The sequence below is a fragment of the Bos javanicus genome, chromosome 3 (genome assembly GCF_032452875.1).
Source record: "Bos javanicus breed banteng chromosome 3, ARS-OSU_banteng_1.0, whole genome shotgun sequence".
Taxonomy (NCBI): Eukaryota; Metazoa; Chordata; class Mammalia; order Artiodactyla; family Bovidae; genus Bos; species Bos javanicus.
This window is the reverse complement of record NC_083870.1, coordinates 110,561,489-110,807,570: the sequence shown is the minus strand read 5'-3', so window position 1 is coordinate 110,807,570 and position 246,082 is coordinate 110,561,489. Positions and strand designations below refer to the sequence as shown.

The 246,082-nt window shown below is 38.0% G+C and overlaps 2 protein-coding genes and 2 pseudogenes across 10 annotated transcripts; 3 read left to right on the top strand and 1 right to left on the bottom strand.

The window, feature by feature from the left end:
• Positions 1–24,143: 24,143 nt before the first annotated feature.
• Positions 24,144–24,679, bottom strand: LOC133244869 (small ribosomal subunit protein uS12-like). The gene has a single exon (XM_061412567.1). It carries the CDS (start codon positions 24,645–24,647, stop codon positions 24,270–24,272), a length of 378 nt encoding a protein of 125 aa, XP_061268551.1. The 5' UTR covers positions 24,648–24,679; the 3' UTR covers positions 24,144–24,269.
• Positions 24,680–66,566: 41,887 nt separating this feature from the next.
• On the top strand, positions 66,567–231,432 carry ZMYM4 (zinc finger MYM-type containing 4). Of its 9 annotated transcripts, XM_061412551.1 has the most exons (31): positions 66,571–67,010; positions 79,595–79,638; positions 113,104–113,149; positions 152,068–152,592; positions 154,263–154,324; positions 154,675–154,845; positions 161,646–161,730; positions 161,968–162,223; positions 166,542–166,716; positions 166,829–167,041; positions 170,725–170,875; positions 171,348–171,463; positions 171,907–172,182; positions 172,352–172,502; positions 173,280–173,452; positions 174,172–174,322; positions 174,875–175,015; positions 175,350–175,387; positions 176,436–176,580; positions 182,869–182,987; positions 183,688–183,859; positions 193,507–193,560; positions 193,963–194,142; positions 194,550–194,644; positions 202,686–202,857; positions 203,042–203,137; positions 205,351–205,502; positions 214,141–214,252; positions 215,689–215,937; positions 226,530–226,659; positions 227,501–231,432. In XM_061412551.1, exons 2-31 carry the CDS (start codon positions 79,606–79,608, stop codon positions 227,706–227,708), a joined length of 4,647 nt encoding a protein of 1,548 aa, XP_061268535.1. In that variant the 5' UTR covers positions 66,571–67,010; positions 79,595–79,605; the 3' UTR covers positions 227,709–231,432. The 9 variants fall into 9 exon arrangements, with proteins under 9 accessions (XP_061268533.1, XP_061268535.1, XP_061268534.1 ...); XM_061412549.1 differs by lacking the exon at positions 79,595–79,638 and having other exon boundaries at positions 66,567–67,019; positions 182,872–182,987; XM_061412550.1 differs by lacking the exon at positions 79,595–79,638.
• LOC133244866 (large ribosomal subunit protein eL6-like) lies at positions 109,851–110,777 on the top strand (annotated as a pseudogene).
• LOC133245490 (U2 spliceosomal RNA) lies at positions 121,238–121,396 on the top strand (annotated as a pseudogene).
• Positions 231,433–246,082: the final 14,650 nt, after the last annotated feature.

The following is a 246,082-nucleotide window of genomic DNA, read 5'->3' as shown; positions in this document are numbered from 1 at the left end:
TAGTCTCCAGTTCAAAAGCATAAATTAGCTTTGTGCTGGGCCAATGGAATTAGAGAAAAATTTACAGATTTCGTACACAGCATTTACTGATTTGATTTTGGAACCTCATTGGAGTATTGGTTCTAGCAGTATAAGTGTCTCAATAGGCTTAAGTGAGTGTTCTTTTGCTCAAAAAGGCCTTGATTTTGTGGTATATATGTAGACTGTTTCGGAGAAAGCAATGGCAACCCACTCCAGTACTCTTGCCTGGAAAATCCCATGGACGGCAGAGCCTGGTAGGCTGCAGTCCATAGGGTCGCAAAGAGTCGGACACGACTGAGCGACTTCACTTTCACTTTTTACTTTCATGCATTGGAGAAGGAAATGGCAACCCACTCCAGTGTTCTTGCCTGGAGAATCCCAGGGATGGCGGAGCCTGGTGGGCTGCCGTCTATGGGGTCGCAGAGAGTCCGACAGGACTGAAGCGACTTAGCAGCAGCAGCAGCAGCAGCATATAGACTATTTACAAACACAAATCACAGAAGGAATTAAACATTTTTCTTAATTCTACCACAAAACACTTGATGAGCAGATTAAGATACTTTAAAATTACCATATTAAAAAATATATATGGAATCAACCAATGGACAACATCCTTCTTATTTCGAAGTGCATGAGCCATTTCCCTTAATACCTCTCCTAATTAGTGTCATCTAGAGACCTTTGGGTGGATCACTCCTCTGGTTAATATTAGCCCATGGCTCATGTCTTCTTTTCTAATTCTGTATATCAGGCACCATCTGAATGGATGACCACCCAATAATACTCTTGTCAATCCTTTACCTCCTCGACTCCAGCCATCTTTCCTTCTATCCTATGTTAGCCACCCACCCACATCGTAGTTAATCCTATTTGTTATTGCCAGGAATAACATCCCTTAGAAAATCTCTATTTTGGAATCCCAGCCAACATAGTAACTTCTGAGTCTGACTTCATCAGAACCACCAAACCAGGACTTAACCTGGCAGTCCAGTGGTTAGGCTTTCACGCTCCCACTGCAGGGTTCACAGGGTTGATCCCAGGTTGGGGAACTACGATCTCACATGCCATACAGCCAGAAAAAGAAAAACAACTCCCAGATTTTCACTCTCACTTTCACAACTTTTGTCACCTAGTTTAGATGTTGCGATGGCCATAGCCCTTTCTCCATTATACTCACCTGGTAAAATTCTGTTTGTGGTTGGACCAAAGAATTCACCTTCTTTAACAAGGGCTGAGGCTTTCACTTTAAATTTTGACCACGGTTCTCGAAAGGGCATTAGGCTTTTCCTGTCAATCTTACCGAATTTCCCTAGTAAGTTCACTTTCTCTCTTCCAGAGATAGTGTATTTCATGCTTTCTCTGTTCAAACTCCAACACTCTGTTCTGTCACACCTCCATAACTAATGACTTCTCATATTTCTTTGAGAAAATAAGAATCACTGCATAGGAACATTCTCATCCAGCTAGAAGCCACCAAACTACTTGCATCTGTGTCCATCATCTCTGACTTCCTTCCTGATATCATGAAAAGTATATCTCTGCCCCTACCAAAGGGCAAGCCCTAGGCCCCCACCCACCACTCCTGCCCCAGTGATTTGGATTCCATGCTACACCCCCGTGCCGTCTCAGGGAATTTTCTTTGCTGTATCATCAGTTACTTCTACTGAATCATTTCCATCGTAAACAAAACCTTCTCTTTACCCTATCATCTCATTTCTTCCACTATTTGCAACAGCATTAAAATTGTCTATGCTCAGTTCAGTTCAGTTCATTCGCTCAGTCGTGTCTGACTCTTTGTGACCCCATAGACTGCAGCATGCCAGGATTCCCTGTCCAGCAACTCACAGAGCTTGCTCAAACTCATGTCCATCGAGTCGGTGATGCCATCCAGCCATCTCATCCTCTGTCATCCCCTTCTCAGGTGAGAGCAAGTTAAAAGAACTAAAAGGTAGCCAGTATGACTGCAGCAAAGAATGCAAGAAGGAGAGATAACTGGAGAGAAATGGGATGGGAATGGAGGTTCACCTTCAGAATTTAGGAGTTTGTAATTTTTTTTTTTCCTACGGGCAATATGAAGACAACAAGTGGTTTTAAAAAGAAGAGTAAGAAGCATCAGATTTGCTTCTTTAAAAGATAATTTTGATTGCTACCTGGAAAACAGAAAGAAAGGGCAGTAGTGACACCATGTTTAGGGCCCACTGCTTTGGGAGCACGGTGAACAAAGTAAGTCAGAAAGAGAAAGACAAATACTGTATGATATCACTTATATGTGGGATCTAAGTGTGACGCAAATCAACGTATCTATGAAACAAAAACAGACTCAGATATAGAGAACAGACTTGTGGCAATGGGGGTGGGTGGTGGATGGGAGCAGGGGAGGGAAGGCGTGGGTGTTGAGGATTAGCAGAGGCAGAGTTTATAGATAGGATGGAGAAACAACAAGATCCTACTGTGTGTGTGCTTAGTCTCTCAAGCATATCTGACTCTGCAACCAATGTAGCCCCCCAGGCTCCTCTGTCCATGGGATTTTTCAGGCAAGAATACTGGAGTAGGCTGCTATTTCCTTCTCTAGGGGGATAGTCTCATCCCAGGGATTGAACCCACCTTTCCTGTGTCTCCTGCGTTGCATGCAGATTCTTTACCCACTGAGCTATCAGGGGAGCCCCTACTGTGTACACAAGGAACTATATTCAATCTTCTGTGACAAACCATAATGGAAAAGAATATCAAAGGGAATAAATATATGTACGTATATGTACACTTTGTTGTAAAGCAGAAATTAACACAACATTGTAAATAAACTATTTATTTTTAATAAAATTTATTTAAAAAATAAGAGCCATTACTAACCTTGCCTCTTTGAAAATATACTAACCAGACATTTGTTACTGAACTCAATTTGTCTTCTGGCCTATAACATTCAAGAGCTTCTGATTTTTTTTTTTTAAAACAATAGCTAGTATTTATTGAGCACTTAACAACTATACTAAACACTTCACCTAATCTTCACAATTTCCCTAAGGAGTATGTCAGAAAAGTACAGAACCTTGGGACAAGGCCCTGGAGATGGAACCAGAGCCTTAAAAACTGTTATGCTTCATTCATTCGTTTAGCATATTAAGCATTTCTGTGCTCTTGTCTGTTACGTACCAATGGTACAGACTTAAAGAACTCTGACAGAATCTCAGTGCAACAGAGGAAACAGACAATAAACAAAAGAAAGAAACAAGATAAATACTAGAAATCGTAAAGAGAACTCTCATGTATATTACATCACATATGGAATGGCATTACAGAGAGGGGAGAAGACTTTTGAGGTGACGTTCAATCTGACATAGAAGAATGAAGAAGCCATAACTCTGCAGAAAGTTGGGGGAAGAGCACTTGGAGCTGGATAAACAGCAAGTTCAAATACCTTGAGGCAAGAACCATGCAGACAAAGTAACTTGATAAATCCTAAGAAAAGACAGGGGCTTCCTGTGGATGGGGTTTGGGAACCAGAGAGATAAGAATGGGGAAGCAGACGGGGGCCTTTTAAATCTTGGTAAGGTGTTTGGTGAGTCTGAGTGAACTCCCGAGAGTTGGTGATGGACAGGGAGGCCTGGCGTGCTGCGATTCATGGGGTCGCAAAGAGTCAGACACGACTGAGCGACTGAACTGAACTGAAGGTGTTTGGATTTTTAATCTAAGAGCAACAAGAAACCACTGAAGGCCTTTAAATAGGGGAAGGAAAATGACATCTGAATTGCTTTTTCCTAAAAGTTCACTCTAGCTGCTGAATGGAAACTGAATTAGAGAGGACCCAGAAAGAAAGCAAGGAGAAAAGTTATAAAGTGGTTGCACTGAGACTTCCCTGATGGTTCAGTGCCTGAGACTCTACACTATCAATGCAGGAGGCCAAGATATGAGGAGGCCAAGTTCTCTGGTCAGAGAACTAGATCCCATATGCCACAGCTAAGAGCCAGCATAGCTAAATAAATAAACATTTTTTTAAAAAGGTAGGTACAGTAATTGAGGTGAGAGATGGAGGTAGAAAAGATCAGGCTGTAGTGACATTTGAGATATATTTCAGAGGTAGAAATGACTTTTTAATTTCATGCAGAGGATAAATCCCTGTTATTGTTAACTATATGATGCCATTTACTATGCTGGGGAAGACTGGAAGGAATATGTTAGGTTGATAAAGTCAAGAGCTCTAGATTGGACATATTAAATCTGATACGTGAGCTAGAGCTCTGAATGGAGATGTCTAGTAAGTAGTTGGATATATAAATTGGGAACTCAGAAGAGAGATCTACCCTATCAAGTAAGTAAAAATGTAAAGATTATTAATATTTAGAAGGTGCTTGAAGTCTTGAAGAGACTATCTAGATCAAAAGAGAGCCTGGTTGTTAAAGTGAGTCCAAAACTGAGATGTGAACTATCTCATCATTTAGAGGTCTTAAGAGGAAGAAGTCAGCAAAGGAGACATCATTGAGGCAAGGCGAAAATCATCCGAGTGTCATGTCACAGAGGTCAGTGAGAAAGTGTTTCATCAAAGACAGAGTACCATCTATGCTGAATGTTGCTACCCTTCTTACCACGTTTTAGTTAGCTCCTATCCATCTTTTAGGACTTAACTTATACCTACCCTTCCCTGAAGGCCTCCTGTGACCCCAAAGAAAGACCAAGTTGCATCATTTGATTGGCATCCTGAACTTACACTCTCATAACACTCATCCCACTCCATTGTACAGACTTTCTAAATTGTACTCTTTAGTCTATAAGATCATGAGGGCAATGACTGAGATTCTCTTTAAACCACCAAATCCCTGCAACCTGGTGGTGGAAACTCAACATATATTTGAATGAATGAATGAACAAATCCATTAGTCTCCCTTTTCTGAGCAATTGAAGAATGGCCCCAGTCATAAATGACTAATTTCTGATATTAAACACAACTCCATAGTTCAAATATGTGGAAAATTATGCTGAATGGCACGTAGAACAATATTCAATCTATAATACTCTGAATGTGGATGAACTTACAATTCAAATTATAATTTCAATAATAAAAAGTATAATAATTCTCTGGTTTGACTTTTTATACGGCATAGAAAGTAGGGGGTGGAGATAATATGCTTGATAAAACATATTGCCACTCCCTAATGAATATTAATTGAATTGGCTAAATTTACATCTTCAACTGTATCCCAAGGCCTGAGTTACCATGTTGGTCAGCTTAATTTGTGTTAATTAGCTTTGTAGTTCCAACTTTGCGGAGGCTATTCAGTTTCCAGATCTATCAGCACAGATCTATCTCTGTAGCTTCACAAACACAATAGAAGCCTCAAGTTATTTTGGAGCAGAAAAGAGGGCACCTGAGGTCCCCAAACCCACTCTTCCCAGTAATAAGGGGTTCCTAAGTGAAAGAAAATGTTAGTCATTCGGTTGTGTCTGACTCTTTGTAACCCCATGGACTATAGCCTGCCAGGCTCCTCTGTCCATGGAATTTTCCAGGCAAGAGTACTGGAGTGGGGTGCCATTGCCTTTTCCACCTGAGAAGCTGCTGCTGCTGCTGCTAAGTCGCTTTAGCCGTGTCCGACTCTGTGCGACCCCACAGACAGCAGCCCACTAGGCTCCTCTGTCCCTGGGATTCAGGCCCAAATGGCAAATTCTAACAGTGTAGTAAAGATACTCACCACTAGGTGTCTCAGTGGCTATGCCACGTCCTCCACGTCCTTGGAAAGCAGCCAACTGCACAAACTCCAGTACTCTGTTATGGAACCTTCAAGCAAGTATCCTATAGGAAGGGTTGGTTTCAATACCTGAGTAAGTCTTCCAGCAGATCTAATCAGAATCTAGATCGCATCTCTCAAGAGAAACACTGGATTAACCAAAGTGTCTCACTCAGTATGGCTTTCCTTTGCTAAGGGAAAACATGCTGTGTTGGTGGAACATTCATTTATTTATTTATTTCTCTATTTACTTGTTTATGGGTTGGGGGAGAGGGAAGGAGACTTGGCTTGAAGTGATTATAATGCTCTACCTGATTTTGATCACCTCTTAGCCCTACAGTGAGCTACATGTCCTTCCAGGCCCTCCCCACACAGGTACTTGAAGGTATCATCACTCTGCAGCTAAGCTGAGCCACCAGGGAAGTCCAAGAATACTGGAATGAGTAGCTGATCCCTTCTCCAGTGGATCTTCCTGACCCAGGAATCGAACCAGAGTCTTCTGCATTGCAGGCAGATTCTTTACCAACTGAGCTATCAGAGAAGCCATAAACTGACCACTCGGATTGATTTTTTAAAACTGAGGTGTAGCTGATTTACGAGGTTGTGTTATCTCTGGTGTACAACAAAGTGATTGAGTTATAATGTACATATATTGTTTTTCATATTATTTTCCTGGATTGATTTTAAATATCAAAGAAGTTAAGAGTTTAAAGAATTATCAAAGGGAGGAAGATAGCTCAGAGATAGAACCATATATATGAATTTTTTCCATAAGGGAACATCAGAGATCAATGAGAAAGGAATAGTCAATAAATGATATTAAAATAACTAGTTTATGAAAAAATTACCAAACTAATTCTATATAGGTGGATTAAAGAGATAAATATACTTTTAAATCAAATCCTGAAAGAATTAATGAGGAAAAAATCGATGTGAATATCAGATCTTTGTCAGGAAGAGAAATTTCTAAGGTTTAATATGATACAAATAAACTACAAAACAAAATATCAATAAATTTCTGTGCATGAAGGTTAGAAATCACCGTGTGAAAAAAAAGACAAAAATTAAAAGTTACACTGAAAAACTTAATTGCAAAGAAAAATTATAAGTGGTGAATATCTTTAATATGTTAATATAAGTAATTTATACAATTTTATAAAATCATCAAGATCTCAGTAAAAAATAGCCAAAATAAATGAACAAACATATGGAAAATATTCATCTTCACTGATAATTCCAAAAATGCAAATAAAAATTAGATACCATTTTTCATCTAAGTTAACACAAATTGTGGACTTTTCAGTAGTTAGGACTCTATGCTTCCACTGCCAGGTTTGGAAGAGGTTTGACCCCTGGTCAGGGAACTAAGATCCCATAAGCCATGTAACATGGCCAAAAATTTTGAAAATAACAATAAAATTAAAAATAATTTAAAATTTTAAAAATTAACAAATTGAAACAGTTTTCATACAACCCTTTTGGAAAATAATGTAGCATGTCATTTAGCAAATTCATCCTTCTTTTCTTCTCCATCAATCTCAGTCTTCTTCTTCTCCAAGCTTCCTTCCCCTCTTTCATTCGTTCATTTTTATTCAACAAATACCTTTTGTATGCCTGCGAGGTGCTGGAATCTAGCCTAAATTCTAAATACAGTAAAAAACTTTATCTGCAATTTTGTTCATCTCAACATGATCAGTAATAGCCTCAGATTGAAAACATCCTACATTTTCATCCATAGACAAGGTGACCAAATGTCCTGTTTTGCTCCTGACACTCTTGGTTTATGCCTGATGTCCCAGAGTAATTATTAAACGGTGCCCCCATTTAGACAACTTCCTGGCTGATGGCAGTGAAGTATTTTGAAGAAGGACCAGCTTTTTTAATTTGTACAAAAGCACCACTAGGATTAGACACTACTGATCAAGTTATGGAGATAGGGTGATTTCTGGTGTTGCCTCCATTTTTCTATAATTTCTGGATTTTCTAAAATGAAAAGATAAAATATCTTCTATGCATATGGGGCTTTACATGCATTAACTCATCTAATTTTCTCAACCCTATAAGGCATACCTCATTTTATTGTGCTTCACTTTATTATGCTTTTTACAGATTAAAGGTTTGTGGCAACCCTGCCTTGTCAGATAATAGCATTTTTTTAATTAAGATGTACTTTATTTTAGACATGCTATTGCACACTTAATAGACAACAGATTAATATGAACATAGCTTTTATGTGCATTGGGAAACCAAAAAAATCATGTGACTCACTTTGTTGCAGTACTGTGTGTATTGCAGTGGTCTGGAGCTACGCCCATAATACCTCCAAGGTGGGCTTGTGCTTAGTTGCTTAGCTGCATCTGACTATTTGTGACCCTAAGGACTGTAGCCCATCAGGCTCCTCTCTCCATGGGATTCTCCAGGCAAGAATACTGGAGTGGGTTGCCATTGCCATTCCCTTCTCCAGCAGATCTTCCCAACCCAGGGATGGAAGCCGGGTCCCCTGCATTGCAGGCAGATTCTCTACCATCTGAGCCACTAGGGAAGCCCATCTGCAAGGTATGCCTATAATATTTTTTCCCTCTATCTTTAAAAAAACAATGAAATGAGGCAATTGAAGTACTGAGAGATTTCTTACTTAGAGTCACAAATTTACCAAGTGGTAGAACCAAGATTTATACCTAAGCAATCTATCTCCATACCCTTAAACACTACAGTATCCTGCCCATAGGGACAACTATATCCCATTGAGCTTGTTTTTCACTTATGGGGGAATGTCGACTACCTATGTAAATATTATCTGAAAAGTGCTTACAAATAGTAGCCCCAAAAGGTCTCCGTTTATTTCTGAGAAACATAATATTTATGTTATAAAATAGTTGATTTTTTAGAAATTTAAGATGCAAAAATTATAAACTGTAAGAATCCCAAACACAAAATTATGAATGTCCTTTTTAATATATATTTATATTTCCATTTAAATTTCAACACATTAAGTACACATGATTAAAATACTTGTTTTAAATGTGTTGGTAGAGGGACTTCTCTGGTGGGTCCAGTGGTTAAACCTCCATTCTTAAACTGTAGGGGGCGCAGCTCAATCCCTGGTCAGGAAACTAAGATTCCACATGCCATGTGGCAAAACAAAAAAAAACGTGTTGGTGGACAAATAATATTTTTCTTTCACGATTAATTAATTTAAAGTGAATTAAACAATATGCATTACCAAGTAAGGAAATGTTAAAAAATACTTTATGAGTGTTATTGAGAATTTATAAAAACAACTGTTTAGTGCTAGTTTTAATTATCTGTTAATCTAAATTGTTAAATAACTTCAAGTCACTTTTTAAAAAAATCATATACTACAAAAGGGCAAATTTTAAATAACCTCCTTAAAGGGGACCCTGGAATACTGAAGTATCACCTTACCAGTCTGAATAATACTACATTGGTGCCAATTAAATTCCCTTTCACGGGCTTGAGTGTTTCCAAGTCACCTCGGCTACAGATTCGCAGCCCATGTTAAAGACTGACTGTAGATGCCTCATCCGTCATGTGTTGACATTTCCTAGTTTCATTCTCAGATGCTGAAAGTAGCATAGGTCAGCTGTGGAATGAAGCAGATTCAAGTTTCCATTCCAGTTCCATCTCAGGTCATTTGTCCCTAGGCGAGTTTCTGAACCTCTCTGAGCTTCAGTTTCCTCATTTGTAAAAGGATAAGGGTAATAATACCACCTGGGATGAAGTAAAGTGGGTCATAGTCTTAACATAGAGGCTGGCTTCTGGTAAATTCTCAGTTGAAGTTAGTTATTATTATCTATGTGACATCCAAGTTCTGGGAACCCAACTCAGGCTCTTATGTGGTGACCCTGGTTAGACAGGAACAATTTTGAAAATAACCTCTCTGCTTTGAGTACTTCATTGAGTAAAGGACACAATGAAAGCACAGCTTGAGTGATGTTTCCCCAAGAGAATGCAAAGGAACAATCTAGAAGGGTAGGACAAAGCAGGCAAGATCATCAGGGCTGGTTGGGTTTTGGCAGGCATGCTACACACTGCAGGGGTGTATCTGGGGCAAGCTGGAGTGAATTTTAATATCTTTCCGACCACAATATCTTCCTGGACTTTTGACACTAGTGAAAGCCAGTTTGGGTACTGGCCCTCTCCTGCTGGTCACTGGAAATACAGCATGAGCAGCAAAAGAGCCTTTGTCTCATTTGCCTGCCCTCACACAGGCCCAGAATGTGGCCTTTGCTCTAGGTTAAGTCCCACTATTCAAGATTCTTATCTTCTCCCAGCAGCCTAGAGTTAGTACCATGGGTGAGAGAGAGCAGGAGGTCGCTGCCTCCATTTCCCTTTGCCATTTTTCAAAGTTTAACTCAGGCTCAGGGCTATAAGGATTAAATGAGATAGATAATGCATATTTAGTACAATGCCCACTACAAAATTTTGGCTGTTATTCCTGTGCATCCCCATGCTCCACGACCTGGAATGCAGCAGACATTGGTTGATTACAGGTCATCTTCCCTGGCCTTTCTCAGGCAGGGCCTGTGACTTCCTCCTTTTTTGTTCCTAAACACTCTGTTCTGGGTCTGTCACTGTGCTTGATCACTCTGCATTGCATTTCTACTGTCTGCTGACTTGCAGATTTCCTCCACAAGACTGTGAGTTCTTTGAAGTCTGAGACTACATCCTTTATCTGTGAATTCAGCCTGTGAAATCATATCTTAGATGAATTATGAATGTTTCATGACTGTTAAATAAAGCAAAGTACATCGAAAAAAAATATGCATTGCGAAATTTTTATACATCTGGGTATGAATCCTAACCTTGGGAATAAAGCTGTGTGTCCCTAGTAAGTTACTTTGCTCACAGTTTCCCTTTCCTCACCCCCAAAAGAAGGGTGACCTGTAACTCCCTCCTAACATTGTTGTGAGGATTAAATAGAATAATGTAAGAAAAAATATAAACCCCCTCCAAAATCTGGCCAATTTTAGGTGCTCAGTAACTGAGTTCCTACTGTAAACTGAGTTTACACTAATACACTAAAGAATTGAAAATGCAAATCTGGACTCTTAAGTCTCCTTCATTTGTAACATTCTCATGGAATAAGGAGGTATGAGATAAATGTAAAGTAATGCGATGATGTCTCTGGCTGAACAATGGGTGTTTAGCTGAAGGAAGAGTCTAACGTGTTATTACTGAGCTTAATTAAGTCTTCTCTGCTATTCTACCATAATGGATGAAAATACATTCTCTTTGGGGTTAATTCAAGAACACTCCTCCCAGGAGGGAAAGCCTGGGCAGGAGCTTCACTCCCCGACTTGAGGCAGCAACATTTCTTCTTAGTCCTCTTCCCAGACACTAATAAACCCTGCTAAGTGCGTCCTCCTCCTCCCCTGGGGCTTCTCTCTGAATCACCCCAACCAGAACAAGGCTGGCAATATGACTCAAGATTCATCAGGCCTGGTGAATGGCTGCAACAAGCGCTGGGGGACTCAGGGAGAGGGCTGACTTTAAATAAACACGAATCCTATTGGACAGAGGATAAAAGAAGAGAAGCGAGGTAAACCTCAGAGGCAAACGGAGAGATATTCCTTGGAATGCTCATGGAAGCCAGATCCCAGGGTTGCTCAGTAGCTCCTCCCCAAGTCTTGCATTACCCACCTGCCACCCCTCCCCCACTGCCTTTTCACGGCTGCTGAATTTAGACCCTGAACCACGTGCTGTGCCTGCTGCCTCTTGAGAACCCTCGCGGGAGTGAGAATCGGATGTTTCTGAAGCAGCCGGTGAATCCGCTGCACGAACAGCCTGCTGCTTCTGTTTTCTACCATCGGCTCCATTTATTTGGGGGGAAACGAAGCAGTCACGCAAGAGATGTTGCTAGGAGGAAATGGGCTAAAATTCTGAAGAGTTTATTCACAAAACTGGATTAGATCTGTCACCCTGCCCCAACCCCTGTGAGTTATCATTCTGGGACTCATCTGCCAGTGTCCACTCCCCGCTTTCCCTTTCCCATAGCCTTCCCACTGCCCTTCAGGGGAGAATGGCCTCTTCTACCCTGGCAGACTGGTGGTTAAGACTCCATGCTTCCAATGCAGGGGGCCTGAGTTCAATCTCTGGTCGGGAAACAAGATCCCACACACCCACAGCCAAAATAAATAAATAAATAAAACTCAAAATTTTTTTTGTTTTTCAGAAAGTTACCTCAGTCTCACAAGTCTGAGACGTGATTTTGAAAAAGTTCAGAACTCTTAGTTCTTATCTGAAATATTAGCATCTTTTCTTGGGAAGGTCTGTCCAACTCCATAAGAAAATTGCTCTATCCCTTGCTTCTCATTCTCTTAAAATTTGCAAGAAATTGTCTACCCTAGATGTCTTTTGTATATGTCTTTTAAAAGAAATCAGTTCCTTTTAATGAAAGAAAAACAACAAAACCAAAAATGTTTCAGGACAGACAGAACTCACTCCTGAGAGGTCAGCATAGCTTTTAAGCAGTACATAGAATTCTAGGACCAGACTGTGTGTTTGAATCCTTGGTCTGCTGCTAACTAGTTATATGCCTTTGTCAAGTCTCTTAACCTCTCTAGGCCTTGAGGGAGATTTCCTTATCTGTAATCAGAGATGATAATAATGGTGTTGATACTTACTTTTAGAATTAGGAAGATTAAGGGAGCATTTACAGCATATAGAACAGCACATGAGACAAGCTAGAAAAACATGGTCTATGATTTTACTAGAAGGTAGTTTTGAACTCCCAGAGAAGGCAATGCACCCACTCCAGTACTCTTGCCTGGAAAATCCCATGGAGGGAGGAGCCTGGTGGGCTGCAGTCCATGGGGTCGAGAAAAGTCGGACACAACTGAGCGACTTCACTTTCACTTTTCCCTTTCATGCATTGGAGGAGGAAATGGCAACCCACTCCAGTGTTCTTGCCTGGAGAATCCCAGGGACGGGGGAGCCTGGTGGGCTGCCGTCTGTGGGGTCGCACAGAGTCGGACACGACTAAAGCGATACAGCAGCAGCAGCAGCAGCTTTGAACTCCATTATATAGATGACAACTGGGACTGGTATCCTAGGTCTTTAATTGCTCAGCCACTCTGATACTTTGTGACAAACCATCATTCCCAATTCATACAAACCTTTTACCATTCTCCTACTCAGCCACCTGAATGCTTGTTCTTTCAAGAGTCAAGTACCTCCCACCCTTGAAAGAAGAGACATGAACCCCTCTGGTCAGAACTTCTGTTTTAATGAAACTGAAGTGGCTCCATTTCTAGGTTTGAAGAGATTTCAGTTTATGGAAATGAGATCGTTAGCAGAGTTGAATGAAGAACAGCTCTCAAAAGAAAGACAAAAGAACTGACCTGTGAATTAGAAGCATCCACAGAATCCATAATCATACAAACAAAAGATGAGTTTCAGTGCCTTGAAATTCGGCTTCTGGTACTTTGAAAAAGTCACTGATGTCCCTTTTGAGGCAGTCCCCACCTTTCTTTACTTCTTATCCTTCTTCAGTTTTTGTAATTTCTTCTTGGCTTTGCACCAAAGCCTTCAAGCTAGGGACAGTGGCAAGGACACTGTTTAGAGGATACAAGGAAGGGGGAATTCCTTGGCAGTCCAGTGGTTAGGACTCAGCGCTTTGACTGCAGTGGCTAGCCTCGATGTGAGGTCAGAAAAAGAAAGAAAGGTTACAAGGTAAAAGTTCTCATCATAAGAAAAAAAGAAAGGTTACAAGGTAAAAGTTCTCATCATAAGAAAAAAAATTCTAAGTGTGGTGATGGATGTTAACTAGACTTATTGTGGTGGCCATTTCACAAAATATGTGTGTGTAAAGTCGATTCATTCATGTCCAACTTTTTGTGACCCCATGGACTGTAGCCTGCTAGGCTCCTCTGTCCATGAAATTCTCCAGGCAAGAATACTGGAGTGAGTTGCTATTTCCTTCTCCAAGGGATCTTCCCAACTCAGGGATGAAACTCATGTCTCTGATGTCTCCTGTATTGGTAGGCAGGTTCTTTACCACTAGCACCACCTCACAATAGATACAAAAATCAAATTATTACATGCACATGAAATTAATATACTGTTATGTCAATTATATTTCAATGAAAAAAAATTTTAAGATTACAAAGAAGCTTTACTACAACAAAAAACAATGGAGATAATATATAGGCCAGAAAAGACGAAGTAAAAGGGATGAAGTCTACCAAAAGCTGCTGGGCCAGACTTATTTTCTCCACCCCCCCCCTTTTGTTTTTCTATTTGCTTTTTAAAAAAATTTTATTTTATTTATTTGGCTGCTCTGGGCCTTTATTGCAGCATGTGGGATCTAGTTCCCCAACCAGGGATCGAACCCAGGCTCCCTGCATTGGGAGCATGGAGTCTTAGCCACTGGACCACCAGGGAAGTCCCTGCTTTTTTTGTTTGTTTGTTTGTCAATTGAAATATAGTTAACTTACAATGTTGTGTTAATTTCTGCTGTACAGCAATGCGACTCAATTATACCTATATATTTTTTCATATTCTTTTACCTTATGGTTTATCTCAAGGTATTGAATATAAGTCCCTGTGCTATAAAGTAGGTCTTTGTTGTTTTCTATTTGCTTTCTTAATGCTAAGTGTAAGCTACATTACAAGAGGAGAGACGATTCTGGGGAGGAGGTAACAGATTTTAAAAATGCGGAAAAGTTAATAATGTTTTTGTTTCCTTCATGATGAATATCTAATTTATCTTTTTAGTAATTGATTTCTTGGTTTCCTCCATTACTCCCCTACAATATAAACTCCAGGAGGGCAAGGAACAGGCCCTTCAGTCTTGGCTTATCCTTGTATCCATGGCAACCAACACAATGCCTGGCATGATGTTATAGATTTTAAACATAGAAAACACTCTCTTAAAATAATACAAGGAAATATTGGAAAACATTTATTTTTAAATTCTTGGGGGGGGCATGAAACCTTTCTATAACAAAAAAGAAAATCAAGAAGCCAAGACTGACTAACACACACACACACAATTTTCCACCTGAAAAATAATAATAACCACCACTTACGTGTCACTTTATATGTTCCAGCTTCTGTTCTAAGCATTTTGTATCTCTTAATTCATTTATGCATCCTAATAGTCTTCTGATGCAGGCACTATTATCATTTCCCTTTTACATATAATGAAACTGAGGCTCAACAAGATTAAATACTTTGCTCAAGATCAGCTTCTAAATTGTGGAGCCTCAGATTAGATCTCATGCAGCCTAGTTCCAGGGTCCATGTTCTCAACCGCTGTATTACAGTTACCCTAGAAAAATAATGTAAAAAAATTTTTTTAAATAACCAAAAGACTGGGAGAAAAATTTTGCAACATATATACCAGACAAAGCCTTAATATTTATAACAATTAAGAATTTCTAGATGAAGGCTGGATTTAGAATGTTCAGATGTTCAAGATGGATTTAGAAAAGGCGGAGGAACCAGAGACCAAATTGCCAACATCTGCTGGAACATTGAAAAAGCAAGAGACTTTGAGAAAAATATCTACTTTTGCTTTATTGACCATGCCAAAGCCTTTGACTGTGTGGATCACAACAAACTGTGGAAAATTCTTCAGGAGATAGGAATACCAGACCACCTGATCTGTCTCCTGAGAAATCTGTATGCAGGTGAAGAAGCAGCAGTTAGAACTGGACATGGAACAACAGACTGATTCCAAATTGGGAAACAAGTACGTCAAGGCTGTGTATTGTCAAAATGTTTATTTAACTTATATGCAGAGTACATCATGTGAAATGCTGGGCTGGATGAAGCATAAGCTGGAGTCAAGATTGCCAGGAGAAATATCAATAACCTCAGATATGCAGATGACACCACCATGGCAGAAAGCGAAGAAGAACTACAGAGCCTCTTGATGAAAGTGAAAGAGGAGAGTGAAAAAGTTGGTTTAAAACTCAACATTTAGAAAACTAAGATCATGGCATCTGGTCCCATCACTTCATGGCAAATAGATGGAGAAACAGTGGAAACAGTGACAGATTTTTTGGGGGGTGCTCCAAAATCACTGCAGATGGTGATTGCAGCCATGAAATTAAAAGATGCTTGCTCTTGGAGGAAAAGCTATGACCAACCTAGACAGCATGTTAAAAAGCAGAGACATTACTTTGCCAACAAAGTTCTGTCAGTCAAAGGTATGGTTTTTCCAGTAGTTATGTATGACTGTGAGAATTGGAATATAAAGGAAGCTGAGTGCCGAAGAATTGATGCTTTTGAACTGTGGTGTTGGAGAAGACTCTTAAGAGTCCCTTGGACTGCAAGGAGATCAAACCAGTCAATCTTAAAGGAGATCAGTCCTGAATATTCATTGGAAGGACTGATGCTGAAACTGAAATTTCAATACTTTGGCCACCTGATGTGATGAACCAACTCATTGGATAAGACCCTGATGCTGGGAAAGATTGAAGGCGGGAGGAGAAGGGGACAACAAAGGATGAGATGGTTGGATGGTATCACTGACGTGATGGATATGAGTCTGAGTTGGCTCCAGGAGTTGGTAATGGACAGGGAAACCTGGCGTGCTGCAATCCATGGAGTCGCAAAGAGTAAGACACTGAACTGACTGAGATGAAGGCTAAGTGCTGAAGAATTTATGCTTTTGAACTGTGGTGTGAGAGAAGAATCTTGAGGCTCCCTTGGACAGCAAGGAGATCAAACCAGTCCATTTTAAAGGAAATCAACCCTGAACATTCATTGGAAGGACTGATCAGGTAGCATGAAGCTGAAGTTCCCATACTTTGGCCACCTGATGTGAAGAGCCGGCTCATTGGAAAAATCCCTGATGCTGGGAAAGATTGAGGGCAGGATGAGAAGGGGGTGACAGAGAATGAGATGACTAGATGGCATCACCAACTCAATGGACCTGAGTTTGAGCAAACTCCGGGAGACAGTGAAGGACAGGGAAACCTGGCCTGCTGCAGTCCATGGTATCACAAAGCCTCACATGTGACTTAGCAACTGAACAACAGCAAGAGTTCCTAAAATCAATATGAAAAATACAGATAATCCAGTTGAAATATTGGCAAAGAATATGAATAAAAAACTCCCTGAAGAAATAAACACATATGTTCAGTTAATATTCCTTACTGGTAAGTAGTGATTTCTATTTTTTTTTATTTTATTTTTTAACTTTACAATATTGTATTGGTTTTGCCATATATCAACATAGTAGTGATTTCTAAAACTATAATAATAGTGAGCTACTACTTTTTATCCTTTTGCAAAACAGAAAATAGTGCTACTATCAAGTACTGGCAAGGGTGTGGGGAAATAGAGAAAACTGTTAGAACTGTTTCTCATTTTATTCCGAGTTATTTTTCATTGCTGTCACTAAAGAGGGACTCATCAATGAGTATTGATTTTCAAATTATTCTAGATTTGACCAGGGGACGCTCCTTCAAGCTGGCTCATGTGTACTTTTGAATATTGCATCATTCTTTGAGCGCTGCTTAGTTTCCGGCACAACAAAACAGTTGCAGGCTCATTCTGTTGCAGCCCTGAAATCAGTCATTTCTCTGAGTTCCTGGTTCCAAGTATATTCAATGTTCTTGTCCTGTCATTGCTTCTGGTGCTCTTGAAGGGCTCGAAAATGAATATGCATAAAAATGCTTAATGATAAATGTTAAGTAAAATAATCAAGACAGAAAACTGTGTATACAGTATGGTAGTTTTCATTAAAAACACACACAAACACAGATACAGCAAAATTTGGGGGATTATTTTCTTGTTTAATTGAAAGATAGTTGATTTACAATTTTGCATTAATTTCTCCTGTACAGCAAAGTGATTCAGTTATACATATACATACATTCTTTTAAACATTCTTTTCCATTATGATTCATCCAAGGATACCCTATGCTCTACAGTAGGACCTTGTTGTTTGGGATTTTGGGGTTTTTTTGGCTGTGTTGCACGGCTGTGGGATTTTAGTTTCCCAAAAAGGGATTAAACCCAGGCCCTCCACAGTGAGAATGCAGCATGAACCCCTGGACAGCCAGGGAATTTAGGATGATTTTAAAATTTAAATTTGTATTTCAAATTTTCTGAAATGTAGCATGTAATTTTTAAAAAACATTTTAAGGCATATTATCTTTTATTACTTTTTCAGTAAACTTTATTTTAGAGTAGATTTAGATTACAGAAAAGTTGCTGACATTGACAAATTCTCTTAGGGCTTCCCTAATGATCTAGTGTTTTAGAATCCACCTGCCAATGCAAAGGACACGGGTTTGATCCTTGGTCCAGGAAGACCCCACATGTTGCTGAGCAGCTAAGCCCATGCTCCGCAACTACTGAAGCCTGCGTGCTTAGTGCCTGTGCCCAGCAACAGGAGAAACCACCACAGTGAGAGGGCCGCACATCACAATGTAGAGTCGCCCCCACCATCGCTGCAACTAGAGATAGCCTGTGGACAACAGTGAAGACCTAGCACAGCCAGAAAAAATAGTTCTCTTATACTCGACATAGTTTCACCTATTATTAACACTATTTGTCACAACTAATTAGCCAATATTGACCATTATTATGAATTAAAGTTCATACTTTCTTTAAATGAAGTATTATTCATGCTTTAGTTATACTTTCTTTAACTCCATACTAAAAGGACCTTAGTTTTTACCTTTTTCTGTTCTAGGATCCTATCCAGGATACTACATACTATAGTCCAGGACAGATACCAAAATCCAACAATGCTCAAGTCCCTTATATAAAATGGTATAGTATTTGTGTATAACCTCCACATATCCTCCTATATACTTTAAATCATTTCTAGATTACTCATAATACCTAATACAATGTATTAGTAAATGTTATGTAATCAGTTGCCAGTGCACAGCAAATTCAAGTTTTGCTTTTTGGAAATTTCTCTAATTTTTAAAAAATATTTTTGATCTGCAGTTGGTTGACTCCATAAATATGGAACCCATTGATATGGAGGGCTGTCTACAGTTTTGGTCATTATGTCTCCTCAGGCTCCTTTCCTTGTTTTTGATGACCTTGATAGTATAGGGGATAGTCAGTTGTTTAATAAGATTTGTTTGATGTTTTTCTCTCAATTAAACTGAAGTTATAGGTTTTAGGAAAGACCAGAGAAATAGAGTACCATTCTTATCACCTCAAGAGTCAGTCAGTTCAGTCAGTTCAGTCACTCAGTCATGTCTGACTCTTTGTGACCCCATGAATTACAGCACGCCAGGCCTCTCTGTCCATCACCAACTCTCAGAGTTCACTCAAACTCACGTCCATCGAGTCAGTGATGCCATCCAGCCATCTCATCCTCTGTTGTCCCCTTCTCCTCCTGCCCCCAATCCCTCCCAGCATCAGGGTCTTTTCCAATGAGTCAACTCTTCACATGAGGTGGCCAAAGTACTGGAGTTTCAGCTTTAGCATCATTCCTTCCAAAGAACACCCAGGATTGATCTCCTTTAGAATGGACTGGTTGGATCTTCTTGCAGTCTGAGTACTTAATCACTTTTTGGTATGTTGTTCAGTAGCTAAGTTGTGTCTGATTCTTTGTGATGCCAGGACTGCAGGACACCAGGCTTCCCTGTCTTTCACTATCTCTTGGAGTTTGGTATGTTATTTTTGTAATAAAAAGTAATATGCTTTTTAAAGTTCTAAGAACAAACAATGCATTTTTATATATTTGTTAAGGATGAAAGTTTGGCTGTTACAACAGAAATAAAAAATATTAAAGCATGATAGAAATTAATTTCTTTCTCTCAAAAAGGTCTAGACAGAGCAGTCTAGAGCTGATGGGGCAGTTTGCTTTACAAGGTTGGCAAAAGACCCAGATTCCTTCTGTCTGATAGTTCTGTTTAACAAGTAGTCATCATGGCTACAATGGAAGTTTTGGTTGTTGTATGACTAAGATGGGTGCTCTAGAGGCTGCCACAGCATCCACATTCAGTAGAAAAAGGATAGTATACTCTTTTTTAAAGACATACTTGGAAGTTGCACAGTTCATTCATTCTGCTCACATTCCATTGGCCAGAACCTAGTCACATGGCCATAGCTAGCTGCAAGGGAGGCTGGGAAGTGTAGTCTCATAGTAGACAGCTCTGTGCTCAGCTAAAGTTTCTGTAAAGATTAAAGAAGAGGAGGCTGAATTTGGGGAAGACCATCAGCAGTCTCTGCCAAAGCTGGGGTGCAACCATCCTAAGAGTAGAAGATGGATCTGGGAAAATCCAACACTTTAATGGCTATTCATCATCATCTTCATTACATTACCACCAAAAATTTCCGTGAGAACACCAGACATTCCTTTTCTAATGTTATTTGGTTACCCTACCACTAAGGAATTTATACCAGCCATTTTTACTCCACATACTCTCCAACCTCATAACATTTCCATATTTCTCTGTCCCACCCCATTCTTCTTTCCTCTCCCTCTCAGGAGTGAAACCAAACTCCCCAGTTTGCTTGAAGTGGTTTATCCAACCACAGTCATCCCCTTAGGGGTTCACCTTCTACTTTAAGAGGATTATCAAGATTTTTTTTCAAGGAAAAACTTTTGCTTAGAAAAGCTGTTAAAATTTTCACACCTTTACACTAAGAACATCCTTTGCACCAACAGATGAGATAAAATTCCTTTGTGTCTAGCACTCTTTGAACATTTCTTCACATGACAATCAGAAGTATCAGCTGAAAACAGTTGTTCTCAGCCAGCTTCCTGGCCCCATATAAACTGTAATGTTGGAAAAATTTGTTTTCAGGTACCTTCAATTTTTCTCTACACTCTTCCCCTCTCCTTCCTTTTCCTTCATGTCACCCCCAAGAGGTCCTCCTGCCTTTGCTTTCCCAAAACAATTCATGAAGCACTTTGACTATGTCATACATAAGAGTAGGGTATCTAGTTACTAATGCCAGGGTTATTTTCATTTTAGTGTAGTAGTGTTAGTTGCTTGGTCATGTCCAACTCTTTGTGACCCCATGGACTGTAGCCTACCAGGCTCCTCTGTCCGTGGGATTCTCCAGGCAAGAATATGGAGTAGGTAGCCATTCCCTTTTCCAGGGGTTCTTTCCAACCCTGATCAAACTCAGGTCTCCTACATTGCAGGCAGATTCTTTACCATCTGAGCCACCAAGGAAGCCCCAAGAAAACAAGGACTAAAGGCTGAAGCCTAAGAAAGTGAAAGTGAAGTCGCTCAGTTGTGTCCAACTCTTTGTGAGCCCATGGACTGTAGCCTACCAGGCTCCTCTGTCCATGGAATTTTCCAGGTAGGAGTACTGAAGTGTGTTGCCATTTCCTTCTCCAGGGGATCTTCCCGATCCAGGGATCAAACCCGGGTCTTCCACATTGCAGGCAGACACTTTACCATCTGAGCCACCGGGCATCTCTAAATGGGAGAATTTCAGGTATCTCAGTTCTTAGGCGGAAACTCTAAATCCTTGACAGCAAAAAAATGAGACAAAAACTAACTTTTACTGAATAACTGGTCCATACTAGGCATTATATACAACACTTTCACATAAATCGATATATTTAATCCTCATATTAATTATGAATAGCAATAGTATCCCTATTTTATAGATAAATCAGCCTCAGAGAGATGTTGCAATTGGAACCCAGATCTGTCCAAATTCCCAAATTTGCATTGTTTTCACTATAGTAGCTGTGAATATTTGCCTGAGGAATAGAAATTAAGGATTACCACAAATCCATGGGCCAAATCTTCTCAGAAAGTATCTCCAGACAGATCTTGGACCAGAATTAGCAATGTATGGAGTGGTTGTAGGAGATAATTAAATTCTATACCAGCCAGGCCCAGTCCCTTTTGCTGCATTTCTCAAGAAGTAGGCTACATCAGAATCACCAGGGGGTCCTTAATCAAAATGTGCCCTCCTGAATCCCTTCCCAGACTACTGATTCCAACCCCCAGGGCCACAGTCCTGGAATCTGCATTTAAAATAAGACTGTAAAACACACTGAGTTTGCAAATCACTGGTTCAGTGAATAAACACTCCTCCCTTCTACACCTGCCCATATTTTTGTAATTTTATAGCTTGTTTGCACTCTTCTCAGAGACTGAGAGCCAGAAAGCCTAGGATTTGTTCTTCTAAATTATTCATTTAGCACTTATTTATTGCATGCTTTCAAATGTGCCAGGCATAGGAAAGCCAACACATTGCTTCTGAAATGTATTAGAAAGGAAGGCAAACAACTGGGGGAGAGAAATTTGAAAACAACGGTCAAAAGAAGAAATTGAGAAATTATTTGAATGATCAGTTACAGAGACGCTCAGGGTCCCCAGTGAGATAGCTGTAATAATCTGGGACTACACAGGAGTCACTGGTCACCCATGTGCTCTGTTTTATGGTAGTGGAGCATGCCTTCCTGGATATGCTGATCAAAGATAAGCAAGCAAGAGAGCCATTTCTCTTCTGCTTCCTGTGAAGAAGTCAGATCACTAGCTATTATCTAGCTTGGGAAGGATGGGTGTCTATATGCGCAATGGATCTAGGTTTTGTAAGAGCTGAGTTTCTACAGGCCCAAAGACCCGCTCCAAGAAAAACCATACAAAATTGTGAGTATAATATTAAGTATGAAAGTGAATGTTTGTTTAGAATGAGAAAAGAAGTCAAGACAAAGTATTGAAGACTCAGTTTCAGATCCCTCTTTTCTGAGATCTTTAGGCAATTTTTCAGAAATGCTTCTTGACTGCAAGCCGCTTCCTCTCCTCAACTCTCAGCCAACAAATCCCAGCAACTCCCACCTTTCATAGGGGCTCCTGCAAGTGAGGGACCCTGAAACTTAAACCTCATTGCTGCTGCTGCTGCTGCTAAGTCGCTTCTGTTGTGTCCAACTCTGTGTGACCCCACAGACAGCAGCCCACCAGGTTCCTCTGTCCCTGGGATTCTCCAGGCAAGAATATTGGAGTGGGTTGCCATTTCCTTCTCCAATAAGCCTCATTAACTTCACAATAAATCTTATTTCCTTCCTTCTTTCCTTATAGGACAAAGTGCTAATCTTTGCTCCAGTGGTCTTTTGTTACCGACTGGCTCCAGCAAATACGCAAAAGGCTCAGTCAGTTCAGTTCAGTTGCTCAGTCATATCCGACTCTTTGCGACCCCATGAATCACAGCACGCCAGGCCTCCCGGTCCATCACCAATTCCTGGAGTTCACCCAAACTGATGACCATCAAGTCGGTGATGCCATCCAGTCATCCATCCTCTGTCGTCCCCTTCTCTTCCTGCCCCCAATCCCTCCCAGCATCAGAGTCTTTTCCAATGAGTCAACTCTTTGCATGAGGTGGCCAAAGTATTGGAGTTTCAGCTTCAGCATCAGTCCTTCCAATGAACACCCAGGACTGATCTCCTTTAGGATGGACTGGTTGGATCTCCTTGCAGTCCAAGGGACTCTTAAGAGTCTTCTCCAACACCACAATTCAAAAGCATCAATTCTTCGGCGCTCAGCTTTCTTCACAGTCCAACTCTCACATCCATACATGACCACTGGAAAAACCATAGCCTTGACTAGATGGACCTTTGTTGGCAAATTAATGTCTCTGCTTTTGAATATGCTATCTAGGTTGGTCATAACTTTTCTTCCAAGGAGTAAGCGTCTTTTAATTTCATGGCTGTAGTCACCATCTGCAGTGATTTTGGAGCCCCCAAAAATAAAGTCTGACACTTTCCACTGTTTCCCCATCTATTTACCATGAAGTGATGGGACCAGATGCCATGATCTTAGTTTTCTGAATGTTGAGCTTTAAGCCAACTTTTTCACTCTCCATTTTCACTTTTATCAAGAGGCTTTTTAGTTCTTCTTCACTTTCTGCCATAAGGGTGGTGTCATCTGCATACTGAGGTTATTGATATTTCTCCCGGCAATCTTGATTCCAGCTTGTGCTTCTTCCAGCCCAGCGTTTCTCATGATGTACTCTGCATAGAAGTTAAATAAGCAGGGTGACAATATACAGCCTTGACGTACTCCTTTTCCTATTTGGAACCAGTCTGTTGTTCCATGTCCAGTTCTAACTGTTGCTTCCTGACCTGCATAAAGGTTTCTCAAGAGGCAGGTCAGGGGGTCTAGTATTCCCATCTCTTGAAGAATTTTCCACAGTTTATTGTGATCCACACAGTCAAAGGCTTTGGCATAGTCAGTAAAGCAGAAATAGATGTTTTTCTGGAACTCTCTTGCTTTTTTGATGTTCCAGCAGATGTTGGCAATTTGATCTCTGGTTCCTCTGCCTTTACTAAAACCAGCTTGGACATCTGGAAGTTCACAGTTCACGTACTACTGAAGCGTGGCTTGGAGAATTTTGAGCATTACTTTATTAGTGTGTGAGATGAGTGCAATTGTGCGGTAGTTTGAGCATTCTTTGGCATTGCCTCTCTTTGGGATTGAATGAAAACTGACCTTTTCTTTTTTTTTTTTTTTAATTTTTGGTATAGGAAAATTTATTACTATCGTGCTTTCATCATCAAAATTTATGATCTTGGTCTTTCCTTCTTGCCTTTGTATAAAGCCAAAAGAGAGACATTGGCTACTTTGACAACCTTTTAAAGCGGACTCCAGGAATGTCACCAACAGCATGACCTTTGCGACCAAATCCAGCAACCAGAACTTCATCATTTTCCTCAATAAAATTCAAGCAACCATCATTGGGTACAAAAGCAGTGATCTTTTTGCCATTCTTGATTAGCTGAACCCTGACACACTTCCTGATGGCAGAATTTGGCTGTTTGGCTTCAACTCCTACTTTTTCCAGCACAATTCCCTTAGCGTGAGAAGCGCCGCCAAAAGGGTTGGCCTTCAGGGCTGTGCCCAGATGGGCTTTCTTGTACTGCTTATCATGCCACTTCTGGTCTCGTCGGTGGCTACAGAGCTTCCTGGCAGTACGAAGACCGCGACACTTGCCCATCCTACCGGCGCCACGGGCCTGAGCGAAAGAGCGAAAACTGACCTTTTCCAGTCCTGTGGCCACCGCTGAGTTTTCCAAATTTGCTGGCAGACTGAGTGCAGCACTTTCACAGCATCATCTTTCAGAATTTGAAATAGCTCAACTGGAATTCCATCACCTCCACTAGCTTTGTTCATAGTGATGCTTTCTAAGGCCCGCTTAACTTCACATTCCAGGATGTCTGGCTCTAGGTGAGTGATCACACCATGTGATTATCTGGGTCGTGAAGCTCTTTTTTGTACAGTTCTTCGGTGTATTCTTGCCATCTCTTCTTAATATCTTCTGCTTCTGTTAGGTGTATACCATTTCTGTCCTTTATTGAGCCCATCTTTGCATGAAATGTTCCCTTGGTATCTCTAGTTAAACTGATTTTGCTGGGGGAGCAATCTTGAAAGAATAAAATCTGATGATGGTGGGGGTCTAGGCTGGGGAAAATGATTTATTGGATCTCACTCCATTCACTCTGGGGAATCTGAAAACAGCAAAGATGGTCTGGGAGGATTTCAATATAGTTTTTTTATTTGCTTCAGCTGGGCTGTGCAAGCTGGATAATAAAATTCTTTCAGCTTGAATTTGTTAATTAACTTAGCTTGCAAGAGGTATCTTGCCCCTGCTATTCAGAAATACTTGCTGACTCTCACACCTTGTATGAGTAGTACACAAGGGAACGAGAATAAATGATTTCTTAGTAAATGCAATTTGTTTAGAAGATAAAAACACGGTGTTCAAAGGAAGCACCTTAGTGGAAAAATTTTCGGGAGTACTGTTCTGGTCCAAGCACCTCATTTTACAGATACTAAAACAGATACTGAGGTCAGAGAAAGAAAGAAATATGTTCAAAACCAAGTAGGCAGGCAGTAGCAGATCCAGAATAGAATTGCTGATCCAGGTTTCTCTTTGACCAAACAAACTTCCCGGTTGAAAATCTTGGTTTTTGGACTCCCCTGGTGGTCCAGTGGTTGGGACTCACATTTCCAATGCAGGGAGTACAGATTTCATCCTTGGTCGGGGGAAAAAGAATACCATATGCTATGGAGCGTGGCCAAAAACAAAATCTTCGTTTCTAATAGCAGGCACAGGAATGATCTGGGAGGCAAACAAGAATAATCTGTTAAATTGGGTTTGGAGCTGCTGACAACCTGTTGGAGAGGTGATGGGCTAGGCTAGCTCTCTTTGATGGGAATGCAAATCAGCCTAGCACTACCAAAGAGTTATTTGGCAACTAGTATCAAGAACCATGAACATGTGCATTCCCCCCAACCCTGAAATTTTATCTTTTGGAACTGATTGTAAGGGCATAATCAGAAATAAGTATAAAGATATATATATTTGGGCTCCCCAGGTGGTGCTAGTGGTAAAGAACCTACCTGCCAATGCAGGTAGATATAAGAGACATGTGTTCCTTCCCTGGGTCAGGAAGATCCTCTGGAGGAGGGCATGGCAACCCACTCTTGAGTACTCTTGCCTGGAGAATCCCATGCACAGAGGGGTCTAGTGGGCTACTGTCTATAGGATCAGAAAGAGTCAGACATGCCTGAAGAGACTTAGCATGCACGCATGCCTGTGTATATGTATAGCAGCATCATTTATAATTTTAAAAATTTAATATTAAAGTTTTATATTATTTTATATATTATTATAATTATTTTAATTATTACAATACAGTATATTGTTATAATATATAATTATTTATAATATAATATATTATATATAATAATATAATATAATATATTATATATAATAATATAATATAATAATGTATTATATATAATAATATAATATAATAATGTATTATATGTTATATAATATGTGTTAATTATATAATTACATGTTATATAATATATTATTATATTATATTAATTATATTACTATATTTTATATTATGTAATTAAAATATCAGTATGAGCTGGCTTTATGAAACCTAGTCATCCTTTTCCTACCAGTCCCTGCCCACTAATTCCACTCCCCAGACCTGTACAGCATGTTATCTATATTTTTTCCTGATAACTATTTTCATGTTTTTGAATCATATGCATCTGTCACTGTTCGCTCCTTTTTTCTTTTTTGGCCATGCCATGTGGCTTGTGTGATCTTCCTCAACCCAGCTCATGACAGTGGAAGCCCGAAATCCTAAGTACTAGGCTACCATGGAACTCCCTCATACCATTATTTCTTGATTTTTCCTAATTTCGGACATTATTCATTGATTTTCACTATGTAAAGTGAGGATTTAGCTCCTTACATTTACCTCTCCCTCTTCCTCTCTTCATTCTCCCAGTATCACAATTGTTTGTTAAATTGGTAAGCAGTACTTTATATTATTATAATTTAATAAGCATTATTCACTTCTGTGCCATGTGGTACAGAAATGAATAATAAATGCTTGAAATTTAAATTTTTTCTTTTTTTTGGCCATGCTGTACTACTTGCAAGATCTTAATTCCCCAACCAAGGATTGAACCTAGGCCATGGCAGCGAAAGTGCTGAATCCTAACCACTGGAGGACTAGGGAATTCTCTTGTTCTTTTGCTGTTTTTTCCTGCAGTTATTGCTTCATTTTTATATTTGTTTAGTTTTCAATAATCATAAAATTAGCTTGCTTTGAGTGTTCCATGGAGTCTGCTATATGTCTATCAATATTATTTTTCAACTGGTCAAACATATCAGATATTCTATCAACTTCATTTTTTTCCCCCAGACACCTCATTACTAGAGCCTCATTTCGTTGCTCTATTCTGGAGTAAGATCAAGATTTCTAGGGGCTTCCCTAGTAGCTCAGGGGTAGAGTCCACCTGCCAATGCAAGAGACACGGGTTCTATCCCTGGTCCAGGAAGATCCCACGTGCTGTGGAGCAGCTAGCCCCTGCGGCACAACTATTGAGCCTGTGCATTAAGCCGGAGAAGCACAACTCCTGAAGGCCTGCGAGCCACAGAACCCGTGCTCTGCAACAAGAGGAGACACCACAATGAGAAGCCCACGTGCCACAACCAGGGAGTAGGCCCTGCTCACCACAACTGCAGAAAAAATTTTGTGCAGCAATGAATACCCAGCACAGCCAAAAAATAAAGAGGAAGATTTCTAGATCTGACACAAACTATTTCCATAGCGCTCTTTTTCACCATTTAGCTGTATTGTGTCTTCTGTTTCCTCCGTCTTATTTCATTAGAAATAAAAGAAATTTATTTCATTAGACTTATTCCTTTGTTTTACAGGAACACACCCTCCAGTAGTTTCTCTATTAAGGGGGCATGTAAGGAAAATCTACTGAAAGCTTGTAAATGTCTTAATTTTACTGTTGTATTTCACAGTATGGTAAGGTGAAGAAAACAAGGTTGATACTCCATTTTTTTCTCTCAGAATTTGGAAAGTCTTGCTCCATCATCTTCTAGCTTCCAGTGTTACATTATGATTTCAGAATATCATCTGTTTTCCTCCTTGCTCTGTAAACTTTTAAGAATTCCTTTTTATAGCTTGTAATCTGAGTAGCTATGGTTTTTCCAGTAGTCATGTATGGATGTGAGAGTTGGACTGTGAAGAAAGCTGAGTACCGAAGAATTGATGCTTTTGAACTGTGGTGTTGGAGAAGACTCTTGAGAGTCCCTTGGACTGCAAGGAGAGCCAACCAGTCCATTCTAAAGGAGATCAGTCCTGGGTATTCTTTGGAAGGAATGATGCTAAAGCTGGAACTCTAGTACTTTGGCCACCTCATGCGAAGAGTTAACTCATTGGAAAAGACTCTGATGCTGGGAGGGATTGGGGGCAGGAGGAGAAGGGGACAACAGAGGATGAGATGGCTGGATGGCATCACCGACTCAATGGACATTGAGTTTGAGTGAACTCCAGGAATTGGTGATGGACAGGGAGACCTGGCGTGCTGCGATTCATGGGGTTGCAAAGAGTCAGACACGACTGAGCGACTGAACTGAACTGAACTGAATCTGAGTTCTTCTTTATTTTTTTAGACCACGCCATGCAGCATTCAGGTTCTTAGTTCCTCAACCAGGAATTGAACCCATGACCCCTGTATTGGGAGATTGGGATCTTAACCACTGGTCCACCAGGGAAGTCGCTGTAACCTGAGATTTTTAAGAATGTATGCTTTAAGGTGACCCTCTTTTTTTCATTTGTTAGGCTTTTTCAATCTAGAGATAATTTCTCTTAACACAGTTTCAGTCTCTTACACGTTCCCATATTAAATTCTAAAACTTCCCAGACTTAGAAAATGCAGGGACTTTCTGGTGGTCCAGTGGTTAAGACTGCACTTCCACTGAAGGGGTGGCAGGTTTGATCCCTAATCTGGAAAACAGGATCCTGCATGCTACTAGGACAAAGAAAAAAAAGAGAGAGAGAGAGAAGATGCAGACCAGAAAGGGAGACATTTACTGAAGTTGTGAATGACCACAGAAATACTGAACTCTCCTTAAAATTGTTAAATCAGTACTCATTAACTTCAAGTGGAGTGTGATAACAAGCCTATGTTAAATATGCACATTTCCTAATTTTTTCTTCTTCAATTAGTTGATTGAATTTTGCATTTCCAGGGCTTTTGAATATGTATATGTCATTTCTTCTTAATTATTAAAACCACTGGATTTGAGGGAACCCAAGGATATGTTTACTTCCACTTAAAAATTTAAGTTTTAAATACTTTGGGACTTGAAGGAATCTTGCATTCTCACATAACCCTAGAATGAGACAAGTATTACTTTTGAATATCTTAAATATCTCATTTAATTTTTAATACCTCATAGATTGTGTGAAACTTGCAGCCAACAGCCAAAAACATTATTCTACCAACTTTTGAGTGCCCAAGCTTCTCCAGGAAACCCTAAAAAGACTCACGAGACCAAATATGCAGGAGGAAAGTCAGAGGACCATGGAGAGAAGACTAGATTTGCCTTGAAATAAAGAATCTGCTCCAGGTGTTCTAACAGCAACTGTTTGGTTCAGTTCGGTCGCTCAGTCATGTCCAACTCTTTGTGACCCCATGGACTGCAGCACGCCAGGCCTCCCTGTCCATCACCAACTCCTGGAGTTTACTCAAACTCATGTCCATTGAGTCGGTGATGCCATCCAACCATCTCATCCTCTGTCATCCCCTTCTCCTCCCACCTTCAATCTTTACCAGTATCAGGGTCTTTTCAAATGAGTCAGTTCTTCACATCAGGTGGCCAAAGTATTGGGGTTTCAGCTTCAGCATCAGTGCTTCCAATGAATATTCAAGACTGATTTCCTTTAGGATGGACTGGTTTGATCTCCTTGCAATCCAAGGGACTCTCAAGAGTCTTCTCCAATACCACAGTTCAAAAGCATCAGTTCTTCGGTCCGTGCTCAGCTTTCTTTATATTCCAACTCTCACATTCATACATGACTACTGGAAAAACCATAGCTTTGACTAGATGGACCTTTGTTGGCAAAGTAATGTCTCTGCTTTTTAATATGCTGTCTAGGTTGGTCATAACTTTTCTTCCAAGGAGTAAGCATCTTTTAATTTCATGTAGTCACCATCTGCAGTGATTTTGGAGCTCCAAAAATAAAGTCTGTCACTGTTTCCACTGTTTCCCCATCTATTTCCCATGAAGTGATGGGACCAGATGCCATGATCTTAGTTTTCTGAATGCAACTGTTAGGGCTTCATAATCCTAGTATTATTTATTAATAACCAATTCAAGATCACAGACATTTCTCTAAATCCCCTTGTGAACTTTACAATGCTTCCTATCAAATCTGTGGAGTCATCTGTTCATTCAACCTATACTGAGGGAAGCAAGGGTCTTCTCATTTATTGAAGGGCTACAGTGTGACTGGAACTAGGCTAGGCATCCATAGACATGACCTTACTGAATTTCCCAAGAATTTGCAAGATGGAAATTATTATCTCCTCCTTACGAATGAGGAAACTGAAGTTAAGATAGCAGCTAATTTGCCCAGGTTCTGCCAAGAAGGCACTTTGCTGATTACGCTGTGAGAGAAACAGACTCACTCTGGAAAGTTTACAGTCTAATGGCAAGACAGACATACAAATGACTATAATATAAAGCAAAAGAAATAAATGAGAAGTTAAAAGTGCCAACAAAATATCCAGAGAGCACACAGAAAGGGGAATTTTTGTCTGAGTTGGTGGGGACAGGTATGTTGGCTGGGCCCCAAAGGATGAGTAGAGTGTTAAATAAAATAAGAAGGTAATCCCTACAATATTGCTTGAGCACAGCCAGTGAAGTGTTTTGTGTTTGGGAGATAGCAACTGTGTGTGGTTGAAGCACAGAGAAGTAGAAGCAGAGAAGGGAAGTGAAGCCAGATCATGTATGGTCCTGAAGGCTATAACATGGAGTGTGGGTTTCATTTTGAAGGCAATCAGGAGCCAACAGATGATTTAGAGCAACAGTTCTCAAGGTGTGGTCAATAGAAGTCCCTGAGACCTTTTCAGAGTGTCCATGGGGTTAAAACTATTTTAATACTAATAAATATCTTGCCTTGGGACTTCCCTGGTGGTCCTGTGGCTAAGGCCCTGTGCTCCCCATGCAGGGGATCCAGGTTTGATCCCTCGTCAGGGAACTAGATCCTAAATGCCACAATTAAAGAACTCACATGCCCGCAATGAAGATTGAAGATCTTGTGTGTTGCAACTAAGACACAGAACAACCAAATAAATAATTTTTTTTTAAATCAGCACACATTGCTGGGAGAAATATCAATAACCTCAGATATGCAAATGACACCACCCTTATGGCAGAAAGTGAAGAGGAACTAAAAAGCCTCTTGATGAAAGTGAAAGAGGAGAGTGAAAAAGTTGGCTTAAAGCTCAACATTCAGAAAACGAAGATCATAGCATCTGGCCCCATCACTTTGTGGGAAATAGATGGGGAAACAGTGGAAACAGTGTCAGACTTTAGTTTTGGGGGCTCCAAAATCACTGCAGATGGTGACTGCAGCCATGAAATTAAAAGACACTTACTCCTTGGAAGGAAAGTTATGACCAACCTAGATAGCATATTCAAAAGCAGAGACATTACTTTGCCAACAAAGGTCCATCTAGTCAAGGCTATGGTTTTTCCAGTGGTCATGTATGGATGTGAGAGTTGGACTGTGAAGAAAGCTGAGCACCGAAGAATTGATGCTTTTGAACTGTGGTGTTGGAGAAGACTCTTGAGAGTCCCTTGGACTGCAAGGAGAGCCAACCCAGGCCATTCTAAAGGAGATCAGCCCTGGGATTTCTTTGGAAGGAATGATCCTAAAGCTGAAACTCCAGTACTTTGGCCACCTCATGCGAAGAGTTGACTCATTGGAAAAGACTCTGATGCCTGCAGGGATTGGGGTCAGGAGGAAAAGGGAATGACAGAGGATGAGATGGCTGGATGGCATCACCGACTTTTATGGACATGAGTTTGAGTGAACTCCGGGAGTTGGTGATGGACAGGGCGGCCTGGTGTGCTGCAATTCATGGGGTCACGAAGAGTCGGACATGACTGAGCCACTGAACTGAACTGAACAGTTTCTATACACTAACAACTGATTATCTGACAACTTATAAAAAGTAAATATTTTGCCTTTTTAAAATGGTGGCAAAGAGCACATGCCATAAAATCTACCATCTTAACCATTTTTAAGTGTACGGTTCAATACTACTACTACTACTAAATCGCTTCAGTCGTGTCCGACTCTGTGAGACCCCATAGACGGCAGCCCACCAGGCTCCCCCGTCCCTGGGATTCTCCAGGCAAGAATACTTGAGTGGGTTGCCATTTCCTTCTCCAATGCATGAAAGTGAAAAGTGAAAGTGAAGTCGCTCAGTCATGTCCAACTCTTAGCGACCCCAAGGACTGCAACCTACCAGGCTCCTCCCTCCATGGGATTTTCCAGGCAAGAGTACTGGAGTGAGGTGCCATTGCCTTCTCCGTACAGTTCGATAGTGCTAAGTATATTCATATTGTTGTGCCACCATCACATTATCCACTTCCAAAACTTTTTTTTTTTCCAGAACTGAAATTTTATACCCATTAATAACTTCCTATTTCCCATTTCCACTAGCCCCTGCTAATCACCCTTTGACTTTCTGTTTCTGTGAATTGGACTCTATAGATACTTCATATAAGTAGTGAAAGCTTATGGTATTTGTCTTTTGAAAGTGAAAATGAAGTCGCTCAGTCATGTCCGACTCTTTGCTATCCCATGGACCATAGTCTACCAGGCTTCTCTGTACATGGGATTTTCCAGGCAAGAGTACTGGAGTGGGTTGCCATTGCTTTCTCCGAGTACCCCTTTGAGATCCTACTTTCAATTCTTTTGGATATATATCCAGAAGTGAGGTTGATAGAGCATATGATAATTTGATTTTTAATTTTTTTGAGGAACCATCATAGTTTTCCATAGTTGTTGCATCATTTTACATTGTTATTTGCCTTTTTAGCTACGTTAACATTTTCACTGACATTGTAAATCAATGGTGGGTTAATGGTGGGTCAGCATAGCCCAGTGGCCCCAGATTGAATCTGTATTCTTTGCATACAATCACAGTAAAACAAGTATTCTTGATGAAGCAGTAAAAAAAAAATTCTTTTTAATTTTATTAAATTTTGATTCTCGAGCACGTATCTTTTTAATATCCTGTGTGGCAAAATGTAATGAAGACATAAAGCACTTTAGCTGTGTATCAAAGTATGAAGTTTATTTCAAGGAAAAGCTCTTGTGAGATTGTTTGAGCTGGGAGCAGATCTAGCAGCTTTTTCACATAACACCGTCTTTACTTGAAAGAATGATTGATGAATGATGGTTATACAGACTTGTGTAATTGGCAGACACGTTCCCAAAATAGACTGAAATACAACTATTACCTCAAGGAAAACAACTGACAATATATGTTGCCAATAATAAAATTCAACTTTTTGTGTGAAATTATAATTTTGGAAAACTTATATCTTTTATCATGACCTTGACAGGTTTGCAATACTTGAAGACTTTTATGATAAGGCTGATGGAGACATTAATGAATGAGATTTTTTATATTTTATAATGAAATGTGTCAGTGTTTGGAAGATTAGGGTAACATGGTGAATCAATATTTTCCACATGACCAATGTCTGGTGCTATAAAATTATTCATGGGTGGAGCATCTATTCAGGGTATAAGATAGATTGATGAATTTTAATGTAACAGAATACAGAATTCATTGATATGGCTTCAGATTCTACATTGAAAGTAGCCTTTCATAAATTACTCTGTGTATGTTGATTATTGGTGTCATGCCAAAGAAGAATATCCACATCCCAAAAGGCTTTTAAAATACTTCTCCTTTTCCCAGTAATACATCTATATCAGATTAGATTTTTTCATAGACTTCAACCAAAACAGCATACTGCAATAGATTGAATGCAGAAGATATGAGAATCCAGCTGTTTTCTACTGAGCCAGACACAAATGAGGTAGTAAAACACTTCATTTTGCTCTCTAGTTTTTTTTATTTTGGAAAATATAGTTATTTTTCATAGGTTATATTAACATAGTGGATTTATTGCTATCCTCTTAAGTACATGAAAATATATTTTAATACATTCTAGTTCTAATTTCAAATATGGTAAATATACATAAACAAAAGCTCAATATTTATTTATTTTTGACTGTGCTGGGTCTTCATTGCTAGTTTGCAGCGAGTGGAAGCCACTGTCTAGTTGCGGTAGGTGGGCTTCTCATTGCAGTGCGAGGACTTCTCATTGCAGTGGCTTCTCTTGCGGAGCACGGGCTGTAGAGCACACGGGCTTCAGTAGCTGTGGCACGTGGGCTCAGTAGTTGCGGCTCCCCGGCTCTCGAGCACAGTCTCAGTAGTTGTGTCCCATGGACTTTGTTGCTTGAAAGTACATGGGATCTTCCCAGACAGGGATCGAACCCGTGTCTCCTGCATTGGCAGGTGGATTCTTTACCACAGAGCCACTAGGGAAGCCCCCAAAAGCTCAATAATTTTAAGAGTGTAAAGGGGTCCTGATATAAAGAACTTCAGGACTGGTGATTTAGGGGTCAGGTGCAACAGGATTAGGACTTTTAGGACTCTTTATTGGCTGTGCCAATTCTTAGTTGTGGCACGTGGGGCCTAGTTCTCTGAACAGGGATCCAGCCTGGGCCCCCTGCACTGAACGTGAAGTCTTAGCCCCCGAACCTCCAGGGAAGTCCCGGGACTGCTTTTAAGAATATAATTCTGAAGATGGTGTTTGGAAGGCCTGAAAAAGGTGAAAATTTAGAGGTATTGAAGTCAGTGGGGAAACTATTAAAATAGTTGTGCTGAACATTCCACAATCTGAATGCAAAGTAAGAAAAGTGTGGGAAAAGGTTGCAGCCCAATAGAAACTTTAAGAACACTCACAATTAAAAGAAAATGCCATTTAAAATCTAACTGATTGCTAACTGAATGCTCAAGAAGTCTGATGATAGGTGAAGGTAGGTGAAGGTATAGAGATATAGTCACATTTATACACAGCTGGGGGATGAATTGGGCTTCACGAAATATTAATATCTATCAGTATTTAAAGTATTTATGTATGTTGACCCAGACATTTATATTAAGAATTTATACTACAAATGTATGCACATTTGTTCAAAATTACACACACACATATATTTATATGCAATGGAAAGAGTTTAAACGTTTGTAGAGGATGGTTAAATATTTGAGTTAAGCTATCCATACAATGTGGAGAAGGGAATGGCGGCCCACTCTATTCTCCCCTGGGGAATCCCATGGATAGAGTAGCCTGGCAGTCTGCAGTCTAGTGGGTCACAAAAGAGTCGGACATGAATTAGTGACTACTAACACACACACACAAACCATGCAACGACATAGTATGAAGTCGCTGAAAAGAAGGAATCAGTTTTTATGGGTACGAATATAGAACTATCTCCAAAATACATTGTTAGTGAAAATAAAGACTGAGAAAAATGTGCTATCACGTGTGAAAAAAAAGTGTGTGTGTATGGTAGATTTGTAACCTCTCAAAAGATATACAAGAAACTGTGATAGTAGCTGCCTCTGAAGTAGAGAATTAGATGGCTGAAAGACAATAGTAGAAGGGAGATTTACTCTTCCCTATATAACCTTTTATATCTTAAATATTCCACGTCAGATATATGTATTATGAGTCCAAACTTCACTTAAATGGTTAAGAACAAGAAGATAGTTTCAGTGACAGTAGGAGTCTTATCTATGGTCCTGCATGAAATGGAGAGCGGGAGATAGCACAGATGTTGTAAAAGTGGAATTGATTGGTTTTTAAATCTTTTTTTGGCTGTGCTGGATCTCAGTTCTCTGACCAGGGATTGAACCCTTGGTCCCTTGCTGTGGAATCGTGGAGTCTTAACCAAGCAAGTCCTAGAATTGATTAATTTTGATGACTGGTTTCATTTTGAAGGTATGAGTGGTGCTGGGGCTAAAAAGAAAGATAATAAGGAATTAAAGATGATTTCATTCTCCAGACAGTACGATTGATGGCACCCATAACCACTGTGTGTGCTCAGTTGTGTCTGAGTTTTTGTGACCCCATGGACTGTAGCCCACTGGGCTCTTCTGTCCATGGAATTTTCCAGGCAAGAATACTGGAGTGGGCTGCCATTTCCTATTTCAAGGGCCATAACATTGAAAGAAACACAAAATAAGAAGCTGGTTTATGGGGGTGGTAGAGATGGGGTGAAAATTTATGAGTTTCAGGCCCAGATGCTCCAATCATTTATAAGAAGACACCTATAATTGACTAAATATATTTTTCACAAACATAGTCTCTTAAATTCAAACCAACAAACAAAATAAGTATATAAGGTAGGAATTACTACCCCTGCTTGATAGGAACAAAGTAGCCTCTACGATGTTAATAAACTTGCATAGGGCTGAACATCTATTAAGTGCAAGAGGTGGCTTTGAATTAAGTTGTTCTTGTTCTCCAAAAATGTTTTCCCCCCCATCTATCAGATGCCAGGTGTTAAACTGGCAGAAGAGGCTAAAAGAACAGGTTGTGGACTTGAATAGACTTGGATTCAGATCCCAATTCTGCTAATTCCTACCTGTATGACCTTGAGCAAGTTACCTAAGCTGTCTAAACCTCACTTTCATCTTGATGTTGTTTGGTAGCTAAGTCGCGTCTGACTCTCAGTGACCCCATGGATTGCAGCATGCCAGGCTCCTCTGTCCTCCACTATCTCCTGAAGTTTGTTGAAATTCATGTCCATTTAGTCGGTGATGGTATCTAACCATCTCATCCTTTACCACCCCCTTGGAAAATACCCTGATGCTAGGAAATATAAAAGGCAAAGGGAGAAGGGGGCGGCAGTATCTAGAAATGAGATTTAAATTAGATGACATACCGAAAGGTTTTGGCAGACATGCATGATGGCTTAATATATGGCAGATCAACTGTCATATCGATTAGATGTGGGACCTGTCATTACAGTAAACTGAGAGTAAGAATTTTACATCTGGAGTTAAGGGAGGAGTACAGATTTACCTCACATAACGATAACCAGTTTTTGCCATAATGGCTCTTGAAAAATTATTCGACTTTTCAGTCAATGACTCATTTTTCCTAATACTACAGTTTTTTCACTTAAAAATAGTAAAAGTATGCTCTATTTTTATTATGTAATATTTCAATCCTATGGTTTCCAGTAAAAATACACTCATCACTTTACTTGGCACAACAGATTTAGTCAGAAAATATCATATGGACAAATTTGTATTGGACTCTAGATTTAAATGAGCAAAAATGTTTTGTTTTGCATATATACACAAAGTGAGAAAAATGAAGCATCTTCTATGATCAGTTGAATGAGTGCTTATGTCATTTCCATTTTTCAAAGCACATTTGGAGTTAGCCTTTATTTTGCCCTAGAAATAGTTTTCCTTGTTATAAATTTATTTCTAAGTGCAGTTCAAGGGCAAGAAAACCATGAGCTTCTAAAAGATTGAAAAATTGGTGCAAATGGCCAACAAAAGAATACACCTTCTAGAGAATAATTTCCCTGTATCCATCCTCCACCAACCACCTCTCACAAACAAGTCTTCTCTTCTTTTTTTGATAAGTTTAAAAGATTGATTGAATTATATTTTATGTACAAAAGATATTAACCTTCAAGTAGCTGTTTATTTGAAGATTAATATATATATGTTACATGTTATGGGCTTTCCCTGTGGCCCAGATGGTAAAGAACCTGTCTGTAATGCGGGAGACCAGGTTCGATCCCTGGGTGGGGAAGATACCCTGGAGAAAGGAATGGCAACTTGCTCTAGTATTCTTGCCTGGAGAATTCCATGGACAGAGGAGCCTGGCAGGCTACAGTCCATGGGGTCACAGTATCACACATGACCGAGCAAATAACACACACACAGTATACCTCAAACAATACTATATTATGCAATGGTATATATTGCATTATAATATCATTATGCAATTATATATTGTATTATATGAAATGGTATATACATGTGATAGATATCATATAATATACCACATAATGGTATATATTTACAGATATATATTATATTACAGCGGTGTACCATTATACATATACTATGGTATAACATAATTATGATACTTAAGTGAAAACAATTATATGTTATAAACCATGTTATAGCTATATATACCATCATGTAATGATATGTGTGCTCAGTTGCTTCAGTCATGTCTGATTCTTTGCATTCCCACAGACTAGCCTACTCCAGTACTCTTGCCTGGAAAAACCCATGGACGGAGGAGAAGCCTGGTAGGTTGCAGTCCATGGGATAGCTAAGAGTCGGACATGACTGAGCGACTTCATTTTCACTTTTCACTTTCATGCATTGGAGAAGGAAATGGCAACCCACTCCAGTGTTCTTGCCTGGAGAATCCCAGGGATGGGGGAGCCTGGTGGGCTGCCGTCTATGGGGTCCCACAGAGTCGGACACGACTGAAGCAGCTTAGCAGCAGCAGCCTACTAGGCTCCTCTGTCCATAGGATTCTCCAGGCAAGAATACTGGAGTGGATTGCCATGCCCTTCTACATGGGATCTTCCTGATCCAGGGATGGAACCCATGTCTCCTGCATTGCAGGCGGATTCTTTACTACTGAGCTACTGGGGAAGCCCAAAATGGTATACATATCATATAATCTATTGCATAATAGATTATATAATATAATATATATAATTTACATACGATGTGTTTGCTGTGCACCGTTATTTATTATAATTAATATATTATCTACTATAATAGATTATAATATATACCATTATAGTACATAATATATAAACCTATTTTCACTGCTTAATAAATGTATTTATTTGTTTATTTTTGCTTTAGTTGAATAATTTAATATGCAGAGTTGGGACTCAGATCTTGAAGGAGGAGGCACAGCTGGCTGCTGATAGAACTTCAGGAGGGTGAAAAGAGGTACCATGGAGCTGGGACTCAGACCTCCAAGGAGGGATTGTGTGCTGCTGGGTCTAGGAATATGAAAAAAGCTGGAGTTTGGAACCAGTTGCTGTTGCCGGGGTGAAGTGATCATTGATGGGAACAGTGAAGGAGCCAGTCCTTTATTCTACCCCCAACACTGCAATCTCCCTCTACATCCTCTATTTCTTTACCTTTAAAAATTGTTTGCAAATCTTGGGTTCTAAGTTGGCTCCCAAAGTTTCCATCTCTTGGTATGCACATTTATAAAATCCCTACACTCAAGAATGGGTGGGATCTATAAATATGATGAGCTATAATGTGTGATTCTGCTGCTGCTAAGTCACTTCAGTCGTGTCCGACTCTGTGTGACCCCATAGCCCTCCAGGCTCCCCCGTCCCTGGGATTCTCCAGGCAAGAACACTGGAGTGGGTTGCCATTTCCTTCACCAATGCATGAAAGTGAAAAGTGAAAGTGAAGTCGCTCAGTCGTGTCTGACTCTCAGCGACCCCATGGACTGCAGCCCACCAGGTTCCTCCATCCATGGGATTCTCTAGGCAAGAGTACTGGAGTGGGGTGCCATTGCCTTCTCCAATAATGTGTGATTAGGTTATCTTAAATAGCAAAAGTGAGGAGATTTTTGAGATGTAATAAGGTTTCATGTATGGATGTGAGAGCTGGACTATAAGGAAAGCTGAGCACTGAAGAATTGATGCTTTTGAACTGTGGTGCTGAAGAAGACTCTTGACAGTCCTTTGGACTGCAAGGATATCCAACCAGTCCATCCTAAAGGAGATCAGTCCTGGGTGTTCATTGTAAGGACTGATGTTGAAGCTGAAACTCCAATACTTTGGCCACCTGATGCAAAGAGCTGACTCATTTGAAAAGACTCTGATGTTGGGAAAGATTGAAGGCAGGAGGAGAAGGGGACGACAGAGGATGAGATGGTTAGATGGCATCACTGACTCAATGGACATGAGTTTGGGTAAACTCTGGGAGTTGGTGATGGACAGGGAGGCCTGGTGTGCTGTGGTTCATGTGGTCTCAAAGAGTCAGACAGGACTGAGTGACTGAACTGAAACTGAAAGTTTTCTAATCAGTTGACTTTAAGGTAATCAAAAGGGAGATTATCCTGGATGGGCTTCACCTAGTCAGCAGGGCTCTTTGAAAAGGGTTAGAGACAGAAAGATCTGAAGCACAACCGCCTTAAAGAAGCAAACTGCCCTGTTGTAGAGTGGTCTATATAGCAGGACATTGTGACTGGCCACTAAGAGTTGAGGGCCTCAGTCCAATGACTGGAAGAAGTTGCATAGCCAACAACCAGCAAGTTTGGAAGAGGACCCTGAGCCTCAGATGACATCAAAGTCCTGGCTGACATCTTGATTTCAGCAGAGAAAGAACAGAGCAGAGGATCCAGCTAACCCATGTCCAGATTTCTGACCCATGTGTGTGCAATGCTTAGTCACTTCAATCGTGTCCAACACGGTGCAACCTGTGACTATAGCCCTCCAGGCTCATCTGTCCATGGGAATTCTCCAGGCAAGAATACTGGAGTGGGTTGCCATTCCCTCCTCCTAGGGATGTTCCTTTGGAGAAGGCAATGGCAACCCACTCCAGTACTCTTGCCTTGCAAATCCCATGGACAGAGGAGCCTGGTAGGCTGCAGTCCATGGGGTTGCTAGGAGTTGGACACAACTGAGTGACTTCACTTTCACTTTCATGCATTGGAGAAGGAAATGGCAACCCACTCCAGTGTTCTTGCCTGGAGAATCCTGGGGACGGGGGAGCCTGATGGGCTGCCATCTCTGGGATCGCACAGAGTCGGACACGACTGAAGCAACTTAGCAGCAGCAGCAACAGGGATGTTCCAGATCCAGAGATCAAACCTGCGTCTCTTATGTTTCCTGCTTTGGCAGGTAGTTATTTTACCACTAGGGCCATGTGGAAAATCTAAGACTGAGATAATGAATGTGTTGTTTTAATCCACTAAGTTTCTGATAATTTGTCATGCAGCAGTAGAATACTGGTATAGATGTGTATAAATGATCTATGGCCACAATAATTCTGTATAACAAACCATCCCCAAACTCAGAAGCTTAAAGGAACTACTATTTATTACTTCTCAGGTCACCCAGGCTGCTCTTTTGACCTGGGCTGGTTGAGGCTAATCTCAGTCGGACTTGTTCATGATATAACACCTGTTGAATTGCCTGGAAGTTGGCTAGTCTAGAAAGACCTCAGGTGGGATGACCTGGCTTCTCTCCACATGGTCCTTCATTTTCCAGCAGGCTAGACTGTGTTTGTTCTCATGGTAATAACAAGGTTAGAGAGAGGAATTAAAATTTACAAAAGCGAATTTCAAATTGTTTGCATCAAATTTGCTCAGTTCAGTCCAGTTCAGTCACTCAGTCATGTCCGACTCTTTGCGACCCCACGGACTGCAGCACGCCAGGCTTCCCTGTCCATCACCAACTCCCAGAGTTTACTCAAACTCACACCCATTGAGTCGGTGATGCCATCCAACCATCTCATCCTCTGTTGTCCTCCTTCTCCTTCTGCCTTCAATCTTTCCCAGTATCAGGGTCTTTTCAAATGAGTCAGTTCTTCACATCAGGTGGCCAATGTATTGGAGTTTCAGCTTCAGCATCAGTCCTTCCAATGAATACTCAAGACTGATCGCCTTTAGAATGGACTGGTTTGATCTGCTTCCAGTCCAAGGGACTCTCAAGAGTCTTCTCCAACACCACAGCTCAAAAGCATCAATTCTTTGGTGTTCAGCTTTATTAATAGTCCAACTCTTGCATCCATACAGGACTACTTGGAAAAACCATCGCTTTGACTAGACGGACCTTTGTTGTCAAAGTAATGTCTCTGTTTTTTAATAAGCTGTCTAGGTTGGTCATAACTTTTCTTCCAAGGAGCAAGCATCTTTTAATTTCATGGCTGCAGTCACCATCTGCTGTGATTTTGGAGTCCAAATAAATAAAGTCTGTCACTGTTTTCACTGTTTCTCCATCTATTTGCCATGATGTGATGGGACCAGATGCCATGATCTTAGTCTTCTAAATGTTGAGTTTTAAGCCAACTTCTTCACTCTCATCTTTCACATTCATCAAGAGGCTCTTTAGTTCTTCTTCACTTTCTGTCATAAGGGTGGTGTCATCTGCATATCTGAGGTTATTAATATTTCTCCCGGCAATCTTGTGCTTCATCCAGTCCAGCATTTCTCATGATGTACTCTTCATATAAGTTAACAAAGCAGGGTGACAATACATAGCCTTGACATACTCAGTTCCTGATTTGGAACCAACCTGTTGTTCCATGTCCAGTTCTAAATGTTGCTTCTTGACCTGCATACAGATTTCTCAGGAGGCAGGTCAGGTGGTCTGGCATTCCCATTTCTTGAAGAATTTTCCACAGTTTGTTGTGATCCACACAGTCAAAGGCTTTGGCGTTGTCAATAAAGCAGAAGTAGATGTTTTTTTGGAAGTCTCTTGCTTTTTTTGATGATCCAACGGATGTTGGCAATTTGATCTCTGGTTCCTCTGCCTTTTCTAAATCCAGCTTGAACATCTGGAAGTTCACGGTTCATGTACTGTTGAAGTCTGGCTTGGAGAATTTTGAGCATTACTTTACTAGCATGTGAGATGAGTGCAATTGTGCGGTAGTTTGAGCATTCTTTGGCATTGCCTTTCTTTGGGATTGGATGAAAACTGACCTTTTCCAGTCCTGTGGCCACTGCTGAGTTTTCCACATTTGCTGGCATATTGAGTGCAACACTTTCACAGCATCATCTTTTAAGATTTGAAGTAGCTCAACTTGAATTCATCCCATTAACTAAAGCAAGTTACATGAGAAAAGAAATTAAGATGTAGCTATATAGAGTTGTGAAAAAATATTTATAGTAGTTTTAGTCATAAGAGCCAACAACAGGAAACAAATCCAAATGTTCATCAATAAGAGGAAGAATAGACAAACTGTGGCATATTCACAAATGAAGTATTACTCAGCAATAAAAGAATAAACAACTGATACAAGTAGCAACACAGATGAAAATAAAAAATTTTATGTTGCGCCAAAGAGGTCAGACCTAAAACACTACATGTGAATAGATCCATTTATTTGAAGCTAGAGAACAGGTAAAGCTAACCTATGGTGATAGAAATCAGGATAATGGTTGAAGGATATGAAGGCTGAGTGGAAGAGGCATAAGGGCATTCTCTGGGTTCACAGAATGGGCTTCATCTTGACTGGAGTGCTGGTTACAAGTATATGTTAATTTATCAGAATTCACTAAACTTGATATTTTATGCTTTTACTTGTATGCTTTAGATCTACACATTTCACTGTTATCAAAATTTTACCTTTAACAAACTGATGTAGTAGTAAGAACATAAGCTTTGATGTTAAAAAGCCTTATATTTGGATACCATTTCCAATTCCTAGCTACATAATCTTTTTTAAAATATTTATTCATTTATTTTATTTAAGACCTGAAGGAGGTCTTAATTTACACATGCTAACTCTTACTTGTAGTGTGTGAGATCTACCTGCTGCTGCTGCTGCTAAGTGGCTTCAGTCGTGTCTGACCCTCAGCAACCCAATGGACTGCAGCCTTCCAGGCTCCTCCGTCCATGGGATTTTCCAGGCAAGAGTACTGGAGTGGGGTGCCATTGCCTTCTCTGGGATCTACCTAGATAGCATATTAAAAAGGAGACTTTGCCAACAAAGGTCTGTCTAGTCATGTATGGATATGAGAGTTGGACTATAAAGAAAGCTGAGCACTGAAGAATTGATACTTTTGAACTGTGGTGTTGGAGAAGACTCTTGAGAGTCCCTTAGACTGCAAGGAGATCAAACCAGTCCATCCTAAAGGAAATCAGTCCTGAATATTCATTGGAAGGACTGATGGCTGAAACTGAAACTCCAATACTTTGGCTACCTGATGTGAAGAACTGACTCATTTGAAAAGATCCTGATGCTGGGAAAGATTGAAGATGGAAGGAGAAGGTGACAACAGAGGATGAGATGGTTGGATGGCATCAAAGACTCAATGGATATGAGTTTGAATAAACTCTGGTGATGGAGTTGGTGATGGACGTGGAGGCCTGGCTTGCTGCAGTCTATGGGGTCACAAAGAGTCGGACATGACTGAGCAACTGAACGGAACTGAGTTCCCTGACCAGGGATCGAACCCAGCCCCCACTGCATTGGGAACTTAGAGTCTTAGTCGCTGGATCACTAAGGAAGTCTCTAAAGTTAATTAATCTGGATAAGCTTTATTTATCTATAAAATAGGAAGTTCACAGTTTTTTTTTGAAATTGTGGTCAAGTGTATATAACATAAATTTACCATTTGTGTATAGTTCTGTAGCATTTACATTCATATCACTGTGCAACCCTTACCATCATCCATCTCCAGAACTTTCTCATCTTCCCTAACTGAAACTTTGTACCTGTTAAACAGTAAATCTCCATCGTCCTCTTCTTCCAACCCCTGGCAATCACCTTTCTAATTTCTATGAATTGGGCTACTCTAGATACTTTATGTAAGTGGAATGGTAGAAGATTTGTCCTTTTGTGATTGGCTTTTTTCACATAGCATAATTCTTCAAGGTTCATCTATGTACTGCATATCAAGATTTCTATCCTTTTAAAGGTGGAATAACATTCTGTTATATGGATATACCACATTTTGTTTACCCTTTCATCTGTTGATAGACACTTGGATTGCTTCTGTCTTTTGGTTACAATGAATAATGCTGCTATGAATGTGGGTATACAAATACCTGTTCAAATCCCTTCTTTATTTCTTTGGAGTATATATCTAAGAGTAGATATGTTGCAATATATAATAATTCTATGTTTAATTTTTTGAGGCATTGTGATGCCCTTTTCCACAGTGATTGAACCATTTACATTTCTATCAGCAATGTACATGGGTTCCAATTTGTTTGCAGTCTCATCAACAGTCATTATTATTATTATTATTTTTAATAACAATCATCCTAATGTGGGTGGAATGGTATCTTATGGTGTTTTGATTTGGATTTCCAATGACTAGTAATGTTGAGCACCTTTTCTTATGCTTATTGGCCATTTATATTTCTTCTTTGGAGAAATAAAATCCTGTACTAACTTTTTTTGGGGGCCGTGCCACATGACTTGCTGGGTTTCAGTTCCCTGACCAAGGACTGAACATGGGCCATGGCGATAACAGCCTGGAATGCTAACCAGTAGGCCACCAGGGAGCTCCCTCCTTTACTAATTTTTTAAAATTATGTTATTTTTGTTGTTGTGTTGAACTCTAGGAGTTCTTTATATATTCTGGATATCAATCCCTTCAGACACATGATTTGCAAATATTTTATCGTATGCTGTGGGTTGCCTTTTCATTCTGTTGACAATGTCCTTTGATGCATAAAAGCTTTGAATTTTGATGAAGTCTAACATCAAACAAAAGAAAAACATTTTTTTCTTTTCTTGCCTGTGTTTTTGGTGTCATGTCCAAACAGTGGTTGCCAAATCCAATATCATGAAGTTTTTCCCTTAAGTTCTCTTTTAAGAGTTTTATAGTTTTAGCTCTTATATTTAAGCCTTTGATCCATTTTGAGTTATTTTTTAATACAGTGTAAGGCAGGGGTCCAAATTTTCTTTCTCTTGAATGTGGATATTGAGTTTTCCCCGTACTATTTGTTGAAAAGACTATCCTTTTCCTGTTGAGTGTCCTTGCCCCTTATCTTGCTCCTTGCCTCTTATCTAAATTATTTCAGCAGGAATTCCTTGCTGGTCCAGTGGTTAAGGATCTGTTTGACAATGCAGAGGACATGGGATCAATCCCTGTTCTGGGAGGATTCCACGTACCTCGGAATAACTAAGCCTGTGTGTCCCAGCAAGGAAAATAACTGAAATGAGAAGCCCATGCACCGAAACAAGAGAGTAGCCCCTGATGGCCATGACTAGAGAAAGCTAGCATGCAGTAACGAAGACCTAGTGTGGCCAAAAATTAACTAATTAATTGAAAAAAAAAATCATTTGACCATATAGAGGAGGGCTTTTTCTGAGCTTTCTATTCTATGCCAATGATCTTTATGTCAGTATCACATTATTTTTTGATAAATTTTAAAATCAAGAACTATGAGTCCTTCGGCTTTGTTCTTCTCTCTTATGAATGTTTTGGCTATTCCAAGTCCCCTGAGATTTTATATCAATTTTGAATGGGTTATTTTAGTTCTACATAAAAGTTCATTAGAATTTTGATAGTAATTGCATTGAATCTGTAGATTTCTTTCGGTAGTGTGAAATTTTGACAATAATAAGTCTTCTTATTAATCCATGACCATGACATGTGTTTAAATTTATCTATGTTTCTTTAATTTCTTTAAGGAATGTTTTATAGTTTTCATTGTATAAGTCTTTCAACACTGTGGTTAAATTAATTTCTAGATCAGTCAGTCAGTTCAGTCGCCCAGTCATGTCCAACTCTATGCAACCCCATGGACTGCAGCATGCCAGGCTTCCCTGTCAATCACAAACTCCCAGAGCTTGTCCAAACTCATGTCCATTGAGTTGGTGATGCCATCCAACCACCTCATCCTCTGTCGTCCCCTTCTCTTCCTGCCTTCAATCTTTCCTAGCATCAGGGTCTTTTTAAGTGAGTCACTTCTTCACATCAGGTGGCCAAAGTATTGGAGTTTCAGCTTCAGCATCAGTCCTTCCAATGAATATTCAGGACTGATTTCCTTTAGGATGGACTAGTTGGATCTCCCTGTAATCCAAGGGACTCTCAAAGTTTTCTCCAACACAAGTTTTTTCTCTCTCAATTCTTCGGTGCTCAGCTTTCTTTATAGTCCAACTCTCACATCCATACATGACTACTGGAAAAACTATAGCTTTGACTAGACGGACCTTTGTTAGCAAAGTAATGTCTCTGCTTTTTAATATGCTGTCTAGGTTGGTCATAGCTTTTCTTCCAAGGAGCAAGTGTCTTTTAATTTCATGGATACAGTCACCATCTGCAGTGATTTTGAAGCCCAGAAAGATAAAATCTGTCACTGTTCCCACTGTTTCCCCATCTATTTGCCATGAAGTGATGGGACCAGATGCCATGAACTTAGCTTTCTGAATGCTGAGGTTTAAGCCAACTTTTTCACTCTCCTCTTTCACTTTCATCAGGAGGCTCTTTAGTTCTTCACTTTCTGCCATAAAGCTGGTGTCCTCAGCATATCTGAGATGATTGATAATTCTCCCAGCAGTCTTGATTCCAGCCTGTGCTTCATCCAGTCCAGCATTTCTAGATATTGCATTCTTTTTAATGCTATTATAAATGGAATTGTTTTTGTAATTTTCTTTTCAAATTGTTCATTGTTAGTGTATAGAAATACAAATGATTTTGTGTAATTTTATATCCTGTTATAAAAATTTGCTAAATTCATTTAGTAATTCTGTATATCTGAAGTTACTGGTATTTCTTCCAGCAATCTTGATTCCAGCTTGGGCTTCATCCAGCCCAGCATTTCACAAGACATACTCTGCATATAAGTTAAATAAGCAGGGTGACAATACACAGCCTTGACGTACTCCTTTCCTGATTTGGAACCAGTCCCTTGTTCCAAGTCCGGTTCTAAGTGTTGATCCTGACCTGCATACAGATTTCTCAGGACGCAGGTCAGGTGGTCTGGTATTCACATCTCCTTAAGAAATTTCCAGTTTGTTGTGATCCACAATTCAAAGGTTTTAGTGTAGTCAATGAAACAGAAGTAGATGTTTTTCTGGAATTCTCTTGCTTTTTCGATGATCCAACGGATGTTGGCAATTTGATGTCTGGTTCCTCTGCCTTTTCAAACTCCAGCTTGAGCATCTGGAAGTTCTCGGTTCGTGTACTGTTGAAGCCTAATTTGGAGAATTTTGAGCATTCCTTGCTAGCGTGTGAGATGAATGCAATTGTGCGGTAGTTTGAACATTCTTTGACGTTGCCTTTCTTTGGGATTGGAATGAAAACTGACCTTTTCCAGTCCTGTGGCCACTGCTGAGTTTTCCAACATTGCTGGCATATTGAGGAAAAGAGGAGTGACTCCACAAGAGACTGAACCAGACTTGCCTGTGAGTGTCCAGGATTCTCTGATAGAGGCGTGGGTTAACAGTGGCCTGCGGTGGGATTAGGGTCACTGAACAAAACAGTCCTGCACCATGCTGGTGTAAGTCCTTTTGATGGCGGTCACCATTAATGCCATTAGCCCTACAATAGTTTGACCTCAGGCCAATCTACAAGGAGGGAACACAGCCCCACCCATCAACAGAAAGTTGAATTAAAGATTTACTGAGCATGGAGCTCATTTCCACTCTATAATCGTAAGGGATTTCATTTAGGTCATACCTGAATGGTCTAGTGGTTTTCCCTACTTTCTTCAATTTAAGTCTGAATTTGCAAGGTGGTGTTCATGATCTGAGCCACAGTCAGCTCCTGGTCTTGTTTTTGCTGACTGCATAGAGCTTCTCCATCTTTGACTGCAAAGAATATAATCAATCTGATTTCTGTACTGACCATCTGGTGATGTCCATGTGTAGAATTATCTCTTGTGTTGTTGGAAGAGGGTGTTTGCTATGACCAGTGTGTTCTCTTGGCAAAACTCTATTAGCCTTTGCCCTGCTTCATTCTGTTCTCTAAGGCCAAATTTGCTTGTTACTCCAGGTATTTCTTGACTTCCTATTTTTGCATTCCAGTCCCCTATAATGAAAAGAATATTTTTTGGGGGGTGTTAGTTCTAGAAGGTCTTGTAGGTCTTCATAGAACCATTCAACCTCAGCTTCTTCAGGATTACTAGTCAGGGAATCAACTTGGATTACTGTGGTGTTGAATGGTTTGCCTTGGAAACAAACAGAGATCATTCTGTCATTTTTGAGATTGCACCCAAGTACTGCATTTCAGACTCTTTTGTTGATAATGATGGCAACTCCATTTCTTCTAAGGGATTCTTGCATACAGTAGTAGATACAATGGTCATCTGAGTTAAATTCACCCATTCTAGTCCATTTCAGTCCCCTGATTCCTAGAATGTCGATGTTCACTCTTGCCATCTCCTGTTTGACCACTTCCAATTTGCCTTGATTCATGGACCACTTCCAATTTGCCTTGATTCATGGACCTAACATTCCAGGTTCCTGTGCAATATTGCTCTTTACAGCATTGGACTTTACTTCCATCACCAGTCACATCCACAACTGGGTATTGTTTTTGCTTTGGTTCCATCTCTTCATTCTTTCTGGAGTTTTTTCTCCACTGATCTCCAGTAGCATATTGGGCATCTACCGACCTGGGGAGTTCATCTTTCAGTGTCCTATCTTTTTGCCTTTTCATACTGCGGCTGCATCCTTACGATTATACAAAGGACGTGAGAAATAGATTCAAGGGATTAGATCTGATAGACAGCAGGCCTGACTGCCTGAAGAACTATGGATGGAGGTTCATGACATTGTACAGGAGGCAGGGATCAAGACCATCCCCAAGAAATGCAAAAAGGCAAAATGGTTGTCTGAGGAGGCCTTACAAATAGCTGTGAAAAGAAGAGAAGCAAAAGGCAAAGGAGTAAAGGAAAGATATACCCAATGCAGAGTTTCAAACAACAGCAAGGAGAGATAAGAAAGCCTTCCTCAGTGATCAATGCAAAGAAATAGAGGAACACAATAGAATGGGAAGGACTAGTGATCTCTTCAAGAAAATTAGAGATACCAAGGGAACATTTCATGCAAAGATGGGCACAATAACGGACAGAAATGGTATGGACCTAAGAGAAGCAGAAGAGATTAAGAAGAGGTGGCAAGAATACACAGAAGAACTATACAAAAAAAAATCTTCATGACCCAGATAACCAGGATGGCGTGATTACTCACCTAGAACCAGGCATCCTGGAATGTAAAGTCAAGTGGGCCTTCAGAAGCATCACTATGCACAAAGCTAGTGGAGGTGATGGAATTCCAGCTGAGCTATTTCAAAACCTAGAAGATGATGCTGTGAAAGTGCTGCACTCAATATGCCACCAAATTTGGAAAACTCATCAGTTGCCACAGGACTGGAAAAGGTCAGTTTTCATTCCAATCCCAAATAAAGGCAGTGCCAAAGAATGCTCAAACTACCGCACAATTGCACTCACCTCACATGCTAGTAAGGTAATGCTCAAAATTCGCCAAGCCAGGCTTCAACAGTACGTGAACCGTGAACTTCCAAATGTTCAAGCTGGATTTAGAAAAGGCAGAGGAACCAGAAATCAAATTGCCAGCATCCATTGGATCATCAAAAAAGCAAGAGACTTCCGGAAAAACATCTGCTTCTACTTTATTGACTATGTCAAACCTTTGACTGTGTGGATCACAATAAACTGTGGAAAATTCTTCAAGAGATGGGAATGCCAGACCACCTGATCTGCCTCCTGAGAAATCTGTGTGCAGGTTAAGAAGCAACAGTTAGAACTGGACATGGAACAACAGACTGCTTCCAAATCGGGAAACAAGTACATCAAGGCTATGTGTTGTCACCCTGCTTATTTAACTTATATACAGTGTACATCATGAGAAATTCTGGACCAGATGAAGGACAAGCTGGAATCAAGTTGCTAGGAGAAATATCAATAACCTCAGGTATGCTGTTGATACCACCTTTATGGCAGAAAGCAAAGAATTAAAGAGCCTCTTAATGAAAGTGAAAGAGGAGAGTGAAAAAGTTCGCTTAAACCTCAGCATTCAGAAAGCTAAGATCATGGCCTCTGGTCCCATCACATCATGGCAAATAGATGGGGAAATAGTGAAAACAGTGGCTGACTTTATTTATTTGGGCTCCAAAATCACTGCTGATGGTGACTGCAGCCATGAAATTAAAAGACACTTGCCCCTTGGAAGGAAAATTATGACCAACCTAGACAGCTTATTAAAAAACAGAGACATTACTTTGCCTACAAAGGTCCGTCTAGTCAAAGCTATGGTTTTTCCAGTAGTCATGTATGGATGTGAGAGTTGGACTATAAAGAAAGCTGAACACTGAAGAATTGATGCTTTTGAACTGTGGTGTTGGAGAAGACTCTTGAGAGTCCCTTAGACTGCAAGGAGATCCAACCAGTCTATCCTAAAGGAAATCAGTCCTGAATATTCGCTGAAGCTGAAACTTTAATACTTTGGCCCCCTGATGCGAAGAACTGACTCATTTGAAAAGATCCTAATGCTGGAAAAGATTGAAGGCAGAAGGAGAAGGGGATGACAGAAGATGAGATGGTTGGATGGTATCACCGACTCAATGGACATGAGTTTGAGGAAACTCTGGGAGTTTGTGATGGACAGGGAAGCCTGGCATGCTGCAGTTCATGGGATTGCAAAGAGTTGGACATGACTGAGTGATTGAACTGAACTGAACCAAACTGATCACATGGACAAAAGCCTTGTCTAATTCAATGAAACTATGAGCCATCCCTTGTAGAGCCACTGAAGATGGATGGGTCATGGTTGAGAGTTCTGACAAAATGTGGTCAACTGGAAAGGGGAATTGCAAACCACTTCAGTATTCTTGCCTTGAGAGACTCATAAACAGTATGAAAAGGCAAAAATATATGACACTGAAAGGTGAGCTCCCCAGATCAGTAGGTATCCAAGATGCTACTCGAGAATAGTGGAAAAATGACCCCAGAAAGAATGAAGAGATGGAGCCCAAATGAAAACAATGCCCAATTGTGGATGTGACTGGCGATGAAAGTAACATCCGATGCTGTAAAGAACAATATTGCACAAGAACCTAGAATGTTATTTCCATGAATCGAGGTAAATGTGTAGTGGTCAAACAGGAAATAGCAAGAGTGAACATTGACATTTTAGGAACCAGTAAACTAAAATGGACCAAAATTGGCATATTTAATTCAGATGACCATTATAACTGCTACTGTAGGCAATAATCCCTTAGAAGAAATGGAGTAGCCATCATAGTCAACAAAGAGTCTGAAATGCAGTACTTGGGTGCAATCTCAAAAACGACAGAATGATCTCTTTTTGTTTCCAAGGCAAACCATTCAATACCACAGTAATCCAAGTGTACTCCCCAGCCACTAATGCTAATGAATGGTTCTATATGACTTACAAGACCTTCTATAAGTAACACTACAAAATGATGTCCTTTTCATCATAGGGGACTGGAATGCAAATGTAGGAAGTCAAGAGATACCTAGAGTAATAGGCAAGTTTGGCCTTGGAGTACAAAATGAAGCAGGGCAAAAGCTAACAGAGTTTTGCCAAGAGAACACACTGGTCATAGCAAACACCCTCTTCCAACAACATAAGAGAAGACTCTACACATGGACATCACCAGATGGTCAACCCCGAAATCAGATTGATTATATTCTTTGCAGCCAAAGATGGAGAAGCTCTATACAGTCAGCAAAAACAAGACCAGGAGCTGACTGTGGCTCAGGTGATCAACTCCTTATTCCCGAAATCAGAATTGAATTGAAGAAACTATGGAATACCACTAGGCCATTCGGGTTGACCTAAATAAATCCCTTACAATTATACAGTGTAAGTGACAAATACACTGAAGGGATTTGATCTAATAGAATGCCTGAAGAACCATGGGTGGAGGTTCATGACATTGTACAGGTGGCAGTGATCAAGACCATTCCAAGAAAAAGAAATGCAAAAAGGCAAAATGGTTATCTGAGGAAGCCTTACAAATAGCTGTGAAAAGAAAAGAAGCAAAAGGCAAAGGAGAAAAGGAAAGATATACCCATTTGAATGCAGAGTTCCAAACAACAGCAAGGAGAGATAAGAAAGCCTTCCTCAGTGATCAATGCAAAGAAATAGAGGAACACAATAGAATGGGAAGGACTAGAGATCTCTTCAAGAAAATTAGAGATACGAAGGGAACATTTCATGCAAAGATGGGCTCAATAAAGGACTGAAATGGTATGGACCTAACAGAAGCAGAAGAGATTAAGAAGAGGTGGCAAGAATACACAGAAGAACTATACAAAAAGATCTTCATGACCCAGGTAACCACAATGGTGTGATCACTCACCTAGAGCCAGGCATCCTGGTGTGTGAAGTCAAAAGGGCCTTAGGAAGCATCACTATGAACAAAGCTAGTGGAGGTGATGAAATTCTAGCTGAGCTATTTCAAATCATAGAAGATGATGCTGTGAGAGTGCTGCACTCAATATGCCAGCAAATTTGAAAAACTCATCAGTAGCCACAGGACTGGAAAAGGTCAGTTTTCATTCCAATCCCAAATAAAGGCAGTGCCAAAGAATGCTCAAGGTACCACACAATTGCAGTCATTTCACATGGTAGCAAAGTAATGCTCAAAATTTTCTAAGTGAGGCTTCAACAGTGTATGAACTGAGAACTTCCAAATGCTCAAGCTGGCTTTAGAAAAGGCAGAAGAACCAGAGATCAAATTGCCAACATCCGCTGGATCATAGAAAAAGCAAAAGAATTCAGGAAAACATGTACTTCTGTTTCATTGATTATGCCAAAGCCTTTGACTGTGTGGATCATAACAAACTGTGGAAAATTCTTCAAGAGATGGGGCTACCAACCCCTTTACCTGCCTCCTGAGAAACCTGTATGCAGGTCAAGAAACACCAGTTAGAACCAGATATGGAAGAACGGACTGGTTCCAAATTGGCAAAGGAGTATGTCAAGGCTATCTATCATACTCTGCTTATTTAACTTATATGCAGAGTAAATCGTGTGAAATGATAGACTGGATGAAGCACAAGCTGGGATCAAGTTGCTAGGAGAAATACCAATAACCTCAGATATGCAGATGACACCACCCTTAGGGCAGAAAGTGAAGAGGAATTAAAGAGCCTCTTCCTGAAGGTGAAAGAGGAGAGTCAAAAATGCTGGCTTAAAACTCAACATTCAAAAAACTAACATCGTGGCATCTCGTCCCATCACTTCATGACAAATAGATGCAGAAACAATGGAAATATTGACAGACTATTTTCTTGGGCTCCAAAATCACTGTAGATGGTGACTGCAGCCATAAAATTAAAAGATGCTTCCTCCTTGGAAGAAAAGCTATGACCAATCTACACAGCATATTAAAAAGCAGCAATTTTATTTTGCAGATTAAGTTTCATATAGTCAAAGCTAAGTTTTTGTCGGTAGTTACATATGTATGTGAGATTTGGACCATAAAGAAGGCTAATTGTCGAAGAACTGATGCTTTTAAACTGCGGTGTTAGAGAAGAGTCTTGAGAATTCCTTGGACTGCAAGGACATCAAACCAGTCAATCCTAAAGGAAACCAGTCCTGAGTATTCATTCAAGGAATGATGCTGAAGCTGAAGCGTCAGTACTTTGGCCACCTGATTTGAAGAGCTGCATCATTAGGAAAGACCCTGATGCTAGGAAAGATTGAAGGCAGGAGAAGAAGGGGACAGAATAGAATGAAATGTTTGGATGGAGTCACCAAGTCAATGGACATGAGTTTGAGCAAGCTCTGGGAGATAGTGAAGGATAGGGAAGTCTGGAGGGCTGCAGTCCATTGGGTGGCAAAGACTCGGACAAGACTGAGAAGCAAGTACCCATTTTAGTTTTGGTCTCATATGCAGATATCCAAGATTAGAACAATTGAAACTGAAGAGGACAGACAATCAGTGCTTAGGAGGAAATGAATGGTCTTTCCCCTGTGATTTCCTCTTTTGCCTCCTGGGAGCTGGAGCCTGCTGTGCCTTCAGGCTACTCCTGTTGTTCCTGTGACGCTACAACGGGAGTTAACTGTGCTGACTTGTCAGCTCTGTGCCTGTCTGTGTTTTCAGTGTTCTTTTCCACCCAAAGTTTGCCTGAATGTCTTCTCTTATTGCTGTTCCTTATCCTTCACTTTACAATTAGGTGATATTTATTCGAAGCTTTTGGAGACATTACAAATGGTGGGCTTTCTAGGTAATTTTTCTTAGTTCAGCTCAGTGGCTTATTTGTGTCCAACTCTTTACAACCCCATGAACTGCAGCATGCCAGACTTGCCTGTCATCACCAACTCCCTGAGCTTGTTCAAACTCACGCCCATCGAGTTGGTGATGTCATCGAACCATCTCATCCTGTGTGGTCCCCTTCTCCTCCTGCCTTTGATCTTTCCCAGCATCAGGGTCTTTTGTCAATGAGTCAGGTCTTTACATCAGGTGGCCAAAGTAGTGGAGCTTCAGCTTCAGCTTCAGCACCAGTCCTTCCAATTTTTGTTAGCCTATGTGGAAAGTTCAAAACTCTTTGACTTAATTGACAGCACTGAAATATTTGTAAATTTTATGGTGTGTCCATACAGGAGAATGTTATCCAGTTATATAAAGGAATGAAGTACTGATACATGTTACAACATGGATGAACCGCAAAAATAGTATGCTAAATGAAAGAAACTGTTCACAAATGCCACATATTATATGATTCCATTCATATGAAATTTCCAGAATATTGAACTTGGCAGAGACCGAAAGTAGGTTAGTAGTTGCTTATGACCAGTTGGGTTGTGGGAGAGATTGGACAGTCATAGTGAAAGTGTATTTTGGAGGTAATGCAAATGTTCTAAAAGTGATGGTGATGTTGGTTGTACGTATCTGTGAATATAGTAGAAACTATTGAATTGTATCCCAGGTGGTGAAGTGGTAAAAAAAATTTACCTGCCAATGCAGGAGAGGCAAGAGACGCAGGTTCAATCCCTGGGTTGGGATGATCCCTGGAAGGAGGAAACGGCAACCAGCTCTAGTATTCTTACCGGGATCATCCGAAGGACAGAGGAGCCTGATGGGCTACCTATATGTGGTATCTAAAGTAGTCCAATTTATAGAAACAGAAAGTAGAATGGTGGTTGCCAGAGAAGGAGGAGATAGCTATTTTTTAAGGGGTAATAATAATAATTACTTATTTTTGTATTTACATAATTAACAATATTTTAAAAGTATATGATTAAGATTATTCCTCCCCCATCTTCCCTTATCTGGTCCCAAATAGGTAACTACTATTCATTTCCTGTGTGTCTTTCCAGATTTTTAAATGCATATTTGAGCAAATACATATTCTTTTCAGGGGGGTGATTTTTAAATTTAACTCTTTGAAACTTTCCTTTTGAAAAATAATTTCCATATTATTGAGAGCAATGTTGTTATTATTATCATTACTGTTGTAGTAGAAAATAAGAATATTTCGTGATTATTCAGCTGGCCTACGACAATTATTGTGACTGGCCAAGCTCTGTCCTTTATCTTTTCTTCCTGCAATTTCAAAATATCTAACTCATCAGCATTAAATATACTCATCTTTATCCTTATTAATCATGAATTTTACTCTCGTGCTAGGACCTGAAGAACAAGGCTTATAGAAGAAGCAGTACAATGATATTCACCTTCTTTCACAGAAATAAACCAATAACTATGACAACTCTGCAGGGCTTCCCCAGTGGCTCAGCGGTAAAGCATACTCCTGCAATGCAGAAGCCACAGATTCGGTCCCTGGGTTGGAAAGATCCCCTGGAGGAGAGCATGGCATCCCATTCCAGTATTTTTGCCTGCAGAATCCCATGGACAGAGGAACTTGGCGGGCTACAGTCCATAGGGTCGCAAAACAACTGAAGGGACTTGGCATGCACGCATGACAATGCTACAGAATGCATTTCCCAAGGATTAACTGTTGGATGGAGCACTGGTTTCTGAAGATGGCTTGGCCCCATGATGCATGATTTCTTCTTTTTCACCCACCTCTTCATCCACTTCCTGGCCTTCACCTAATCTTTCAGCCTTGTCTCCAAAATTTGTGTCATCTTGAAGGCAGAGGTCTTTCATACCGTTTTGTCCAGATGATCTTTCCAATATATTTGGTGATGCTTTACTATTTGTAATATGCTTTAATGATTCCCATCTTTAAAAAGATCAACCCTCTTGACCCACAATTCTCCTTATAGTAGTATAGGGTTACTTGAAGGGACTTAGGTTCTCACAAGTCATGTCAGTCTCCATAGTTTGCATTTCATCTGTTTTTAGTTTCTTGAAGTATCAGTTTGGGTGGGGACAAAGTTAATGGGTTCAAGTTGAAACACACTTGCATTAACTGGAGTCTAAAAAGCTTCAGTACACTTCCTCTGTGCTCCCTACCATATCAGGCTCATTTCTCTCCTATCACCGGTTTTAATTGTTTAATTACATGTCCATATCAATTCTTATCTTATTTATCTTGGTATCCTTAATTTCTGACAGATGCTAGGCTTATAAATAAGTAAATTATGTTAAATCATCATGTAGTGGATATGAGGTTCTAGAGCTCAGAGTAAGGCCTGCACTGAAGATGTCAATAGAGGTAGCCAATGAGTTATGTGATGGATAAAATTTACCAGGGAAAGTTCCCATCTTCCAGGCCTGTAAAGCTTACTCTGCTCCAGTCTCTGAGCCTCTCTCACATGCCTAGAGAATATTCATACCTTAGTGGGTCACTTTTTAGTGAAGGGAAATGGGGAAAATATCTTCACATGAGGACAATGTAATGAGCACTCATTGTTTGGGTGTTCAGTTCAGTTCAGTCGCTCAGTTGTGTCCACCTCTTTGTGACCCCATGAACTGCAGCATGCCAGGCCTCCCTGTCCATCACCAACTCCCGGAGTCTACCCAAACCCATGTCCATTGAGTTGGTGATGTCATCCAACCATCTCATCCTCTGTCGTCCCCTTCTCCTCCTGCCCTCAATCTTTCCCAGCATCAGGGTCTTTTCCAGTGAGTCAGCTCTTCACATCAGGTGGCCAAAGTACTGGAGTTTCAGCTTCAACATTAGTCCTTCCAATGAACACCCAGGATTGATCTGCTTTAGGATAGACTGATTGGATGGACACTCCCTGAAAAAACTGAATTGAAAATGTGGGTATTCTGTTAATAAAAGGTACAGTAAACACGTCATAAGGGATCCAAACAACTTCAAGTCAGTAACAACTTCTCTGCAATTTACTGCATGCTATTTTTTTGAAAAATGACAAACAAAATGTCCCTATTGCTTCAGTGTACGTCAAGATGTAAGTCAGGAAAGATTCAGCCCAACACCCCATACTGTCTGTTAGAAAGTTAAGATGCTTGACTTAATAACCCAGCGGCACTACAAAATCTTAGACTGTCTTTAAACCACCAAAGCAAGATTAAATTCTAATCTGAATAGTTTTTATGTGAATTATAGTCTCATATTCTAAATTTTTGAAAATTAATTCATGCAGAACATATGTATTAACTATCAGTTAAACTGAATATTCACCATTTCTCCTGTCATTTTTGGCAGATAGTTGCTAATTTTATTTGTATTTATGTGTTAAGTCCTCTGAACCGCTCACCTCAGACACATAGGTCCTTGAAGCTGAAAAGCTTCCATGATCCTTCTTACTATTATTTTTTATTTTCTCACAAAGGAACAGAAACTTATTTTATTATTTGCTTAACTTTAATTTTTTCTATTGTCCTCATTTCAGAATGAGAATCTTTAAATTGTTTTTTAATTTAATTAAAAAATAAGATTTGAAGATCACTCTTTAAGACAAAATTTTCTGCACAAAGGTCTGGTACATGAAAAGGAGATAAGCATTATTTTCTCCATATTAGGACAAGAAAAATAAGAGTTATCCTTTAACAAAAGAATCCATCTTCAGTTTTTTTTGCAGCTAATTAAAAAGCTTTGGTTCAAGAAAAAGCTGTGGACCAGATTTCTGGATCTTCATTACTCAAAGGGCAGTGTTAAATTGGAGGATCAATTCTTTTTTTCCATCCCTTCTGTCCATTCCTACTGACATAATGGCAAATAGTCAAAACAGTGAGATTAAATTGCTACATCTCAACAGCAGTCACGTAAATTTATAGAATCAAAAAAACCTAGAAAGGGGGTAATTAGTAGAGCATTTAGCTTAGGGATGGCCTATGTAATGGGCAATGTAGCTCCCTCCACCCCTGTCTGATCTGTGGCAGACATCACTCATTAATTACTGAAACTAAACGTGTTTTCTAACATTCCAAGAGATGTTTTCTGCGTAACACCCCCAGTGGTCATTCCAGGTAATTGGCGCTACCAGTGAGACCCTACCTGAACTAATCACCTTACATTTGAACATTGAGGCCCACAAAGGTAAGGTAACTGTCCCAAGGTCATTCAGTGACTGACATGTGTGCAAGTGTGCTCAGTGGCTCAGTCGTGTCCCACTCTGCGACCCCTTGGACTGTAGCCTGCCAGGCTCCTCTGTCCATGCGATTTCCCAGGCAAGAATACTGGAGTGGGTTGCCATTTCCTCCTCCAGGCTTCTTTTCCACCCAGAGACTGAACCCATCTCTCCTGTGTCTCCTGCATTGCAGGTGGATTCTTTACCCACTGAGCCATCAGGGATGCCAGTGGCTGACAGAGAATCCTTCTTTGTATAATGCAAAAATCTGCTCTCTCTGAGCCTTGAATCAATTGACTATGCTTCAGGTCCCAGCAATGGCAAATAAGAGTCTATATACGGTAGACCATTTCTATCTGGGAAGACAGGTTCCTATGACATTAAGAAACCCAAGGGAGAAGCCAGGGATAAACAATAGATTCCTCTTCTTCCTCATATTGTGCTGAAAGCAGGCGATACAAAGAGGGGAAATTCAGATCTTCTGCAAGTCTTCTAATTGTGGTATTCTTGAAACTGTCCTACCAACAGGGAAGGAAGGAAGGTGTCCCTCTATAAGCGGCAGTCCACAAAAGGGGCACCTAATTCCCTTTCTAATTGTTCAGGTTCCCAAAACCAGGGTTTAGAAGTTCTTCAGAAACTAAATAACTGAAGTAGCCCTACTCCATTCACTTTTTATCCCAGCACCCTGTTACTTTCTTTTAAACACTCTCAGAATTTATCTAATATACCCGAGTGTCCAATTTTGTTTAGGATATATTTGAATCTAAAGGATGGAATTCCTTTAGGTAATAACCTCTTTGGGGAAGAAACGCCAAGAACTTCCTACAGCTTCTTTCCACTTCTGCTCATGTCCCTAAGATAGTGTTGTCGTGGTTGTGTAGGAAACATTATATTGCTGAGGAAGGACTTGGGACCCAAATGGACCTTGGGTCCATTTGATATCCTTGTACTGTTCTCTGACTTCTCTGGATGCCCAGCAACCTGTTCATCACGAGCAGTGTAACTTGTAGCTTGGCCTTACTAAGCTTGCTGGGAGCCAGGAAGCAAACCACAGTTCTTCCTAAGGTCTGGCTATTACTACTTTTTGTTCTCAGATCGAGCTGTAGAGTTATCTCCTCCAACACTTGCCAGCCAGTTCTCTTGGCTACCTTCCCTATTCCTCTGCAGGGTGTGTGGGAACTTCTGGATACATTCCATATCACACTGGAGCTAAAGGGCCACTCACTTGCATAGCTCCTTCAAAAACACTGTATCTAATAATTGTGTATATGGAATTTTACACAAATTGGGAAGATATAGACATATATCTCTCAATCATTCTCTTTCTTATCTTTCTTTTCCTTCTTCCCTCTACACTTTGAGTTAGGTTTAACGTCTGAGTATGTCATGGCTTCCTGACTGAACTGTCCTCGTTGGAAGCAGTATCATTTCTGGAGTGTGGAAGAATATGAGATTCTTCAGTTCAGTTCAGTTCAGTTGCTCAGTCGTGTCTGACCCTTTTCGACCCCATGAATCGCAGCACGCCAGGCCTCCCTGTCCATCACCAACTCCCAGAGTTCATTCAAACTCACGTCCATCGACTCGGTAATGCCATCCAGCCATCTCATCCTCTGTCGTCCTCTTCTCCTCCTGCCCCCAATCCCTCCTAGCATCAGAGTCTCTTCCAATGAGTCAACCCTTCGCATGAGCTGGCCAAAGTACTGGAGTTTCAGCTTTAGCATCATTCCCTAAAAAGAACACCCAGGACTGATCTCCTTTACAATATACTGGTTGGATCTCCTTGCAGTCCAAGGGACTCCCAAGACAACACCACAGTTCAAAAGCATCAATTCTTCGGCGCTCAGCTTTCTTCACAGTCCAAGTTTCACATCCATACATGACCACTGGAAAAACCATAGCCTTGACTAGATGGACCTTTCTTGGCAAACAAATGTCTCTGCTTTGTAATATGCTATCTAGGTTGGTCATAATTTTCCTTCCAAGGAGTAAGCGTCTTTTAATTTCATGGCTGCAGTCACCATCTGCCATGATTTTGGAGCCCCCAAAATAAAGTCTGACACTGTTTGCACTGTTTCCACTCTTTCCCCGTCTATTTCCCATGAAGTGATGGGACCAGATGCCATGATCTTAGTTTTCTGAATGTTGAGCTTTAAGCCAACTTTTTCACTCTCCTCTTTGACTTTCATCAAGAGGCTTTTTAGTTCCTCTTCACTTTCTGCCATAAGGGTGGTGTCATCTGCATTTCTGAGGTTATTGATACTTCTCCCGGCAATCTTGATTCCAGCTTGTGCTTCTTCCAGCCCAGCATTTCTCATGATGTACTCTGCATAGAAGTTAAATAAGCAGGGTGACAATATACAGCCTTGACGTACTCCTTTTCTTATGTGGAACCAGTCTGTTGTTCCATGTCCAGTTCTAACTGTTGCTTCCTGACCTGCATATAGGTTTCTCAAGAGGCAGGTCAGGGGGTCTGGTATTCCCATCTCTTAAAGAATTTTCCACAGTTTATTGTGATCCACACAGTCAAAGGCTTTGGCATAGTCAATAAAGCAGAAATAGATGTTTTTCTGGAACTCTCTTGCTTTTTTGATGACCCAGTAGATGTTGGCAATTTGATCTCTGGTTCCTCTGCCTTTTCTAAAACCAGCTTGAACATCTGGAAGTTCACGGTTCACGTATTGCTGAAGCCTGGCCTGGAGAATTTTGAGCATTACTTTACTAGCGTGTGATATGAGTGCAACTGTGTGGTAGTTTGAGCATGAGATTCTTAGGAAGTACTAAATTTCACAGGTTAAATGGAATTAAGGAAATTTAGCAAATTCGTTTTCGCTCCACTAAGTCTGTTCTAGGAGAAAAGGAAAGATATAAGCATCTGAATGCCGAGTTCCAAAGAATAGCAAGAAGAGATAATAAAGCCTCCCTCAGAGATCAATGCAAAGAAATGCAGGAAAACAACAGAATGATAAAGACTAGAGATCTCTTCCAGAAAATTAGAGATACAAAGGGAAAATTTCATGCAAAGATGGGCTCGATAAAGGACAAAAATGGTATGGACCTAACAGAAGCTATTAAGAAGAGATGGCAAGAATACACAGAAGATCTGCACAAAAAAAATCTAGACAACTAAGAAAATCACGATGACCTAGAGCCAGACAGCCTGGAATATTTAGTCAAGTGGGCCTTAGAAAGCATCACTATGAACAAAGCTAGTGGAGATGATGGAATTCCAGTTGAGCTATTTCAAATCCTGAAAGATGGTGCTGTGAAAGTGCTGCACTCACTATGCCAGAAAATTTGGAAAGCTCAGCAATGGCCACAGGACTGGAAAAGGTCAGTTTTCATTCCAATCCCATAGAAAGGCAATGCCACAGAATGCTCGAACTACCGCACAATTGTACTCATCTTACATGCTAGTAAAGTAATGCTCAAAATTCTCCAAGCCAGGCTTCAGCAATACGTGAACTGTGAACTTCCAGATGTTCAAGCTGGATTTAGAAAAGGCAGAGGAACCAGAGATCAAATTGCCAACATCCACTGGATCATGGAAAAAGCAAGAGAGTTCCAGAAAAACATCTACTTCTTCTTTATTGACTATCAGTTCAGTTCAGTTCAGTTTAGTTGCTCAGTCGTGTCCGACTCTTTGCGACCCCATGAATCGAAGCATGCCAGGCCTTCCTGATCATCACCAACTCCTGGAGTTCACTCAGACTCATGTCCATCGAGTCAGTGATGCCATCCAGCCATCTCATCCTCTGTCATCCCCTTCTCCTCCTGCACCCAATCCCTCCCAGCATCAGTCTTTTCCAATGAGTCAACTCTTTGTATGAGGTGGCCAAAGCTAAAGCCTTTGACTGTGTGGATCACAATAAACTGTGGAAAATTCTTCAAGAGATGGGAATACCAGACCCCCTGATCTGCCTCTTGAGAAACCTATATGCAGGTCAGGAAGCAACAGTTAGAACTGGACATGGAACAATAGACTGGTTCCAAATAGGAAAAGGAGTACGTCAAGGCTGTATACTGTCACTCTGCTTATTTAACTTATATGCAGAGTACATCATGAGAAACACTGGGCTGGAAGAAGCACAAGCTGGAATCAAGATTACTGGGAGAAATATCAATAACCTTAGAAATGAAGATGATACCACCCTTATGGCAGAAAGTGAAGAGGAACTAAAAAGCCTCTTGATGAAAGTCAAAGAAGAGAGTGAAAAAGTTGGCTTAAAGCTCAACATTCAGAAAACAAAGATCATGGCATCTGGTCCCATCACTTCATGGGAAATAGATGGGGAAACAGTGGAAATAATGTCAGACTTTATTTTTGGGGGCTCCAAAATCACGGCAGATGGTGACTGCAGCCATGAAATTAAAAGACGCTTACTCCTTGGAAGGAAAATTATGACCAACCTAGACAGCATATTACAAAGCAGAGACATTTTTTCCCCAAGCAAGGTCTGTTTAGTCAAGGCTATGGTTTTTCCAGTGGTCATGTATGGATGTGAAACTTGGACTGTGAAGAAAACTGAGGGCCAAAGAATTGATGCTTTTGAACTGTGGTGTTGGAGAAGACTCTTGAGAGTCTCTTGGACTGCATGGAGATCCAACCAGTCCATTCTAAAGGAGATCAGTCCTGGGTGTTCTTTGGAAGGAATGATGCTAAAGCTGAAACTCCAGTACTTTGGCCAGCTCATGGGAAGAGTTGACTCATTGGAAAAGACTCTGATGCTGGGAGGGATTGGGGGTAGGAGGAGAAGGGGATGACAGAGGATGAGATGGCTGGGTGGCATCACTGAGTCGATGGACGTGAGTTTTAGTGAACTCCGGGAGTTGGTGACGGACAGGGAGACCTGGCATGCTGCACTTCACGGGGTCGCAAAGAGTTGGACACAGCTGAGTGACTGAACTGACTGAAGCCTGTTCTACTCACTCTTGATTAGGGAAATAATCTCAGAGCTACACTTCAGACAATAGTCTATACTGGAACATAACTTGATGAAGAAAATTAAAATAATATTCACAAAATACTACACCATTATATTCTACTTGTTCACAGAGAAGTCAGAAAATTTTATGTGATATTTGCATGTGAATTAGCCCATTTTAAAGGTTGGCATGCAGTAAATATTTTAAGTTAAAACATTTTTTAAAGTCTATAAAATGATATGGTCTTTTGGTGTTTGGAACCAAAAGTATCCTAAGAGATTTAGAGGTATTAACTAATTCTCCCAGCAACCTATTTTACAGATGAGGAAACTGAGGCAAAGAGCAGGTAACCTGACTAAACTGTACATGGTGAATCAAATACAACTACAGGAAAGATGGTGTGCAAGACTGCCAATTTGCAATCCACAGGTTATTACATATTTGCATGAGCTAGAAAGAAAAAGGCTTTTAATTCTGAATTGGTTTCTCTGCTGAATGGCCTTGGACTGTCACTTAACCTCTAAAATTCCCTCTACAAAATTCAGATAATATGAGTAACCTTGCAGTGCCCACTAAGCGTTGGTTTTCTCTTTTCTCCTTCCCTGACATGGATGATTGCTCTGAAAATTGATTGTATGCTTGTATTATCATGTGGAATGTACAAATCCCACCTATTGTTCAGGACCCAACACATTCACAATACCTCTAGAAACAGCTGGAAGTAAGAAACAGCTTTAGGCTGTCTGTTCCAGTTCTTTTGTTGTTCCTAATTCTTTTTGTGATCTCAAGCAAGTCAAATCTTATTTCTGGGCCTCAGTGGCTCCATCTTTAAAAACGTGGAGGAAATAAATGGCTTTAAACTGTGTTCAGAGAAACACATTTCTCTAACAGTGGGAGGGGGCATGAAAGGAAAACACTGAGGGCAAGGGAGAAGCTGGGGAGCAGGCTTATAGGTTCCCCATTTCCTCTTCAAATTTAGCAACTCCAACTTCAAACTTAAGTCACCAGATTTTATTAGAAGAGATGACTAGACCTTTCATGTACCCATATTCCCTGAAATTTTCTTTTCTTGGCTGCTCTTTTTAATTCCTTCTTGTTCTTAACATGGAACTAAAGGGTCTGACATCTCTTTTTCTTTTGGGCTGAAACATACTTTTTTTTGTCTTTTTCTCCTCTTTCTCATCCACAAGTGAAATTAAAGATGAACAAGAGTGAGCAAAGATCAGCATGGAAACCTAGCAATCTTACACATTCTTTTCAGTTAAGTGTGATGGATTATAAAACTTCTTAGTTTAAAAACATCTATCAAGCAATATGCAAAAATTAAAGTGACACACAAACATTACGTCCCATTATCTTGTAATTTTTGGAGTTGCTCATTTGCATCTAATGTCTCTTGTCACGAGGAAAGACTCTTCGGGAAGCAAATTCTTTGTATTTCTTTCTTATATGATTACCCCTAGCTACAACTCCATTAGGGCAATTTCTCCCCACCTGGGGATGGGAGACTGGAATGGATCAAGTCCTCAGTTTCTTCAGCAATCTTCAGCTTTGGTTTCAGGGCAAATTAGATCCAAATCTATTTCACAGTTTTCTGCTTAAAGATGCTCATTCTTTAAGTCATATTCTCAAAGCTCCTTCAGTGGAAGTGAATGAAGACACACAGCATTTGCAAACCGTCACACATCTTCAGAGGATAATTACAGTATTCTTGAAATATCATGAATTTTCACTTTTAATCTTCTAGATAAGAATGAATTTATTTCTTGCTTCGAAGACAGCCTGGTGCGTTGAAAAGCCTGGAGGATTGTGACTCAAGTCTTGTTCTAATTACACACCAGCCTCTACATGCTTTGGGGCAAATGACTTTCCTTGTTTCGGCTGCAATTTTACCAATGGGAAAGCGTAGATGGTTCCTAAGATACTTTTCGATTTAGACAAAGGACAAATTTGAGAAAATTGTCTCCAGCTGTTGCTTCAGTCTTCAAAATCACCAAAGGCTTTGGCTTTGAAGTTAGGCTGTCAGAGGTGGCCCTTAATCGTCTACGCCCTGTGCTTCTGACCAGGCTGTCTAAAGGCAAGAAAGGTGGATCTTCTTGAGATGACTGGCTTGTTCTCTTGTTGCTTGGGATTCTTCACATTCAGAGGTCCACTGTGAACTTCAGCTCACCATCATTTTCCCCTTACAATGGTATCACTGGAGTCAGGTCCAAGATGGTGATCTGGACCCCTCACTGACATTTCACCCAATACTCCAGATAGCCCTTTCACTAATTTCTTGCATTCCTCCTTCATCATTGCGTCATGGCCCCTTTAAGGAAGCGGCCATAGTTGAGTAGTGGGACCAGCTGCTGGCAGCAAAGAGACTTGCAGGATTTGGCCTACCCTGGGCTACTCAACGCGCACGCTCGGGACCGGGGGCTTGGTGGGAAAGGAAGGAGGGGCTTAGGGTGCGCCTGCGCATCAAGGGCGCGCGCAAGGGGCTGGTTTGGTGATCCCTTTAAGAAACCGCAGGCGGAGGAATTTCTCTGAGAGAAAATAATCCTACTCACGGGGCCCCTTGGAGGCCATTAACCCCCCGAGTCCCGGCCCCCCCCTTTCCCGGGCAGGCCCTACCGCCTACGCTCGCACCCGTGGGATCTCAAGATCTCCGACCCGGCGCGCGGCATCCGCCCCCTCCCCACTCTAAGCGCCAGGCCCGGCCAGGTTCGGGGACGCTGCCGCGAGGCGGCTATTCCTGCAGTGTGGGCGGGGGCCGGGGGCCCGAGAGGTTCCGCCGCCACCGTGCTGGGAGCCGCAGCGGTTCCGAGCGGGGCCCAACATGGCGGAGAGAGAGGTGGAGTCCGGCCCCCGAAAGAGGGTAGGTGAGGTGAGGCAGAACTCGGGCGGCGGGGGGCGGGGCGGGGCGGGGGCCGCGTCCCGGGGCCCGGGAGGGGAATGGGCCAAGCGTAGGCTCGTGGAGGCGTCGCCGAGGCCCGGTTGGGGAAAGGTTCCGGGCAGGACTGAGGCAACCTTGAGTCTGGAGCGCGTTTAGAGTGGTCCTTCGGCAGGTGGGACAAAGATTTGCTGCTGGTTGGGAGGGGAGGGGGAGGGGCTGTTGTTTTTGTGTTTTTAATTTTTCCAGCCCTGTTGGTGGGTTATCTGGGCCGGGAGAGGAAAGGTGTCAGATACTTAAGTGCATCTTTAGTGAACCAGAGTCTGGAAGTTTTAACAGGAGAGAGGTCAGGTGGGGGTGGTGGTGGCGGGAATGAGTCGTGGAGGGGTCTTCTGAGGAATAACCAAGAGGGTGTTTCAGGAGTACCATTGCAAATTCATTTTCCTGCCTTCTTTCCCCTCCCCCCATAACCGTTATCAAGACCAAGGTGGAGGTGGTGCTCTTACCTAAGAAGAAATGGGTTCGTTGGCTTGTCCTGATTTAGGAGAAAGATGTTGGCAACTATAAATGTCATGTTCTAGTCTAGTCCCTTTAGCAACAATTAAGAATATGGAAGAGTGTGACAAGTTTTGTCATAACAAGGATGTATCCAACCAACCTGCAGAGGTGAAGCCAATTCTACATAGGAGTTGCTGAGTGCTTTTTAAAGTTTGTCTTGAAACTTTTCTTATTTAATTCTGAGTGATTTTCTTTTTTTCAGATGGAGAACAATACTGTACTGTCAATTGAGCAGTATTTTTTAGATTTTTCTTTTATCACCCGTCCCCCCCTCCCCCTCGCCTCCCTTCTCCCTTAGCCTGCGTGTTAAGCAGTAAGTTTCCTACCAGGAATCTTCCTTTTTGTAAATGGTGTCAAAATGATCAACTCAGTGTTAAGACAGCTGCCTAGAAAATTACTGCTTAAATCCTAATCTTTCGATTTATCATAAAATTAGCAATCTCAGTGATACTACAGCTAATATTTCGAGTGCTTACCATGTGCCTGGCACTGTGCTTTATAGGAAGAATTAAACCTCAACATTTACTATGGGCTTCCCTGGTGTCTCAGCTGGTAAAGAATCTACCTGCAGTGCGGGAGAGCTGGGTTAGATCCCTGAGTTGGGAAGTTGGGAAGATTACCTGGAGAAGGGAAAGGCTTCCCACTGCAGTATTCTGGCCTGGAGAACTCTGTGGACTCTATAGTCCATGGGGTTGCAAAGAACTGGACACGACTGAGTGACTTTCAGGAGGAAACGTAGGTGTATAGGGGTTAAGTAACTAATATTAGAGAGCTAGTTAGGAGATTTAGCTGGGATTTGAATCCATGTTTGTCCCAACTACAGTGCCCACATAGGGGTTTTTAAAGTCTATGTTTCTCTCCTTAAAAGCTTAAATGATAAATAACCAAAGAAGTGTCAAGTAGTGTTTTTTCCACAATTTATTAGGAAAATATTTTCAACTACTCAGCAAAACTGAAAAAAAAAATGCAGGATGTGTCCATAATGACCAACATTTAGATTCTGTCATTGACATTTTACTATACTTGTGTTATCAAATATTTATCAACATCTATCACTTTATCAGTTCTTATTTGCATTTCACTGTAGTATACTGAGCAATTGAAGTTTATCGTTGATAGTCTTAGGTTTAGAAAACTTTAGATCTCTCATGCAATAGTTAGATCTTCCTCATAGGACAAATTAAATTGTATGATAGTATGCCCAAATAGTTCACTTAGGATTAATATTGGTTATGGAATGCATGCATTTTGAAAGTTTTAAATTGTTGTTTATACTTTGAGCCAGTTTTAAACTGGATCCTCATTATGCTTGAGTGAAGGCATATGGCATGTGGGCCACCTGTTAAAATATAAAGAATAAATTATCTTAGTTGAGAATTCAAGATCATCTCTGAACCCAGTTGCTGCTAATACTGTTGTTATTTTCACCATAGAAGATAGAATGTTCTAGAAAACATCTGTGCACTTTAGTAACAAATTCAACTAGATTTTAAATACTACTTTCTCTTCTAATACACTTAAAAGGTGCTACACTGATATCAGTGTAAACTTAATATTGTTTTTAACAGCATGTAACATACAGAGCACTTGTATAGGTTTTCCATGTTATTTTACCAGTTTCATTGTGGAAGAAGGTTCCAGCCAGTCTCTTTTAGGCTCCATAGTCTATTTTGGTTTTGATATTTGGTTAGAATGTTTAGTAGAGTTGTTTTAAATGGTGCACATGATGCATGTGCTTCCCCCCCGCCCATATTTTTGTCTCCCTGCACTAAACTCTACATGGGTTCCATGTGTACATTCTGAGCAGTTAGTGGGAAGTGTGTACAAAAGTATAGTATCTTTTTAAAGAAGCTGTGGTACATATATAAAATGGAATATTACTCAGTCATAAAAAGGAACACGTTTGAAACAGTCCTAATGAAGGGGATGCATCTAGTGAGTCAGAAAGAGAAAAACAGTTACCATATACTAATGCATGTATATGGAATCTAGTAAGATGGCACTGATGAACCCATTTGCAGAGCAGCAGTGGGGACAATAGACATCGAGTACAGACTTATGGACATGCCTGGGTGGGGGAGGAGGGGGGGTATGGCCAGAGTAACATGGAAACATGTATTACCATATTTAAAATAGATACCAAAGAGAGTTTGCTGTAGACTCAGGGAACTCAAACTGGGGCTGGATAACAACCTAGAGGGGTGGAATGGAGAGGGTGGTGGAATGGGGAGGGTGGTGGGAGAAATGTTCAGGCGGGAAGGGACATGGGTAAACCTATGGCTGATTCCTGTTGATGTTTGGTAGAAACAAATGTAATACTGTAAAGCAATTATCCTTTACTTAAAAATAAATTTAAAAAGTACGATATCTTTTAAAATAATCTGTTTGCCTTGAGGTAGTTTAAACTATATAGGCCTAGATAATAAATTTATTTAATCTGAAATTGCATTCATGTTGTTTTGGTGTTGTGTTTATGATACTTAACTGCCTTTGACTTTTATAATCACAAGTCACAAAAAAATTGTTGAGTACCTGTGCCTGTTGGTGAACTGTGTTTTAGGCATTGTGCTACGGTATATGGTATGTATGATCATTTAGAATTACATATTCTGACTTGTCTGCTAAATTGTGAACTCCATAAGCATAGGGCCATTATATTCTTTTTTGAACCTCTAATACGTATGACCTCCATGTGATAGGGACTCAAAAATTGACTTTTGGTAGTTTACTTGTATTAGAGGCTCTATGGCTTGGGTACCAAGTTATCTGGTTTGTAGTTTTGCGACCTTCTGTTAATCTTTGATATCACCCTTTATATTCCAAATTCTCCTTTGTGAATTTAGATTTAAGGATCTTGTGATTGTTTTGGATTACAGTTAGATGGGAGAGTGTGTTTTAAAACCATTGACTTAACAACCTTAAATTCTTTGTAGGTCTGTCTCATGTCTTATTTTTATGTTTATGGGCACTTAGGACAATAGTAATACCTAAGGTAAGACTGATTTAATTGTATTCAGACTATATCTGAACGCCAGTCTCTCAATTTGTAAACATGGAGAAGCTGAATATGTGGGTGGGTGAGTACCACATCCATCTATCATCTCTGCTGTGCAAAGAACCAAGTTCATATGAAGGCCAGTATTATACACAAACACTCACATACTCTTTAAAGTCAGGATATTTTTCAGATATTATTTATGAGTTTGTTTAAGATTATAAAATTTTTATTTTCTGAACTAAGCTTTAAAATTCATAAGATAGGCTTATAAGTAGTGGGATTATTTTATGCATGGTTATTGTAATAAACTCTTATGAAGCATGAGCTCTGACTAAATCTGGTGACCATATTTTTTTGTGAAATTCCTTTATCTTTTCAAAGGTTACATACAAAATTATAATAAATTTTGTAAATGTATGTATTATTATCTGGTTTAGTAGATTGTATCCATTTTCTTATTTAAACTTTTCTGTATATTAACTTTGAGATATATGTTTGGCATATGTTTAAAAGAAAGAGAAAGCATATGTATATAAGTATTATACTTCCATTTTTGTAAAAACAAACTGATCTTTCTCTCCTCTTTACATATGTGTCTATACTTGTATATGTATGAGCTTGGAGAAAGTTGTGAAGGACGTATGTCAGCTGTTACCATTATCTTCAGCAGATGGGGATGAGAAAGGAAAAGGGAGACTAAGGGAAAATTTTGCAAAATGGAAAATTTCATGGGGTATAAAATTAAAGTGAAAATGTAAACTATGTTCTCATTGTAAATATGTTAAAATTGAACATGCCATGTAGACAAGGAATAGAAAGTAACATGAACAAATGAAAACATTGATTTTACTATGTGATGGGATTATGGAGAAGTTTTGTTTTGTATTTCTGTTATTTTAATATTTTATAATAAAAAAATTGCAAAAGGTTAATCCCTCTTAATTCCTTAATGAACTTTTTATCTTTGGTTTTTCTACTAAATGTGTTGCTTAAGAACATGGTGGTACATATCATTAAAAATATTTGCAGTTCACATGTGCATAGTGTAAGTTATCTACTTACATATCTACTTCAAAATGCCCCTTATACATTGAGTGTATAAAGAGCATTTTGAAGAGACCATTCTAATGATGACAGTGATCCTGAATTGTTTTCACAGTGCGCATCTTGTAACTAGCAGAGAATTCTACAAATAATGATAATATTTATAAACATTTACGTGCCATTCTAAAGGTTTTACATGCAGTGTATTTTTTAATTCTCATTAATTCCATAAATAGTAGTCAACCATTACTGTCCTGTTTTATACAGGAGGAAACTGCAGCACAGAGAGAGCTCAAGGTCATGATATATTAGGCTAAAGTAAGATCAAGTGCCACTTGAAAAATTGTACTGTTTGATAAGTAGTATAGGTTAGAATTCATTATATTAACATACAGTAATTAATAAACATTGTACTTAGTTGCTCATGTCTGACTCTTTGTGGTCCCGTGGACTGGAGCCCAGTAGGCTCTTCCATCCATGACATTTTCCAGGCAAGAATACTGAAGTGAGTTGCCATTTCCTCCTCTGGGGAATCTTCCCAACTCAGGGACTGAACTCATGTCCTCTCCTGCATTGGCAAGTGGAATCTTTACCACTAGTGCCACCTGGGAAGCCTTTAGTAAACATATACATTAGTTATTAATATATGTGATACAAGGTAATATGTGTACATAATAGTATTGGTTCAGAATTCATTGTCTGGAATTTTTGGTTTTTAAAATAATATTGTAGTTAAGACTGCACTTCTACTGCAGGGAGCGTGGGTTTGATCCCTGGTTAGGAAACTAAGATCCTGCATGCCCTGTGGCGTGGCAAACAAAACATTGAAATATATTTAAATCAAACTGATACAAATTATTTCCCAAGAAGCATCACATTAACTTTCTGCCTGTGAAATATATCTTGCGATAACCTTAAAGCATATCTTTGCATCTCACAGGCTTGTTTTTAAGAAATATACACTAAATATTTTAAAGCTATGATTCACTTAAAAGATAAAGCTTATGCTTCCTTTGAAAATGGAATGCTTTTATTATGTGATAAAATATAAGTAGATAAATATACAGTTGCAATTTCTCTGGATATTTAGAAAATATTTTTGAGCTCTGTGTTAGATCAATCACTTTTTTTTTTAAAGATCAACCACTTTTTAAAGAAGACTGACATTTCCTTTAAATATGCTGATTATTTTACTATGAGTTAACTGTATGTAATTATTTTCGCAAAAGAAAGAGAAAGGAATTTTAACATAGTATTAGGTTGTACCATACAGAATTGCTAATATTTGATCATTTTAACTACATAGATGCCTTTTCATGTGGCTCAACTCAGTAGTAGGAGCATGGACTTTACAAAGTCAGGTTATGTACAACCTCTAGTATTTAGCAATAGTATTCCTATGCCCAGTTTTTTATGCTTAGGGAATACTAATAATGTTATTTTAATTTCATTCATTCTGGTCTCACAGAAGCTTGAGCTAGCTGCCTTCCTGTCTTTGATGAAAGACAGTACATAAGCAAACCTTTTGTTGTCCAATATTTAGGCTCCCCACTATTCCTTGAGGCCAAGGATCACGTGTTCATTTTTTTTTTAATATTTCCCAACATATAAATATACACAGTCACATATATACTACATATTCATAGGCAAGATTAAAAAACTGTACTGTATTTCATAATTCCGTATCAATGCCGAATATGAAAAATATATTGGGGCAGTGAATCCCCATGTTCTTAATACCCAGCTTTGACAAGTAAACAGTTATCAGCATTTTGCCATTTTTTATCTCATCTTATTTCTTCCTGCCTTCCTTCTCTCTTTTTTTTTTGATGCAATAACTTCAAAGAAATCTCAGGTATCACATCATTTAATCTATAAATACTTCCATATGCATTTTTAACAGGTAAACGACACAACCACAATGCTAAACAAAATTGATTTCCTTAATCCAGTTTAGATTTCTCTGATTATTAATAAGTGTCTTTTTACAATTGTTCTGTTTAAATTACTGTGCAAATGAGATTTACCTCATTTACTGTGCAAATGAGGCTTATATGTACCTTAAGTTTCTGTTAACTTTAACCATCCACCCTCCCACTTTTTCCCATGCTCTTTATTTGTTAAATATATTCCCTCTTTTGACCAGGAGAGTTTCCCACATTCTGGTTTTGGCTGATTGAATTCTCATGGTGTTTAACCTTTCATATTTCCCACAAAATAGATATAGAGCAGTTGTTCTCTATTTTGGCTGAAACATTAGGATTACTTGGAGAGCTCTTAAATATCTTGATTCTCAAATCAATTAAATCAATTCACAAGGTGGATTCTAGGCATCAGTATTTTTAAAGGCAATTTGATCTCTGGTTTCATTGCCTTTTCTAAATCCAGCTTGTACATTTGGAAGTTCTCGGTTTGTGTACAGCTGAAGTCTAGCTTAAAGTATTTTGAGCATAACTTTGCTACCTTGTGAAATGAGCACAATTGTATGGTAGTTTGAACATTCTTTGACATTGCCTTTCTTTGGGATTGGAATAAAAACTGACCTTTTCCAGGCCTGTGGCCATTGCTGAGTTTGCCAAATTTGCTGACATACTGAGTGCAGTATTTTTTTTTTTTAAACTTTACATAATTGTATTAGTTTTGCCAAATATGAGTGCAGTATTTTAACAGCATCATTTTTAAAGATTTGAAATAGCCCAGTTGGACGTCCATCACCTCCACTAGGTTTGTTTGTAGTAAAGATTCCTAAGGCTCCCTCGACTTCATACTCCAGAATGTCTGGCTCTAGGTGAGTGACCACACCATTGTGGTTATCTGGGCCATTAGGAGCTTTTTTGTATAGTTCTTCTGTGTATTCTTGCCACCTCCTCTTAATCTCTTCTGCTTCTGTTAGGTCCATACTGCTTCTGTCCTTTATTGTGCCCATCTTTGCATGAAATGTTCGCTTGGTATTTCCAATTTTCTTGAAAAGATCTTTAGCCTTTTCCATTCTATAACTTTCCTCTATTTCTTTGCATTGTTCACTTATCTCTCCTTGCTATTCTCTGGGACTCTGCATTCAGTTGGGTTTATCTTTCCCTTTCTCCTTTGCCTTTCACTTCTCTTCTTCTCTCTGCTATTTGTAAGGCCTCCTCAGACAACCATCTTGGCCTTGTTACATTTCTTTTTCTTGGGAATGGTTTTGAATACCACCCCCTGTACAATGTTATGAACCTCTGTCCATAGTTCTTCAGGCACTCTGTCTACCAGATCTAATTCCTTGAATCTATTTGTCACTTCCACTGTATAATCATAAGGAATTTGGTTTTTCCCTGGGTAGCTCACATGGTAAAGGATCTGCCTGCAGTGCAGGATCTGAGTTTGATTCCTGGGTTGGGAAGATCCCCTGGAGGAGGAAATGGCAACCCACTCCAGTATTCTTGCCTGGAAAATCCCATGGACAGAGGAGCCTGATGGGCTACAGTCCATGGGGTCATGAAGAGTTAGACACTACTAAGCGACTAAACACTACCCGAATGGTCTAGTGGTTTTCCCTTATTTCTTCAGCTTAAGCCTGAATTTTGCAAGAAGGAACCTGTGATCTGAGGTCAGCTCTAGATCTTATTTTTGCTGATTGTGTAGAGCACTCCATCTTTGCTTGCAAAGAATATAATTAATCTAATTTTGATATTGACCATCTGTTAATGTCCATGTGTAGAGTCATCTTTTGTCTTCTTGGAAGAGGGTGTTTGCTATGACTAGTGTGTTCTCTTGGCAAAACTCTGTTAGTCTTTGCCTTGCTTCATTTTGTACTCCAAGGCCGAACTTGCCTGTCACTCCAGGTATCTCTTGACTTTCTCCTTTTGCATTCCAGTCCCCTATGATGAAAAGAACATCTTTTTTTGATGTTCTAGAAGGTTTTGTAGATTTTTGTAGAACCTTTCAACCTCAGCTTCTTTGACATTAGTGATTGGAGCCTAGACTTGGATTACTGTGGTGTTGAATGGTTTGCCTTGGAAATGAACAGAGATCATTCTGTTGATTTTGAGATTGCATGCAAGTACTGCATTTTGGGCTCTCTTTTGACTGCGATGGCTACTCCATTTCTTCTAAGGGATTCTTGCCCACAGTAGTAGATAAAATGGTCATCTGAATTAAATTCGCCTATTCTGGTCCAGTTTAGTTGACTGATTTCCTAAAATGTTGGTGTTCCCTTTTGCCATCTCCTACTTGACCACATCCAGCTTACCTTGATTCATGGACCTGAAATTCCAGGTTCCTATGCTGTTTATTTAACTTACATGCAGAGTACATCATGAGAAACGCTGGACTGGAAGAAACACAAGCTGGAATCAGGATTGCCGGGAGAAATATCAATAACCTCAGATATGCAGATGACACCACTCTTATGGCAGAAAGTAAAGAGGAACTCAAAAGCCTCTTGATGAAAGTGAAAGTGGAGAGTGAAAAAGTTGGCTTAAAGCTCAACATTCAGAAAACGAAGATCATGGCATCTGGTCCCATCACTTCATAGGAAATAGATGGAAACAGCGTCAGACTTTATTTTGGGGGGCTCCAAAATCACTACAGATGGTGACTGCAGCCATGAAATTAAAAGACGCTTACTCCTTGGAAGGAAAGTTATGACCAACCTAGATAGCATATTCAAAAGCAGAGACATTACTTTGCCAACAAAGGTCCGTCTAGTCAAGGCTATGGTTTTTCCTGTGGTCATGTATGGATGTGAGAGTTGGACTGTGAAGAAGGCTGAGCGCCGAAGAATTGATGCTTTTGAACTGTGGTGTTGGAGAAGACTCTTGAGAGTCCCTTGGACTGCAAGGAGATCCAGCTAGTCCATTCTGAAGGAGATCAGCCCTGGGATTTCTTTGGAAGGAATGATGCTAAAGCTGAAACTCCAGTACTTTGGCCACCTCATGTGAAGAGTTGACTCATTGGAAAAGACTCTGATGCTGGGAGGGATTGGGGGCAGGAGGAGAAGGGGACGATAGAGAATGAGATGGCTGGATGGCATCACTGACTCGATGGACGTGAGTCTGAGTGGACTCTGGGAGTTGGTGATGGATAGGGAGGCCTGGCGTGCTGCAATTCATGGGGTCGCAAATAGTTGGACACGACTGGGCGACTGATCTGATCTGATCTGATGCAATATTTTATTCACAGCATTGGACTTTCACCACTTTCACAGGCACATCAACACCTGAGTGTTGTTTCTGCTTTGGCCCAACCTCTTCATCTTTCTGGAGCTTTTCTCTGCTCTTTCCTGGTAGCATTTTGGACACTTACCCTGGGGATTTATCTTCCAGTGTCATATCTTTTTGCCTTCTCATATTGTTCATGGGCTTTTCAAGGCATGAATACTGGAGTGGTTTGCCATTATCTTTTCCAGTGGACTATCTTTTGTTAGAACTCTCCACCATGATCCATCTGTCTTGAGTGACCCAAACCTGTGTCTCCTGCATTGCTGGCAATTATTTTCTGAATCACCAGGGAACCCCCTCAAATTCCATATTTTTAGATATTTATTGCAGCAGCATGCCTCTGTGTTCCAAAGGAACTTGGTGGCTTTAAACAACAGAAATTTATTTCTACACAGTTCTGGAGGCTAGAAGTCCAAAATCGAGGTGTCAGCAGGGCCATGCCATGCCTGAAGACTCTAGGAAAGAATCCTTTGTCTCTTCTAACCTCTGGTGGCTCCACATGTTCTTTGATTTTTGTGGCAGCATAATTCTAGTCTTTCCCTCCATCTTCACACAGCCTTCTCTTTCTGTTTGTTCTTTTCTGTCTAAGGATGATTGTCATTGGATTTAGGGCCCACCCTAAACGAAGGTGATTTCGTTTCAAGATCTTTATATTAATTATATCTGCAAAGAAGTTTATTTCAAAAAGGTCACATTCTGAGATTCTAGGTACACAGATCTTTTGGGGGCCACAGTTTAACCTACAGCAGGATCTTTTACTTCCTGAGTCCTTTTTAAAGATGATTATTTTATATTTAAACAATTACTTGAAAAATTTCTTATGTCTTCAGTTAAGTTCAGTCACTCAGTCGTGTCTGACTCTTTGTGACCCCATGGACTGCAGCATTTCAGGCTTCCCTGTCCCATCACCAACTCCATGAGCTTGCTCAAACTCATGTCCATTGAGTTGGTGATGCCATCCAGCCATCTCATGCTCCATTGTTCCCTTTGCCTCCTGCCTTCTATCTTTCCCAGCATCAGGGTCTTTTCCAGTGAGTCAGTTGTTCACATCAGGTGGGTAAAAGGAGCTTCAGCTTCAGCATCATTCCTTCCAATGAATATTTAGGACTGATTTTCTTTAGGATTGACTGGTTTGATCTCCTTGCTATCCAAGGGACTCTGAAGAGTCTTCTCCAACACCACAGTTCAAAAGCATCAATTCTTAGGTGCTCAGCTTTCTTTATGGTCCAACTCTCAAATCCATACATGACTACTGGAAAACCATTGCTTTGACTAGACGGACCTTTGTTGGCAAAGTAATGTCTCTGCTTTTTCACATGCTGTCTAGGTTTATCATAGCTTTTCTTCCAAGGAGCAAACATCTTTAAATTTCATGGCTATAGTCACCATCTGCAGTGATTTTGGAGCCCTCAAAAATAAAATCTCTCACTGTTTTCATTGTTTCTGCATCTATTTGCCATGAAGTGATGGGACCGGATGCCATGATCTTAGTTTTCTGAATGTTGAGTTTTAAGCCAATTTTTTCACTCTCCTCTTTCACTTTCATCAAGAGGCTCCTCAGTTCCTCTTTGCTTTCTGCCATCTGCATATCTGAGGTTATTGATATTTCTCCTGGGAATCTGGATTCCAGTTTGTGCTTCATCCATCTGGGCATTTCTCATGGTGTACTCTGCCTATAAGTTAAACAAGCAGGGTGACAGTTTCCCAATTTGGAACCAGACTATTGTTCCATGTCTGGTTCTGTTGCTTCTTGAAATATATATAATGTCCAGTTTATGACTTTAATCATTTAAAATGTATAAGTCCGTGGCATTTGATACATTAACAGTGTTGTGCAACTGTTACCACTATTTCATCCCAAACAGAAACTCTGTATATTCATTAAGGTATAAGTCTCCATTGCCCTTTTCTCCAGCCTTTGGTGTGTTTGCTGCTTATTTTAGGTATTTCATATAAGTGAAATCTTAAGTATTTGACTTTTGGTGTCTGGCTTATTTCACATAGCATAATGTTGTAGGATATGTCAAAACTTCGTTTTTTAAAATGGCTGAATTATGTATATAGCACATTTTGTTTTATCTGTTCCTCTGTTGATACTTTGGTTGTTTCTGCCTTTTGGCTGTTGTGAAAAATGCTGGTGTAAACGTTGCCATACAAGTATTTGAGTTCCTTCCTTCATTTTTTGGTTGGGTACCTAGAAATGAATTTGCTGGGTCACATGGAAATTTTATGTCTGTCGTTTTATGCCTGCCAAACTTTTCAACAGAGGCTGCACTGATTTCCATTCTCACTAGCAGTTCATGACTGTTCTGTTTTCTCTACATCCTCACCAATACTTGTTCTTTTCTTTTGGTAATAGCGGTCCTGGTGGGTGTGAAGTGTATCTCTTTGTGGTTTTTACTCCCAGTTTTATTGAGATCTAATTGACATACCAGATTGTAGAAGTTTAAGGTATACAGTATAAGGATTTGACTCACATACATCATGAAATGATTATCATAGTAAGTTTAGTGAACATCCATCATCTCATACAAATACAGACTTAGAAAAAAAGTTTTTTCTTGTAATGAGAATTCTTAGGACTTACTAACAACTTCCATATGTAATATACAGCAGTGTTAATTTTATTTATCATGATGTATATTCATTGTGGTTTTGATGTTTTTTCCAAGTATAATTTACAGTATTCAGTTGTACAGTAGGATGATTAAATTATACAAACATATATATATATATGTATACATTCTTTTTCATATTCTTTTCTAATACAGGTTATTAGAAGATGTTGAATATAGTTCCCTGTGCCGTTCAGCAGGTACTTGTTGTTTATCCATTTTTATATACAGTACTGTGTTAATCCCAGATTCCTAATTTATTCCTCATTGTGTGTGTGGTGTTGTTGTTGTTTTGGCTGCCCTGCATGGCATGTGGGATTTTCGTTCCCCAGCCAGGGACTGGGATTGAACCTGGCCCTCAGCAGTGAAAGCATCGAGTGTTGAACACTGGACCCCTAGGGAAGTCCCTGTTTTGATTACTGTAGTTTGTAAGAAGTTTGAAATTGGAAGGTACAGGTCCTCCAACTTTGCTTTTTTTTCTAGATTGTTTTGTCTTTACTTGGGGTTTTTTTAAAATTCGTAAGTTTAGGATTTTTGTTGATTTCTGCAGTAGTGCCATTGGAATTTTTATAGGCATTGGATTCAATCTGTGAATCTCCTGAGTAGTATGTTTCATCCCAGCACTATTAAATGTTGTGAATCAGTGAACATGGGATGTCTTCCAGTTTATTTAGGTCTTCTTTAATTTCTTTCAGCAGTGTTTTGTACACGTCCCTCAATGTGTAAGTTTTATACCTCCTTTGCTACAATATCAGTCAGAGTAATAGACCACATTGATAGAGTGAAGGGAAAAAGCATGATAATCTTTGTTGATGTAGGGGAAATAAAGCATTTGAAAAGATCCAACATCCTTTTATAAAAACACTCAAGAAACTAGGAATAGAAGGAAACTTTCTCAATATGATAAAGTCTATATATGAAAAATCGTAGCTAACATCATTTTTGATGATGAAAGACTGAAAAAATTTCCCCTCAGAGTAGGAATAAGACAGAGATGCCCTTTTTTGGCATTTCTGTTCAATGTGGTATATGAAGTTTTAGCCAAAGCATTTAGGCAAGAAAGAAATAAAAGATCCTAATTGCAAAGAAAGAAGTAAAACTATATTTACAGAGGATATGACCTTGTATGTAGAAGCCTGTAAAAATCCTCCTCCTCCCCCAAAAATCAAGCCCTCTGAGAAATTAAAGTTCAGGATACAAAAAATAAATAACTTAGTTTTATTTCTATATACTAGCAATGAACAACCCCAAAAGGAAATAAAAAAATGATTTTGTTTATATTATAATCAAAAAGAATAAAATACTTGTATATATCCTTTTGACTTAATTCCAGCAGTCCTCGAGTCTCCCCTTTTGGCCAAAAAGATGTTCCTAGGCTCATTGGCTCATCTTGTATATTACCACTTCAGCCTTGGAATTAACTCCAAGTGGGAAATGGTAGTTTATAGACCATAGACTGAACTCAGGCAAGTGTTTTGACTTTGGAGTTTTTTTGAGATGGTATCAGCTGAATATTTCGCATTTACTCCTCAGTCACACCTATGCTTTTCCTTCTGTTTCACCACTTAAATTCTCTTTAAAATCACTGAAATGACCTGATAATCACCAAGTCTAACGGATGCTTTTTCAGAACTTTCCTTTTTTGATCTTTGTTAAACATCTGACCCTATTACCCATTCTTTCCTTGAAACTTCTCCCTTAGGTATAAGATGGCATTCTCGTGGTTCTTCTCTTGAATTGATTCTTTTCAGTCACCTCTGACTTTGCTTGCCCCGTAGGTCTTGTTCCCCCAGCTGCATTTTTGTTGGGTAATTCCTTCTACAGTGATTTTAGCCATTACCCATTAAATACATTATGTGATTTCCTTCCTTTGCTTCTCTGTTGTCTCTAAAATTCAAAATCAGTGTTTCCAAATGTGAGCTTTGACTCACATTTTGATGTCTTGTGAGTATTGCTAACTCAGTATACCTAAAATGGAATTCTCTATATCCTTGACAGGTACTTAATCTTCCAAATAGTGCCCTATTCCTTCTGAACCTGTTTTTCTTCCTGTATTATCACCCAACTTAGAGACTTCTGAGTCATCTTGCTTATTCCTTTTCCCTTATCAATCCAGTTTAAATTGGTAAATCTTGTTGAGATTATCTGAAATTATTTTTAAAACTTCAGTGCTACTGCCAACACCCTAGTTCTAGTACTTAAAATGCTTTGTCTTTTTACTTTCTATGCCTTTACAATTCTTATTTTCCCTTTCTGTAATCTACTGTTTCCTATTCCCCATTCATTTTATACACTGGAGACTGAAGTATCTTCAGAAATGAAAATCTGTTCATCTATAAGGTAACATGTTGACCCCCTCACTATTCTATTCTAATTCCCTTAGATACTCTTTGAATTCTCTCCCTGTGGCAAGAGGCAGGTTGCTTCACAGCTCTTACTCTCATCCTGGAAATTTTCTTTTCCTTCGTGGGAGAGTTTCTTTCTGGTTGTCTTTGCTGCTATTATGTTACCTTGGTGGGGGTTCTGCTTGGGCTCTGCAACCCAAATATGGAGACAAAATCTTAGCTTAATTCCACCCAATACAGCTGAGACCAGGCTATGATTTTTTACACAGGACTATTAAAAAAGTTTGCTTTTAACTTTTAATAGAGAATGAGATGGCTGGATGGCATCACTGAGGCAATTAACATTTACTTGGGCTAACTTCGGGAGGTGGTGAAGGACAGGGAGGCCTGGTGTGCTGTAGGTCATGGGGTCTCACCGAGTTGGACACAACTGGGTGACTGAACAACAACAGTTAAAAGTTTAGCATAGTAGGAGGGAATTTGAAAACAAATATAGCTGGCTTTTACATAGGCTGATCTAGGAGAAATGGGTAACATTTACCTACTAAGCCTTCAGCTTATTGTCTAGTGAATAGAGGATGTCTTCTCTTTGCAACCTGGAAGCAGTTTGAGATCTGAGGGAAAGAACTTATTTCCAGGATGAGAGTAAGAGCTGTGAAGCAACCTGCCTCTTGCCACAGGGAGAGAATTCAAAGAGTATCTAAGGGAAGTAGAATAGTGAGGGGGTCAACATGTTACCTTATAGATGAACTTATTCCTCTCTCCTTTCTTCTGAGGATCTAGCATCCTGACCTGTAATTTCTTGTTTTTTGGCTGACTAACATTGGGACTAGTTCACTTCAGGAGATTCAGTCTCCTTTCTGCAGAGATGTAGTGTTATGTTAGTCTTTGGCTACAATAGAGCAAACAGACCAACATTTGTGTAAGACAGATTGGCTTATTCAACATATATATAAGATGTGTCACACAGCCATGGAGTTTCAGAGTTGGACACGACTGAGCCACTGAACTGAACACATGGTTCTAGGTGCTGGAGAAATAGTAATGAACAAGAAAGACAAGGTTCATGCTGGTGGTGGGGGTGCAAGACAGAAAATAAGAAATAGATAAAATAATTTCAGGTAGTGAAGAAAATAAGAGAGCATAAGATAATATGGTAGTGAGTAATTGGGGTGGAAACAAACAATATTAGATATTTCTCTAAGAAGCCAGCTTGTGGTTTTTAAATAAGATCTCTTAAAAAGGTTCCTTTAGTTCCTGTGTATAGGGTGATCTTCAGGGAGCATGATGGGAAAGAGGATGAATTAGGAGGTTCTCGGTGTAATTTTTGTGTAAAGGTAACCATTGTTTGAGGAAGGTAGAGATGGTGAGAATTGGTTGTAATACATTTTGGAGATGGAGTCAGTACAACTTGTGGATTGATTGAATAGGGAAATAAGACTGCAGACCTCTGGGTTTTCACCTGGATGAGCTAGATACTTCGTGGCACCATAAACTGAGATGGGAAAATGGAAAAGAATACACATAGTAATGAGGATAAGGGAAGTGAAGTGAAGTGAAGTGAAAGTCGCTCAATTGTATGACTCTTTGCGACCCCATGGACTGTATAGCCTGTCATGCTCCTCTGTCTGTGGAATTCTCCAGGCCAGAATACTGGAGTGGGTAGCCGTTTCCTTCTGCAGGGATCTTCCCAACCCAGGGATCGAACCCAGGTCTCCCACATTGCAGGTGGATTCTTTGCTGTCTGAACCAGCAGGGAAGCCCTGGAGGTTTTACCAAGATAGGAAGAAACTGTTATTTCCTTACATTAGATTACTGGTCTAAATTGCTTGTGATAAGAAGATAACAGCTTCACTGTAAAGTATACATCAGAGTCTCAACTTTGATATTGTTGAGGTTTTGAACCAGGTAATGTGTATGGGGTAGAGCGAGTTGCCCTGTGTATTTTGGATGTTTAGCAGTATACCTGTTCTTTACCAACTGCATGCCAGTAGCACTGACTCCCCATTGTGAGAACTGAAAATACCTCCAGGCATGGCCAGATGTCTCCTGAGGGGCATGATTGCCCCTCGTTGAGTACCACAGCTCTAGATATAGCCTAAAGACCTATCAAATGGTTCCAACTACTTCTCATTCCGTCCTCTTATATAAGTTCTGTCAATACAGCTATGTTGATTGACATGCTACTTTTCTTGCTTTTGTGCCTTTTAAAAAAATCGTGTTTTATTCAGCCATAATTGTTTCCTGATTTTTTAACCTAAATTTTTACCCCGAGCACTGCTTCTGTTATTAAAAATATGCTTGTAAACATAACTTTAATGGCTTTAAAATGATAATATTTTAAAGTTGTAATACTTTATAACTTTAAAATATTTTAAATTGTAATAATCTGTGGTATAGATAGACCATAATGTGGGAATATCCTCCAATTCTTAGGTTGTTTAAAATCTTTTCCTGTTAAAAGTGAGGCTAAACTGGTTGGATGAAGCACAAGCTGGAATCAAGATTGCTGGGAGAAATATCAACAACCTCAGATACGCAGATGACACCACCCTCATGGCAGAAAGCAAAGAACTAAAGAGCCTCTTGACGAAAGTACAAGAGGAGAGTGAAAAAGTTGGCTTAAAACTCAACATTCAGAAAACTAAGATCATGGCCTCTGGTCCCATCACTTCATGACAAATAGATGGGGAAACAGTGGAAACAGTGAGAGACTACTTTTGGGGGCTCCAAAATCACTGCAGATAGTGACTGCAGCCATGAAATTAAAAGACGCTTGCTCCTTGGAAGAAAAGCTATTACCAACCTAGACAGCTTATTAAAAACCAGAGACATTATTTTGCCAGCAAAGGTCCCTCTAGTCAAGGCTATGGTTTTTCCATTAGTCATGTATGGATGTGAGAATTGGACTATAAAGAAAGCTGAGCGCTGAAGAATTGATGCTTTTGAACTGTGGTATTGGAGAAGATTCTTGAGAGTCCCTTGGACTATGAGGAGATCCAACCAGTTCATCCTAAAAGCAATCAGTGCTGAATATTCATTGGAAGGAGTGATGCTCAAGCTGAAACTCCAATACTTTGGCCACCTGATGCAAAGAACTGACTCATTGGAAAAGACCCTGATGCTGAGAAAGATTGAATGCAGGTGGAGAAGGGGACGACAGAGGATGAGATGGTTGGATGGCATCACTGACGCAATGGACATGAGTTTGAGTAAGCTCCGGGAGTTGGTGATGGACAGGAAGGCCTGGCATGCTGCAGTCCATGGTGTCACAAAGAGTCAGACATGACTGAGCGACTGAACTGAAACTGGCTAAACTGGTTGGGGGATGTTGGGACCAGTGAGTGATAGCCAAGGGTTTGAGGTTTCCTCCTGGGATAAGAAAAATATTCTAAAATCGATTGTGGTCATGGTTATGTAACTCTGAGTATACTAACACTCATTGGGTTGTGTACTTTAGATGTGTGATGTGAATTATGTGGCATCTCATTGAAGTTGTTATAGAAAAAGGTTTAAAGCAAACAGCTTTCTGTGTAACTTTTTACAAGTTTTTTTTTTTTAACTTTTATTTTTGGTTGTGATGGGTCTTTGTTGTTGGTCACAGGTTTTCTCTAGTTGCAGCAGGTGGGGTCTGCTCTTCATTGTGGTGCACTGCTTTCTCATTGAGGTGGCTTCTCTTTTTTTGGAGAATAGGCTCTCAGCACATGGGCTTCAGTAGTTGGGGCACAGAGGCTTAGTTGCTCTGTGGCATGTGGAATCTTTCTAGACCAGAGATCGAGCCTGTGTTCCCTGCATCGGCAGGCAGGCTCTTATCCACTGTACCACCAGGGAAGTCTGATTGTGTGTAACTTCTGTCTGTAACTCTAGAAGTGAAACTACTGATTTAAGGCATGTGAAAAATATATTTACGGTTTATTGAGGTATTCTATATGGAGTAACATTTATGCCTTTTACTGTACAGTACATTCTGTAACTTATTGAACTACCAACAGAGTCAGGATCCAGAACAGTTCCATCAACCCCCAATCCCTCATGTCCCTTACAGCCAGCCTTTCCCCTACCTCTGGCCTGATCCGTTTTCTCTTCCGCAATTCTGCATTTTCAGAAAACCATATAAATAACATCATACAGTGTGCAGCCTTATGAATTTTGTTTTTTTTCACTTAGCATAATGCATTTGAAATTTATCCATATTGTTGCATGTGTCAGCAGTTCCTTTTTATTGGTGACTAACATTCCTTTTTGTGGATGTACCAAAATCTATCAACTTACCAGTTGAAAAACAATTGTATTGTTTCTAGTTTTTGGTGATTATGAGTAAAGTCATAATAAATATTTGCCTGTAAGTGTTTTTTATTTGGCTGCCCTGGTCTTTGTTGTGGTGTGCTGACTTCTCTAGTCGTGCGTGCAGGCTTCTCTGAGTGTAGTGTGGGCTTCTTGTGTTGTGGAGCTCAGGCTCTAGAGTGTGTGGAGTTAATTGCACCATGGCATGTGAGATCTTAGTTCTTCAACCATGTCCCCTGAATTGGAAGATGGATTCTTAACCACTGGACCACCAGGAAGGTCCCTGCCTATAGATTTTTTTCTTTTCCTAAGCACTATATTATTGCAGGGATATACTATAACACTTTGCTCTTTCAAAAAAAGTTTAAAGCAAAGTATACAAATGGGGAAAAACCCTTCATTTTCAAGAAGGAATTAATGAGGAAAAAGCTTATTACATTGGGTGTAATTTCTTTATACTTGTTCATAATGAACAATGAATTTGAGGCAGTTTATGAAAAGATGTATAGGGAGAAAAGATTAAAAGAAATAAGAACCATAATAGGAAAATATAGATAATTCTAATGTGATTGATGAGAGAATACGGTTAGGTACGTATGTGCCATTATTAACTGGAGCAAACATTACTGAATCTGCTAAAAAAAACCAGTATCTTCTAGCACTTATTCTAAAAGTAATTTCAGACGTGAATCTTCAGTAGGAGACTCTGAGTAAAGGAACAATAACATCTCCTTTTCAACAGGAAACATCAGTCTGAACTTCTTGCTTATAGGTTTTTGTATACACATACATTTTCATTTCCTTTGGGTAAATAATTAGGTGTGGGATTGCTGGGTCATATATGTTTTCTTATGTTGCATTTTAAGAGCTATTTTTGTATTTTGGATATAAATCTTTTACTTGATATGTGTTTTGGAAATATTTTTTCCTAGTCTGTGGCTCGACTTCATATTCTTAAGTATTTTTCAAAGAGTAGAAATTGAGATTGAAGTGGGTGAATACACACACAGACACAAATTTAATTTTGTGGGAATAAGCACGTAGATCATGTCAAAGGACCCAATAGAAAACATCATGATGTATTTCTTTTTTTTTGTTTCAAAAAAAGCAACTTGTTATTGAATTATAGTTGATTTACAGTGGTGTGTTAGTTTCAGGTGTGTGGCAGATTGACTCAGTCATACATGTATTTATCTATTTTTTTCATATTTCTTTTCCATTCTAGTTAATTACAAGATACTGAACATAGTTTCATGTGTCATACAATAAGTCTTTGTTGTTTATTTAGTATAGAGAAGTGTGTCTCTGTTAATCCTACATTCCTAATTTATCATTCCTCCCTTTTCCTCTTTGGTAACCATAAACTTGTTTTCTATGTCTGTGAGTCTGTTTCTGCTTTGTAAATAAGTTCATCTGTATCATTTTTTCAGATTCCACATGTAAGTTTCTAGATCATTCATATTGCTGTAAATGACATTATTTCATTCTGTTTTATGGCTGAGTAATACTCCTTTATATATTTTCATATATATACACACACACACACAGGCACGCATGCACACATACCACATCTGGTTTCTGCATTCATCTGTCAGTGGACATTTAGGTTAATTCCCTGTGTTTATGTCAAAGAGTGTTCTGCCTGTGTCTTCCTCTAGAAGTTTATAGTATCCCGTCTTATATGTAGGTCTTGAATCCATTTTGAGTTTATTTTGTGTATAGTGTATATCTGATTTCACTCTTTTACGTGTAGCTGTCCAGTTTTCCCAGCATTACTTGTTGAAGAGGCTGTCTTTTCTCCACAGTACATCCTTGCCTCCTCTGTCATAGATTTGTCAGACATAAGCATATGAGTATATTTCTGGGCCTTCTGTCCTCTTCCATTGATCTAGTGTCTGGTTTGGTAATTTGAGTTTGATTACTGTAGCTTTGTAATATAGCCTGAAGTTAGGGAGTCTGATTCCTTCAGCTTTATTCTTCGTTCTCAAGATTGTTATGGCTATTCAGGATCTTTTGTGTTTCCATACAAAATTTAAAATTATTTGTTCTAGTTCTGTGAAAAATGCCATGGTAGTTTGATAGGGATTGCATTGAATCTGTAGATTGCCTTGGGTAGTATGGTTATTTTTAACAGTATTGATTTTTCCCATCCAAGAACACAATATATCTTTCCATTTGTGTTGACTTCAATGTCTCTCATCAGTGTCTTACAGTTTTTGGAGTACAAGCTTTTTGCCTCCTGAGGTAGATTTATTCCTAGGTATTTTATTGTTTTTGGTGCAGTGGTAAGCAGGATTGTTTCTTTAATTTCTGTTTTTGATAATTTGTTGTTAGTGTGTAGAAATGTAAAAGGCTTCTGTATGTTAATTTTGTATTTGGTAACTTTACCAAATTCACTGATGAGTTCTAGTAGTTTTCTGGTGGCATCTCTAGGATTTTCTGTCTATACTATCATGTTATCTGCAGACATTGACAGTTGTAGTTCTTCCTTCCCATTCGGATTCCTTTGTTTTTCTTTTCTGAGGCTGTGGCTAGGACTTTCCAAACTGTTGAATAACAGTGGTGAAAGTGTCCTTCCTTGTCTTGTTTCTGGTCTTGGAAGGAATGCTTTGAACTTTCCATTGTTGAGTGTGATGTTAGCCATGGGTTTGTCATATGTGACCTTTATTATGTTGAGATATGTTCCCTCTGTGCCTGCTTTCTAGAGAGTTATTTTCAATGGATATTGAGTTCTGTCAGAAGCATTTTCTGCATCTATTGAGATGATTCTGTGGTTTTTATTCTTTAGTTTGTTAATATGATGTATCATATTGATCTTTGGATATTGAAAAATCCTTGCTTTCCTGGGATAAATCACACTTTATCATGATGTATGATCCTTTTAATGTATTGTTGGGTTTGGTTTGCTAGTATTTTGTTGAGGATTTTTGTATCTGTTGTTCATCAGTGATAAGTTCAGTTCAGTTGCTCAGTTCTCTCTGACTCTTTGCGACCTCATGGACCGAAGGATGCCAGGTTTCCCTGGCCATCACCAACTCCCAGAGCTTGCTCAAACTCATGTCCATTGAGTCGGTAATGCTATCCAACCATCTCATCCTCTGTTGTCCCCTTCTCCTGCCTTCAGTCTTTCCCAGCATCAGGATGTTTTCTAATGAGTCAGTTCTTCGCATCAGGTGGCCAAAGTATTGGAGTTTCAGGCAGCATCATTCCTTCCAATGAATATCAGGGCTGATTTTATTTTAGGATTGACTGGTTTGATCTCCTTGCAGTCCAAAGGACTCTGAAGAGTCTTCTCCAACACCATAGTTCAAAAGCATCAATTCTTTGGTGCTCAGCTTTCTTTAGAGTCCACTCTCACATCCATACATGACTATTGGAAAAAACATGACTTTGACTATATGGACCTTTGTTGGCAAAGTAATGTCTCTGCTTTTTAATATGCTGTCTATGTTGGTCATAGCTTTTCCTCCAAGGAGCAAGTGTCTTTTAATTTCATGGCTGCGGGCACCATCTACAGTGATTCCGGAGCCCAAAGAAATAAAGTCTGTCACTGTTTCCATTGTTTCTCCATCTGTTGCCATGAAGTAATGGGACTGGATGCTGTGAGCTTCGTGTTTTGAATATCGAGTTTTAAGCCAGCTTTTTCCCTCTCCTCTTTGACTTTCATCAGGAGGCCCTTTAGTTCTTCTTCGCTTTCTGCCATGAGGGTGGTGTCATCTGCATATCTGAGGTTATTGATATTTCTCCCAGCAATCTTGATTTGAGCTTGTGCTTCATCTAGCCTGGCATTTCTCATGATGTACTCTGTATATAAATTAAATAAGCAGGGTAACAGCATACAGCGTTGACGTACTCCTTTCCCAATTTGGACCAGTCTGTTGTTCCATGTCTGGTTTTAACTGTTGCTTCTTGACCTGCGTGCAGATTTCTCAGGAGGCAGGTAAGGTGGTCTGGTATTCCCATCTCTTGAAGAGCTTTCACAGTTTGTTGTGATCCACACAGTCAAAGGCTTTGGCATAGTCAATAAAGCAGAAGTAGATGTTTTTATGGAATTCTCTTGCTTTTTCTGTGATCCAGTGGATGTTGGCAATTTGATCTCTGGTTCCTTTGCCTTTTCTAAATCCAGCTTGAACATCTGGAAGTTCTCAGTTGAACCCTAGCTTGGAGATTATCATCAGTGATACTGGCCTGTAATATTTTTTGTGTGTGATATCTTTGCCTGCTGTTGGCAGAGGTGTTCCTTTCTCTGCAATAAAAAGCAGTAGAGAAGATAAATGAAATTAAAAGCTAGTTCTTCGAAATGATAGACAAAATTGACTAACGGTTACCCAGACTCATCAAGAAAAAATGGAGAGAGCTCAAATCAGTAAAATCAGATGAAAAAGGTGAAGTTGCAACTGACTCCACAGAAATACAAAGGGTCATAAGAGACTACTGTGAACAGCTGCTGCTGCTGCTGCTAAGTCACTTCAGTCGTGTCCAACTCTGTTCGACCCCATAGACAGCAGCCCACCAGGCTCTCCCGTCCCTGGGATTCTCCAGGCAAGAACACCGGAGTGGGTTGCCATTTGCTTTTCCAATGCACAAAGTGAAAAGTGAAAGTGAAAGTGAAGTTGTGCCCGACTGTCAGCAACCCCATGGACTGCAGCCCATCAGGCTCCTCCATCCATGGGATTTTCCAGGCAAGAGTACTGGAGTGGGTTGCCATTGCCTTCTCCAACTGTGAACAGCAGCATGCCAATAAAGTGGACAACCTAGAAAAAGTGGACAAATTCTTAGATACAATCTCCTAAGACTGAAACAGTAAGAAATAGAAAATATGAACAAACCAGTTATCAGTACTGAAACTGAATCAGTAATTTAAAACAAACAAGTCCAGGATCAGATGGCTTCACCGGTGAATTCTACTAAACATTTAGAGAAGAGTTAACATCTGTTCATCTCAAAGTCTTTTAAAAAATTTCAGAGGAAGGAACGTTTCTGAAGTCATTTTATGAGGCCACCATCACCCTTATACTCAAAGCAGACACATTTATCACAAAAAAACAAAATTCCAGACTAATATCACTGATGAGCATAGATGCAAAATAGTCTTCAACAAAATACTAGCAAACTGAATCCAGCAATATATTTGAGAGATCATACACACTGATCAAGTGGGATTTATCTCATGAATATAAGTATTTTTCAATATCCAGAAATCAATCAATGTAATATACCACATTAACAAATTGAAGAATAAAAACCATGGTGTATTTTTCAGAATCCCCTGAAGGAATTCACCACCCGTCCCCCCTTTACAATACACAAATACCCATCCAGTTTCTGTCTATCCCAGACCTTTTGAAGTAGAATATGGGGGAGAAAGTGGAAGATTGCAGAATAGGAACCATTGACAGTAGAATTTGGCCCTGGTCCTTCGCAGTAACAACAGTTTGTGTTTCCTTATGTATAAAATGGAAATAAAGACACTCTAACTCTCTTAGTAGGTTTCAGTAGGTTAGTGCACATGGAATACATTAGGTGGTGATTTCTAAAAGCAAAGGGAAAGAGTAAGAGCCAAAGATCTTGTCATGGAAGGCTTTCAGATCATTGCCAGAAACTGGTAGTGAACATTACTCTTTTCTTCCTTTCCTTTTCTGTGTGGTGCTTGAATTATTTAAGAAGCAAATGTTTGTTTCAGTTTTTCTCTGGTTCAGTCCATTTATTCTCCTGAAATTGACTATGTTGTTTTCAGAAGTTCTTGAATTCTAATATAGCATAGTAAATTTTTTGCTTTTTTATATGCTCTTCATATGAGTTTTGATGAATTTATATCAAAGTTGAAATGGTCCACTAAAGATAGTTTAAAAAAATATGCATGTTTACTGACGTTCAGTTATTTTTCATGCTTGATGTCTTAACATATGTATTGGAGAAGTAAATACTTTTTGTACTGTAATTTTTATATATGAAAAATAATTTCACTTTAATTTAAAGAGTATTCAGTCATGATAAAAAGGAAAAAAGGGTCCTCTGCCTGTTACCAAAAGAAGACGTGCTTTGCTTTGTTGCCATTTGTTGGATGAAAGGAGTAAAGAAAGGCCCCCAAATAGTTATTTTTCAGTTCAGTTCATTTCAGTCGCTCAGTCGTGTCTGACTGTTTGTGGCACCATGGACTGCAGCACACCAGGCTTCGCTGTCCATCACCAACTCCTGGAGCTTATTCAAGATCATGTCCATCGAGTTGGTGATGCCCTCCAACCATCTCATCCTCTGTCATCCCCTTTTCCTCCTGCCTTCAATGTTTCCCAGCATCAGGGTCTTGCCATTGAATCACTTCTTTACATCAGGTGGCCATAGTATTGGAGTTTCAGCTTCTGCATCAGCCCTTCCAATGAATATTCAAGACTGGTTTCCTTCATGATGAATGGTTGGCTCTCCTTGTAGAGAGTCAAGGGATTCTCAAGAATCTTCTCCAACACCACAGTTCAAAAATATCAATTCTTTGGTGCTCAGTTTTCTTTATTTTTTTTTCTTTTTTTTTTAAATTTTATTTTATTTTTAAACTTTACAGTATTGTATTAGTTTTGCCAAATATCGAAATGAATCCACCACAGGTATACCCGCGTTCCCCATCCTGAACCCTCCTCCCTCCCCTCCCCTCCCTCTGGGTCATCCCAGTGCACTCAGTTTTCTTTATAATCCAACTATCACATCTGTACATGACCACTGGAAAAACCATAGCTTTGCCTAGGTAAACCTTTGTTGGCAAGTAATGTCTCTGTTTTTTAATATGCTGCTGAGGTTGTTCATAGCTTTTCTTCCAAGGAGCAAGCATCTTTTAATTTCATGGCTGCAGTCACCATCTGCCATGATTTTGGAGCCCAAAAAGATAAAGTCTGACACTGTTTCCACTGTTTACCCATCTATTTCCCATGAAGTGATGGGACCAGATGCCATGATCTTCATTTTCTGAATGTTGAGCTTTAAGCCAACTTTTTCACTCTCCACTTTCACTTGCATCAAGAGGCTTTTTAGTTCTTATTGGCTTGTGCCATAAGGGTGATGTCATCTACATATCTGAGGTTACTGATATTTCTCCCGCAGTCTTGATTCCAGCTTGGGCTTCTCCCAGCCCAGCGTTTCTCATGATGTACTCTGCATATAAGTTAAATAAGCAGGGTGACAGTATACAACCTTGACGTACTCCTTTCCCGATCTGCAACCAGTCTGTTCCATGTCGGGTTCTAACTATTGCTTCTTGACCTGCATACAGATTTCTCAGGAGGCAGTAAGGTGGTCGGTATTCCCATCTGTTTAAGAATTTTCCACAGATTGTTGTGACCCAAACAGTCAAAGGCTTTGGTGTAGTCAATGAAGTAGATGTTTTTCTGGAACTCTCTTGCTTTTTTGATGATCCAAAGGATGTTGGCAATTTGATCTCTGGTTCCTCTGCCTTTCTAAATCCAGCTTGAACATCTGGAAGTTCATAGTTCATGTACTGTTGAAGCCTGGCTTGGAGAATTTTGAGCATTACTTTGCTAGTGTGTGAAATGAGTGCAATTGTATGGTAGTTTGAGCATTCTTTGGCATTGCCTTTCTTTGGGATGGGAATGAAAAGAAACCTTTTCCAGTCCTGTGGCCACTGATGAGTTTTCCAAATTTGCTGGCATATTGAGTGCAGCACTTTCACAGCATCATCTTCTATGATTTGAAATTGCTTAAATGGAATTCCTTCACCTCCGCTAGTTTTATTCGTAGTGATGTTTCCTAAGGCCCACTTGACTTTGCATTCCGGGATGCCTGGTTCTAGGTGAGTAATCACGCCATCCTGGTTATCTGGGTCATGAAGATATTTTTTTGTATAGTTCTTCTGTGTTTTCTTGCCACCTTGTCTTAATATCTTCTGCTTCTGTTAGGTCCATACCATTTCTGTCCTTTATTGTGCCCATCTTTGCATGAAATGTTCCCTTGGTATCTAATTTTCTTGAAGAGATCTCTAGTCTTTCCCATTTTATTGTTTTCCTCTATTTCTTTGCATTGATCACTGAGGAAGGGTTTCTTATCTCTCCTTGCTGTTGTTTGGAACTCTGCATTCAAATGCATAATATCTTTCCTTTTCTCCTTTGCCTTTTGTGTCTTGTCTTTTCTTAGCTATTTGTAAGGCCTCCTCAGACAACCATTTTGTCTTTTTGCATTCTTTTCTCTTGGGGATGTTCTTGATCACTGCCTCCTGTACAAATGGTTTGTTAAAAGAAAAAGTGGCTTGTTTAGTGTGAGGAATACAACTTTTAAGAGATTTCTACTTGATTACTACTTTGCTTAACCTTTGTTATGAAAATTTTCAAACATAAATGTGAGTAGATAAACTAATGCTCATGTATTCATCATTCATCTTTTTAAAGATTCATCAACTTTTTGCCTCATTTTTCATCTATTCTTCCCACATTTCTTTCCCTACAATATACATGTGTGTATATGTGTGTGTGTGTGTGTGTGTAAAAAGTATTTATTTGGCTACACCAGGTCTTAGTTGCAGCACACAGGATCTTTGATCTTCATTGTGGGCATGTGGAATCTAATTACCCAACCAGGGATCAAACCTGGGCCTCCTGCATTCAGAGCACAGAGTCTTAGCCACTGGACCACCAGGGAAGCCCCTCCCTGTCATATTTTAAAGCAAATCCTGGACATATGTTTTTTTACCTATTAATACATAAAATATGTATCTCTGAAAGATGAGTCTCTTTTTTACAAAAAATAAGCCATAAATACCATTATCGCACTTAACAAAATCATTAGTAATTTTTCAGTTTCACTTAATACCCTGTTCAACTGTTGAAACTGTTTCAGAAAGTTAGTAGCTAAAATAAGATTTGTGTGTTGCTAAAACAGAGTCTGTGGGTTGTTGTGTCTTTTCAGCCTCTTTTCATCAGTAAATCTTCCCCCATTAAAAAAAAAAGCCATTTATTTTTAGAAGATACTGTTTGATTTGTTGTACAGCATTTCCTACATTCTGTGTTTTGCTGGTTATATCCTGGTGTCATTGAACACATTCCTCCATCCCTTATGTTCCCTGTAAGCTGTTAGAAGTATGATTAGATTCATGCTTAATTTTTTTTTTTTTTGCAAAGACTTCTTCATAGGTGGTCCTGTGTTCTTTCTATGACACTGGCAATGGTAGCACATCACTATTCGTGATGTTCATCCTAGGTCAGGTGATATCAGCCTAATCCATATATTAAAAAGTTCTCCTTCAGTTTTGATCTAATGCTTTTATCATTCGTTGATTAGTTCTTGATTCACTATTTAATTAGTAGTTATAAAATGATAGTTTCCTGATTCTTTTATTTCTGCAGTATCTGTTAACTGTAATAGTTCCTTGTCAGTTAACTCTCTCGTTTTCTTATTGCTTTGAAATATTGTCAGTGCAGGAAAGACAAGATAAATGCTTAATTCTTTTTTTGTCATTTTAAAAAATAAGTTGATACCCTCACAGGCTCTACAGATGACAAGTAAAGGTTGTTTTTTGGGTGGGTGGGGGAATGAGGGAGCTATCCTGGTAAGTCATCAAAAATGGATTTATGTATTGTTTATTGTACTGTATTATACTTCATGGCAAATAGATGGGGGAACAATGGAAACAGTGACGGACTTTATTTCTTTGGGCTCCAGAATCACTGAAGATGGTAACTGCAGCCATGAAATTAATAGATACCTGCTCCTTGAAAGAAAAACTATGACAAACCTAGACAGCATTATTAAAAAGCAGAGACATTACTTTGCCAACAAAGGTCCATATAGTTAAAGCTGTAAAGCTATGGTTTTTCCAGTATTCATGTATGGATGTGAGAGTTGGACCATAAAGAAGGCTGAGCTTCAAAGAATTGATGCTTTTGAACTGTGGTGTTGGAGAAGACTCTCGAGAGTCCCTTGGACAGGAAGGAGATCAAACTAGTCAATCCTGAAAGAAATTAGCCCTGAATATTCATTGGAAGGAATGATGTTGAAGCTGAAACTCTAATACTTTGACCACCTGATGTGAAGAACTGACTCATTAGAAAAGACACTGATGCTGGGAAAGATTGAAGGCAGGAGGAGAAGGGGACGACAGAGGTTGAGATGGTTGGATGGCATCACTGACTCGACAGATGTGAGTTTGGGCAAGCTCCGGGAGTTGGTGATGGACAGGGAAGCCTGGCGTGCTGCAGTCTATGGGGTTGCAAAGAGTTGGACATGATTGGGCGACTGAAATGAACTGAGAACTGACATACGTCAGTTGTACCATCTGTGGTCAGTAAAATCCTCAGTTAGCCCTTGAGTCATTCTGTCATGACTTCAGTAGTCTTTGGTAATTTACTTGCTTTTTGATGCAAGATGAAGCACCTTGATGCTGGGAATGATTGAAGGCAAAAGGAGAGAACAGCAGAGAATGAAGAGGATGAGATGGTTAGATAGCATTACCGACTCAATGGACATGAACTTGAGCTAAGTCTGGGAGATGGTGAAGAACAGGGAAGCTTGGCATGCTACAGTCCATGGCAAGGAGTCAGACATGACTTTGTAGCTGAATGATGAAGCAGCTTCATGTGTGTATTCCCTATTCTGGATCTGAAATCAACCATTTCTGCCAGGAGTCCTGATCCCTCTTAGTGGGAAATAGTATTTAGGGAACATAACACTTGATCATCTTTTTTTTTTTTTTTGACTGTACTTGGAAGATGTTAGTTCCCTGACCACAGGTTGAACCCATGCCCTTGGCAGTGAAAGTGTGGAGTCCTAACCACTGGGCTCCCAGGGAATTCCCAGGACTTTTTAAAGTTATATCATCTTAGTTTCTAGATTTAGGAAAGTTCTCTGGAGTTTCTACCGAGTGTGGGAATCTGTGTCCTAAGCATTTTGCACATTCATGGTTGGACTCCTTTGGAGCCCATTTATAAAAGTTAGGTGATCAGATTCTTTTGTTCAATATGAGCTCTACTTGATGTTGCTCATAAGAAATCTAAAATGCAATGAAACTAAAAAAATTAAAAATAAAACAGTGTATATAAAGCATATGCAGCAAAATCAGAATTTTAATATTAAAAGAAAACTATGTAAAAAAATGATTATCTGCCACAAATTTCTGACTTTATTCATAACAGATATAATTCACTTTGAGAATGTAATTGCCATGAATTTTTATGTATCAAAAAGCCTTGTAGTGAAGTATATAAAACAAAAATTTAAATGGTTTAGAGGTTTATAGTTTAATTGAACCTGGTACAGAATGAGGAGACATTGCCTTTTTACATTCTCATGGAACATTTACAGAAATTAATCATAATTTATACTTTGAAGAAGATTGCAAATTTTAAAACCTTAAAATTTAGAGATTACATTCTTTGACCATAGTGCATTAAAACTGAGATGAGTAGAGTATCAATTAAAACAATCCAACCGTTTTGAAATTTTAAAACTTTTAAGCAACTCTTGGGTTAAATAAGTTATAACTAGCTTCAGTTGTTTATAGAGTATAATAATGGTGTTATATGTTAATTATACCTTAGTAACAAAAAGAATATAGCAATGAGAACATGCCATATCACAACTTGGGATATGAGCAGAGCTATACTGTAAAGAAAATATTTAAGGCAGTTCCTTGGCAGTCCAGTGGTTAGGAGTTTGTGCTCTCACTGCCAAGGGCCCACGTTCAGTCCCTGATTGGGGAACTAGGATCCTATAAGCCAGAAGATGGGGCCAAAAAAAAAAAAAAATGGGAGTGGGCAGTCCTAACTACTGGACTGCCAGGCAAGTCCCTGTAACCACTGTGCTTTGATGACTCTTGGAAAAAATAGAGTAATATAGCATGTTCCTGGATGGGAAAACTCAATGTTATTAAAATGGGACACAGTATGCTATAGTGGAAGGGGCATTGCAGTTTTAAACAGGGGCATCTAAGCAAAAATCTGAAGGAAATGAGAAACCCATACAAATCTCTGAGAGGAAGAACATGATAGGAGAGGGCAAACAAACAAGGGCAGTAGCTCTGAAGCAGAAGAGTACTGCGCGTGTTTTATGAGCATCGAACAGGCAGTTGGAGGTGAAAGAGCAAGGTGGTGAACAGTCAGAGAAGAGATCAGGGAGATAACTGTCTAGATCATGTAGGGTCTTTTAAGGCCAGATAATTCTTTGCTGTGGTGGCTGTTGTATACATTGATGTTTTGCAGCATCCTTGACCTGTACCCACTAGATGTCAGTTGAACTCCCTAGTTGTGATAACCAAAAATGCCTCCAGACACTGCCAACTTTTCTAGATTTGGGAAGTGAAATTGCCCCTGATTGAAAACCACTCCTTATTAAGTGGCTGTGGATCCATCTTGGGGGAGGCTTGGAGGAAGATTTATGGTTGTGTTAGGGGCTTCCCAGGTGGCTCAGTGGTAAAGAATCCACCTGCCAAGCAGGACACATGGATTTGATCCCTGGGTTGGGAAGATCCCGTGGAGAAGGAAATGGCAACCCACTCGAGTATTCTTGCTGGGGAAATCCCATGGACAGAGGAGCCTGCTGGGGCTTTAGTCAATGGGGTTGCAAAGAGTTGGATATGAGTTAGCCACTAAACCACCACCACCACCACCACCACTTGTGGTAATGGTGCAGAGTCCTTCCTCAAGAGAACCAAATCTCCCCACAATTAAGAGGCAATGGGGGACTTCCCTAGTGGTCCAGTGGTTAAGAATCTGTCTTGCAATGCAAGGGATACCAGTTCAACCCCTGGTGTGGGAAGATCCCAGCTGCGTTGGAGCAGTTAAGCCTGTGTGCCACAACTACTGAGCTTGTGCTTTAGTCTGTGAGCCACAGCTTCTGAGCCCATGTGCTACAACTACTGGAGCTCCATGCCCTAGAGCCCGTACTCCACAAGAGAGAGTGTGCGTGCAGTTGTGTCCAACTCTTTGAGACCCTGTGGACTGTAGCCCGCCAGGCTCCTCTATCCCTGGAATTTTTCCCGGCAAGAATACTGGAGGGATTTGCCATTTCCTAATCCAGAGGATATTCCCAACCCAGGAATTGAACCTGCATCTCTTGTGTCTCTACATTGGCAGGCGGATTCTTTAGCACTGTGCCATCTGGGAAGCCACAATAAGAGAAGCTGCCGCATTGAGAAGGCACAGTGAAGAGTAGCTCCTGCTCTTCACAACTAGAAAAAGCTTGCCTGCAGCAACAGAGCCCCACTATAGCCGAATATCAATCAATCAATCAATCAATAAATCTTAATAAAAAAGAGCCAGTGAGTCAGTTAATTAACTTGGTCTGGAAACTGGTCACATGTCCTTAACTTCCACTCTGATGACTTAGGTGAGTTTCTGGCAACCAGATTTAGACATTTTTCTGGTAGATTACGCTGCCCATGTATTTCATTGCTAGAATCATTGTGAACAGTTAGCCACTGCCAGGCTCCTGCAGGCCAGGCACTCTGATTACTGGTGCCTCTCTGCTGCCCTTATCTTGGGGTTGAGTGCTGCCACTTGGCCTTTGCTGCCTGGGGCCCCATCTCAGGGGGCTGGCTTCCATATCTGACTTCCAAAAGAGAGCCGCCACACAGCTTCTCAGGGTATGTGCTTCTCTCACTAGTGTAGCGTCCTCTGGGCCTTCTCAGAGAATGTAGTTGGGTAATAGGTGTGCAGGTTGCAGAGGATAAATGAACGATGTTCCTGTCTCCCTGAGCCTTTGGATTTCCTCTCCTACATAATGCCAGTGGAACTTTGCTATCTCAGTCTCTTTAAACTTTATTACATCTTCATTGTTAGTGTAGTTTTGATTTGCATTTCCCTAATGATTATCAGCTATTGCTGAGTATAAGTTTAAACCAACAACTAAGCCAGTAGAGCCACCTCCAGCTGCACAGCTAGCACATTACATTCTGAATCTGTAGTTATCTCACTCATTTTAATGAATTATATAATCTCCTTGGTCTAATACCCTCAGCATCTGTTTTCACACGCAGTCCCAGGTTTTTGCCTTTATATGTTAGCAAGGTTTTGGCATTTTGGACATGTAATTTCTTCCCTGTTGGGTCATAGTGTGTATTTGTATTACTGCAACCAGTTCGTGGGTCTAGTGATAACAGGGTTGGTTGTGGTTGATCTTGAAGAGAGTTAACATCTTCTCGCAAGTCATTTGTGTCACATAAGGATGTCACAGATATTCAAGAAAAGGAAGGCTGTTCTTACATACAGGATGGTAAGTTATTTCTCCTGGAGATTTGAAGTTGTCTTTTTCATTCTGGTTCAATCACACGTTCCCATTCCAGGTTTAAGGATCCATTCTTTCCCTAGTCATTGCCCTTACTTTCATATTAGAAATGGTTCGACTGTGAATTCATGTGATAATTGTAGTTCAGCTGTTTGCACAGTTAGATTTTGCATTTCATTTTTAGTAATACCAAGCTAGGAAAGTGGAAGTGAAAGTCACTCAGTTGTGTCTGACTCTTTGGGACCCCATGGACCATACAGTCCATGGAATTCTCCAGGCCAGAGTTCTGGGGTGGGTAGCCTTTCCCTTCTCCAGCGGATCTTCCCAACCCAGATATCAAACCCATGTCTCTCACATGGCAGGTGGATTCTTTACCAGCTGAGCCATCAGGGAAACCCTTCAACCTATGGTTATAAGAATTAAGACTTTTTTTTTTAATACCATCATGAAAGTGCTCTGTTTCTCAGACTGTGATTTGATTTGAGAGTTAATGGACCTGAACTTGTTATTCTTTAACTGCTGAAGAGCACTTGGAGAATCCATCTCATAAATCTGTTATATGAGATGGATATAACTCATCATTACTGCTTTAACAGTTAAGTGTAACAACTCTAATGGCACTGTGTGCCAGGGATTACTAGCCTCCTATTTCCTCTTTGAGCCCAATGCTTAAACCCAGAGACACAATCAAGCCAATCTCCAAATCTCATCCTTGTGGGTCTGTCTACTGTCAACACTGCCATTACCTACCCTGTATTAGTCAGAGATCAGAAACTGAAAAGTAAATTGAATAAGAAAAGTTTAGTGTAAAGAATTATCAACCAGTAGCAGAGAATTACGGAGAAGGTGATGGCACCCCACTACAGTACTCTTGCTTGGAAAATCCCATGAACGGAGGAGCCTGGTGGGCTGCAGTCCATGGGGTCGCGAAGAGTCGGACATGACTGAGTGACTTCACTTTCACTTTTCACTTTCACGCATTGGAGAAAGAAATGGCAACCCACTCCAGTGTTCTTGCCTGGAGAGTCCCAGGGACGGGGGAGACTGGTGGGCTGCTGTCTATGGGGTCGCCCAGAGTCAGACACGATTGAAGCAATTTGGCAGCGGCAGCAGCAGAGAATTAACTCTTAAGGGCAAAAGAGAATATTAAAGTTTACAGACTAGCAGGTAAAAGGAGTAGCCACTAGCTGTAGGACTGAGGCAAAGTAGCAGTGATGGAAAGATGTGAAGATGCCTGTCTCCCACCTTCAGGGCTGAGATTCAGATTTTGGAGAGGGTGGAATGCCAGTAGATGCTGAAGAAGTTTTAGGTGCTGCAGATTTTTGCTGGCAGGGAGGAAACCTTCCTCGGGTGCTGACAAAAGTCACTAGAAAACCCCTTGCTGAACCTGAGAAGAAGCCACCTGGAGTATCGGCATAATTCTCTGGGAAACCTGCTCATTGGAGTACTGCTGAAACTTACTCGGTATGCTACCCTCTAGGGAGCTGACCAAATCTGATAGGAAACTACCTGCGGGTGTGTGTGTGTGTCTGAGTAGGAAACCACCAGTGGAGTTGTGTGTGTGTTGCTGAGACTGGTGGGGAGTTGGCACCTGGGGAGAGGGCCATCGACTGTCTCATAGACCACTGGCCTCCACTGGAGCCAAGCAGATTAGAGCACAGTGCAATGAGAAGAGGACCCATTCTTTCCAGAGTATTCTTTGGGTGCAATCTGTTGTCAAAAGTTAACACTGCCAGATGACAAAGGAGAAGTGTTTATAGATGCCAAAAACAAGGCAGAGAAAATCAGATTTGAAGTTGAAAGACAGTAGGTATATAGTTGGTAACTTAGATACTTACATTTCTTGTGCTCTTCATTCCTTTGAAAGTGAAAGTGAAGTCGTTCAGTCGTGTCCAACTCTTTACGACCCCATGGACTGTAGCCTGCCAGGCGCCTCCACCCATGGGATTTTCCAGGCAAGAATACTGGAGTGGGTTGCCATTTCCTTCTCCAGGGGATCTTCCCGACCCAGGGATTGAACCTGGGTCTCCCGCAATGCAGGTAGACTCTTTACCATCTGAGCCACCAGGGAATCCCTCATTCCTTTGGGTTTACCTTGATTTCCACGTGGTGTAATTTTTCTTCTTTCTGAAAAGTGAAAGTGGAAGTCGCTCAGTCGTGTCCGATTCTTTGTGACCCCATGGACTGTAGCCTGCCAGGCTCCTCCATCCGTGGGATTTTCCAGGCAAGAATACTGGAGTGGTTTGCGATTTCCTTCCTAATGAGCTTGAGGTCATATCTCATTGTAGTTTTGATTTGCATTTTTCAAGTAATTAGGGGCATTGAGTATCTGTTCTCCTGCTTATTGGCCATCTGTATATTTTCTTGGGAGAAATATCTGTTCAAGTCCTTTGCCCCTGTTTTTTTAAATCAAATTTAATTTTTGGTGACACCACACAGCATGTGGGATCATAGTTCCCCAACCAGGAAATGAACCCACACCCCTTGCAGTTGAAGCATGGAGTCTTAACCATTGGACTGCTAGGGAAGTCCTGCTTTTGAATTGGGGTGGTTTTCTTGTAGGTTTTAGGAGTTTTCTATATATTCTCAGTATCCTTTATCAAAAAGGAGATTTGTAAATACAGTTGACCTTTGAACAGCATGGGGGTTGGGGCACCAGCCCTCCATGCAGTGGAGCACCCCACATGGAATTTATAGTTGGCCCTCTGTGTCTGTGATTTTTCCATATCTGTGTAGTACTGTAGTATGTACTGTTAAAAAAAATGCAGACCAACCTAGATGGCATATTCAAAAGCAGAGACATTACTTTGCCAACAAAGGTCCAGGTAGTCAAGGCTATGGTTTTTCCTGTGGTCATGTATGGATGTGAGAGTTGGACTGTGAAGAAAGCTGAGCGCCGAAGAATTGATGCTTTTGAAGTGTGGTGTTGGAGAAGACTCTTGAGAGTCCCTTGGATTGCAAGGAGATCCAACCAGTCCATTCTGAAGGAGATCAGCCCTGGGATTTCTTTGGAAGGAATGATGCTAAAGCTGAAACTCCGGTACTTTGGCCACCTCATGAGAAGAGTTGACTCACTGGAAAAGACTCTGATGCTGGGAGGGATTGGGGGCAAGAGGAGAAGGGGACGACAGAGGATGAGATGGCTGGATGGCATCACTGACTCGATGGACGTGAGTCTGAGTGAACTCTGGGAGTTGGTGATAGACAGGGAGGCCTGGCGTGGTGTGATTCATGGGGTCAGAAAGAGTCAGACACGACTGAGCGACTGATCTGATCTGATAAGTGGACCCATGCAGATCATATCTTTATACATCATGTGCCTAAAAACATAAAGTAAGAATTTTAAGTTTCATTAATGTCTTGAATTATGTAGAAAAATGACTTGAGTTATAAACCAAAATTACAGTAATTCTAAGTTTTTTAATTGCCCATATATTTACCTTTATTAAGATCTTTATTTTTTCATATGGCTGTGAATTACTATATTATTTTGTAAAATTATTTTTAAATTTTCTTTATTTTTAATTGGAGGATAATTGCTTTACAATATTGTGTTGGTTTCTGCCATATATCAACATGAATCAGCCATAGGTTATGTATATCCCCTCCCTCTTGAACCTCCCTCCCACCCCATTCCCACCCCTCTAAGTTATCATACAGAGCATCAGATTTGAGCTCCCCGCTTCATACAGTAAATTTCCGCTATCTAGTTTTATATATGGTACTGTATATGTGTCAGTGCAACTCTCTTAATTTGCCCCACTTTCTCCTTTCCTGCTGTTTCCACAAGTCTGTTCTTTATGTCTGCATCTCCATTGCTGCCCTGCAGGTAGGTTCATCAGCACTATCTTTCTAGACTCCATATGTTTTCATTAATATATAATATTTGTTTTCTCTTTCTGACTTCCTTCACTCTGTATAGGTTCATCCATCTTGTTAGAACTGAGTCAAATATGTTCCTTTTTATGGCTGAGTAATATTCCATTGTGTACATGTACCAGAACTTCTTTATCCATTTATCTGATGATGGACATCTAGGTTGCTTCCACGTCCTAGGAATTGTAAATAATGCTGCAATGATCATTGAGGTGCATGAATTTTTTTCAGTTAACGGTTTCCTCAAAGTATATGCCCAGTATGTGAATTACTTTCTATTGCCCTTTCATTTCATTGTCCTTCAGTAGTATGAACTTTCTCAGGCTTTATTTATTTGGTAATGTCTTAATTTCTCCTTGAAGGAGAGTTTTACCGAATAGAAGATTCTTGGTTATCTGCTTTTTCTTTTAACATTTTGAATATATCAGCCTGCTGGCATACAGTCTTTCTAATGAGTTCAGTTCAGTTCTTTCACTGAGTCATGTCCGACTCTTTGTGCCCCTGTGGACTGCAGCGTGCCAGGCCTACCTGTCCATCACCAACTCCCGGAGTTTACTCAAACTCATGTCCATTGAGTCAGTGATGCCATCCAACCCTGCTTACATACTTACTGTGGACACCTTGTGTGTGATGAGCCAGTTGTGTCTTGCTGCTTTCAAGATTTTCTCTTTATCTTTGGCTGTTCAAAGTGTCTTTATGTGGATCTCTTTGAGTTTATCTTTACATGGTGTTTGTAGAGCTTCTTGGACATTTATGTTCGTGTTTTTCATCAAATTTGGGGACGTTTTCAATTATTAATTTTTCAGATATTCTATCTGCCCCATTTTGCTCTTTCTGCTTCTGGGACTCCCACAATGCATATGTTGGTACACTGCTTTGTGTCCTATAGGTTCCTTACCGTGTTTATTTTTCTTCTATCAGTTTTCTTTCTTTTCCTCAGACTTGATAATTTCCATTGTTCTGTCTTCAAGCTTGATGATTCTTTTGTTTGCCTAAATCTGCCTTTGAATCCATTTAGTGAATTCCTTTTAGATATTGAACTTTTTGTCTCTAGAATTTCTTTTTTGGTTTCTTTATGTATTTTCTCTTTATTGATATTTCTGTTTTGTCTGTATAACATTTTATTGATTTTCTTCATACCTCATATCAGTTTTTCTTGCTAAGTGTTGACCACTCGTCATTCTGGTTTGTGAACCATTGACTCAGGTCATTTAAAAAATTCTGAAGTCAGACAGTTGATAGAATTGATAATCACAGTTAATAACTATATTATTATATATTATATAATAACTATATGTTATAGGTTCTTCAAAAATGAAAATGAAAATAAATGAATGTAAATAAAACAGCAAAATACAAACTTAAATGAGATAACATCTTTTTCCTACCAAATGGAGGATGATGAATAAAACTTTATGCCAAGTAGTGGAAGAGTTCTGTAATACTGTATTTGGAAAGAATATCTGATCACAGAACTCTTTTTTTCACTTAGGGCCTCTTGCAGGTTTTGTATAACAAATATTGAGAGATGCAGAGTTACGGTATTCAGTTAATAAAAAAGATACAGAAAGGAGATACAACACAATATGCTAGGACCTGTAGGTATCCCAAGATGAAAAAGATTTATCTAGAAAGTGATACTGACACATATATGTTAACTGTGCCACAAGTAACTGTAAATGAAATATAAATGTAGTGCTACAGAGAAGTCAGGACTTATAAATGGTTTATCAGAAAGTGCAAGTGAAGTCGCTTAGTCGTTTCCGACTGTTTGCGACCCCATGGACACTAGGCTCCTCCGTCCATGGGATTTTCTAGGCAAGAGTACTGGAGTGGGTTGCCTTTTCCTTCTCCAGGGAACTTCCCGACCCAAGGATCAAACCCAGGTCTCCCACATTGTAGACAGACGCTTTACTGTCTGAGCCACCAGGGAAGTATCAAAGAGCTTTATTTTAAATAATTATTGAAGAGAATTCCCTGGCAGTCTAGTGGTTAGGACTCTGGGCTTCCACTACTGGTGACTTGGATTCAGTCCCTGGTTGGGGAAGTAAGATCCTGAAAGCTGAGTAGCACCTCTTCCCCTGCCGCCCTCCACCCCACAAGAAAAGTAAGCATTGGAATTTCATCAGGTAGAACTCATTCCCAGTTGGAAGACAATAGTATGGGAATGGTATGATGAGAACTTTAGTGAGGAATAATAAATAACCTTACGCCATAACCAGAGTAATTGTTTTCAGAACTTAGATCTCCTTTCTACTATCTCCTTCAGTGTTTTTACTTAGGATAAAGTCCAGCGTCTAAACATGACTAATACTTAGGGTGACAAACTGAGACAGTTTTGAGAGTGAAAGGGAGCATGTTAATGATTACATCGGGATAGTAGGCATAAGCTGCGATGCTTTGGGCTAACTGGAATATGTGGTCACCCTTTCCATAAAGAATGTCCATTGTTTGGCCCATGATTTGTCATCAGCTTTGTCTTACAGTGCTGACTTGCTTTAGTCCCAGAATTCTTACCCACCTAGCCTTTCTGTTGTTTGAATTTTCAGTTTTTTTCCTGCTAAGAACCTTTACATTTGCTGTTCTTCTCTTGAATCTTTTCTTCTATCTTTTCACTTAATTCTTAGTTATCCTTCAGAAATCAAATTATGGAACAGTTTCTGTTTCTTTCTTGACCTCCTCTATAGGTTAGCTAATCATGGAAAGTTAAGATTTATCTAAAACTGAAGATGTGTTAGAAATAGAAACGATAGTTCTTACGATCAGTTGAAGCGGGTGGTGGTTTTAGTAGGTAAGTCATGTCCAACTCTTGCAACCCCATGGACTGTAGCCCGCCAGGCTCCTCTGATCATGGAATTTCCCAGGCAAGAATACTGGAGTGGGTTACCATTTCCTTCTCCAGGTGATCTTCCTGTCTCAGGAATCAAACCTACATCTCCTGCATTGCAGGCAGATTCTTTATGAATGAGCCACCAAGGAAGCCCAATTGAATGGCAGAAAATATTTTGAGAGTTCTTTGAATTCTGGGGTGTTGGGGCTCCTACTGAAATGAAAAAAAGGAATCAGTGGTGAAAAGAGTAAATTTTAGAGAAGAAGACAGTGAAAGACATTTGACAGTTTTCAGTCTCTACTTAATCATTGAAAAATCCAGATTCAACTTCCTGAAAATAGAGCTTTTGGTTTAGTTTTCACTGAATAAGTTTATCATATAAACTCTTAAATTGTTGCAGATATTAAAACCAGTTTGAGAAAGGTGTTTATGGTATTAGGTATTTTAGCAGTTATGTCCAGAGAATTTGCAAAATTGTATGGTGGATTTCCCTCATAGCTCAGTTGGTAAAGAATCTGCATGCAGTGCACGAGTCTGCCTGCAATTCAGGAGATCTGGGTTCGATCCCTGGGTTCGGAAGATCCCCTGAAGAAGGCAGTGGCAACGCACTCCTATGGCATTCTTGCTTGGAGAATCCCATGGACAGAGGAGTCTGGTCGGCTACAGTCCATGGGATTGCAAAGAGTAGGACATGACTGAGCAACTAACACACACATGGTGGATAAAAGAGAGAATTAACATTTTAAAATAAAAATTATTGGTCCAGGATTCAATAAATTTCTGTGGGTTTTTTTTGCCCACACCACACTGTGTGCAGATTTAGTTCCCCAACCAGGGATGGAATCTGGTTCCCTTGCAGTGGAAATGTAGTGTCCTAACCCTGGACTGCCAGGGAATTCCCTCTGTAATTTTTTAAATGTTTTAATTTTTTCCCGCAGGTGGTCATGGGTGGTATTTATCAATTCACAGTATATTGGGATTTTTAGCTCCCTCTAGGGTTAGGGAACTTTAGTGTTCTATTTGGTAAGTAAAAATATACTTTATTCCCAGTGCTTAATTTTTGGAATAAAGAGGGATAAGTCATTTCCCCAGTGCTTTCCTTTAATTTTAAGCAGTGGATACATTTTTACAAACAAATGTTGTAGTGAATCCTAAATTTTAAGATAAGGGAGGATATCTTTTATTAATGTCATCTTATTGCTCCCTGGTGGCTCAGACAGTAAAGAATCTGCCTGTGATATAGGAGATGGGTTCAATCCCTGGGTCAGGATGATACCCTAGAGAAGGGAATGGCTATCCATTCTAGTATTCTTGCCGGTAGAATTCTGTGGTCAGAGGAGCCTGGTGGGAGTTGGACACGATTCAGTGACTAACACTTTCACTGCATATTTATGATTTGCTAATCATATGCTAAATGCTTTTCATTTAATCATGCTAACAATTCTGGGAAGTGTAGGTATCACTATATCTTTATTTTATGGGTAAAGAAATTTGAAAGTAAAAATCCCTTAAAGTTGTAGCATTTATTTTATAAGTTTAAATATGCAACAGTTACATGTTTTGAAAGGGGTAGAACCCATAAGACTATTTTGGTAACTAAAAATGAACTGGTATTTTTTGTCTTAAGTTAATATCCATATTCATTTGTTTATTTTTTTAATATTAGGTTTTGTGGTATTGAGAAAATCCTTGCCTATACAGAATAATTATTACAGATTCTTAAAATCAGCTTGGCTTTTAAGTCCAGTTAAATCTTTTATGAAACTTGAGGATTGAGTAATACATTATTCAAAGCTAAATTACAGTTTATATCTAATTCTTATTTGTAAATATACAGGTTAGACAAGAAGCACCCAGACACATTTAGCAAAACCACCGTATTATAGTCTTACTTGTACATTTGTTGTCACCCCAATGTTAGATTTTAGGCCAAGCAGGTGTTCTGCAGTTCCGATGTAGTCCATATTTGAGAGTAGTGTTAGTGTTAAGTGAGCAGTCACCAACAGATTTGAATTAAAAGATCAAAAAGGCAAACAACCCAATCAAAAAACTAGCAGAAGATCTAAATTAGACATTTCTCCAAAGAATACATGCGGATAGGCAACAGACACATGAAAAGATGCTCAACATCACTATTATGGGTTTTTAAAAAATTTATTTAGTTTTACTTGGAGGATAATTGCTTTACAATGTTGTGTTGGTTTCTGCCATGTATCAGCATGAGTCAGCCATAGGTATAAGACTGTTCCTTCCTTTTTGAACCTCCCTCCTACTTCCCACCCCATCCTACCCAGCTAGGTTGTCACAGAGCACCAAGTTGAGCTCCCTGCATCATACAGATCTGTTTTACATATGATAATATATATGTTTCAATGCTGTTCTCTCAATTCATCCTGCCTTCTTCCCCTGCTGTGTCCACAAGTCTTTTCTCTATGTCTGCTTCTCTATTATTGCCCTGCAGATAGGTTCCTTAGTACCATTTTTCTGTTGTTGTTTAGTAGGTAAGTTTTGTCTGACTCTTCTGTGACCCCATGGACTAGCCCACCAGGCTCCTTTGTCCATTGGATTTTCTAGGCAAGAATACTAGAGTGGGTTGCCATTTCCTTCTCTAAGGGACCATTTTTGTAGATTCCATATATATGTGTTAATAAACGATACTTCTTTTTCTCTTTTTGACTTAATTCACTCTGTATGACAAACTCTAAGTTCATCTACCTCACTAGAACTGACACAAATTTGTTCCTTTTTATGGCTGAGTAATATTCTATTGTATATAACATCACTGCATATTAGAGAAATTAAATCAAAATTATAGTGAAGTGACCTCACACCAGTCAGACCTCACACCAGTCAGAATGGCCTCATGAAAAAGTCTACAAACGGTTCTTTCCCATCTTGCAAGATGGCGGGTGAAAAGGCTGAGAAGCCAGATACTAAGGAGAAAAAACCTGAAGCCAAGAAGGCTGATGCTGGCAACAAGGCTAAAAAGGTGGAAAAGGTGAAGAAAGTTAAGAAGGGGAAGCCCCACTGCAGCCGAAATCCTGTCCTGGTCAGAGGAATTGGCAGATATTCCCGATCAGCCATGTACTCCAGAAAGGCCTTGTACAAGAGAAAGTATTCAGCAGCTAAATCCAAGGTTGAAAAGAAAAAGAAGGTTCGTGTTCTTGCTACTGTCACAAAACCAGTTGGTGGAGACAAGAATGGTGGTACCCGAGTGGTCAAACTTCGCAAAATGCGTAGGTATTACCCTACTGAAGATGTGCCTCGAAAACTGTTGAGTCATGGCAAAAAACCCTTCAGTAAGCATGTGAGGAAGCTGCGTGCCAGCATCACTCCTGGAACCATTCTGATCATCCTCACTGGGCGCCACAGAGGCAAGAGGGTCGTTTTCTTGAAGCAGCTGGTCAGTGGCTTGCTACTTGTGACTGGGCCTCTATCCCCCAATCGAGTTCCTCTGCGTAGAACACACCAGAAATTTGTCATTGCCACCTTCACCAAAATCGATATCAGTGGTGTGAAAATCCCCGAACATCTCACTGACACTTCAAGAAGAAGAAGCTGCGTAAACCCAGACACGAGGAGGGCGAGATCTTCGACACAGAGAGAGAGAAATACGAGATCACAGAGCAGCGCAAGGTTGATCAGAAAGCTGTGGACTCACAAATTCTGCGAAGAATCAAAGCTGTCCCTCAGCTCCAGGGCTACCTCCGCTCCGTGTTTGCTCTCACAAATGGAATTTATCCTCACAAAGTAGTGTTCTGAACTTCTTGCAAAGAACCTAATTAAATAACTTGTCATTTCAAAAAAAGAAAAAGTCTACAAACAATAAATGCCAGAGAGGGGATGGAGAAAAGTGAATCCTTCTACACTGTTGGTGGGAGTGTTCTCCATTTCACTATAGTAAATCAACTATACTCCAAGGTAAAATAAAATTCTGTAAATAAGAAAAACAAAAACAAAATCAAAGTGAGTCAAAAGTAGATTCTCCCTTAATTGAAGCTCTACCATAGTAAGAAGTTCAAATACACAGAGAGGCTAACATTAAAAGGAGATAACCACATAACACTGGAAATTGTACTTGAGGGGCTTCAATGTATTGAAAATATTATTTATTTAATGGATTTGAATATATATTTTGAAAATTTCTGTTTAAAAAATACTGGCATATGCTGACATACCGTTTCCCTAGTTACTCTTGTTTCAGTTGTGCCTTTCAGTTTTTAATATGCAAGACTTCATGGAAATAGTTTTCTTAATGTGTTTTTAGAACAGCTTAATAGAGATGTAGTTCATATGTCATGCAATTCACCCATTTAAAGCATATAATTCAATAGTTGTATTTTCACAGTTGTGCAACCACATCAGTTTTAGATCATTTTCATCACCAGAAAAAGAAAAAGGCAGTGTTGTCCAAAAAATGCATTTTCTTCAGACACTCAAACCCCTTTTCAGTGTAGCCCAGTGCTTTCATTCTTTGGCTTGCAGAGTCATGTCTCCCGTTTCCCTTTTATTCACATAGCTCATTGAGTGGAATGGTAGGTAAAGTGGCCTTTACTGTTTCTTTCCTTTTTCACTGTTTATATAGTTGAATTCAGTTATGTTAAATGTGTTTAATGAATCATCTGCATGATAATTTTTTATTTTTCTTTTTGTTTTCTTTTTGAAATTTTGAGATTTCACCAGGATGTGCCTTCCTGCCCCCCACTTTCTCTTTGGTATTTGGTATACCCATTCAGTCTCAAATATCCATTTATTTAGTTCAGGGAAATTTTCTTCTATTATTTCACCTGTTTATTGTTCTCTTCCTTGGATTTGCCTTTGAGATTTCTTTTATACCTAATTGCTTAATCTTTCATGTTTTCATATAAAATATCTTTCAACTCTAACTTTTTGTTTTGTTTTTTTTGGAAGTTTTTAGAACTCTTGTCAAAAGCTTGCCCAGCAAAATTTTTATTTTCTTGTCTGCTAATATTTTCATATGTCTCCTTTTCATGGCCATCTGGGTTTAGTTTTTGTATCTGTAGCCTCTCACGTATCTCAGCACTTAAAAGTAGAAACTTCTTTTCTGTAAATTGTTTCCTCCTGGAGTGGTTATTCTTTAATTCTTCTTGAACCTTCTCTTTCACATAGTTAATTTCTTTCAGAAATCTGGGATCCTTGATTGTCTTTTTGTTCAATGAATCTTAGATATTATTGATTACTATAGCTAGCTGTTGTGTTTTATTTGTAGTTATGTAGGTAGCTAGGTAGTTCTTTTTCCCTGAAGTTTCCCCTTTGAATGGGGAGACTCACCTGTAGTTTAGTGGGTTTATCATGAAGCAGAGTTGCTTCTCTTCTTGCCTCATGGATGAATAGTAGGTAGGGAGGCAGGAGGTTGGAATGCTCACACTTGCCAAAATGAGGAGGGCTTTAAAGACTAGAAGTGAAAAATGCTAGTTGTGTCTTTATCAGCTTCTGAGTGGAGTTCCCTCTGCTTTAGATTTCCCCTTCTCTGTGTCTGTTTTAAAGGTCTGAAATTACTTTATACTTGGCTCTGTTTCTGTATTGGGCCCTAACATACTCAAAAAGGAATCGTTTCTGTAATTTGACTAACTTTGATTTAAAGAGCAGCAGATTTCTGGCTTTCGCCTGAGAGTAAAACCTATTGATGCGATTGTTCTGTTCAGTTTTGATTAGAAGTTTAACATAGTTCTAATAATAAGTGTTGAAAGTTCTCAGTAAGTGTTGGCTGTGTTTTATTATTATTACAAATGTATATCATCTTTTGTGTTATGTGATAGAAAAGTGATTTGTAGCTTTTCCAAATCACTTTGTTGTATACCTGAAACATTGTAGATCAACTATACTTCAGTTTTTATAAAACCTTAAAAAATAGCTTTTTTAATTGGGAGAGTATGTATATATCTCTTAACTTTTGGTTTGGAAGTTTTGGCCTGAGAACCCTTTTATCCATACTAAATTTTTGTTTTACTCTATTTGGTAGTGTTTTTGTTTCTATTGTTATGAATTTGCATACTTTGGGTGAAGATTACGGCTCTTAAGGGAGGAAGAAGGGATACTAAAAAGTATGAATGAAGAATGATAATAATGTTACTTTTCTTTTTTTGCTTTTTCAGTTTGAGCAGAAAACTGGTGCAGTTTTTGATGAAATTGTAGAGAACTGTAAGTACCATTCTTAAAAAAAACCCAAAACAGTGGTGTCTTAGATAATAAATAAAAGTCTAGAGAAGGCATTTATCTATCACAGTGATTAGTTAGGGCTAATTAGTGTGATGGTCCAACTTGATTTGGTTTAGATCTTTCCACACCATCTTAGTGTTTTAATAAAGTTAATCTGACTTGTAAGAATCTTACTCTTTTCTTTAAATATTCTTGTAGTTATTACTATTGAAATATAGCCATGGTTTGTATATGTGTGGATCATGCTGAACTTATCACTCAAACTTTGTTTACAGGGTCTCTTAATTCTCTCTTCATATTTTTTCCATTGTTACATGATTTTCTTAAAAGAAACTTTGTTTCTTAGATTATAAAAGTAATACATTCAATTTTATAATACAAAAATGAATAAAGCAGAAAATAAAAACCTTTATCTTTACCATTCTCCAAAGAGAATCTGGTTTGAAAGTGTAATATATATCTTTCCAGACTTTTTTCTATGAATGTAAATACATATCTTTATGTGATGGGTGGGAAGAGTGTACTGTTCTTGCATTTTTCATACAACTGCCTGGACATCTTCTGTTAGTGTTTATGGACCCATTTTATCCTTTTTAGTGTGTACTCAGTATTTTATTGTCTCACTGTACTGTAAGTTAACCAGATTCCTCTTTTACATGTGTGATATTATTTTCAACTTTTTACTGTTACAAACAGTGTTAAGTATGCATTTCTGTACACGTTTTTGTCTACTTATTGAAGTGTTTGTGTAGAATAAATTCCAAGAATAGAATTTTTTCTTCCAGTTTTATTGAGATATAATTGGCATGTTTTGACTTATGTACATCATTAAATGATTGCCACAGTAAGTTTAGTGAATCTAAGAATAGAATTGATGAATCATCAAAGGATGTTCATGTACTTGCTTATGGTGGATAAATTTCATCATCTAAAATTCCTAAGGCAAGGGAAATGTGCTTTTCTTTTGTTTTGTTTTCTGTTTACCTTCACTAAAGGGATCTAGTAGTACCTTCCTTCTCTTTGGAATTAGTTTGTTAATATATTTTGAGTGGTAACAGTTCTTTAGATTGCATATTGAAAAGTAACTAGCGTTCCTGATCTTCAGTGGATTTAATTATTAAATGTCCTTTTTATTGCATGCAAGTTTCAAAAATAGACTTTTGCTTGCTTTTCTCAAGAAAAAACATTTAGAAGTGTACTGGGGTATTTCACAGATATCAGGGAGGAGATAAAGAACACATTTCCTCCAGGGAACTCAATGAAACGTGATCATGGGCCTGCTCTCTCTAGTACTGCCAAAAAGCAGTTATGCTCCAGTGACTTTTAGTCTTTTTGTTTATCCATTTTAGATTTTAAGTTCCTAGTAAAAAGATTATAATTGGTCCAGCTGGTGTATCTTTGAACCAGTTGTCTGTGGTCGGGGGAACAGGGTCAAAAAGTAAAACATGCTGTTAGAAGGTATTCCTCAGCCATTGCTTCATGTTCAGCAAGTAATTTTTGATTTCCTGCTTCTGGATATACCTTTGCTCAAGTCTGTATGCCAGAAATAGTAATTAATAGTAATAGTAATTAATCAAATAGCTTTCTAATGATGCTTTTGATTGGATACTTTTTTTGTGAAAGATGTTGCAGTACCAACAGTTTTAAAGCAGAAATCTTAAGGCAGTAAAGTACTAAGCATGCTGCTCCATGTGGCTCTTGACACACAACGTTTGAAATTTGTATTTCTGGTGCAGGTACTCTTTTTTGCTCCAGCCCTGCAAGCATTTTTAGGCTAGGGGTTTGCAAGCAGGGGATTTTAAACCAAATGTTGAATGCAAATGGTGTGGTAAAGATTACCGTTTATCTCCCTCTTTCTGGTAGTTTATAATTAAGGGGCTGTTGAAGGCAGAGAAGTAACTAGCTTGGAAGAGGAGGCTGCTCTGCCTCCATAAGGGAGCTCAGGAACATAGACCTCTACATATAGAGAGAAGGGCAGACCACTATATAGATGGTATTCTGGAAGTTTCTGATTCCAAAGATGGCCGTTTGAGGCCTACCATTTTGTCTTGATGTCCAGAAAAAAAGGAGATTCACTGTATCTCAGGCAGGTGCCTGAAAATGTCTTGTGTAATACCAGACCTAACTGTGTGTTCATTGCCCAAGACCACTAGGATGGGAACTTCAAGTATTTGTTTTATAAATCAAGTTCAGCCCTTCTAGGGTGCAACCTTTCAGCAAACTACAGTCTGCTACTGTAACCCTATCAGTGAGGACTTCGGGAAATTTGGTTTAAACATGAAAATAGTTAAATTGGCGTTCCAAATATATAGTGTTTTCAATGAAAGAGATTTAAAAGAAAAAAAAAATCTTCAATATTTTATGCAAATCAGAAGAGAAAGTAGAGTTGTCCACCTTCTACTTTGTCATTTGTCTGGAGAATTGTACTGTCGATTTTTTAAGGTAACATGTTGGTAGTGGAAATGACTGATGTATAACTCATGTTCCTTTAACCATTGCTTCACATTATTTATGTGCAGTTTGAAAGAAGTTCAAAAATAATTTTTATTGACATATAGTTTATTTACAATCTCAATTTCTGTTATACAGCAAAGTGATTGTGTTATACATTTTTTTAATATTCATTTCCATTTATAGGATATTGAGTATAGTTCCCTGTGTTTATACAGTAGGACCTGGTTGTTGAGAGATTTTTTAAAAAATGCTTTTAGATAACTGCTTCTTTAAATCAAGGACTTCCATCGACTGAATGGCTCTAAGGTAACCACCAGGGAAGAATCCACCTGCCAGTGCAGTTTCAGTCCCTGGATTGGGAGGATCTCCTGGAGAAGGAAGTGGCCACCCACTCTGATATTCTTGCCTAGGAAATCCTGTGGACAAAGGAACCTTGTGGGCTACAGTCCATGGGGTTGCAAAAGAGTCAGGCACGACTTGGCGAGTAAATGATAATAACAAAGATAACCACTTGGTCATTTACCAGTGGTTAATTTTCTTACTGATAGAAAAAGTTCATTGAATGTAACAAACTCGACAACTTCAAGGGAAAAATAAGAGCATTGTTGAATTTTCGTGTGCAGTCTTTGGATTAAAAAACTATTCTTATTGTTTTGATCACTTGCAGTATACTAGTTTATTTGTGAAAAACTTTACATGTATTACTTTTTTAAAATCTTGATCATTATATAACTGGTAGATTAGATTCAACCATGTGTTGATATAACAGAAACACAATAGAAAAACTTATTTATTTATTTATTTTTTATTTTTAAAATTTTATTTTATTTTTAAAATTTACATAATTGTATTAGTTTTGCCAAATATCAAAATGAATCCGCCACCGGTATACATGTGTTCCCCATCCTGAACCCTCCTCCCTCCCCATACCATCCCTCTGGGTCGTCCCAGTGCTCTAGCCCCAAGCATCCAGTATCGTGTATCGAACCTGGGAAAAACTTATTTTCTATGTGAAAAAAGCCTAGATGAAAAAATGCTCTGGTTATCAGGAATACAGGGTGTTCTGGTTTTCTTTATCACTTCCTTAGTGTTTGGCTTCCATTCTCTGATGTTCTGAGATTCCTGCTGTGTCTTCAGCTTGTGATGGGTTAGGGAGGAAGGCAAAAAGGCATACTTCTCAATGGAATCAGCCTCTTAAAGAACTTTCCTAGAAACTCTACATATATACATTGGTTTCCATTTCATTAGCCATCCTGATTTTGAAGAAAACTAGGATTGTCCTTTAGCTGTGCCTGTTGGTCCAGCAGTAAAATTAAGGATCTCTTAATGAAGAGAAAGGGAATTGTTACCAGGTGTGTAATCTCTGCCATAACAACCCTCTGGATGAAGATATTACAGCTGTTTCTGTGTTACCAAGGAGGAAACTAAGGCTTAGAGACATCATTTAAAGTGGTACAACCAGGATTTGAATGCAGGTTTATCTTAACTCCCAAGCTCCTCTAAGCTCCTCTTAAATCTCGTTACCTATTTCTGAACTGCCCCCTGGTTCACTGGAATCACAGGTCTTGAATAGTAATTGTTATTCGGTAGAAATAAAAGAATATTTTGTAAAGTAATTTAGAGATATTTTAATGAGTGTTAACCATGACGAGTTTTTGGTACCGTCTATCAGCAGTAAAGAATCCGCTTGCAATTCAGGAGACACAGGAGACGTGGGTTCGAGACGTGGGTTCAATCCCTGGGTTCGGAAGATTCCCCTGGAGTAGGGTGTGGCAACCCACTCCAGTGTTATTGCATGGAGAATTGCCATGAACAAAGGATCCTGACAGGCTGCAGCCCATAGAGTTGCAGAGAGTCAGGCACAGCTGAAGCAACTGAGCACACAGAGTGTCAACATCAGTTTGTGTTTGAATTATAAAACATCTGTCTTATCAGTGCAGTTCAATTTTTAAAAGAACTAATAAGTTGAGCAGTGTTGTTTTTTTTTTAAACCTCAGAGCTACTTAAAAATTTCTGTTTATATGGCCTATTGCTGAGTATTGTTTTTGTCCTTCCAGCATTTGAAGGAATATCTTCTTTATGAAAATGTTGAAATCAAAACCTAGAGTTGTCTTTAAAGATAAAAACATGGGTATAAAACTGAGATGACTTTAACTTAAAACACCTCACCATTCTTAATAATTTTCTAGTTTATTAAATAAAAACATAGTTTTTTTTGAATTAAGCATTGTATTAAGTTTTTAAACTAATTTTTTCTTTATTTCTATGTTGCTAAAAGGAATATGTATTTGAAAACAAGTTACACTTTTATTTTAAGATTGTTATCTTTAAAACTGAGTGGTGACAGGAAAACTTAGAGACTGAAAGGAAGACATGAGTTGCATATGAATTTTAGTTTATGTTGATAACTAGTATAAAAGATTGGTAGAGTTGAAAGTATAAGACAAATGTTTAAATATAAGATGATTCAAATACAGGGTTCTCATCCATTTTCCAATGAAAAGATCACAACACTTAAGTTTTTAATTTCTACAGTGCATGTTGTCTTAGACATATAGATGAAAATCAGGTGTCTGTTGATCCATGTTAATTCAACTACTTGTTAATTTAAATATATACATCTTTAAACTTCATGTTGCTGCTGCTGCTGCTAAGTCACTTCAGTTGTGTCTGACTCTGTGCAACCCCGTAGATGGCAGCCCACCAGGCTCCTCCGTCCTTGGGATTTTCCAGGCAAGAGTACTGGAGTGGGGTGCCATTGCCTTCTCCAAAACTTCATGTTAAGTAATATTAATTTAGAAAATACTCCTTTTCTCACAGTTATTTTGTGAAAGAATTTTAAGTACCTAACATGCATATTTTAGAAATTTGACTTTGTTAACACTAGTGTCATTTCTTAAATCAGTTAATAGTTTTCTAGAGCCTGCTGTCTAAATTATTTAAGATAAAGCATAGTTTGAATTTGCATTCTTATTACTGATAATGTGCTGCTTAACAGATCACCATAGTGGTTTAAAACGACAGTTTTATTATGCTTGTTGATCTGTGGCTCAGATATTCTGAAACGATACACGTGAGATGTCTTGTTTTTGTTCTGCAATATCTTGGTTCTTGGCTAGGAAGATTTGGAAACTCAGTAGGAGAATCTGGAAGTGTGTTGTGTATCACATTTATCCTTTCATCTGTTGATGGACATTTAATTTGCTTCTATGTCTTAGCTGTTGTAAATAATGCTGCTATGAACATTGGTGTGCATGTATCTTTTCAAATTTGTTTCCTCTTTCCTGGATATGTGTCCAGGAATGGAATTGCTGGATCATATAGTAACTTTTTAGTTTTTTAAGAAAACTTCAGATTGTTTTCTGTGGTGACTGTCTCAGTTTACATTCCCACTAACAGTGTAGGAGGCTTCCTTTTCCTCTACACTCTCTCCAGCATTTATTATTTGTGAACTTGTTGATGATGGCCATTCTGACCAGTGTGAGGTCATTGTAGTTTTGATTTGCATTTTTCTAGTAATTAGCTATGCAGAGCATCTTTTCATGTGCCTGTTGGCCATCTGTATGTCTTTAGAGAAATGTCTGTTTAGGTCTTATGCCCATTTTTTGGAGTGAATTGTTTTTTTGATACTGAGTTGTATGATGTGTTTGCTTATTTTGGAAATTAAGCCTTTGCCAGTCACATTGTTAGCAAATATTTTCTTCCATTCTGTAGGTAGGTTGTCTTTTTTTTTTTTTTTAATGGTTTTCCTTTGCTGTGCAAAAGCTTTTTAAGTTTGGTTAGGTTCCATTTATTCTTGCTTTTACTTCTTTTACCTTGAGAGACTGATCTAAGAAAATTTTATGTCTGAGAATGGTTTGCTTATGTTCTCCTCTAGGAATTTAACGTTTCATGTGTTATCTTTAAGTTTTTAAGTCATTTTGCATCCATTTTGATGTCTGGTGTTCGGGAGTGGTCTAACTTTAGTGATTTATATGACACTGTCCAACTTGCCGAACACCACTTACTAGAAAGACTGTCTTTTCTCCATTGTATATTGCCCCTTTGTTGAGGATTAATTGACTGTAGGAATGTGGTCGTATTTCTGGCCTCTCTGTTTTGTTCTGTTGATCCATATATCTGTTTTTGTGCCAAAACCTTCATGTTTTGATTGCTGTAGGTTTGCAGTATTGTCTGAAGTCTGGGATGTTGTTCCTCTACCTTTGTTCTTCTTCCTCTGAACTGCTTTGGCAATTGTCGGTCTTTGTGATTCTGTGTAAATTTTAGGATCATTTTTTCTTTTAGGATCGTTTGTGGAAAATGTCATGGATAATTTGATAGGGATTGCATTAAATCAATAGATTGTGGTGTATAGTGTGGCCATTTTAGCAATATTAATTCTTCAAATCTGATGTCAATATTTTATAGTTTTCAGCATATGTCGTTTACCTGCTTGGTTAGGTTTATTCCTTTTTTTTTTGGTTTAAACAATTTTAAATGAGATTATTTTTAAACTTTCTGTTTGTGACTTCATTGTTAGTGTAAAGAAATGCAACAGATTTCTATATATTGAACTGTGTCCTATTATCTTGCTGAATTCATTTATTCTAATTGTTTTGTGTGGAGTCTTTAGGGTTTTTTGTATGAATATTGTATCATCTGCATACAGTGACAGTTTTACTTTTTCCCTTCCAATTTGGATATGTCTTCTTGTTCTTGTCTTTGCTGTGGCTAAGATTTCCAGTACTGTGTTGAAGAGAAGTGATGAGGGTGGACATGCTTGCACTGTTGGAGAATTTAGCAGGAAGGCTTTTAGGCTTTCACTGTGGGGTGTTACATTGACTGTGGGTTTGTCATAAATAGCTTTTATTATGTTGAAATACGTTCCCTTTGTACTTGTTTTGGTAAGTTTTTAATGAATGGGTGTTGAATTTTATCGTTTAGAGTTTCTGTTGCCTTATTGGTTTTCAGTTTGGACAGTCTGTCCATTGATGTCAGTGGGGTTTTGAAATCCCCTACTGTTGTTATGTTCCCCTCAGTTTCTTTTTTATGTCTGTTAGTACACTGTTTTATGTGTTTAGGTGCTCTGTATTAATGATCCTTTTGTTATTATATAGTGTCCTTCTTTGTCTGCCTTTACGATGTTTGTTTTAAAATCTTTTTTTTTTAATGTTGCTATCACTTTGTTGTCATTTCCATTTACATGAAATGCAGTTTCCATTCCCTCACTTTCAGTCTGTTCATGTCTTTTGCCCTAAAGTGGGTCTCTTATAGGCAATATGATTGTACATTCTTGTTATCCAATCAGCTATCATGTGTCTTGTGATTGCAGCTTTTACTCCATTGACATTTATAATTGTTATTGATAAATATGTATTTATTGCCATTTTTCTTTGCCTGTCTTTATAGTTTTTAACCACATTTTCATTATTGATCAGTATATTGTTTGGTTTTGCTTATTTATGAATTTTGTATTATTTTTGAATCATTCTATATGTTACCACTTTGTTTTTTCATTATACTTGGTATTTGTCTGTATTCATTGTTTAGCTCTCATTCATTCATCACTGATGTGTAATTCATTATTAACGCCCACCCTAATAAATTTCTGTTTATTCATTTTTAATTGTGGTAAAAATCGCTTCTCGGCCTTTTGGCTAAGATCAAGTGTAGTATCTGTTCTTATCAGTTTAATTGTGGTAAAAAACACATAATGCAGAATTTACCATCTTAATCATTTTTAAGTGTACAGTTTCGTAATATTAAGTACATTCACATTTTTGTGCAACAAATCTCTGAAACTATTTTGTCTTGCAAAACTGAAATTTCTATACCCATTGAACAAAAATACCCTCCCGTCTTAAGGTTTTTACGTGTTGTAACATGTATTAGGGTTTTCTTCTTCTTTTTTTTTTTTTTTTGGTTTTCTTCTTTTTTAAGAATGAGTAATACTCTGTTGTATGGCTAATACCACATTTTGTTTATCTGTTTTATTGATGGGCATTTGGGTTGCTTCTGCCTCTTGGTCTATGTGAGTAATGCTGCAAATACCACCTTTTGATATGCTTGTTGGCCATTTGTGTTCTGGCAGAAATGTGTTTTTCAAGTCCTATGATCATTTTTGATTTTTTATTCTTACTGTTGATTTATGAGTTCTTTATGTATTCTGGGTATTATTCCTTATCAGATGTATGATTTGCAAATACTTTATTCCATTCCATGTGATGCCCTTTTACTCTGTTGATAGTTTCTTTGGATGTGCAGAAGTTTTAAAAATTGTTTGTCCCATTTGTTTATTTTTGCTTTTTCTGCCTGTGCTTTTGGTGTCATATACAAAAATGTATTGCCTCTTCCAATGTAATGAAAGTTTTTCCCTGTGTTTTTTTAGGAGTTTTATACTTTTAGGTCTTCTGTTTAAAATATATCACAATTTCAAAATCTGCTTTACTGTTTATAGACTTCTTGATATTTCTAGTTTTTCCATTGCCAGTCTTTCCTCTATGAACATCCTTGTATGTCTTTGGATTCATTTAAGAAAGTATCATGTGTGGAATTCATGTAAAATCTATTATGGTGAGTCTCTGTCAAAAAACAAACTTAGAATCTTTTGGTTTAGGATAGGAATTGACTAACTGTTTCTCTAAAAGACCAGATAGTTAATATTTTAGATATTTTGCCATCTCTGTTGCAGCATATTCACTTCTGTCTTTTCGGCATGAAAGCAACCATAGACAATACATGAAGAGATTAGTGTTTGTTTCCAGTGAAACTTTATTGGCACTGAATTTTGAATTTAACATTATTTTCATGTGTCTTTTTAGTTTTTTAACTGTTTAAAAATGTGAAAATCATTCTTAGCTCATGGGTTATGTAGATAGGACACAGGTGGCTTTTGGATTTAGCATTCAGACATAATTTACATACCCCTGCTCTAGAGTGCATATGGAAGGTGATTGCTCAGGCATTGGATGTGTACATTCTCAACTTACTAGAACTGCAAAATTTACTGTTTTCATTTGTTTATATTTCTACCATTGTTTAGAGTTTTGGTCACTATGCATCTGGGCAACACTTATTACTAGACTTAAATATTTTGTAATTATAGTAGAAGGAAATGGCAGCCCACTCCAGTGTTCTTGCCTGGAGAATCCCAGGGACGGGGGAGCCTGGTGGGCTGCCGTCTATGGGGTTGCACAGAGTCGGACATGACTGAAGTGACTTAGCATAGCATAGCATAGCATAGCAGGTATAACATGGAATTCATTTTTAAAATATTTATATTTAACTGATTAATAATTTAGTTGAATATTTTTTCATGTTTTTGGCTCTTTCTGGTTCCTCTACTGCAAAATCTGTTGCCCATTTGCTGTTGCACTGCTGACCTTTTCTTAACTGCATTGTAGGAGTTCTCTAAGTATCCTAAAGAAGAAACATGTCAGTTATAAATATTAAAAATGAATTTTCCTAACTCATGACTGACCTAATAAGTCTTTGCATAAGCTGAAATTAATTTTAATATATTTGAATGATAATAAATATTAGAGTCTTTTATGATTTGATTTTTAAAAAATTTTATTTAGATAAACCTTTTCTAGGCTGACATCAGAAGTATATTTCATGTTGTTTCCTAAAATGTTCATTGGTTTTACCTTTAACACATAGCTCTTTGAATTCTTATAGAGTTAAGTGTTTCAACTGTTTTATGGTTTGGGTTAGGGAATTAATTTATTTCTTGCCATAATACTAACAAATTATCTCATTACCAATCATCAAATACTGTTTTCTTCACACAGTTACTTGAAAAGCTATTCTGTAGTGTATACCTATGGGCTTTCCCCCACATTGTCCAGTGGAATTTTTGTTTATTTCTGTGCCATGTTCTTTTAATTAATTTAGCTTTGCAATAAGTCTTGTTTGATAACCTGATAGTTCACATATCCTTGAAAATTTTTCTTCAGGAATGTATCACCTATTCTTGTTACTGTTCATTTTAGAAATACTTTACCAAGTAGCTAACAAAACAAAATTGTAAGAGCAGAATTTTGATGGACTGTTTTTTGAGTCTGTCGATCAACAGACAATTGGCATGTTTATGATATTGACTGACTGTGAACTTTGTGTGTCTTTTTATTTATTTAATTCTTTATTGCCTTTCAATAAAATTTTATAATCTATAAAGATTATCTTGTAAGCTTTTTATTTTATATTTTAGCATTTAAATCTTACTTAATTTGATATTTATTTTTGTATGCAGGATAAGATTGGGGTACAGTTTTTTCAGATGAGTAATTACTTGTGGTAACATATATTAAATAACTTATCTTTTCATCTAAATAGTTGATATTCATCAGTGAACTCAATTGGCACTACTGAGATGTATTTAAGTCATATATATGTGGGAATCTTTTTCTGAATTTCTTTTACATTCTGTTAACATTTACATAGTAATATTTATCATAAACATGTATTTATTGCTATATTATCTTCAGTGATTTCATTAATAGTATGTATTATTATAAAAATATGTTAATACTGTATACTTTTTGGATTTGAGGTATTGGCTTTGCTCTGCTCTGTCAAGCCAGTGTCTTAGTTTTAATCTGTTAAAGCTTTTCTTTAGGCTCTTTACCCACTAAATTTTAATATGATTTATTGAATATCTGAAAATAGTCTTTTGGAATTCTGATTGAAAATACATACATTTATATGTTATTTTTTGGGAGAATCAGTATTTTACTATATTTTTCTGTTTAGAAACAAACTAGATTTTAATACAGATTTTGATTTATGCCATTTACTTAATTTTTAGAGTTGCTTTCAAGTAACTGTATTGTGTTTTTCTTCTATCATTTATTCTTAAATATCTTATTTTTGTTAAGTGTAATAGTTCTCATATTTTATCACTTAGGGATAATTATTGTTGGTTTCAGTCACATTTGCTAAGGCTTTATTACATTAAAAACTCCCCATTTTACAAGGAATGGCCGAAGAATATTTATATATTACTGAACTCAATTTGCTAATATTTCATTAAGGATTTTTTCTGACAGACTTTGTGTACAGCTAGAGTTATATCTTCATTAAATGTTTTATAGAATTCATAGGAAAACCACCTTGGCTTACAGATTTCTTGGTATGAGGTTTTTTGTTTTTGTTTTTAAAGGCATACATTTCCCATTTATTTTAAAATTTTGAGCATAATTGTTTTCCAAAATATTTTTGATGTCTGTTGTAGAACTTCTCACCATGAAACCTCAGTTCCTGACCCTGAAGTGCTACTCTTTTCTGTGAGAATGAATGTGCCTCCAAGGGACCTGGCGCATCATGCACTTTTCACAAGGGTGTGCAAGAACTAATAAATCAGTCCTTATGAGATTGAATATGCATTTGGTATGCACTTTAATTTTCCTAGGTATATAGAATACTCTTTCAACTTTGTCCTTTAATACTAAAGGAAAGAAGAAAACCTATGCATGAGTACTAAAAAATCTGATCTCCAGAAATCAAAACAGTATCAAATAACAGTTGTCCTTCAGAACCAAATATGTGACTGTTAGTTAGTGATTTTTTTTTCTTTCTCATTCTTTCTTTTGAAAGTGAAAGTCACTCAGTTGTGTCTGACCTTTGCGACCTCATGGACTGTAGCCCACCAGGCTCCCCTGTCCGTCGAATTTTCCAGGCAAGGATACTGGAGTGGGTTGCCATTTCCTACTCTGTGCTGTGAGGTTTTAAGTTATGAATTCAAAATTTTCAATAAATACAGGATTATTTATATATTTACTCTTGTGTCAGGTTTGTTATGTTTTCAAGTAGTTTGTTCATTTCACTTAACTGGTCTTTTCCTTTTAGGTTATAATTATTTTAAAAGTGGGAAGGAGGGACTTCCCTGGCAGTCCAGTGATTAAAACTCTGCCTTTCAATGCAGGCAGTGCAGGTTCAATCGCTGCTCAGGGTGCTAGGATCCCACATGCCTAGGGGCCCAAAAACCAAAATATTAACCACATAAAAAATATTGTCCACATAAAAAATATTGTATAACAAATTCAAAAAGACATAAAAAAGCTGGTTCCCATCAATAAACTCTTTCTAAAAAGTAAGGGAAAGGATGGATACTTTGCTGACAAAGGTCTGTCTAGTCAAAATCTATGGTTTTTCCAGTAGTCGTGTATGGATGTGAGAGTTGGACTATAAAGAAAGCTGAGTGCTGAAGAATTGATACTTTTGAACTGTAGTGTTGGAAGAGATTGTTGAGAGTCCATTGGACTGCAAAGAAATCAAATGAGTCAGTCCTAAAGGAAATGTGTCCTAAATATTCATTGGAAGGACTGATGTAGAAGTTGAAGCTCCACTACTTTGGCCACCTGATGTGAAGAACTGACTGACTGAAAAAGACCCTGATGCTGGGAAAGATTGAAGGCGGAAGGAGAAGGGGACAACAGAGAATGAGATGGTTGGATGGCATCCCGAACTCGAGTTTGAGCAGGCCCCTGGAGTTGGTGATGGACAGGGAAGCCTGGCATGCTGCACTCATGGGGTCGCAAAGAGTTGGACACGATTGAACAACTGAACTGAAGGATGGATAGTGGCAACTGTTTATGGTTTTAATTTACATTTCCCTGCAGACTAATGATTTCAAACATTTTTTCAGTGTGTGTATTAGCCTTTCTTAAAATGTTTCCTTTGTAAAGTGTCCCAAGTCTTTGCCCATTTTTTGAATTGTTGGTTTGTTTTTTCTATTATATTATTATAAGGGTTTTTTACATATTCTGGATATGAATCTTTTATTTTATAGATGATTAGATAGAAATAGTTTCATTGAGTTAGACAAAGCTGTGGTCCGTGTGATTAGATTGACTAGTTTTCTGTGATTATGGTTTCAGTGTGTCTGCCCTCTGATGTCCTCTTGCAACACCTACCGTCTTATTTGGGTTTCTTTTACCTTGGACGTGGGGTATCTCTTCACGGCTGCTCCAGCAAAGTGCAGCCGCTGCTCCTTACCTTGGATGAGGGGTATCTCCTCACTGCTACCCCTTCTGACCTTGAACGTGGAGTAGCTCCTCTAGGCCCTCCTGCACCCGTGAAGCCACCGCTCCTTGGACGTGCCCTGCCCTAACTAAGCCATGCCCTGTGGGGCGACCCAACGGGCAGGTCATGGTGGAGAGGTCTGACAGAATGTGGTCCACTGGAGAAGGGAATGGCAAACCACTTCAGTATTCTTGCCTTGAGAACCTCATGAACAGTATGAAAAGGCAAAATGATAGGATACTGAAAGAGGAACTCCCCAGGTTGGTAGGTGCCCAATATGCTACTGGAGATCAGTGGAGAAATAACTCCAGAAAGAACGAAGGGATGGAGCCAAAGCAAAAACAATACCCAGTTGCGGATGTGACTGGTGATAGAAACAAGGTCCGATGCTGTAAAGAGCAATATTGCATAGGAACCTGGAACGTTAGGTCCATGAATCAAGGCAAATTGGAAGTGCGCAAACAAGAGATGGCAAGAGTGAACGTTGACATTCTAGGAATCAGCCAACTAAAATGGACTGGAATGGGTGAATTTAACTCAGATGACCATTATATCTACTACTGCGGGCAGGAATCCCTCAGAAGAAATGGAGTAGCCATCATGGTCAACAAAAGAGTCCGAAATGCAGTACTTGGATGCAGTCTCAAAAATGACAGAATGATGATCTCTGTTCGTTTCCAAGGCAAGCCATTCAATATCACAGTAAGCCAAGTCTATGCCCCAACCAGTAACGCTGAAGAAGCTGAAGTTGAACGGTTCTATGAAGACCTACAAGACCTTTTAGAACTAACACCCAAAAAAGATGTCCTTTTCATTATAGGGGACTGGAATGCAAAAGTAGGAAGTCAAGAAACACCTGGAGTAACAGGCAACTTTGGCCTTGGAGTACAGAATGAAGCAGGGCAAAGGCTGATAGAGTTTTGCCAAGAGAACACACTGGTCATAGCAAACACCCTCTTCCAGTAACACAAGAGAAGACTCTACACATGGACATCCCCAGATGGTCAACACCGAAATCATATTGATTATATTCTTTGCGGCCAAAGATGGAGAAGCTCTATACAGTCAGCAAAAACAGGGGGCTGACTGTGTCTCAGATCATGAACTCCTTATTGCCAAATTCAGACTTACATTGAAGAAAGTAGGGAAAACCACTAGACCATTCAGGTATGACCTAAATCAAATCCCTTATGATTATACAGTGGAAGTGAGAAATAGATTTAAGGGCCTAGATCTGATAGATAGAGTGCCTGATGAACTATGGACAGAGGTTCATGACATTGTATAGGAGACAAGGATCAAGATCATCCCCATGGTAAAGAAATGCAAAAAAGCAAAATGGCTATCTGGGGAGGCCTTACAAATAGCTGTGAAAAGAAGAGAAGTGAAAAGCAAAGAAGAAAAGGAAAGATATAAGCATCTGAATGCAGAGTTCCGAAGAATAGCAAGAAGAGATAAGAAGCCTTCCTCAGGGATCAATACAAAGAAATAGAAGAAAACAACAGAATGGGAAAGACTAGAGATCTCTTCAAGAAAATTAGAGATACTAAAGGAACATTTCATGCAAAGATGGGCTCAATAAAGGACAGAAATGGTATGGACCTAACAGAAGCAGAAGAGATTAAGAAGAGGTGGCAAAAATACACAGAAGAACTGTACAAAAAAGATCTTCACGGCCTAGATAATCATGATGGTGTGATCACTCACCTAGAGCCAGATATCCTGGAATGTGAAGTCAAGCGGGCCTTAGAAAGCATCACTACGAACAAAGCTAGTGGAGGTGACGGAATTCCAGTTGAGCTATTTCAAATCCTGAAAGATGATGCTGTGAAAGTGCTGCACTCAATATGCCAGCAAATCTGGAAAACTCAGCAGTGGCCACAGGACTGGAAAAGGTCAGTTTTCATTCCAATCCCAAAGAAAGGCAGTGCCAAAGAATGCTCAAACTACTGCACAGTTGCACTCATCTCACAAGCTAGTAAAGTAATGCCCAAAATTCTCAAGGCCAGGCTTCAGCAATACGTGAACCGTGAACTTCCAGATGTTCAAGGTGGTTTTAGAAAAGGCAGAGGAACCAGAGGTCAAATTGCCAACATCCGCTGGATCATGGAAAAAGCAAGAGAGTTCCAGAAAAACATCTATTTCTGCTTTATTGACTATGCCAAAGCCTTTGACTGTGTGGATCACAATAAACTGTAGAAAACTCTTAAAGAGATGGGAATACCAGACCCCCTGACATGCCTCTTGAGAAACATATATGCAGGTCAGGAAGCAACAGTTAGAACTGGACATGGAACAACAGACTGGTTCCAAATAGGAAAAGGAGTACGTCAAGGCTGTATATTGTCACCCTGCTTATTTAACTTCTATGCAGAGTACATCATGAGAAATGCTGGGCTGGAAGAAGCACAAGCTGGAATTAAGATTGCTGGGAGAAATATCAATAACCTCAGATATGCAGATGACACCACCCTTATGGCAGAAAGTGAAGAGGAACTAAAAAGCCTCTTGATGAAAGTGAACGAGGAGAGTGAAAAAATTGACTTAAAGCTCAACATTCAGAAAACGAAGATCATGGCATCTTCATGGTCCCATCACTTCATGGGAAATAGATGGGGAAACAGTGGAAACAGTGTCAGCCTTTATTTGGGGGGCTCCAAAATCACTGCAGATGGTGACTACAGCCATGAAATTAAAAGACGCTTACTCCTTGGAAGAAAAGTTATGACCAACCTAGATAGCATATTGAAAAGCAGAGACATTACTTTGCCAACAAAGGTCCGTCTAGTCAAGGCTATTGTTTTTCCAGTGGTCATGTATGGATGTGAAACTTGGACTGTGAAGAAAGCTGAGCGCCGAAGAATTGATGCTTTTGAACTGTGGTGTTGGAGAAGACTCTAGAGAGGCCCTTGGACTGCAAGGAGATCCAACCAGTCCATTCTAAAGGAGATGAGCCCTGGGTGTTCTTTGGAAGGAGTGATGCTAAAGCTGAAACTCCAGTACTTTGGCCACCTCATGCGAAGAGTTGACTCATTGGAAAAGACTCTGATGCTGGGAGGAATTGGGGGCAGGAGGAGAAGGGGATGACAGAGGATGAGGTGGCTGGATGGCATCACCGATTCGATGGACGTGAATTTGAGTGAACTCCGGGAGATGGTAATGGACAAGGAGGCCTGGTGTGCTGTGATTCATGGGGTCACAAAGAGTCGGACACGACCGAGCAACTGAACTGAGATAGGAATAGATGTGGATATATCTGTCTCCATCTATTCAGGTATTCTGTGGCTGATTTTTCATTATTTTTGGTGTCTTTTGAAAAGCACAAGTTTTAATTTTGATTAAATTCCATGAAATTCGATTTTTTGTTGTTTAGCCACTCAGTTGTGTTCGACTTTCTGACCCCATGGACTTCAGCTCGCCAGGCTTCTCTCTCCTTCACCATTTCCCGGAGCTTGCTCAAACTCATGTCCATTGAGTTGGTGATACCATCCAGCCATCTTGCCCCCTGTAAGACCCTTCTCCTCCTGCTTTCAGTCTTTCCCAGCATCAGGGTCTTTTCCAATGAGTCTGCTCATTGCATAAGGTGGCTAAAGTATTGGCGCTTTAGCATCAGTCCTTTCAATGACTATTCAGGGTTGATTTCCTTTAGGATGGACTGGTTTGATCTCCTTGCTGTCTAAGGGACTCTTTTCCAACATCACAGTTTGAAAAGTATCAATTCTTCAGCACTCAGCTTTCTTTATGGTCCAGCTCATACATCCATACATGATTACTGGAAAAATTATAGCTTTGACTGTATGGACCTTTGTTGGCAAAGTAATGTCTCTGCTTTTTAATATGCTGTCTAGGTTGGTCATAGCTTTTCTTCCAAAGAACAAGTGTTTTTTTCATTTCATGGCTGCAGTCACCATCTGCAGTGATTTTGGAGCCCAAGAAAATAATCTTTTTTCTGATTGATTTATTTTGATACTTTTTTGAAGATTAAATGTTCTGTATGTTTGGTTTTATTTTGGGCTCATACTGTTCCAAGGATCTATATGTCGTTCCTTATGTCAGTACCACATTGTATTAATTACTTTTAAGTTTTATATGAGATCACATAGTCTAAGCCATTTTTTTCAAAAGTTGTTTTTTGTATTCCAGATCTTTTGCATTTTCTTGCAGTTTCTTAGAAACACCTTGTTATTTTTCTATAAAAAAGCTTCCTGGGATTTTGATTGGGATTCTCATCTATAGATGAGTTTGGGGAGAATTGACATCTAAAAGAGTTTTCCTGTTCATGAATGTTTTGTATCTTTTAAAAAATTTATGTAGATCATCTTTCCTTTTAGCAGGGTTTTGTAATTTTTAAGTATGAGTCTTATGCATATTTTGTTATCCCTGTACATTTAAAATTTCTTGTGCTATTGTAAATGAAATTTTAAAAATTATATTTGCTGATGTATAATTTACATATAAGATGTACTATATCATGAAATCATTTTCAACTTTTTACTTCAAAATAATTACAGACTTATAAAACAAGTTAGTGTAAGCCATTCATCTCTTCTTAAAATTTGCTTTGTGTATTTAACTCCTTTGTATTTACACAGACATTTTATAAACAACATGTAAAGGTATATAGATAAACCATTGGCTATTTGATTAGAGTTGCATTAAATTTGTGGATTAATTTGGAGGAGAATTGACATCTTAAATATATCCATGAGCATTGCATATTTCTGAGTTTATTTAGTTCTTCTTTAAATCTGTAAATAATAAATTATTTAATTTCTAAATAACCTTTTATAGTTTTAGTCTATAGATTTTGCATATATTTAAGAAATTAGCATTCCTGTTTTTCTTTTGGTCTTTTAAATACTTTGCTTCAGTTTTGTGTGTATTTGGATAAATTAAGGGACAGTTTTCCCCCATACTATCCAATTTTTCTCTTCCAAGTCAGTTAATAACAGTCCATTCTTTCCTTACTAATTTGAAATTTAATATTCCTATTTTTTATTCTATTACAATGATTAAAAAAATTTTTTTTCATTTTCCAGTTAATGTTTATTATCTTTGTAGATGCCTTTTCTCTGGTTGAGGACCTTCTCTTCTCTGTATTTGCGAGAAGATTTTTTTCATGAATGACTATTCTGTCAAATGGTTTCTTTTCATATGCTGAAATGATCATGTGTTTTTCTTTATTGTGGTCATGTAGTGAATTGATTTTTGAATCTTAAACCCACCTTGCATTTGTGATATAAATCTTACTTTGTCATGATCTATTCTTTGTTTTATATCTTTTAAAATCCAATTTGCTAATATTTTAAGTATTCTGATTTTTTAGCGCCTATATTTATGAAGGATATTGGTATGTAGTTTTTTTTTTTTGGTCACATCTTTCTCTGGCTTTGGTTCCAGGATGATAATGGCCTCATAATATTAGTTAGAAAGTGTTCCTTTCTCTTATATTTGCTGAAAGAATCCATGTAAGGTGGGTATTACTTCTTCCTTAAGTATTTAATTTGCTAGTGATGTCATCTAGTCTTGATGTTGTTCATATTTTCTATTTCTTCTGTGTAATTTATACTTTTCAAGGCATTTTCTCATAAGTCAGCACAGTCTGGTAGAACTTTCTCTGACTATTGAAATATCTACATTGTACTACACCATTAAAGTATAGTAGCAACTGTCTGTGGCAGTAGAGTACTTGAAATGTGATTAAGTGCAGAACTGAAGTTCTAATTTTATTTAAGCGTGTAACTGGTGACTTACTGTACTGAATAGTATAGATCTTAAGTTGTTAATTTCATTTCCATAGAATTATTAATAATTCTTAAATGATTGTCATATACTGTGAATAATAGTTTTAGTTTATGTTCATAGTTTTAAAATTTTTTTCTACATAATTGTTTATAGGGAATTCCCTGGTGGTCCAATGGTTATTAGGACTCTGAGCTTCCACTACAGGGAACCTGGATTTGATCCCTGCTTGGGGAGCTAATGTCCTGCAAGCTGTGTACTGTGGTAAAAAACACAGACACACACACAATTGGGAGATATAAGGTTGTTTTTAATATTAACTTATTTTTACTCTAATGAAACCTTTATTGCTGTCTCTTTTACTCCTGAGGATTGGTAATTTGTGTCTTCTCTTTCTATCCTTTCCTCCTCGATGTATTTTTTATTAAAATATTTTAAGTGTAAAAATACACAAATTAAAATTTACCATTTTTATCATTTTTAAATGTTCAGTTCAGTACTGTTAATTACATTTAGATTGCTGTGCAGCCAATCTATTAACTTTTCATCTTGCAAGACTGAAAGTCTGTGTCTATTACACTCCCTATGTATCCTTTCAGCGGTGTTATCTACCTCTTTACTGTCTGTCTCTATGAATTTTACTCTTCTGGGTACCTCATAGAAGTGGAATTATACAGTATTTGTCTTTATGGGACTGGTTTATTTCATTTAAAATGATGTCCTCAAGGTTCATCTGGGTTGAAGCAGATGTCAGAATTTCCTTCCTTTTTAAGACTGAGTAATATTCCACCATGGGCTTCCCTGGTGGCTCAGCTGTAAAGAATCTCCTGCCAATGCAAGAGACATGATTTTGACCCTTGGGCTCCAAAGATTCCCTGGAGAAGGAAGTGGCAACCCACTCTGGTATTCTTGACTGGGAAATTCCATGAACAGAGGAGCCTGGCGGGCTACAGTACATGGTGTTGCAGAAGAGTCAGACAGAACTTAGAGACTGAAAGCAACAACAGCGACAGTATTTCATCATATGGATATACCACATTTTATCAGTTCAGTCAGCAGTGGACAGATACTTGAATTACTTCCATCTTTAAGCCATTGTAAATAATGCTGACTTCCCTGGTGGCTCAGACATTAAAGCATCTGTCTACAATGTGGGAGACCTGGGTTCAATCTCTGGGTCAGGAAGTTCCCAGGAGAAGGAAATGGCAACCCACTCCAGTACTCTTGCCTAGAAAATCCCATGGACGGAGGAGCCTAGTGTCCATGGGGTCGCAAAGAGTCGGACACGACTGAGCGACTTCACTTTCACTTTTTCTTTCTTAAGCCATTGTAAATAATGCTGCAGTGAACATGGTGTACCGATATAAATATCTCTTACAGACCATGCTTTTTATTCTTTTGAGATGATGTGGTAATTCCATTTTCAACTCTTGAGAAACTGCCGTACTGTTTTATGTAGCAGCTGTACCACTTTGCATTCACACCAACAGTGTGCAAGGGTTCCAGTTTCTCCACATCTTCACCTCTGTGGTTATTTTTGCTTTTTTGATAGTAGTTAGCCTACTGAATGTGAGTTGATACCTGATTTCAGTTTTGATTATGTTTCCCAAATACTTAGTGATGTTGAACATCTTTTTCATATATTTGTTTGCCTTTATTATTTCTCTCTGTTTATGGTTAGTTTGTCTAGAAGCTTATCATTTTTGTTCTTTTTGAAGATCTTGCTTTTGGTTTTTCTTTACTGTTTATTGTCTGTTATATAGATTTTTCTTTTTATCTTCATTACTTCTTCTGTTGAGTTGGCCAAATGTTCATTTGCTTTTAAGTAAAATTAAAAGACATTGATATTTTCACTTTTACCAAGAACTTTATTGAACAGTGTATTCACTAACCAAATAAACTTTTTGGCCAACCAAAGGAACTTTTTGGCAAGTCCAATCAATACTTGTGCTTAATTTGATTTTTTTTCTTGCTTATAAAGGTGGAAGTTTAAGTCATAGGTTTTAAATGTATAAATCTGTAAGTTCCCCCTCTAAGGACTTCTTTTATTGCCCTTCTCAAGCTCTGTTGTGTGTTCATGAACTTTATTAAGTTCATGTGCATGCATGCATGTTAAGTTGCTTCAATCGTTTCTGACTCTTTGCGACCCTATGGACTGTACCGACCCTGGCTCCTCTGTCCATTGGCATTCTCCAGGCAAGAATACTGGCATGGGTTGCCATGCCCTTCTCCAGGAGATCTTCCATACCCAGGGATCAAATCCGTGTCGCTTGTATCTCCTGCACTGGCAGGTGGGTTCTTTACCACTGGGTTCTTGCCCACCTGGGGAGCCCCTACTCAGTTTATAATATTTTCTAATTTTCCTTGTGATTTCTTTTTTGACCAGTCACTTTTTTAAAATGAAGTTTTTATTTCTAAATATTTGGGGTTTTTTCACATGTGCTTTTGTTACTGAGTGCATTTTGGTCAAAGTAATTATTCTGTATGAGTTCCATTCTTTGATAATTCTTCTATACAATATTTCCATCACTTATCACGTGATCTATATTGGTGATTGTCCCATGTATATTGGAAAAGAGTATGTGTTTGCCATTTATGGGTTAACATTTTATAAATATCAGTTAGGTTTAGTTGGTTGACAGCATCTTTTTGGGTCTTTTATATTTTTGTTGATTTACTGCTATTCAATTAATGGCAGAGAAGTGTTAAAACTATTCAGATATTACAATAAAGTTATCTACTTTTTCCCCTTAAATTTTATTTATTTATTTATTTTATTTGGCTACATGGGATCTTCTTTGCTGCACTATGGCACGGGGGATCTTTAGTTACTTCATGAAGAATATAGTTTTCTGACCAGAGATTGAACCTGGGCCCCCTGCATTTGAGAGCAGGGAGGCTTAACTACTAGATCACCAATGAAGTCCCTATTTTTGCTTTTAATTCTGTTTGTTTCCAGTATTCCTTGTCTAGGTCTAGGTTTCCATCCGGTGTCTTTCTTTAGGAAGAACTTCCTTCAACATTTCTTGTCATTTAAGTCTGCTGATAACACATTCTTTCATATGTAACAATAATAATATAGTTTTTTTTTATTTTTGTCTCCTCCTGTTTACTGTTTTCATCTGTATAGTCTAATGTACAGTTAACTCATTCAGTTAAATTTTCATTTCAGATATATTTTTCAGTTTTAGAAGTTTCTTTTTTAAAAATATAGTTTCTACTTTTATTCTCATTAAGATCATGCTTTGCATTAAATCTTTCTACTTTTTTAAAAAATAACTTTTGAAGTATTTTCTGCTAATCTAATCCCATCATTTATATTCTTTCTGGCTCCATTTCTGTTGGCTGAGTTTTCTTCTGGTTATGACTCTCATGTCTTTTTCAAATATGTTACAGTTTTTGATTGGATGTGGTATATTGTTAATGTTACATTAAGTGTTAGATTATATTTTATATTTCATATTATATTTCCTTTAAGGAGCATTGAGTTTTATTCTGACATTCAGTTTGCTTTGATTCAGCTTGATTTTTTTTTTTTTTGTTTTGTTTTTTTTTGAGATTTGCTTTTAAAGCTTGTTAGGACAGCTCTAGGGTTGGCTTTTGTAGCTCACTCGGTAAAGAATCTGCCTGCAGTGCAGGAGACCTGGGTTCGATCCCTGGGTTGGCAAGATCCCCTGGAGAAGGAAATGGCAACCCACTCCAGTATCCTTGCCTGGGAAATCTCATGGACAGAGGAGCCTGGTGGGCTACAGTCCATGGGGTCGCAAAGAGTCGGGCACGACTGAGCGACTAACACTAACCCCAGTCCTACTTTTAACGTGTGACTTTTTGAGGTCTCCATTGATTCTCCTAGTTGTTTGATGAGGTTTCTTGCTGGGGTCCAGCCCCGACTGATCCAGGGTATTCGAAGGGGAGACGGAGTCGGCGACTATTTACATATTTATCAAAGATATAAAGAGTAATAGAATGAGGATAGCTCAGTAGGAAAATTCAGTGGAGAAAAGAGGCTGAGTAGCTTGGTTTACGCGGGAGACCAATAAAACTTCAAGACAAGAAGTTTGCACCACTTACGTAGGCCGCAGGCGCCCTCTTGAATAGCGGAAGGTGCCCCACCCTAGACACCTTCTCGAATGGGTCTTAGAAGCCCAGGCATAATAAGTAAGCGTGGTGGGTTCCACGCTCCAGATGGAGACTCCGCTGGAAGTTAAAGGGAAGAATGACATGGGGAGACCAAGCGTTGGTGAGCAAGGCCTGTAGCTTTATTTTCAACATGGGCTTATATACCCTAAGTTACACATAGAGGATAATAGGGGATGCAAAGTCAGCAGTTTTTGATCCTTATCAAAAACCAGGGTTTCTTTCCTGCACATTTACATCATCTTCTGGCCAGAAGGCCTATTAACATTTTATGACTCTTGACAAGGACTTATCAACAAAGACTTATTTTCTCTAACAGTAATTATTTTAAGGTTTGGCGCCATCTTCCAAAGATAAAATTGCATTCCTATAGGGCGGATGTGTAATGGGTTTACAACAAAGGAAAGAATTTATTACCTTAAGGGTCTAAAGTTACTAACACCAAGGCCACTACTTATTTTTTCTATATACCAACTGTATTAATTAATACACATTCAAGGATACAATTCAGGGGATGTGGAAACTTGGCAACAAGCATTGGCTCATCAATGAAATCTTTTACTAGTTTTATTCTGACAGTTTCTAACTCTCTGAGAGGCTCTAAGATATTTGAATATCTTAAGCTTCCCGTGCCTCTCGAGGCTGGGAGACTGTAAACAATCGTATGCATAGCTGTAGGAGTCCGAGTAAACTTGTCAGGCGAGTTAGAGAGCCATCTGAGGGGTTTGGATTTAAACACTCCTAATTGCCCAGGAACTTTATTAATTGGAGCTGTAAGTTAACTCTTTGACAGAGAGAGCGAGATGGTGGTGGGGGACAGCCCCCAGTAAAGTCAGAGGTGAGAGCACAAAGCAATAAAGTAGGCAGACTCTGGTTTTTTGGGGGAAGATGCTTGAGAATATCTGGGGAGACTCCTGAGGCTCAATCCCGCCTTTGCCTTTGCGTATGCCGAGCCTCCTTCCTCATGACCTTTGTCACGAGCGGAATGTCTCTCGCCGGCTCCCGGCAGTTTCTTTGTTTTTTTAAAGATAGGCTTTAATTTTTAGAGCATATTTTTAGGTTCACAGCAAAATTGCGCAGAATGTATAGAGTTCTTATGTGTTGCATTCTCTCACAGAACCGTAACCTTCCCCACCTTCTTATGTGTGGCTTTCTGTTCAGCCAAAGAATTTCTAGGGCTCTTTCAGTGTATATTTGTCTCTTCTTTTTGGTGGCGTGTCCTCCAAATACCATCTGCTTCAGTTTTCTCAGTCTCTTGTCTCCCCAGTGTACTGAGCCTGGTGTGCTCTGCTTGAGCTTTCCCTCTGTATACTGGACCCTGCTAAATGTCCCCAGGCAGAAGGTGGAGGCTACTCACCTCAGTAGTTTATTTTGTTGGAGATCACAGTCTTGTGTTTATTGTTGTCCATACTTTGGGTGTATTTGTTTTATATATTTCGTCAAATTTTTTATTCACAGCAAAAGGGTTATTTGGGTACCAGAACTCTCCTAGAGATGCAAGTAGTTTTATGATAGTATATTATACCTAGTGCCTAATTTGCAGTTGCTTTGTTCTGAATCATTTTGGCTGTAACTCAAGAGATAGTTCTGTAGATAATTGCCCTGAGGGCTTTTCTAAGCCTATTTAGTGCTGTATGTTTTCCTAGCATGATGCAAATTATATTGTGTGAACTACACTCAGCAATATTCCTATAGATAGGGGTCAGGAAACCTTTTTCATAAAGGGCTGAATGGGAAACATTTAAGCTCTGTAGGATGTAGTCAAAAATAGGGTCTCCCATGTATTCTTCTCTTCCTCCTCTTCCCTCCCCTCTCCTTTACTTCTTTCTTTTACTGTCTCAAAAATGTAACTATTTCTGGCTCAGGGGCCATCCTTTGATCAAGAGTTTACCAGCCCCTACTGTAGATAAAGTTGTTCAAGTGGGATTTTTTGTTTCTCTGTTTAAATCTCTGTTGACATTGTTGCAGGTAATATGAGATAGTAGAATTGATGTTTCTGAGTTTAATGAGTTCAAGAGAGTAACAGCATGAAATGGTTATAAGTTTACTAATGCCTTTGAAGACAGAAAAATGAAAGTTACTCTAGTTCTAGGGCTTTAAAGCTCTTAAAAATGGCTATTTTACCGTTGCATTTTTTTCCCAGTTAAATAGGATGGGATAAAAATTAAGGTTCAGAACTGGAACAGATCCTTGTTTATCTGTGCAGAAAAGGATATCAGCTAAATTTGGTGTGGCAAGAAGGGAGAGAAGATGAAAATTAAAACATTGTATTTTATATATAACAATGGTATCACAGAAATTTAGAATTAGAACGAATAACAGGGAAGTTGTAGAACTGTAGATTGGGACACAGTTGGAACTGGCTCCTCATACCTCTGTAGAATTGTGCTTCTGCAGCTATTAGTATGAATTATTTTTGCTTTTGTTGTTTTGTTAAAATTTCATTGTTTTCTCCTTATAGAAGTAATATACTCTCTAAAATGTTATTAAAATATATAAATATTATACTCGATTAAAATGTATGATATTCTGTTGTAGTGATATGCTTCAGTTTTAACAGACCCTGGACAGTTTTTAGGTACATGCTGAATATTTCTATTTATAGACATCTCTAATCTTCTTGATCATTGCTTTCAGAGCACTGTAAATATCAATAACCATTCAAAAAAAGTAGTCTGTTGTATTTGCTTTAGTTCTCACAGTAAAGAACAAATAGTTACTTGTTTTATAATGTGTGTTAAATCTTTTTTTAGCTCTAAAAATAGTATACATCTGGACTATTGAAATTGACAAAATCTAACCAATTTCTGTCAGAGGTGTTAGAAGTGTTCACATTTGTCATTCACCTTTTAGCAAGTTATAAAGTCAAATTGTTCTGGATATTCCCGTTTTTCCCCAGTGTGGGAACAAATAAAAGCAAATTAATGAAAAGTTCTGTGAATCTCACTTAGGAGTCTCATCTCTCTTCATTGAATGTATAGAATCATCAATGGCATTCTTTAATAATTCCACAGTAACAATACATATTTAAATGAAAATAAGAAAGGAGAGCAGTAATCTCGAGTCATGACTCCCTGAGAAAACTAATTCATTTTCATTAGTACTTAACATGGATTATTTTTGAACTATCATAAATAGTTCATAAATGGTTCATCTGTTGTGTGGTGGTAGATCATTCAGTGGTTCATCTTTGTTGGTTTAACATTCAGAGGGATGGTTGACCATTTAGGGTTTTGTGAAAGAAATTCAACCATCTGATAACAGATTGGACTTGATGAAGATTGCTTTCAGCCTCCGGGTATAGTGTTTTATTTTCTGATGTTAATTATGCCTGGTTCATAAAAACTAGAGCCTATTACCTTAAATGTGGTAGGGTATTAGCATCACCTAGAGCTGTGTTAGAAATCAGATTTTGACTGCCACCCTTGACTTGCTGAGTCAGGATCTTGAGAAATTAATTTAGGAATCCGTTTCCAAGCTCACCTAGAGAGTCTGATATCCAGTAACCGTTGAGAAGCATTGCTTTAGTTCAGTTCAGTTCAGTTCAGTCGCTCAGTCGTGTCCAACTCTTTGCGACCCCATGAATTGCAGCACACCAGGCCTCCCTGTCCATCACCAACTCCCGGAGTTCACCCAAACACCTGTGCATCGAGTCGATGATGCCATCCAGCCATCTCATCCTCTGTCATCCCCTTCTCCTCCTGCCCCCAATCCCTCCCAGCATCAGAGTCTTTCCAATGAGTCAACTCTTTGCATGAGCTGGCCAAAGTACTGGAGTTCCAGCCTCAGCATCAGTCCCTCCAATGAACACCCACAACTAGTCTCCTTTAGGATGGACTGGTTGGATCTCCTTGCAGTCCAAGGAACTCGCAAGAGTCTTCTCCAACACCACAATTCAAAAGCATCAATCCTTCGGCGCTCAGCTTTCTTCACAGTCCAAATCTCACATCCATACATGACCACTGGAAAAACCATAGCCTTGACTAGACGGACCTTTGTTGGCAAAGTAATGTCTCTGCTTTTCAATATGCTATCTAGGTTGGTCATAACTTTTCTTCCAAGGAGTAAGCGTCTTTTAATTTCCTGGCTGCAATCACCATCTGCAGTGGTTTTGGAGCCCCCCAAAATAAAGTCTGACACTGTTTCCACTGTTTCCCCATCTATTTCCCATGAAGTGATGGGACCAGATGCCATGATCTTCGTTTTCTGAATGTTGAGCTTTAAGCCAACTTTCTCACTCTCCTCGTTCACTTTCATCAAGAGGCTTTTTAGTTCCTCTTCACTTTCTGCCATAAGGGTGGTGTCATCTGCATTTCTGAGGTTATTGATACTTCTCCTGGTGATCTTGATTCCAGCTTGTGCTTCTTCCAGCCCAGCACTTCTCATGATGTACTCCACATATAAGTTAAGTAAGGAGGGTGACAATATACAGCCTTGATGTACTCCTTTTCCTATTTGGAACCAGTCTGTTGTTCCATGTCCAGTTCTAAATGTTGCTTCCTGACCTGGATACAAATTTTTCAAGAGGCAGGTCAGGTGGTCTGGTATTCCCATCTCTTTCAGAATTTTCCACAGTTTATTGTGATCCACACAGTCAAAGGCTTTGGCATAGTCAATAAAGCAGAAATAAGACGTTTTTTTGGAACTCTCTTGCCTTTTCGATAATCCAGAGGATGTTGCCAATTTGATCTCTGGTTCCTCTGCCTTTTCTAAAACCAGCTTGAACATCTGGAAGTTCACGGTTCACATATTGCTGGAGCCTGGCTTGGAGAATTTTGAACATTACTTTACTAGCTTGTGAGATGAGTGCAATTGTGCAGTAGTTTGAGCTTTCTTTGGGATTGGAATGAAAACTGACCTTTTCCAGTCCTGTGGCCACTGCTGAGTTTTCCAGATTTGCTGGCATATTAAGTGCAACACTTTCACAGCATCATCTTTCAGGATTTGAAATAGCTCAACTGGAATTCCATCATCTCCACTAGTTTTGTTCTTAGTGATGCTTTCTAAGGCCCACTTGACTTCATGTTCCAGGATATCTGGCTCTAGGTGAGTGATCACACCATCGTGATTATCTGGGCCATGAAGATCTTCTTTGTACAGTTCTTCTGTGTATTCCTGCCACCTCTTCTTAATATCTTCTGCTTCTGTTAGGTCCATACCATTTTTGTCCTTTATCGAGCCCGTCTTTGCATGAAATGTTCCCTTGGTATCTCTAATTTTCTTGAAGGGATCTCTCATCTTTCCCATTTCTGTTGTTTTCCTCTATTTCCTTGCATTGATCGCTGAGGAAGGCTTTCTTATTTCTCCTTGGCATTACTTGGAACTCTGCATTCAGATGCTTATATCTTTCCTTTTCTCCTTTGCTTTTCACTTCTCTTCTCACAGCTATTTGTAAGGTCTCCTAAGACAGCCATTTTGCTTTTTTGCATTTCTTTTCCATGGGGATGGTCTTGATCCCTGTCTCCTGTACAGTGTCACGAACGTCCGTCCCTGTTGCTAGGAGGGATTGGAGGCAGGAGGAGAAGGGGACGACAGAGGATGACATGTCCATCACTGACTCGATGGACATGTTTTTGAGTAAACTCCGGGAGTGGTGATGGACAGGGAGGCCTGGCGTGCTGCAATTCGTGGGATCGCAAAGAGTCAGACACGACTGAGCGACTGAACTGAACTGATTTTGAGTCTGAACTATGTTTTCTGTTGTAATCTATTTAAAAAAAAATTACAGCCCTGACTCATTAATGAATTGACACTTTCAGTTTGAGAGAAGAATGGTTTGTTGTATTCCAATTATTGTTTATTTCCATGAAAAGTTTTCTGTTGGTTATTGACCTGTTAATAGACAATATACTTTTTACCTTAGGATCATAAGCTGAGATTACAATCTTTTTGTTACTATAAGTGTGCCAAATTCTGGGAGATGGTAGGGACAGGGAGGCCTGGTGTGCTGTAGTCCATGGGATCACAGCTTAGCTACTGAACAGCAATAAATGTGCCCCAATGAGAATGAGGGCCTGTCGTTAAGAGAGGAAGCTAGAATGACTGTTGAAGAGCATCTAGTAGTTTCAGAAGAATACAACTTGATTTAGCTTTTGATGAATTGAGTGCTTACAAGAATCAGAATTTCCTATATTTGTTTATTCTAGTGGTACTTTTTATTGTAATTAATTTTAGTTGTACCATTTTTGACAATAATGAAATTTCCTCTGAAAAGTAAAATTGTTTCTGTGAATAATTTTAATGCTTTAGGAAGACTTAACTCGGTCAAGTCAGTAAAAACGTGGAGGTGCCTTTATTTTCTCATTCCATTCTAAAGAAACCAAAGTTGCGATCTGGATGGTTGTTTTAGGGCTGTAATTTGTTCAAGGAAGAACTCAAATTAGCAAACCCATTTCCAAAGTCTTACTGATCATCAGTGATAGGTCAATGTGCTTTTTTTATACATACCAAGTAAAAATAAATGTTTAAAGCATGTATGTTTCATTTTTAATTCCTGACTTTATTGGACTTTTAACTGGTAAACTATATTGCTGATCTTATAGTTTAAAGGGGCTTTTATTACTTTGTTGTTGTTGTTCATTTGGTGAGTCATGTCCAGCTCTTTGGAACCCATCGACTGCAGCATGCCAGGCTTCCCTGTCCTTCACTATCTCCTGGAGTTTGCTCATTGAGTTGGTGATGCCATCCAGTCATCTCCTCTTCTGTCATTGCCTTCTCCTCCTGTGCCTAATCCTTCTCAGCATCAATGTCTTTTCCAGTGAGTTGACTCTTCACGTCAGTTGGCCACAGTATTGGAGCTTTAGCATCAGTCCTTCCAGTGAATATTCAGGATTGACTTCCTTTAGGATTGACTGGTATGATCTCCTTGCTGTCCAAGGACTCTCAAGAGGCTTCTCCAGCACTGCAATTTGAATGCATCAGTTCTTCAGTGCTGAGCCTTGTTTATGAGTCAACTCTCATATCTGTTTATGACTACTGGAAAAACTATAATTTTGACTATATGGACTGTTGTTGGCAAAGTGATGTCTCTGCTTTTTAATATGCTGTCTAGGTTTGTCATAGCTTTACTTGCAAGGAGCAGGCGTCTTTTTATTTTGTGGCTGCAGTCACCATCTACAGTGATTTTGGAGCCCAAGAAGATAAAGTCTGTTGCTGCTTCCACGTTTTCCCCATCTATTTGCCATGAAGTGATGGGACTGGATGCCATAATTTTAGTTTTTTGTATGTTGAATTTTAAGCCAGCTTTTTCACTCTCCTCTTTCATCCTCATCAAGAGGCTCTTTAGTTCCTCTTCACTTTCTGCTATTAGAGTGGTATCGTCTGCATATATGAGGTTGTTGATATTTCTCCTGGCAGTCTTGATTCCAGCTTGGGCCCTACATTTTGCGTGATATACTCTGCATATAAGATAAATAAGCTGGGTGACAATATACAGCCTAGACGTACTCCTTTCCCAATTTTGAACCTGTCTGTTGTTCCATGTCCAGTTTGCTTATTGACCTGTATACAGGTTTTGCAGGAGGCAGGCAAGGTGGTCTGGTATGTCCATCTCTAAGAATTTTTCATGATTTGTTCTGATTCACACAGTTAAAGGCTTTAGCATAGTCAATGAAGCAGATGTTTTTTTTTGAAATTCCCTTTTTTTATGATCCAACGGATGTTGGCAGTTTGATCTCTGATTCCTCTGCATTTTCTCAATCCAGCTTATACACTTGGAAGTTCTCAGTTCATGTACTTTTGAAGCCTAGCTTGAAGAATTTTGAGCATTATCTTGCTAGCATGTGAAATGAACGCAATTGTACACTAGATTGAACATTCTTTGTCATTGCCTTTCTTTGGGATTGGGATGAAAAGAAACCTTTTCCGGTCCTGTGGCCACTGCTGTTTTCCAAATTTGCTGGCATATTGAGTACAGCACTTTCAGAGCATCATCTTCTAGGCTTTGAAATAGCTCAACTGGAATTCTATCAGCTACACTAGCTTTGTTCGTAGTGATGCTTCCTAAGGCCCAGTTGACTTCACATTCCAGGATGTCTGGCTGTAGGTGAGTGACTACACCATTGTGGTTATCCAGGTTGTTAAAACTTTTTTTGTGTAGTTCTTCTGTGTATTCTTGCCACCTCTTCTTTTTTCTTAAGTTATTAAATTTATTTTTAGTTGAAGGATAATTGTTCTACAATATTGTGTTGGTTTCTGCCAGACATCAACATGATTCAGCCATAGGTTTACCTATGTACCCTTCCTCTTGAAACTCCCTCCTCAGCCCACCCATCTAGGTTGTTTCAGTGCCCTGGTTTGAAGTCATATAGCAAATTCCCATTGGCTATCTGTTTTACATATGGTAATATATATGTTTCCATGTTACTCCCTCCATCCATCCCACCCTCTCTTTCTCCCCCTCCCCCTGTGTCCATGCGTCTGTTCTCTATGTCTGTGTCTCCACTGCTACCCTTCAGATAGGTTCATCAGGACCGTCTTTCTAGATTCCATATGTATGCATTAATACACAATATTTGATTTTGTCTTTCTGACTGACTGCTGTTTGTTGAATAGGCTCTCGGTTCATCCACCTGATTAGAACTGACTCAGATGCATTTCTTTTTATGTTGCCACCTCCTGTTAATCTCTTCTGCTTCTCTTAGGTCCTTGCTGTTTCTGTGCCCACTTGGAGACGGTTTTGTCACCACCTCCTGTACAGTGTTTCAGACCTTCGTCCGTAGTTCTTCAGGCATTCTGTCTACCAGATCCAATCCCTTGAATCTATTCGTCTCCTCTGCTGTATAATCATGATTGTATTTTATTGAAAACAAAAATAAATCATCTTCTAGAACTATTTCAGTGTCAAAGCAAAATGCTAATTTAAAAGTTTAAAAGGAACCAGATTACCTTGCTTTTATGCTTGCTGTTGTTTATTTTTGCGTTCTTTGGAGTTTGTGTTTTTTCTTTTGATCCTTTATTTCTTTATTAAGAGAGAAAAACAGTGTCAGAATTATTAGAGAACCATCTTCTAAGGTTGAAATTACAATTGACATTATTTCTGAAAGTTATCATTTATTGAAATAAAAATATATAAAATTAATTTATAATATATATATTATTGGAAATAATATATTGGAGTAATATATTGGAAATGAGTAATAGCCCTTTCATAATGTTCATTTATGTAGGTTCCTTTAATGAGTTCTTTAGTTGGTGGTTGTACTTTAAAGTAAAATGATTCTTGGGTATAGTATACAAATACCAATATGCCACTAAATCAAAAGCAAAAAGAAGGACAAGGCATAAAAGTTCATTTGACCTCATGAAATTTAATTTCATATTCAAACACACATAATTGTACTTAAGTGCTTTAAATAACTTTCTTTCTTCTTTCTGAAAATCTTAACAGCCTACCTGCATTTAACCAGTGTGCTCATTTTATTTTTTCACAGAGGAAATTTATGTACTGATCACATCCCTGTTGCACAGATTTTCCCTTTTAATAGTTTTTCCCTTTATTGAAAAAATATTTGTTTATTTGGCTGCACTGGGTCTTCCCAGGTGGCGCTAGTGGTAAAGAACTTGCCTACCAGTGCAGGAGATGTAAGAAACTTTAGTTTGATCCCTGGGTTGGGAAGATCCCCTGGAGGAGGGCGTGGCAACCCACTCCAGTAGTCATGCCTGGAGAATCCCGTGGGTAGAGGAGCCTGGTGGCCTATAGCCCATAGGGTTGCAAAGAGTTGGACACGACTGAAGTGACTTAGCGTGCAGGGGTCTTAGTTGCCGCTCTCAGGATCTTCAGTCTTTGTTGCACCACACAGGATCTTCAGTTGCAGCATGTGGGGACCTAGTTCCCTGATCAGGATCAAACCCAGGCCTCCTGCACTGAGAGCACAGAGTCTTAGCCACTGGACCACCAGGGAGCTCTCCTCCCTCTTTTTTTTTTTTTAATAAATTTTTCTTATTGGAATACAGTTGTTTTACAGTGTTAATTTCTGTTATACAGCGGAGTGAGTCAGTTATATATGTACAAATAGCCACTCTTTTTTAGATTCTGTTCCCATTGTTATTCCCTCTTTATTGAATCATTCCTAGGAGTATGCTATAAGCTGTGATAGTCTTCATCTTAAAAAACAAAACTCCCCCCTCCAGAAAACTACCCAAAACAACGAAAACAAAACAAAAATACAGAGTCAAAAGAACTTTTCAGTCTAGATTTTACTCCAGTTTCTGCTCATTTTCTTTAATTTAGAGCAAAACTCCTCTGTAGAATTGTTTGTACTTAAAGTTCTCTCCTCTGAGTCTCTTTATGGGATCACCCCATTGCAGCTTTTGTGTATCCATTTTCCACTGATAAAGCTCCTGTCAAGTAAGAAGTTTGTTTCAACTTTGCCAATATTAATAATCAGTCTTCAGCCTTCATTTTTCTGTGTTAGCTCAGCAGCATTCATGAAGGTTGCCCACTTCTTTCTAATTGAAATATTTTCTTCACTTTGCTTCTGTAATATCACCTCCCTAATTTTCCTCCTACCTCATTGGTTGTTCCATTTTAGTCTCTTTCCCTGATTCCTTCCTTTCTACCAGATTTCTAAAAGTTGAATGAAGTATCTCAGGACTCTCAGCTCTCTTCCATCAGTAGTAAGTTCAATCACTAGGTTATCTTAATTAGTCTCATGAACTTTAAGTACCATCATTTCATTTATGACTCCCAAATTTATATATCATTTTTTGACAAGAGTTTCTTCTTTACCTCGTTAATATGTCCAGTTGCCTTCTTGATATCTCCATTTTCAAGTTTTGTAAGGTTCTCAAAATTAACAGGTCCAAACCAAACTATTCATGCTACCCCTCTCAGTCTGTTCCTCCCTTAGTGTTTATGTCTCAAGACATGGCACCCTTTTCTGCTATTTTTGATTCCTTTCATATACAGCTTCTCATATACCAGGAAATGCCTCTACTTTCAAATTATATCCAAATCTGAGTACTGTTGCTCACATCCACCATTCTATCCTGGTCTGAGCCACCAGTTTTTCGTTGGATTACTGCAGTAGCCTCCTACATGATATCCTTGCTTCCCTTCTTCACTCCCTGTAACATTTAACAGCTTTAAAGTAGTCCTGCTACTTCACATCCTGTTCCTTGTAAAACATAAATCATATTATTTCCTCTTCGGGATCTTTTTTGTATGGTTTGGAAATTCCTAATATATCTGTCCTGCATTTTCTCTTTTATCATTTTTAAGAACTCTTCCTCACACTTATTCATTTCCAGCCTCACACTTATTCATTTCCAGCCATATACCATTTTTTCCCTCAAACATACCGGTCCAGTTCAGTGTCTAAAAATTAGGTAGGAGTCTTTTGTGGGAAATTTGCTTTCAAGTGTTTCATTATCCACTTGTATCCCCAAATACAATTTAGTGTTGCATTTTTTTCTGTAGATGTAGGCTCTGAGAAACAGAACCTATTTCTTTTATTTGGGCCACAAGGATGAGTACAATTCTGTTCTATTTAATTATGTATACTAATAGAACATAATTTAATCTCATGTACTTTTATTCAGCCTGTAAATTTATTGTGTGATAACTATCAAAATTGCAATTCAAATTAGATAACTTAATAGCAATTGCCACCTCTGGAAATCTTGAGTGCATTCTCAAAATGAGAATAAATTTTGTTTTTTTCAATAGATAATAGATGTGCTTCAAAACTCAAGATACAAAAGGATATGTTTTGAAAGTTAGTGTTTCTGTTTCATAGCCACCTGATTCTGGTGTCACAGAAAATCAGTGGAAGGTATATTTAACGTATACACAAACATACACAGAAATTATAAAACATATAGCAGTGATAGCCTAATATATATATATATATATATATATATTCTTTCTCAGTTTAGGTATTTTTACTAATTGACTCTGAGAACTCTTATAAAGCTGCCTCATTCTTTTTACCAACTATATAATATTCTGTTATAGGTATGTACTATAGTTAATTGAGCCTCATTGTTGAACAGATAGACTGTTTACAGTCTTTGCTGTTTATTCATGTTCTTTTTCATAGATCTTTTGAGAAATGTCTATAGGATAAATTCTTAGAAATTGAATTACTGGATCAAAGGTATGTGTAAAGTCATATACCTATTACCTGTTTGCTTTTTTTTTTTTTAATGATTGTGCCATCTTATCCAGTGTTCTTGCCTGGAGAATCCCAGGGACGGGGGAGCCTGGTGGGCTGCCGTGTATGGGGTCGCACAGAGTCGGACACGACTGAAGTAACTTAGCATAGCATAGCATAGCATACTTTGCCTATTAGGGATTATAGTAGGGATTCTCTACTACAGGGATTGACAAACTTTTTTTTCTCTTAAGAGCCACATAGTAAATATTTTAGGCCTTACAGCTCACATATGGTCTATGCCACACTGTTTGTGTATTTTTTGGCCTCGGGCCATAGTTTGGCAGCTTTGGCCAGTAGCATAGCTGCCAGGCTGTTATCAAAACCTTAACTGCATTATTAATTTGCATTTTGTTTATGAGCAAAGTTCAACCTTAGTGTTTCCATTCTTGTGAAATGTTCATTTAGATCCTTTGCTTTTATAAATGTATTTGGTTTTGGTATCTTTAGTGAACTAAGAGTCTAATCTTTATCCATTAGGGAAAGGATCTGTTGTGATGTAAAGTGCAGTAAAATGTTTTTGACAGCTTTGTCTTTGATCTTTTGGTTTGCCTTATGTTTCCTTCTCGTTAGGAATTTTTTATAGTCACATTTGGTCTTTTATTCTTTTATTCAGTCAGTTTTTTATTCTGGGTTTTGTGTCATTCTTAGAAAGGCTTTTCCCTAAAAATAATTCTTCCATTTTTTTTTTAATATTAGCGTTTTATTTTTTTATGTCTAAAACTTAAATACATCTGGACATCGTTTTGGTGTGAGTTAGAGGTCCAGTTCTTTTCAGGTGGTTCCCCTTTCCTCCCAATATCATATCCTGAATTTAAACATAAAGATTTTGGAAGTCTCTTGGCAATATTACATTTTAGTTGATTTCTTATATACTGTAGTACTTAGATTAAAATGTTGATCACAGGAATGCATATTCCTTCATTCATTGAACAGTTACTGAGCATATACCATGTGGTCAGGTAGTAAGGATAAATTTCTGTAGAGAAGGCTCTAACCTTGACCTTTGGTTGCCTTATGATCTGGTAAATTTATCTCACTATGTGTGTGTTTTAACACCTGCTTCTTTATGTTTTCTCCCTATTCTGTTACTAGGAAAATTTTCAAATAAAACACTAAAGAATAAAAATAGTATAGTGAATATCTGTGCTATTGTACATACTTTCTCTTCCCTCCATGCTTTTCTTTGTGTGTTATGCTTTCTTACTATGTGAAAGTAAGTTGTGGAAATTCATATGATTTCACCATCTTTATTTAAAATTAATTAGTTATTTGAAAATGGTGATTTTCTAATTTTATTATTTTCTCTGTTTCTCTAGTTCTCTGAAGAGATGGAATCATAGCTATCTTTTCCATCATCATATCCCTAGAACGTAGCAGAGTAGTTACCATGAAGCGATTTCCTAATAAATAGGTGCTGAATGAATGAATGAGTACTTTTAGGCCAAGGGATATTTTTGAAGGATTTCAAGTGAAGGTATAATGTGGAATGGTTAATGGTTTCAAAAGATAGTTCTGATATCTTTATGAAGGGGGCAACTTGAAGAAAGCTTTCATTTGGACCCTATATTAGTTAGGACTTGATTAGAAGTATTCCAACTCAAATCAGTTTGAACAAAAAGAGAAATTTATCCTGGATCATGGAACTCAGGAATGATTTGAAGATCCAGCCACATGAAATAAAAGCAAAGCTGTTGGTGCCACTAATATTTTTAGTTTTTGCTTCACTCTGTGTTTTCACCAGTTCTAGTTTGTTTGCTCATGGACCAATTAAATGTGGTTTGAGGGCAGGATTTGTAAGAATGTGGTTGCCTACTAGATACCCTGTGGATTGAGTTAGTGCACTGTCAGTAGGAAGAGATGTGAAGTGTTGGAATGGTACCAAAGAAGGAAATGAATTTGAAAGAGATATTAATACAGTTAACAGAATTTGGCCAAGAGAAAGGAGAATTGGAGTGAGTCTTTTTTTTTTTTAATCTTGATCAGTCTGCTGATTTGGCAATTCTATTAATTAAGTGACAGAAATAAAGTACAAGAAAGTATTCTTGGGATGGGTACATGATGAATTTGATTTCAGAGGTGTTAAGTTGAAGGTTCTTAGGGGTCCTATAGAAGCTAGTTGAATATAGACATCTGAAGTTTGGAGGAAAGTTCTAAGCTAAAACATTTGGGAAGTCATCAGCAAAAGTCAAGTCTATGATGGTGAATAAAATGGTCTGAGTATATGAAATGAGATGATAATTGGAATATTGAACACATAAAATAGGAAGACAAGAATGGAATAAATTAATAGAATAGTAAGTGAAGTGAGTGAAGTCACTCAGTCGTGTCTGACTCTTTGCGACCCTATGGACTGTAGCCTACCAGGCTCCTCTGTCCTGGGATTTTCCAGGCAATAGTACTGGAGTGGATTGCCATTTCCTTCTCCATAGAATAGTAAGGAAAATAGGAAATAGTGCATGTCAAAGAAACCAAAGTATTTTATCTTGGAGGGATATGACACATAAAGATTGAAAAAATAATTGAATTTGGCCATGAGGAAATCATTGATGATCTTAATGAGAAAGGTTCCAGTGTGAAATTGGGAACCAGACTGCAATAAGTTCAAAGGATTAATGACTGGGAGATGAAGTAGAAACAAACCAATGTAAACTTTTCCCCTAGAAGTTTGGGAAAGAAAGGTGAATTAGGGCAGGAAAAAGAAATGCAGGACTGAGTTTTCTTGTTTGTTTTATTTTGGAATAGGAGAGACTTGAGCATTTAGTTCAAACAGTAAACAGGTTTTAATATTTATTCTGACCTGGATAAATTTTATTTTTATGTTTTAATATTTACTACTGTAAACAGTAACTGCTGTGTTTATTAAGAGTTAGTGTAGGGAAGTTAGGACTCTGAGGTCAGAGAACTGGGTTCTGATCTCAGCTCCCCAGAATAGTCTCTATGATAACTGTAATTATCACTTTCATATTCCCTTCTGTGTGTCAGTCTCTATGTTAGTAGGCCCTTTATACATACTATCATTAAACCTCACCACAAATTAATCTGCAAGGTGAGTATTACACTGTTTTATAGCTAAGGAAGCCTTAGAGTTTCTTCTCAGTATCCCATAGATTTTCAGTAATTATGCTATGATTCCAACACACATATGTCTCATTCTGAAGTTGGTACTCTTTCTTTCTATATTGCATTGACTTTCTTTCAAACTTAAAATAGTTTCTCAAGTTTTATGTCCCTGTTTCCTTATCTGTCAGATAGGGCTATCTGTCACACCTATTGAATATTGCAGTATTATTATCTATATTTTGTTTGAAAAGAAAAAATATATAATTTGTTATATGCCAGACAGACCTTATAAATATGGTCATCTTTAGCACTATCATTTGTCTAAACAGTATTTTACTTTTTAAGGTGGTGGTATCATGGATACAGAAATGTCTGAAGATATAGACCACAACTTAACTCCTACCCTTGACAGCATGTCTTATGGAATGCCGAATCAAACAGGATCTGAAAATTCATTGCTGGATGAAGATGATTATTTTTTGAACTCTGGGGATCTTGCAGGAATTCCAGTCGTTGGTAGTGACAATGAGGATGAACAGGATTTTAGTTCAAAGGACAATCTTGTTTCTTCAATTCATACTGATGATAGCTTGGAAGTAGAGAGAAGAGTCACACAGCATGAATCAGACAATGAAAATGAAATACAGATTCAAAATAAATTAAAAAAAGACTTTCCTAAACAATTTGATCAGGTTTCTGTCTTTAAATCAATACGGAAAGATTTTAGTCTAGTAAGAGAAAACAGCAAAGAGACATTTTCTGGAAAGGAGAAAAATAGAGACCTAACTTATCATGAACGTGAAAAACGGTTGGATAAACCCCATAAAGAGTTGGATTCAAGGTTGAAAAGCAGTTTTTTTGATAAAGCAGGTAATAATTGTTGGAATAGAGCCATAAAACACAATAAATAACAACATACTGATAATAATACAGCTTTTATTACTTCTGATACTAAGCAAAGTGTGAACAGTTAAATTCATTGTAAGCTTGTCATTTTTCTTTTATCCTTGTTCTTTGCAGAGTGACTGAATTTCTCCCAGTAACTATTGGTAATGGTATAAATGGTTGAAAAATAGCTCTAAACCTCATTTCTCCCTCCCCTGGTTGCAATATTTTGATGAGAAGGCAAGATACTCGAATCACCTGTTCATTTTCTTTGGTTGAACATTGGAACCTGAAGTTGGATTTAACTTCTTTGTGCTGTAAGCACTAATTCAAACTGCTGTCCCACCAATTAGTCCAATTTAGGGAGGGTTTTCCTTTTTGATATCATTTCTATTTTATGTTTTAAAAGTTTCTTGAGACTCCTCTTGAGCCTCTTTGCCCAGCATACCCTATACTTTAGCTTCAGTTCCATTCTTGAATATACATTTTCTTATTTCTATGCCTTTCTTTTCTCTTGCTGTTCCATTTGCCTGCATGTCATTTTCTCTCTTGTATATGTGCCTGTAAAAGTGCTTCTTATCTGACAATACCTAACTCATAAACCTCTTCTACCCTGTGGTCATCCCTAACCTCTCTGCATCAAGAATGTTTGTTTCCTCATCTATATTTCCATAGCATTTTGTTTATGCCTCATTTATTTATAGTAATTATCACATAGTATCATAGCTGTTTGTTTTGCCTTTACTTGTTAGTGTGAGAGTTTATCGAGGGCTGGACTGTATCTTACTCATTTTTGTGTTCTTGGGGCCTAACCTGGTGTAGTGAAAATAGTAAAATTTCAGTAAATATTCAATAGGTGTGAAAGAAAGCAAGGTTGAATATTCTAGTCCTTGTATTACTATTTCTTCTGACAGTGCTAGGAAAACTGTGATAGAACAAATCAGTATCATTATAAAGAACAATTAGTTTAAGTATCTATTATGTACAAGGGTATACTGTGTTTTTCAGTATATATTATTTAATGCATTTTCAGTATGCCTAGAAGGGATAAATTATATGGGTACTTATCTTCAGGGAACATAATATCTAATAGCAGAAGGGACAAGTCAAGTAGTTGAAGTGTTAATGACCAGTTGAATAGCATAAAATTTAATTTATAATTGAAGACACTGGTAGAAGAGTTTTTAATAAAGCAGTACAATAATATTTCTTTGAAATAACTGAAACTGTGTTTTAGGTATTCTTAGAAGAGAAATGATTTTTAACTTAGTGGGCAAGGGAAGGTTTTCTAGAGGAGAGGTGATTTTTGAACTGAGCTGAATCTGGAAGACTGTGTAAAGATTAGGATAGTGGGGACTTGGAATGATATAAGCAGAGATGGGGAAGAACAAACTTAAGTAATTTTTAGAACATAGTGAATAAAGTAACCACTTTATTTAGGTTTGAGCAAGGAGATAGCTAAAAGTTAGGTGGGGCCAGATTGTTTATTTTGAGTGAAACTACCTGTGGGTATTTTTTTGTACCCTTTTCACTCTAAGGAGCATCTTTGTTGGAAAGAGAGGTGATTATCAAGTAATAGCTTTTTAGGTCACTCTTTGTAAGATTTGTTATTCATATACATATGTTTGTTTTGTTTTGTTTTTTTCTTTCAATAGCTAATCAAGTTGAAGAAACATTACATACCCATTTACCACAAACCCCAGAAACAAACTTTAGGGTAAGTTTTCAGTGTGTATGTAGATTGCTGTAACTGTGGCAAGTGTCAAAGTTTTCTTTATGTGATTTTCTAAACTGTAACTATATGTGTTAGGTAGAGCGCTGGTTTTTTAAAATTCCTTTATTATTCGGATAAGGACATCTTTGGAGATGTGCTAAGAAGTCTTTGGTCTTAGATTCTTTATTTGTGTTTGATATTTGGACATATATCACATTTACTTATAAGCATAGGGACTCTAATGAACATCCATAGAGTTCTTCATTTCCAGTGAGCTTTTCTTTGGGTGTTAAACCTGAAGAGGAATAATTTAAAAATCTGAATATTTATTAATCCTTTATATTGTGTTTTAGGATTCCAGCTATCCATTTGCCAATAAAGAATCCATTGGTTCGGAACTGGGAAATTCCTTTGCATCAAATATTAGAATTAAAGAAGAACCTTTGGATGATGAGTATGACAAAGCAATGGCACCACAGCAGGGACTACTAGACAGAATTAAAGATGAACCTGACAATGCTCAAGTAAACATTTCACCTTTTTTCCCCCTTCTTTTTTGTTCCACACATGCATTATTCATTCAAGAAAGGAAGTTCTTGATAAGTGTTTTGTGGATGGGGTGAGAGGAGACTCTTAATGAAGACTGAGGAAATTGAATTATCTTAAGAATAATACTAAGGAATCAACCAGAGTTACAGGAAACTTTTTCCAAGTAGTAATTAAGGCTTCTAATTCACTTTGTCCCTTAATAACGTTGTTCTGTGATTTTTAACAATTTTAGTGAAGGATTAGGGAAAGTGAGTCTTCAAGGATTTGAGATTTATAATAGCAGACATGGCTGAAGTTTATGGAGGTTTATGAGTTTATGGTGTGATTGTTTATATAAGGTAGTAATAAGCCTTTTACAGTTATTGCTAATGAAGTATGTAAAGATTTAAGTGTTTCTCAGGAAGGATTAATGGACAGGTTATCTTTGGAAGAGTTAATTGATTGAGGAACCAGTTCTTTAGATCAGTGGGTTGAAGATAAAGGAGGCTTTGATGGGTCGTATAGGATTCCAGTTTTGAGGTGTGTGAGTAAAAAGGGTAGGGATAGAGCTCTGTTATTTCAAGGTTGTTCTAGAGATGAAAGTTGGAGAGATCCTGTAACTGTGAATCCTGAAGTCAGTGAAGTTATCCATGCAGTTAATGACATAGCAGTGGTTGGAACAGAATAAAGATGGTGTAATCATTTAAGAATGTAGAAAAGGACCAAGGGATGAATATGCAATAGCAGCAATTATTTGAGAGTGTTCTGTATTTTATACAGATGAGAAGTAAAGATAGCATGAATTAGCTATTTTTTTGAAATGACATTTGATCTGGAGAAAGCTTACCTTTTCCTGTCTTTGTTTTATATTAGGGTGGTTGAGAATGTGAGACTGTGTGGAAGACATTTTTTTCACTCGGATGTCTCTAAGCAGGGTTTCTCAGCACTGTTGACAGTTTGACCCAGATAGGTCTTTGTAGTGAGGGGCAATACATCCTAGGCATTATAGGATATTTCGTAGCATCCTTGACCTCTACCTACTAGTTGCCAGTAGCACCATGTCCTCAGACATTGCCAAATGTCCCGTGGGGGACCAAGTCCTCTGGTATTGAGAACCACTGTTTTAGAGTAGGAAAAGGCAAGAGTTATAAGTGATTTATGTGAGTCAGACTGATGCCTCAATTAAACAGGAATTCCATGGTGCCCAGTGGAAGGTAGCTGTATAGGGTAGTGATGATAAAGCTGTAGAGTTGGATGAGTATGAGTGTGGTAGCTACAAAGAAGGTGGTAGAAGTTAGATTGAAAGAACAGTAATAGAAGCAGGCAAAATGAGATACCTGAATTAGAGATAAAGAAATGTCCTGACACCTAGGGGAGATCCGTATGGCAGTGTATATTTCAGAAGACTACAGTTACGTCTGTACAGAGCAGATCTCCATCCTTTACGTGCCCCAATGTGGACATGAGAAATCCATAAGGAATTGCAGTGCTGTCAGGGTACCAAAGACATCAGTTTCTCCCTGTACATGACCCAGTGACACTCCTTGAGATGAAAGACAGTTATAGGAAAGACTACATACATTAGGGGAAGGGGGCATCAGGAAGGGTTATTTGTATTACTGTTTTGAAAACAATCAGATATTCCAGTAACTGGAGAACAGCAATAGGATGGAACTGTCAGGACCCAGAAATACCTACATTTTTATCAACTATTCAAAGTGTAATAATGTGTTATAAAATACCAAATAGGAAGTTTCGCCATGATTTTGGGGAAGAACTTCCGTAAGAGCTCACCACTTGATTGACTGGACTCGAGAACCAAGCAGGAATGTAAGTCCAAGGCATAAGGTCTAGAAGCATTCTTTATGCTGACCCCAAAATAAGGAAGTTCCAACGTGTGAGTGGGTAAAGCTAGGTTTTCTCTGAGAAGTCTGTTTTCAGCTACACCAATCCTGTGGGACCAGACCTTCATCATTCTTCTAGAAATTCCTCAGGGGACCTCACATTAAACTATGGGTACCGGATTCTTTATTTCCCTTTCCCTTCCTTACCCTTCTCTCCCTTTCTTTCCTACTTCCTCTCCCCACTCCTGTTTCCTCGCCCCTTCTCTTGCTTCCTTCTTCATTGTTCTGTCCTTTTAGATATTTCTCCTCAGTGATCATTGGAAATCTATTCATTTTTCAGTACTACCTAATGCTTTATCACTCTTCATTTCCAAAAATAGGTTGGAAGGAGGAGTTCCAGTGAATTATTCTGAAACAGTACTATTAACCTAATGCTCATAAAATACTGATAGATTTAACAGCTGTGGTCAGTCTTTACTTTTGACCATCAGTTACTTGTAATAACTTTTCTCTTGACTTAATAAGATCATAGCTTTAGCTTCTGGCACCTTATAAAAACCTCCCTTGGCTTTTCTCTTTGCTTAATTTGTAGCTTTGTTTCAACTTGCTTCCTTATTCTCCACTTTACACAATTCATTTTGGTCTTAGTTTTTTTACTTTCCCATATAACTCACTAAGATATGGAAATATGTTTATATATGTTTATCCACTTCTTCCCAATTGCTCTTGATTATTCTTCAGTTAAAGTTTTCTGGGTTTTCCAGTTATCGTACTCCTTCCTCTGTTACTGGCATAGCATCGTTTGTCCTCCTGGTTACATTTCTTCATTCAAATCCTATTGCGTGTTACTATATTTTCTATATAATATTTACAGTTACAGATACTTTTATATGTACTACATTGTTTCATCCTCCAGAATAAAAAGGCCAGAGTAGATGATATTAAGTCCATTTATAGATAAGAGAACTGAGGTTTGTAGAGGTTAATAAGTTATTCAAAGCCATATGGCCAGGAAGGAGCCAATCAGAGGCCTTCATCAAGGCCTTATTATTAGTCTACCAAACTTTGTTCTATAAATAAAAGTTGTTTCTCATTTTTTCTTTTCCCCTTTTCTATAGATTCTAAAACCTGGGAATTCAGTAAATATTACTTTTAAATAATGATTTTTTTTTCTTTTTGCTCATAATAAAAGGAGAGCTAATCTATAATCTCATTGAAATAAATGGATTAGAATGGGAAAGCAAATCAGTTAATTGTGACAATAGTGAGTCATATAGTTGTGGAAAGTAGGATCCAATAATTAAATGTTGGAGCTTGTTTTTTAGCTATGTCAAGTTAACTTGGTTATAGAATCTGGGTTTTTCATTTCTGAAACACTGTCTTGTAATACTGATATATACTTTATGGTAAACAAAGGGAAAGTAAAGATACTGGTAAAGGATTTTTTTGGTTTTGACATCTGTTTTTCTGCTTCTGAGAGCTTTTGGATCATAAGATTTTCACTTCTCAAGTTATTAGTCATTGATTTTTTATTAAATATTTGTGAAATTAGTCATTGTTGGGAGGATGCTAACATAAACATGGTTCTGCCTTGAAAGCATTGTGGGGTGTACAAGCAGAGTACTTAAGATATATGTGTATTTTACTATGTTACATAAGTAATACGTACTTGAGGCTTAAGGAATATAGCAGAAGTTTTAAATAACTGTCATAGACTGAGAAAGAGAGCTGATTGGAGACCATTAAAGTATACCCATGAATATTAATTTTTTTTTTGAATTTTCTGAAATTAGAAAAGATTTTTACTTGTAATATGCCTTAATATACTGTATAATGTAGGAATGTTAGAATGAGTCAGTATTAGAAAATCTCTTAATGTATAACTTCATCAACAGGTCAAATAAGACTAGATACATAGATAGATGCCAAAAAAATTTCAATGTAATTCACTATACATTTCTTACAATAGATACTCTCTTGATCAGGTAAGGAAATACCTACTTCTGATCAATAACAGTCATTGAATTTAAAAGTAAAATGATGGAAACCTTCTGTTAATAATTAGTAAATGAATACATATTACAGATGTCAGTATTAATTATTATTTAACTCTTGTTGGATTTTCGACCCAACACATGTTAAAGAAATTAGAAGAAATAATGGAAAAGGGGAGACAAAATTATCATCATTTGCTGGTAAGGATCTTTATTAGAAAGTTAATAAATTTCATGAAAGTTTAGTTGAGTGGCTGGTTGAATTTTAATTATGTAAAACAGAGCAGTATTTCTATAAATCAGTTTCCCACCTAGATAATACAGTGAAAAGATACACTATTTCCTACAGCAAAGCAACTAAAAAGTGCTGTATCATATAAAACAACTTGAATGAATGGATAGACTTTCTTAAAAAAAGTAAGATATTAGTTATTCCTAAAGTAAAATATAGTTCTGATACAATTCTGATGAAATATCAATGGTTTCTTATGTTTTGAAGAAGAATAAATAGGCATGCACACACACATTATATGTATATTCTAGTAATTAGAGATATGGCAAACTATTAAATGATTAAGCATCTCACAGTTATTTTCATTAGAATAGTGTGAAATCGTAAGAGTAGTAGCCTGATAATGATGCAGAATAGATTGCCATAAAAGAGGTATTTTTAGAGGAATTTGATATATTAATTGTGAGTGAAAGGAATTCACCAGCTATTCAGAGAAAGAGAAAGAAAAATGCTCATTATATATCAAAATAAATAAATTCTGGATGGATTAAAATAGGAGTTGACAAACTGTCTTACCAGCAGCAGGCTAAATCCCACCTGTCCTCTTTGTTTCTGTTTTGTTTTTGTTTTTCTGTATACTATTTTTGTAAATAAAGTTTTATTGGTTGTTGCCACAGTTGTTCATTTATATATTATCTATGGATGCTTTTGGTCTACCAGGGCAGAGTTGAGTAGTTGTGATAGCATGGCTTGAAAAGTCAGAAATACTTCGTATCTGGCCTTTTGCAGATAAAGTTTGCTGACCTCTGGATTAAAGGACTCTATAAACAATGAGAGCATTTTCTTAGCATTTTATCATGGAAGTAGAACTTTGTAAGAAATAGAAGTGAAGTGAAGTCGCTCAGTGGTGTCCAACTCTTTGCGACCCCATGGACTGTAGCCTACTGGGCTCCTTTGTCCATGGGATTTTCCAGGCAAGAATACTGGAGTGGGTTGCCATTTCCTTCTCCAGGGGAACTTCCTGACCCAGGGATCGAACCCGGGTTTCCCGCATTGTAGGCAGACGCTTTACTGTCTGAGCCACAAGGGAAGCCCTTTGTAAGAAATAGAAGGAATCGCTAAAACTAAAACCATTGATTTTTGGCATTAACATGGGAACTTCAGTATGTAAAATTTTAACTGAAAGAACTTATTGAGGAAATACTGATAACAGATGCTATAGGAGGTTAATATTATTACCTTATAGTGCTTTTTTGTGAATGGATATTGAAAAAATCGGAAATTATAGCAAGAGTGGGAAAAGACTAAGTGGCTTTTTTCACAAATTGCTAGAATAAATGTAGTTAAATTTTTAAAAAGCAATCTGTCATTGTGCACCAAGAACCTTTACTATATACTTATCTACCTAGTAATTCCACTTTTAAGGTTCTTTCCTTAGGCGATAATCCTAAATACGAATGTATGAACATTCACAAAGATGTACATCATGGCATTAATGATTAAAGCAAATGTGTGGAAACAAATGGACCAGCACTGGGTTGTGGTTTTGTAATTTCAGTGCCATACAGGGCTATCACCAAATTGGAGACTAAGGCCAAGGGAAGAATTAGTAATGGTATCCTGTCTTTACTTATTTAAAGTTTTGAAATATTATCATGGAGTTTTGCATTTAAAAAAAATATGACTGAGAATTGGTGCCTAAATTTATACCTGAGGCAAGGGCCTTACCTCACCCCAGTCTCATCCTTGTGTAATCTGTTATGTCTATTAAATAATATATATCAGTATTTCTCGAATTTGAGTAAGTACAGACACCTGTTGCCACAAAAAAGGGAGTATGTTGGAGTTGCCTGAGAATTCCAAGAACATGACGTCTTTTGGGGTTTTGCAAGTTTCAGTGTGGTAAACAGTGAATTAAAAAATAAAAAGTTAATCTATTACTTAGAGGTTTCACAATGCAATAATATAATTGTAAAAGTTAAAAACAGTATTATAAACTTGTAGTATAACTCAGTTATATGTGATTATTCATGACTGAAAATAAGCTTAATTCAAATTATAAAAAATTACTCAAAAACTCAAATTTTTTTTAGAATTTTCATACTGCTTAGAGTACCTTTATATAGATCTCATGGATTCTTGGAATCCTCCTTTAGAAACACTGATACTTAGCCACTAGAAGTTATTTTGGAGTAAAGTGTGGTAATATGCAAATATTCAGTTGATTCAAGTGACCAAAAAAATCACTTTATAAAAATGATATATTCAATATAACTACAGCTGTGTTAAGAAACACATATCGGAGGGGAAAAGACTGGAAAGAAATATACCAAAAGAATAACAGTGGTTGGTTGTTTGGGGGTAATGGAAATATTCTAAGAATTTTTTTCTGATTTCTATTTGTCTAAATTTTGTATAGTAAGTGTGTATTACTTTTATAAATATAAATACTTAAAATACTGTAGTAAACTAAGAATTAAACAATAGCTTGTGAATAGGCTAATTAGATAGCTACTTTGATTTTTTACCTCTTAAACTCTCAGCATGTATCAACCTGTTATACCCTCATTGTAATTATAGTTTGCTTGCTATTATTTCTTACTAATGTCGTAAACATTTTCCACCCCTGTATAGACTTAGTAAAATGTCTTGAATGTTTCAATTTCTTTAGACACATTGTATTCATTTTTTATTTACATATTTATTTATTTTTCTTTTTTAAAAAGGAGTATAGTCATGGCCAACAGCAAAAAACTCAAGAGGGGGAACTGAAAATTAGCGCTGTGTTTTCAGTCAGTGGCAGTCCTCTTGGTAAGAAACAGAACTGAATGAATGAATCATGTTTGTTTATTCTGACCAGTGTGAGTGAGAGGAAGTACCTACTTATATTAGTAAACTAGGCAGTTCTCTCTGCCTATTTAGAATGGCTTTAATTGTGCTTTGCATAATTAGTGTTGGATTTCAAAACTGGTTCTAGAAGAGAAAGAAAGGATGCCTACTTAAAATTCATGGTAAAAAGTAAAACTTTTTTTCAATTTTTTTTTAAAGCTCCACAGTTGACTACTGGCTTTCAGCCTTCACTGGCGTCATCTGGCATGAATAAAATGCTTCCTTCAGTTCCAGCCACAGCTGTTCGAGTTTCCTGTTCTGGTTGTAAAAAAATCCTCCAGAAGGGGCAAACTGCTTATCAGAGGAAAGGGTCTACGCAGCTGTTCTGCTCTACATTGTGCCTCACTGGATATACAGTTCCACCTGCCCGCCCACCGCCTCCTCCCACTAAGAAAACTTGCTCAAGTTGCTCAAAGTATAGCAGAATTCTAAATTATCTTCTGTTTCCTTTCTTTCAAGATGCTTTGTTCTTATTTGTGCATTGTTTAATTTCTACCTTTCTGTGTTTTTTGAGAAATATCACACATTGTTTACTACAAACTTGTTGCTGCTGCTTTCCCTCTTTTAGGATGAGAGGTGCTCAGCTTTCTTTTAACTTTAATTAATGTGCATTTTATATAATAAGAGATACTTTTGAAACATATTTTAGCATCTCTGTTAGTTGAGATGCTTTATAAAACAAAAACTGCATAACTTAGAGTAATATGTGACTGAAGTATTTTATAACTGTAGGCAATAGACACTTAAGTCCAACAAATATTTAATGCTTGTGTGTATTTCTTGTTTACATAGTTGGAATTCATTTAATACTTTTCATATTAACTTTAATTAGATTCAAGTATATTTATTTTTACCTTCTCAGTATTTCTGAAGTATCTCAGAGGTTATAGTTCAGTGTTTAACAACAAAAAATTATGACAGGATCATTTGAGGAATATGAACTAATTTTGCAGGGTGGTCATTAGACACTGTTTAAATAAGTCAGAAAAAGATGAATAATGCTTTTGTTCTGAAACAATTTGGCTTCTGTTATTAAGCTACTCAAACTATGATTTATTTGTATCAATACTTAGATCAATACAAGGATGTTGCCCTTTTCTGACTAGAAAGGGAAAAAGATGCTCCCTCGTCTAGTTCAGTTGGAAAAGGCATACAGAAAGAAACTTCTAAAAGAAATTTGAGTATGGTTAGATGTTCCAGAAGTTATATTTGCATTCCTTTAAGTTTCAAGTTAAATTTAGTAAAAGTAGACTTTATTTATACTGTATGAATTATGAAATATGCTTTAAAAAATGATTACTTACAGACCACATATCTAATTATTGTATTTTAGTAAATTTATCATCTTTCTAAGGCTAATCAACCTGAGAATTAGACTTTTTATAAGGCTTTTTTCAGTTTCCTGTTTTGCCATGAAATAATTTCATGTAATAACTTCCTTTTATGTTTCTTTATTTAATTCTTGAGCAGTCAGCACTTTCTAAAATTTCAGCGATTTCTCCTTTCATAATAATAGTCATAGATATTTATTGCAATGATTTATCAATGAATTTCAAAATGACCATAGGAAATTCATAGAAGTTAAAATGTGTGCCCTCTTTTTGTGTTTTTTAATTCTTATCCATACATGTTGCTCTTCTCATCTAAATTCACTGTATTTCTTTGAGCTCTGGTATTGACTTCCCATTATCTGGAGATGGTTATTTTTACCTGCATGTCATTCCTTAGTTTTGATCTTACATAGTTTAATTATTTTTAAGATTACATTTTCTTCTTTTGTAATGTTTGGTCTTACCCATAAATTTCAACCTGTCATTCTTTGACTTTAAACTGTTCTACCTCTTCCTTCACTTACTCTGTTACCTTTTGTTAAATCCTTTGCTCTTTCCTTTACCCCTTTCTGGTCTTTTTTCAGGTACTCCTTGCCTGCTTATCACCTCAGTTTTTCTTTTTCATTTTCTGTCTTCATTTCCCCCGTTCTCTTATCACAGAGTACCTTTTTCACTCGTTTCTCAATCCTCAATCATTTTTATTAGTTTCGTTTTCCTTTGTATTCTGTTTCATTTCATTTTCTGAACTACTCTTTCATCTCCATTTCATCACTTTTCCTTTCTCTTTTTTTCTCTCTTGTTTACACAGTCATTACAACAGTCTGGAATAGTCTGGTTTTTCTGATTATAAAATTATTGATATGAATTGTGCCTTAAATATAAGGAAATTAGAGTCAAAGAAGTTAAATGATTTACTCAGTGTCACGTTTTAACAGCTTGTTTTGGCACATTCATTTTCCCCCCTTATAGTCCATTTAGTCAAGTAGGTTTAATTTGTAATTCAGTCCCTGTAAGAAGGATTTTTACTTTAATTTGAATAGGTGGAGATAGAAAAGATTTCTTTTCCGATAAGCTTACTGCTATTTTTATGTTGTTGTTCAGTCGCTAAGTCATGTCCGACTCTGCGACCTCATAAACTGCAACCTGCCAGGCTTCCCTGTCCTTCACTATCTCCCAGAGTTTGCTCAGATTCATGTCCGTTGAGTTGAAGATGCTGTCTAACCATTTCATTTTCTGCTGCCCACTTCTCCTTTTGCCTTCAGTCTTTCCCAGCATCAGGGTCTTTTCCAGTGAGTCAGCACTTCGCATTAGGTAGCCGCATCCCATGGATGGAGGAGCCTGGTAGGCTGCAGTCCATGGGGCCGCTAAGAGTTGGACATGACTGAGCGACTTCACTTTCCATTTTCATGCATTGGAGAAGGAAATGGCAACCCACTCCAGTGTTCTTGCCTGGAGAATCCCAGCGACGGGGGAGCCTGGTGGGCTGCCATCTCTGGGGTTGCACAGAGTTGGACGTGACTGAAGTGACTTAGCAGCAGCAGACTGGTAGAAATAATAGCAGCAGCACTTGAAAGAAGCTACATCACTGTTTGGAGTAACAATTTTATTTTTTAGTCTTTTATTAACCAAATCTCTTAGCATCTTGAATTTAACCTAAAGTCTGAATATATTTTGGCTAATCATTTAATCTTTAGATTTCATTAGTAATAAGGATGTAACAATTTATTTTAAAAAACTCAATTTCACATCCTACACTTTCTGATTTTTTTGACATTTACTTCGTGTTTTAAGTATATAGAGAAACAAACATTACTAGAGTAAGTTGAGATTTTAATCCAACAAATAGGCAGATATGAAAAACATTTTTCACATTCTCCCGCATATCCTGTCTTCATTTTTGCCTCTGTCTTTGTTTTTGTCATCAAATTCAACATTTAAAAGAGATAATTTGGATAAGGATACTTGTCTTAATTAATACCCATAGATCAGTTTTCTAGATATAATAGTACTCAGAGAAGTAACTGTTTCAGGATTGTCTGTACCATTTCTGAATTTTTGCTATCTGAAATGATGTTGCTCATTCTCATTCTGACATAAGATGTAATCTGTATCAATAAAATGTAATGCAGCTGGATGTTAAACATACTAAGAGCTGGGAGAAGTAGCTGTTTTTATGCTTCTGTTGTCTCAATCCATGCTGTTCCCCAACTCTTATCTCCTTAGCCTTCTAGAAAACACCTATTTAAGGTTCAGATAAAATATCATAATTTTCATGTCACATCTTGTCTAATATTTCAGTAGTACATTTTATGTATATAAATATATTTGTCAAAATTATTATACTATTTTAAGAATACTTGTTACAGTATTTAATATATCATTTATGTGCTTGTCTCAGTATACAAGCTCCTTGAGTGCTTGTACCATTACTTCGCCTAGGGTTGGGCTAGTCCCTGACTCAATATAACTGCTCATTAAATACCCTTATAAATGAAATATAATAAATTAAAACCTAATTAAAAATAGCTATAAAAGGTGAGAAAATGCAGATAATAGAGCAGTGTTAAGCTTCTGAGTATTGAAGATGAGGTGTGGTGTTACGAATTACAGTATTGTGATGAATCCCACTGTGTTCACTGTTTTCCTGTATTGAAGCAGGGGTATTTGTAATCTTTTCTAAAAAATACTATATTAGTGTAATCTGTTGAAAATGTAAGAATGAATATAACAGTTTATTTATTATTATGTGAGTGTATACTCATGGGACAGAGACATTGTTTAAAGAATTACTGGTTTTTAAAATGGTTTGCACTTAAACTATCTCATAAACTTCTATGCAGTAAGACTGATTTGGGAGTGGGATAAAGGGTGGAAAGGTAGGGAGTCTTAATTATCACAGTTTTAACCTTCATTGTCTTTTACTAATGCTTACAGATCGAATCACTTAGATATGAAAATGTTCAATTCAATATAATCTTGATAGAATATGCACTGTGTAGTTTTAAATGTATTCTTACTTTTAAAAGATAGTGACTTCAAATTTTTCAAATGTAATGTTATTTGAAGAGTATTTTGAACATACAGGAGACCTGAATAAAGAAAATGAGAATCTCCTATAATTCTTCCTCCTAGAGATAGTAAATGATAAGTATTTATCTTAAAACATAGTATACTGATCCTCACAACAGTTCTATGAACTGTATTCATTTCATTTTATACAACAGAGTTTGAGGATCAAAGAGATTTATCAGTTTATTCAAGAAAACCCAGGTTTCAGGTTTAAATTTCCATGCCCTTTCCCTACACTTTTAATTGCCCTTGTTTCATTTGATATTTCTAGTTGACAAAAAGGAAAAAAATGAATTATGTTGTGGCTTATTTTATCTTTGTTGTCATTTTTAGAGACATTTTAAATCCAAAGGATGTGATCAGTGCCCAGTTTGAAAATACCACCACTAGTAAAGATTTTTGTAGTCAGTCGTGTTTGTCAACATATGAACTGAAAAGAAAACCTGTTGTTACCATAAATACAAATAGCATTTCAACTAAATGCAGCATGTGTCAGAAGAATGCTGTTGTAAGTTATCTTTTTTACTGTACTGGGGGAAAGAGTCTGGTATTTGTGCTTAAACGACAGCTTTTGATGATCTTTGCTTGTTGTTTCTAAGTTGTTACTTTATAATTTCTAGATTCGACATGAAGTTAATTACCAGAATGTGGTACATAAACTTTGCAGTGATGCCTGCTTCTCTAAATTTCGCTCTGCTAACAATCTCACCATGAACTGTTGTGAAAACTGTGGGGGTTACTGCTACAGTGGCTCTGGACAATGCCACATGCTTCAGATAGAGGGACAGTCTAAGAAGTTTTGTAGTTCAACATGTGTCACAGCATATAAGCAGGTATGTGACCATACTTCAGAAGGATCTATTTTGGTAGAAATTATTTATGAAAATGTCACGAAAATATTAAGTTCTTATTATTAGCTTAATTAATATTTTTGCATCTAAATAGTATTTGTGAAATGCTTGTATGTTAAACACTCTTGTTACGGAGCTTTATAAGTACTAGTTGTACCCCAGTGTCCATGGGGGATTGCTTCCAGGAACCCTGAGGAAACCAGAATCAGAAGGCCTGCTGCTGCTGCTGCTGCTGCTAAGTCGCTTCAGTCGTGTCCAACTCTGTGCGACCCCAGAGACGGCAGCCCACCAGGCTCCCCCGTCCCTGGGATTCTCCAGGCAAGAACACTGGAGTGGGTTGCCATTTCCTTCTCCAATGCATGAAAGTGAAAAGTGAAAGTGAAGTCGCTCAGCCGTGTCCGACTCTTAGCGACCCCATGGACTGCAGCCCACCAGTTGTATATTATCTACATACATTCTCCTGCATACTTTAAATCATCTCCAGATTACTTATAATATCTAATACATTGTAAATGCCATGTAAATAGTTGCTGGCATGCAGCAAATTCTTTTGCTTTTTTGAAACTTTCTGGAATTTTTTTCATTAAATGTTTTTGAACAGAAAATGCAGAAAAGCACGAAGAAGAAAATATAATGCATCTCCCACAAATCCCCAGTCTCATCATTTTGGTTTATGCATTCTAATTTTTGCATCTGCTAATCCCAAACTCCCAATCCATCCCTCTCCCACCCTCCTGCGTTGGCAACCATCAATTTATTTTCTATGTCCGTCCCTCATTCTGTTTCTGTTTCATAGATAGGTTCATTTGTGTCCGATTTTAAATTCCACATATAAATGATATCATATGGTATTTGTCTTTTTCTTTCTGGCTTACTTCACCTAGTATGATAACCTCTGGTTGCATCCATGTTGCTACAAATGGCATTATTTTGTTCTGTTTTATGGCTGAGTAGTACTCCATTGTGCACATGCACCACGTCTTCTTTATCCTTCATCTCTCAGTGGACATGTAGGTTGTTTCCATGTCTTGACTATTGTGAATAGTGCTGCTGTGAACAGTAGGGATGCATGTATCTTTTTGAATTACAATTTTGTTTGGATGTATGGACAGGGGTGGGATTGTGGTATCATATGGTAATTCTGTTTCTACTTTTCTGAGGAACCTCCGTACAGTTTTCCACAGTGCTGCACCAATTTACATTCCCACCAGCTGTGTGGAAGTGTTCCCTTTTTTTTTTTTACACCCTCACCAGCATTTGTTATTTATAGACTTTTTAATGATGGCAGTTCTGACTGGTGTGAGGTATAGTTTTGATTTGTATTCCTCTGATAATTAGCAGTGTTGGCAGTTTTATTTATACTGCTTATATTTTGTTGATAAGTTTTGATTTAAAAATCCACTTTAAAATTGATACGAAAGATAGTAAGAAATTTTAAAATTTTCAGTTTTATAATACTTTCCTGTTTCACTGCATCTACTGATCATTCTTTTTCATAGAATAGTAAATTTTTATATAGTTTATGAAAACTGGTGAATTTAATAATGTTGATAGAGAAATTTCTTTTAAATTGTTCTTAAAACTTTGCAGTGATCTTGAAATTTTAAACATTCTAGTGTTTCCGTTTATTTCTTGGTAATGTGCAAGCATTTTTAAAGGACTTAGTTCCTAGTTAATCCTTCCTTAGAAACACTTCGTTTTCATTTTCACATGGGAAAAAAATCCAGCATCTTCATTTGCTTTATCTTTGTCCAAAAGACTGTTTTCCTGATACTGTATCAAGTTCTAAAAGTTACTTCTATTCGGTCTATTGGAAGATGGTAGTATGGTCCACCAGAGGAGAAATACTTTGAAATGCCTTAAGTTTAAGTTTATTACTTTTAATTTAGCTAATACCTATTAAACTTTTCACTTATTAGTGTGTACTTTAGAGAAAGGATGTGGATTTAGAAGTAAATGGATTTTGATTTGATTTCCAGACTTTCTGTTCAAATAGAATTTTATATTGGGGAAAGCGGTTAAACTCCCTGACTGCATTTTCTTTTCTATAAGTGAATGTGTACTACCAGTGTCACTGGGATGTTTCTAGGATTATGTGAAGTAAGAATGAGAAAGCACCTAGTATACAGCCTGAAATGCTGAAGATGGTCATTTCTGCTACTTTTCTTTTCTTCTATATAATTGTTAAATTTATTTAACAAGAATTAGATGTGGTTCCTGTTTTGAGGTGCTATATGTTCCTTGGGGAGATACACATATAACTGTGTAGAGATGCTATGTAATTATTAAGGGATTCAGAAGGGCACCGCAGAAGCAAGGTCAGTTCTGCTTGGTAGTTTCAGAGATAACTCTTGACCTAATTCTTACAAATGAAGTTTGTATTTGTAGCCCTGATGGAGGAAGAAAGGACAAATGGGGTTGGAGATGCTGAAGACATTCCAGAATGCAAGAATGTGCTCACTTGAACATGTATTTATTTTAATAGCAAGTCTTACATAGGAATCTTGAAATCTTTTAATTGGTGCTAGATATACTGTATAAGTTATCCTGAATGTATGACATGTTAATAGTATTTAGCATTATTTACTACTGATTCACAGAGTGGGAACTTAAGATAACAGATTCTTTCATTGTCTGTATTGGACACTTGGGATATCCAAAGTTTCTTCTCTCTTTATTGCTTAGAGTGTGCTTTGCTGTTATTATTAATTTATTTTTTGGCTGTGCCATGTGGCATGTGGGATCTTAGTTCCCTGACCAGGGATCAAACCCATGGCCCCTGCAGTGGAAGTGTGGAGTCTTAACCATTGAACTGCCAGGGAATTCCCTGTGCTTTGTTATTGTTAGAGGTAGTATATTTGAAAATGAATTTTTCTGGTAAGTTTATTGATTTCCTTGGATTCACATTTCATTGCTATATGCAGCACCTTTTGTGGGAAAGTTCTTCCAATGTTTTGAAGAGAGTAAGAGCGTGAATTCTCTGTTGTGTAATTTTTAAAATAGTGGGGGGGATTTGTTTGGTTGGAGTTTTGTATGGTATATTCTTATAGCTAATTTACTTTATACATAATACTGAATAGTTTGTACTTAACCCCTTATGCTTATCTTGAAGTGAAAGAAAGTGTTAGTCACTCAGTGTGTCTGACTCTTTGTGACCCCACAGACCTGTAACCCACCAGGCTCCTGTGTCCACGGGATTCTCCTGGCAAGAATACTGAAGTGGGTTGCCATTTCCTTCTCCCAGGGATCTCCCCAACTCAGGAATCAAACCCAGGTCTCCCACATTCCAGGCAGATTCTTTACAATCTGAGAGGGAAGTCTAAAATAATGTTTTTAAAACAGTAGTTGCAATGAATTAATAGATCCCAAAATTAGTTGCTAAAGAGCATTGTTTTTTAATGAAGATGAGTAGAAAGGAAAAATATCAAGCTTATCACTATATATATTATTTTATGAAACTTTTCAGTTTTATGTACATGCTTATTTAATACACAACCACAAAACATCAGAAATCTAAAATATATTTCTTACTGAGGATTGTAATCATAAAAGTTTGGAAGCCACTAATTTAAAATATTTCAACAGTGTTAAGTATAAACATTTAAAAGAATTATGCTTTCACTTGTAATTTGGTAAAAATGAATGTTATTTTATTCTCTTAATAGAAATCAGCCAAAATTACACCATGTGCGCTTTGCAAATCATTGAGATCCTCAGCAGAAATGATTGAAAATACCAATAGCTTGGGAAAGACAGAGCTTTTCTGTTCTGTTAATTGCTTATCTGCTTACAGAGTTAAAATGGTTACTTCTGCAGGTAATATTGGTTTCATAAACTTTATAAATATAATATTTGAAAAAATTATGATTATTGCTTTGTTTTTGTAGTACAGATTTTTGTCCATATTTAATTGATTTTAATGCAAATTAAAATATATCAGATCTGTGTTGTAAAATATCACCTATTATCTTGATTGCGTGTTTTATGTTTATTTACTTGCTTGCCTATTTGTACATCTTCCTTACCAAAAGAATTCAGCGCTTTTTAAATGTACTTTATTCACACCTAATTTATTTCAAGATTTGTTATTTTTTAGTTTTAGGGTGTAGACCGTGACAACTTTAAATCATCTGAAATATTTTTAGCATTGTTAGTTTTTGTCTACATGTGAGGTAACTAAGTTTAATTTTAGTTCCTGCAACATGACTTGGCCCTTGAATTTTCATGTATTGTACTTTCTCATACATTTGTATGTATTACTCATTAGCTTTTATTTTGATTTGCTAAGGTGTACAAGTTCAGTGTAACAGTTGTAAAACCTCAGCAATCCCTCAGTATCACCTAGCCATGTCAGATGGAAGTATACGCAACTTCTGCAGCTACAGTTGTGTGGTAGCTTTCCAGGTATGGCTTCAGGACTCTTCCTTTTCTCCAGCCAGTTAGTAGCCTACAATAGTGAAGTAAACTTATTAGGTGTTTGCTAACTGCCTGGATTGCCGACATTTCTGTCTCAGTTTTAGTAAATAAACTAGGGTTCTTTGGTCCATCCTCTATTTGGATGCATGTTATTTAATTGCTTCCTGTGAAATTAAATGATACTATTATTACCTAGATTATCTATTGGGAGGATATTATCTTTAAAGATTATCATTAGTTAAATTATTTTATTTTTTGGATGTAAATAACACTCCCCCCATTCAATTATAAGCTACTGAAAGGCAGGGATTTTCGCCTGTTCACAAATGTATGTTAAGTGCCTAGAACCGTGCTTGATATAGGTAGGTACTCAGTGCCCTCTTATTTGAAAAAGTGAGTAGATTGATCTTTTTATTTGTTTCTTCTTTCAGAATTTGTTCAACAAACCAGCAGGAATGAATTCTTCAGTAGTGCCCTTGTCTCAGGGCCAAGTAATTGTAAGCATCCCTACAGGTTCAACAGTGTCAGCAGGAGGGGGTAACACCTCTGCTGTTTCTCCCACTTCCATCAGCAGCTCTGCTGCAGCTGGTCTCCAGCGTCTTGCTGCCCAATCCCAACATGTGGGGTTTGCACGAAGTGTTGTAAAACTCAAGTGTCAGCACTGTAACCGTCTTTTTGCCACAAAACCAGAACTTCTCGACTATAAGGTAAAGTATAGGAGCGTGATAGAGAGTTTGGGTATAAAATGATCAATTTGTAAACTTACTTCTGGCTTTTCACCTTTCAAAATTACACTGTTTCTTTGAAAGAGAGGTAAAGATTTCCCCAAGATAAAAGCCAAATGTTTAATTAGTACTTAATCTTATTTCTTTGCAGGGTAAAATGTTTCAGTTCTGTGGCAAAAATTGTTCTGATGAATATAAGAAAATAAATAATGTAATGGCAATGTGTGAATATTGTAAAATTGAGAAAATTATAAAGGAGACTGTACGATTCTCAGGGGCTGACAAGTCATTCTGTAGTGAAGGTAAAGATAGAAGATTATCTTCCCTACCGAGCATGTTGGTTATTTGAAAAGTAGTTGATAATTTAAGCTGTCACTGTGTAAGTTTTATCTATTTCATCCTCTGTATATAACACCAAAACCTTTTGTTTTGTTTATACTTGTTCACTCTTTTCTGGTATAATCCTTCATATTATAAAGATGTTAAAATGAAGGAAAAGATCTTCACAGTATATAGCAAAAATGATGGTGATGGGAGAAATGTTTAATGTTATTAGATTGATGAGCATCTTTTAGTTCTTATATTTATTTCTAAAAGGAACTGCTTAAATTTTCGTAGCATCCTAAGATTATACTTTTTTTTTTAAACATCCATTATATTTCTGAATATGCAAATCAGCATGTCTTCCTTATTTAGATGACTGTAAGTTTAGAATGTTTTGTTTTACTCTAAAACCATGCAGAAGTAACCTCCTAGTCTAGTGGCTTTCAAACCTCTTGACCACATGCAGAAAACATACATTTTACATTGTGACCCAGTGTATGATCACATACCCAAAGAAAACAAGTTTTATAAAACAAAACTGACTTTTATTATATATGATGGACTGTAATATTTGCTCTGCTGTCTTATTTTGTTTAAAAAAAGAAAATGGTAGTATCAATCCTCTAAATTGATTTCTTGATCTACTAATTGGTGAGAACCCAACTGTGCAAACTTTATCATAGGGCATTTAAATTAAAGATGTAAATACTTACTATTCTCTCTAATGTTAATTTTACCTTCTCTGATTTTTTTAGGTTGCAAATTGCTTTATAAACATGACTTGGCAAAACGCTGGGGAAATCACTGTAAAATGTGCAGTTATTGTTTACAGACATCTCCCAAATTGGTACAGAATAATTTAGGGGGGAAAGTAGAAGAGTTTTGTTGTGAAGAATGCATGTCCAAATATACAGTTTTGCTCTGTCAGGTAAATATGATTCACATTCCTGGTTTTTCAAGTTAGGGCACATTTTTCCCTTCTTTTTTTCTTTCAAATAGTATAAAGGGCAATTAATGATTTTCAGTGTTAAGTATTAATGTAGGATTTAAAAAGACTTTAATGTTACTGAAATTACATTGCTTTTGTTTTTTAATTTCCTTGTAGAAGACATATGTCTTAAAACATTAAAATATTTAAAATTATAATTATTCACTTTAAAATAGTCTTCTGACGTGTTTAAGGAGGATCAATCTATTTCCATTTCACTTTTTAAAAATTGCTATTTTTGGCATCTCTATAATGTGACTTTTTTTAATGTTGTATAAGATTGTTGACATAATTTCCAATTTCAGAATCATTAACCTTCATTTTTTCTTAAAAAAAGCTGAATTATAGTATTATAGTAAAGTATTAGGTGTGCAATACAGTGATTAACAATTTGGAAAGGTTATACTTCACTTATAATTATAAAATATTGCCTGTATTCCCTGTGGTGTACAATATCTTTATAGCTTATTTTCTGCATAGTAGTTTGTACCTCTTAGTCCCCTACTGTATATTGCCCCTCCCTCCAGGATAGTTAACCTTCCTTTTAGTGATCTAAATTCTAAGCAGATTTCCTCACTCGTTACCTGGGACCTTTTATTTAATCAGTCCATAGATAATTTATTTCTTACTTCTTTACTGTCTTCTGTTTCTTTTTTCAGATGGCAAAATGTGATGGTTGTAAGCGACAGGGTAAGCTCAGTGAGTCCTTGAAATGGCGGGGAGAAATGAAACATTTCTGTAACCTGCTTTGTATTTTGATGTTCTGTAATCAGCAAAGTATGTGTGACCCACCTTCACAAAACAATGCAGGTAAAATTAAACTTGAGTCTTAGGTCAATGCCAGGGACTAACTACTCTTCCACAGATTGAGAACTTTAAACAGTTGTAAATAATTTCGTGAATTGTAGATTTCATTCTGTTCAAATCACATTAACATGTAGATCCCTTTTGTTTAACACCTTAGGTTAATGCCCTAAATTCTTTCAGTTTTCTCTGAGCATATTTAGTCAAATAAACTCTGTAAGAACTTTATGGGAAAGAATGGCAGTTAACGTTTTATAGTTGAAGATACACATCTTGACTTCTTTAGAAAAGCACTTAAGATTATAACAAAGAACATGGAATCTAAACCACATAGCCTTTTGTATATACCACATGCATAGTTATGCAAGCGAAAGTACATGGAATACTTTTAAGGTTTAGTAATTTAAAAATAGAAAAAAATACAGTTAATCTTGAAGTGACTCTTTAATCTATTTTACTCTAACATAAAAGCATTGTTTAACCATCTTAAGATGTTGGTTTCTATGTATGTTCATATAAATTACATGAGGTTTTCTTATTTTTGTTTATTTTAATCAGCAAGTATTTCCATGGTGCCAGCTGCTTCAGCAGGGCCGCCATCTCTAAGAAAAGATTCAACTCCAGTTATAGCTAATGTGGTATCATTAGCAAGTGCTCCTGCTGCTCAGCCCACAGTGAATTCTAACAGTGTCTTACAAGGTATGGCTTGATTTGACAGCAGTTATTTAGCCTTTTTGAGGTTGACGACAGTGGTCCTCTACCTTTTTTCTGTCTGTAATCATTTTCATGTGTTTGTCACATTCATATTAGGAACGGTGGTTCCCTATGTGCTGCTTTGGCATTAAACAGTGTTTTTGTAGTTTCCAAATCTATTTTTCTTGTATAATACTTTAGATGCTACTCTTCCCCTGAATAAAATAAAAGATAATACATATTTTTATTATAAAACTTTGTGTTTGTTTTCTGAAAATCAGCTGTTAATGCTAGTGTTTAAATAATAAGATCCTAAATTTTATATTTTTATTTATATCAGGTGCAGTTCCAACAGTAACAGCAAAAATCATTGGGGATGTAAGTTTTATTATTTTTATTGTTATTGCTACTGTCTTTTCCATCTTATGCAGAATGAATATGTCTAAGCTGATTTGCCCTTATTCATTTTTTATTTATTATATAAAATAAATTTCATGAGTTCATTTAATCTTGTTCAGGAACAGGATTTCCTGGTTATTTAATTAGGTCTTTTATGCACTTCAGTTTTTTTGAATGCTTTATATAGTTACTGAAAATTTTTGTTTTAATTGTGTAGAATTAAATCTTATAGCATTTAGGCATACAAGGATTTGGGGCATTTTGTAATGTAGTCAGACTGTAGATGAAGTATTTGTAGAAAGTAGCTTGTTTCCCATTCAGTGAAGATTATGCTATAAATAAGCATTCTTTTTTTTTTTTAAAGCTAAATATTTTTGTCTCTTAAGGACAAAATCAATAATGAGAAAAACTTAGGACTAGAACAGTGGCATTTCTAAAGTCTTTCCTAGTTTCTGGGACAATTATCATATCATCTTTTCTCAAGTTACTTATAGGATCATGAGGGATATTATTATTTCTAGTTACCTTGAAACTGGTTCTTCTAAGATTTAACCCAGTCAAGAAAAAACAGTTCTGATTTTAAGCTCAACCATCATTGTTACTGATCAACAATATTTCATTAATACAAATGGTATTTTTCTTGGTTAATAGAACTGGTAATTAGATACATTCAGAGTTAATACGTAGTTATCAAGGTATTCCTTTATTGCTGTTGATATTTTAGGAATTTTGTATTTCTTACATATTTAATTGAATATTTATATTCTGTGTCTTCCATGTGATTCCATTATAGCATTTCTTTTGAAATTATAATACTTTGAAATGTAACATTATGTAGTGAAGTGTTAGTCACTCAGTCGTGTCTGACTCTGTGTGACCCCGTGGACTGGGGCTTACCAGGCTCTTCTGTCCATAGGATTCTCCAGGCAAAAATACTGGAGTGGGTGGCCATTTCCTTCTCCAATGATATTATACAATATTTCTCATAATTAGTAAGCTTTTCGTTTCTGATGTATTTTTTTACTAGGCAAGTACACAAACAGATGTCCTAAAACTGCCACCTTCCCAGCCTCCAAGGCTTCTGAAGAATAAAGCTTTATTGTGCAAACCCATCACACAGACCAAGGCCACCTCTTGCAAACCACATACACAAAACAAAGAATGCCAGACAGGTATGTTCCTTGTGTTTTCTTTGTTTAATTTTTTCTAAAGGAAAGGAATGTGGTATGTGCTTACATTAATTGTGTCTTTTATTTCATAGGTGATGTATTTCATTGCTTATATACATTGCACAATTGAGTCCTTACAGTATCCCCGTGGGTTAGGTGTTTTCAGTACCTTAGTTATGGCAGAGGAAAGGTAGTTGATAATACCATACCATGAATGCTTCATTTCATTTCTTTATTCATGACAGTTATTTATTATGGGAAATATATCCAAATTCCATAGCTTTTGGAATTATATATACAGGGTCTTAGTTAAGAGGAACTATTATTTTCCAGAGCACCCTTCAGTTCAGTTGAGTTCAGTCGCTCAGTCGTGTCTGACCCTTTGCGACCGCGTGAATCGCAGCACGCCAGGCCTCCCTGTCCATCACCAACTCCTGGAGTTTACTCAGACTCACACGTCCATCGAGTCAGTGATGCCATCCATCCATCTCATCCTCTGTCGTCCCCTTCTTCTCCTGCCCCCAATCCCTCCCAGCATCAGAGTCTTTTCCAATGAGTCAACTCTTCGCATGAGGTGGCCAAAGTACTGGAGTTTCAGCTTTAGCATCATTCCTTCCAAAGAAATCCCAGGGCTGATCTCCTTCAGAATGGATTGATTGGATCTCCTTGCAGTCCAAGGGACTCTCAAGAGTCTTCTCCAACACCACAGTTCAAAAGCATCAATTCTTCGGCACTCAGCTTTCTTCACAGTCCAACTCTCACATCCATACATGACCACTGGAAAAACCATAGCCTTGACTAGACGGACCTTTGTTGGCAAAGTAATGTCTCTGCTTTTCAATATGCTATCTAGGTTGGTCGTAACTTTTTCAAGGAGTAAGCGTCTTTTAATTTCATGGCTGCAGTCACCATCTGCAGTGATTTGGGAGCCCAAAAAGATAAAACTCTGACACTGTTTCCACTGTTTCCCCATCTGTTTCCCATGAAGTGATGGGACCAGATGCCCTGATCTTCATTTTCTGAATGTTGAGCTTTAAACCAACTTTTTCACTCTCCACTTTCATTTTCATTAAGAGGCTTTTTAGTTCCTCTTTACTTTCTGCCATAAGGGTGGTGTCATCTGCATATCTGAGGTTATTGATATTTCTCCCAGCAATCTTGATTCCAGCTTGTGCTTCTTCCAGCCCAGCGTTTCTCATGATACACTCTGCATAGAAGTTAAATAAGCAGGGTGACAGTATACAGCCTTGATGTACTCCTTTTCCTACTTGGTACCAGTCTGTTGTTCCATGTCCAGATCTAACTGTTGCTTCCTGACCTGTATATAGGTTTCTCAAAAGGCAGGTCAGGTGGTCTGGTATTCCCATCTCTTTCAGAATTTTCCACAGTTTATTGTGATCCACACAGTCAAAGGCTTTGGCATAGTCAATAAAGCAGAAATAGATGTTTTTCTGGAACTCTCTTGCCTTTTCGATGATCCAGAGGATGTTGGCAATTTGATCTCTGGTTCCTCTGCCTTTTCTAAAACCAGCTTGAACATCAGGAAGTTCATGATTTGCATATAGCTGAAGCGTGGCTTGGAGAATTTTGAGCATTACTTTACTAGCGTGTGAGATGAGTGCAATTGTGCGGTAGTTTGAGCATTCTTTGGCATTGCCTTTCTTAGGGATTGGAATGAAAACTGACCTTTTCCAGTCCTGTGGCCACTGCTGAGTTTTCCACATTTGCTGGCAAATTGAGTGCAGCACTTTCACAGCATCATCTTTCAGGATTTGAAATAGCTCAACTGGAATTCCATCAACTCCACTAGCTTTGTTCGTAGTGATGCTTTCTAAGGCCCACTTGACTTCACATTCCAGGATGTCTGGCTCTAGGTGAGTGATCACACCATCGTGATTATCTGGGTTGTGAAGGTCTTTTTTATACAGTTCTTCTGTGTCTTCTTGCCACCTCTTAATATCTTCTGCTTCTGTTAGGTCTATACCATTTCTGTCCTTTATCGAGCCCATCTTTGCATGAAATGTTCCCTTGGTATCTCTAATTTTCTTGAAGAGATGTCTAGTCTTCCCCATTCTGTTGTTTTCCTCTATTTCTTTGCATTGATCGCTGAAGAAGGCTTTCTTATCTCTTCTTGCTATTCTTTGGAACCCTACATTCAAATGCTTATATCTTTCCTTTTCTTCTTTGCTTTTCGCTTCTCTTCTCACAGCTATTTGTAAGGCCTCCTCATTTTTGCATTTCTTTTCCATGGGGTTCATCTTGATCCCTATCTCCTGTACAATGTCACGAACCTCTGTCCGTAGTTCATCAGGCACTCTATCAGATCTAGTCCCTTAAATCTATTTCTCACTTCCACTGTATAATCATATGGGATTTGATTTAGGTCATATCTGAATGGTCTAGTGGTTTTCCCTACTTCTTTGGTTTAAGTCTGAATTTGGCAAGAAGGAGTTCATGATCTGAGCCACAGTCAGCTCCTGGTCTTGTTTTTGTTGACTGTATAGAGCTTCTCCATCTTTGGGTGCAAAGAATGTAATCAATCTAATTTCGGTGTTGACCATCTGGTGATGTCCATGTGTAGAGTCTTCTCTTGTGTTGTTGGAAGAGGGTGTTTGCTATGACCAGTGCATTTTCTTGGCAAAACTCTATTAGTCTTTGCCCTGCTTCATTCCGTTTTCCAAGGCCAAATTTGCCTGTTATTCCAGGTATTTCTTGACTTCCTACTTTTGCATTCCGGTCCCCTATAATGAAAAGGACATCTTTTTTTCATCTTGATGACAAAGAGTACCCTTAGGTTTGGACTTTTCCACACTCTGTTTCAAATAAAGTCAGTTCTTTTGGGAAGAGCTTTAGGGCTTTCTTTTCTTATAAACTGCCTCTTCCTTCTTTGACCTACTGCTTTTCTGTATTGTGGGCACAGTGTGAGCTTCTGACCTTCTTAGCTGGCCTCTGCTAGCATGGAATCTCTGCCCTACAGGTGAACTGGGATGAAGGTGGTTCAGACCCTGGCTTTGATAGCCTTGCTGTTCCTGTAGTTGATGATGTTCAGTTCCTCAGTCATGTCTGACCCTTTGCAGCCCCATGGACTGCAGCACACCAGGCTTCCCTGTCCTTCACCATCTCCTGGAGTTTGCTCAAACTCATGTCCATTGAGTCAGTGATGACACCCAACCATCTTGTCCTGGGTTGTCCCCTTCTCCTCCTGCCTTCAATCTTTCCCAACATCAGGGTCTTTTCCAATGAGTCAGTTCTTCACATCAGGTGGCCAAAATATTGGAGCTTCAGCATCAGTCCTTCCAGTGAATATTCAGGATTGATTTCCTTTAGGATTGACTGGGTGGATCTCCTTGCAATCTGAGGGACTCAAGAGTTTTCTCCAATACCACAGTTCGAAAGCATCAATTCTTCAGCACTAAGCCTTCTTTTTGGTCCACCTCTCACATCCCTACGTCACTACTGGAAAAACCATAGCTTTGACTCTACGGACCGTTGTTGGCAAAGTAATGTCTCTGCATTTGAATATGCTGTCTAGGTTTGTCATAGCTTTTCTCCTAAGGATCAGGCATCTTTTAATTTTATGGCTGCAGTCACCGTCCACAGTGATTGTGGAGCACAAGAAAATAAAATCTGTCACTGTTTCCATTGTTTCTGCATCTGTTTGCCATGAAGTGATGGGACCGGATGCCAGGATCTTAGTTTTTTGAATGTTGAGTTTTAATTCCTGTAGTAGGTTTTCTCTTTATGGGTGGTAGTGATACGCACTAGGAAATTAACCTTTCTGTCTTGGAGTTTGAGGGAATAAGAGATAATGGTGGCCTGCCCCTCCTGGTGAGATACAGTAACCTTGAATTGGGAGCTGAAGGAAGAGGAGCCCATTCTTGTTGGTGACATCCATTCCAGAGTAGAGTTTCTGTCATATTGAGCTGGGTGAGGCAGGGATGTGGAGCAGGTGGTAGATCAAATGTCATAGACTCCTACTGTTCTTACTGTATTTAGTAGATTTTCGTAAACATTTCTCCATTTGATGTGTACCCTTTGGACAATTTCAAAATAATTTAAATGGTTATTTTTTAGATTTTCACCAGCTTTGCTTGTTTCCCTAAAGAATGGATCTCTGGAGCTCCTTATGCTGCCATCTGAAAATCCCAGAATTTTTAAAATAGAAAGGAATCTTAGATTCTTAGACCTGGAAGGTTATCCTCTAGGCAGTACTTCTCAAACATGAACATGCATATGAATTACTTGGGAATGTTGCTATGTAGATTATGATTTAGTGGAGCTGAGGTTCTGCATCTTTAAAGTTCCTGAGTAATATCAGTGCTGGTTCATGAACCATGTTGTATAGCAAGACTATAGATAAGATAGTCCTGTATTTTTATTGTGTCAATAGTACCTTTTTAAAAAATTATTTTTAATATTTTTTTGCAGTAGGTCCTTGTTGGATATTTATTTTAAATATAGCAGTTTGTACATGTCAGTCCCAAAATAGTGACCTAGTTTACCACCATGTAGCTTGGTTACTGCATGATAAATAGAAGGGGAAAAGATGGAAGTAGTGACAGATCTTCCTTTTTTGGGGCTCCAAAATAACTGCATATGGTGACTGCAGCCATGAAATCAGAAGATGATTGCTTCTTGGCAGGAAAGAGATGACAAACCTAGACAGCGTGGTGAAAAGCAGAGACATTACTTTGCCAACAAAGGTCCGTATAATCAAGGCTCTGGTCTTCCCCGTGGTCATGTATGGTTGTGAGAGCTGGACCATAAAGAAGGCAGAACACCAAAGAGTTGTTGCCTTCGAACTGTGGTGCAGGAGAAGACTCCTGAAAGTCCCTTGGAGAGCAAGGAGATCAATCTTAAGGGAGATCAGCCCTGAATATTCACTGGAAGGAGTGATGCTAAAGCTGAAGCTTCAGTATTTTGGTCATCTGACATGTACAGACGACTCATTGGAAAAGTCCCCAGTGCTGGGAAAGATCAAGGGCAGAAGGAGAAGAGGGCATCAAAGGATGAGATGGAAGGAGAGGAGGGCGTCAGAGGATGAGTTGGCTGGATGGCATGCCCGATGCAGTTGGCATGAACTTGGGCAAACTCCAGGAGATGGTGAGGGACAAGGAGGCTTGGTGTGCTACAGTCCATGGGGTTTCAAAGAGTTGGACGCAACTGGGTGACTGAAAAACAGCCGCGTGGTTATCAGACGTCTCTAATCGTAACTTTTTTTTTATGTCCACTGTACCATGGTAAAATTGATCCCATATTATTCCCCCCTTCTGACCCTAGACAAATTGTCAACTTTTCAGTTCTCCTTACTAGAAATACCTTTCTCTTGCATTAATGATTTTACAGTTATCCAGCATATGTTTCTGGCCTACAGAAAAGACTTTAGATGGTTGTTAAATAATTGAATGACTCCTACTTCCATCCTTCCCATTTTTTCCTTACTCATGTATAAGTTAGTGTCCAAGTTCTATTTAATTTTTTAATATCTTGGACCCTCTGCTGTGAATACTTACTCTTTTTCTGCAGCTATCATAACCACCCTAGTTCAGGCCCTCATTGTCTTAGCTCTATATATTGTAGTTGCTTTGTATACTTTGTATTCCATCCAAAGATGGCAGCAAAATTAATCTTTTAAAATGCAAATTTTATACCATTACTTTGTGCTAAACAATTTGTAGTACTTCCTACTGTTTACTAGAAATGATTTTAAATGTGTATTATAGCCTTATGAAAAGGGCCCTTCTATATATTCAGTCTCCTCTTTAACATACACTACTATTCATGTTAAGTTTTCTATACCTCCCTTCTAAGATCACTGTTCATTTATTCATCGAGTTATAGCCACCATTCATCTTATTCTTGTGTCATTGATAATTATTGTGTTGCCCACTTTTTGTTAGTGCTTTATACTCAAGCCTTTCTTCACAATTTCTCCTTTCTATGAACTCCTAGTATCATGGGTCTGGGGTACATGCTCAGTCACTTCAGTCATGTCTGACTCTTTGCACCCTATGAACTGTAGCCCACCAGGCTCCTCTGTCCATGGGATTCTCCGGGCAAGAATACTGGAGTGGGTTAACATGCCCTCCTCCTGGGGATCTTCCCTACCCAGAGATCGAACCTGTGTCTCCTGCATTGCAGGCAGATTCTTTACCCACTGAGTCACCTGGGAAGCACCCTAGTATCATAGATATTTCTTTTGAAGTACAAAAAAAATTTTTTTATTAGAATGTTGTTTCTAACCCTCTTTGTTTTTGTGTGGGTTTTTGCTTTTATTTTTGTTTTTATTAGAAGACACTCCAGCTCAGCCCCAAATTATTGTGGTGCCAGTTCCAGTACCAGTGTTTGTACCTGTACCTCTTCATCTTTATACTCAGTATGCACCAGTCCCATTTGGAATTCCAGTTCCAGTGAGTAATCATTGAGAGGTTAAGGCTAATCTAGTGCACGTTTTTCTCAATTAAGATTTAGCAGCTCCATAAAAACTTTTCACTTGTTGGTAAAATATACCTGACTCATGTTGGATATCATCATATTACTTTAATTACTTGAACATGGAATATATAAAGGACAGCTCCTGATTGTATCCTGCCTTCTCAGATAAGATTATGATGCAGTTTTTTAAAATATTTTAAACACAATAAGGCCACTAACATAGAAAAAGATTGGAAATGGTTTGTGTTAGAATCTTATATTCTAGCATGGCTGAAAAGAGGAGTACTGTGATTTCCAGGATTCTCACTTTTTATGAAAGAAAAATGTATTCATTTTTTATCAGAAAATACATATTTTCTTGGTACTGAATTCTTACGAGAAACACTTGTGTGAAAATATTAAACAAGAAATATAATCAAAAATAAAAATGAATTGCTTAATTATTCTTTTAAAGGATTCAGAGATACTTTTTTTGAGTGTCTGAAAAGCACTTACTGAGTTTTTATTTAAGAGACTGTAGTCTTATAAAAACAAACTAGCAAGGCTGTTTTAATTGTTGGCCATAGAATATCTTGGATTTGTTTATTATTTTTGTATTTAAATGATCTCACAAGTAATAGTTTTGATGATAGACCATTTCCCGAGAAACTCTTTAGTCTGTCCTTGGTCTTTCAGATGCCTGTCCCTATGCTTATTCCATCCTCAATGGGTAACGAAGATAAAGTCACTGAGAGTATTGAGGACATTAAGGAAAAGCTTCCCTCACATCCTTTTGAAGCTGATCTCCTTGAAATGGCAGAAATGATTGCAGAAGATGAGGAGAAGGAGAAGACTCTATCTCAGGGAGGTTGGTATAATTTTAAAGGAAATAAAAAAGAAAAGCACATCTGCAGACTTTCAGGTCAATGAAAGTGCAAGAGTAATTTTAAGTATTAGCCAGTCAGGAAGTTTCTAAAAGCTTTTGCTGTTATTCAGCCACTAAGTCTAAAAGCTTTACTTGTGTTTAAATACCAAGTCTGTGGGCTTGTTAAACTTGTTAACTCTGAAACTCTGTGCAGTTTAGGAAAAAAACTAAGTTTTGATATAATTTCTGGTTCTTAATGTTTCCAGAAAAATAACATACAAATCCGTGTTTCATGATCATATTCTTGTTTTATACTTGTTGTCAAAGCCTGTGTGCTCAGTTGTTTAGTTGTGTCTGACTCTTTGCAACCCCATGGACTATAGCCCACCAGGTTCCTCTGTCCATGGGATTTCCCAGGAAAGAATACTAGAGTGGGTTGCCATTTCCATTTCCTTCTCCATTTATTTGTATTTTGTTTATTATTTTTGTATTTAAATGATCTCACAAGTAATAGTTTTAATGATAGACTTATTTCCCGAGAAAGTGAACCCGGGTCTCTTGCATTGAAGGCAGTCTCCTGCATTGCAGGCAGATTCTTTAGTGACTGAGCCACTGGGGAAGCCCCTGGTCCCCAAATAAAAATTCCTGTTGTATAATAATCAGCTTGTTGGTAGAAGGTCAATAAAATTTTAGGATGGAAAAACATTTAGTTCAAAATAGCCTATAGATAAATCCCATTTTATGAGTGTATAATAATGATAATAACAGTAGTTAAGATTTATGTCCTTGCTGTACGCTAGGCATTGTCCTAAATGCACTTGTATACGTCACCTCATTTAATCTTTACAACTACTCCTTGAGGGAAGTATTGTTTACTTTAGATTCTGCTTTTGGAAAATAGGCTAGCCATGGTTATACCATCAGGACATAATGAAACCAGAAGTTGAATCCAGGTCCGTCTCACTTCAAAGAAAGGATTTTGACTAGAACTCAGTAGTATGTATTCCAGAATGGTTTCCAGCCTTAATTACCACCTTCTTGATTTATGGATGAAAGAAGAGATATAATCATAAGAAAAGATAGAGGAAACAGTGTTTAAGGTAGTTGAAATGTACAGGTGAATTTTTGTAAAAGCAAAAAAAGCAGAGACATTACTTTGCCAACAAAGGTCCATCTAGTTAAGTCTATGGTTTTTCCAGTAATCACGTAGGGATGTGAGAGTTGGACTGGAAAGAAAGCTGAGTGCTGAAGAATTGATGCTTTTGAACTGTGGTGTTGGAGAAGACTCTTGAGAGTCCCTTGGACTGCAAGGAGATCCAGCCAGTCCATCCTAAAGGAGATCAGTCCTGAGTGTTCATTGGAAAGACTGATGTTGGAGGCTGAAACTCCAATACTTTGGCCAGCTGACTCATTTGAAACGACCCTGATGCTGGGAAAGATTGAAGATGGGAGGAGAAGGGGACAGAGGATGAGATGGTTGCGTGGCATCACCGACTCAATGCAAATGAGTATGAGTAAACCCTGGGAGTTAGTGATGGACAGGGAGGCCTGGCGTGCGCTGGTCCATGGAGTCACGAAGAGTCAGACATGACTGAGCGAATGAACTGAACTTTCACATATCATTGATGACCCAACAAATTATTCTTTTCTGACAACTTTTTTCCCATGATGGCTTTTAGAAAGCTAGCCACTGGGTTCTGATTTTGTATAATACATTCTAGAGATTTTCTGAACAGTTTAGCATTTGAAAAAGCTACTGTCAACTTTTCAGTTGTGTTGCCACTGTATTTTTAAATTATATATACTTTGAGAGATGGATAAAAAGCTTTTTGTCATTATCGCAAAGTTTCTGGTCTCATTTTGCTCTTTGGTGTATAATCTGATAGTTGTGACCCATTTATATATGGATGTTAATATCTTAGAATATTGCTCCTGTACTTGGTCTTCTAATATCTGATACTTATTTTGGAAGTTCAGGCAATTTCTAATGATAAACCTCATTTTAACTTGTCTTCTCTATTCGCATTAATAGTCAGCATTTATCAGATATTTCTTCTATACAAATATTGTGAGTTTGCCTTAACTTGCAGTGGAGTCAAACAGAAAAACTTTAAGCTTCAAGCCAGTTTTAATCATCATAGTGTAAGTAAAATCAGATGGTCTAGAAATATAACAGTGGGAAAAATTAATTCCAACTGAAAGGATCTGGCTCATTTATCTTTGATTTCAGGGAAGAGAGACAGTTTTCCTTGGTTTTTAAAAAAATCTGATTTTTTAATACTCTGAATCTTTAAACTTTTTACATTTATTTTTTAATATATGTATTTTATGGACATTTAGTTGACTTACAGTGTTTCAGGTACATAGCAAGGTGATTCAGTTATACATATACAGATATAATATTTTTGAAATTATTATCCATTATAGATTATTACAAGATGTTGATTATAGTTTCCTGTTCTATACAGTAAAACTTTTCTTGTTGCATATCTATTTTTTTAGTTAGAAGTCTAGCATTCTATTCATTCTAAGTCAAACAAGTGGTATTAAAATGTCATAAATTTTTTAGTTAGGCGAAAATTCCTAAGTTTTCTGAAATGTATATATTGAACATATTATTTATATATTTATTTATTTATATATATTTATATATTTATGGACTGAGGTTCGTGACATTGTACAGGAGACAGGGATCAAGACCATCCCCATGGAAAAGAAATGCAAAAAAGCAAAATGGCTGTCTGAGGAGGCCTTAACAAATAGCTGTGAAAAGAAGAGAAGTGAAAAGCAAAGGAGAAAAGGAAAGATACAAGCATCTGAATGCAGAGTTCCAAAGAATAGCAAGAAGAGATAAGAAAGCCTTCCTCAGCGATCAATGCAAAGAAATAGAGGAAAACAACAAAATGGGAAAGATCTCTTGAAGAGATCTCTTCAAGAAAATTAGAGATACCAAGGGAACATTTCATGCAAAGATGGGCTCGATAAAGGACAGAAATGGTATGGACCTAACAGAAGCAGAAGATATTAAGAGGTGGCAAGAAGACACAGAAGAACTGTACAAAAAAGATCTTCATGACCCAGATAATCACGATGGTGTGATCACTCACCTAGAGCTAGACATCCTGGAATGTGAAGTCAAGTGGGCCTTAGAAAGCATCACTACAAACAAAGCTAGTGGAGTTGATGGAATTCCAGTTGAGCTATTTCAAATCCTGAAAGATGATGCTGTGAAAGTGCTGCACTCAATTTGCCAGCAAATGTGGAAAACTCAGCAGTGGCCACAGGACTGGAAAAGGTCAGTTTTCATTCCAATCCCAAAGAAAGTCAATGCCAAAGAATGCTCAAACTACCGCACAATTGCACTCATCTCACACGCTAGTAAAGTAATGCTCAAAATTCTCCAAGCCACGCTTCAGCTATATGCAAATCATGAACTTCCTGATGTTCAAGCTGGTTTTAGAAAAGGCAGAGGAACCAGAGATCAAATTGCCAACATCCTCTGGATCATCGAAAAGGCAAGAGAGTTCCAGAAAAACATCTATTTCTGCTTTATTGACTGTGCCAAAGCCTTTGACCGTGAGGATCATGATAAACTGTGGAAAATTCTTCAAGAGATGGGAAACCAGACCACCTGACCTGCCTCTTGAAAAATTTGTATGCAGGTCAGGAAGCAACAGTTAGAACTGGACATGGAACATCAGACTCGTTCCAAATAGGAAAAGGAATACATCAAGGCTGTATATTGTCACCCTCCTTATTTAACTTATATGTAAGTACATCATGAGAAGTGCTGGGCTGGAAGAAGCACAAGCTGGAACCAAGATTTCCGGGAGAAATACCAATAACCTCAGATATGCAGATGACACCACCCTTATGGCAGAAAGTGAAGAGGAACTAAAAAGCCTCTTGATGAAAGTGAAAGAGGAGAGTGAAAAAGTTGGCTTAAAGCTCAAGAATCAGAAAATGAAGATCATGGCATCTGGTCCCATCACTTCATGGGAAATAGATGGGGAAATAGTGGAAACAGTGTCAGACTTCACTTTTTTGGGCTCCCAAATCACTGCAGATGGTGACTGCAGCCATGAAATGAAAAGACGCTTACTCCTTGGAAGAAAAGTTATGACCAACCTAGATAGCATGTTGAAAAGCAGAGACATTACTTTGCCAAAAAAGGTCCGTCTAGTCAAGGCTATGGTTTTTCCAGTGGTCATGTATGGATGTGAGAGTTGGACTGTGAAGAAAGCTGAGCACCGAAGAATTGATGCTTTTGAACTGTGGTACTGGAGAAGACTCTTGAGAGTCCCTTGGACTGCAAGAAGATCCAGCCAGTCCATTCTGAAGGAGATCAGCCCTGGGATTTCTTTGGAAGGAATGATGTTAAAGCTGAAACTCCAGTACTGTGGCCACCTCATGAGAAGAGTTGACTCATTGGAAAAGAGTCTGATGCTGGGAGGGATTGGGGGCAGGAGGAGAAGGGGACGACAGAGGATGAGATGGCTGGATGGCATCACTGACTCGATGGACATGAGTCTGAGTGAACTCCAGGAGTTGGTGATGGACAGGGAGGCGTGGCGTGCTGCGATTCATGGGGTCGCAAAGAGTAAGACACGACTGAGCAACTGAACTGAACTGAACTGATAAAAAAGCTTTTCTACTACACTTGATAAAGACTTGAGAAAGAACACCCAAAAAAAAAAAAAAAACAGAAGAGGTGGAGAAATTGGAAAACATAAACTAAATGAAATGGGAGCACTGAATATGAAATAGAAAAAGTGAAACAAACTAGATAAAAGTTAAAAAGACATCGCTGTACCAACAAAGGTCCATATAGAGCTATGGTTTTTCCATTAGTCATGTATAGATGTGAGAACTGGACAATAAAAAAGGTTTTTCCAGTAGTCATGTATAGAAAAGGCTGAGCACTGAAGAATTGAATTTGTACTGTGGTCCTGGTGAAGACTCTTGAGAGTCCATTGGACTGCATGGAGATCAAACCAATCAATCCTAAAATAAATCAACCCTGAATATTCATTGGAAGGACTTGATGCCGAAGTGCCAGTGCTGTGGCCACCTGATGTGAAGAGCTGACTCATTGGAAAAGACCCTGATGCTGGAAAAGATTGAAAGCAGGGGAAGGGGACCACAGAGGATGAGATGGTTGGATGGCATCACTGACTCAATGGACATGAGTTTGATCAAGCACCAGGAGATGGTGAAGGACAGGGAAGCCTGGCATGCTGTAGTTCATGGGATCACAAAGAGTTGGACACAACTGCGGAACTGAACATCAACAACAAAAGTTATAGTCCAGTTGTTTTTAAACATCGCTGCTCATTAGAAATATATCTGTAGCTCTGGAGGGGAAAAAAGCATACCTGTACATTTGTATTTTTCAAAAAATTCCAAGATAGTGGACTTCCTTGGTGGTCCAGTGCCCAAGACTCTGTGCTTCCGATGCAGGGGGCCTGGGTTCAATCCCTGGTCAGGGAATTAGATCCCACATGCCACAACTCAGAGTTCCCATGCCACAACTAAAGATCTTCCTTTGCTGCAAGAGAAGACTGAAGATCTACATGCTGCAATTAAAACCTGGTGCAGCCAAATAAATATTTTAAAAATCCAAGATAATTCTGATAAGCATCTGGATTTTCAAAAGTGTTTACAGGTTTTTGTATTAAATGGTAGTTTTGGTGATACAGAGTTCTATCATTTTTCTGTTGACCAATCATGATACAGTGGTATTAAGTGAGTAATAGTTACATAATCACAATAGTGAAAGATGTTTATCAGTTTTCACAATCAATATCCAGACAAAAAAATAAAACGTAATTACAATTGCAAACCATAATGGGAACATGATTAACCTAACAGTATGAAATAATTACATACAGTTTGGGGCATCAAGCAGAGTGATGTAGTAAGTGGAAATGCAAACACGCACATATTCCATCCAGCCAGTCTGTTTTTTGGTTGGTGCATTTGATCCTGTTACCATTTTCTTAATTATTTGGGGTTTATTTTCTGTAGATCTTTGCCTTCTCTTGTGTTTCCTGTCTGGAGAAGTTCCTTTAGCATTTGTTGTAAAGCTGGTTTGATGGTGCTGAATTCTCTTTAACTTTTGCTTGTCTGGAAAGCTTTTGATTTCTCCATCAAATCTGAAAGGAAAGTCTTGCTGGATAGAGTTTCCTTGCTTATGGGTTCTTCCCTTTTATCACTTTAGATATACCATGCCATTTCCTTCTGGCTTGTAGAGTTTTTGTTGAGAAATCAGCTGATAGCCTGATGGGAGTTCCCTTGTATGTTATTTGTTGTTTTTCCCTTGTTGTTTTTAATGTTTATCTTTGTCTTTAATTTTTGTCAGTTTTGAGTATTGTGTGTCTCGGTGTATTCCTCCTTGGGTTTATCGTGTCTGGAACTCTCTGTGCTTCTTGAACTTGGATGACTATTTCTTTTCCCTATTAAGGAAGTTTTCATCTATTATTTCTTAATATTTTCTCAGATCCTGTCTCTGTCTCTTCTCCTTCTGATACCCTTCTAATGCAGATGTTGGTGTGTTTAATGTTGTCACAGAGATCTCCTTGGCTGTCCTCATTTCTTTTCATTCTTTTTTCTATATTCTGTTCTACAGCAGTAATTTCCAGCATTCTGTCCTCTAGGTCATTATCTGTTCTCTGCCTCAGTTATTCTGCTATTGATTCCTTCTAGTGTATTATTCATCTCTGTTTGTTCTTTAGTTCTCCTAGGTCTTTGGTAAACATTTCTTGCATCTTCTCCATTGTCTTCCAGATATCCTGGATTAATTCTGAATTCTTTTTCTGGAAGGTTGCCTAGTTCCATTTCACTTACTTGTTTTTCTCGGGTCTTATCTTGTCCCTTTATCTGGGACATAGCTTTCTGCTTTTTCATCTTGTTTAACTTTCTATAATGTGGTTTTTGTTTTAGCTGCTGTAGGACTGTAGTTCTTGCTTCTTCTGTCTGCCCTCTGATGGAGGAGGCTAAGAGGCTTATGTAAACTTCCTGATGTAAGGGATTGGTGGTGGGAAAAACTGGGTTTTGCTCTGGTGGGCAAGGCCTTGGTCAGTAAAGCTTTAGTCAGATTATCTGCTGATGGGTGGGGTTGTGCTTCCTCTTTGGTAGTTGTTGGGCCAGAGGTGACCCAACCCTGGGTTCCACAGGCTGTATGGTAAGGTTAATGGTGACCTCTAAAGGGGCTTATGCCAAAGGGGACCTTCCTGGACTGCTGCAGCCAGTGCCCGTGTACCTTTGGTGAGCCCCTGCTGACCCATCCCTCCATAGGAGACCCTCCAACACTAGCAGGTAGGTTTTGGTTCAGTCTCCTGTGAGGTCACTGCTCCTTCCCTCTAGGTCTTGGTATGTGCAAGGCTTTGCTTGTGCCCTCCAAGACTGGAGGACTGTTTCCCCCAGTCCTGTGAAAGCCCTTTCATCAGATCTTGCTGGCCTTCAAGGCCAGATTCCCTGGAGATTCCCAGACCCTTTGTCAGAGCTCCAGGCTGGGAAGCCTGATGTGGGGTTCAGCACCTTCACAGCAGTGGGAGGTTCAGCAGTGGGTACTTCACAGCAGTACTTCTTTTGGTACTGTTATTCTGCAGTTGTGGGTCATGCACCTGACAGGTATGGGATTTGATTTTATTGTGATTGCGCCACTCCTTCTCACTGCAGCTTCTTTGTCTTTGGATGTGGCTTATCTTTTTATGGTGCGTCCCTGTGTCCTGTCGATTATTCAACAGGTAGTTGCAATTTTGGTGCTGTCATAGGAGGAGATGAGCATGCTTCCTTCACCATCTTGAACTGAAAGTCCTAAACTCTTTACTTTTAAAGTACTTCTACAGGGACTTCCCTGGTGGTCCAGTGGTTAAGACTCTGTTTCCACTGAAGAGAACACAGGTTTGATTCTTGGTTGGGGAACTGAGATCCTATATGCTGTGTGGTGCAACCAAAAGAAAAAAAAAATAGTAATAATAAGGTAGTTTATAATTGATAGAACTTTGTTCTGTTTAGTTTCATGTGCTTATTGCTAATGTATTTATATTCTGTTTTCCATTTCACGGTACATCTTTTTTTTCAGGGGGGAAGCAATGTAGAACAGATTTTCGAACCTATGAGTAAATAAAAATTGTGTGTGTTTGTTATTAAAAAAAGAAATTTCATAGTCAGAACACTCGATGACATAAAGCAAGATCCTCTATGACCCACCTCCTAGAGTAACGGAAATAAAAACAAAAGTAAACAAGTGGGACCTGATTAAACTTAAAAGCTTTTGCAAAGCAAAGGAAACTATAAGTAAGGTGAAAAGACAACCCTCAGAATGGGAGAAAATAATAGCAAGTGAAACAACTGACAAAGGATAATTTCCAAAATATACAAGCAGCTCATACAGAAAAACAAACAACCCAATCAAAAAGTGGGAAAAAGACTTAAAAAGACATTTCTCCAGAGAAGACATACAGATGGCTAACAAACACATGAAAAGATGCTCAACATCACTCATTATTGGAGAAATGCAAATCAGAACTACAATGAGATATCATCTCACACTAGTCACAATGGCCATCATCAAAAAGTCTACAAACAATAAATGCTGGAGAGGGTGTGGAGAAGAGGGAAGACTCTTGCACTGTTGGTGGGAATGTAAATTGATACAGCCACTATGGAAGACTGTATGGAGACTCCTTAAAAAACTAGGAATAAAACTACCATACGATCGAGCAGTCCCACTCCTAGGCATAGACCCTGAGGAAACCAAAATTGAAAAAGACAAATGTGTCCCATTGTTCATTGCAGCACTATTTACAATAGCTAGAACATGGAAGCAACATAGATGTCCATCGACAGATGACTGGATAAAGATGTTGAGGTACATATACATAATGGAATATTACTCAGCCATAAAAAGGAATGCATTTGAGTCAGTTCTGATGAGGTGGATGAACCTAGAACCTATTATACAGAGTGAAGTGAGTCAGAATGAAAAGGATAAATATTGTATTCTAACGCATTTATACGGAATCTGAAAGAAGGGTACTGAAGAATTTAATTTACAGGGCTGCAATGGAGAAACAGACATAGAAAACAGACTTAATGGACATGGGGAGAGGGGAGGAGAGGGTGAGATGTATGGAAAGAGTAACATGGAAACTTACATTGCCATATGTAAAATAGATAGCCAATGGGAATTTGCTCTATGGCTCAGGAAACTCAAACAGAAGTTTTGTATCAATCTAGAGGGGTAGGATGGGGTGGGAAATGGGAGGGAGGTTCGAAAAGGAGGGTAAATATGTTTACCTATGCCTGATTCATGTTGAGGTTTGACAGAAAACAAAAAAATTCTGTAAAGCAATTATCCTTCAATAAAAAAATTTTTTAAATATATTTTAAAAAGTAAAAGAAAAAAAAAAGAAATTTCAGATAGCATAGAATCCAAAATAAACATCTCTTGCCTTGACTTTTTTCATACTGCTATTTGGAAATATAACCACTGTTACCCAGTTGTAATTTAACTATCGCTAGTGCTTAATTTTTATTAATGAGTTATTCTGTATATGCAGGGTATTTTGCAGTCATTTCATTTGAGATGCAGTTTGTTCACATGTACATATAAATTGACAGTATGTGCTTTTCTTTTTCTTTAGAATCCCAAACTTCTGAACAGGAACTCTTTTTAGACACCAAGATATTTGAAAAAGGTTTGTAATTGTAAATACATTATGAAACTTAGAAATATTGTATCTTTGTTAGTGATACAAACCCATGAAGTATTAGCAACCTTGGATTTAATATTTATAATTTAAGCTGTTTGTAAGGGGCATCAGAGAACTGTGAATTTGTGGTAATTTTAAAGAGACTGATAAAAGGTACCTCAGATACTGGTTTTAGAGATTAATTGAACTTATGTACTAAAGTGTATACCAAGAATATAAATCCGTTTCTGTGATCCTGGTGAACAAGTTGCTTCATTCTTAAGGGTAACTACAGAATTGTCCAGCAACTATACCTGACTTTTTGTTATTTAGGATTTCAGGGAGATGTATGAGCATGTCAGGAGTCTTATTTCATTTTGAAGGCTTGTTTGTTTTTTATTATTTCAGACCAAGGAAGTACTTACAGTGGTGATCTTGAATCAGAGGCAGTATCTACTCCACATAGCTGGGAGGAAGAATTAAATCATTATGCCTTAAAGTCAAATACTGTGCAAGAGGCTGATTTAGAAGTGAAGCAGTTCTCAAAAGGGGAAACTGAACAGGATCTGGAAGCAGATTTCCCCTCAGGTTTGTTCAGTGTAACCTGACTGCTGAAAGTCCTTTTTTAGAAGATAGGTACAACTCTGAATCGACATTTTGAAGCAGTTATGATGCGTGATTACTATCTAAAGGCACAGATGGTCCCTGACTTCAAAGGTATTGATTCATACCATCTTCTTCTTTACAAAAGTTTGGTTTGTTTTTGTTGTTATTGTTAACTTTCCCACAGTAATCATATAGGGGATCTTCTTGATTGTTAATAAAGTTTTTATTCATGCTGTATCTCCTGTTTCCTCAAGTATATAAGTAAAATCTGTATTTTATCAAAACAAAATAATATAGTGATTATTACCTGATATTTCCTCCTCCAGTCTGAGACTTTATTTAACTGTGAGTTATTTATCTCACATTATGCTTTCTCCTGGTTGTCACAGAATCCTTTGACCCATTAAACAAAGGACAGGGAATCCAGGTACGTTCCCGAACGAGAAGACGACACAGAGACGGCTTCCCCCAGCCCAGACGAAGAGTAAGCAGTAGCTTAATTTTTCTAGCATTTTGTTTTGTTTATTATTTCCCAATCTTGAATTTTCATGTTTTTGCTTTTTGAAGTAAAAAACCATATCTTTTATTTTACATTTCTTTAAGAGGGACTTTTTCCACAATTGAAGGATTTTTCTGTTTTGTTTTTTATAATCCTTGTTATAGACTTTCCTCTTTTTTTAAAGTCTCTAAATTTAGCTTTTAAATATAATAATGAGGTTTCCTGTTTTATTTAGTACAGTTATAATAGTGAGGTACACAAAGACGTTTTCATGGTGACTGGGGTTTCTCATACTAAAATTTAAACAATAATAGCCTTTTAAAAAAAATCTCCATTGAGTTGTAATTACATTTAAAAATTCATAAATTTTAAGTGTACAGTTTGATGAACTTTGATAAATGTATACAGTACATAACTACCTCCACAATCACAGTACTTCCCTTGTGAAAAAATTTGCCTTGTTACCATTTCCAGTCAGTCTTCATCTCCAGCTCCTGACAGCCACTGACTGACCTGCTTTGTGGACGGGTGTAAAATGGTACTGCTTTACCTTTTCTAAAATTCATATAATTGCAATCATATAATTTGTACTCTTCTGTATCTGGGTTCTTTCAGTTAGCATAATGTTTTTGAGAGTTATCCATATTGTTTCATGTATCACTAGTTCATTCCTTTTTATTTCTGAGTATTTCATTTTATGGATGAACTACTGTTTATATAATTGTTTAATAGCTACTGGAAATTTGGGTTATTTCCGATTTGGGTGTTTTTAAATAAAGCTGCTGTGAACATTCTAATATAAACATCTTTGTGAAGAATATATGTTTTTCATTTGGGGAAAAATATCCAGGGATGGAATTGTGGGGTCTGTTGTATATTTTTAACTTTGTAAGAAAGCTGACAAAGTGTGTTCCAAAGTACATGTACCATCTTGAATTCCCACCAGCAGTCTGGGAATTCTATCTGCTCCATGACTTTACTAACAATTATCAATTGTTATTGATAATAACAATTATTATCAGTTGTTATCAGTTATTATCAATTGTTATGAATTATAATCAATTATTATCACCTGGTATTATCAATTTTTAATTTTAGTTACTCTAGTAAATGTGTAGTGATATTAATGTATAGCTTTAATTTGTATTTTCCTCATGACTAATGTGTGGGCATCTTTGAAATGTATATTGCTGTTGGTGTATCTTTGATAAAGTGTGTGTTCAAAACTATTGAGCATTTGGTGGGGGTTAGGTGTCTTATGGCGGAGAAGGCAATGGCACCCCACTCCAGTACTCTTGCCTGGAAAATCCCATGGTAGGCTGCAGTCCATGGGGTCGCTAGGAGTCGGACACGACTGAGCGACTTCACTTTCACTTTTCACTTTCATGCATTGGAGAAGGAAATGGCAACCCACTCCAGTGTTCGTGCCAGGAGAATCCCAGGGACAGGGAAGCCTGGTGGACTGCCATCTATGGGGTCGCACAGAGTTGGCCACGACTGAAGCAACTCAGCAGCAGCAGCAGCAGCAGGTGTCTTATGGAGTTGTGTGTTTTTTTTTTAATGGATATAATTCTTGTATCAAATATGATTTGCTCCTATTCTGTGACTTTTTCGTTTCTTAACAGTGAAAAACAACTTTTTCCCCCATTTCCATGGTTCATTTTATTTTTCTTCCAGTTTTACTGAAACATATTCTACATCCAGCACTGTATAAGTTTAAGGTATATAGCATAATGATTTGACTGACTTACATTTCATGAAATGAATAGAACAATAAGATGGTAAACACACATCATTTCATATAGATAAAGAATTAAAGACTTTTTTTAAAAAAGTTTTTTCCTTATTATGAGAATTCTTAGGGTTTACTCCTAACAACTTTCATATGTAATATAGAGAAGTGTTCATTATATGTATCATAATGCACATTATATCTGTAGTACTTCCTTACCTAAAACTGGAAATTTGTGCCTTTTGACTGCCTTCATCCAATTCCTCCTGCCTCTCCCTTGTGCCTCTGGTAACCACAAATCTGATCTCTTTTTCTAAGAATTTGTTTGGTTTTGAAATATAATAGACCCATAACATTATGTTCTTGGAGTACAACGTAGTGATTGGACATTTCTACATATTTCAAAATGTTCACTAGGGTAAGTCTAGTTACAGTATGTCAACATACAAAGATATTACATAATTATTGTGTGACTGTATTCCCCACACTGTGCATTTCATAACATGACCATGACTCATTTGCTTTGTGACTGAAGTTTGTACTTCTTAATCTCCCTCACCTGTGTCTCTCATCTCTCCATCACCCTCCCCTCTGATAACCCCATGTTTATTCTCTGTATGTTTGATTCTGTTTTATTGTATTTGTTCATTTGTCCTATTTTTTAGATTGCAGATATAAGTGAAATAATATAGTATTAACATTCTATCCAGTTTTTTTCTCTTACCTTAATATTCTCTAGGTCCATTTGTGCTGTCCCAAATGGCAAGATTTCATTCTTTTTTTGTAATTGATTAGTAATTCCATTGCATGTAACTCTGTGTGTGTGTGTGTGTGTGTGTGTGTATACACACCACATCTTCTTTATCTATTCATGTAGGACACTTGGCTGTTTCCATATTTTGGCTGTTGTTGGTAATGTTGCAGTGGATATAGGGGTGCATATATATCTTTTTGAACTTGTGTTTTTGTTTTCTTTGGGTAGAAAATACTGAGAAGTGGAATTTCTGGATCATATGATAGTCCTATTAATATTTTTAAGTTTAGAGAAAGCTCCATGCTACTTTCCCCAATGGTGGTACCAATTTACATTCCCATCAAGAGTGCACAAGGGTTCCTCTTTTTACACATCTTCATCAACACTTGTTCTTTATTGTCCCTTTCATGACAGTCATTCTGAAAGGTGTGAAGTGGTATCTCGCATTGGTTTTGACTTGTATTTTCCTGATAATTAGTGATGTGGAGGATCTTTCCAAATGTCTGTTGGCAGTCTGTTTGGAAAAGAGTCTGTTCAGCTCCCGTGCCCATTTTTTAATTGCATTTTTTTTCTTTTTATGAGTTCTCTAAGTTCTTTTTATATTTTGTATTTTAACTCCTTTCCAGATAGGTACTTGGCAAGTATCCTCTCCTGTTCAGTAGGGTGCCTTTTCATTTTGTTGAGTTTCCTTTGATATGCAAAATCTTTTTTATTTGATGAGGCCCCACTTGTTTATTTATTTTTGTTTTGTTTTACTTTGCTTTTGCTTATTTTGTCTGTACCTGAGGAGACAGATCTAGAAAAATATTACTAAAACCGATCCTAGAATTTCCTGCCTGTGTTTTCTTCTAGGAGTTTCATGGTTTCAGGTCTTACATCTTTAATCCATTTTGAGTTAAATTTTGTATATGGTGTGAGAAAGTAGTTCAGTTTCATTTTTTTCCATGCAGCTCTCCAGTTTTCCTAATACCTTTTACTGAAGGATCAGTCTTTTCTCCATTATATTTTCTTGCCTCTTTTGTCATAGATTAATTGACCATTTGTTTTAGTTCTGTGGAACATGCCTTTGGTATTTTGAATTGTTTGCATTGAATCTGTCGTTTGCTGTGGGTAGTATCATTATTTTTACAATATTCTAATTCATGAGGATGATATATTTTTCCATTTATTTGTTTAACCTTCAGTTTCCTTCATCATCTTACAGTTTTCTGAGTCAGGTCTTTTGCCTTCTTTATTAGATTTATTCCTAGATATTTTATGCTTTTTGATGCAGTTGTCAGTGGGATTGTTTTTAAAATTTCCCTGACAGTTTGTTGTTAGTGTATAGAAATGCATTAGATTTTATATCAGGCAACTTTACTGAGTTCATTGGTGACTTCTCATAGCTTTTTGGTGGTGTGTTTAGGATTTTCTATGTACAGTGTTGTGTTATCTGCAAGCACTGACAGCTTTTCTTCTTCCTTTCCAAATTGGATTATTCTGTTTAGATTATCTTAATTTCTCCCAACAGTATTTTGTATGTTTCGTTGTACAAGTCTTACACTTTGTTAAATTATATCTAGTAAATATTTTAATATATTTTTGATCCTGTTGTGGGTAGCATTGTTTTTAAATTTCCTTGTCTAGTGTTCTTCACTCACATATAGAAATAGAGATGGTTTTGTATATTGACTTTATATGTGGCAGTTTTGCTCAACTAAAATCTGTGGGATTTTCTACCTACACAGTTGTATTATCTGTGAAGTAAGAAAGTTTAAAAATTTTTCCTTTATAATCTCAGGGTATTTTCTTCTTTTTTTTAAAAAAATTATTATTTGTTATTTTACTTTTTTTTTTGACCATGCCATGTGGCATGTTGGATCATAGTTCCCCAAACAGGGACTGAGTCTATACCACCTGCAGTGGAAGCAAGAGTCTTAACCATTGGACCACCAGGAAGCCCCTCTTTCTTTTTTTGATTTATTGCATTAACTGGGATCAATGTTTAATATGAGTGCAGACTTTCATGACTCTTCCCAATTTTAACGAGTTCAACCTTGCAATGTTAAATACAATGTTAGCTGTATACTTCCTGTTGTTGTTGTTCAGTTGCTCAGTCATGTCTGATTCATTTCAACTTTATGGACTGCAGCACACCAGGCTTCCCTGTCCTTCATCATCAGAGTTTGCTCAAACTCATGTCCATTGAGTTGGTGATGCCATCCAACCATCTCATCCTCTGTTGTCCGCTTCTCCTGCTGCCTTCAGTCTTTCCCAGCATCAGTTTTTTAAAATGAGTCAGCTCTTCACATCAGATGGCCAGAGTAACTAGAGCTTCAGCATCAGTCCTTCCAGTGAATATTCACTGGATTGATTTCCTTTAGGGTTGATTTCCTTTAGGATTGATTGGTTTACTCTCCTTGCTGTTCAAAAAACTCTCAAGAGTCTTATCCAGCACCACAGTTTGAAGGCATCAGTTCTTTGGCACTCAGCCATTTTTATTGCCCAGCTCTCACATCCATACATGACCACTAAAAAAAATCACAGCTTTGACTAGACGGACCTTTGTAGGCAAAGTAATGTCTCTGCTTTTTAATATGCTATCTAGGTGATCATAGCTTTTCTCCCAAGGAGCAAACATCTTTTAATTTCATGGCTGCAGTCACCATCCACGGTGATTTTGGTGCCCAAGAAAATAAAGTCTGTCACTGTTTCCTTTGTTTCCCCATCTGTTTACCATGAAGTGATGGGACCAGATACCACGATCTTAGTTTTTGAATGTTGAGATTTAAGCCAGCTTTTTCACTCTCCTCTTTCACCTTTATCAAGAGGCTCTTTAATTCCTCTTTGCCTTCTGCCATAAGGGGGGTGTCATCTGCATATCTGAAATTATTGATATTTCTCTCCACAAGCTTGATTGTAGCTTGCGCTTCATCCAGGCCAGCATTCTGCATATAAGTTGAATAAGCAGGGTGACAGTATACAGCTTTGACATGCTCCTTTCCCAGTTTGGAACCAGTCCATTGTTCTGTGTCTGGTTCACTGTTGCTTCTTGACCTCCATACAGGTTTCTTGTAGATGACAGTCTTTCTCATAGATGACCTCTATCAAGCTCAGGAAGTTTTCTTCTGATTTACTCAGCTTTTGTGATTGTGTTTTGAACTTTGTCAGGTGATCTCTTGAGATGATCATCTGATTTTTCTTTTGTAAGTCTTTTTAAATGGTGAAATACATTGATTTTTTTCAGTGATAAACTTAACTTTGCATTTATAGGATGAACACTACTCTCTTTTGATGTTTTTATATTTATGTATATTGCTGAATTGAGTTTGCTGGTATAAGTTTTTAAGTATGTCAGTTTAAAAGATCTATTGATGTGTCAGTCAGTCATTTCAGTCGCTCAGTCGTGTCCAGCTCTTTGCGACCCTGTGAATCGCAGCACACCAGGCCTCCCTGTCCAGCACCAACTTCCAGAGTTTACCCAAACTCATGTTCATCGAGTCAGTGATGCCATCCAGCCATCTCATCCTCTGTCATCCCCTTCTCCTCCTGCCCCCAATCCCTCCCACCATCAGGGTCTTTTCCAATGAGTCAACTCTTCGCATGAGGTGGCCAAAGTACTGGAGTTTCAGCTTTAGCACAGTCCTTCCAGTGAATACCCAGGACTGATCTCCTTTAGAATGGACTGGTTGGATCTCCTTGCAGTCCAAGGGACTCTCAAGAGTCTTCTCCAACACCACAGTTCAAAAGCATCAGTTCTTCGGTGCTCAGCTTTCTTCACAGTCCAACTCTCACATCCATACATGACCACAGGAAAAACCATAGCCTTGACTAGACGGACCTTTGTTGGCAAAGTAGTGTCTCTGCTTTTCAATATGCTATCTAGGTTGGTCATAACTTTCCTTCCAAGGAGTAAGTGTCTTTTAATTTGATGGCTGCAGTCACCATCTGCAGTGATTTTGGAGCCCAAAAAAATAAAGTCTGATACTGTTTTCACTGTTGCCCCATCTATTTCCCATGAAGTGATGGGACCAGATGCCATGATCTTCGTTTTCTGAATGTTGAGCTTTAAGCCAACTTTTTCACTCTCCTCTTTCTCTTTCATCAAGAGGCTTTTTAGTTCCTCTTCACTTTCTGCCATAAGGGTGGTGTCATCTGCATATCTGAGGTTATTGGTATTTCTCCCTGAAATCTTGGTTCCAGCTTGTGCTTCTTCCAGCCCAGCGTTTCTCATGATGCACTCTGCGTAGAAGTTAAATAAGCAGGGTGACAATATACAGCCTTGACGTACTCCTTTTCCTATTTGGAACCAGTCTGTTGTTCCATGTCCAGTTCTAACTGTTGCTTGCTGACCTGCATACAGGTTTCTCAAGAGGCAGGTCAGGTGGTCTGGTGTTGATGTGTAGTTTTCTTGTAATGACTTTATCTGCCCTTGCTGGCAGGATAATAGTGATATAAAGTGAGTTACTGTTCCTCTTCTGTTTTCTGAAATACAATTTATATAGTTACTTTTATTCTTGGGTAGACTTCAGCAGTGATGTCATCTGGGTCTGGAATTTTTTTGTGGGAAGGTTTAAAAATATAATTTGAATTCCTCTGGCTGTTTACATTATCTATGTCTTCAACAGCAAGCTTTGTTAGTTTGTATCTTTCAAGAAATTTGTTCAGTTTTTCTAAGCTGTCTAGTTTATTGTCATAATGATGTTCACAGTTTTCTTTTGTTACCCTTTATTTTGTGTGTGGAATCAGGTGTTGATAATTTCTGTCTTTTGTCTTATCTCTATAATCATTCTGGCTAGAGATTTATCCATTTTTTTAACCTTTTAAAATTACCAGCTTTTTTGTCTTACTAATCTTTTCCTCTGTTTTTTAATTTGTTTTTGCTCTTATTTTTTTTTTTACTAATTTGAGTTTTAATGTAGTCTTTATTCTAGTTTCTTAACATAGGAGCTAGCTTATTGATTTCAGACTTTCTTCTCATATAAGCATTTTAATAGATATAAATATCCTTATAAGCACTGCTTAGCATTATTACATAAATTTTGATATGTTTTGTTTTCATTTTTACTTAAATTCAAAATATTCTCTAATTGCATTTTTGATTTCTTAACATGTGTTGGTTAATTCTTTTATGGGTTTTTCTAATGTTATTCTGTTATTGTTTTATAGCTGAATTCCAGTGTAGTTAGGGAGTTGATTGAGGGTTGTTTTATAGCCATCTGTTCATCTATTCCATTAAATAGACCTGAATGTAATAACTGTTACTCATACCTCATACCTCATTTTGTAATTCTAGTATCTGGAAAATAGTAAATAAATACTCAAATATTATTGATTATTACAGTATTATTTTCTACACTTCAGTTTTCTCTTTTTTTTCTCCTGTGGATAGGATTAGATAACTTCTAAAACTCTTTCTAGCTATAAGAACTCTGAATCTCAGGGATGTAATACTGAGTTCCATTTTCTGTAAATTTATGCCCATTCTATGTTTACGAACCATGATTCTTAAAGATCCAAAACTAAATTTATATTCTGTAAATTTTTGGAAATTCTTACAGGGACGGAAGAAGTCTATAGTATCTGTGGAGCCCAGGAGTCTTATTCAAGGAGCCTTTCAAGGGTGCTCAGTGTCTGGGATGACATTGAAATACATGTATGGGGTAAACGCCTGGAGGAACTGGGTTCAGTGGAAAAATGCCAAGGAAGAGCAGGGGGACCTGAAGTGTGGCGGTAAATATGTGGCGTGAATTTGTGTCTTGATTTAGGGGTGGGAGGAATACGGATTAATAAATCCATAAACCTACTCAAAGGGGATGAATGCTAGGTCAGAAATCCCATAAAACTTTGATTTTGGTTTGCTTAATTTTTTTTGGATCTTTATTTAAACTTCTCATTTACTTTTCTTTTCATGTAGGAGTTGAACATGCCTCATCTAGCCCGTGTTCTGACCCGTTAGGAAGTACTCAAGAGCATGCACTCTCTCAAGAATCTTCAGAGCCAGGCTGTAAAGGTAAAATACTTATCTCCCTATGATCTGAATTGCTTGTAATATCATCGTTGATTTTAAATTTATAAATGGAAATTTAAAATTCTTTAAAATTTGAAGTTTATGTTTAAAAAGCGAAATTAATCTCCACTCTCAGTTTTAAAGAACTTGTTATTAAGGGAAGGTTATTATCTTCAGATCATGAGTTTCTTATACAAATATAAGAAATTTTGTGACTTTTTCTAACACTGTGCAAGTGACTCAAATCTCTTTTTTGAGTCCTGTATCTGTAGAATAACCCGTGTGGAACCCAGTGTAACACTTCATTACTATTGTTGTTGTTAAGACAAGTGCCTGGGAAAGCCTTGCTGTTTCTATAGTTCCTCTCACCAAGGAGCTTTATATGATTGACCACGTTTGCAGGTTTCACATGTGGTGCCAAGAAATTTGGAACCCAATCAGCAGTTCAAATAGAGCAACACTGTGTTATTTTAGAACCCTAATCATTAGATTTCTTCTTTCCAGGATTTTGTTTTATGTTCTAAATTTTGTTTTCAGTTTGTGTTCTGCTTTTTAATTTTGTTTATATATCATTTGTATATTATTTTATGAAGTCTTTGTGGAATGAGATAGGGCAGAATGCATGAGTATGTAACTAAACTTTTCACCCATTTCCAACTGTACCTTCTCTCTGATACCTGGGTGACTGCATGTATTCTTGGCTTCACCTCAGTTTACCCTCATTGGAGCAGTTAGTTGCTGCTGTGGTCTGTGACTGACTTACTGAGTTCCCACAGATCAAGTGTAATCTCTCTGCTTCAGAGTGATGTAAAAATGCTCACGTCATGGGGGTTTACTAGGCCTTTCACTTTGCACTTTGAGCCACAACATTTTTGAGAAAGAAGGAGGAAGGGTAGTGAGAATGGAGAAGTAATATGGTGTTAGACTGCCAGGGCTAAGTAGTAGCCACACAGGATGCCTACTCATTTCTACTGCTCACTCTTCCAGATAAATACTTACTGTATTTATCTGTCATGTATCAGGCATGGTGGTACGTATTCAGGTAAAAAGGTCAAACATGGTCCTTGCCCTCATGAATGACCTGTTTAAATTTGCACTCAGTGAAGCTTGAGTGTGCCATTGGAAACATGTAGTCTTTTCTACATGCAGAAAAGCAGGAACTGGAAAGGGTGTTTTAACTCATCCCACAGTGTGGACCAGTCTGTTACCGTAAGATCTCTAAAAATCAAATTAGATAACGCTCCTGCCTAAAACTAATTCAGGTCATATGTGCGTGTGCTCATTTGCTCTATGTCCAACTCTTTGTAACACTGTGGACTATAGGGCACCAGTCTCCTCTGTCCGTGGAATTTTCCTGGCAAGAATACTGGAGTGAGTTGCCATTTCCTCCTCCAGAGATCTTCCTGACCCAGGAAATAAACCCACGTCTCCTGTGTCTGTTGGTTTGGTGGGAGGATCCTTTACCCCTGAGACACCTGGGAAGCAATTCAATTCTTAGTTGTCTTCAAAATCTTAATATATATATATGAGGCTTACCATGATCTGCCCTCTTTACTTTTCTCCTATATTCCTAAGTCCCCAAACCCTTTCACTTTTGTGGCTGAGCACACACTGTATTTTCCAGCATTTTCAAAAGCATGAAGTTGTTAATATGTAATCTGAAATGTACTTTATTCAAATAAATACGACTTAAAGTTAAATAGCATTCCTTTTACAGATATCTTCCTAGCCTTTAATATATTAAAACATACTGTGAATTCTTCATAGGCAGATATAATATACTGCTGTTTTCCAAATTTATCAGATCTTAGAAACCCAGTTTTATTGAGCTTTCGCAGGGTTAGTATTTTGTGGAATATACTTTGGGAAATCTTTTTATATCCTCAAGTTGAAATTCTTAATCTACGTGTTTAATTCTTCTCCACCTTTCACATCTTCTGGAATCTAACATGACTCTTCACTATTAGATGACCTTTATTTGTTTTCATAGAATTTTACTTAAATAAGACATTTTATTTAAATGTTACATCAAATGTGCTGAATTATCTTTATTTCTTTAAAAAAGCCTTGAGATGAGTATCTGTCTTTAATCCATGTATTCACTAGTGTATACCACTATACCTGGGGCAATGTAGTCAGTGTTTATTTAGTGAATTGAGTAATGTTATTATTTTTCTTAAAAGTTAGTATTTCAGATGTTTTCTACCTTTCCACAGTCCGCTCTATCAAGCTGAAGGAAGATATTCTGTCCTGCACTTTTGCTGAGTTGAGTTTAGGCTTATGCCAGTTTATTCAAGAAGTGCGGAGACCAAATGGTGAAAAATATGATCCAGACAGTATCTTATACTTGTGCCTTGGAATTCAGCAGGTATGAAATCAGTTATGTAAACTATTGCATTTTTAATAATTCTGGTAGAACTTGTAAATTAAGCTGAGAAAGTATTGTATGTATTGTCTGTTTGATATTGCTCCTATACTCTCTTCTTAATGAACCACTGACCCTGATTTAAAAGTCTTAGTCACGTAAAGCTTTTATAAGTTTAATTGAGACTGTTAGAGTAATAGAAATTGAAGTTGGTTCATTTTATTGCTAAATGGACAAAAAAGGCCTAATAGCAATTCACAAAAGAAGTGAGATAGGTGACTGACTCTGTGTATATATGTATGAATTTACATGAATTTCGTAGTCTCATTTAAACTTTAAATTCACATTAGAATAGATATGTCAATATTTATCTATCACATTAGCAAAAATCAAAAAATTATAATACTCATTGTTGATATGAGTTCTGTGAGATGGAGGTTCACCTTCATGCTGCTGCTGCTGCTAAGTCACTTCAGTCATGTCCAACTCTGTGCGACCCCATAGACAGCAGCTTACCAGGCTCCCCCGTCCCTGGGATTCTCCAGGCAAGAACAGAGAGTGGGTTGCCATTTCCTTCTCCAATGCATGAAAGTGAAAAGAGAAAGTGAAGTCGCTTAGTCGTGTCCGACTCTTCGCAACCCCATAGACTGCAGCCTACCAGGCTCCTCTGTCCATGGGATTTTCCAGGCAAGAGTACTGGAGTAGGGTGCCATTGCCTTCTCCAAAATACATTATTAATTTATCTTGAAAGTTAAAGTGAAGTCGCTCAGTCGTGTCCGACTCTTAGCGACCCTGTGGATTGCGGCCCACCAGTCTCCTCCATCCATGGGATTTTCCAGGCAAGAGTGCTGGAGTGGGGTGCCATTGCCTTCTCCTCACCTTCATAGTTGATGATAATTAGTACATAGTTTGTAAAAAGCAGTTTTGAGCGTATGGTTCAGGAATACTTTTGAATGTTCATATTATTTCACCAATGATTCATTTTTGGGGAATCTGTCAAAAGTCTGAAGTTCAGACATCATTGCCTAGAACTGGAGATCACCTCAGTGTCCACCAAAGTAAAGTATAGTATATTTATAAAGTTGCATATTATGCCCCCAATAAAAATGGTTTACAAAGTGACTTCTGCTGCTGCTGCTGCTAAGTCGCTTTAGTCGTGTCCGACTTTGTGCGACCCCATAGATGGCAGCCCACCAGGCTCCCCTGTCCCTGGGATTCTCCAGGCAAGAACACTGGAGTGGGTTGCCATTTCCTTCTCCAGTGCATGAAAGTGAAAAGTGAAAGTGAAGTCGCTCAGTCTTGTCCGACTCTTAGCGACCTCATGGACTGCAGCCTACCAGGCTCCTCCATCCATGGGATTTTCCAGGCAAGAGTACTAGAGTGGGGGTGCCATTGCCTTCTCCAGAGTGACTTCTAGTAACATAAAAATATTAATACTAAAGCATTAATGAGCAAAGTAAGAGTGTATGTGTATCACTATATTTTAACATAGTGGTTTATAAGCCATTCACATAAATAACATACTAAAATGAAATATATGAAAAGTATTTATAGTGGTTATTATCTTGGAGTGATGGGACTCTGTATGTAATTGATTATTTTTTCTCTATTTGCCAAATTTTATTCCCTTTGTATTTCAGGGGGTATTATTTAGTCATTTATTTGTTGTTAAAGTTTCATTTTTTAATTATAAAAGTAGTATGGGCTCAGTTAACTGTTAAAACAGTAAACGAAGGCATAATAAGAAAAATTAATCTGTCCATTCCCACTCCCTGAGGTAATCAGTGTTTGCAGTATGATATGTGACCTATATCTTCTTTTTTTGTAATTTTTATTGTAGTGTTGTTGACTTATCTCATTATCTTCTATGCAATATATGTTTATACATGTGTATAGATGTTTAACAGTTTTTTTTTGCTTAGTTTTTTCAAAATGGGGCCTATACTATACCCACTTTTTGTAGCTTACTATTCTCAATCTGTGTATCCCTTGAGATGAATATAAATCAAATTCCTTGCTTTAAAAAAGAAAGTCACATAATATTGCAGAATATGAACATAATATTTATTCAGCCTTTCCTCTTTTATATATTCAGGAGTTTCTCCCTCCTCTTCTCTTACTCTTGCAAACCGTGCTTCAGTAAATATTTTGTTTGCAAACCTAATGAACTGGTGCTTTTATTTCTAGGTTAAAGCATATATTTTTCTAATTATAAGATATTTTCAGATTACTTTCCAGGATAATTATGGTAGCTTATGGTTTTACCAGCAGTGTGATGCCTGTTTCTTGAATCCTCTTTACCAGTCCTCTTTCTAACGTTTATTATTCTGATGGAATTTTTAAAAATGTAAACTTGTGGATCCAATATGTGTTTTTCCAATTTTGTGAAGTAAAATGTCTTTATGTTGGTCATTTGGATTTTTCCTCCTGATCTGTAGGGTCTCTGTTATATTAGGGATATTGATTCTAATATGAGATTAAATTTTTCTAGTGTATTTTTGTCTTTTGGTTTTTAGGTATGTTTTACTAAAGGTTTTCATTTTTATATAGTCCAGTATGGATATATTTCCCTTTGTAGTTCCTATATTTTCCATGTTGCTTAGAATGGTCTTTGTACTTAAATATTTAAATTCTCTTCAATTTCTAAAATATTTGGAGTTTTTTAGATCGACATTGTTAATATATCTGAAATTCATTTTTATGCATGAAATAAGTATGTTGCTGATGAATAACATATCTGAAGTGTAGCTGGTTATGCAAGCAGCTACATGGAATCAAAATGGCACCTGTTACTTAATAAGTTTCCTTTATATTTTGATCCAGTTTCTAGGTGGTAAAATATATTTTTAAAAGTCACATATAAGAGGACTTCTATGGATTCTTTCAGCAAAATTTGAGAACCTTCTATGTGTGTCAACATGCATTTTGCTTAAGTAAAAATCGCAAAGATTCTGGACACACTTTGTTTGGAGTTTATAATATGAAGAATCTAAAGAACATTTCCTAATTGTATTAATACATATGTCAGGAAATAAGATGTTTTTAGTATTTATTAATAATCTAATGATATGAATATAATCAAAACATATGTACTCATTGCTAGGAATTTCAATAAAAAACATTTGAGTACTTTACATGTAGACACTCTGCTATATGTATTCTATTTGTGAGGTGAATCATAAACCTGTTACGTTTTTTCCTAGTATATTTCTCTTGTTATTTGTTTATATTAATAAATGACTTTCTGTAACAATTCTATAGGTTAACAAATTCTCAGATGACTTATACAAAGTAAGTAATTACAAACTTGTTAGCAATTTTGGCAAGAAATAAATTTTCGTTAACCTATAACTTATTCCTTATAGGGAATTTTAAAAGTTTACTTACGTTTACATCTCAAATTTGTTTCCTTTTTTATTTTTTCCTCATTATAAACATATGGTTATGCTATAAAAGTTGGCATTATAGACATATGGTTATGCTTAAAAGTTGGCTTAAAACTCACCATTCAGAAGACTAAGATCATGGCATCCGGTCCCATCACTTCATGGAAGATAGACAGGGAAACAGTGAGAATGAGTGATAGACTTCAGAGCACTGCAGATGGTGCCGCCACCACGAAGTTAAAAGACACTTGCTCCGTGGAAGAAAAGCTGTGACTACCTGGACAGCATTAAAAAGCAGCATATTACTTTGCCAACAAAGGTCCATCTAGTCCAAGCTATGATTTTTCCAGTGGTCATGTATGGAGGTGAGAGTTGGACTATGAAGAAAGCTGAGCTCCGAAGAATTGATGCTTTTGAACTGTGGTTTTGGAGAAGACTCTTGAGAGTCCCTTGGACTGCAAGGAGATCCAACCAGTCCACCCTAAAGGAAATCAGTCCTGAATATTCATTGGAAGGACTGCTGCTGAAGCTGAAACTCCAGTACTTTGGCCACCTGATGCAAAGTACTGACTTATTGGAAAAGACCCTGTTGCTGGAGGAGAAGGAGACAACAGAGGATGAGATGGTTGGATGGCATCACCAACTCGATGGACATGAGTTTGAGTAAGCTCCGGGAGTTGGTAATAGACAGGGAAGCCTGGCGTGCTGCAGTCCATGGGGTCACAAAGAGTCAGACATGACTGAGCAACTGAACTGAACTGGTGCTAATTGTAAAGAGTTTTGAAAATACATAAGCATGTAAAACAACAGCTTTAATATCAATGCCTTGACCACCATTGTTAACGTTCTCTAGGAGGGGTAATTGGCAAAAGAAACAGTCAAGTAACAGAAGAAAATCAAAAGATTGCTAATAGATAAAATGTATCAGGAATATTTAACAATCATTTACTTTGTATGCCATATTTTAATATAAGCCCATTTCATATATTAACTTACATAATTGTTAGTGTACACTTATGATGTATAAGAACTAATATCATTTTCTGCTGAAGAATCTGAGGCACAGTGAGTTAAATAACTTGCCTAAGGTCTTAAAGGTAGTAAGTGGCAGGGCCAAGGTGTGAAGTGAACGCAGGTAGCTCAGCTTTAGGGTCCGTGTTATGATTACTGTGTTGGGCTGCCTCTCTAATATAAAATAGTGGTCAGCTGTAATCAGCGAAAATTTTCACCTATCAGATGGATTAAAAAACTTGAAAGATTGAGAAGTTTGATAATACTAAGTATTAGTGAAGACACATGTGCACTGTTGGAGGCCTTTTCAGAGGGCAAGTTGACAGTGACTATTAAAACTTGAAGTGCATATAGATTGTTCAGTCTAGCAAATCTATTGATCAGTATCTTTCCCACAAAGAAATTACTACAATTACCTAGAAAAACACATAATAGTGTTTTCATTGTAATGTTTTTAACAGCAAAAAACTAGAAACCACCTTAGTGTTCATGAAATGATTCAATTAAATATAGTACATCCATACTATTAAATATCAAACAGTAGTTTTAAAGGAATGAATTGGGTTCTGTAACTTCTATATGTTTTGACATGGAAAACTTTTGGAGACATACATTTTGAAAAGTAACTTGAAAAATTGTATGTGTAGTATTTATAGTATGGTAAAATACATATAAAATTTACCATTTTAAAGTATATAATTCATTACATTCATGATGTTGTACAACCATCATCACTATCTTGTTCTAAAATTTTATTTCTCTAAAGGGAAACCTCTTACCCATTATGCTTTCACTTCTTACCTCCTCCATCTAGTCCTTGGCAACCATAAATCTGCTTTCTGTCTCTATGGGTTTGCCTATTCTAGATGTTTCATGTAAGTGGAAAGTTACAGTTTACGGACTTTGATGCCTTGGTTCTTTCACTTAACACGATGTTTTCAAAGATCGTCCATTTTGTAATATGAATCAGTACTTTGTTCCCGTTTATGGTTGAATTATTCTGTTGTTGGAAAAGTGTTGATAGACATTTGAGTGCTGTCTATCTTTTGGCTGCTCTGAATAGTGAGTGCTGCTATGAGCATTCATATATGTTTTTGTTTGAACACCCATTTTGATGTCTTTTGGGTACTATATGCCTATAGGAGTGGAATTCTAGAGTCAAATGGTAACTCTTTAGCTTGTTGAGGAACCACCAAACCATTTTCCAAGATGACTGCACCATTTTACATCCCCAGCAGCAACTTCTGAGTATTACATTATCTCCATATACTTGTAAACCCTTGTTAATATCCTTAAGAAAAAAATAGCCATCTGATGGGTGTGAGGTGGTATTCTATTGTGATTTTGATTTGCTTTTCCCTAATGACTAATGACACTGAGCATTTTTTCATGTACGAAGCCATTTGTATAGTTTCTTCAGGGAAAATGTCCAAATCTTTTGCCTGTTTTAAAACTGAGTAGTTTGCTTGTTATTGAGTTGTAGAATCTCTTTTTATAGTCTGGATAGTAAACTTCTATTAGATTTGTGGTTCAAATATTTTTTTTCCAGTTCTCTGGGTTTTCTTTTCAGTTTCATATACTTTCTTATACTTTCATTTTTAATTTTGATAAAGTTCAGTTCATTTTTTCTGTTGTGGCTTGTTCTTTTGGTGATATATCTAAAGAATCCATTGGGAAGTTCAAGTTCATTAAGATTTGCTTGTGTTTTCTTCTAAAAGTTTTATGGTCTTAGCTCTTATGTTTAAGTCAGTGGACCGGTGTTTAGATCCTCTGTTTTGAATGATTATTCTATCAGGTGAGCCACCAGGACTTCCCTGGTAGCTCAGATGGTAAAGAATCTGCCTGCAGTGCAGGAGATCTGGGTTCAATCCCTGAGTCGGGAAGATACCCTGGAGAAGAAAATGGCAATCCATTCCAGTATTCTTACCTGGGAAATTCCATGACAGAGGAGCCTGGCAGGCTACAGTCCATGGGGTCACAAAGGGTCAGACACAACTAAGTGATTAACACAGGGATATATTGAATTAGGGATAACTGGATATGTGGATATCCAGTTCTCCTGGCATCATTTGTTGAAGAGTCTGCTCTTCATTCATTGATCTTGACATCCTTGCCCAAAATCATTTGACTAAATGTGTATGTGCTTATTTTACACTCTCAGTTTTTAATACTTTTTGGTCATATGAGTATTCTTGTGGCAATACACACTGTTTTGATTACTGTAGCTTCGTAGCAAATTTTGAAATTGGGAAATGTGATTCCTCAAGATTCATTTGACTATATTCCTTACAATTTCATAATAGTTTTAGGATTGACTTTTCCATTTCTTCAAAAAAGAAAATCTGAACCTTTGGGATTTTGATAGGATTGCATTGAATCTGTAGTTTACTTTGGGGAGTATTGGTATTGTAATAATACTGTCTCTAGTGTAATAATACTGTCTCTAGATCCATAAATACAAGATGTTTTTCTTAGGTCTTTAATTTCAGAAGTTCTATATAGTTTTAAGTGTAAATGTGTATCTCCTTGGTTAAATTTATTCTTCTCAAGTATTTTATTTCTGATACTGTTATAAATGGAATTTTCTTAATATTCTCTTTGGATTGTTGATTGCAACTGATTTTATGTTGCTTGTATTCTGCAGCTTTATTGAGTTAATTTATTAGCTCTAATTATTTTTTGGGGGACTCTAGAATTTTCTATATATAGGTTCGTGTCACTGCAAAGAGAGATAGTTTTACTTCTTCCTCTTCTATTTCAATGCTTTTTATTTCTTTTTCTTGTCTGGTTACTCTGGCTAGGATTTCCTATCCAGTGTTGAATAGAAGTGGCATTTTTATCTTGTTCCTGATCTAAGGGAGAAGTGATTTTTTTTTAATATTTCTTTTTATTTTATTGATATATTTATTTGGTTGCTCTCAGTCTTAGTTGAGGCATGGGAACTCTTAGTTGCAGTATGTAGGATCTAAATAATTCCCTGACCAGAGATTGAACCCGAGCCCCATGCATTAGGACCATGGAATCTTAGCCATTGGACCACCAGCGAAGTCCAGTGATTTTTTTTTTTAACCCATGTATTTTATATGTACTTATATTTGAGTTACTGTATAAAAACTCAACTCTATATATTCATAAAGAAAAATTTTTTAAAGATTGATAGTTGATTGTTGATAGCAGTTGCTTTTGAGTAATAAGTCTGAACGTACTTTTCTTCCACCTTTTCTATATTTTAAACTCTTTTCATAATGAGATATAATATTTTTAAGTTGTAAAAATAACTTTATTAAAATAAAAAGGAAATGAATACTTTTCAACAACAAAACTGTAATCTGGCAATATGATCATAAATTGCCTTTAAAGAGACCTGTAAAAGTGTACATTGAAATGGTATATAATCTTTATTAGCCAGAATAATACTCAAGTGGAAATAAAAATTTACAGCAAGTCATACATAGATCAAGAAAGCAGGAAACCAACATAGCCATAGATAAATGTTTAAAATACTAGATCTTTAAGACACCAAGATTTTTAGGTTATAATTATGCTACTTTGTGTTCTCATATTCTACTGATTTTATTTCTCTGAGTGATTTCATCTGACCTCACCTGCACCCTCAAAATAGTTAATAGTAATTTACTCAAGCTATTGCTTGTTTCCTCTCTGAAATGATTCTTGATGGTTATAATTAGCATAATTTTATGTCCTATAATTAGACTTGAACTTTGTGAAGGCTGGCTTGTGGGGCAGAGAGTTGAGAGCTGTGGTTAGAAGCCTCCAAATAAATAGTTTTACAGTTTCAGTACTCTCGGGTCACCTGACACTAGCTAACTGTATTATTTTCAGGAAATGATCTTATAACTAGATTCAAAAGCAAACAAACTTCTAAGAGTACATCTCAGATGCTGAGAATTAAAAAATGATTTGAGAAATATGAATTAAGAACAGTGTTTAGTATATCAGTTTTATTAAGTGACTGAAAGGTACTGATTTATTATTATTATTTTAAATAATTGTTTTTAAAAGGAAATGTAAAACTTTACCTTACAAGCTCAGTGGTCAAGATAATGTTAATTCATGTGCAAAGGATCTTTAGCTTGAATTCTTCTGTTTTGACTGTATCCTTAAAATATTTCTCAGTATTGTAAGGACAGAAACTAAGGGTAAACTATATTCCTAAACATATATTTTTTACATTTTATGTTTTCTTTGTATCAACATATATGTTTCCATTTTTTCTCTTGTAGTACCTGTTTGAAAATGGTAGAATAGATAACATTTTTACTGAGCCCTATTCCAGATTTATGATTGAACTTACCAAACTCTTGAAAATATGGGAACCTACAATACTTCCTAATGGTAGGATGATTATATTTTGATTCTTTTCATGATATGCCTTCTTAAATTGCTTAATTTTTATGCTTATCTTTTGTAAATTGTTCATTTTATATTTGTCTTGACTTATATTTGGACTTTTGAGGAGAAAATCTTTGGTTTATTATCAGTTACTTAATAAAACTATATCTTGCATATAGTACATGAAGAGATAATGACTACTCGATATAAAAAAATAACTAAAGGCTACATTTACTTTTTAGAAACCATTTTTGATATGGTAGTATTGGTAAAGTTGTACACTATACCAGTAGCTGCCACATATACTACTTTTAGACTCTGTTAGCAGTGGATCTTCTTCAGTATTTTGAAAAAAGTACCCTGAACTTGTTGTTAAGAGAGTTGTCTTCATCCTTGAATTGTCTATGACCATATGTCTTTGGACAAGCCCCTAATTCACTCCTGCTCTCATGCTCCTTGCCTGTGAATGGAGAGGTTGAATGTAATGCCCAGAAATGTGGTCCCCTTCTTTTGGGCTACAGAGAACCTATGAAGCATTAACAGGAATACAGTGGCATGATGCATTTAGCTTTTAAAGGAGGAGCTAAGAACCTGTATTTGGAAGTAACAAATAATGTATTCGTGGGCAGTCTCCCAAGAATAGAATGAGAGGTGGTAACAAAGAGGATTGGGGAGAGAACATTAGGAAAGACCTGAGTTTAACGGATATCATGAGGAAGCTGTGTTTAAAAGTATACTAATTTTAATTCTTCTGACCTGTGCTTTTCAGGAAAAATACAGATAGACTATTGTGAAGTAATTTCTCTTAATATAAGTTTTAAATAGGAGCTGCTTTCTAATGTTGTTAGCCAAATAAAACTGAAGCAGTTAACAGTAAGCATAATGATCTCAAACAAGAGTCTGCTAACTGCACCTCATGGTTGGATCTGGCCTCTTGCCTGTTTCTATATAGTTTATCAGCTAAAAATATTTTTTTACATTTCTAAATGGGGGAAATTAAATTATATTTTGTGACATGGGAAAATTGCATGAGAATCAAATTTGTTTCTATAAATAAAATTTATAAATGGCCATACCTATTTGTTTCTGTATTGTCTATACTTCCTTATCTTTTACAACAACAAAGTTGTTCAGAGCCCTTATGGCCCACAATGCTTAATATACTTATCATCTGGCTCTTCACAGGAAAAATTTACCATGCCCTGGTCTAAAATAACAATAGATTAAAACTGTTTTAGGGGAGTGCTCACTATGTTTGTTTCACTGGAATCATCTGCCCTTTTCTTTGCAGTGCTTTTTCTATTTTTATGTATGAGGAAGAGGGACAAAGAGGAGCAATCAGTGTTCTCCTTAGTATCCTCCTGTCTGAGAATTAAAGAAATTACGTAGTCCCTTTTAGCAGGAGCTTAGTGCTGTTTCTTTTCCCCTGTTCTGTTCAGGTTACATGTTCTCTCGCATTGAAGAAGAGCATTTGTGGGAGTGCAAACAGCTGGGCGCTTACTCACCAATCGTCCTCTTGAACACCCTCCTTTTCTTCAATACCAAATACTTTCAACTACGGAATGTTACTGAGCACTTGCAGCTTTCTTTTGCGCATGTGATGAGGCGGACGAGGACGCTGAAGTACAGCACCAAGATGACATATCTGAGGTTCTTCCCACCTTCACAGAAACAAGAGTCGGAACCAGGTGTGGCGGAGTTTTCAAGATTTCTTTCTTTTTTAATTGAAATATAGTTGATGTACAATATTATGTTCGTTTCAGGTGTGTAACATAATGACTTGACATTTAAATACGTTATGAAATGATCACCACTATAAGTCTAGTAACCATCTGTCACCATACAAAGTTATTACAGTAGTATTGGCTGTATTCTGTATGCTGCATATTACCTCCTCATGACTTATTTATTTTATAACTGGAATCTCATACCTCTTAATACCCTTCACCTAATTACCCCCACCCCTCTTGCCTTTGGCATCCACCAATTTGTTCTCTGTAGCTGTGAGTCTATTTCTGTTTTGTCTGTTAGTTAATTTTTTTAGATTATACATACAGATAAAATCATATGGTAGTTTTCTTTTTCTCACTGACTTTTTTCACTTAGCATAGCACACTCTGTCTTTTCACAAATGGCAAGATTATATTCTTTTTTATAGCTGAATGAATTAATCCTTCTATTGATGGACACATCCATATTTTGGCTATTGTCAGTAATGCTGTATTGGACATAGGGGTGCATTTATATCTTTTTGAATTAGTGTTTTTGTTTCCTTTGGGTAAAAAATACCCAGAAGCAGAATTGCTGGACCATATGGTAGCTCTGTTTTCGGTTTTTGAGGACACTGTGTGCTGTTTTCCACAGGGGCTGCACCAGTGCACACTCTGACCAGCAGTGCACAGGGCTCCCTTGTCCCTTTCATGATAGTCGTTCTGGTAGATATGAGATGATATCTTGTTGTGGGTTTTGACTTGCATTTTCCTGATGACTAGTCATGTGGAGCATCTTTCCATTTGTCTGTTGGCAGCTTGTATGTCCCTTTTGGAAAAATGTCTATTTAGATCCTCTGCCCATTTTTTAATTGCATTTTTTATATTGAGTTTTCTGAGTTTTTGTATGATTTGTGTGTTAACCCCTTTCCAGATGTATACTTTGCAAATATCCTTACCCATTCAGTAAGCTGCCTTTTCATTTTGTGGCATTTCCTTTGCCATGCAGAATCTTTTAAGTTTGATTTGGCCCCAGTTGTTTATTTTTGCTTTGTTGTCTTCACCTGATGAGACAGCGCCATGTTGTCTTCACCTAATGAGACAGCGCCAAAAAAATATTATTAACACCAATGTCAGAGTTTCCTGCCGGTGTTTTCCTCTAGGAGTCTTATGGTTTCAGGTCTTACATGTAAGTCTTTAATCCATTTTGAGTTTAATTTTGTACATGGTGTGAAAAAGTGGTGCACTTCCATTCTTTTCCGCGTAGCTGTCCAGTTTTCCCAGTCCATTTGTTTTAGAGTCTGTCTTTGCCCATTGTGTGTTCTTGCTTTCTTTGTCATACATTGATCGTCAAAGGATTGGTTTATGTCTGGTCTATCTGTTCTGTCCCACTGATTTGTGTCTCTGTCTTCACACCACTACCATACTGTTATGATCATTGTGGCTTTGGGTATACAGTTGAAGCTTAAGCCAGCCAGTTGAAAATCTGCATATAACTTTACAGTCAGCCCTCCTCATTTACCATTTCATGTCTGCAGATTCAAAAGCCATGTATTGTGTGTATTTATTGAAAAAAATCCATGTATGAGTAGATCCATATAGTTCAAACTTGTGTTTTTAAGAAACAATGGTAGTTTGAAGTCAGGAAGTGTGAACCTCCAGCTTTGTACTTATTCAAGATACCTTTGGCCATTTGTGGTATTTTGTGAGTTCATATAAATTTTAGAATTACTTGCTCTATCTTTGTGAAAAATGCAAATGGTATTTTGTTCAGTTCAGTCACTCAGTCATGTCCGACTCTTTGCAACCCCATGAATTGCAACACGCCAGGCCTCCCTGTCCATCACCAACTCCTGGGGTTCACTCAAACTCATGTCCATTGAGTCGGTGATGCCATTCAGCCATCTCATCCTTTGTTGTCCCCTTCTCCTCCTGCCCCCAAATCCCTCCCAGCATCAGTGTCTTTTTCCAGTGAGTCAACTCTGCACGTGAGGTGGCCAAAGTATTGGAGTTTCAGCTTTAGCATCAGTCCTTCCAAAGAACACCCAGGACTGATCTCCTTTAAAATGGACTGGTTGGATCTCCATGCAGTCCAAGGGACTCTCAAGAGTCTTCTCCAACACCACAGTTCAAAAGCATCAATTCTTCAGCGCTCAGCTTTCTTCACAGTCCAACCCTCACGTCCATACATAACCACTGGAAAAACCATAGCCTTGACTAGACGGACCTTTGTTGGCAAAGTAGTGTCTCTGCTTTTCAATATGCTATCTAGGTTGGTCATAACTTTCCTTCCAAGGAGTAAGTGTCTTTTAATTTGATGGCTGCAGTCACCATCTGCAGTGATTTTGGAGCCCAAAAAAATAAAGTCTGATACTGTTTTCACTGTTGCCCCATCTATTTCCCATGAAGTGATGGGACCAGATGCCATGATCTTCGTTTTCTGAATGTTGAGCTTTAAGCCAACTTTTTCACTCTCTTCTTTGACTTTCATCAAGAGGCTTTTTAGTTCCTCTTCACTTTCTGCCATAAGGGTGGTGTCATCTGCATATCTGAGGTTATTGGTATTTCTCCCGGAAATCTTGGTTCCAGCTTGTGCTTCTTCCAGCCCAGCGTTTCTCATGATGTACTCTGCATATAAGTTAAATAAGCAGGGTGATAATATACAGCCTTGACGTACTCCTTTTCCTATTTGGAACCAGTCTGTTGTTTCATGTCCAGTTCTAACTGTTGCTTCCTGACCTGCATACAAGTTTCTCAAGAGGCAGGTCAAGTGGTCTGGTATTTCCATCTCTTTCAGAATTTTCCACAGTTTATTGTGATCCACACAGTCAAAGGCTTTGGCATATTCAGTAAAGCAGAAATAGATGTTTTTCTGGAACTGTCTTCCGTTTTTGATGATTGAGCAGATGTTGGCAATTTGATCGCTGGTTCCTCTGCCTTTTGAAAAACCAGTATTTTGTTAGGGATTGCATTGAATCTGTCAGTTATTTTGGAATAGACATTTTAACACTGTTCTTTCAGTCTATGAGCATGGTGTATCTTCCAATTTATTTGTATCTTTTTATAGTTTTTAGAGTACAGGTCTTTCACCTCTTTGGTTAAATTTCTTCCTAGGTATTTTATTATTTTCGATGTAGTTGTAAATGGGATTGTTTTCTTAATTTCTGTTTCTGATAGATTGTTATGAGTGTATAGAAATCTGAAATATTTCTACATGTTTTGTATCCTGTAAAATGTATTTACTAGAATTGATTTATTCTTACAATTTTTTGGTAGTGTCTTTAGAATTTTCTATATATAGTATATCTGCAGGTAGTGATGGTTTTACTTCTTCTTTTCCAGTTTGAATTTTTAAAAATATTTTTTGTAACCTGTGATGTGTCTTTTAGTATTATTTTAAAAATATTTATTTTATTTATTTGGCTCCTCCAGGTCTTAGTTGTGGCACCTGGCATCTTCGATCTTCATTGTGGCATACAGAATCTTTAATTGTTGCAAATGTGGCATCTAATTCCCTGACAAAAGATTGAACCTGGGTCCCCTGCATTGGGAGCATGGAATCTTAGCCACTGGACCGCCAGCAAAGTTCTTGATTTTTAAAAATTTCCTTTTCTTGTTTGATTGCTTAGGACTTTGTAGATTGCCTCGGTCTTTGTAGGATTGCCATGGCTAGGATTTCATCCAATACTATGTTGAATAAAACGGTCAGGAGTGACCATCTTGTCTTATTCTCCAACTTAGAGAAAATTTATTCAGCTTTTCACCATTGGGTATAATGTTAGTTGTGAGTTTATCATATATCACATTTATTGTGTGGGTATCTTCCGTCTGTAGCTGCTTTGTTGAGTTTTTATCAGAAATGGATGTTGAATTTTTTTCAAAAGCTTTTTCTGCATCTGCTGAGATTACCTTATGCTTTTTATCCTTCATTTTCTTAATGTGGTGTATTATGTTGATTTGTGAATATTGAATCATTCTTGTATCCCTGGGATAAATCCCATTTGTTCATGGCATATGATCCTTTTAATGTATGGTTGAATTCAGTTTGCTCATATCTTGTTGAGGATCAGTGATATTGGCGTGTCATTTTATTTCTTTTTCTGGTGTCTTTGGTTTTGGTATCAGGGTTCTGCTGGCCATGTAGAATGAGTTTGCAAGAGTTACTTCCTCTCCTGTTTTGGAATAGTTTGAGAAGGATAGGTATTAACTCTTACCTAAATGTTTGGTAAACTCATCTGTGAAGCCATCTGGCTCCAGGTTTTGTTTTTTGAGAGTTTTATGATTATTGATTCAGTTTTATTATTGGTGATTGGTCTGTTCATGTTTTCTATTTCTTGCCTGATTTAGTCAGATAGTATGTTTCTAAGAATTTATCCATTTTTTCCCCTAGGTTGTCTAATTTGTTGTCTAATTTGTCTAATTACTGTTCACGGTAATCTCTTGTGATCCATTGTGTTTCTGTGGTGTCAATTGTAACTTCTGTTTGAATTTTCATTTTATTTATTTGAGCCCTCTCTTTTTGTTTTTGATGAATCTGGTTAGTTTTATTCATCTTTTCAAAGAACAGGTTCTCTTCTATTTTTTTGTTTCTATTTTATGTATTTTCACTTTTGATCTTTATTATTACTTCCTTTACTAACTGGTTTTCGGCTGTTCTTTTTCTAGTTCCTTTAGGTATAAAGTTAGATTATTTGAGTTTTTTGTTTCCTATGGTAGACCTATATCACTATAAACGTCCCTCTTAGAACTGTTTTTGCTGCAGCTGATAGATTTTTGTCTCAAAGTACGTGTTTTTTTTTTAATTTCCTCGTTGATTTCTTCAGTGATCCATTGATTGTTCACTAGCATGTTGTTTGGACTCCACATATTTGTTTTTTCCAGTGTTTTCCTTTTAGTTGCTGTCCAGTGTGATAGCATTATGGTCGGGAAAGATGCTTAGTATGATTTCAGCTTTGGGGTGACAGAGGATGAGATGGTTGGATGGCATCACTGACTCAGAGGACATGAGTTTGAGCAAACTCCGGGAGATAGTGAAGGACAGGGAAGCCTGGTTTGCTGCAGTCCATAAGGTCATAGAGTCAGACATGACTTGGCAACTGAATACAACAAACTTATTGAGATTTGTTCTGTGGTCTGATGTGATGTATCTGGAGAATGTTCCATGTGTACTTGAATATTATTTTGTTTGGGGATGGAACATACTGTTTATTAAGTTCATCTGGTCAAATGTGTCCTTTAAGGCCCGTGTTTCCTTATTGATGTGTCCATTGATATAAATAGGATGTTAGAGTCCCCCTGCTGTTGTGGTATTATTGTCACTACCTCCTTTTGTGTCTGTTAATATTTGCTTATTATTGTATTTAGGTACTCCTGTGTAGGATGCATACATACATACAAATGTTTTGTATTATTGTTGAAAAGTTGCCTTTATCGTTATGCAGTGTCCTTCTTCCATCTTTGTTTTAAAGTCTTTTTAGTCTAATGTAAAGTACTGCTACCCCAGCTTTCTGTTTCCGTTTCCATGGGATATCTTTTTCTTTTCCCTTGCTTTCAGTCTGTGTGTCTTTAGGTCTGAAGTGAGTCTCTGATATGCAGCATATATATGGATCTTATTTTGGTATCCATTCAGGCACCCTGTGTCTTTAGATTGCAGCATTTAGTTGATTTACATGTAAAGTAGTTATTGCTATGTACAGGACAGGGAAGCCTGGCATGCTGCAGTCCACAGGGTCACAGAGTCCAACACAACTTAATGACTGAACAACAAAAATGTATTTATTACCATTTAAAAAATTTTTATGATTGTATTGTTCACATCTGTTTCTTTTCTTCTTGCTCTCTTCCCTTGCAGTTTGATTACTTTTTAGTTTTGTTTGTATTCTTTTTTCTTTTTCGTGTGTGTATCTGTTATTTGGTTTTGGTTAGTGGTTATCATGAGGCTCTTATATAACAACTTATGTATATAGCAGTCTATTTTCAGTTGATGGTTGCTTAAGTTTGTGTGTGTTCTAAAAGCACTACATTTTTACTCTCACCACCCCACCCCATCTTTTATGTTTTGACAAATTTTATTTTTTTAATGTTGTATTTTCTTTAATAGTTATAGATTATTTGATCTTACTACTTTTATAATCTTCATACTAGCTGCATAGATGGTTGAGTCACTACCTTTAGTATGTGCTTGCCTTTACATTGAGTTTTTTTCTTCCATAATTTTCATATTTCAAGTAATGGCCTTCTTTTTGTGTTCAAAGAAGTCCCTTGAACATTTGTTGTAGGGTCAGTTTTGTAATGATAAACTCTTTAACTTCTGCTTGTTTGGGAAACTTTATTTCACCTTTAGTTCTGAATGATAATCTTGACAGAGTATTCTCAGTTGTAAATTTTTTCCTTTAACCATTTTGAATACCTCATGCCACTGCCTTCTGGCTTTAAAGTTTCTGCTGAAAAGTCAGCTGATGGTCTTGTGGGGGCTCCTCTGTATGTAACTAGTTATTTCTCTCTTTTGCTCAGTCATGTCTGACTCTTTGCAACCCTGTGGACTGCAGCACACCAGGCTTCCGTGTCCTTCACCATCTCCCAGAGCTTGCTCGAACTCACATCCATTGAGTCAGTGATGCCATCCAGCCATCTCGTCCTCTGTCACCCCTTTCTTCTCCTTGCTGCTTTAAATATTCTCTATCTTTAACTTTTGACATTTTAGTTATAATGTGCCTCAGTGTAGGTTTCTTTGCATTCATCTTGTTTGGGACTCTCCATTTCCTGGAATTGGATGACTTTATACTTTTTCAAGTTAGTGAAGTTTTCAGCCAGTTTTTTCTTCAAATAGATTTTGTTTCTTTCCTGCCTTCTTTGGGAATCCTTAGTTTTTGCCTATTTTATTTGGAAAAATTCCTTTGTCTCTTCAATATTCCTAGCTCTCTGCGTTTGTTTCTATGTACTAGATAGATCAGCCACATCTGCCAGCCTTTAAAGGGTGACTTTATGTAAAAGGGCTGCATGCACCCTTCTCTGTGGTTAGGCCATGATGGCTGTAGGTTTACTGGTGTGCAGGACTGGACCCTGACAAAGCTGGCTATAATGGTGAGTTGTGACCGTTGAAGGCAGTATGGTTTGCAAGGCCATCTCCTAGGGTGGAGCTGCTTTGGAGGGGCTCTAGTGCTGGCCAGAGCCATTTGCTAGGTGTAGTAGTATAGCTTTGGAGGAGCGTCAGCTTGGATGGATCTACAGGTGAGCCTGGGATGAGATGGGGAGAGTCAAACTGGCACCCACCAGCCCTGGACCAAGTAGACGTAGTTCCTCAGTGGCTACAGAACCAGAGAAAATTATAAAAGTCCCTGGCTCTGCTGCACACACCCTAAAATCAGTCAGTGACTCTCCTTCACATATGACCCAGGTCCTCTTCAAACTGCTGCCTCTGGGACTTGGGGCAAGAGAGTTTTTGCATGTGCTCTTTAAGTTTTAGTTTCCTACAGACCTCTGGATGTAAGTCCCACTGGTTTTCAAATCCAGGTGTTATGGGGGTTTGTTGGCTTATCTCTCTGGTGCTGATTCCCCCTCGGCTGGGGAGCTCGAAGCAGATTTTGGACACTTTGCTCCTCAGGAGGACCTCTGCAGCTGTGATGTCCTCTCTGCCTGTGGGTCCTGGCCAGATACCATTTCTGCCTCTCTTACCCATCTTAATGGTGATTTTCTTTTTATCTTTAGTTGAGGAAAATCTTTTGTGCTGGTCTTCAGGTCTTTCTCAAGGATAGCTGCTCTGTGTATAGTTGTAGTTTTGGTGTGTTCATGGAAAGAGATGAGCCCAGGATCTTCCTACTCTTGCATCTTGTCCCCTCCTTGTAAGATTTCTATTTGAAATCTTATTAGTATTCAGATAGACACTTATTAGAGAAGAGGAATTGCAAATTCTAGACATGGAAGAGTATAGCTTTAGTTTAACATTTAAATGCTTTCTCTATTGTTAGGGTCATATTAAAGGCTTGACTTAAAATTAGAAGAATCAGTTGCTTCAGTATGCTTTTATTGGTGGGCTATTTTGGTGGAGGGGAGTGGTTGCCATGTTGCATGGCTTGTGGGATCTTAGTTCCCTGACCAGGATTCAAACTCATGCCCGCTTCAGTACAGAGTATTAATCACTTAAAAGTCCTCTTTTATTGTCATTTAAATTAGACATTCTAATTTAATTCATTAGGGATGTAACCCAGATAATCTTCAGTTTAAAACTTTGCAAGAAATTGAAATATACAGCCAAGATTGGGGATCATTGATTTAGAGGCAACAGATGGGTCAATTACTAGTTAAAAGGAACTTGCATAACTTTTAAATCTAGTGTTTCTAAAAGTTTCGGGGTTTTTGACCAGAGTACTCCGTTTTAGTTAACTCATTATTGACCACAGGATTTTTGTAGAAACTAACACCTGTGGCTGGTGGTTTTTATTTTGACCAGCCAGGTATTAATTCTGTTATTTCACTAACGCTTTGTGGGTTCTTGATTCAGTAGTTAGACTTGACACACCTGTGAAGTCTTCTAATTTTCTTGAAATGTTGTCTTTAGTCCTCTCTTCTGTAGAAGCAGAGGTACATTCTCTAGCACCATGAGTTTCCCTGTATGTATCAGAATCAATCACTACGGCCTTTTGTCTTATTTTTTTCCTAATATTCGCATTGTTTGAATCAGAACTATATTTTGAAGAACTATCATCTTCCAAGACACTAGTATATATGTCACTTGGAAAATCAGAGAAAGTACCTGTATAAAATTCACCAAAAAATTCTTCTTTACTCAAAAATTTTCAATGTGTCAGTTTTGAAAATGTTATGTTAATATACACAAGGCTGGTACAAAAACCTAATGGAGCAAAACGTGAATGATAACAATCCTAAGTTACATAATGAATCCTTGGTCAGTTTTAAACTCTTAACAGCTTCACCTGGTGATGTTAATTGTACCACTCTCTAAAAATGTGTTGATACGTCTCTAGTCAATAATATGTTAACGCTGTAAAATTCTGAGGGAAATTAAACCTGTCCTAGAGTATACTGCCGTCATACACAGTAGAAAAATATCAGCAGTGACTGTTTTATTAGAAGGTTTATGATCTTGCATTCTAAAAAATCTGTTAATAATTTGTTATTAATATTTAAAAATTAATGTTGTTATTATAGAACTAGAAATTATTTTGAACAGAATTGCAAGTTCTGAAATTCCCAAAACCAAGCTGTTATTTCCTTGAGATAAGAGTGAAGTATATATTTTGAATGTAAGAATTTTAAATTACTGAAACTAGAATCTGTAAAGAATAATTGTGATGTTCATCTTGTATTTACTTTTTTCTCAGTTGCTCGTTTACTTTAGAAAATACTAAGATTATCTTGCTTTTTCCACCATGCATTCATACCCTCGTATGTTTTGTTTATATATAGCCCACTTTATGCTCTTAATGGATATTAATTCAGCGACTTCCCTTGTGGCCCAGTACCTAAGAATCCACGCTCCCAACGCAGGGGTTGCAGATGTGATCCCTGGTTGGGGAACTAGATCTCACGTGCCATGGCTAAAGAGTTCACGTGCCACAGCTAAAGATTCCACATGTTGCAACTAAGACCTGGTTCTGCCAAATACATAAAAATAGATAACTTTAAAAATTTATATTAATTCAAGGAGGTAGAGACAATGGGACAACATTTCCCTGTTTTCTGATTAGGTGCTTGACCAGATTGGTAGTAAATTTAGCTTCTTTTATGAATGAGCAGCTAGCATATTTTCTATTTAGATAGTCTCTAAGTGGAAAACTGGATGACATATGCCTAATTCAGAACTAATACGGGAAGCTGGGGAAATTTTTGGATCAGTTGTTAAAAGCAGATATGAGAAAAGAAGAAAACCTTTTTTCCTTCGGGTTTCCAGATCCACCTAATGTTCTCTTGAAGTTTGAATGGAGAAAATGGGAAGGAAACAGCCTGCTTTCCATGTCTTTACCCTGGCTTCTTTCTGATAACCCTTGGCCTCTGCACAACTCTGCTGGTGAAAAAGGGATTGCTCTTTCCTTATCAAATGGTCAGCTTTACTGAGAATTCTTTTTCTGACAAAAGATTTCACTTCTCATGATACTATAACAAATGAAAGAGACTTAAACAAACGCCCAATGGACACTGGTGTCCTACAGGAGAACTGTTTTCAGAGAAAGAGGTGCCAGCTTCTGTTTTGATCTCTACTATAGGAGAAGAACATGCAGAACCCTTTTTTCTCTTTATTTTGCTATGGATTAAGAACCCTACGCCTAATAAAATTGCCTAACAAAGTCAGGCTCAGAATTGAGACTTACTCTCAGGCATCATGCTTTTTGTCATGCTGCCCCAACTTGGGTAAGGATAAAAACATAAATTCTACAGGACAGGGACTTTGTTTGATTAACCCAGCACTAGTCTAGTGCTTCCATAGATCCTCAATAAATACTTGTTGAACACGCGAGTAAGTGAAAGGAAGGGAAAGGGAACCATATAAGTGGGTGTCTTAAGACTTGAAGAAAGACTTTTCTAATTCTTTGATTATAATTTTCTGTCTCAAGATAAACTAACCATTGGCAAGAGGAAACGAAATGAAGATGATGATGTTCCAGTGGGTGTGGAGATGGCAGAGAATACTGATAACCCCCTCAGATGCCCAGTCCGACTTTATGAGTTTTATCTGTCCAAATGGTAAGTGATTTTCCTCTGAACTTGATACAGCACACTTCAAAAAGTAATTATTATATTTTAGATTTCAGATGCTCAAATCCCAGAAATGTAGCTGGTCTGTGACTTTAAACAAAGATTTACTTACGGTTTCATTTTTTTCCCCACTTTCATATCTGCCTGGATTTTGAACCAAGAAACAAATTGCTTTATCTTGAGCATTTTCCCCCAAAAATCTCTTAAAAAGCAAGAATCACTGTCATTGTTTATTCTGCTATGAATTTGTTATTTACATAGAAAAATAGGGGAAAGACTGTACTGCTACGTCTATAAATGAGAAAACAGTTTTTAAAGAATTGACATTTTTTGAGTGGTCTTTTTTTTACAGAAACTTTATGATTTTAAAAAGTTGCAAGATCCACACTAAAGCCAATTTTTTTCCCCAAAGAAACACAGTGACTGGGTTTGCTCTTCAGCAGAGCTGTGTGGAGTATTCTGGGGATTCATTGCAGGGTATTGGGCACTGAGGATGAGTCTCAGCCATAGTGTCACTTGTGAGTTGAATTTTTTTTTGCTCCTGGTAAGTTTTAAGTACTAATACTTGTGAAGGATTTGCATTTTGTCATCTATTAACATTATACTTACTTCGAATCCAGTGTGATTCCTGAGTGTGGGGGAAAAATATGCAGTTACAGGTTGCTCCTGGAGCATAAATGTCTATAAACTTGTTTATCTCTGTGGGTACATTGTTTACGATGTTAGTCATAGTACGAAAGATAGAGAGCCATTATACTTAAAGAGTAATTACATGTGTGCTGTACTCTCTGATCCCAGTTTTCTTTCTCTCTTTTCTTTCCTGTGATAGCTCTGAAAGTGTGAAGCAGAGGAACGATGTGTTTTACCTTCAGCCTGAGCGCTCCTGTGTTCCAAATAGCCCCATGTGGTACTCCACATTTCCCATAGACCCTGGGACCCTGGACACCATGTTAACACGTATTCTCATGGTGAGGGAGGTACACGAAGAACTTGCCAAAGCCAAATCAGAAGACTCTGATGTTGAGTTATCAGATTAAAGTGGAAGTAGGGTTCCTATTTTCATACGTGTTGGTATGCACCAAACTGTGAATGCATCCAGCTTTGGAAAATGATAAGTCCCAAGTCCTCTTGACTTGATTATGAGGTAATGGAGAACAGACAGCTCGTGAACCAGTGTGGATGTACAAATGGCAACTGAAGGAAAGAATGTGAGCTGAGAAACCTTGTTCTCCGGCAGTGATATTGCTCTTAGACATCTTCAGAATGACTAACCAATTTCTCTGAGTGGTGCATAATCTTATTTTGTTTGGGAATAACAAATTGTGGAATATTTTTAAGGAAAACTGTTGTATAAAATTCTACCATAGTAACCTTAGACCTTAGAGAGGTAGCTTTGGAGTGAAGCCTTGGCTGCAGTAGGCTACTTGGGCAAGCCCTCTGTAAGAGTCAGGGCAGAAATCAGTACAGAGCTAAGAGTGGCATCAGATGAGGACTGTGGGGCCCAGACTTGAAGACCCAGTAAAAATACTCAGCCTTTTTTTTTTTTTTAAAGGTAGAGAGTGAAGTGGTCTTGATTTTGATTTTCACTGCCAAGCCAATTCTGTGAAGGATAGAAGCCTCTGGTGCTTTTGCCATAGGGTCCCTCACATCAGGGGAAAAGGCCTTCACTGCTGTTCATACAGTAATGTGTCCCCTTCACTTTCTGGGTCTAGCCTTCTCAGCTGTGGGTCTGGATGTGGGTAAATTAAGTTAAAGGGGCTGAAACTTGCAAAATAATTATGCACACAGAAAATCTGTGGCACTTGTTAGACCCCAGGTGTTTTGAAATGTTTGTAGAAAACCCACTAAAATGCCCACTTCTCTGGGTGTCAGCCTTTATTGCTGCTGTCTCACAGCATGAGCTGTGGCGCACAGAAGTGGGGGTTCTTTTGTTTTTATTTTATCCCCAAATGGCAGCTTTCCTCCTGTTGTTTTATCTTCCCGTTTCCCAAATAATTTCTGTTATTTTGTCTTTTGCACCAGTTTCTGGAGGCCCTTGTCATTTCAAAAAGAAGAGTCTCTCCTTTCTCTGGCAAACCTGTGGGTGATTCCACAGAGACACAGTGTTACTTAGCTATCAGAATTATGGTAGAAGAAGAACTAGTATTTTCCTATGTAAAGCATTGGAAGATGACCTTGTTACCCTAAGACACTTAAATAAATAAATAGGATTCTGGGGTTAGTATACAAAGACATTGACAGTCTTGCAAAGATCCACAAGGTCCTCTTATAGCATTATTCCAAACTCTAGCTGTTTTAGTCGTTTGATGAGGATCAAGTCATAGGAGTGTTTGGCAAATGGATCCATTTCCTTCTTCTCCATTCTGTTTCTTCCCCACAAAATTTTGAATCAAAGCTTCTATAATATTGGCCAATCACAGAATTTCCTTAGGTGAGGTTAATTTGATCCTTTAATAGAAATGAGAGAAGTCTAAAAAGCCTCTTAGAAATTTTAACCTTGAAAGACTTTACTGTATGTCCCATTTTTTTAGATGGGAGTGACAGGTGGTTTCTTTGTTTTTTAATAAATAAATTTAAATACAATGAAAATTTTAAAGTAGGCCTTTTGACATTGTGTACTTATGGTTCTGTCCTGTAACAAATCTTGTTTTTGTTACCAAGAACTGTGTGAAAGAAGTAAATCTGCCCCAGTTCTGTATGACTAATTCCATCTGTGTTTGTCATTTCTGACTGGAAAACTTACTTCCAGACCTTGTTTGATATGGAGGAAAAACAATTGGATTGTCTGATAAGTCTGCCAATAAACTATCCAGAAACATCAGGTGTAATAGTCCCCACTAAGAAATTTTATGGTTTATATAAACACTAATGTTTCCCCTTCTGTAGAAATGCAAATTTATGGCATAGTAGATAAACTATTATAAAACACTAGAGAGAGGAAAAAATTCTGTATCTTTTAATTGAGAACAGCCAATATCCAGGTAAATGACTGTATCAAGATGTCAATTGCATGTTAGTCCACAGAGTTGTCCAGATCCTGGAATAATTTGTAAAAGAAAATATTGATTCATTATTGGTCATTCCTCATAAGCATAGCTGTTGATGTGTGTGTCCAGTTATTTGCTTTTTTAAATTTTATTAAAATAATGTAAAATTGGTTCTTTTTCCCCCAGGGGAGGAAAAAATATCAAACAAGAGAAACATTAAATTATCTGTTGTTCTTTGTTTTTTAAACACTTTCGGGTTTTCACCTTGCAGAAACCACAGAAATATTCCCTTAGAATAAAATAGTATATTTGTATTTGATGGGTGAATTATTCATTTTCTTTATGTCTTGAAAGAATTTTAAATATTTTTTTCTGTTTGACCCTATTGGTATGATCCAACAGATGGTATATTACAAAGAAAAAGATCAGTTTTCAGAAAATAAATTATTTGGTTTTTACTCAGTCCAGAAAACATTGTTTCATTGCAAAATCTTTTCAATTGTTTTTTTTCCCCCATCAAAGACTTGTTCTGGTTTTTAATTTATTACTCTTTTCAAAGCCCTGAAAGCTAGAAGTATCAAGTATTAGGTTGGTGCAAAAGTAACTGCGGTTTTGCATTGTTGAACTTTGCTGTTTGATATTAATGAGCACATTCTTAAATGTGGTTATATTATACATTATTTTAATGCACATTTCTTTTGCTAATGACTTATTACTTGCTGTTTATTTTAGATTAGGGAAATGATGATGTTAGACAAAAAGCAAGTTCTAGTAATTTTCTTATTTGAGTTCAAAATGGGTCATAAAACAGTAGAGACAACTCACAACATCAACAATGCACTTGGCCCAGGAACTGGTGATTCAAGAAGTTTTGCAAAGGAAACAAGACCCTTGACAATGAGGAGTGCAGTGTTTGGCTGTGGGAAGTTCACAGCAGCAAATTGAGAGGATCATCGAAGCTGATCCTCTTACAACTACGCAAGAAGTTGCCGAAGAACTCAGCGTGGACCACTCTATGGTCATTTGGCATTTGAAGCAAATTGGAAGAGTGAAAAAGCTTGGGAAGTGGATACCTCACTTATCTTGCGGCTGACTGCAAATCAAAAAAATCATCATTTTGAAGTGTCATCTTAATTCTACACAACTACAACAAACCATTTCTTGATCAGATTATGACATGTGACAAAAAGTGGATTTATACAAGGCAACAACCAGCTCAGTGGCTGGATCGAGAAGAAGCCACAAAGCACTTCCCAAAGCTAAACTTGAACCAAAAAACAGTCAGGGTCAGTGGCGGTCTGCTGCCCATCTGATTCACTGTAGCTTTCTGAATCCCATCAAAACCATTACATCTGAGACACATGCTCAACAATTCGAAGAGATGCACCAAAAACTGCAATGCCTGTGGCCAGCACTGGTCACCAGAAAGGACCCAGTTCTGCATGACAACACCTGACTGCACACTGCACAACCGACACTTCAAAAGTTGGATGATTCTTCAAAAATTGGATGAATTGGGCTGTGAAGTGTTGCCTCATCTGCCACATTGACCCGACCTCTCACCAGCCAACCGTCACTTCTCCAAGCATCTCAACAGCTTTTTACAGAGGAAATGATCCCACAACCAGCAGGGGGCAGAGAATGCCTTCCAGGAGTTCTTCGAATCCTGAAGCACAGATTCTTACGCGATGGGAATAAAACTTGTTTCTCATTGGCAAAAATGTGTTGATTGCAGTAATTCCTATTTTGATTATTAAAGATGTACTTGATCCTACTCACAATGATTTAAAATTCATAGTCCGAAACCGCAGTTATGTTTGCATCAACCTGATCTGTATTTCATTTTAGGCAGACTTTTTTTTAGATTTACGCAGCTTAACCTAGTTCAACTTGAATCATTTTGAAATCATGAGATTAGAATAAAGAATATATTCTTAAGTATGAATACATAGTTAATTTGGGAATGTAAGACTAAGTGGTATTTTCCTTAGACTTTCTAGTTATCTTGGTATTGTGCAAATATACCTTCAGATTCCACATAGATTGTTTTTACCTACCTGCCTTGTGGCATTCCTATTTTTTTTAACAAAGTTTTCTGAGAAGTTTTAAGTTAAAATGAAATTATGTAAATGAGTCCCAGTTTTTCTATTAAATTCAAATTTTAATTTTCTATGCAAATAGAAAAAGTCCTTGTGATTCTGAGTTGAAATAAGCAACAGTACCCCCAATTCCTCCTGTCTGTCATCATCATACCTTATTTCATCATTGAAAAATAATTGTGAGCCTTCGTTACAGAGCGGGAAGGTCGGAAGCTCTGGAGCCTGGTCTTTACTGTTTGTATAGCCTTAAGTTAGTTACCTAGCCTCTCTGTGCCTCAGTTTTCTCTTAAACTGGGAATAATATCAACTTCTGTAAGTTGTGCTTGGAACATGCTAGGTTTTCAATGTCAACTCTTTTTTACTATAACACCTGCAAATTCTAGGCATATAGTAAGATTTTAAATATATGCTAATTCCCCCACTACAGCCTGAATTTTCACTAAATTCAGTGCTTCAGATTCTGTAAAACATAATACACAGCATCATCAATTCAATATATTGGAATGAACTATTTAGAATACCTAAATATTCTATATACACTGGTGTATACACTGTATACACTAAATCATACATTCTTCACTCATGTGCTTGCTTACATGCATATAAACTGTAATCGACGTTACAGAAATGCTTTGATGCACTTCACTACGTCAGTGGATACAAGAAGAGCCTGTGATAGTTTACCTTTTTTTTAATTGAAATTCTGAGTCTGTGAGATTTCATCATTTGACAGTAGTTCTGCACCGTCAGAGGAAGAGGCTGCTGTACAATTGGTGCTTCACACTCCTCCTCATTAGGACCCTGCGTCCCCTACCTTTTGGGTAGGCAGCAGCTTCCTGGTATGTGACTGTCTTCCAGCCTATCTTGCAACTGGATGTAAACAAGTGACTAGGTTTTGACCAGTGGGATGGAAACAGAAGTACGTAACATCCAGGCCACATCCATAAAAGGGAAGAGTTTGCCCTCCTTTCTAATTTTCCTCTCCCCGTGCACCAGGATGTGAATGTAGTCAGTCAGTGGTTCTGGCAAACCAGTTTTTCCTACCTGGGAACGGGCGATACAGCGAAAGTACGGTAACCATATGGGGCAGCCACTTACCCCTCAGCTGCCTACTAGCTCAGACCTTCACATAAAAAAACCTTCCGTCTTACTGAAGCCATCATTATTTGGTTTCTGCCAAAGTAGCCAAACCAGTATCCTAACAGACCTACTGTGCCCAGTATCATGCTACTGCTTAATACAGAACTGGAAGTTCTGATCCAGAGTACAAAGAGCTTTTCAATATTGGCAAGTGAGAAAACCCATTATATTTAAGTCATTATTTTCAGGTGTAGAAACATTTGCAAAAAGCCAAAAGAGGGAATTCTCTGGCAGCCCAGTGGTTAGGACTGCTTGCTTTCACTGCTCTGGGCCTGGGTTCAATTCCTGGTCAGGAAACTAAAATTGCAAAAGCCATGCCATGAAGCCAAAAAAAAAAAAAGAGAGAAAAAACATACCATTAAAAATAAGGCTGCTGCTGCTGCTGTGCCCAGTCATATCCAACTCTGCACCATGGACTGTAGCCTACCAGGCTCCTCTGACCATGGAACTTTGCAAAGAAGAATGCTGGAGCAGGTTGCCATCTCCACCAGGGGATCTTCAACCCAGGGATCAAACCCAGATCTCTTGTGTCTCCTGCATTGGATTCTTTGCCACTGTACCACCTTTAAAGCCCTAAGTTTAAGCTTGCGAACAATAAGTTTATAAAAAAGCATTTTTCCACAAGAGCAGTACCCAATTAGATAATGTAATTAAAAGGAAAAGATACTAATTTTTAAAAAACATAACTTCACAGTAGCAATGCAAACTGTACAGTAGTTACTAATCATATCTGTAAAGGATGGCAAACATGACAGGCTGAGAGAAGATACTTGTGTAAGACCACCAAAGGATTTATTCCTAGAATATAAAACTGCTAAATTGTAAAGAAAGTTAAACAAAGGTATTTCATAGATCAGTCGCTCAGTCGTGTCCAACTCTGCGGCCCCATGGACTGCAGCACGCCAGGCTTGCCTGTCCATTACCAACTTCCGGAGCTTACTCAAACTCATGTCTGTTGAGTTGGTGATTCTGTTGAGTTGGTGATGCCGTCCAACCATCTCATTCTCTGTCATCCCCTTCTCTTCCCGCCTTCAATCTTTCCTAGCATCAGGGACTTTTCAAATGAGTCAGTTCTTTGCATCAGGTGGACAAAGTACTGGAGTTTCAGCTTCAGCATCAGTCTTTCCAATGAATACTCAGGACTGATTATCTTTAGGATGGACTGGTTGGATCTTGTTGCAGTCCAAAGGACTCTCAAGAGTCTTCTCCAACAAAACAGTTTAAAAGCCTCAATTCTTCGGTGCTCAGCTTTCTTTATAGTCCAGCTCTCACATCCATACATGACTAAATCCATAGCTTTGACTAAATGGACCTTTGTCAGCAAAGTAATGTCTGCTTTTTAATATGCTGTCTAGGTTGGTCATAACTTTCCTTCCAAGGAGTAAGTGTCTTTTAATTTTATGGCGGCAGTCACCATCTGCAATGATTTTGGAGCCCCCAGAATAAAGTCTCTCACTGTTTCCATTGTTTCCCTGTCTATTTACCATGAAGTAATGGGACCGGATGCCTCAATCTTAGTTTTCTGAATGTTGAGTTTTAAGCCAACTTTTTCACTCTCCTCTTTCACTTTCATCAAGAGGCTCTTTAGTTCTTCTTCGCTTTCTGCCATAAGGGTGGTGTCATCTGCATATCTGAGGTTTTTGATATTTCTCCTGGCAATCTTGATTCCAGCTTGGGCTACATCCAGTCCAGCATTTCTCATTATGTACTCTGCATATAAGTTAAATAAGCAGAGTGACAATATACAGCCTTGACGTACTCCTTTCCTGATTGGGAACCAGTCAGTTGTTCCATGTCCAGTTCTAACTGTGGCTTCTTGGCCTGCATACAGATTTCCCAGGAGGCAGATCAGGTGGTCTGGTATTCCCATCTCTTAAAGAATTTTCCACAGTTTGTTGTGATCCACACAGTCAAAGGCTTTGGCATAGTCAATAAAGCAGAAGTAGATGTTTTTCTGGAACTCTCTTGGTTTTTTGATGATCCCACAGATTTTGGCAATTTGATCTCTGGTTCCTCTGCCTTTTCTAAATCCAGCTTGAACATCTGGAAGTTCACGGTTCACATACTGTTGAAGCCTGGCTTGGAAACTTTTAAGCATTACTTCACTAGCGTGTGAGATGAGTGCAATTGTCTGGTAGTTTGAGCATTCTTTGGCATTGCCTTTCTTTGGGATTGGAATGAAAACTGACCTTTTCCAGTCCTGTGGCCACTGCTGAGTTTTCCAAATTTGCTGGCAAATTGAGTGCAGCACTTTCACAGCATCATCTTTTAGGAAATAGCTCAACTTGAATTCCATCACCTCCACTAGCTTTGTAGTGATGCTTTCTAAGGCCCACTTGACTTCACATTCCAGGATATGTGGTTCTAGGTGAGTAAGCACACCATCGTGGTGTGATCTGGGTCATGTTATCATGGGTCATGTTATCTAGGTCTGGTTATCTGGGTCATGAAGCTCTTTTTTGTACAGTTCTGTGTATTCTTGCCCCTTCTTAGTATCTTCTGCTTCTGTTAGGTCCCTACCATTTCTGTCCTTTATCGAGCCTATCTTTGCATAAATGTTCCCTTAGTATCTCTAATTTTCTTGAAGAGATCTCTAGTCTTTCCCATTCTATTGTGTTCCTCTATTTCTTTGCATTGATCACCGGTGAAGGCTTTCTTATCTCACCTTGCTATTTCCAACTCTGTATTCAAATGGGTATATCTTTACTTTTCTTCTTTGCCTTTCGCTTCTCTTCTTTTCACAGCTATTTGTAAGGCCTCCTCAGACACCCATTTTGCCTTTTTGCATTTCTTTTCCTTGGGGATGGTCTTGATCCTTGCCTCCTGTAGAGTGTCACGAACCTCTGTCCATAGTTTTTCAAGCACTCTGTGTATCATATCTAATCCCGTGAATCTATTTGTCACTTCCACTGTATAATCGTAAGGGATTTCATTTAGGTCATACCTGAATGGTCTATTGGTTTCCCCTACTTTCTTCAATTTAAGTCTGAATTTGGCAAGGAGGAGTTCATGATCTGAGCCACAGTCAGCTCCTGGTCTTGTTTTTGCTGACTGTATAGAGCTTCTCCATCTTTGGCTGCAAAGAATATAATCAATCTGACTTCAGTATTGACCATCTGGTGATGTCCATGTGTAGAGTCTTCTTTTGTGTTGTTGGAAGAGGGTGTTTGCTATGACCAGTGTGTTCTCTTGGCCCTGCTTCGTTCTGTACTCCAAGGCCAAATTTGCCTGTTACTCCAGGTATTTCTTGACTTCTACTTTTGCATTCCAGTTCCCTATAATGAAAAGGACATCTTTTTTGGGTGATAGCTCTAGAAGGTCTTGTAGGTCTTCATGGAACCATTCAAGTTCAGCTTCTTCAGCATTACTGGTTGGGGCATAGACTTGGCTTACTGTGATACTGAATGGTTTGCCTTGGAAACAAACAGATCATTATGGTGTTTTTGAGATTGCATCCAAGTACTGTAGTTTGGACTCTTCTGTTGACTGTGATGGCTAATCCATTTCTTCTTAAGGGATTCTTGCCCACATTTCATAGATGAGGAGCCCCAAAGGGTAAGCAAATACATGAAGAGGTGTTCAAACTCATCAGTAATCAATGGATTTTTTTGTTTAAAGAACTATCACTTTACATCTAAGACTTGCCAAAATTAAAAGGAAAAAAAAGGATAATGTCAACTGGTGCTGGTGATATAGGGATATTAAAACCCTTATATATTGCAAGAATAATTGTAGAACTGTATACCCATTCTGGAGTCAATCTTGGACGTTAAGTTAAAGAAGTTTGGTAGATTTTACAAAGAAGTTTACCCTTTCCTCTTGTTAAATGATTATTATTAAATGTTTGTTTTTCATTATTTATGTCCATGCAATTTTTATCTTTATTCATTTGCCAAAATACCTTGATGGATTTTTCTAATGTTGAACCATCATCCCTGCACTCCTTGGTGAAATCCTAATGTGATTTATATGCAGGATTAGATATATAACCTTAGCAAGGTAAAGATAATACCTTCCATTCCTAGTTCGCCCTGAATTTTTCTTTAAATTTTAAATGTGTTGAGCTTACCAAAGGCCTTTTTTTTCCTTTCTGCATTTAAAAAATAACACTCATCTTACTTTTCTGTCTTCATTAATGTTGTGAAGAACATTGAATGCTTCTTAAATTCCTTGGATAAACTCTTGTTATATTTACATATTTTGGCTAACTAATATCTTATTCAGTTCTGTTTTTACATCAATAGTCACAAGTGACTATATTTTTTCTCTCTGAATTATTTTTGACTATGTTTCTCTTTGATTTCTCATCTGATTTTGGAATCACTGTTAGAAAAAGAAATAAGCAAGTTTTATTTTTCCAGTGTGCAGAACAACTTATATAGAACTTATATTCTTGAGAGTGTAGTCAAACCATAAAAATTTTTTCTACTTTTTGGCCATGCCATGTGACATGCGGGATTTTAGTTCCTCAACCACAGGTGGAACCTGCACCCTCAGCAGTGGAGGGGCAATGTATTAACCAGTGGACCACCAGGGATGTCCATATAACATTTTAATTGTTTTTTAAATTCCTCTAAAGCGATTTTGATTTAATGCCATTTTGGTTTATTTAGTGCTCATTCATCTACTCAGGTTTTTATGTCTTTATCAATTTGGATATTTTGGTAATTTTCTCAGTTTGATCTATATGTTCAGGTTTATTAGCATATGTTTCATAATTCCTTCTTCCATTCTATATTTGTTATTGTTTGCATTTTCTCTTTTTCCTGATATGCCTTCTTTTTAAAAATTTTTATTGGAGCTGATTTACAATATTGTTTTAGTTCCTGCTGTACAGGGAGGTGAATCATATAGAGCTACTTGTTTTAGATTCTTTTCCCATGGATGCTCCCACGTACAGAGTATTAAGTAGAATTCCCTGGACTATACCCTAGGTCCGTACTAGTTTTCTATTTTACATAGTATGTGTATGTATCTCCCAATCTCCCAATCTATCCTTCCCACCCTGTAACCATAGATTGTGTTACACATCAGTGCCTCTGCTTCTGTTTTGTGAATAAGTTCATTTGTACCATTTTTAAGGATTCCATGTATAAGTGATATATTTGTCTTTGTCTGACTTACATCACTCAGTATGACAGTCTCTAGATCTGTTCGTGTAATAGTGATGTTGAGCATCTTATGCTTTTTAAACATCTGTATATCTGCTTCAAAGCAGCGTGTATTTAGATCTTCCACCCATTTTTTGACTGGGTTTTTGTTTTTTGTTACTGAGCCACATGAGCTGTTTGTATACTTTGGAGACTGATCCCTTGTTGGAGAAAATGCAAGCATTTTCTCCCATTCTATGGGCTATTTTTTGGTTTTATGTATGATTTCCTTTGCTGTGCAAAGCTTTTAAGTTTAGTTATGTCCAATTTGTTTTAGTTTTTATTTTCATTAATGAGATGAATCAAAAAAAATCTTGCTTCAGTTTATGCCAGTGTTCTGCCTGTGTTCCTCTAAGAGGTTTATAGTATTCAGCCTTACACTTAGTCTTTAATCCATTTTGAGTTTGTTTTTGTCTACAGTGTTAGGGAGTGTTCTAATTTCATTCTTTTACAAGTGGCTGTCCAGTTTTCCCAGCGCCATTTATTGAAGACTGCCTTTTCTCCGTTGTATATTCTTGTTTCCTTTGTCATAGATTAGACCATAGGTGTGGGGGTTTACCTCTGGCCTTTCTACCCTGTTCCATTGATCTGTATTTGTCTTATGTCAGTACCATGCTGTCTGATTACTGTAGCTTTGTAGTGTAGTCTGAAGTCAGGGAGCCTGATTCCTCCAGGCCCACTTTTCTTTCTCAAGATGGCTTTGGCTATTTCAGGTCTTTTGTGTTTCTGTACAAATTGTAAAATTGTTTGTTCTAATTCTGTGGAAAATGTCAATCTGACATTGAATCTGTAGATTGCTTTGGGTAGTACAGTCGTTTTGATGATACTGGTTCTTCCAATCTAAGAACATGGGATATCTCTCCAACCGTTTGTGTCATCTTTGATTTCTTTCATCAGTATCATAGTTTTTTGAATACATGTTGTTTCCCTCCTCAGGAGGGTTTATTCCTAGGTATTTATTCTTTTTGATGCAGTGGTAAATGAGATTGTTTCATTAATTTCTATTTCTCATTTTTTATTGTTAGTGTGTAGTAATGCAAGAGATTTCTGTGCATTAATTTTATTTCTGTGTACTAATAAGTTGTAAAGTTTGCAACTTTACCAAAATCAGTGATGAGCTCTAGCAGCTTTCTGGTAGTATGTTTAGGATTTTCTATGTATAGTCTCATGCCATCTGCAAATAGTGAAAGTTTTTACTTTTCACTTTGGATTCCTTTTATTTCTGTTTCAGTTGCCTTGCTAGAACTTGCAAAACTATGTTGAATAAAAGTGGTGAGAGGAGACATCTTTGTCTTGTTCCTGATCTTAGAGGAAATGCTTTCAGTTTTTCACTGTTGAAAAACTGGGTTTGACAAACTACATGTGCTCTGGGTTTGTCCTATGTGACCTTAATTATGTTGAGTTATGTTCTCTTTATGCCTTATTTCTGGAGGGTTTTTATCATAAATCGATATTGACTTTTATCAGAAACCTTTTCTGCAACTCGAGATGATCATATGGTTTTTATTCTTCAGTTTGTTACTGTGGTGTATCACATTATTTGTGGATACTGAAACAGCTTTGCATCTTTGGGATAAATCCCACTTGGTCATGGTATATAATCCTTTTAATGTATTGTTGGATTTGGTTTGCTAGTATTTTGTTGAAGATTTTTGTATCTGTGTTCATCAGTGATAATGGCCTGTAATTTTCTTATTTTGTGCTATCTTTGTCTGGTTTTGCTACCAGGGTGATGGTAGCCTCACAGAATGAATTTGGGAGTGTTCCCTCCTCTGCAGTTCTTTGGAAGAGTTTCAGAAGGACAGGTGTTAACTCTTCTGTAAATGATAGAGGGCCTTCCTGGTGGTCCAGTGGCTAAGACTCCATTAACTCCCAGTGCGGGGGACCCAGGTTAGATCCCTGGTCTGAGAACTAGATCCCACATGCCACAACTCAATGTTTTGTAGAATTTGCCCGTGAAGCCATTGGGTCCCGAATTTTTGTTTGTTGGAAGCTATTTTAATCAGTTTAGATTTCAGTACTTATTGGTCTGTTTATATATTTTATTTCTTGTTTAGTCTTGGAAGATAGTACCTTTCTATGAATTTGTCCCCCTAGAAGAAATGGACAGATTCATAGGCATATAGTTGCTTGTAGTAGCTCTTATGATCCTTTATACTTGTGTGGTGTCAGTTGTAACTTCTTTTTTATTTCTAATTTTATTGACTTTGAACCCTCTCCCTTTTTTTCTTGATGAGTCTGGCTAAAAGTTTATCAATTTTGTTTACCTTTTTAAAGAACCAACTTTTCATTGATCTTTTCTGTTGCTTTCTTCATCTCTTATTTCTGCTCTGATCTTTATGATTTCTTTCCTTCTACTAATTTGGGTTCGTTTGTTCTACTCTTTCCAGTTGCTTTAGGTGTAAGGTTATGTTCTTTGAGATTTTTCTTGTATCCTGAAGTAAGGTTGTATTGCTATAAACTTCTCTCTTACAACTGCTTTTGCTGTGTCCCATAGGTTTCCGAACATCATGTTTTCGTTGTCACTTTGTCTCCATGTATTTTTTTAAATTTCTTTGGTGACGCTTTAGTTTCTTAATAACATATTGTTTTCTCTATGTATTTGTGTTACAGGTTTCTTCCCAGTAATTTATTTGTAATCTTTTAGCTTTGTGGTTGGAAAAGATGCTTGATATGACTTCAGTTGTCTTAGATTTACCAAGGTTTAATTTGTGGCTAATATGTGGTATATCCTGGAGAATGTTCCAACGTGCCCTTGAGAAGAAAGTATATTCTGCTGCCTTCAGATGGAGTGTTCTAAAAACATCAATTAAGTTCATCTGGTCTAATGTGTCATTTTAGGCCTGTGTTTCCTTATTTTCTATATGGATGACCTGTCCATTGGTACAAGTGTTAAAGTTGCTGTTGATTTTAATGTTTTGTCTCATAATGAGTATTGCTTACTCCAGTTTTGTTGTGGTTTCTATTTTCATGGAATGCCTTTTTCTATCCCCTCACTTTCAGTTTGTATGTGTCCCTAGCTCTGAAGTGGGTCTCTTGTAGACAGCATATATATGGGTCTTATTTTTGTATATATTCAGCCAGTCTGTATATTTTGGTTGGAACATTTAATCCATTTACATTTAAGGTCATTATTGATATGCATGTTCCTATTGACATTTTCTTAATGGCCTGGGATTTGTTTTTGTAGGTCTTTTTTCTTCTGTCTTCTTTTCTTGTGATTTGAACGACTACCTTTAGCACTGTGTGTGTATGGTAGTTTTTTGGTCTGCCGTTCCCACGAGGTTTTGATATAGCAGTCTGTATATATACAAAGTTGTTTTAAGTTGGTGGTCTCTTTGTTGCCTAGAGAAGTTCCTTCGGTGTTTGTTGTAAAGTGGGTTTGCTGGTGCTGGATTCTCTTAGCTTTTGCTGTTCTTAAAGCTTTTGACTTCTCCATCGAATCTGAATGAGAGCCCTGCTGGGTAGAGTATTCTTGGTTGTAGGTTTTCCCCTTCATCACTTTAAATATATCATGCCATTCTCTCTTGGCCTGTAGAGTTTCTGCTGAAAAATCAGCTGATAACATTATGGAGACTCCCTTGTATGTTATTTGTTGTTTTTGATCAGACTTATCTTAAAAATCTTTCCAAGAACCATCACTTGGTTTTGTCAGTCTTCTCTTTTCCATCTCTGATTTTATAACTATTTTTCCTCTCCCGTTTTTTTCCCTTGCTGTTTTTTCTTTTTTCTGTTGCTTTAGTCCTAAATTTTTGGGTTTTAAAGAGACTTCATATTGAGTCCATATTTTTTACTCATTTATGTGTATCAGTAGTCTCATATATTCCTATTTTATTAAGTTATAATTTGATACTCAAATTTCCTTAGGTTTAATCAGTAGAAACAATACACGCTTATATAGCCATATATAACAATTTATCATCTATCTCTCTCTCTTAACTTGTGAGTTCATATCAATTCTTCCAATTTGAGTTCAATACCTCGGGGTTCTTTCCGCCTCCTTTTTCACACTCATAAACCTTTTAAGAGTTACTCAAACTAAAACATGCTTGTTTTCTCCTTGGTTTCTTTAACTGTCATCTACATCTTCTAATAAGATGTAGTCTTTGCAACTCTACCATGTTGATATTTTTTAGAATTTTGGCCCTGGATTGTTAATATACTTCATTGTTTTCTTTTCCTTCTCCTTCCTCTCTTTTCCCATCATCTCGATCTTCAACTTGTGTTATGTCCCAATAAACCCAGTAAGTTGAAAATATTTTAAGTCAAGAAAGCATTTATCATGCCTAACCTCAATATAGCTTAGCAATTCTACCTTAAAGGTGCCCAGAACACTTAAATTAGCCTGCATTAACTGGGCAATACCACTTTCTTTTGTTTAGTTGCCAAGTCACGTCTGACTTTTTGCTACCCCATGGACGGTAGCCTGCCAGGCTCCTCTGTCCATGGGATTTCCCAGGCAAGAATATTGGAGTGAGTTGCCATTTCCTTCCCTAGGGAATCTTTCTGACCCAGGGATTGAACTCTTTTTTCCTGCATTGCTGGTAGATTCTTTGCTGCTTTGCCACTGGGGGTTGTACACAAAGCCTATTCTATAATAAAGTGTTGACTATCTCATTTAATTTATTGAATATTGTACTGAAAGTGAGAAACAGATGGGCTGTATCGATATAGAATAGTTATAATGTATCCGTTGTTTCCCCTTCTGATGTGGCAACTGGGAGCTGTGGCTGCTGCCACTGCCCAGCATCGCAGGCAGGTGTCCTGCATATTGCTCGCCCAGGAGAGATTAAAATCCAAAATTCCAGTGACTTCCTTGGTGGTCCACTGGCTAGGATTTCACCTTCCAAAGTAGGGGGCACAGGATCAATCCCTGGTCAGGGAGGTAAGACCCTACATACTTTGTGGCCAAAAAACCAAAACATAAAACAAGTAATATGGTAACCGAGTCTAAAGACTTTAAAAATTGTCCACATTTTTTAAAATCTTCAAAATAATTTTTTAAAAAAATACAAAATTTGATAGTTTCTACTGAATCTGAATCATTTTTACATCATCATAAAGTTGAAAAATCTCAAACCGTTTTAAGTTGGAACCCATCTGTACAAATTGTGCCAAATAATTTATTTGCTCACTCTTACTTCCTATATCTTTCCATGTCTAAATTTACTTTTCCTATTTTGTAGAATTTTTTAAATCGTTTACTTTTGGGTCTTTGCTGTGCAAGGGCTTTCTCTAGCTGTGGCGACTGGCGGTTCCTCTTCATCGCAGTGTGCGGCTTCTCACTGCAGACCATGGGCTCTGGGCGCACGGGCTTCCGTGGTTATGGTGCATAGGCTTAGTTGCTTTGTGCCATGTGGGCTCTTCCAGGCAGATTCTTGACCACTGGGCCACCAGGGAAGTCTTTTTCATATTTAACCACTTCTTCTAAGTACATTTTAAGTGGCCACCTCATGCAAAGAGTTGACTCATTGGAAAAGACTCTGATGCTGGGAGGGATTGGGGGCAGGAGGGAAAGGGGACGACAGAGGATGAGATGGCTGGATGGCATCACCGACTCGATGGATGTGAGTCTGAGTGAACTCCAGGAGTTGGTGATGGACAGGGAGGCATGGCGTGCTGCGATTCATGGGGTCGCAAAGAGTCGGACACGACTGAGCGACTGAACTGAACTGAACTGATTGGAAAAAAAAATTTGAAGCCTTGTATCCCTGAGAATATTTTTTTTTCTACTTTCATGTTTAAGTTTGTCTTGCTATAAATTCTGAGTTCAACTACATTCTTTTCCTTCAGCATTTTGGAAACATGATGTCTTTTTTTCACCTGAGGATACTGGTAAGAAACCTGATGTCAATCTGTTTCTTGTTCTTTTGTCATTGATCTGCTATTTCTCTCTGGGAGCTTTCAGGATTTTTCATTTTCTTAGATGCTCTCAATTCTCTTACTACAGTGTTTATGCTATGTTTTTCTTATTCATCCATAAGTTCCTTTAATTCTCATCAACCTATTATTATTTCTTCAAATATTTCGTCTTCTCGGACTCCCATTCATTCTGATGTCGGCACTTCTTCTGTGCCACTGTGCTACTGTGTCCATCTGCTCTAACCCTCCCTGCTTCCTTCTGGTAGAGGCCCGTGATGACACTCCAGCTAACGGGTCTTGACCTCTATGTGTCTATCACATTCATTATATTTTAATATTTCCACTTGGTTCTTGTTCCTGCTTCATATTGCTAGTATTTCCCTGTATATTTACTTGGCTTTATTTTCAATTCTTGGTTAGGCAGTATATGAAGTTTGCTGTCTATAGGGGCCAGGGTTTGGTTATTTTTGGCCTGTGAGCTCATGTCCCTTCACAGCACTAGCTCTTCTGCCTGGGAGTATTTCCGGGGGAAAGGGCAAGGCCAATTCTGTCCCTTCCAATTTCGAAGGGAAGGTAATGGCCTCTGGGTACCTCACGGTCACTGTCAACCCCTCCACCAGCAACTGTTCTAAGATTCCTTTCGGAGCCTTGGGAAGAAGCAGCAATTCCTAATTGTCATTTCCCAATGCTGGGGCTTTGGAGGGAAAAAAGTTTTAATCCCAAGAGCAGCTGCCTAGCCCACTCTACCTCGGGCAGAGCTTTTGTGCTGACTCAACAGTGTGCCTCTTACACCAGTGACTTGGCTGCGTCTCGGGTTCACCAAGAGTAGACATCTCACTGATGTCCCACATCCTTTTACAGTTTCTGATGACCTTCAGTGTCCTAGGGGTTCTCACAGGATTTGGGGAGATTTCTTGGTTTGGTTTTTGGTGGTGGTCCCTCAGATTTATGCTCCTTTCTAATGTGTACAGTTTTTACCTCATTGTCTTCATTTGAATCAAAGCCCCCGGTATTATTTTTGCTGACATTAATTTTCAATCTTTGTGTGAATCCACCTGCAATGTGGGAGACCTGGGTTTGATGCCTGGGTTGGGAAGATCCCCTAGAGAAGAGAAAGGCTACCCACTCCAGTCTTCTGGCCTGGAGAACTCCATGGACTGTATAGTCCATGGGGTCACAAAGAGCTGGAAACGACTTAAGCGACTTTCACGCTGTATTTTAGGAGTCTTTCGTGAATGTAGTTTCACAGTTTTATCCAATCTGTTAGCTTTTGTTTGGAGGTGGTAGTGGTGGTTCCTTTAACATCCAATCTGACTTCTGTGTATTAAATGATCAGATCTTTAATGCTGCGGTCTTGCCTCCATTCTTGCTTTCTGCTTGGTTGACTGAAGTGTGGCTTTTTTTTTTTCTTTCCTCTTGTTTGTTGCTAAGTCGCTTCAGTCGTGTCCGACTCTGTGTGACCCCAGAGACGGCAGCCCACCAGGCTCCACCGTCCCTGGGATTCTCCAGGCAAGAACACTGGAGTGGGGTGCCATTGCCTTCTCCATTCCTCTTGTTTAGATGTTGCATATTCTAGTTCTGAATTCTTAGTGGCTTTCTCAGTATTTTTAACATGAACAGCTGACAAACTCTAAAGTTAATTGGCATTTTTACTGTCCTTCTATGAAAGGACCTTAGATTACTTTCAATTACCACCCTACCCCTATCTTAAATGTCATTCACTGTTCAGTATTTTAAGTCCATATTTTTATTTTTCCCCCAAGTAACACTACCTGAGAGCTTACTAGGCCAGATTCCCTTGGAGTGCCAGCTCACCTCAGCAGTGACTAAATCCTTCTCCCCTCTTCAGCTGGCATTTTCTTTGAGAAGCCACCCCTTCCACATCCCTGGCTCGGTCAGCCTGTGCTAATTTCTGTGTTCATCACAGGTACACTTTCGAGGGCATGCCAGCCACTGTGCTAGGAGCTAGAGGTGTGGTGCGTAAGATGGCACAGGTGCTTCTGGAGTGCTGAAGTGGACACTGCCTTTCCAAATAAGAATACGGTACTTAATAGCTCCAAAGAGAACCATGTTTAACAGTGATTCCTGCTTTTGATAGACATAGCCTGGGGTTTTGGAGCTGCGGTAGGGATAGAGTGGTGGTGTGGTTTCTCCGTGGCTGCCCGTCGTTGGC

Bases quoted from the DNA above. Each gene is read 5' to 3' on its own strand.
- LOC133244869 (XM_061412567.1), bottom strand. From the start codon at position 24,647: ATGGGCAAGTGTCGCGGTCTTCGTACTGCCAGGAAGCTCTGTAGCCAC.
- ZMYM4 (XM_061412548.1), top strand. From the start codon at position 66,972: ATGGCGGAGAGAGAGGTGGAGTCCGGCCCCCGAAAGAGGGTAGGTGAG. The intron at 173,453-174,171 runs GTAAATATGATT...TTCTTTTTTCAG, and splicing joins ATACAGTTTTGCTCTGTCAG to ATGGCAAAATGTGATGGTTG. The intron at 175,388-176,435 runs GTAAGTTTTATT...TTTTTTTACTAG, and splicing joins CAGCAAAAATCATTGGGGAT to GCAAGTACACAAACAGATGT.